General features: G+C 42.4%; 2 protein-coding genes and 1 long non-coding RNA gene across 8 annotated transcripts; 2 read left to right on the top strand and 1 right to left on the bottom strand.

Annotated features, from left to right (window-relative positions):
- The first annotated feature begins 18,683 nt into the window (after positions 1–18,683).
- On the top strand, positions 18,684–64,761 carry ZCCHC2 (zinc finger CCHC-type containing 2). Of its 6 annotated transcripts, none has more exons than XM_030479212.2 (15): positions 18,684–19,793; positions 34,089–34,200; positions 36,969–37,045; positions 39,382–39,453; positions 42,659–42,771; positions 44,707–44,801; positions 49,386–49,469; positions 51,270–51,327; positions 52,450–52,588; positions 54,074–54,138; positions 55,031–55,125; positions 55,633–55,761; positions 56,378–57,099; positions 57,433–57,886; positions 58,900–60,849. In XM_030479212.2, exons 1-15 carry the CDS (start codon positions 18,861–18,863, stop codon positions 58,965–58,967), a joined length of 3,216 nt encoding a protein of 1,071 aa, XP_030335072.1. In that variant the 5' UTR covers positions 18,684–18,860; the 3' UTR covers positions 58,968–60,849. The 6 variants fall into 6 exon arrangements, 5 of the variants coding, with proteins under 5 accessions (XP_030335072.1, XP_030335045.1, XP_030335054.1 ...); XR_003990525.1 differs by adding an exon at positions 64,562–64,761 and having other exon boundaries at positions 18,861–19,793; positions 56,378–57,886; positions 58,900–59,017; XM_030479177.1 differs by adding an exon at positions 64,562–64,761 and having other exon boundaries at positions 18,861–19,793; positions 56,378–57,886; positions 58,900–58,972.
- Positions 21,281–21,978, bottom strand: LOC115605185. The gene is made up of 2 exons (XR_003990531.1): positions 21,903–21,978; positions 21,281–21,593 (listed from the first exon to the last, which is right to left on the bottom strand). It is a non-coding gene; the product is annotated as an uncharacterized LOC115605185 (long non-coding RNA).
- A 33,617-nt stretch (positions 64,762–98,378) lies between the features above and the next one.
- PHLPP1 (PH domain and leucine rich repeat protein phosphatase 1) lies at positions 98,379–240,279 on the top strand. Its single transcript, XM_030511187.1, has 17 exons — positions 98,379–100,111; positions 174,741–174,937; positions 176,981–177,106; positions 191,475–191,641; positions 202,370–202,516; positions 203,384–203,614; positions 205,600–205,802; positions 207,468–207,528; positions 209,478–209,573; positions 213,445–213,600; positions 222,851–223,051; positions 224,064–224,226; positions 228,939–229,069; positions 232,649–232,753; positions 233,703–233,897; positions 236,045–236,273; positions 238,206–240,279. Exons 1-17 carry the CDS (start codon positions 98,722–98,724, stop codon positions 239,325–239,327), a joined length of 4,920 nt encoding a protein of 1,639 aa, XP_030367047.1. The 5' UTR covers positions 98,379–98,721; the 3' UTR covers positions 239,328–240,279.
- The last annotated feature ends 3,514 nt before the right edge of the window (positions 240,280–243,793 follow it).

Consider the following 243,793-nt stretch of genomic DNA (forward strand, 5'->3'; position numbering starts at 1 on the left):
TGCCCTGGGCCGAGCTCCTCGGGAGAACTTCAGCTGCATCCGAAGCAATAACTGAACGCCAGGATCCCAGGCTAAGACCAGGCTTACTGCCGGAATGACTGGACACTGCCAGAGAGAGCAGCCGCCGTGGGAGGCGCGGACGGCCAACCTAAACAACCACCGTCTGGTCCCACGTCCTCCTCCTCCTCCTCCTCGGGAGCAGCAGCCCTCCTAGCGCTCGCCATGAGGCCGGGATCGGGGCGCGCTGCCCGCTGGCCCCGCCAGCCAAGGGGCGAAGCGCCGCTTCCGTGACCCGCTCTGCCGGTGCCGGGGCTTCGGGCTTCAAGGCGCTGCAAGGGTGTGTGGTGCTCAAGCGTGCCTGGCGGCAAGTGCCATCAATCACTTTCGCTTTCTTACTTGAACCGTGGGAATTTGCATACAAAAAGCCACATTAGCCCCAACCAAAGGAGAGTTAGGTTGCTGGTGTTAAACAGCCGGAAGCGGACAGTCAACTTGGGAGTTGAACGTAAAAGCGAAACGTTTGGTGGTGTCATAGGAGGTTTTTTCCTGACCTGTTAATAATAATCGTACTGCTTTTCTCGCTGGGTTTTCACCGTATGGTAAAATTGAACTTCTGTAATGGCGGGAAGTTTAATTTCAAGAAAGGTAAAATGTCAGACTATTCTTAAATTTTAAATATTTTTTACATAAGGTGTTGAGCATTATTTCACCGTTACCAAATGCAATTAATTTGATTTATGCTGCTAATAATATTAACCATCAGATGATAATGGTAATAGAGCTGCAAGTGCAACCAGTTCTCTACAAGTTCTCATCCCCTCTGTGGTCTGAGCTACCACCTCCTTTGTGGTAAAGGCTAGGTCATAGCAAGTGAATTACCTCTGAGTAACTCCCGATTTACTGAACCACAAAAAATGTTCACTTTACCCATTGCTTTATACGTTGGACGATTTGAACCATTAAAATGCAACCCTCCTGCTTTAAATGGGTTAGGAGGTTTCTTCATAGGGGAGCAAACAGAGACCAAGTGGAGAAGGCACATGTAGAAATACGTTCTTGACATGCGTTTGCTTTCTGGCGTGTACATCAGTCACGGGGAAATCCAGAAGTCCCTGTGTGAAAACTCACAAGCATTGCTATGCAAATTATATGAACAGTTCAAAACATCAGCAGTGCCAGCACTCACGCTGCAAATGTGGCATGCTTTCGTGTGTCCCATCAAGCCATTTCAACCACTGACCGCATATTTGGGGTGTAGGGATGCCTCAAAGCCTCAAATCTAGGGTAAAAGAAGCCCTTTCCCTTAATTAAACAACGTTTAAATTGGTTGCTCCTTGCGATTTGCTAGTGAATGAACTCCTGTGCTGTAAAAGGAATTTTCAGCCTTTCAGGATGGGACAGAGCTGACTCCGAGATGCTTGTGGTCAGGAAATGCTCACGCAGAAAGGCTCAGGAGGGAATTAGTTGAGGCAAACAGCCCAGGAGAAGGGACTCACCAGCAGCAGCAAGGGGGAAGCGGGTTGGTTTTAAGCAGCAGGTTTTCCACCTTTTTCCATTTGCAGCCATTAGCAAATAGCTGATTTTCCTCTCCTGCCACTGGGCCCCTGAGCAGCAAACCCATGGGTGGCCCAAGAGCCTGCAAAACCCAGCTGAAAACCCCTGTGGGGTGATGCACTGGTCAGGGGCTCATGAGTGCATTTGCGGCGGTCCTGCTCCACACTGGGGACCTGCAGGGCCGGGCACATGGGGTGATCATGCCAGCAGCATGGCAGAGGAGGGCTTGGGTCTGGAAACGGGAGTGGAAGGAGAGAGCAGGCAGGTGGGGAGATGCTCATCTGAGAAAGAGGAGGGATTCATAGTAATGTGCAGTAAGAAACTTGTGTTGGATTTCAGAGACCAGCGCGTGCCATCAATAAACCTGTGTGTTTTAGAGAGAAAAGTAATGAAACTTCATTCTGAAGACATCCACCCCACCCACACCCCCCCAAAAAAGAAAAAGAAAAAGAAAAATTTTTTGGAGCAAAGCTGTATTTAATTTGGTTATAATCCACGGAATTGAGATATATTTCAAGCTGACTGAAGACTCTTGAGCACGGCTCACAGAGGAAACCTGATCATTTTTGGCAGAGGGAAGAAAAACTGTCTGCTAGAACTAAGTTTCTCAGCTGGCACATTTATCACCAGAGATCAATGAAAACCAGAGGATAAATAAAAACAGATTTTGAAAATGAACGGATAGACATGCAGGCGCCAAAAATACATTTTTTTTCCTCTTTTTTTTTTCTGGGTCTCTTACTTTTCTGCATTGGAGAAAATGAAATTGAAATGTATTTTATTGGCAAGCCTCTATCTTCTTTGCACATTTGCAAGACCGGTAAATGAGTGGCTAGTGTTGTGTAAGCCTCAGATTTGCTGCCCCATCAGAGCTATTAGTTTGGCCCATTGAATGCGGACACTTGAACGTGGTGCCTTTCAAGGTGGGACACAATGTTCTGCTTCAACAGGAAGCACGTGGCCCAGTTTTTAACCACATAGCAGGACTGAGATGGGACTAGAATTACCAAGCAGCATGATGACAGCTTTATAGAAGTTAACTGTATTTTCCTGAGGTGACTTGGTATTTTCTAAGGGAAACAGAGAATAAACAGTATGTTTGTATTTAATAACAGGCCCTAGATACGTACTTGGAATGCGGGCAAAGCTTCAGAGATACAGGGGGCAAGAGTGCCCCATGAAGACATAGCTACATTGCTCCCAGGATCTTATGCAGTGTAGAAGCATCCTTGATTAGTGTCCTTGCAGGCATCTTCTTGTGCATCTTCCTTTCTTTAGATTCAAATGGAGTGGAGGAGTTGAGCTTCTCTCCAGCGTCTGCCCCAGCTGACCTCTCTCCTCTGTGCCATTTTTCCTATATTAAACAGCACAGCATTTTCTTTCCATCCCCTTTAATATTATTGCCATATGTTGTCCATCTTCCAACTCTTCACTGCTCCCACTTGGCCTTCCTCCCTGATTTTGATCCTGGTCTCCTTTCTCCCTCTTTCTGCCTTCTCCTGGGCCCGTGCTCTGAGCAAGACCATCCTTGTCCCCACCAAAAGGGCCAGCCCCTTGGGCTGGTCTCCCCTGAACACTGCCATCTCCACTTTCTGAGCAGCTCAGGAAATGACCACCATCGGGTTTTCCCTGATGCCACTTCTCTTACTTCAATGGAGTTTACTGAAGGCATGCACAAGGCTGTTTTATTAACTGCTTTCACTAAGCTACCTTAAAGCACCCTGCTTTTTTATGGCACTGATAAAAAGAGATGACAAGGGCTAAGCCACCAGGGTGCTGAGGCCAGGACATTGCACACAGATCAATATAATTTCATTGGTTCCATGTATTTCCCCATTTATTGGCCACTGCATCTGGCCTTATACCTGTGCTGTAAACTCACCAGCCTTTTGTTCTGGATTTGTGCTGAGTACAATGGGATCCACAGCCTTGACTAAGATCCCAAAGGCTTTCTGTAATTAAATATTTAAGAAGAGTAGTTGAAATCTATGCATTACCAACTCTTGTTACGGCTGGAGTGAGACTTTAATATAGAATTCAAACACGGAAGGCTTTTCTTCACTGGTTGTTCCTGTGCTTTTTGTATATAAATGTATGCTTTAGTGTGAATGGTTTATAATAGGTAGGTTTGGATCTCTGTTTTCTCTACAGCAACAGCAAAACAAGAAAAAATATGATCAGTGTGGACGAGTAGTCTGTTCCTGGAATACGCTGTATTTGAACTAGAGCTGTACCACAGCTGCCTCCAGTATATAGACAAATCAGTATGCAGGGGAAAAAATGACAACTGTTGTGTGTGCCATATTCAGAATCAGAACTCAAACTTCAGCAAGGGAGGGGACATTCCGGTCCAGTACACATGGTTGTGTGTCCTTGTTGAAAGAATATGAAGATGTTATGTGCAAGATAACTTGAGGCAAAGCTATGTAGTACTTGACCATCCTGGCTGTAAGAGTGAGAGGTCAGCATGCCTGGTAGCAGAGGCATGTCCAGCTGGCAATTTTATTGTCTTTTTTCTTTTTTCTTTTTTTTTTTCCTGAGAACAGCACCGCTCCATTGAAAACCTTAGATATTACTAGAAAGGTGTAATGCAGGGGAAAAATGAGCTTGGATGAAACAAAGGTTGATTCAGCAAAGTGTCATGATAGAAGAAAAGACATGTTTTTGCTGGTTGAAAGAAGGGATCTCATCAAGACTGTCTCTTTAATTTCCCGTAATATTTGAAGTAGACTCCTGGTATTTAATGAGCTGCAGAACACAATGACAGCTATAAGTTGGCTAATTAAAAGCGACAGGCAAGGATTCTTCCTCAAAGACAGGAAAAAACCCACTCATTTCTCTTAATAGTTGGTTGGCAAGTCTGGATTTTCTCATCAGCATGACCTAGTGAAGCATTTCTCCAGCCAGATCAATGCCTGGTCCCACGTCTGGAGCACACCGTGGCTGTGCGATGAGGTATCATGCAGACACCCGCGCGGTAGCTACACACCGGCTGACTTTGCAACCCAGAGCTGTGTGGTGGAATCCCCTCAGGTCCCAGGCAGTACTGGATGTGCTGGGAGGCAGCAAGTCCCCGCCAGTTAGCTGCTTCTGTTAGTCTGTTGTGGTTTTGTTGCTCTCATTACCTGGTGCAGCAGGGTTAGAGCTAGCCTGTCTATGCGCACACTTCAGTCACACCGTACATGTTTCCTTTACCCTTTTGCTGGACAGTTTATCATTATGGCTAGTAGGAAAACATCTCATCAGTCTAATCCTACCACCTCTCCTGAGTCTACCTTCCTTCACTGCTCCCTCCTCCTCTTCATTATCCAGTTCTTCATATTCCCATTACCTACTCACTTTAAATTAAAGCTAAACTTAAAATTTTGTCAAAGCAGCTTTCTTTTATTGCTTCCTGCTTCCAGCTATTATGCCAGGGAGGACGGGTTCTTATTTTGCTGAGCTAATTCCAAGTTGGGAGTTACTGGTCTGAGTTGTGTTCAAGCCTCTTTGTTTTAAACCAGGTACTTGGCAAGTGGAGCTGCTGAGAGATGTTATCTGCGACATGAGATGAAAAAATAGCTCACCTAGCTTAGATGTCCTGAGCTTTACCATATTGCCCTTTGCAATTTGTTGTCAGATCTTATGATGGAAGATTCCTTAGGGACATAAAATGCTTTTTCTGGGTGCTATTAATGGATTAGCAGTGCATTTTTTGTCACCACTTAATGTTTACACCAATAATCAGTAAAGACCTGCAAAGGTGAGTGGTGGCAACCGTTTTGTTCTCACATTGCACTGCTTAAAATGTGACTGAAAAACAGTGATTAGGACCAAACACCTTGTGATAGCATCCCACCCCACTGTCCTGCGTATTCTTTCACCCCTCGTCTCCATGGGATATACCCATTACCTCTGCCTGATTATTCAGTTTATTTGTGCTTCCCTCCGATGCATATTCATGTCACTTTGTCCTGACCACTTCTATCAGCCTTCCCATGTCGGTGAGCATTCCTGCTTTAAACTGTTGGCTCTCAAGTCCCACTGGAGTACTACTGTGTCAGAGCAGCCTCTTCCCTGCCTGCTGGCAGATGAAAATGGTTATTCAGACCAGGATGCAATGAATTTTACTGTGCTCTTCCAAAGGGAATGCATGCCTCTTGGAATGCCAACGCATTTATAACTTATCCAAATCAAGTAACTCTGCCTCTTGCAGCTTTTTAGGTAGCGCGAGAGAACTTACCTGTGTGTTAGCACATACAAATGCAGTACATATCCATGCTTTCCTGTTAATGTCTCTGAAAAGAGAGCACAAATAAAAATATTTGAAGTTCTCCAATCTTTCAGTATTACAGCTGGGCTGGGATTCAGGAAAGACTCTGGATTTGCTTGGATTTAAGCAAAAGACGTTGAAAATAGAGATTGAATACTTCAAAGTATGTGTAATAGGGGATGAGGCCTCTGCCATACAATTGCTACTTGAAGTAAGCTTAAGAGTGGTCTCTAATTACTGTTGTCTGTGATGTCTGCTTGGTGGTCTCTGCAAAAAACACGTTTTGAACCTGAAGAGATTCCCAGAGTGCAGCCAGCAATAGCTAAAGCAACTAACAGTTGCTAAAGCAACTAACTAATAGTGCTAAGGCAACTAACAGTGTCCCAAGCCTGCAGATTTCATCTTAGAAAAGATCTCGGGTGCATTTCTGTGACAGTTTAAGCTGGTCTAAGTCAGAGCTGGAACAAGCACAGCTCCAGCCAGGCACCCGCATCACCTCAACACAAAGTTTGTCTGATGGTGAGACTGTTCAAAGAGCAAACCTGAAAATTAGTGGGTATAAAACTGAGATTACCACGTTGGAAAAATAAAAAGATCCAGTGACTTTTGCTCACTTGGCTGCCGGAGCCAATCTGCAGCGGGACCATGGAAACACCAGCAGCCGACAGTGTCGTCCCTCACCCTCACACCGCTGAGGTACGTGGTCGGATCAGACATGGGAGCAGTGCTCAGGCCTCTCTCCTGAGCATCAGAAATCAGTTGGCAGCTTTTCCTGTCCTGTGATTTCTTTCTTCCCCTTGCTCTCCTTCACAACCTTCCCATCTTGCCCCCCCCCAGTGTGCCAGGTTTCCCTTTTTCATCTCTTTTCTCCATAACTGCCTCCTGTAACTTATGCAGCCTGCTTTCCTGTCAGCCATTTCCCCCTCTGGTGAGGCCCAAGGTTTGACAGGCTTTCCCCCTCCCCTGTGCTAAAGGCAGTGTGAGGCTATTAGGCAGCATTTTCCACCAGAAGTATACATGCCCATTATATGGACAGAATAAACAGTTTCCAGAATTTGATGCTTTTATGGACTTTCCAGAAGGACAGGAGTTCTGATATGTAAAATGATGATCCAAATGATGGGGCAGGGTCTATTTTGTTCTGCAGTTCTTATTTCATTAGCTGTTCCTTGATGACACCTATACTGGTCGTCTTTATGAGTTTCTTGGCATAGAAAGCAGCATCTATAAAAGCAAACAGTATCCAATACTTACACTGTGGGTGTATATGCAGGCTTCATTTGAAGTGATACTCTCTATGTTCTGAATCTCATTTATACAAGAGCAATTTTGCACCCTTGTAGTCATGTAAATGGGCTTTAAAGAAGACGCGAGTATGATTTGTAGCTAGCCTCAGGCCATGAATTCCCTCCCACCGTTTGGAAACGTGTTATCAAGCTGCATTAGGTTTTGAAACAATTTTTATGCAACAGAACAAAATTGTGTTGAAGCGTCTATTGCAAGATGGAAAAATCCCAATATTTTGTGCCTGCTTGTGTCCTGCTCAGCAGTAAGAAAGTAATGCTAGTTTTTGGAGACCATCAAGAATTTCATCACAACTAATTCCTCCCTACAAACCATTTTGGCTTTGCAAAAACCAACATTTCCCAATGCAAATTCATTTTGTTGGATGTTCTCATTGGTTTCAATCATCTTACTTTCATTTTAAGCTCCTTTTTATATAGCTACCGTGCAGTAAAATGGATCTTCATGTTGACTGTTGGCAGGGTCAGGCAAAGCGGGTTAGGAATGCGGAACTCCTAACATAATATCCTGCTTCTGCTGCCCTCTTACAATACAATTTCATAGAGGATTTATTGCAAGTAATATTGTTTACGAAAAGCAATACTTTTCAGGTGTGACATCATTCACTAATTCACACTGAATGCAATGCAGGATAATTTTCAAAAGCTTTGCCTTTTCTTTCTTTTTCATTTTAAGTAAGTTAAAAGTTCTGACTGCTCTGCTCATCTTTAAAAGGGCAGATACTGCTCAGGGATAAATCAGTCTACTTGAGCACCAAAGAGTGCTGTCTCACATTATCTCATTGGCAAAGTTCCTGATGTTGTATTTTTAATCTGCGACTAATTGCACACTGCGGACCAATTCTGCCAAGCTTCTCAGGCTAAAGCTTTGAGGTGGCCACAGGAGAGACAAGCCAGTGGGAAGCAAGTTATTAGACCTTGCCTACTGGGTCTTGTAGCCCACAAGGAAACCACTATTATTCTGATGACGATGCACACCAGGGTAAGCATGTATTCTTCAAATATGCTGTCGAAGTTTTCTGACATGTAGGGTTTTTTATTATAAACAAATATTTTGGCAAAAATGAAAAACCAAGAGAAACTGACAGTGCTAAAACATACACAAGGTATATATGTCTTTGCAGCGGCAACAGTAGATGGTGGCTGGTTGGTGTTTGGCTAACCAGAGGCAATGAGGTGTAGCTGTATTTCTCACTTCTGTCATTAAACACCCTCCTTTGGTCAATGTTTCACAGTGCTTTCGCCCCCTCCCTGGGGAAATCTGCCTAAGTATTAGATCCATTTCACAGATGGGAGACAGGAAGACAGGACAGGAGGGGGTTAGTGCCACAGCCCCAGGCGGGCCGTGCAGCTCGCCCTTCACTTCCTTCAGAGCATGCGTGCTCCTCTGAGGCACCATCTTCACCTCCCCCTGCCACACCAGGCCTGTGGATTTTGTTTTACTTCTCAGGCGTTTTACAGGGCTTCCAAGTAACTGTTCCCACTCCTGAGCGTGATTCCAGTTTGCATATTCTTCTTCCTTGATCTCTGCTCACCGTTAAAGATCCTTTCCTCTGGAAACTTTCTAAATTCCCAGTTCTTGTCCCCTCCAATCGCTCCCTCCAACCATCACTCCTGAAGGTGGAATTGCTGAAAAGGTTACATCCACTGGGAATAAATTCCTAAATGATGAGGCTTAACCATGTTTGTTTCAATTTCTATACCTTGAAAAAGAGCGCAGTAATTTCCCACTGGTCCCACAGGAGAGGGTGAAGATTGAGTAAACAATGTTTGAGAGCACTTCGCAGATGGCAAAAAAAGTCCAAGCGTTTCCAGAGATCTAGCGAGAGGAAACCTCTTGTCAAGCTGCATGTCTCAAGTCAGTTTCAACAATTATTTTCTCTTTTCTCTTATGGTTGCAAGTTTATTTAAAAGGAAAAGAAGTGTTCACTTTTTTTTTTTGGCACTCGCAGTTTGAAATTCATGTCTCTGTCACATTCCTTTGGCTTTTTTTCTCATGCTCATTACTGTGCCCTCTAAGTGCTTAAAAACCATGAGCTCCTAGGACAACAGAATTTTTAAATTAGTCAGAGTGTGATGTTCAGAGGAATTGAGGGAGCTGGGAACCACTGGAATTCAGTAGATGCTGTGTTCAAGCTACATATCCAATTTGGGCATTCACATTTCAAAGATACTTTTTGAAAGTATTTAAACAGAGTGTGCAGGACTGAAGAAGGGCAATCCCCAGAGAGCCTTTAAAATGGGAAAGAAAGAGAAAGAAAGAATTGGGCAAAATTATCTTGCAGCTGGCTTTTGACACTGATTAGTAATTAAATTAGAAGTAAAAAGTTAAACTCTTGAAATGATTTAAAATGCAGGCACAGAACATCCTTTCCCAAGGAGCCAGAGTGCCTTTTTAGGGATCCTGCAAACGGCTGCAGCAGTAATTCATTTGATTTAACTGATTTTGCCACCTTTTCTCTGGGAGGTGATAAAGCTGGTTGTCAAGATAGATAAGAACGCTGCATTGTGGACTGCGTGCTCACAACGTTTTCCAATTTAAGACTTCTATCATCAGGGCTTTTTCATCATCTTCAGGCAAACTGATTATGGTTTGCTCTTCTTTTAGTGTCTCAAAGTACGCCAAGCATATTAAAGATACAGAAAGCAACGTGTTCCTGACCAAGACAGGATTTCTTAATTACTATTTTATTATGTATCTTATTACTTTCCAGAGGCTTTGATCAATGCCTTGGCCACTGCACAAATACAGAGGAAGGCTCTGTCATGGCCCAATGAGTTTATTGCCAAAATCATAGAGTCAAAATGGATGATTCAAGTGTAGCAAAGAAGAAAAGGAAGTTCTTGAATGGAGACCTGAGGCAAACACAGTGGTCTGACTAACTCTGGAAGCATCTTCTCCACCCATCTTAGAAGTACCCCAGGCCCCATCCACATTGTCCTTGAGGCAGCCTGACTTCTGCAGATAATGTATTCCCTTGCAGCAACCAATACTGGGACCTCTGTAGGAAAGACACTGAGTAACCTTTTTTGGCCAATGTTGTAAGAGAAAGATGGTGGAGCTGGAGGGACTGAGAGATCTGGCACAGGTCACAGCAAGAAAACATCATTTGGGCCAGGAACAGATTTGTTAAGGGAATGGCTTTCAAAGGGCATCAAAAGGCATCCAAAGCTCATTGATATTCAATGGTAAGTATTTAAGGAAGAAGAGCAGTTGTGAATAAAATGGCACATAAGAGAGGAGAGGACAGGAGAGGAGAGGAGAGGAGAGAAATGGGATAGATGCAGGAAAAGTCAGTAAATCTTGAATTGCTTGATTGAGAAGAGGATGCTAAGGGTTTTTTTGAGAGAAAAGTTTTAAAATTTATTAATTAAACCCCATCCTTTTACCAATGATTTGTCAGACAGGCTTTTTAGTTCTTCAGAGCCTGTAATACTTTCCGGATATCTGAGAAAGAAAGGGTATTCCTCTTTCAAATACTGATTGCTCTCCCAGTACATGCTAGAGAAAGGTAGGCATGACTAAACTATTATTTCAAGAGTTAGTAGATGATTGTGGATGTTAATTGCATCCTGTTGAAAACCTCCCTTGAGGTAGGGATGAAATGGGGGCAGGGCGAAACGGGGTAATTTGTGACCCTTCACTTGCCTTCAATTATTAAGGACAGCCTGTAACTGAGGACAAAAAAAAAAGAAGAGTAAGGTTTTGATCTGCAACCACATGAAACATCTCTCTCTGCTAAACAAAGCACAAGCACCATCACTTTTACATGCAAGTTCAAGCTAAGCACATGGTGGAGTGCCCTTGCTGAACTGGAGTGGGAATGAGGTGAGTGCCCGCTGACGTACAGAAGTTGCCCTGTATCCTCCACTCAGAAATTACTCTTCTTCCTTAAGAAAAAGAGACTTGGCTGCTCCTGAAACTGGGCACTCCCGCTGAAATAACCAACCCCAGCCAAGGGAGAGCCTTTCCCTGCGAGTCTGCGGTGCGCCAGGGGGTGAGGCTGGACACCAGCTGAGCTGAGGGCACTGCTGCCCTCCCAAGTTCCAAGGCTCCATGCTGGTGCTCAGTGCCCAGAGATGCTCTAGATATTTTCTGCACAACAGTCCCCTACTTCAGGTTTGCTCAGGATTTGAGATTGTGACACTCGACACCAAATTTGATGCCTGGGTTGTTTTCTGAAGGAGGTATCCACTCAACTGATTCACCGAATTGCTTTTTTTCCAGAATAAGTTTTGTGATGCTTTTCCTCATATACCCCAGATTGTAAGTTATCCTGCTTATCTGCCATAAAGTCCTAATAAATACACATCAGATTTATAGAGCTTCCACAAATGTCGTTATTTCAAGGCAACCTACTCATTCTTCAGACATGGAAAGCAAAAAATACCTCCAGTATGAAACACCTACCCATCAGGAGATCTCCAATTCCTTGTTTTATTCCAGAGAGGTTGCCAAAAGGAGAACTCCTGCTTTATAAGCAGGGATTCCCACCTGAACTGAACACTGGACATCCCCAAAGAGAAAATAGTAAAAATTTCAAGGACAGATAATTTGAACTACAGGCCCCACAATATCAATTGCATGATTGTGCGTGTTGTGGAGCATGAGGAAAGTGAAGGTTGCTTCTTTGGGTTTACATATTTTCACAATCTACTCCAAAATAGGTGAATAGCAGTGTGTAACGCCTGCTCTGGTAAGCGCTCTGCATTGTTTTCAGGTCAACACAAGCAGTGGATGCAAACAAACAGCAACAGTGTACCGAGGTGAGCTGAAGCTCGAGCATTTTTTGAACAGTGGTGTTGTGTGCCCTGAGCCAAACAAGCTGTTTGTAGCAGAAGACAAATGAGCAGTAGTAGCCGACCACCTCACACCTCCGGCAGCACTGAGCGGTGCAGCTGAGGTGTTTATTTTTCCACCAGACCCCGTCTTGTCCATAGGCTCATGACGGCAACTCACAACCCAGAGGAAGATCTCTCCTTTTGTCCTTCAGCTGGGCTTGCTGGCAAAGACCCACAGGTCCTGGCCTTGATGAATTGATTCTGGCAGTTGAGGGTTTCAGTGGGACACAAGCCACGCTTGGCACGAGGGGTTTCCCTGGCTGTAGGTGAGATGCTAAGCAAGGCTCGGGCTATGGCGAACGCCCTCAGCACTGTTGGCGACCGCCTTGCACAGTGACGGTGAGAGCTGTGTGTCTAATTTGGGCAGCAGCAGATGGATCATTTAAGACAGAAAGAGACTGGCACTACCAGCAGAGCGAAGGGATAATGTGTTCCTTCTGCAGCACAAATCTCACAAGTGACTCATGACTCTTCTGCAGCTCAGGCTGGCATCCCTTGGTCTTTGTGACTGTGACTGCACATTTTAAAGGTCAGGAAGCAGCGCTTCTTCCCCAGTACCTTTGAGTCCATGCTGGAGAGAGTTTTGCTCTGAAGAACATCCAGGGCACACGATGGCTCCTTACGGTTTGATCGGCAGGTTGCTCTTCTACTCCTCCCGGCCCCAGTGTGGAGATAGTGAAATGATCCAGCCAATAAAGCTCTCAGGAGAGTTTGATTCCCGGGTGCTCGCTGCATACATAATTCTCATGTACATGACTAACAGCAGGCAGGCCTGGTGCTCAGGCTTTTCGTGCCTGAGCCACACCCACATTCCTCCTGCGAGCCCTCATTTCAGAACAGATTTCAATTAACTTTCATCAGATGCTTAAGGTGGCCTAAGCCTTTTCTTCTTTGTGTAGGTGTTCAAATTTCACTGCCTTACACTTGAGAACGCACTCCACTGCTAACTAGAACAGAGACTGGTTTGGGCATGTGCTTAAATGGTCTTCTCTCTAATGGTCCGATTTAAGCAGGGCTTCCCATGACAGGAAAGCCCTGGCGTTAGCTGAGCTGTGCATATGGAGTGCCACGTGCAGGAGTTCATGTGCTGCTCACTGCGAAAGCACACACCGATGGCTCACCTCTAACTCCCTGGAGTCACGGGCATTTCACCACTGCCCTTGCCAGAGTATTAGAAAGCCTGGAGCTGAATGGTGCTGAAAATCCCATTGCTGTCCTCCTCGAAACTGAATTGTTATCTATGTCAAGTAGTAGCTGTCTGTGCAAATTTCAGTTCTGTGTGACTTATACCAGCTCGAACTCAGCATCATTCAAATCAGTGCAGGCTGTGCTCTGTGACGGTAAAATCCCCCTGAGGATTTCCATCAGCATAGGGAAACTGCTGGCCAGAAGATCCAAAGGATAAGAATATTGCAGTGCCACTGCATCCTTAACTCACCTTAAGTTCTCTTCATAACTTTTATTTATTATTTTACATGGAGAAAAGCAAACCAATACAGACTGCCATGAGTACCACAGGCTGGAACGCCGTGCAGACGGAACTTGCTCCATCTGCACAGAACCTGAAATAGGCCCCCCTATCCTGGCATCTCGGCAATGTTTCCATCTTTCATATGTTTCTGAGCTGCATCCAGCTGAAAATAGTAAGCATTCACCTTTGACAGTTATGTAAAAGAAGGATGGCGGCCTCAGTTCAGCTTCCCTGGAACAGCGAGCTGCAATTTGCAACCGTGTTTCATAACAGTACCTTTATTGGCAGGCTTGCCGAAGAGGCCTGGGACAGGTGACCCTTGCGAATGAATAACCAACTTTGACTTTAGAAATAGTCTTTCATAATGAGGTTGATCCTGGGAACACACCCTCTGTCTACACTGAACTTATTTTTCAGTAACTTTAAACCCAAAACTATGTTTAAATTACTTAAACTGGGCTTAAAATTGTGTGTTTATTCCTGCACGGGATGCTAACACAATTAGGACTATGGGTCATCTGCTGCATTTTACTAGTCATATTGAACATAAGCTCCTAAAAAGGCCTGTCTTCATTCCATAAATACTTATTGACAAAATATCATTTCTTAAATGTATCTTTAGTTTTCAAATATAAGCTTGTTCAATTCCTGCTGAAAAAGAGGCCGAAAGAAAGAATAAACCAGCTCAAATATTCAAAACCCAATGAAGTAATAAGAATTAAAAAAAAAAGTAATAACAACCTACTGATTTGTCAGGTTATATTTTTAGTTGCCATGTTCTCAAGATCTTTTCTTCCAGATCTCAAGGCTAACAGTAACTACTTCCTGTTTCACAGAAGGTAAGACACTCACAAAAATGCCATCTATCGTGAGACAAACGACAAATCATGAGTCAGCAAAATTGCCCCAAAGCTTTATCAGGGAACTTGTATTTTCTTCCAGGTTGTTTCTCGTGTGACATTTGTGTGACATTGCCTGAAACGATTCCCTACACCTTGGGAGTTTGGCTGAGAGAGCTGACAACAATCCATGTTACTGACAGTGAATTAAACACAGTTGCAAACTTAGTTTAAAAAGGCAGCTGCTCTTTCTACAGACTGGGAAAAGGGAGGAAAGGGAAGAAAGGAAGAACAGAGGGAAGGAGGCCTTTTGTTTGCCTATTTACACATCTTCTACCCTGTAGTATGGGAATCCATGCAAAGATCCTCACTGAGCATTTGTGACAGCTTTCTGTAAAAGCGAAAACACTAACAGCAGAGACGGTAGCTGGGGAACAGTATCAACATGAAAAAATATAAATCTGGATATATACGGAACATATATCTATATATACACCTCTAGATGAAATATATATATGTTATCTCCTACAGCCTCCCTGTCTGATTTTTAAACAGAGTACAGATTAACCTAATTCACATCCTTACGAACCAGTTTTAGCAGACCCTTAGTAGTGGTTAAGGAACAAACTGAGACTATGAAACTGGTTTTATATGTAGCTATAATTATTGGAAAATCTTTGATGACCTTGGTCAGAAGTCAATATTGAAAATAAAAAAAGCAAACAAAAAACAAAAGGATGATTTAAAAACCAAAAGAAATGTATGGGATAGTACAGAAGGTTACTTTGTTAGTTCCTCCTTTAGCTTCAGCATTCAGTCCAGCGTCACGGTGTTGTGCTTTTTATTCTTTTCAATGGCTTTCTCCCTTCTAAAAGCATTGCTGGAGAAGTTTTAGGCCCACTGAACAAAATCCTGACGACCTCTTTGTAAGAACTCGGTAAGGGCAGTGATTTCGCTCAAAAGACACATTGTGGCTGCCTGCGCACGGTGTGGTGACACACAAAGCACAGGTAAGAGGGCTCCTTGGCTTGTGTGTCTCTCGGTGTTCTGCACAGCTCATTCATCCAAACTGTGCTGGTCACACCCAGGAGCAAAACTGGAGCCAGCAGCCCGCGGCAGCCAGGTTCACAGAAGGATCTATTAGTGAGGACAATGTTTCTACATCAGTGATGAAGCCTCTGTGCACTCAGGAGGCATTGAGGCTTTGGTAATCTGAACAGGGGTTATGCTGTAGGGGTGAAAAGATGGCGGCTGGGGGAGTCTCAGGAAAGCCTCTGGTGCTGTTACCGCACATCCGGCTGTGGCAATGGCGACTCCTGGACACAGCATCTTGCTCCATGTGGCACAGTTCTGGCCATTGACCTGGGGTGCGAGCCCAGAGCCCTCCTGCATTCCAATGAACACCACTTCCCAGAGCAGGGATGTGGGGCTCCTGGATGGGCAGCACTGTCCTGCCTGCTCCTCCGCTGCTCCGTGTTGCATCAGAGTTCATGTGGCTTTCAGCTTAGAGATTACAGACATGTTTTTCCCTCTGAGGCTGTGCCGTGCTCACTGCACATCAGTGTGACTGTGGGCCCAACAGTCATGAAGGGTCTGTGCAAGCTGTGCTTTTTTTTTCTTACGAAAATCATTAAAAAGCCTCAAGGGCAGCTGCCCAGAGCAAGTCACATCTTACAGGAGCCTCTCCTGCTGTGTGGCCTGGTCAGTGTGCGTGCGTGTCCCCAGAGTGTCCTTCTTCACTCACACCCTGAGTTTCACTTTCATTTCTCTCCGGCACTTGAGTTTCAGTTCTCTTTCCATGCTGCCCTGTCTTGCTGCCACCTCCTCCCTCAGCAACTGCAATACTCACAAGTTCACTTAGAATAGCTTTGTCTTCTTTTTCCTTTCTCATGCTAATCCTCTTACTTTCTCCTTCCCCCACCCCTTTCCTGACTTCACATCTTTCACATCTGTTTTTCTCAAGTATCATAGTTTAAGCCGTTGAGAAAGAGGAAATTAAGAAGGGATGAGTTAATCAGGTTCTTAAGCTTATTTGTGAAACTAAGTTATCAGCTTGGGAACTATCACAAATGGATAGGCTCAAGTATTTTCTGGACTCAGGGAATGTCACTTTCAACCATTCCCCTCATGCATGTGCAATTTACCTCACCTTTGTGGATTTATGAATGAATCAGCAGGTCTTCTCTTTCTGCCAGCCCAGCCCCCTCCTCCCCTTCCCCCCAGAGTAAATTCCTTTCCACTCTCCATGGTGTTATCTGTTTGGAACTATCATGCTTTATTTGAATCACGTGCTGTTAAAGTAGGAAATGCTATTTCTAACATTCAGACCATTGTAATTCTGATCCTGCAAATTCTATTAAGACTAAATACCTGTTCAAATTACGAAGCAGAAACCTCAAGCCTTGTTTCTGTGCTTCCACAATTCCAGCTTGGCTCATCCCCTGAGACAGTCACAGTGATTTTTCTTTGAAACAAAAATACGTAATGATGATAGGACGAGAACTGCTGTAATTCTAGAATTACTGCTTCATAATGACAATGTAAAATACCATCCTGGGGTATTGTGATGGCTGCTTTGACTAATAACTGTGGGGATCTGGAACAATTCATGGGTGCAGCCAGGCCCTAACCAGCAGGCAGCATGAGAGAAAATGGGTTTGTGGGACTTTTTGTGCCGATTCTTCACCCTCCCGGTCCTGGGGCCTGCAAAGAACTGCTGGCAGCCTGCGATGAAAGAGTCCCCCACTACAAACCACATGCCTGAGGATATTGATAGCGCTGCTGTGGTGCTAATGAACGACGAGAGCTGCCGTGACTTGGGTTCAAGTCCCTTCCTGCTACTAGAAGAGGACCAAGCGGCAGTGAGGTGTGTATAAACCTAACATATGCTAACTACAAGTTACTTGTGGGGTTTTTTTAACAAAAGACATACGTCGCTGCATATATATATTATATATATAAACGCAGGATGTGGTGGTTTAGCATATAACCGCTGTTCAAGACTGCTCCGTGGCAAACCCGAGCGATGCGCACAAGGTTGTTACAATCTGCATGACATTTACTCAGCCGTTTGATAAGCTCTTTCATGGTAGCACAACCGGCTTCTGGGCACACAGATAAGGGCAAGTCAGCACAGGCAATTTGTACTTAGTTGCTGTAAGCAGTTCAGGGATGCTGCTTTGCAGAACTGTAATTAAAACACGTTTTATTTTCCCCTGTGTTATTCTGCAGGCCACATGCTTGGTTCTGTTTTCAAATACACCGTCTTTATATAAATGTGTGGGAAGGAAAGCAAGGAGCGTTGCAACTTTCTGATTACTCAGAGTACTGCTTAATCTTATAATTGTAGGCTCCTCGTCGTTGTGGATCACAGCAGTTGGGAACAGAACAGGGGCAATGAGAATGAAGCAAGCCTGGTATTTCGTGATGGACTATCCCTAGGCTGTTTTGCCGTACCTTTTTCTGTAGTATTCCCTGTATTTCCCTACTGTAAACCAGCCTGGTAGAAAGCCACATGGTACTGTAACAGTAGTAATTTAAAAGTGAGACATCTTACAACAGCAATAATTTCAACTGGATTAGGAACGTAGAAGCCGTGTAACTAGCGCTGTTCCACCGGCATGGCACAGCTTTCGGCCCGGCGCTGCCAGCCGTAGGTAAACCCACGTGCCCCGGCACTCTGAAGGCCAATCATCAGCCCGGCACGGCCTCATCTCCGGAAAACCTTTTAGCTCGGAGGACGCACGGAGGTTTGCCCCTCCGTGGTCTCAGGAGAGCCATCGAGCCGCCCGCATTTCCGTGCGGAACCGCATTTCATGAGGCAAACGGTAGGCTCAGCCAGCGGTCAGGCCGCTGCCATCGGTCTGCTGGGGAAGGTACGACCCGGCGGCCACCCCGCGCAGCACTGCCCCTCCTCGCAGCGCCAGCCGGGCCCCGGAGCCGCCCGCTCCCACTTGTTAAAAGACGAGAAACGGCCTCGCCTCCCTTGCTCGAGAGCCCTCCCGAGTACGAGTGATAGCGTGGCCCGGGCCCGCCCGGCGGCACGGAACGAGCAGCGGGGCGAGCTGTGCTGCGGCGGCAGCAGCCTCCGCCTAAGCAGGAGCCAGGCTCTGGCCGCCCAGCTCGGAGCGCAGCGTACAGGCCGTCCCAGACCCATGGCCGCCGCGCACGCGGGCGGGCGCGGTGACGCCGGCCGCGCCGATAGGCGGAGAGTCGCGCTCCGCCCGCCGCGTGCCGGCCGCGCCCCCCGCGCTGCCCCCCGCCGCGAGCCGGACTCAGTCCGCGCCGGCCAGGGCTGCGAGCGCCAACGGCCGCCTCCGGGTCTGCGCGCGCGCGCCCGGGCGCCGGGGAAGGCGGGGGGAGGGGGATCCGCTGCGGGAGCCGCCGCCGCGCGCGCGCGTGAGGCCCGCTCTTCCCCCGCCCACTCCCCACGCGCGCACCCGCCGGGACCGTTGCCCCTGCGCGCGCCTCTCCCGCGCCGGCAGGGCCGCGGCAGCATGAGCGGCTCCCCGTGACCGCCGGCCGCGAGCCCCGCGCCCGGCCGGGCCCCGACCCGCGCCCGGGCCCCCTCGGATGCTCGCGCCCCCCCCGCGCCGAGGATGCTGAAGATGAAGCTGCCCCTGAAGCAGACGAGCCACAAGGCGGCGGCGGCGGCGGAAGAGGCGGCCGCGGCGGGGCTGGGGCTGAAGGAGCCCGGCGGTGCCCTGGACTGTCACCTCCAGCTGCAGCAGGTGCCCCGAGCGCCGGCCCGCGGGGGCGCCACCGCGGGGAGGGGGTGCGGGCTGGAGAGGCCGAGCCAGCTGCACGGCCTGGGGCCGGGGCCTGGGCCTGGCCCGCCGCCCCCCTCCGCCGCGCTCTCCGCGCCGGGCGGCGGCGGGCCCGGCTCGGCGGCGGCCCGCACTGACAAGGAGACGGTGTACGAGTGGTTCGGGCTGGTGCTGGGCTCGGCGCAGCGGCTGGAGTTCATGGTGGGGCTGCTGGACCTGTGCAACCCGCTGGAGCTGCGGTTCCTGGGCTCCTGCCTGGAAGACCTGGCCCGCAAGGACTACCACTGCCTCCGCGACTCGGAGGCGAAGGCCAACGGGCTCAGCGACCCCGGGCAGCTCGGCGACTTCCGCGACCCGGCCGTGCGCTCCAAACTCATCGTCTACCTGGCCCTGCTCGGCTCCGAGAACCGCGAGGCCGCCGGCCGCCTCCACCGCCTCCTGCCCCAGGTGGACTCCATCCTGCAGAGCTGCCCGGCGCGACGGCCCCGGGCGGGCGCCGCCGAGGAGGAGGGGGCCGAGGAGGAGGAGGAGGACGTGGTGATGGTGATGGACGGAGCTGGGGAAAACGGGCAGGCCGGCCTCCCCGCCGAACAGGGCCTGGGCTTCGGCGCGCAGGAGGAGCTGCTCCTGCTCTTCACTATGGCCTCGCTGCACCCGGCCTTTTCTTTCCACCAGCGGGTCACCCTGCGGGAGCACCTGGAGCGGCTGCGGAGGGCCTTGTGCGGGGACCAGGAAGAGGATGGCTTCGGCCGCCACCAAGCCCAGGTAACGCCGCGTCCTAGCCTCTTCGCGCTGCGCCATCTCGTCGGGCGGTTTCCTGCTCCTCATTTTTCCTTCACCGCCTCCCGATTTTCTCCCAGCTGAGGGCGGCCGCTTGCCTGTCCCTGAAGCCCCCCACCGTGGGATCTGCCCCCTCCCGTTTTGCCTGGTAGCTTGTCCTATTCCCCCTCATCCCCTCGGCAGTGTAGGCCCCGGCCACCCCCACAAGCTGCTGTAGAGTGTCTAGTACGAATTGGGGAGGGAGGGAGGGAAGACTGCTTTTTGTAGCCTGCCATGCTTTCTGGAGCACTGCTTTTTGAACCCTGCCTTGCTGAAGCACAGGGTGCAGAGTACTGACGGGCTGCCTCCTGCGCTGTAGGCCACTGAAGAAGTTGTACCGTGTAGAAGTGCAAGCAATAGCGTGACTAAACTTGCAGTAATAATAATAATAATGCTAGCTAGAAACCATACGGCCTAAGAGAGCATTCTCAAGGGCTTAAAATAATAGAATGCCTTGAAGTAATTGTTGTGTGGAACCTGTTTATCCCCCCCCCCGAGATTTGGCAGGGATCAGGGTAGCAGTCAGGGGTCAGCGGCTCTAGGGCTGGTTCTGTGGAAAGCCACATTCAGTAAGGTGGCTGAAGGCGTTTGGGAAGGGGTGGTAATCATTCTACTAAAGCAGCAAATTGAAATGTCACAACTGGAGCTTCTGTTCGGAGGAAAGCTGATTTTCTGGGTGGCTGTCAGGAAATAGCAGAGCACATCTTGAAAACAGATGTGCCACTTGTTGCTAGAGGGTGGCTGTCACCAAGAATGAAGACTTCAAGTGCGTGGCACTGAGGCATTCTATGCAGCAGCAGCTATGCTTAGACTGAGGTTTCCCACAGTGCCATTCATTGCTGCCCTCTTGGCAAGCATTGCCTTTAAAATCTGCCCCATATTTATGCAACCAAGCTATCGCCTTGAAGCTCTGCAGTTTCTGGTCTATAGATGGCCTCTCACGCAAAGGGGAAGAAAGGGCTGGAAGATGGGGTGTTTATAAGGCTGCTCAGCCAAACACATCATGGGGTACTAAACTGAAAAAGGTACAAAGCAGTAAGGGTTCAGGTTTTGGGATTTTGTTTCTGAGTTTACTTGCAGTGATGTCCAGTTCATCCAGCCCTAGAGGACTGTTTTACATTGTCTGCCACAGGAAAGGAACAGCTCCTTTTTCTGAGTGCTAAAGACAGGATATGCTCTTAAGGAGTACCCAGGGGAGACTGCATGAATTTCTAAGCCTTCAAGTACATTAAGTGAATTCTTGTATCATTTTAAGGCCAAAACACATTTAGTAGGTTGTAAACTAGTGGGATAGATGTTATGGTACTGGAATCATAATGAATTCATAGCATAAGTCCCAGAAGTGTTTATTTTGGCTCACTGGCCTATATCAAGTCTAGCTTTATCCCAAAATGAATCCTGGAAGTCCATGTTTAGAGGGAGAAGATCGAGTGGCAGGAAGTGGTAAGACCGGACACTGTTCTTTCTGGGTTTGAAGCGCTGGTAACAGGAAACATAGTTCCTGCCCGAAACTGGCGCGTTAGGGGTAGCTTCTCAGTGTGTCCCACCAAATGCATTGAGAGATCAGGCTCCCATGGACTACTGGAATTGAAGTCTGGTTTGTGCAGCATCCTGGCTTTGGCATAAAAGCAGCCTTCCAAGTGGAGGTGGTTTTGTTTACTCGGGGAGCACTGAGAGGCCCGAGTCAGCTTGGCTGAACATGCACATCACATATTCCCTAGTCCGCACAGGACCAAAATGGCCCCCCTTAGGTAGGCTTTTCTTTTTTTTTTTTTTTTTTCCCTTCCTAATGGTTGAATTGTGAATACAGCAGAGCCTCTTCTGGGAAATGATGGCTGACAGGGAACACAGGGATCAGGGGATTTCTGCTGAGTGTTTTCAGTTTGTTTTCACAGGGGCGGTGGGACCCTTGCGGGTAAGATACTGGAGGAAATGGAGTTATTAGCACGGTTAAAGACTTTCCTGGCCAAATGCAGCTGTACTGTTAAATTGGACTTGATTTTAAAATCCTGTCAGGTGTCTGCCGGCTTTTTATCCTCCTTTAATTTCTGAAACTTAAGTGCCTTCAGGGCTCTGCATTTGTGAACTAAACCGGTTCATAAAGACCTCTTTGAATTCTCCTCTGGCCGGCCTCGGGTCGGAATGGCTGGGTTCCCTCTTGGGTTGTGACCCGCTCCGTGCCCGTGTCGGCAGCAGCCGCGCAGCTCCGACAGCTTCACCTCCCGCCCTCGCCATGGTGGCGGTGCCCGCCCCAGCCTGGGCCGTGCCCCCCGGGGCCAGCCCGCGGGCTGCCGCGCCTCACGGCGGCACGGGAGGTGCCCGGGCCGGGCGGTTCCTGTCACGTTTTGCAGTGGCCGGACCTGGAAGAAGGGCTTTAACTTCCTCCTCCCCGTTAGGGACAGCCGCGACCTGCGAGGGCAGAGCCAGCGATAAGCGCGCGGCGAACAGTGACCCCACCCCCAGGAGCCCCGGAACGGCCGCCGGTCTCTCCGCTTTCCCGGGCTGAGAGCGGCCGCGGGGGGGGGGCGGGGGTGACCTCTCGCTTTGTTTGCGGGAGGACGGGTCGATCATGGGGCTTCCCCGCCCGGTGAGGGCGCAGCCCCTGTCCCCTCCGCCCGTCCGCACTGTGCCGGTGGGTGCAGAAGGGCCGGTTCCTGGCGGGACCCGTCCCCCGCCCACGGCTGCGGTGGCGAGTGGTCACCGCCGCTTCCCGCCCCCATCCAAGATGGCGGCGGCGCCTGCGCTCCTGGTCACGTGCCCGCAGGGCGGTTTCCCTCCGTCCCGCCGGTGGGGGGGGGGGGGAGGCGCCCTGCGTTGCGTAACGGGACCGCGCTCGGCTGTTACGCACCCGCGTACCGCCGCGGGGGCACGGTCACGCGCGGGTCCCGCCGCCCCCCGAGCTCGGAGGGGCCCGCGCTCCCGGCCGCCCAATGGGAGGGAGAGAGGGCGGTGTGACACCGCCACACAGAGACACACACACACACTCCCTCCCGCCTTCCTGAGCGGCTGTCGCAGCCGGAACGCTCCTGACGGGAGCGAGAAGGGAGTTGGGAAGACCCGGGGGCGTTACGAGAAGATCTGTCCCAAACGGGGCCGCGGTGCACCCGGTTTGTCGAGCAGATGAACCACGGGGGAGCAGCGGTGTGCCGGGAAGGCTGCTAGCTCAGCGCTGGGCTTCCCGTCCTGGGCACTGCCGGGCTTCCTGAGCTCAGCCTGCTGAACAGTCTGCAGGTGGGAGCAGAGCTGTTGTTCGCATGACCCCCGAAATAATCTGCACCTTTGGCGAGCACTGTGGTGTGACATCAACCTACACGGGTGGTGGAGTTCAGACCTGGAGCTGAACCAGGTAGTTCATTGGTCAAGTTGAGGTTCTGAATTCCTTAGGCCAAGGACTGTGCTATTGCATGTGGCGTATCTAACAAAATGGCCTGGCTTGAGGTTTCAAGAAACTTTAACATTTAGCTACGGTGAGTTCACCTAGAAAGAATTTGTGGGTCATTTACTACAACATAAAGCAGTTTGCTTTTTCCCATGGTTGGGATTATGATTTCTGGATAGGATCTGTGCCATCTGGTAAGATTGAGCACACATTAAAGTTACTTCTTGGCAAACAATTAATAGGATTGCTGCTCTTCTTGGTCTTCCATTTTAATGAGCCTTTGAGAACTTAATGTTTCATAGGGATACATATTAACAAAGTTAGCTGGCAAATTCGAAGGTTGTAAGAGAAAGGACTGTTGGAGCGGGCTGGGCTAGGGGTAGGATTGCCTTATAATTGCATAAACTTTGTTTCTTTAAGAAATTGTTCTGAAATGTTTTGTTTTTTTCTTAAGAATGGTATAGAAACACTCTATACCATGCACAGATTTTTAAATGAACATGTAGTTTGTAATAACACCTTTTGGAAGAAAAGTCATTGGTACATTAAGCTGTGCCAAATATGAACTTTGAATCTGAAGTTGAAGTGTAAGAATAAATCAGCAGCATTTGCATCTGTAGTCATAAAGCAAGCATTAATGTGCAACGAGTCTGCTGATACCACTATGTATATTGGTTTAAGCAACAGATCACATGGCTCAATTCTTGTGTTGATTATATTTGTTTAATAAGTGCATCAGTATCAAAGCTGTTTGTATCTTGTTCCATCCCATCCAAGATCTGAGGTCAGAACACTGAAATGCCGAAGGAGATCTGAATATGTGCTAACGTAATATATGTGGCTTGCGTTAGACAGTGGAACATTTAATCAGGCATACTTGATGGTAATAGAACTAAGGTTCTGTTGAAATACTCGATCTCCTGGAGATAATGGTTTGCTGACTAGTATTGTAATTAGCTGGCTGGAGGATTATTTACAGAAGAAGTCTCTACTTACAAACAAAGGGAAGGTTTCTATTTACAGAGCATTTTTATTAGTAGGCTTCTATTTATAGCGTACTTTGTCTGCAAATTAGAAGAGTGCTTTTATAATTGATCTTCAGCCATTTGCAGCAGAACAAGGTAGTAGAACTTGATTTTAGAATCAAAGAGCTCTGTCTGTGGGAACAGAAATAAAGGCAATCCCATTTTGAAGCTGCAGTGTACTCTTTTTAGTGACATAGAATTAAGGAAAAGTGTGTCTTCAGAGTCTGGCTTAAATAAGAGACAGAAAAATAGAAAACGTCATTTTACTCTTGGCAAAAATCTTGTAAATGGTGGTATGCTTGAGGAAAATGTAGAAGTTTTGCCTACTGAGATAAAAAGTACTCCAGCTCCTTCAGCGAACCTAACACCCTTGCCTCTGAACAGGAATTTCCCTGACTCCAAACTGGAGTTAAGGATTTCCAGAAGCATTGCTGGAAGTCTTCCGGAAAGGAAGTAATAACTGGATAAAAGACAATGCCTGAAATGAAGGACTTCTGGCTAAATGTGCATGCTAATGTTCCAGGAAATTGCAGAGTAAAAACTTTCACTGCTCTCTGTTGTTTTAGTCATTTTGTTCTAAATACGAGGTGTTAGGACAAGTTTGTAGCCTTGCCCAGTCCCTTTATACTAGGGTTAATCCATGCCAGTTTCTTCTCCAACATCAAATGAGCACTGAGGGCATTGAAAATATAGCCATGACTTCCTAATGTGTGCACTTAGATTGCTGCTGTTAACCTGTGGTCCGCTTTTGAGTGTTGCCCAATGTCGACTAATCTGTAGATAGCAGGATCTCACTGGGCTTGGAGTACCGAGGGCTTTCAGCTCTTAGAGCTGCAGAAGAGGATGCAGACAGCAGCAGTAAGATGGCTGTACTTATGAAACAACTGAAGTCTGTAGGATTCTGACTACTTAAATCTGTCATCTCATTTATTTGCGAATATCAGTGTCTAGCCATAGCTGCCCTAGCAAACACTACAGTTGATTTTCCGTTAACTATAATTGATACTAAATGTTTGCTTTTCCTCCAAAACTCGGTGAATTTCTCCGAATCTAAGGGTTTATACTTTCAGAGGCTGAAGCTTGTAGAGGACAAGCTCAAAGTTCTGGCTAGAAACTGCATTCCTTTGTGAGCTTCTTGCCTTTCTTCAACCTCTTAATCTTGTCCTTTTTGTGAGAAGAAAGTAAAAATACTTTTAATAGTGAAAGGAGAATTAATGCCTTGGGAAGTGTCTTAAGAGCGAGATAAGAACATGACAGATTTTCTGTTATTCGGAAAGCCATACATGAAAGAATACTTTTAAACTATGCTGCTTAGATCTCTTGAGTTCAAGGATTGGACAACATGACATATTACTCTCTGCTGGTAGTTAAAAGTAGTAATGAAGGCATTGTCTTATCCCAGTACTAATCGTACTTCAGTGAACCACTTGTAAGGGGCATATGTTTTTTAGATCTTACCATCACCCTAGACTGTTGTGAGAAGAATTTTTTGTGTTCGTCTGAAACGACACATTCAAGTAATTTTCTTTTTACTCAGCATAGAATTGTAACAGTACTGAACTTACACAAAGTTGTTGGATGAGCAACCAACTGGTGATACTGTAACATCTGGACTGTTGCATTGCTGGCTTTAGCTTCAAGTTCCCTGCTTTGTCATGAGCTAGCTAGGTTGGACTGAAATTGTGGTTTAAATCCCGTTAAAAGCTCAGATGTAGATGAGACATGGAGAAAGATGTGCTGTGTTTCCCCCAGCACTGTAAATCGTTGCTGTAGCTGACATGTCTGGTACTTCAAGTGTAATTGCCACAGGCCTTGATAGCTGAAGTTGTTAATGCTGCCTAAGCGGTCGGTATGTCCTTTGTCTCAAAGTTGTCATGATTTCACCTTGCTACAAGTTAGTCAATATGTGATTGCCGAAGCTGTCATATGGTGTGCCTTTCCTCCCTGAATCAGCTGATGTTTTTTCAAAAGGTTTTTGTCTCCCTCATAGTGTTTTGTTGCTGCCTCTTACAGCAACTCTTAAAATAGTTTCACTAAACAAATATGCCTTGAAGTACTCTCGGGCAACTGTGTGTTCTGTCTATGCAGTCCAGCTTTCTAGGTACAAGTTAATAGGGCAGTTGCATATTACCCATATGAACTGTATGTTCAGCCAGTTAGGCTTTTATTTCACGTATTACAGGATTTTATGTCTGGTCACAGAACCACAAAATGACTGGGGTTGGCTGGGACCTCTGGAGGTCTTCAGAGGTCCCGGAGATGGTGGACCGTGTCCAGGTAGCTTTTGAGTATCTCTAAGGATGGAGACTCTGCAGCCTGTCTGCCAGTCACCCTCACAGTGAAAAAGTGTTTCCTGATGTTCAGAGGGAAACTCCTGGGTTTCAGTTTGTGCCTCTTGACTCTGGTCCTGCCACTTGGCACTGCTGAGAAGAACCTGGCTCCAGCCTGTTTGCACCCTCCCTTCAGATGTATATGTGTACATTTTTATATGTGTAGGTCCTTTTCTGCAAAGCTGCTTTCTAGCTGGTTAGGCCCCAGCTTGTATGGTGCCTATAGTTGTTTCTCCCCAGGTGCAGGACTTTGCACTTCCCCTTGTTGAACTTCATGGGTTCATGTCTGCCCATTTCTCCAGCCTGTGATTCCACGTGGAATAAGCATTATTGTTCTGGAGGTTGATTCTGCGTGTGAAAAGACAAGTTAACAAGTAAGCATTTAAGTTGATTGTTGGCTGCAGCTAAAAGAGAGAACTTTTGGTAGGTCTTTGTGGCCAGATCTTGAGGCCAGTTCCATTCTTAGTCTTGTAGGACAGCTCTCTGCATCTCAAACCAGCCAGACAGTGCCATTGTGTAGTTCAGAAGCTTGCGAACTGAAGTGTAACTTGGCAGCAATGTCAGTTGGGCAATTGTCTTAAGTCTTGATATTGCATTTAGCTAGTAGCTTGTCCAAGACAGTAGCGGATTTTTTGCATGGGAGACAATCTGTTGCATCACAATTGTCAACATTAAACAGATTTTGAAGCATTGCTGCCCTGTATGTTTGCATTTGTGACTACTAAATCCGTGTGCTGATTTCCATTTAAGTATTAGATGGTGCGAATGTTCTATTCCTGTATCCAAGCAACAGCAAGAATTAGGTGGTAGGGTGCAGATGTAGTGGCACACAGTCCTCTGCTGCTGTTGTCATCAAGAGGGGGTTTAGCAGCACACAAGTACATGTGCAGTTTCAGCTGACTTGCTTCTTAAGAGGTGATGTTTAGCCTTTGTGCTAACATGGTTACATAGCTATGTATCAGTGTATCACAGCTGTGAAGCAGTAAGGGTGGTAGCTTGTACGGATTGTTTTAAGCAAATCATGGCTTTGGTCTTTGAACTGGCACTATTGATGGTTATTCTGACATCACTCAAATTTCTCTGAAGTACAGATGCTGTAGTTGGTAGCTCATGATCATGTGTTAGACATTGATTCTTCCAAGATGCTTTCTTTGATCTGGTTTTGTTTGCCAGTTCCCACCTATAAATGAATGGAAGAGCTGTGCCGGTTTACATCTGCGCAGCCTGCAAGGCTAAGTAGTACTATCCCTAACAGTACATTTTCTGAAGTCTTGCAGGAAAATAAGCTTTCATATTTGGGCACATAGAACTAATCAAGCGATCCAGCTGCTGTAAGCAGGTTTCCCTTGTTAGTGCTCATCAGAGCTGATGCATGAATAGTTCTTTTATGGAAGTGCAGTGCAAGCATCAGAAGACTTATGTGCATCAATCATTTCCTCATGATGATTAGTAGGCTATCAAATAACAGATTTCATTACATATTGCCAAACCACTACCAGCATGACATTTCTTGATCAGCCGTCTACATTAATAGAAGGCAGAGTTTGGACATCTGTCATGTGTAGACTAGCTGAGATTTGCTCAGCTCACATATGTTAATTATACAGAGCAGCATCCTTCCGAGCAGGATGGCTCTCCACCTTAGGCATTTAGTGCTCGTCCTTACAGACAAGTACCCATGGACTTCAGGAGAGCAGACTTTGGCCTCATCAGGGATCTGCTTGGTAGAATACCATGGGATAAAGACCTGGAGGCAAGAGGGGCCCGAGAAAGCTGGTTGATATTCAGGGATCACCTTTCCTAAGCTTAGGAGTGATGCCTCCCAACAAAGAGGAAGTCAGGCAAAACCACCAGCAAGCCTGCGTGAGTGAACAAGGAGCTTCTGGACAAACTCCAACACAAAAAGGAAGCCTAAAGAGGGTGAAAGCCAAAGACAGGTAGCCTGGAAGGAATACAGAGAAATTTTCCAAGCAGCCAGGAAACAGGTTAGGAAAGCTAAAGCCCCAATAGAATTAAATCTGACCAGGGATGTCAAGGGCAACAAGAAGAACTTCTATAGGTACATCAGCGATAAAAGGAAGACTAGGGAAAGTGTGTATCCTCTCTGGAAGGAAACGGGAGAATTGGTTACATGGGATACGGAGAAGGCTGAGGTACTTTTTTTGCGTCAGTCTTCACCATTAAGTGCTTCAGCCACATCACCCAAGTCACAGAATGTCAAAGCTGTGACTTGGGATAACAAAGAACCACCCGCTGTGGGAATAGATCACATTCAAGACCATCTAAGGAGCCTGAAGGTGCGCAAGTCCATGGTACCTGATGAGGTGCTCCCACAGGTCCTGAGGGAACTGGCGGATGAAGTGCCGTTAAATTTGAGAAGTCATGGCAGACCGGTGGAGTTCCCACTGACAAAAAAAAAGGGGAAATATAACCCACATTTTTAAAAAGGTAAAAAAAAAATACCTGGGGAACTATAGGCTGGTCATTCTCACCGCAGTGCCTGGCAAAGTCACAGAGCAGATCCTCCTGGAAACTATGCTAAGGCATGTGGAAAATGAGGCAATTGCTGACAGCTAGAATGGCTTCGCTAAGGGCAGATCGTGCCTGACAAATTTGGTGGACTTCTACAATGGAGTTACAGTGTAAGTGGATAGGGAAGAGCAGTAGACGTCATCTACCTGCACTCGTGCAAAGCATTTGACGCTGTCCCACAGAGAGAAGAGAAGGCTCAAGGGACACCGTATAGCAACCTTCCGTTACCAGAAAGGGACCTACAAGAATGATGGAGAAGGAATTTTTACAGAGGCATGTAGTGATAGTACAAGGGGAAATGGCTTTAAACTGACAGAGGGTAGGTGTAGATGAAATATAAAGAAGAAATTCTTATGTCAGTGCTGAGGCCCTGGCACAGCTTGCCCAGAGAAGCTGTGGCTGCCCCATCCCTGGCAGTGTTCAAGGCCAGGTTGGACGGGGCTTTGAGCAACCTGGTCTAGTGGAAGGTGCCTCTGCCTGTGGCAGGGGGTTGGAACTAGGTTGGAACTAGATCTTTAAGGTCCCTTCCAACCCAAATCATTCTATGATATGGTCCCAGGAAATATCTCAAGTGATATGTGGTTTTTAAAAGATGGCACTTGCTCTCAACCATATGAGGAAAGATGTCCTGGATACAAAACTCTTGTCTAGGCTGTGAGAGCAGACAATTTTTAGAGTGCTCTCTTAGCTTGTTTCACTTTCAAGGACAAACGTAGTTAATCCTCTAGCCTGTCACAAAGATCTATGTGATTATCTAATTATCTGGCAACTGCTTTGGGGCCACCCACATTTCTTGCTTCACTGTATTTTAATCATTAGAAGCAGCACTCTGAGCTGCAGTGAATCCTTGCATGTGAAAGCTTTACAGTGTCAAAGGCTTATGCAAGAATTAATTTTACACTTGCAGGCGTTGTGTGAATACATTTTATACATTGGCAGGAAACGATTAGCACTATTAGCTCTATACAGTATGGCCATCGTCAGGAACTCCTTGTCACCATCCCCAGTTTTAAAGGACTTGTGTTTGTAGTGTGACTGGCATCAGGTAGCAACCTGCGGTGTCATTCCTAATATTCATTGGCCCTCCAGGCTGCGTAGACTTTCCAGTCACTTGTGTGCTGGAGGTGTCTGCTTTGACAATGCCACTTGTATTTTAGTTACTTGGGAGTGTTTGATGTAGGACTGTCACAGTAGCTAACACCAAATGTGAGGAGTTGTAATGCAGCTTAAGATACGATCTGGAGCTGGCACTGGAGCAGACCTTGCAGGCTGTAAGTTAAGGCAATGACTGCCCTGGATTACGCTACTGTCTCCTCCCGTGTTCCAGTTGGTATTGTGAAAGCTGTCATTCGGAGTGCACACAGTACATTACAGGTTTAACCTTCTAGGTGAAGCATTTTTCAAGTGAATAAATTACGAACTTCTTTACAGATATGATGATTTATAAAATCGTTGGTACCAGGACTTGTTTAAATACAGGTCTGAACCTTGTAGTATTTTGCAGTTTAGAGGGAGCCTTCAAATGTGGATGTAGTTCACTTGGTATAGAACGCTGCCAAAAGTAACCATTCTAGAGTTATTGTCTGCAAAAATATTTGAACACTGTTACAAAGATGATACATATTCTAGGTAAGAAGTAGTTTTCTGGTATTAGAAGGTGTAGAGAAATATTTAGTGCTGCTTTGACATGAGCTGAGCACAGTACCTCTTTGAAATCAATCTGATTACCACACCTTTCTTCTAAAAACTGCTTGCGATTTCTTTGATTTCTTAACTAGCAGTTATTTATTAGAATAGACTGTAATTTATTTTTCTGTTAATCAAAACAAATAGCCTAACTTTGAATGCAAAAGAAGGTCTGACTTTACATTTTATTGGGTTTAGATCCATTCGTTCATTTTAAAAAAAGAGTATTTGATTAGGTGGAAGTCTCAACTTGTTCCTTAAAATGAACGAAGCATTGCCTTCAGCTCTTATGCTGATGATTTCAGAGGTGGGAAAAGACATCTTAGAAAAGCAAAAGAAATTGTATAGTTTGAGAGCCTCTGTCAGAGTTAATCCAAATGTCTGTTGTCTTCTGTATGCAGTGTGAAAGAAAAATACAAAAGTGCTTTTGGCAGAGTGCATGGCTGTAGTTTAAGGAAGACCTTACCTCTGCCAAAGAATTGACATTGATCTTTGCTAGAAGTCTTGGTTCAGTTGTTTGATTTCATGTCAGGAAGACATTCACTATCATACCAAAATACATGCTAAACTTGTTAGCTTATGTAGTTTGGGCACAGCAGTTAGTCATAGTAGTAGTGCTTTTTATGGACGGTCTTAAATGAGTCACAGTTTTAACAGGGTAACTTTAATGCTTAAATGCCAACAGTTTTGTGAATAATGCATGACCAGGAGTTAACACTTGAAAAGTGAAGTACTTGGGTTTGGTTATGTCCACAGTTACTGTGAAATGTCTGACACAACACGATCGGTGGGAGTTCTGAGGAGATCTGAAAGCGCTCTCCAGAGCATGCTTGTGGGTATTTTTATTTTGTGTATTAAACTAAACTTGGGAGTATGCTAAAGCTGTTACAATGCAGCCTCATTGATACACAGCTATTTTCCTTTCTTATTCCATGTCTAACATTGCACTCATAATTTTTTAGATGTTTGAAGCATGAAATAGTGTTTTGGTAAGTTTGCTGAGATTGTTTACTGAGTGGCTAGGGGGTGGTGTGAATTTTACCTTGACAAAATAAAGCATTTCCTACGTTTTAAATCTGATTGCTTTGAAACCTGAAATTACTGACAGGTAGGATACAAACCATACACTGCTAGATGAAATAGCTAAAATGTCATTCAGTTTCTCAGCCCACCTGCAGTGTGGTCTGAAGGCACATAGATGTTCACTTGCTAGTTGTGTGCTGCTGTTGATGTGACTGATGAAGTCAACAGTATGCTCATGGCAGTCTTGATGCCTGTGTACTTACTGGGTCCTAAATGAGTTGCATGTACTGTTAGGAGTTGCCACAATAGTACCAGTGCTATAGAATCATAGAATCAACTAGCTTGGAAAAGACCTTTAAGATCATCAAGTCCAACCATTACCCCAGGACTGCCAAGGCCACCACCTAAACTATGTCACTATAGATGACGTAAAGCTGGTTTAGTAAGATGAAGCCAGCTTTAGCTGGTACATCTGTCAAATCTGGAGAAATTCATTGAAGAACTCACAAACGGCAAGGGGATTCCAATGTCTTTTGACACCTCTGTGCTTCCTTATTCTGGTCTGCCTCATGTGACAGTCTTGGGGACTTCTGTGCCAAACAACGTAACTAGTCTTGGCTGCTGGTTTGTCTTGTTATGTTGCACAAGCCCTTCAGAAAAAAAAAAAAACCCCTACATGTATTCTGGGACTTGTTTCCAAAATCTTAAACTTCCTATATTTAAAAATGAGAGTACTCTCTGAAGGTTTGTATTTTCTTCTACCCATCTTTTATGAATGTCTTTCAGTGGAGTCATGTTCTTCATCCTGAATGAGAGGAAGGGACTTTGAACTTTCAGTACACATCTACTCAAAAAAGTATTAATTTCTCCCAGGTATTTTATTTGTTGTATAAGGTTACTAATAAGATATTTATTTTCATGCAGACCAGTTGCTAAATATTTGTGGTGCATTAAATGTCCTCTGTTTAACTTGCTGCTTTTGAAAGCTTTCCCAAGAAACCTACCCTCTGTTTTAGCTTCCAGTGCTTAATAAAAAACAGCATTTGTGGTGTTAAACAGAGAAGGAACCACCTTCTCTCCCACTCTGTGCTGCTGCCACCGCTGCTACCATCGATATGGTATTTACATATTGATGGCATTTAGGTACTTGCTAAGCGCAGATGTTATGCTACTTATTACAGATAAATAGAGGTGCTTCACTTAAAGTAGATTCACTAGTAACTTTCCTAGTTTTCTCTGGATACATCTTTAAAGGCAGTCTGTCATTTTCTTGAAACGTGAATTGTACTGGTGAGCTGGCAAAACAAGTTGCCTCTGAAGTCAACATGTCTGGCAAAAGATGGTGCATCAGACATTTTAAAACAGTTTGAATTTTAGCTTGGTTGGTCAGTTTGGTTTCTAACAAGACCTGATTGTTGAAGAACATGTAAATTGATATGTTTTTTTAATCTTACGTTGGGGAAAATCATGCAGATTTTTGTTACCCTAGAAATAACACTTTCAGTCCATGCTCATCTAATACTTTTCTCCAATTTATCATCGTTAGCCTAGTTTGTTCTTTTTTCTCTTACCTGTCCATGTTATCTGTCTTACATGTTTTCCTGTTCTGTCCCTCCTTATGCGTTGTGTTGAAACAGTAATAATTCTTGGCATATGATTTTGAAGTCTGAAAACAAATGTGGCAGGAGATGAGTGTTCAGTCTGTCCTTTTTTCCGTGGAAGAGAGGGTGCTGATGGCAACTGGTTGCATTCTGAATGTTTAGTTAGTAAGATGGTACATGGATTTAGCTGTTAGGGCCATATGTCCTGGTTTCCTATATATTAAAGGTGGCAGGCTGAAGATACTGTGCATGAATATAATTGAGGAGAATATGTTTAGAGTGTAAGCAAGTAGATGACTTCACAGGTTAGTGATTGACAGAGTTCATACTAACAGTAAATTAGCAATGAAGTTCCGAGCTGATGGTATTGTCCAGCTTGAGGTACCCTGAAGGCACATGATTTGTTCCTTACTCTGTTCTGTTTTTAAAATAAGGTCAGTGAAACACTGGAGGTTATAGCTGACATTTAATAAATAAATTTAAAAAGTAAGAACTGAAATGGCTAATGGCCACCTTTTTGCCACTGTCAAGAATTTCAGGTTTTTTTTCCTGTAGAATACCAAATAAGGAACTTGGTTTTTGGTCATTTCTGCTGTTTAATGCAAACTTTGATAATACACATCCTAATAAGGCTTTTTTTTTTTTTTTTTTCCTCCTCAATTTAGAATGACTTTTCCCATAGTGACTGCATGTCAAGTAATGAGACCAGTTTGCTAGAACGAACCACAGCACCTCACGATGGGCTACCAATGGCTTCCCATAGACCTCAGCGAGAAGGTATGTTTGAGATTGTGTTTGAAAGGGTTTTTTAATGTTAAACTGTACTGGGAGTTGTAGAAATCTTGCATCTGTCTTGCTGTTCATCTGAATGAGAAACTGCAGTGATTGGGAAGTATAATAGCTGCTCTGCTACCTACTTGGTCTTTTCTTTATTATAACAAGTTGTCATTCTTGTTAGCTGCTAACTACTAGTGACTGCATGCATGAAAATTGATTGCAAATGGGCTTCCTCCTGAAAAAAAGAAGTGGGATTTGGGAGAAAACAAGAAAATTTTAATGCAATTTTATTAACAGTGTTTAGATTTTTTTTTAACCAAAACTTAACATGAAGATATTGTGAAACAGCAGATGGCTTTTGCCACTTGATTCAGTCGTATTTGATTAGTCTTAAAAAACTCCAAAACTAAAAAACACACATTAGGAGATTTTGTAGAAGTGGTAGTTCGGAGAAGTGAGAGGCTTTGCATAGAAGTCAATCGTCTTTTGGCTATGTTAGGGAGCATGAGAACAAGGCTTCAGAGCGTAAACAGAACTCGTCTGTGCAATTGCCAGCAGAGTTTCTTCTCTTTGAAGAAATAATCATTATTGAAAACAGATTTATTCTTACCCTTTATTCTCCAACAAGATTAGCAAATCACTCCTCAAAATTAGTCTATGCTATCCTACAGATAGTGAAGAGCTGGCAACCCAGGAAAGCTATTGCTATTCCTTTTGTCTTCATATATGTTTTTTGTCTGTACTATGGAGATTTAATTACACTTTGAAGGCAGGCAATTTGAGAGTTTTAATTCTTTGGGAACCCCTCCCCCTCAAAAAAAAGGCAAAAAAGAAAAAACAACCACCAAACAAAACAGGAAAAAAACCCAAAAAACAACACAGAGGGAGATTATGGCAGATTACATAAAACAAACCTGTTTCAAATCCTTTTACAGAGTTCAAAGTGTTCGTACTCACAAATTAGAAACTCTCTTTAGCAGTGCTCTTGAATTAAGTAATGGAAGCACAGAAAAGCTGAATTATTAAATCTAGCAAAGAGGTTAAATTTCTCAGGATTTGTATTACCAGTTAGAAACTACAGTGAAGGATCAGAATAGTTTTGTGGTATTTGATATGTATGTATGTGATAGAGAGTCCCTGCTACAGAAATCTACTGGGTTAGAAATAACACTGATAATAAAAGAGGGGTTTTATTTCCAGCTATCATAAATATGGTTTTTAGAAATATTGACTTACAGTGAAAGCAGTGTCATGGATACATGCTTGACTTAATCTTCCTGAATGCATGTGTTGTGTCCAAAATAGATGTAGAGACATAACACGCCTCAATGGCTTGTATACTCAAACATTTCTTCTCGGTGTAGCCATTTAGAATATTTAAAATGTGATCATGGAAGCAGTTTTAAAGCTGTCTGTTGAAACTGTGGAACTGTGCAGCAACAACACTGTAATTACCTCTTGTATCGCTTACTATGATGAAACATGCAGCATCAACAAAAAGAAGTTAAGGAAGCTGAAGGTACTACAGTGTGTAATAAAATTTCTTTATACTTGAGGACAAATACATTTAGCATTGCAAACATTGAATGGTTTAAAATAAACACACACTCATTAGAAAAGAAGCTTGTCTTTGAATGTTAACAGTGCTAGTTTCCATAATTATGTATGTTAAACGTATACATGTAGTGAAATGCAACTTAAAGAACTATTCTCAGTTCCAGCCATGGGAATCAACTTTTTAATTAAGTTACAAATATCAGCTCAGCTGATGGTGTCAATTTTAACATTGGCTATTAAGAAACTACTGTACCAAACCTCATGTTATGCCGTAGTCCTTCTCCCACCTTCCCCCAAAAAAGGAGTTTCAAAAGCATAGAAAGGAAGCATTGATGGTGTAGGGCTGATCAAACCATTGTTTAAATAATTTTTTTTTTTCACATGTAAAGATGTGCTTGTAAAGGAATAAAACTTGTTGAATTCTTAGGCCAGCATAGCAGGAAAAGTGAAAAGCCCATCTCGGCTACATAAGATTTTTTATGTGGCGTATTACCTGAACAATGTTACGTGCCCTCAAGAAAATTTCCAGGCCCTGAAAGCCATAGGGTGCTGCTGCTTACCACGTCACAGCTAGAACTTGCTTATTTCTGAATATGGTAGACTTATGGGCAAGGAATGTTAACAAGGAATGTTAAAATAGCAAGTACTTTAAAGTACCTTTCTTCCTTTTCAATTCAATTTAATGATACTCTTTAGAGTATGATTGTAGTAGCCTTCTGCTTCTCCTCTTCATATTCTGGTTGCTAACGCTCATTTCTGTTTCCTTCAGGCCTTCCCCAAGCATTTCCTTCCACCTCAGTGCCTTTCAGAAATGTGGTTCTTCTGCCTTAGTTTGCTCTCAATAATACTTAATATTTCAGATATGTGGATGTGGAAGGCTTTTATCAGTGCTTTTTTACTTCCTTTTATCGTCTTTTCACTTATAGTGGTTATATTCTCGCATTTATGTGAATTTTTGTCTAAATAAGTTCTTAGGTAACATACAGATTTCCATTATCTGCAGTGAAGGGTTTTAGTCAGTCCAGAAAAATACTTTACAGAGAACAAGGCTTCACCTGCCCCCTGCAGTTTGTTATAGAAAAATAGCATCCGAGAAAGAGTGGGGTTGTGTGAGTCAGTAAATAGCATTAGTGATTCTCAGAGTGGCTAGGGAAGTAGATACATTTTCAGACTGTAATTTTGGCATGTACAATAAGGTGTTTTTCTTTCAGCTGTACACATTGAGAAGATAACCCTGAAAGGAGTACCAAGGAAAAGAGCTGACAAACATTTGGAGTACACATTCAAAGTAAGCAAATAACATCCAGAATATTGAAGTAATTGTCTTAGTGATATCTGTGTATTGTAGATATATACAGCTTGTTCCAAATACCTGCTTAGAAGGCAATTTTGATTTAAGTTAAAGTCTTCAGAGATTCTCGGAATTATCCAATAATTACAAAGAATTCTAAAATTAGTGAATTGTTTGCTCAAGTGGCGTAAGAATGCAGTCCTTGTGTCTGCAGCTATATATTGCTTGGAGTCATATGGTCGTCTTAGATCTCCTTCATGAATGTTTACCATAAGAGGATGGCTCCTGTGTTTTTTTACAAAACTGGGGATTGGTTAATTTGTTAAGGTGAAAACAAACAAGCTAAAAAAAAGGTCAGCAAACTTGAAGGCCTACCTGGTATAGTCTTCATGTATTGTAATAGCCAGAGGCAACGTACAAAGCAATTATGTGAGTGAATTTTAAAACTGAAACACTGCTGCTTACTACTTGGGAAGTAGTAAGCTTTCAGTATTGAGGTCTGGTATTAAAGGCTGTAGGTGTTAAATAATAGCTGCTAAGGCCTTTGGTGGTGATGTTCTAATTGAATCAAAGTAGTAATTTTCTTAGCAATGACCGAGTAGCATTATGAGTCATTGGGCCAATAGATGTGAGTCTGGTAGTATACTGGATTTGAACATAGAGTTAAATTTTACCTTTTTTCCTCAAACAAAACAATGTTTTAGATCAAACATTATAACTGGCCATTTGACATGGGTCGTGGGAGCTCTTTGAAGAGGCAGACTTTAAAAAAAGAAACAACATTTTGAGCAGAAAACTGATGTATTGATCCCAAAGTTTGATAGAGTTTGTTTAAATGGAGGTAAATTTAGAGTTTTGTCTTTTCTGGTATTACTAGAAGCTTAAAATTAGGGTTAAATTGACATGTGTACTATTTCTGATTTTGAAGTAAAGTTGTGGCAACAGACACTTTGTTGTTGATTGTCTCTGAAGGTGAAATTTGCAAAGACTTCTGCACTCTACTTTTGCTGAGGGCAGTAACACGGAATGTGTAGCCGTCTAAGGCTTAAAGGTTAACTTGCCCAAGTGTTTCAACCTTGTCGTAGATCTTTTGTCCCAGTAGTCTGTGAGCTGAGTACTAGGTAAAATACAACAGTAGATAGGAGAGGTTGGTACAGAATGCTCATATGAATTCTTAACATTTAAAGTCACAAAACAATTTTGGAAATTCAGCATGTAGACAGATTTGACAGTGGTTTTGAATTTCTTTATTAAAGGGGGAATGTGGAGATATTCTGGGAAGTATTTGAGTAAACTTGAAACTCCTCCACCTCAGTTCTTTGAGGAAAGAGTTTCCTCTCCTCATCTGTGCAGGTATATACTGTGCTCCTCACTGCAGATCATTTTGTGCTTGCCCAGACACTGCTTTTTAAAGGTATAACAGCAATTACAGTCATGGCTTTCCAGCTGAGGGCACCAAGAGTAGTTGGCATTTCTGGGGACAAAGTTGAAGGCAGTTGGTAGTTGACATTATTCCGTCAAGTCTTGGGAGTAAATTAATGTTTATAATTGCCATATCCACTCCCATTACACAGAATCTTCCCATGCATGTAATGGGAATCTTAAGCCCAAAAGTGGGCTTAAAGCCAGGCAGCACTCATCTAACCAAGCTTACTTATTTTTTTCTCAAAATACGCATGTGAAGGTGCTGGTTTATTACTTGCATGTTGTGTCAGAACAATAAGCTACGGAAATTTTATACAAGCATATACCAAAATGCTGTCTGATTCTTGAATAACTTCTTCAGTAACTTGCAGTACTTATTATGAATTGTACCTTACAGTAACTTCTATATGATCACGTAAGATTCAAGCCTGAGGCAGATAAAATTATTTTATAGGCAATAGAAACTGAGATTTTTTTTTTCTCTTTTTTCTTTTTACTCCTGCTAATGGCAGCAAGAGCACAATCCAGTATATCTGACCTGCAAGTGCTTTTCTCTCATACCTGGTTTTTGCAGTTAATGATGTCTGTTGAGACAAGTCCCGTAATTACGGAGCCTTCTGCCTGGCTTCTTTCTGAGTTACTAAGTCAGTAATCTTCAGGGACTTCAGGGAATTTGTTCATACTCCCTTTAGCCACAAATAACATGAAGGTGATCTTTAAAATGTACGCTCAAAATTAGTATATGTCTTTGAAAAAGTACACCGTTATCCCTGTTTTGCCTGGTGTCTACTTACCTGCAGGTGTTAACTCTTATACTGAGATCATCAGATTTATGGAAATGTTCAGATCTAACTGCTATGATACTTGGAAAAAGAAACTTCCTTCATTCTCTTTTCCTTGCTTACTAGGTAACCTGGTCTGATCTGTCGGTAACATGTGTAACAAAAACACACCAGGAGCTTCAGGAATTCCTGCTAAAAGTATGTATTGAAATATAAAAGTAGCATTTACACATCAGGTTTATAACTTCAGAAGTATTCTAGGAGAGCCGTGATTTCTGGGATGTAATTATAGAAACAAAGGCATGTTACCAGATTTTTGTGCTTCACAATTGTATTAACCATTTAAATCATGTATATTGTGGATGTATATTGCAGATGAAGAAACTCCACAGAATATTTGGGGAGTTTCCCAGGAAGAGATAGTTTGTCTCATCTGAAATTGCTCTTATAGTTTTAATTGAACTACCACAAAACTACCGGATAAGTTTTTAATATTCCCTGCAGAGTTAATGTACAAGTACTGCTTGTTTACTTACTGGTGTCCCTGTTAGAATGACCTTAAAGAATACCATTTGTTGTTTTGAATTAATGAGGCAGAGCCGTAAGCATTATAGTTCTTAATTTTACTGTTGTATTCTTCAGTAGAACAAAGGCAGACATATTCACTATTGCAAGGAGTTAAATTTGAGGCAAATGTAGCACCTATTTGTGCCTGTATGTGTGTTGGAGAAAAAAAAAAAGTAAAAGTTCTTCAAGTCGTTCTCCCCCCTTGTCTCAAACAGAGAATGTATTTATGTGCGTAGGCCACATGTAGGCCTCGTGAGCGTGATGACCTCAAACTGTGTGTGTCATTGCCAGTGTCCAATATTTTCAGTTCCACCTATTCTGGGAAATTCTGTATTTATAATCCTCACTGCTCAGGGCCCTAATGAAAGATCTGGTTTGGGCATGTTTTGGTAGCATCTGGTGTTCTTAACAGCAGCGTTAATTGCAAGTGGAAAGCCAGTTACTGTACAAAGGTCATTGTCTTGTTCACTGTTTCAGTTATCAACATTATGTTTTCCAGTGTTGTAGAAATGAAGCAGTGAGTATTCACTACTGCTTTAATCTACTCGAAATATCTAGTTTGAAGAGCTTCCAGAGCTTGATTTGTAAGGATTTGAATTATGGATGGCATGTCAGGTTGCAGATGGGGTGTGCCACAACATAGAATACCTGCATCTGCTCCTGAAGAGAACCTTAAAAGCAGGATTGTCATACAGGATCCCATGCAGCTCTGAGATGAGCGTTCAACTGCATGCCTCCGGTTCTCCTGCATATAAAGAGGAACACCAGTTTCTGAAATGGACTCCCTAGTACCTCCTTGCTGCTGGGAAGAGGGGAGCCAGGAAAGCAGACAGGATACAAAATGGTGCAGAGTCGTCCAGTTTGACTGATGGCAGTTCTTCATATGTGAAGTGTTCCATGTGCTGGCTTGACTGCTCCAGCAGAGAAGATAACAGGAAAGGAGGAGGATGGCCACAGGCTACTGTGAGCTTGCTGAGGTGTTCTGGGTGTATTGCAGGTGCACAACTGAAAAATGTATTTGGTTTGTGTTGGCTTGATAGCCATAAGTAGAGAAGAAAGAGAGAATTGTCAAATAAATTTATTTATTGTTAAGTAAATTACTATGCACAATTTTCTAGGGCTAGAAAAGAATGATCACAATACTCAATAGGAAATTCCAAGGTTGCAGGTGATAGGAGTAATATAACTGTAAAAATTGCTCCAGAATAGAAGCGTCAGGGGAAAAAACTAAGGTAGTAAATGGGATAACTTGGATGCTTTATATTTAAAGAGCACCTTCTCTTAGTCATAAATACAAAAAGTTCTGTGCATGAAGGCAATTACCCACACATGTGAAAGGACTAATAAGCTTGTCAGTAACAAGGCTATCTCGTTAGCTGAAGTTAAGATAAGTTAAGCACCTAATCTTGGGTTCCTGTAACCAAATCTTTAACTACAGAAGGAGTTGTATTTTTTTTAATTAAAGTTTTAAAGCATAAAAGTTGTGACTGTTTCTGGAGACAACTTTAAATACAGAACACTAGGGACAGGAAGCTTGCTCATCCCCACGCTTCTGCAGTAGTTTTTTGGTACCTTTTGGTTAATACTGACTAATTCTTCAGTCGAAATTCCTCAATAGAGCTTATTAAAGCCAAAGGGGCCAGTTAAGAATAGCTGCTTTCAGCACTTCTTTCTGGTTTTATATCTAATATACTTCAGGTGCTATAGCACTGTACTGATCTAACACTAACAGCACCTGTCTGTCTGCATTCCAGAAGTTCCTTTTATGTATGCTACCAAGCAATTATCTACATTAGACATAGTGTGTCTCTATTAGTAGCACTTCATTCAGTGAAAGAATTACTTCGTGCTTTGCTGTTGTACCACTTGCAGGATGTAATATCCAGCTGGCACTCAGGGTTGGGTGTATTCCAGATACGCAAGAGGAACATGCTGCTCCAGTGTAAATCACTTTGTGCTGTTGATCATAACTGATGGCAGATGTTAACCAGATTAGCAATAGCTTTTAACTTTAGGAAAAAGCATTTTTGTTATGGCAGTTTACTTTTAATTGCCCCAAAAGTAAAAGACTTTTTTTTATGTGTATGTATATATACACACACACACACATATATATGTGCTAATGTATTTGATCAGCTTTAACATACTTAAGGGCATTATTTTGGAAGTTGTAAATATGAAAAATTTTTCATTTGAAATAGGCATGCTCTTTAGTAGCAAGAACTTTGCCTTCTGAACTAGAACATTGGAAGACCTCACTTTGTGATACTGGCATTGGAAACACAATGAATTTTCATAAGAAGTTTCAGTGTTAATAGCAACTGGAGAAGGACTTGCTATTGATTAATCTCAGTGTTGCCCACTGAAGTCTAGTGTATTATACAACTGAAAAAGTTTCCTTTCTACTCCTGTTTCTTTAAAATAATTTAATCTAGCTATGTGATGATGGTGAGTACAATGCATTCAGTCCTCCCTGGTAATTTTTAATATTATTTTCAGACTTGCTTTCTGTGTGTGAAAGAACCAAAGAAATATATCAAAATAGGCAGTAAATTGCTCTGGAAAAGAACACAGGATTGGTATATTTCTCAATGTAGCTCTTTCAAATAGAGCTTTAAGCCATCTAACAGCTCGGTTTGATGGGAGGATTTACAGCAAAGTATTTTTCTAGCAAAACTAAATTATGATGATTTCTTGTACCTTTGGTCTGTAAATTACCTTACTCAAACTGGAACAACAGAGTTTCTTGTTGATGCCAAAAGGTACAAAGACTGATGGCGATCAATATAGATTTAAAATGTCAACTACTCGTTTTTCACATTAAGCTTTTTCTCAGCTCCCAAAGGAACCGTCTTCTGAAGCATTTGACAAGACTATATTAAGAGCACTAAATCAGGGTTTTCAGAAGAGGGAAGAACGAAGGCATGCTGATCTTGAGCCCATAATCAGGTAAGTATTTTAGTAAGTAACCTGAAAAATATCACCTGAAAAGTGATTGAAGTCAAGCTTGACTTTTAGGGACAGTGGAAATTCTGCTGCCTAAATACAGTTTGTGAAGAAAATGGGAGGCAGTGATGAAATATATACTCTTGATTCTTTTTCTTTTTTTTTGTTAAATTGAGACTCTTACTAAAGTTTAATGGATTACTTCTTTACAAGTAATCATACAGTTATGAAAGTATTTGTTCTGAGCAGCATTATACAGCAATGATTGGCACTTCTGCAAGGGTCTTACCTCCATTATACAACGACATATTTAGAAATACTAGAAGCAGTAGCTCAGAGCCTGTATGTTCTAATTTTATGACAGGATAGAGTGAGAGAACAGAATTTGGAAAGAATAAATAATAGTAGTGAAGTGTGTATATAAAATAAAATGTAGCTCATGCATTTGTAAGAAAATGGCCTATACCTCCTCATAACCTACTATTTAGTGATGAGAGTACTTGTTGCATGTGGGACTTGTTGGTCAAACCCTGTAACTTAGAACAGCAATCTGAATTTGGATGTGCCTCCCTGTTCTTTTTGCTCACTACAAATATCTCATAACATATGTTCTTTTCTGTCAGGGCTGTTGAACCTTACTCAAAACAATTATTCATCAGATTAGGCAGCATCTCTTGAGTTAGGGTACTTGTTGAAGGAACAGGCACTGCTTTTCAGGCTCCTGCTCAGAATGTACTGCAAGTCCAAGCATATCAGACCTTTGGGCTTTGTCTTAATAGCTTAGCTAAAAAAGATATGGAACCACTATGTGCCTCAACCTTCCCCTTCTCAGTTTTATTTTGATCTGTAATATTATTTGTCTGTCTTTATTGGCTTGATTGCCAAGCCAAAAACTAAATCTGTGCAAACAGTTTTGGCTAATAAACATTCTGTTCTTAAATGGACAAAGTTGTTTAATAGAGGTTTACTGAAGAAAATGTGTTGAAATACAGAAAGCCTTACTGCACAGTAATGGCAAACCCAAGAGATTCGGTTTGAGGGTAACCTTTGAACATATCCAACCATGTTATAGTATGGAACTAGAATTACGATTTGCAAGTTATGTTCTGGCTATACTGAAATTCCATGTGAATAATCTTGTGATAATAGCATTACTGCATACAAATTCCATTTTCTTACAGTGTCAGTTTAGCATAAATATATACTTATTTGGGGGTCTCAAGTATGTGCCCAGTTGCCAAAAATTGCTCTGCCCACCTCTCCTCCAAAAAAAAAAAAGAACTGGGTAGTGCTTCCTGGAAAGCAATAACTGATAACTTGGTGTGGGGTGTAAAAACCGTTCATTATTGGCCTATTTTCTTATCTGAAGCTAATAGAGTTTGTCAGTGACCTGGGAACACTGAGTCTGGGAACAGACTCAGGGCACTGCAGAGCAATATTGAGAATCCCACCCTTTGCTCTTGGAGATAATTATGAAACTCAGGTACTGACATAGGTAAATTCATTTTTGTATTTAACCAAATAAGTGTATTTAAGGAAGAGATGCATGGTTTGGGGAAATTAAATGTGTTCTCAGTTTAAAAAAAGTTCGAATATAAGGTCCAGTGCTTTTTGAGTCAGTCCAAACTCCTCTTTGATAAAGTGTTACCAGTAGCTAAAACGTTTGAATTGGAATGGCTCAAAACCACATGCTTTTTAAATTAAAAAAAAAATCAGTCATACCAATTTGTTGTGCTGGCTGTACTCCCGCCTTGCACGAGCACTGAACAGCAAAGCTCAAAAGTAGTATTGAACATCATTTATGCTAAACATGCAATTCAAAATGTTTGGGCTTCTTAAGAACTGCCTACTTTGGTCTTAAATGGTACTGTAGTAAATTTTTGTGTTCTTCCTGTGGAATATTACTTGCAGTTTAACAAACTCTCACTTAAATTTCAGGCAGCTATTTTCAAATACATCACAAGCTTTTCTGCAGAATCAGAGAGTGTACAACTTCTTCCAATCAATTTCATCAGAATCTTTGCACACTCACAGTAAGAAATATTCTAATACTGTTTTAAATAACAAAAAGTCTGTAAAAAGGTGTTCTTCCTGTTGTGCCCAATTACAGTATTATTAATTATGTGTTCATGTTACGTTGTATTCTACTGGTCGTATTTGAACTCTCTGCCAATGAATACTCACTTCAGCAGATACTTTTGACAGTGGGAACATGCCATCTAGCATCAGCTTCTGTTTTTTTAATTTCTTCTCCTCTCTAACATCATGCTATTAAAATAGGTTATTATGGATTGAATATGTGCAACAGTTTGGAACTTTTTCCTTTAAAAAAGAAAACATAAATTTTGAAACAAAAAGCTTCAGCTGACCAGAAAAATCACATCCGTTTTTTATTTGGTTTCTCTTATAGATGAAGCATTTGTCTTGATATGATACAGATTTGTTTTGGGTACCCTGTACATAAATGATGTGATGGCCCTAATTTCAGCACATACTGAATCAGAATTCAGAATGCAGAATTCAGAGCGTTTGCATTGCAGAGATTTCTTTGGTGGGCTACTTACCTACTTGCTTATTACAGATTGTTTATGTGACCTAAGCTTAGCTTCTTTGTATGGATGCCTTAGGATGTGGTCTTTGTTTCTCTTGAATCTTTCCTTCTTTCAGTGCATGCTATATACAATAACAATTAAGGCACTGACTGTGAGGCCACTGCCTCAGAAGTTGCAGAAGATATTGGTAAGGATTTGAATAAGTTGGGAGTTTTCAAACAGACTGCTCGTATGTGCTTGGGAAGAAAATAGAGGAATGAGGGCTGACTTTAATTTGAAATGATGTGTGTGATCTGTGACAAATGCATTCTTTCCATGTTGAGATAGAGGTATTGCGATTAGGGTAGAAGCTGTAGTTCATTTTGTGCCCTTTTTTTTGTTTAGTAACACTTACGACATTCTTACATGGTGGTTTCTTGAAAATGTTAGGCTAATGATGTCCAGTATGGTTGTGAAACTGGCTGGAATTTACTGCTGCAAAAATTCTAACAACTTTGTTCTACTGAAAGGCTGCATGGGGAGGAACAAGTTTCCAAAGTCCAGATCCGCGTTAATGATAGGCATACTGCACAGGGTGTGCATATTTTAGTCTGTAGACTACATCTACCTGAGGGAGACTTGCAAATATGTTGTTGTATGTAGTTATAATTTGAAATGGTCTGAAAAAGAACTGATGCCAGGTTCCATCACGATAGACTTAATTGGGGTAGTGCAGGGCAGAAATATCCGCAGGGTAGTTAGATCAGAAGGGTAAAATGGTCAAATACCAGTTCTGCAGGAAGTCTTACAGATTATAATGTGATCATAAATAGGAGCTAACTTTTATAATAATAAATACATGAAAGTTCATGGGAACTTCTCAGATTTAGAATGCATAACAGACAGGGTGAGGTGCTAATTGTTTAGCAGAGAGGAGGAAAGCCTCCAGTGGAAGATGACTTAAGTTTTCAAATACAAAAAAAGTCGTAATGTAGAGAGCCACGGAACTGATGGACAGCGGCAGAGCAGTTGATGTCATCTACCTGGACTTGTGCAAAGCATTCGACACTGTCCCGCACGACATCCTTGTCTCTAAATTGGAGAGACATCAATTTGATAGATGGACCACTCGGTGGATAAAAAACTGGCTCGATGGCCGCACGCAAAGAGTTGTGGTAAATGGCTCGATGTCCAGTTGGAAACCTGTAACGAGTGGTGTCCCTCAGGGATCGGTGTTGGGACCGGTCCTGTTCAACATCTTTCTCGGTGACATGGACAGTGGGATTGAGTGCGCCCTCAGCAAGTTTGCCGATGACACCAAGCTGTGTGGTTCGGTTGATACGCTGGAGGGAAGGGATGCCATCCAGAGGGACCTTGACACGCTTGTGAGGTGGGCCGATGCCAACCTTATGAAGTTTAACCAAGCCAAGTGCAAGGTCCTACACCTGGGTCGGGGCAACCCCAGGCACTGCTACAGGCTGGGCAGAGAAGAGATTCAGAGCAGCCCTGCAGAAAAGGACTTGGGGGTGTTGGTTGACGAGAAGCTTAACATGAGCCAGCAGTGTGCGCTCGCAGCCCAGAAAGCCAACCGTATCCTGGGCTGCATCAAAAGAAGCGTGACCAGCAGGTCGAAGGAGGTGATCCTGCCCCTCTACTCTGCTCTTGTGAGACCCCACTTGGAGTACTGTGTACAGTTCTGGTGTCCTCAACATAAAAAGGACATGGAGCTGTTGGAGCGAGTCCAGAGGAGGGCCACGAGGATGATAAGAGGGCTGGAGCACCTCCCGTATGAAGACAGGCTGAGAAAGTTGGGGCTGTTCAGCCTTGAGAAGAGAAGGCTGCGTGGTGACCTCATAGCAGCCTTCCAGTATCTGAAGGGGGTCTACAAGGATGCTGGGGAGGGACTCTTCCTTAGGGACTGTAGTGGTAGGACAAGGGGTAATGGGTTCAAACTGAAACAGGGCAAGTTTAGATTAGATATAAGGAAGAAGTTCTTTACAGTGAGGGTGGTGAAGCACTGGAATGGGTTGCCCAGGGAGGTTGTGGATGCTCCATCCCTGGCGGTGTTCAAGGCCAGGTTGGACAGAGCCTTGAGCCACATGGTTTAGGGCAAGGTGTCCCTGCCCATGGCAGGGGGGTTGGAACTAGATGATCTTAAGGTCCTTTCCAACCCTTACGATTCTATGATTCTATGATTCTCTCTGATGGATAAAACAGAAAACACTGGGCTTAACTTGCTGTGTGGGAGATTAGGACCAGGGGCAGGCAAGAGTCTGGTGATTACCAGACAAGTCCAGAGCAGTGTGGCAGATCTGAAGTCAAGGCAGAAGTGCAAGTCAGTAGGTCAGGGTTAAGAATGGGATCAGCAAGGTACATGTCCAGGCACAGGTATGGTTGCAGTGCACTCCAGGCAAGGACCTGAACTCACATGTGGATCCCAAGCAAAAGGATGGAGGCCTCAGATGAGGCCTCTGCCAGTTCTTTCCCCAGCAGTCTCATCCAAAATTGCAAAGCCATGCTGTATCAGATTTGATCTTAAGCACAGGCAGGTGAAGCCGTTGGCAGGGCAGGGCAGGGCAGGGCAAGAGGTTGCCAAGCCCATTGGTGTGGTTCAGGGCCCTGACATTGAGTTAGATATTAAGACAACGAAAGACAACAGTGCGATAAATTTAAGCATATTTTTTCTTTTGAGAAGGGGGACTGGGTGACTTCACTTGTGGGGTAGCTCACAATCACTTTTCCTATGGTGCAGGCTAACAGAACTTGTACGAAGATAAAAGCACTCATCCAGCTCATTGCCAAAATCACAGTGAAATTGCTCATGAGGTGTTTTTTATTGGTGGCCTCGGTGTTTTTCTCGGTTTCCTGTTTGGGATTCCGTGATTCCTGCTAATACTTGTAATTGGAAGTCAGCCTGTGGTGGCGTTTTTTGACTGTGGTGACTATGTCGGGGGAGGGGGAGGAAGAGGAACCATATCTTTAAGAAAAATCTCATCATTAATTCTCAAATCAAATGTGCGGAATTAATTGGCAACAAAGTGTTTGTGGCTTAAATTGGTCTTCAGTTGCTATTTAGTTGGGGATAAAAATACCTCTTCATGGAAATACAAAAATATTCACTGCTTCTGAAGGATATGTGGAATCACATTCTATGTTTAGTGAAGGGTATTTATACCTTAAATAATAGTCAGGATCTCACGCTGAATAATATTTTCAGTAAGCGTAATTATGCCGCCATGGTTCCATTAAGGAGGAAATCAATTGGCTCCCTCCTGGTTCACAACATCAGTTATTTTAGACACTTTTTCAGGTTGGAGTACACGTTTGATTCTGCAGGCTTCATTAGAGCGTCATTTCTGGGGTCTTAATATCTTCGGTGCAGACAATATTCAGAAGGATCTTCCTAATAATGTTTCAAGTTCCTAAGCAACAGCTTTCAGATGCTTTTACCTGCACTAAGTTGGAACTTCTTCAGAGGGAAAGAGTAGGCTCCTAGAGTTAGATTAATTATCAAACTAAATCCTTTTTCAGAGCATGGCAGTGGTATTTTTGCAACAAAACTGTTAATATTATTGCCCCTTCATTTTCCATCCTGTCTGGCATAAAAAGGCGAAAATTGTGCATGAATGCTGTGTTAAGGGCACTAGAAGGCTTTAGCCCAAATTAAGTCTCTTTTTGCAGGTGAATGATTCGATAATGGAGGAGTGCAACTTGTTGCAGAAGAATTCTAGTAACTAGAGTTGGTCTCCTCCCATTTCCTGCTGTAACGAAGAAAGATTATAAAAAAGTTATCTAAAGTGCAGGATATAGAAATATTTTTAATAGTGTAATCACAATCCCAACCTTTTGGAATTGCATCGCAGCTTTAAAATTGTTTTGCACACTCTTTAGTAAAAATAAAAGTATCTCCATGGAGCCTTTACTCCTAGAGATTGCCTGCTTTGAAGGAGATGATGTTCAAATTATTGCCACATGCAAACCAGTAAGCTCAGTCTTCCATTTCCCTAGCTTCCAGTTTAGTGCATTGAGGAACTGTGTAGTTGTTCAAGATCTATAAAGTTACTACATGAACTTTATTCTCTACAGGTAACTTACAACCCTCTTTGAAGACGGTTAAGGCACCAGAACACTTCAAGGAGGACAGTTCAGAAGCTTCAAGTCAGGAGGAAGGTAGTTGTGTGCTTAAAGGTGGTTCTTCTCTGAGAAATTTTACCACACTCAGTTCTGGAAATCAGAGTTGACTCATTTCTTGATTGGTACAAAGCTGAGAGATTTGAATGGAATCTGCTTATGTAAACGGAGAATTTTTGTATACTTTCAGCAGTTTTCTTAGGTTGCTGTATGATTCAAGGAGTGGGAGTGTTTATAGACAGCTTGGAAGCAGAAGCTCACAGCTGTGTTGAGCAACCAGCAAGATATACTTTACAATTTACTTGAGCCAAGATTGATTGTAGGTTTTCATGGCTTTACCTATTCTTCAGTTACTGGGGTTCGAAGTTGACTGCAGCATTTCAAGAGTAGCAGACTGGTTTGCATTAAATGTGCCAAATTTGTCTAGCTTTTCATTTTACATAGGATGCTCAAATTTTCTTATTCTTAACCTATGCTGCCTTTATACCCTGGACTGTTAATAAGGACAGTTTGGGACTGTAGTGAGTGTGTTGATTACAGTTCGAAAGCTGGTGTATTCCACGTACCTTAAAAACAGTTCACATGTGGAAGCAGCAGCCTAGTGGCTGGTCAGTAATATCATTCTGAAAGGAATGCCAAGTTTTGCATTGTTTTCAGTAGCGAACAAGTATGAGCTCTTCTGGTAGGTGGAACGGGTGAGAAATGGGGCTTCTAGGTGAACACCACTGAACACTTACACTAGCTTTCACAGAATGACACCACTCTCATCCTGTCACGCCTTAAGATCTAGTAAGAAGCTTGCAGTTGATCTCATGCAATCAGTAGTCCACATATCGAGCCCAGAGAGTTTTTTCATATTTAAAAAAAATCATTACTGTATTCTTCTTCAGAGTTCAGAACACACCAAGTAAATACATAGTATATTTGGAAATTCCTCAAATAGTGTTTTATAAACTGTCCTTAAAGAAAAAAGACAAATCTGTTCACCTGATGAAACTACAAATGCTTTTCAGAACACACTTTATGTCATTTTAGTCAAGTACTACCAGAAGTTTAAAAATTGTGGTGGTGTGGGGGTTTTGTTTGGTTTTGGTTGGGTGGGTTTTTTTTAGTTCCGCGCATCATAATTTGGACTTACGTATAGCATTGAGAGGAGTTCAGGCAAAGTGATAGCTACAAAGAAGATAAAGATCATCAACAGTCAGAATCAAGAGAAGTTGCTTTTGTTAAGATTTAATGGTTGCCTTAAAGAAGAGGGTAGACCATGTCTCTGAAGTTCTTGTTTCTTGTTTGAGGCAGTATCTCTTTTTATGTCAAAGTAGTTTGTAAAGCTTTACTTGCATAGTGAATTTTGAAGTTCAGAATCCAGTACTTCTGTGTAAGACTTGTCGTCATTCACTATTCAGAATGTGCGACACAGTTCTGAGGTGAATTTTAGCAGTTCAGGAAAAAAAAAACAACAAAATTCTGTACTTTTCTGACTGAATACTTTCTTCTCTCTCCATCCTTTTATTCTGGGTGATACTCAGTCACGCATTCAGTCCTTATGATTAAATATAGTGGTGAGCAAACATAAGTGGTTGTTATAGTTCCTATTTTTGTGTTTCATTCTCCTGTGAAATGGAAGGTAAAGAGCCTTGATTACGCTGTCTGTGCAGACTGATTTGTCCTCTATGCAACACCTGTTAATTTCAGCACTGTAAACTAAGCCTAGCCTGTTTAATGGAGATGTCTTCTGCTGAGTGTCTGGTAGTGATGGGAAGATGAATTTGTTGGGTTGACCTAAAAGGAAATAGGAATTGCTATTGAAATTATGCTTTGCGTATTTTTTTTTTCCAGATGTAATGCAACACACAGCAGTTCACAAGAAACATAATGGAAAAAGTCCTGTTGCCAAGTAGGTACTGGGATGTAATGTGACCATGCTATGTTTCTGAACTTGCTTATATCTCTGCAGTCAGGGGCTTGTGCTTGAGACCTCGGGTTCTCACCATTTTCTTAAACTATTTTTGTAATGTCCTATTGTACATCCAGAGGTATTTGGTAAGTAGCTCGTGGACCTTCAGCATGTCATGTGCTTTGGAGTGAGCTAGATTTCTGCCATCTGGGAACTGAATATCATTTCATATTGCAGTAATCTTCATGAAGCAGCTTGCCAACAGCCCTGAATTAAAAGGCACTTTGAATTATATGTATGTTGATACGGACTTAAAAGTGTTAACTTCTCCCCCCAGCCCCTGCATGCAGATAGTAGTAGGGCATGGTTTTGTATGATAGATAAAAGGTTTATAGGTTCATGTGCCCTACTGACTCTGTCAGAGCCCTGACTGTATTTCCAGCAGTCTTTGTTGGCCAGTGCTCTTAGACCAGCTGCTGTTAAGAGAAGCTTCAGTGGAAGGCATCGTAAGGTCCAAAGTAAATGCCAAATGCAACTGCCCTTTCCCAGCATTACTCAAAGCTAGCAATCCTGGTTTTCAAGCACTACTCAAAACTAGCAATCCTGAAGGTAAAAATATAAAGCAAGATGACTATTTTGAAATTCAAACAAACACAGCTGCAGTATGATCTGTAAGTAGCCATGCGCTCCTTTTCTTAAATGTCTCATGAATTGTGAAATAGGGAAGTAATTCCAGCTTTGTCATTAACAATAAGGAACAAAGAAGATGAATACAGAGTAGATTTATATCTGGAAAATTTCCCCACGTTTGGTATGAAAAAGGCAAACAAAAAGACTATGTGCAGAAATATCCATGGAAACTCTTCACTCAAGTACTGTTTTTTTACAAATTCTGTTGTTCTGACTTCTGTGTCAAATTCTAGTAGACAAATGAAAAAGGAACCCTAGTTACATTCAGATTGTTAGTATCATTTTAGAGCACAAGAATTTTAGAAGCACCATCTTGAGAATTTCTAGGCTTTTCTGAAAGCAAAAAACTGCAGTTTCCCAACACGATGCAAAAATGTTTAGCTGCCTGTGAGTTTGTTCACATCAGCATAACTTTTTGGTTTTTCCTTTCAGCAGCACTAGCAGTGCAAAATGTTCTTCACTGGATAGCCTTAACATACAGCACTCTGAGCAAAATGGGGTAATGGACTGGAGAAGAAAAAGCTGTATTGTCCAGCAGCACCCAGAGCACTGTACAAACCTACTTGACCAGGTGCGATGCTGTTTTTTATTTAAAGCAATATTCTGAGACACTTGAAGACTGTCCACTGCTCCTCTATGATGAGATTTAGCTTTAAAGGATGAAGAGCCCTGCTGAAATTGTATAAATAAGTGTTGAGGTTCAAGTTGCTATTGACTTAGCTTTATTAAGAAAAAACTGATTACCACTCTCTCATAAAGTTGGATATTTTGTTTATGGATTTGTGAATCAAATTTTCCAGTAGGATATAAGTGATCAGAAAAGACTAGTATTCATTTCTAATCAGACACAGAATCCTGTTACTGTAGCATATTGTTATCAGAGAGAATTTCAGAACACCTGGGGAATTTGTGTGTTATTGCAAAGAACAAACTAGAAGCTGTATTAATAACTAAACCATATTAATGCTACAGTAGAGATAACAGGTTAAACATTCTTTCTATCTTACCTGCATTGTCTAAGTAATTGAAGTATTAATCTTTGAACGAAGTTAATAGCTAGATGCATATACAATTTTTGTGAGATTTGTGTCTCTTCAATGGTCGATTTTGGTGTGAGTATAGTTGAGAAGAATAATTGCGTGTAAATAAAATTGCCTACTGAAATTGGGGAAAGGTTATTCACTGCTTACATCTGAAACCTTGAGTGTTCGAATTGCTTAATAGTACTCCTATTGTGCAAGCAGAATTTGCAGAATTATTGATTATTATGTGGGGAATAGCAAGCCAAACAAAAGCAGTTTCCGTATTTCATAAAGCAGGGTAATGAATTGAGATTTGCTTCTGAAGATGAAATGGTAGACTGCATCAAAGCTTGACATATTGCAAGCTTGAGGCAAGAAAAAATTAATATGCTAAAGGAGAAGAAAAGCTACTTCCTATTTAAAGGATGTCCAAATACAGCATATTCAGAAGAGATTGTTTCTGAGTTTTCAAAGATTTTACTCGTTTGCCAAATATGAGCTATCACTAGCAGCTAGTAATAGTATACTTGATTATGCAGATGGTGTGTTTTTTCTTATGTGCTTCTAGGCTGTATTCCAGAGTTCAGTTTAGCAGCATCCTCCAGTTTAAGGCTGGGTACCTGCTTTGTCACTACGTAAAAATAATCTGCCACATGTATTTCCCATCCCCCAAATTCAAATAATTCCACTTAAATCAGTAAATTCTGTAGCCTTTTAAGCCTTGCGATTAGCCTTTTTGACAGGTATGTGAAGAAACATGTTTGGTTTTATCGTCAAGAGGAAAGACAGCATGCAACCAACCATGTGATTGATATCTTTGGCATATTTGCAAGTAGTGATTTGCTGAGTGTTTTGCTGGTCATGGCATAAACATAAACAAGATGCGTTATTCTAAAGTAGTTGTTCATATGGTTATAGCACATACGAGCACACTAGTTTTGGACTCACAGATCTGTCAGTCTAAGGGGTTTTTTTGTTGGCTTTCATGATACAAAGTCTGTTGTTTGACTGACATCTTTGTATTTTCTGTCTAGCATACAGTGGAAAAACGAAGTCTGTCTACAGTAAGCAAGAAGAAAGGAAAGCCACAGCTGGAAAAGTAGGTTTCAATGTAACTAGTAATCCAGAAACAAAGTGTAATGCATTCACTGGAGAGTCTACAATCAATTAGGTGCTTTGTTTTGCCATTGTGGAACAAGAGCTGGCATAGTTTGAAGCCAGTCTACATAAAAATCCTTATTTTATCTTCTGAAAAGAAGTCGTTCGAAAAACAGAATGTAATTGTATGCATTCATTTCTCAAAATATCAGTTGTCATTTAGTGACGAGATGAAGGAACGGGAATAGGTTCTTAACTGATACTGAATTGCCTTTTTCCCTTTATATTTATTTGAAAGTTAAAAGGTATAAAGCTGTCCAGAAAACACTGAAAATCAAATAAGGATTGACAGCAACCTTTAACATTATGCAGTGGGTGTAACTTGCAGAAATGTTTTATTGAAGATAATTTGCACCTCAGAGGGCTTCAGAACTTCTTGTGGGCTACACAATCCTGTACTGTGAGGAAGTGAAAACATTTCCACCCTTATCTAATACTCTGCCTACTTCCAAGTTGACTTTTGTTACTCCATAGCCAGATGCTTTTACACTAGTCTGGTGTATGGCTGCATTACACGCATCAGCTTGCGAAGATGACTCTAGTTTCAGCTGCACCATTACTTTTTTGTGTGTTTTCTCTTTTATTTAGTGTTGAGTAACACTGCTTGCAGTTTAGCTCCTGGGATGTTGCACTAACAGCCTTTACCTATTTGTTTATTATGTACATTTGTTGTTATATCCGTTAAATGCACATTTCTGGCCTGGAGTCATTGCCTTTGTTTACAGTGGCATTATATATTCCTTCATGTTTGGTTACTTGTGCCCATGCATTTGGAAAAACAAACAAATGACAAAAAACCCCAACAAAACCAAACATGACTATTAATTGCACAGGGAGAAAGCAAAGAAAACTGACTGCCGGTTGAATAACAGGACTAATGGAGTTAGAGTTGCAGCATCACAGCACATCCGTACAGGAACAGCAAAAGGTAAGATGTTTTTTCCCAAGCTGTTTTTAAGAAACAGAATTTAAGGCTTTGCAGATTTATTCATTGTTCGGCTGTAAAGGGAAGATCACAAATATGAAATCTGTTTCTGTACAAGTCTCAGGCTGCCTAGTCTGAGATTTGACTTGCTGTATAGAGCATGCTAGTCTTGTGTATGCAATTGCTTAAGGTAGGTCTCTTCATGCATAACTGGAAAAATACCATGAAAATCTCCATCAAGTTGCTTTATGTGGAGTAGTAGTTGCAGAAACAGTTACTGTTAGGCTACTTCTATAGGAAATTTAGCAGTCCGAGTGTGCGGAGCACCAGCATCTTGTCATTAGTGACTAGTCCTGAATGCTGAGAGTTGGAATGCTAGGAGTATAGGAGACAGATGCAATTAAGTAGGAACAAATGAAAATCTGAACTAGCATGAGATGCGAGCAAACCAAAATAACCTCACTTCCATATACTGAGATTAAAAATAAAAATGCCAATTTTTATTTTTAGATCTGAATTTGGATGCTGGATCCGGTCATGACACATGTGGAGAAACATCATCTGAAAGTTACAGTTCTCCTTCAAGTCCACGACATGATGGGAGGGAAAGCTTTGATAGTGAAGAAGAAAAAGACAGAGGTTGTATTTATGGAGGGTGTGCATGAATGTCTTTATTCCTAGACCAGTCTCTTGTATGAATTTTGATTAGTTTCTCAGTTTTATTAGCTGCTTTTATTTCTGAACTAGCCACAGAACGCGTTTTGCTTTGTGGGTTTCGTGACTCAGCAGTGGCGTAGCTGTCTTGAGGTATTTCAGCAGTGCAGTAATGGGAAAAACTTTAGCATGAAAAGGATTGGTTTTATATCAAGTTCTGTGTGGCATGTCTGAGAGGTCCTTCTTGTCGTATTGACAGTTTAATTTGCTGCTCCTGCCACAGCTGGGTAAGCTGTGTTAATGTCTTTCCAGGTAGATGCAAATTCCTAATTTGGTCTGTGTCCTACTCTTCACATTTGCAGATACAAGTCAAAAGCACAGTAGCTAGTTGGGCAGTTGGATATAGGCAAGTGATGGAGACTGACCTACTTTGATTTGGATGAATGAAAATGAACCTCAAAGTTGTTATTGTTCAGGAAGATGTAACTATCATTTCTGTCACAAAACTTAGGAACTTTTAGATGGGTAAATGAGTCCAGGGCATGACTCTACGTTATTTTAGATTCATTCTTCTGACTGACAAATGCCTTTGTCTCCACAGATACAGACAGCAATTCTGAGGACTCTGGGAATCAAAATGCAACCAGGTTTACAGGCTACAGTGCTGTCAGTTCATCAAATATGAACAAATCTTCTGCTCAGATCTCTTCAGTGAATAATGAAAATGGAAGCCTTTCAGAAGATCCTTTGAATGCAAAGTTTCAACATATTTCCTTCATGCCTGCCTTACACTGTGTGATGCACAGCGCTGCCCAAAAGCCTGAAGCAGTTGTCCCGCCACCCATATCAGCAGATGGTAAAACAATGGGAATGCTTGTTACCACGCCTGTTGCTGTCTCGCCAGTGAGAGAGTCTGCAAATTCACCTCCTGGTGGAATGGGCCCAGTGACCTCTGGTGAACCTGAGAAACGCCTTGAGCTGATGGCTTCCCCTTTGCCAGTCCCATCCACTTTCCTTCCACATTCTGTCCAGCCTGGTAGCCCTGCTTTGCATTTGGCAATACACAGATTGAAAATGCCCTCTCCACAGGGGTCGTCAGAAAGTTGCACAGTTAATGGACCACAGCAGCCGACAGGAAACCTAAGTATTGGATCACCAAATACTGCCTTTATCCCAGTCCACAATCCAGGTAGTTTCCCAGGATCCCCAGTTCCTACTACAGATCCCATCACAAAACCTGCATCCCAGGTGGTAGGACTGAATCAAATGGTGCCTCACATTGAGGGAAACCCAGGAGCAATCCCTCAGCCTACCAATCTAAAGGTAGTTCTTCCAGCAGCTGGTCTCTCCACAGCAGCACCGCCACCTCCGCCAGCTTCATACGCTTTGCCAGGCAGTCCTCATGCTACCAGTGTGTTGCCCAACCAGAATACAAACGTGCTAAACACTGTAGCAACTTCCTCACCACCTCAGTCTGCTGGTTTAGGTGTTGGTCAGGTCCAGTCCACTGTTCCTCCTGCAATACCTACGCATACGCCAGGCCCTGCCCCTAGCCCGAGCCCTGCTCTAACACACAGCACTGCACAGAGTGACAGCACATCCTACATAAACGCTGTTGGAAATAATAACACTAACGGGACAATGTTACCTCCACAGCAGTTGGGATCTGGTCCTTGCGGTTCTTGTGGACGTAGGTGTAGCTGTGGGACCAATGGAAGCCTTCAGATTAATAGCTATTTTTATCATAACCCACTTCATGGACAAGTCTACAGAGTTCCATCTTTCTTCACTCTGCCATCACTTTGCAATGGCAGCTACCTCAATCAAGCACATCAAAGCAATGGAACACAACTTCCTTTCTTCCTGCCTCAGTCTCCATATGCAAACGGGCTTATGCATGACCCAGTGATGGGGAGCCAAGCCAACTATGGTATGCAGCAGATGGCAGGATTTGGGAGGTTCTATCCTGTATATCCAGCACCTAACGTAGTTGCCAACACAAATGGGTCGGGACCCAAGAAGAATGGGAACGTTTCATGTTACAATTGTGGTGTAAGTGGACACTATGCGCAGGACTGTAAGCAGTCATCCATGGAGGCCAGTCAACAAGGTAATCATGATAACTCCCAACGGACTTGCTTTTGAGTTTAGCAGTTTCTCTTTACCTTTCTGAATGTGCTGTTTCTGGTCTTGCAGAAAGGTGTGCGTGCGTGTGTATGTTTTGTGTAAATGGTTGTGCACTCGTGACCTGCTCTAAAACTGCAAAGTATCTTATCTCTGCCTGAAAATTCTGTAGAACAGTGCAAGGGAACGGGGTTCACAGTGTGGAGTTGAAAATGGGTGTGATTTGGAGCTGGGAAGTCAAACTGTATCAGTCCTAAATTGCTGTTCTTTTTTCACTCGTTCATTTTTGGCATTGTGTTGACACTTGCATGTCGTTTCAGTTTTTCTGTTCCTGATCAGTGGGATTTTTTTAGGAGAATTCATTGGCAAAAAGTGAAAGATGCCAATTACTGTCTATGGTACGAAATTGGATTCTTAAAGCTTGTGGGAATTTAAAAAACCCAACAGACTGGCCATTTGGTAATTTAACTTTTCTAAAGCTTACCTTTGCACAATCAGTTGTCCTCCTGTGCAGTACAGAAATGAAACATGCTTTACCTTTTTGGACAAGTTGCAGCAAAAAAGCAGAAACCAATTGGAACTAGAAATGAAAGGAATGGCTTCAGTTGTGTATGCCATTTCTCTCTCCGCCTAGAAGAATGGGGAAGAGGCAGTGTTCGCATAGAGCGTAAATGATTCTGATTCTTGGCCTATGCCCATTCTGCCTTTCCTTGTTTGGTTGGACTGGAACAGGAAGGATGAACCTTGATGGGGGTCGTCTTCCCTTTGTGTTTTTCCAGTAAAGGTGAAGCCCTATGTCAGCGGTCCACATATTTTTTTTAACTGAAGAGTTTTAACAAGCAGAGGAAAGAAAGTAGTATAAAATCTTAAGACCTACCTTAAAAGGACTGGAGGATGATAGTGCCTTTTGAAGAGCATGTCCATTTTGATACCTTGTAGTGGTTTTGTAATCCATTTTAATTGTGAGCAGTGACTTAGTAGTTCTCTTTCCTGTTTTAGGCACTTACAGACTGAGATACGCACCTCCCCCTCCCCCTTCCAATGATACCTTGGATTCTGCAGACTGAAACAAGTAAACATTGCCTACTTAAACTGAAGCTTGGGAAATTGGGGGAAGGTGTGTGTGGGAGCGGGGGGGTCGGTCTTGTGTTTTGGGACATTCCCGGTTTTATATTCTTTTGGAGTTTTTCATTGCTTTTGCACCTCTGTTCCATACAAAAGAAGAAAGCTGAGTCCCTGGTCTCCTCCTGGTTCTACAAAAGGCTTGCGTAATGCATGTAATTCAAACACACAGCCAAACAATCAGAAAGAGCATTCGAACCATGCTTTTGCACTGAAGACTTGAGACATGTGCAATGTTTACTACTGCATTTTTTTAGAAAAAAAAAAAAAAGTCCTCTGACCTCTGAGATCACTGGTGGAGCAGCCATATGGTGAAAGAAGAAGCTTGGTCATGTTCCCCACCACAATCTTCTTCCCTCCTTCCCTCCCTCCCTCCCTCCCTCTTCTCCTTATGCTGCTGTTTTCTTTCCCTGTTTGTCCACGTGAATTCGCTGGACTTGCATGAGTGTTTAGCAGTTCATACAGACCCTGCCCGTACTCTAAATTAATGCTCATGAATTGAGGGGAGATGTTCAAACGCCCTATCAGGAGAGTCCAAAGGAACACACAATACTGTATGTGTACTATATGTGATAATAATACATATACACAGGTCTTGAAAGTCCCAAATACATGAAAACACATAAAGCAGGAAGGGGCTGAAACTGTGTGGACTGGAACAGATTTAGAAAAATGAATGAGCTTAAACTGACAGATTTTTCTTCCATTGTAGCCTGTATGTTCAGCAACAAAGGTGAAAAAAACCCCTGGTATGAATGTTGTACTCAGTGTGTTTGCATTTGTAATGAAAGTTGACAGCATTTTTTCCTTTTTTAAAGCTATTCTACATCGTGTCAACTCAGAATGAACATTACTTGATTGAATATTTTTTTCCTAAACTATTACAGTGTTGCATTGTACTTAGAATGTAAATGTTTTATTTCAAACTGAACAAAAGCTATGGTTTTCTACAAAATAGTCAGGTATTAGTATTAGAACCTGTCTACCAAATAGCAAAGTCACTATTTTATAACAATTTACCACTATGCGTAATTACGGTATAATGTGAAAGACTGAAATGAGTGTTCAGATGGTATTAATCATGTCAGTATCATGAGTAAGTAAGTTTAATGCTGCTGTATTTTTTATTTTATTTTTTAAAGCCAATATATGTACTAAATTGCTTCCAGGTAATATTTGATTTCCTAAAGTGCACTGAGGTTATCTGGAAGATGAGTGTATTTTTTGACTGCTGCATTCAACACCGATGAACAACTACCACTGTATATCCATAGGGTTTGGCATTCCTCACAGTTCATGGCAGAAATGTTTTTTCTTAAAATCAGACCTGGTGTCGGTAGGGGGATGAAAGAAAATCAATCTTTGGTTCAGCCGTCTAATAAATTGCTAAACAAACAAAAAACTTGAAGAAAAAGAAAGCTTGATTACTACATTTCTTCATAGGTAGCATTTATATTTATAGCACCAGTGTACATTTTGAAACTTTTTTCTTGGAGGGGGGGAATGGGGAGGGAGGTAGATGAAAGCTTTAATTTAAAAAAAAAAATAAAAAAAAAAAAGTTTAAGTAGTAAATGAAAATTATTTTGATTAAAATTTTTATTTGATCTGGGTATTTTTGGACCACTTGAAATGAATGAACTGCGTTTGAGTTGAAGTGAGGGTGTTAAACCACCAATGGACTTGTATTGTGAATTACCTGCCAGTTGTACTTTATGGAACTTATTTTATGATTTAAAATACTGTACTGTAAATAGGAGGTATGTTACCTTCTCTTTATTTGTATGTTTACCATATACTTTGATATTTGAAATGTACTGGAAAGGTCACTTATATTTCTAGAAGAGATTGGATTTTATGCAACCTTTTTCCTTGAATTAACAGCAATAAAAAAAAAGGAAAAAAAAAAGTTACCTGTGTTCAAGTACTGTCCTTGGTCACTGAGAACAACGCAGCAAGTGTGATGCTCTGCTCTGGGCGTAGGGATGGGATTGTGGAAGCTCTTGCCAAGCTACCGTTTCGGTTAGAATCTGTCACTTTTCAAGACAAAGCTGAGATTATTTGCCTTAAGGTCAGTCCTGTGTCTGAAGTCAGGACACTGCCTCTTGATTTAAACTTCTGTAAGATGGTTAGATGGATCTCTTGGGAGAAAGAGGATGACCTTGTGTGACAGACCCAGGACTTTGACCTAACCTCTTTCAGAACAGTTTTAAGCCTTTCTTATATTATGATGGCTCCTGGATTTGGGCTAAAACCCAGTTTAAACACACTTTTCTTGAGTGCAGTGCAAATAACATGTGCTAGGGATGTAGGAACTGGGAAGTGAGATCTTTCTTCTATCAGCTAAACTACATGGAGGGACAACAGAAGTTGCCAGGAGTAGGGAAGAAGCTTAGAAGTGTGCAGGTTACAGCTCAAGTGTCTGATGTGAATGTAGTACCCGACTGTGCTCAGGCAGTACTGAGAAAGAGAAGGGCACTAACTACTCTGTCACCTTGCTTTACTGTATAGACAGTGCTGCCAACTCCTGCTGCTTAGCAGCAGCTTATCTACAGAGCTGAGGGCCACGGGCTTTATCCCAAATCTTTATCCCAGCTGACTCCCCAGAGTTTCTCACTTCCTGAGAAACCAACAAAGGTGGTGGGAGGGTTCAGAGTTGCCAATGAGCCCAACCTCTTCTCTTCAGGCAACTCCCACAATTACTGGGGGGGTATTGAACCCCAGTGTCACGCAGACATCGTCATACAGCATCCATTTCTGCAAGTGCCTGGTGTCCCCTACCTGGACACCAGGGAGCATACACACGTGTCCAAGGAACTGGTGAATTACTGTATTACCCTGAAAATACAATCTACTTACTGTGCAATCCGAGCTGCTGATAGTCTTGTTTGCCTCCATGCTGCAAGCAACCCTGACTTTAATAGATCCTGGTTGGATCTATCAATTCAAAAGTTTAAAAGTGCATACCCTCTGGCACAGCAAGTGGGATAAAACACCTCATCCTGCTGGTGCTTCTTTGACTGGAGACCTAACAGCTCCCACACTTAGCTGTCCTCTTTGGCAGCACCACTACTACCCAGGCCATGGGGTCCAGCTACAGCTGCAGTTCAAGAGATTCTCTTTACCACCAAGTGACTTGGAAACTGTTGAAGACCCTGAAGATAAATGAGAAAATCCCACTGGCTTGTGGGCCTGAGCAGCTACCTGAGCTGTCCAGGAGTGACTCCCGAGTACCGCACTGCTGCAGTGCTGCGGCAGATGGAAGCCTGCTGTTCATACAAACCATTTGGTTCCTAAAGCTGGAAGGAAAAAGGAAGGATGAGGAAAGCATGGACAGGATTGGAAAGATGAGAGCGTAAGGGAGTGCGATGATGCACGCTGCTTGCCTGTGAGTGAACAGATGTCTTCATGTTCCCAGCTAAGCGACCTTAGGATGGCAGTGATGGCCTAAAGCCTAGGTTTTGACTTAGCTGATACTACTGGAGAGGTGAAGGAAGAGAGGGCTATGTGTCATGCCAAGGCAGATGGAAAGTGAAAGGTGCAGATAGGTACTGTGAAGCTCAACCAGTGCCAAGCTACCTTAGCTGTCAAGAGATGACAAATGTCAGTACCATTGTAATTTGTTTCAGTTTTGCTCATGGCTGTCTCCAGAGGCGTGCTGACCCCAGCCTGCTGCAGCTGCTCTCCTGATGAAATAAGGTTGCCTAAATTCAGCACGTACAACAAAAGCAGCTTTGAACAATAGTGCTTCCTGCTCTACTGGCTGGTGACTACAGCTGCTAGAATCAGGCACGACATATCTAAAGGGTACGTGGACTGCACTTGTGCTTGGGAGGAAGAAGAGGACGTGTCCTAAGTGCATAGCCATGAGTTTATACTGGGGCTGGAGTGCTGCCTTGGTTACTAACCTACAGTCCTGTGCTCCTCTAACAAGGGAGGAAGGAAAAGCACATCTCAAAGCGTTGCTTCAGGGAGAGTGTGCTGCCGCTCCAGCTGTGGCTGTTGTATGCCTCAGCTGCTAATTGGGACGGAGAAACGGGGTTTCAGGTTTGATCCAGCCCTTGAGCTAACAGCGGCAGACAGTTATGTTCCTGAGCCCAATTAAGCTGTACTTTGGAGCAGATCAGAGATCAGAATGTATGAACAGCTGCATTTGGTCAGGCCGAAAATGCGCCCGTGCCTGCATCCTGTCTCCATCAACCATCAGTGGCAGATAGTTCAGAAGAAAGTACTTTTAATACGAAAAAGAGAAAGACAAGTGGTAATTAATTATTGCACACGTTGCCTAGCAAAATGAAATGTCTCCCAAGTTCCTCTTCACAATAGGTGGCAGCATAACTCTACCAGTGGAATTTATGGGAACTGCTGAGGCACTGCGGAAGGTGCTTCAGTTTAATTTGGTTTTAGCATCTTCGGACCATCTAAGTAAGCTTACCTGGAGGACTTCTTTGACTTGCAATTTTGTAACGTTAGTTTCTGTAGGGTTTTATGTATTTTCTCAAATGAAGAATACTAATTGTTGTCTCTCAAAAAAAAAACCCCACTCTAAATGCATACCTGAAGTATTAACTACCTAGAGAAATGCATATCTAAAGTATTAACTACCTAAAGCTAAAAAGACCAGGTCCACAGGGAACATTGAAGACCCAGAGGATTGCAGGCACACATGAAAGCCGTGTCTTAAGAACTACTGAGCATTAAAATGGTTCAAGATACTTCTATTCCTACAGTGAGGAATGCTTTCTGAAGACCATACAGCTTTTTTTTGCAAATGGGAATAATTCCTAAGGGAGTCTGGTTATCTTTCACGATAATGAAATGTCTCTTATTTGTCTGTCTCTAGTTAGTCTGAAGGTCCACAGATCAGATATTTATCTGGGTTATCTCATGCTCAGGAACATGTTGCCCAAGAGACGGAACATAATAAAACCATTATTTTTAATATCGACACATGCTCCCTAGTGCAAAGGGTCACTGTTGTGTGAATGGGCCAATAAAACAGCGTACAAAAGCACAAGCTGAAAAAAAATGTGCTGAACTTGGTAAAAGGACGGCATAGCTCTATCTCAATCATTAGTGCATTCTTTGTAGAACTCTCTGATCTAAAATGGCAATTTCTTTACTGACTTCTAAAGTATGTTTTTTTCCTGAGACAGGATGTTGGTGGCTGATAAAAAGTTAAGAATTAACTCCTACCAATGCTCATTGGTGCAACTAAGGAAAGATGGGGATTTTTGCTTAAAAAACCTATTTGCCATTGAAGTTTGGTGTCAAAATACTGGTTAGGACTTCTTAGAAAAAAATAATATTGTATATAATGAAATATTACGGTAAAATAGTCTTATTTTACATAATGTATAGCTTGAAAGTTTAAACCATGGCAATTTCAACAGCTTCAGATTATTTTCTTGTTTTGACTGAAAGTAAGTTTTGAACCTGATGGCATGTTTAGATAGAGTAGTCAATATAACATATAAAAGTAATTGTGTTGCTATCAAAATGCTCTTTTCCTTTTTTTTTGTGTTTAATGTTTTTTTGCAGGATATGCACATGCCCCAGCGAAAGAGTGGACAGCTTAGCAGTGGCGAGACTTCTGGATGAAAACACCATAGGACTTTAATTTCTCCTTAAAGACCAGATTGGCTCTGAGGTGCATGGTGACCAGGACTTCTAGGTATTTCACAGTGAGCGTGTAAATCCTGGCCTCTCTCAACACCTGAAATAAAAATTGCCAATGAAAAGATCACTAATGTATGAGGAGGGGAGGGGAAAGCAACAGCAACACCAGCACCAGAAAAATACCAGCAGGGGTTGGGGCGTGCTTAAGGTGAGACAATTTTCACACATCACTCGATTTCTTACCGCAGCTCACATCCATTTCATAGCAAAGACCCTCACAAAGCAACTGCATCTATTTGGTACAAAACCAGCTGAACTCTGTGTTTCACCACAGTGCAGCTGACCATATCTGGTGTGTAACAAAGGAAATGGGTGCTTCCAGCAAGCTGTATAAGGTTATGTGGACTTGGAACGGGCCATAAGAATACATTTAAAATCTAATATTTACGTTACACAGAGTTGTCAGGTAGCTAACGTGCCCTTTAGAGTGTTGTCTCCTTTTTCCATTTTTAATTTATCTCTTTGCCTTTTTTAATGTATCCTGCTTTTAACCCTGATTAACCCTTTAAAGCCTCTTTTATGTGCATGCTAGAACCATGCACATGATGGAGGGCCATTTGAAATGCCTTAATACAGGATATGCAAACCCCCAAACGATAATACTGGAAACTTGCTAATGCAAAACAAAACAACCTGTGCAAGGGGGTAACTATTTCAGCGTAAGCCTGTACCAGTAACTGCCCTTGCAAAGACATCTAAATGGGGGCTGGGACTTCACATTGCACTTTGAAACCATCACATTTAATTCCTTTCTAAGGAAGGATCTCTCTTTTCTAGCATGTTCTTCGGTGGAGGAGGCAAAGAATGGGATGTTAATGTAGAGGTAGACAGGAAAACAAATGTGCTTGGCTATTCTGCAACTAAAGCGTGATGCCCAAAGGCTGTCATGCCTCCAGCGCCACTGGAGAGCAGCTACCCTGAGACGTGACAGAGCTGTCACTTTGCCCAAGCCAGAGCTGTCCAGCCAAGCTGCTAGAGACTGACGACAGCACTTTCCTAAATTTTGCTCTTGGAGAAGAGAATACTGTAACACTTTCACTGCCATCTGTCACCAGCAGGTTCCTAATGCCAGTGCCTGATCAGCACTCTGCCTTCAAGCTAAGGACAAGGGGGCTGCTGCCCAAAATCTGGTGCAGGATTTTAAAGAAAGAGGATGCTGATCAATTTCTGAAGTTTTTTTCAGGCACCGGGGTGACCTGTGTTTTCATTTGCACCAACAGCCCCATCGTTGCTGGCAAAGATGGCAGAAGCAGGAGGTGTTTAGCAGTTGCAAAATCAGTTCACTTCAGCAGTGACCATCCTGTGGCTTACAGGTTACATAGAATGGAATGGTTAGAAGGGATCTTAAATATCATCCAGTTCCAACCCCCTGCCATGGGCAGGGACACCTTCCACTAGAGCAGGTTGCTCCAAGCCCCTGTGTCCAGCCTGGCCTTGAGCACTGCCAGGGGTGGGGCAGCCACAGCTTCTCTGGGCACCCTGTGCCAGCGCCTCAGCACCCTCACAGTAAAGAGTTTCTTCTTTATATCTAATCTAAACCTTCCTTCTTTCAGTTTAAAACCACTCCCCCTTGTCCTATCCCTACACACCCTTGTAAAACGTCCCTCTCCAGATTTCTTGTAGGCTCCCTTTAGGTACTGGAAGCTGCTATAAGGTCTTCCAGAGCCTTCTGTTCTTCAGGCTGAACAAGCCCAACTCTCAGCCTGTCATCACAGGAGAGGTGCTTCAGTCCTCAGTCATCTTCATGGCCCTCCTCTGGACTTGCTCAAGCAGGTCCATGTCACTCTTGTTTTGGAGCCCGCAGAGCTGAATACAGCGCTGCAGATGAGGTCTCGCATCTCAACCTGCATTTAGTTGGTGATCTGCCCTGACCCTCCCTGCTCTTCCCAGACCACCTCTGATCCCCTTGGGCACGGGAATGCCACCTCCTTGGCCAGTGGCAGGTGGCAGGCACTGCAGTTAGTTAGTTTTAAAGCTGGTTTTGATTTGTGCATGGGTGGGGGTACGTAACATGCACACAATGGCAGAGGAGTGGGCGCTGGGGTCAGGAGCCATGTGTGGAACAGAGCTGCTCAGTGGTGGTCTGTGCTGCAGAAGATTCGTTTCTGAACTTCGATCATTTCTGCTTTTTGTTCGATTTTGAAAGCAAAAACCTTGTGAGTAGTTACCTTGCAAGCAAGTACAGCGAGGGTTGGGACAGAGTAGGTCAAGCCAGCCCGACAGTACCAGTGGCATGTATAGCCAGAGTGTGGGCACCTAGAAAGTTCACTTACTTGGGCCCTTACTTCCCTCTCCCTTCCTCCCCAGCCTTCTGGGTTAATGCCTTACAGTTTCACCTTTCAGCTCTTCAGTGCACATCTTTAACCAGTTTTAGACAACTTCCATATTCAAAAGACTTCAGGCCTCGAGGCATCCTCAGGCAGAGGGAAAGCTATGTGAGCCCTTTCCCCCCCACCACTGTCACTCACCCCCTCTTTTTCAGCCTTTCTTTGTTTGGAATTGTATCTAGTTTCCTTCTGAACTCTTTAAAGCTCCTTACTTCAATGATGGACGTGGGTAACGTATTCCATATGCTCGCTTCCCTTTGGTCGGCGAGCTCTTCCCGTCTCTGTCTCTGATCCAGGGCCATGCCAGGCTCCTCCTGTTGCCACTTGAAAGCTGGGAAGCGCCCTTGGTTCTTTAATGAAATTAAATGAAATTAATTTCACTTTGAACGTTCTTTCTTTTGAGCAGCACACAGTGTTGCTTTGCTCTGCTTAGGTGTCTGCCTATCGTGCCGTAATTGTTTCATCTGTGCCAGGATAGTATTTTTACAGCTGGCCGTGCCTTTGATACAAGGAAGTGTGAGAGTTTAAAGGCAGGAGAGGGAGCGATGGTGGGGGAGCCACCGCAGCTGTCTGCAGCATCCCCAAGTGGGGGGCCATGCTTCACCGACCCACAGTGCAGAGCACCAGCGGGGTGTTTTTCCAATAAAGCGAGGCGAAGCTAATGCAGAAAGGAAGAGCTGGCATCATCAGGGCCTTGGGAGCACTCACAGGTCTTATGGAGCCTGCCCGGCCTCCCATGGGGCACCCACCTGCCCTGCCCTGCGCCCAGCAGCCCTGGCTCAGTGCAGCTGGGGCCTTGGTGCCTGCTGTAGCAATGCTGTCCGTGCACCGCATCCCAGCTAAGCGATGGATGGGTCTTCCCAGGTGGGTCTCAGACCCATGTCACAGGTGACCCCTTCTCCTGCTGCTCTTGCCTGGACCAGGTCTGGGGCTGTCAGTGGACCTGTGCCCATCAGCAGATAGGGGGCTGCGGCGTGGCCGGGGTTGCTCTCCCTCATGAGACAGCCTTGCTCTCCAGCTCCTTGGCAATCATGGCCCAATGTCTTGCAAAGCTCACCTCTTCATCTTGCGTGAGGTCCCTTCTGCAGCATGCTGTCCGAAAACTACTTCCAGGTAGGTAATGGTTTCCTTCTTACTGTATCAGCAATGCGCCAAAGGACAGCGGGTGGCAAATAGAGAGAGATGGAGGTCATCCAGTTTTCAGAAGACATCATTTGAAGTGCTTGATAATTGCAGCAAAGCTGAAGAGCAAAACACAGCTGGGGAGAGGGAAGATGAGATGGAAAGAATCTGACTTAATGTAGCTATTAGAGTCACTAAATATTGTTTATTTGAGGCTGGTTCAGGTTCAAATTCAGTCCCAGGTACTCTTATGCTAATTTCTGTCATGCAACAAATGAAAAGCCAAAGCAACTCACTGCTGATTGAGCCAGCTGTATCTCTCCAGTGAAGCAAACACTTTTATGCAAGTACTTTTGCAGCAGTGTGGAAGCCATTAAACTGTGTGGTTATGAATTTCACCACTCATTTGAGACCTATTAAAATAAGGTATTACATAGCATGCCTGAGGCAGCAGGGACAGGTGAAAGAGGGCAAGTTTTGAACCAGACCACCGCGGCCTTATCAAGGAAAGCAAAATACATTTCTCTAACTTACAGATACCATAGTCTTAGCTAGAAACTCATTTGCCAGTCAGGACAGCTAGGGTCTAAAATGTCATTTTTCCCTCCTTAAGGCAAAAAGCAATAATCCTGTGGTGCTGCCTTGCAAATATGAATGCAAATGGATTTCGATTGAAGGTCGTTCTGTTACCAGAGGTGTTTCAAGCCTACGGGCTGCTTGTTCCCAACCCAGGGTTTTGCCTGCCCTTTGTTTTATCTGTGAGGAGGCTCCAGCCGGGCTTTCACAGGTGAGGTGTATGGATCGCACCTGGGAGGAGCAACCTGGCCTCAGCTAGGCACAATTATCCAAATGAAAGATGAGGTCATTTGTCCCTTCATCTCAGTTTTCATTGCATGCATCAGTTGGGTCTGTTCTCATCTAATCTTTGGCCTCAAGCCCTCCTGTGCTACCACCTCCCATGTTCTTCCTTGTACCTGTTCGCTTCCAGTGAGGCAATGGGGTCAGCTGCCAAATCCCTGCTTCCAGATCTGCCACCAGGCGTGTTGGACAGAACTTTCTCTTCTCCAGTTATGACATTTTCCTGTGGTTTCTCTCTGTCCCATCCCCTTGTGAATGCTGTACTCTACTGTTTGTCTGCCCCGGTGCATCCACAAAGATCTCGCTCTGTCCTGGTGAGTTTTGGCTTTCACCAGCTGTAAGCTTTTTCTCAGCTGTCATTTCATTTATGTATTTTTATTCCGCATTGTTTAGTTTAGTATCATGTTATGTTAGAATGATGTCATTTCTGGCTCAAACAGCTTTACATTTCAGAAAATGTAATTGGGAACAAGCTCGCTCTCTGGAACAATTTTCTTCTGAGCATCAAGCAGATTGGCCTTGTCAATCCTTGGTGATTGTGGTGAGCATCATCTATAGCGGGGAGCCAAGGCCTGCCCCTGTCCAGGGCATAGGATGTTGGATAGGAGCATAGGTGTGGGTTCTGTCCCTCATGGGATTGAAGTAGAAACACAGGTGCAGGTGAGGTGCCACTTCGGTGGTCGCTGGAGCTAAGTGGGTGGCAGGAGGATGGCTGCCCTCTGGACTGGCATGGTGCAAGGTGGAAGTGCGTGTGTATTCAGGATCTTTCTGCTGCCCCAGAGAACAAAGCAGAGCTGAACTTGGCTGTGGTACAGCTCCCGGGAAACATGAGGCTTAGGCACGAGCAGCAGTGGAGACCTCACCCTGCACAACATACAGGTCTCGGTGGCTCTGTAGTGCCCTTGTCCTGCTTCCTCTGCCTGGAAACTGGCTGTGTCTCCTCCCTGAGATATTTGGGGCATCTTGGAGCAAAAGACCTCTGAAACCACCATCAGTGTGTGGGGTTGAGGCTCTCCTCGACAGGCTTAGCTCTCTCTTCTGTTAAAAACAAAACCAACAACTTGGGTTTTGAAGATAGGCTGAGAGCGCTGCCTCTTTCCTCTAAAATTCTACGTCCTCATGCTGAAGTGCCAGCTGAGAACAGAACACAGCTGTAAAGAGCTTCCAGATGAACACACAGAAAAATCACGAGCTAAGAAATATGGTTCACTCCTTCCGTGCCCTGCCCTCAAGGTGCTGGATGGCTTTTGCTGGTGTACCTCTTGCAGCTCCCAGTGAACGCCTGTGAGGTGGGAATGTGTCTTTGTCTCCTGCCCCAACCCAGCCAGTACCACAGGTCTTAGATGTCCCCCAGGACCACACTCCAGCTGGTGGCCTCTCATTCCCACCACTGATAGATCCAAGTGCCCTCCATAAACATGCAGAACAAGATCTGTGGGACATCCCCCTTTAAAGTCATGACAATTCCTTAATGAGCTGCTGTCTTCTCCTGTCCTACTTAATGCTGTATCTGTTATGGTTGTAGACAGGGCTCGATTCAGTAGCTCACACATAGATGTGACAGCTTAGTGTCATTTGAGAAAGCCTGGCACACCCCAGCAGGCCTCCAGCTGCCTCTCCAGACCTGTGTATGTCTTGAGCCTCATTTTCTACCTCTGTGTTGCTGCCACAGGTAGCTGTGAGTGCCTTGGGTGGCAGTGGGACACCGGGGTGCAGGTAGCTGGAGGAAGCCCTCGCTGCATGCCCTTTGCAGTGGAAGCAGTGGGCAAAAATAAAAGTTCTTAATTTATATAAATGTAAATTAAGGCAGCTGACCCTTCTGCTGACCCCTCTGTGCCCCAAGGCACACAGTGTCCTGCACCATCCCTGGGACCACTGCCTGGGTGGGTGCAGCTGGGGTGGAGTGATGCTGCAGTGTGTGTGGTGGTGGTCCTGGGTCCTCTGTGCACCTCCCAGACCCACATACATACATCCCTGCGTCCTCAGTGCAGTCAGGGGAGTGGGAAAGTCAGGGAAGGAAAGGGGAGGATGAGAGCACCTGAGTTAGATGCTAAGTGCAAGTTTAAGGAAGGTCTTGGAAATTCTTGAAGTTTGTAGGAGATAGATAACTTCTTGTCACAGGTACTCAGTGAGCCAACTAGGAAAGCCGCCCTCCTAGACTTGCTGTTTGTGAATAGAGAAGAACTCCTGGGCGATGTGATGGTAGGTGGCTGCCTTGGCCACAGTGATCATGAAATGGTTGAGTTTAAAGTTGTCAGTGTAACGAGGAAAAAGGACAGCAGAGTTGCTACCCAGACTTCAGGAGAGCAAACTTTAAGCTATTCGGGGGGCTATTTAATAGAGTACCCTGGGAATCTGCTTTTGAGGGTTTAGGAGTCCACAGGTACTGGTCAGTTTTTAAGCAGCACAGGAGCAGTGGCTGGAAAGCAGGGCAGTAATGAGGGATGAAGGACCACCTGTGCTGAAGCCTGCAGGTAGTTTGGCGCTGCATGAGCTGCTCTTGCTCATCTCAGTGAGGTTTCTGCTCAGAAATCTGAGGCATGTGCTTCAAACACCAAAATGAATTAATTCCCTGCCTTAAACCCACCACATGAACCTTCTCCCTTGTTGCTGTATGGGTAGACACAGCTGCCGAGAGAGGGTCGGTGCACCCACTTTGGCTGCGCTGTGGGTAACAAATCCAGCACGCTCTCCCCAAACTTAGTCCCCTCTTCCCCTCTCTAAAACCCAAAATAAGAAAAGCTCCTTTGAGTGACAAAATACAGAATGAGGAAACAGCTGCTTTGCAGACAAAACTGGCTGCTCTCTCTTGGTGTAAGCTGGTGGCGGCTTCTGCAAAAGCTTCCCAAGCCTCTTCCTTAGAGCTGATGGGTTGTGCCTGTCGAATACATAGGCAGCTCTGCCATACACTTAGTCCGAGGTGCAGCGTAGGCTGCATGAGCTGGGTTGGCCAGAAATAGAGGGCAGGGTTGGCCATGGCTGCGCTCAGCCATTCGGGATGGGGAAATGAGTGCACCAGTAGATGACTTAATTTCCACACTGCCTCCAGCCTGCCTCGCAGAGGGGTTTCAGTGCTTTTACTCATGGAAAAGGCTCCTGCAGGCCCCAGGTTGGTGATGTTATGAGCGGGAGCCTTGGCTTTCATTTGCTTCCCATTCAGAGCCTCTTTGCCAGCATGACCCCCCCACTGCCGGTGCCGCTTCCTTGGCTGCGTGTGGTCTTTTTGCCGAATCCTGCCGGTTTTTATTTTTGGTTACCATCAGAAAGGAGCTGCAGAATAATTGCTCTTTCACTTTGCTCCTAAATAGGCCACGCTGCTCGTCTGTATAAATGTTCTCTTCATGCATCTTGTCACTCTGCCTCGCAGGCTTCCTCGGAGGGGAAAGAAACCCCAACCCACTTAATTTCTTAAAAAGATGCCTTTTCTTCCTCATGAATCGCCCTTGCTCTGTGTGATAGCCAGCAATTGGCCCCAAAGGATGAATACTAAGCAGCTTTGCCAAGGTGCAATTCAGTTATAAGACATCCCGTATATCCGGGGCTGTCCTGGAAGACCTTGAGGGCAGAGGGATTGAAGCCAGGGAGGAAGGCCACCTCGGCAGCTCCACCCCGCTCAAGCACTCGACCTAAAGCCAAAGCCAGGTTTTAGCCACTGGTGTGCAAATCCTGGTGACACGGGCGGGCTGCCCGTGTGTGCCAGTCAGCCTTCTCCAGGATGAAAGCTTTTGCTGTCAGGCTATTCAAAGGGAAACATCCTGAGGCTGAATTCTGCTGGTGTGCACCAGTTCCTGCTCCGGAGGCCAGCCCGTGTCTCGGCTCGCCTCAGACCTGCAGGAAGGGAGGGAGGGAAGGAGGGAGCCCTGGGGGAAGGGTAGAGAGGAGCAAGGCAGGCTTCGCAAAGCTGCCCGCAGTGCCCCTGCCCTGCTGCTCCTTGCCTGCGTGCCCAGAGGCAAATGTGATCATCTCCAACGCGATAAGATTTGGCCATGGAGCATGCAAAGCTCTGGCTCCACCATGAAGCATAGCACTACGACGTCTTCCTTCCTTACTGAACTACTTGCCTGCAGAGATCACACAACCGATTGTGTCTAATACCATTTACGTGACCTGATTATTTATCATAAAGAAAGCTGGCTCAGTGCTGGTTAGCTTTTATTGTGATGTTTTCCCAGTGCACAGAGGCCACCCTGAAGGAAACACGTGGGGAAGACTGGCCCATGCGCCATGCTGGGCTGAAGCCCATGTCATTCTTGCAGAGCCAAGGTGGAGCTTGTTACAGAAACAGAAGAAAAAGGTCTAAGTTGGGAAAATGAAGCACGTGGAAGAGGTGGGTGCGTGTGGGAGCAGCACCCGTGCCTGGAGGGGTGAGGGAAGCAGCGGGTGAGGAGCTGCTTGGCTCGCCTTGTGTGACTCTGCATATTCGGAGGAAAAAAGGAGTGGCACAAAAGCATGACCTGAGATCACTGCTGCAGGCTGTGCTTTGCTTTGCAGGCATTGAAGGAAGGGCAAGCACAGGTTTTGTATTTTAAAATAGTGAACAGGAATGTAGGGCCTTAAGAGGCATCCTGAGGCTCCACTCCAAGACTGCAACCTCTACCATCACCCACAACTCACTATAGACTTCTGTTCCAGACTGCCCTAGCTCCATTACGGAGGTAATTAGGCTGGACTTCATCCTTCTTCTCTCAGTAAAAGGCTATTCTGGAGCCTCCTTGCTCTGACTAGTAGAAACCAGATGTCTTGGGAGCAGGGGGGAAAAAGGGGGAAGTGAGCGAGCAGCTGCGTGGTTCTGAGTTACCGGCTGGGTTTAAACCACGACACCAGATAAGAAGATGGGAGCAGCCACGTGGGATCAGCTGAAGGATCCTTCTGAGTGTCATATGTCCAGCATCAGTCACTAGTGTATTCAAGCAGGAAAAGCAAAATCTCTTAAGAGAAGTTAGAATATAGCCAAAACAAACAAACTATCAGCTTCTCTGGGAGAAAACACATAGCATTTAGGTGTTAGATTCAGGTTAGATCTAAGGAAGAAGTTCTTCACTATGAGGGTGGTGAGGCCCTGGCACAGGTTGCCCAGAGAAGCTGTGGCTGCCCCATCCCTGGCAGTGTTCAAGGCCAGGTTGGACACAGGGGCTTGGAGCAACCTGCTCTAGTGGAAGGTGTTCCTGCTTGTGGCAGGGAGGTGGAACTGGATGAGCTTTAAGGTCCCTTCCAACCCAAACCATTCTATGAGTCTATGTGATTCTATGATTGTCAGGCTACATCTTAGCGTACTGTCTCCAGTTGTAGGGTCCTTGGTACAAGAGGAGCATTGACACACTGGAGCAAGTCCAACAGAAGGATGTCATGTGCCATGAGAGAACGGGCTATCCTTCCAGCCAGGAGAAGAGAAGGCTGAAAGGAGACCTTCTGTCTGCGCCTAACTTGCAGGAAATACAGAGCCAGGGTCATCTTGGAAGTGCACAGTGAAAGGATGAGAGGCATGAAACAGAAGTTACATACGAGGAAACCCAAGTCAGACACTAGTAAACTGTTTTCATAGGGATGGTGGTCAAAACATCTCCTGTAGAGATGTGCAAAACTCTCCCAGACAACGGCTTGCTCTGATGAGAAGAAGCTGGCTGTGCTGGCTGTGCTTTGTGTAGGGACTGAGCCAGGCAGTCCCTTTTCCAACCTTAGTTATTGTGTGATTCTATGTTTTGTTTATAGGTACACCAAATTTTATTTCTTCAGTTATATGTATACCTGTAGCTCAGGCTACTACGAGTGTAATGACCATTGTTCAACACCTCCCATTTTCACTTTCTTGTAACGTTAACAGATGGCATTTGTTTAGGTTGAAATTGTCAGAGAAGCTCTTTGTGCAGCATCTTTTCTCTCAGTACATTTCTCTCTTTCCCTTTGCTGTTCCAGTTTATGTGCTCTAAGAACAAGATTCCTGAAACAGTCATGACCAGGAGCCAGGTGGTGGCTTGGAAACAAGGCGACATCTCCAGCAGACGTGGCTTACAGGGTTGTCAGACAACTGATGCTCCAGCTGTACTGGTGACCAAGGTCCATGCTCGAGCTCAGCTCCTGGGCCTTCTCTCTGTAGTAGCCCTCTTTTCTGGAGGGTGTCACCAGCAGCCACATGCAGGTGTTTGTGAGAACCAGTTGGTGTTGGTGGGAGCCCTGCTCCACCACATCCAAACTCTGGCCCCAGGGGATGCCTGTGGCTCACACAGTGACTGCATCTGCACACCGGCGACAGAGACCATCATCTTGGTGTCAAGAAAATCAATTGGGCAATTACAAACTAAGATGGGGCAGGAGGTCCAAAAGGCCTAAAGGAAGTAGGTCCTTCCCCTCTGCCACCCACAGAAATCAATTGCTGTTAATTCACTGTTCTTTGAACTCAACTGCACCCCGCTTGGTTAAAATGGCTATGACCTCCATGCAGCCTTCTCTGTGCCACTTTAACTGCATCAGGTGAAAACCATATTTCACATGAAGCTGGTGGGGCTCCAGGGCATGAACCCTCCATACTGTTCCTTTTGCAGCCTGTCCTCTAACCCTTTAGTGCAGAAGACAGCACGTAAAACAGTCATACCCGAAGGACCAACACTCTCACTGGTGAACCCTTCGTGAACCCAGGAGAAAATCAGGGGTTTAAAAAACCCAACAGAACCATATTTCACATCCTCTGTGTCAGCAGATCTGCAGGGCAGGTTTAGGCGTCTGGGATAAAATAAAATAAAAATTGCAAAGTAGGATTCCCTGTAGGGGATTAGGTTTCATTTTAAAACTTTAAACAAACATGGAAATCTTAGCATAAGCTTCTCGAAGATGAAGTATTCTGGCATGAATTTAGGAAGAAAGAGCATAAGGCTGGGCCCCAAGAGACTTTAGGATTACTGTCTTATCTACCACCATGCAGACTGTGGTGTGACCATCTCCTGCTTTGCTCAAGCCAGATCTTCCAGGCTGACTTCTGCCTTCCCATTCCAGTGTGAGCTGAGGACTTAAATACACTTAGAAGATCCGTTTGTTCAGCTTTCTCTCTTTCATTGCTGCCTGCTCATCTTTGGGGCATTGCAAGAGCTCTGGGACGAGGCCTGGTCCCTGCGTGTTTGTAAAATGATGAGCTCTGATTTTTATTGCTCCTCACTGAGGGACATTACAAAGAGTCGAGTCGCCGTGTGTTGATTTGGCTGTGTCCAGCATTGCTGACCACAGCTGGAGGTCTATGGCTGTAAAGAGTGATATCGGTGTTAATGACACACACAGTTAAGGACTGCTCCCTGCACAGCTCCACATCCTCGCATGCACATCCACAGCACGCATGGGAGGAGGCGCAGGAAGCAGGTGTCCCCTTGTTCTTCTGTTCAGAAAATAGAAGAGTGTTGAGTTAAGCTTGATTGGAGGAGAAACCCCTTCATAATATCAGACTGTGCATTCCCATGGCCACTGAAGGCCACAGTGAAGGCCACAGTGAAGGCCACTCAATCAGTCCCACAGCCTGGCACCAGTGACCTCCATGTGCTTTTGCACAGCGGTGCCCGACTCACTCCCTTCTCCCTTGCATGATCCTGGCTCTGCTGCACGTGTGAGGGCAGCAGAAGCAGGTTTTCTCCTGCTCTTTGATGTGACATAGTGTGAATGACCCAGGGTTTATGAAACCCGGGTGGAAAAGTTGGGAGTGGAAAGCAGAGCCAGCCCCGTAGTTGCAGACCTGACAGGCAATTTGTGTTTTCTTTTGCAAGACTCATTTTGGGCGCAGGACATGTGGGGTTTCAGTACTACAGGGGAAGGGCTGGCCGTCTTTCCAGTGTGTAAAATGGCATCCATCCATGCAGTTCAAATACAAAATCAAGGTGGTCACGGACCTACTTCAGCTTCTGACCTCATTTTCCTCATGCTTTGTGGGGAAAAAGAAGATTGTTCCATTTGCCCAAACAAGCAAGTGGTGTTTGGTGTGTGTATCTGTACACAGTCGGGCAGGGAGAGGTATGTATGGTGTACAAATACGCTCGTGCTTGCAATGCAGCTTTGATTGCACAGTTGTATTGCAGATGGAGGCGACACCAAATCATATTGTGTAACAACAGAAGGTTTTTCCAGAGTTACACAACGGCTGGATCCTGTACTGGAGATCAAGAAACTTGAACTAATTGATTTCAGGTAATGAAGCACGCTCTAGGCACTGGAAACTTTGTACATTACATACACACCCCGTCCCTTCCGCCCTGAAACTGTCCCGACATAGGTGACAACATTTGGAATTGTTTTGCTTCAAGGTTAATGTGCTTGGCATAGTTGAGGGAACACAGATAACAGTGCTGAACTAATACTTGGTGCCTGCTATCGTGGAAGATGCAAGGTGTCTGATAGCCCTTCACAGAGACCCTACCTGTGAGCAACAGGGACAAAACAGTCAAAGCAGCAGCAGAGTCCCAGCTAAGTGCATCAGGTGATGGTGACAGCTCGGTAAAGCACACTTACACATGTGGTCACAGTGGAGCTTAAATTTCCCACTTTGAAGAGCCGGGGGAAACCTGCTAAACCCTTTGCTTCACCAAGATATATCAGGCATATCCAGGGCCACTCCTGCCAGCACAAGAGCACGTCCTAGGGAAAAAAAAGGGCAGGGGAAGTGTGGAACATGACTGAAAAACATTAGCTGCTCCTATTTATCTGGCTTATACAAAGAGGGGCATTTTAGAGGTGCCCTGGTGAGACCTGGCTTTGAATCCTTTTCCCATTGCTTCTAGAAAAATCCTGCTGTAAGGCCCTTGCAGTCGCAGTGCCTTGATTATTTCAGGGACACAGATGATGCTGCCGTCTTCTGATGTGTCCCCAGTAAACCCTCTTCTAGGGGACAACCACCTCCAGGCAGAGACACCAAGATTCAGCTGGGAGCCCTACAAGGCCAGACAAGGAGAACTGAAGACGTAACATTTCTCTGCATAACAGCCATTGCAAGGCTTATAGCAAATGCACCGTAGCTGCCACGGTCAGTGTTGGCAGCCTCTCCTCTTGCTGCAGAAACACCCCTGCAAGGCAGCACTGGTGGCAAGTACAGATTTGGTGATACAGAATCATAGAAAGTTTAGATTGGAAGAGACCTTAAAGCTCATCTATTTCTAACCCCCCTGCCACGGGCAGGGACACCTTCCACTAGAGCAGGTTGCGCCAAGCCCCTGTGTCCAGCCTGTCCTTGAGCACTGCCAGGGATGGGGCAGCCACAGCTTCTCTGGGCACCCTGTGCCAGCGCCTCACCACCCTCACAGGGAAGTTCTTCCTTATATCCAACCTAAATCTCCCCTATGTAAGTTTGAACCCATTACCCCTTGTCCTGTCACTAAAATGAACCCCACACACCAGAAAAACAAAGGTAGGGTTACTACAGAGACCAGAGTTACTGGCTGCTCCATTTCCTGGAGCAGAAAATGATCTCTGCCATACATGGAAGCCAGGGAGAGCTTGGCATTGGAGTCAGGTGGGAAAAATGGACAAGAAAGAGGTCACGCTCCCAAGTGAAGCCTTCATCCACCAAATGCCCTGCTAAGGAGGTGAGGTTCCTGAAGATGAGGAAGTCCACTGTTGTGATATCAGGTTTATTTGCCCCTGGAGCTGTAGCACAACATTTGTGCATATAACATGAATTGCAAATGTGTGTCAGGACTTATGCATTACCGCAGTAAATACCAAAGTCAGGAGTTGCCCTCCGTCACAAGAGAGGCTTCACATGGAGTCACGAGACTTCACCTCTTGTTTGCAGTCTGTGCATTTTATACCAGCTCTCTTTGATTAAATTAAGCATACATCATGGTTTTATAGGACAGCCGGAGCTTTTCATAAATTGTCTTGGCGAGAAAGAATTCTTCTCAAGATATAGAGTGAAAACAGCAAGGGTTTTTCCATAACCACAAAATAATTGTTCTAGATAAATTACTGTACCAAACAGAACCTGTTCTCTTTATATCTTCTGTTTCTTGGTAAACACAGTGCTTGCTGCAGTGAGGAGCATTTGAAAGGCAAAATCTTGCGATAGAAGATGTTATCCGAGGTATTTTTGTGTTCACAGGGCACATTACTGACAGTTGCTCTGTGCTTCATGACAAGCTAGAGAATAATAAATTACCAGGAAAATGTTTCTGTTCCATGAAACAGTGTTTATGCCCCGCAGTCAGAACCTGACCGTACTTACTACAGCTGGTCAAAATAAATAATTTTCTGCATGTTTTGTAGAAGCTTTGAATTGTTTTTACTTCCCTGCATTTTTTTTTAATCTTTTCTTAAAATACATTGAAAAACCCTTTCCAAATCCTGAGATTTTTTTTTTTTTTTTTAGAAGAAGCACAAATGCCAGAGGAGGATGTTACCGGGATTTACATTGTACCAGTCCAGATCTGCACTCTGCCTCAGGCAGGCCGAATTCCCATTAGCACTTGAGGTTCAGCCAGTGATACCATCCTTGTTTTGCTTTTTGTCCCTTTTTTGGAGCTGATTCACCACCTTTGTCACCCCTGCACACCGGGTCAGGTTCAGGGATGTAGCCAAATGAAAGCAGTACCTCTCTGAGCTGGTACACAGAGGAAGGGCTCGGGCTATTCTGCTGGGAGCAGGAAGCATCACTCCTGCTGCAGAAGAAGTGGAAGTGTTACAACTGGGATTGAGAGGTTAGAAAACTGCTTTCAGACAGCTCTTGTTGCATGGGTACAGTGTATGTGGAAGCAGGTAAAAACCCCCAGGTTGTAATTCCTTGTCTCCTCATTTTCTTATTTTCAAACCCTAAATGACCCAGATGGAAAGAAAAGCGCCTGTGCTTTGCTCACCCGCAGTTAGGAAGGAAACAAGTTTAAACTGCGTGTTTGTGTGGGGCAAGGGGAGGACTTGTGCATCCCAGTCTGCCCCCAAAATTACTCCTAATAGTCCTAAATAGTGTTTTGCAACCAGGCTCTCAAGAAGCAATATGCTGCCGTCAGAAGGCACGCCTGCATACTACCACCAAAATGCCAGCGTGCTTTTGCATGTATCATGCTATTGTTATTATAATGGAAAATAACTAGCTGTAAACAAATTATATGGCTCGATACAGCCCTTTAGTGAGTTCAGCTGCATACCTAGTGGTAGGTAAAAGGTAAAGCAGCAGCACTAGACAAGTCATTTCTGGACCCATTACAAGTAATTTGCAAGCACAGGCATCCCAGTTTCACAATCTCACTCATCTTCATTTCCTTCGAACCCTGCGTCTTCTTGCCAGTGTCAGTGTGCTCTGGCTTCTGTTTTGAGAAGCTTTGCCTCTGCTCAGCTCTTCTGCTCTGGCTGTGCTTGCACAAGCACCAATAAATGTTTAACTCCATTGATACTTATAGCCTGAAGAGAAAAGCCAGCCTTCTATGGACGAGGATTAATCTTTTCCCTTAAATTTGCCCTTCTAATTAGTGAGTGGATGAATTAGGGTTATGTTTGCCTAAAGGTGCTACTTTTGTTACGTGCTAAGCTTCACCAGGCAATTTTAGCAAATTGGAGCACGTTTCTGAGCCTGTGCCTCACTGCTTATCCCAGTGCCTCGTGTTTTTGTAATCTGCTCTACACGTCGGGAGCTGCCTGGCAAGGAGCTGCAGTGCACAGGGACTGTGATAAATGAAATTGAAAGTAAAGGGACACACTCAGCAGGTACCTGTTGTGCAAGACCCCACGAGTTTGAGCTGCGGGTGCTGCAGGGTCCTGGCAGGCAGCTCAACGAAGGGGAAATAGGGGCACGAAGACAAACTGAGGGAGCCTTTGGGAGCCCCAGCCTCGCTGTAAGGAAAGAGGAAGCCATGTGCCAGCAAGCAGTGCCAGCAGTGGAAATGGCACGCTGTGCTGTTTAAGGGACGTGGCAAGACAGTTGATTCTTCCCAGCTCCTTGTGTCTATGGGTTCAGGACAGGCACATGTCTTTGCACTGTAACACAGCCCAGTGTAAGAAGGGACCTGGTCCTGTCTGTCACGGGCACTGCAGGGACCCCAGTGCAGAGGCACAGCAAAGCTGGAGCACGCTGTGGCTTGCTGGGGGAGTCATGACAAAGCCCGGTGTGATGCAGTGCCTGCTGGCTTCACCTCCCTGGGAATCTTCAAGCCTTTTTGAAATGATAGCCCATTTCCTGGCGTTTATAGGGTATTTTCTTAACATGTTTCCTGGTGCTTTGGTGGAAAAAACCCCAAAAGAAAACAAACCCAACCAAAGCCAACCCTCCAGCACTGTGGCTTAGAAGAATTACACTGGCTCAGCTGATCTTACCCTGGGAAACACTGGTTTCTCCCAGAGCAGCACGTGCTATAAGAGGGAAAAATAGGATAAGGAAAGGGTGATACAAGAATAAACACACAGACCGTTTTACACTAAGAGCTTATGAACATTTATCTGCAACAGCAGCACATGCACCAGCCCTGAGCACAGTGAAAGCAAGCGGAGGCCAACTGCTGGGTTTCTGCTTGTACATGGCTGCAGGCGCCTTGAAACAGGAGCGAATCCCTCTTCAAAACCTGGCTTTGCTGTGTGGGGAAAGACTGGCACACATGCTGTGCAGAATGTAGGTCAGGGCCATGGGTAAGTCCTGGGGTGCTCTGCAGGGACTTGCGTGATGGACTAACCAAGTTGCACAAAGCAAAAACATATCAAGATCCCGTATAGCTGGCCTCTGTTTATACCCCTCATTAAATATTTGATGAATGTTAACTGCCTAACCTACTTTAGCCCTTTCTCCTACCATGCCATTGACTGGCTTCTCCATTTTCTTCTATTATTGATGGGTTTTGAGGAAGGCAGTGTCTCGCGACAGAACAATGGTCTTGGGTATGAGGAATGAAAAAAGAAGGAGATACAAAAAAGGAATGTAAAACAGAGACAACCCTAGGAAGCAGGCAAAGGAAAACACAAATTGAGTGGCAGGATGCTATCACCAGTCTACAGTAGAGAGGAAACCAGCAATGTCTGGGGATTAAAGTGTATGGAGGATCACACTAATTTTCTATCCCCTCCTAAAAAACACACAGATTTCACCCTGGGAACTGCACATGCACAAATTTTATTGACATGAATATACAGAAGAATTGCAGAGGAACTGCATTCTATATGAAATTGCTTACTGCAAGATTTTAAAATCCCATACTAATTCAGAGTATATCTAGTTTTGCCACCATAAATATTCGTGAAGGAGAGAGAAAAGGCGGTGCGGGCAAGAATGCACAAGGCAGAAGGGTTTTATGTGACAGGCATCTCAGTAAGGTCAGTCGATGCATGGTTCTCCTCATACTGCTGAGAGCCAAGGCGCTCTCTGGCCTTATCAAAATCAGGGATAACAGATGAGGAGCAATAACCCATGGTTATATTGGATGAAGCCCCACAACGGCCCTTGCTCCGGTATTTCAGAAGTCAGGGTTCAGTTTAATCAAGCTTAGGTCTCCTGAGAGGAGCTCCTGACGGCACATCTGGGGATGGGTAGCGGCTCCGTGAGCAAAGAGCCATTTTTCTTTCTTATTAACAAAACATGGTTGGTTGGGGTTTTTTGTCAGCCAAAGAGAAGAAAGAAATGGGTGGGTAAGTGGCAAAGAGCAGCCGCTTTTCCAAAGATGAAAACCTGGTCCGGTGGGAGGTGTCCCTGCCCATGGCAGGGGGGATGGAACTAAACGATCTTTATGTCCTTTCCAACCCAAACCGTTCTACCTGTGATGCTATGATGTCAAATACCTATATGTTGTCACTCCTGCTACCCGCTCCTCACCTTTCCCTGTGCTGCCTCAGAAATGTCCCTGCTCCGCAGTTTGAAACAGCACAACAGCTCCAGCATTAATTGTATGCCTGAGAGCTGAGCTTCCTTAGCGCTGATTTATGCTGCTGTAGAAGAGCATTCTTCATTCTGAGCTGACTCCCTTCAGTGCAAACATCGCTGTGAAAAATCAGCCTTGTTGATCCTGCGAGCAAGGGTGGCCATCACGTGCCTGAGATGATCACCTTTGTGTGGATCTGTGGATGCGTGTACCTGCTGTGCTGGCTCTGTAGGCCTTGCCGTTTCCATGAAACCCCACGGTTTATTGCTTTATTTCTAGTGACAGGTCCCAGGACATGATTCTCTCATTTCTTCTCTAAAAATTGCACCTTTTATTCCTTAATTGTTGCCATCTTCCATCCCCAGCAGTAGAGGGAAGTGCTCAGGAAGAGAAGACTTGGCAAGCCAACAGGCAGCACATACAAAGCATCGCCCTGGCATGAAGGGGCAAGAAAGGGCTGAGGCGTAAGCCAATGTGGGATTAGCAGGGGACATCAGGAAGGCCAGGTATCCTTCTGTGGGTGCAGATCTCAGTGAAATAAGAAAGCTTTCATTGGTTTCCTTTCTGTAGGAGAAGCATTTAGTGCCTTTTGGTTTCTACTTCTCTCCCCCAAAACACCAGTTGCATGTGGGTGGATAATGCAAATGTCAGCCGTGCCAAAGGGTAAGGTAGGTGCCTCTAATAAGAAAGGGAAGGGGAAGGAGTTGATGCAGATGTTAATTGTTTGCAAATTGGCAGCTATACTTCAACCTCAGATACTTGAAGACCTGGCTAATGACACCTGTGGGCCATGAGTAGTTACTTGTCCATAAGATTTGCTGGAGGATGAGTCGAACTGTCACAGTCAACAAGGACAAATAGGGTGGCTGCCTTTGAAACTGGGGAGAAAGGAGAGAACCGTCCAACTTAATTTCAGTGCCCAGGAAAATGTTGGAGCAAATAATCAAATGGATTAGTTCACACTTGGTGATGAAAGGAACGAGTGCTAAATGAGCAAAAGCAAATTTATTTTCTTTTCCAGCCAGCCGCCAGTCTTACAGAAAGGAGCCAGTAAATGTCATGTATCTTGGCTTCTGAGTACTTCTAACAGCGTCTCTGATGTCATCCTCATCATAAGTAAGCTCAAAAGAGGGATTTATGAGAGGGTGACACAAAGCTTGTTGGAAAACTGTAGCGAGAGGGTGAGCGGCAGCGGGTGCAGTGGTGATGTACCAGGAACAACAGGGCAGGCTGGTGCCAGAGCAGGCACCACTCCGCATTGTTGGTGGTGCTGCTGAGGGCAGCACGGACACCAGGCCGGTCTGCACACCCACCCCACAGGGTGCGATAGGGGGAAACAGAGGGTGCAATTCGGAGCAGGGACAAGTTCGTATGACGTGGTGTTATCAGGCAGGAATGACAGACAAACCCAATCCAGCCGGGCAATAGCCTGGGTGGCAGATGGCTGGGCAGGACCCTGGCTTGTGAGCTAAAGCCTGGGAGCACCGTGTTTCTGAGATAAAGGCAAACGTCCTGCTGCGATGTACAAACAAGGATATGGCTTGCAAGGTGGGGGCAGAGTCCCTGTTCCTCTACTCTGCGGGGGCAGAGCTGCCACTGGAGGTGAGTGAGTTGGTTTTAGGGTATGGCACCCTGAGAAGCAGCGTACCCCGATCAGACATTGGGGGTTGAACACAGCTGTGGGGCTGACAGCAGGCTTGGAGAACATCACCTATGAGGAAAGACCAAATGCACTGCAGTTGTTCTGCCTGAAGAAGAAGAGTATTTCAACATGTGGTGCTGCAAAGCGGAAGGGAATTACTCTGCTCTTGGCCTGTGGGGCAGCAAGGAAGTTGCTGGTTAGCCATTGGGAAATAATTATAGTTGGTAAGGGCACTGAGGCAGACGACAGACAACAGCAATGGAGGCAGTGGAGCATCCATCAGTGCATGTCTTTGAAGACACTCTGTTGGAACAATGTGGGTGCAGTTTATATATTATTACTATTATTACTGTTAACATTGTACGTAAGTAATTTTTTGGATGATACATACCATACACTGGGTCAATAAAAGACAGTAAATATCCTAGTGAAGTTCCTTCTCTACTGAGCACAGCTCGTGCTGAAATTCTACAATGTTAGACATCATTTGTAGGAGAAAAATCACTCACACAGAGCAAGTGGGAAGTAACCCCCACTATAGTGCACTAGCCTGTGCTCTCCAGGCCGTGAGACACATCCAGCTTTGGGATGTCCATCAGAAGTTCCAGCGAGTCGAGTTCTGTAGAGAGTGAACTGCAGCAGAGCAAAACCCAAACAACAAGTACTAAAGCAGCACAGGCCAGGGACTGCAGAAAGATTTGCCTACGGCTTGGGGGAGGTAGCAAAACTGTTACCATTTGGGGTTTGCAGCTCTTAGGGCAAGCCTTGTACACCCTTTCAAATGCACCCCCCTTTCTGAACAAGCAAACATGGAGTTTAAGTCCTTACCTAATCACAGGACCCCAGGAGCTGGAGCTTTAACAGAAACGAAGTAGTTTGTGACTCGTGCGGTAGCTGTGGCTGCTGGCTATGTCTGCAGTTGTCTCTTCTCCGGCCTGCATGCCCTGGGCAGACCAAATTTGACACCAGATTTGGAGGGCGGCCTCAGAAGCTCCAGTTTGCTTCTATGGGGCTGTTGGCAGGAAGAAATAAATTGGAAGTCTTTCTAGCTGTGGGCGCATAGCCGGCCTGTGCTGCTCTGATTTGTATGCTACTACAAACAGCAAACTGCGTCCTAGGAATTATGCTTTGCGCTTTCACGTTTTAACCAGCTAATGAAAGGCATTTTGATAATTACGTCAAGCATAAGGGAAACATCTCTATAGTTACTCAGTAACTAAGATACTTTGTCAACATAGAAGTGACAGGGTTCTTATTGCCTAGTTAGTTACTCAGGAAAAATGAACTATTTACAACAGAGGCATTCAATATACTGCATTTGCTAATGCTGCATTTCAGTGGTATGGCCATGGAAATCAAGAAGACTTAATGGCCTTGAGTTTGTCATGTTTCAATCGTGGTGGAGCCCCTTTAGAAAAAAATAATGCTTGCAGGGAATACTTCATATGTGTAGAGTGTATTTTATTAGATGGAGAATTAAATTGGCGTAGTGAATCAAAGGACACTGATACTGTACAGCTACTGATCTTCAGCTCCCAATTTATTTCTAAAGATATGCATTGCTCTGCGGGAGCCTACACCAGCAGGGGCATCTGAAGGCCCCTGAGTTTATTCAAGTCAGGGTAAAAAAAGATATTTCTGGTAAATAGGGCAGAAGAAAGAATAAAGGTTATTCACAGAGGCCACCTTCTGTCTGCGGGGTTGGTGAAGGCACCTCCTCCTAAGCATCAAGAAAAGGAAAGCTCAGCTGAGAGCAAACAGCTATTTAGGAGGAACCTTTTAAACACAGATGCTGGCATACTGCTGGGAGGGTGGCTGGTTTTAATCTTTTGCTACTGCTTTTTGATTTATTATACGTACCGTTCTCTCTCTCCCCTCTGCTTCAAAATGAATGAAAGAGATTAGCTGTGACAAGCAGTATGGGGGAAGCGTGCATGAAAGAGGTGAACCTTTAAAGTAAACCACAGTATTCGATATTCTGCAGTTGGATTTAATTAGGATAATTAATTGTTGCTCTTTTGCAAGTGGAATGAACTGTGCAAAGCCACAGGCCAAAGACAAGTGGCTTGATGGGGCTGGAGGAAGGGGGAGGAAGCCACCAGCTCCACCACAGGCTGGCGAGGATTGCTCCCCTCACCTCGGAGGGTGGCATAGATCACCTCTGCCTTCGCACAGCTCACTGTAACCACATCCTCCTCAGGCCATCCTGCCACACCGGGCCTGGCCTGCAGCCTCCTGAGCTCACACACACCTTCCTCCACCCCGGCAGCTCCCGGATCATGGGCACAGCCTCTGGGTGCTGGTCCTGGCAGCAGCGTGCCCCTTCAGACCATTGAGGGGGGCTCCCTTCATTAGAACTCCCTGTAACTGGCAGTGAGCAGGGAGTATTATGCAAACGAATTTCAGTGAAAGCAAGGAAAGGAGGAAACCATAGGAAAAGAAATTACAAGATCCCCTGCTGCTCTGAAGCAACTCCCTTGCTTTTTCTAAAGTAGGCTGCATAAATATTGATCTAGCCGGGATATGCCCTACATTCATTTGCACAGGCATTATAAATGTGCTTAAGAATGAGAAGTCAATCTTGTTTTCCTGCACAGTAAACAGCCAAGAATGTGCAAAGATAATGCAAATTAGGGCTCTCAGGCTTGCCAGTCGGAAAAGGTGTTCTTGGGGAATGCATGAGAAAAACATCTTTTCTCCTACTTGTTTATTTCCAGGTATTTCCATTAATTCCTATAGAGACCATTTAAAACACACTCCAACTCCACTAATTCTAGTTATAATCTATCATCCCACTAGATTTCTGTATTTTGCCTGCTGAATATGTTTAGGTTACCTTTTCATAACCTTCTCCAAGCAAGGTGAGGTATAACCTTGGGCATCCCTATTGCTCCCTCTGCCATTAGCTTTCTGTCTCGTTGAGCATTGCAACACCGCAACTGGAAAAATCATATTATTAGGTTGCAAAAGCAGTAGAGTTCCTGGATTAGAGAGCCATGGGGTGGCTTCTGAATCACTGGGTGATTAATAATTAATATGTAATTGTTGGATAATCTGTTTAGACAGTCACAGTGTAGGAAATTTATTAGTATTTTCTCTGGGGAACATTGCTACTGAAATAATAAAATTTTAACAAGTCCCCTCTTGTTACAATCCTACTGAATTACCAAAACAGTGCAAAGCTGCCTCATCTTGCTATACAGTGTAGTGAAAGATTCTGCCTTTTTACCAAGCACAGTGTATGTGTGTGTTCATAAAGTAGAAGATGGGGCAGATGTTAGGCAACAGAGATAAGGATTTGCGTGTTCAGCTGGACTTCAAAAGAAAATGATTCAGCTCTTTTTTAAGTATCTGATTTACCTTGTTTGAGCTACCATTTGGCCAATTCCACTGCCAGTTTTATTGGCTTGACTCATTATTTCAGTTATTTTCAACTTCATTTACGCATTCTAAATTACGTATTCTTTTTGGAAAGCATTGAAAATGTTCATGTTGGTGCAAAGAGAAAAAAAAAAGAAATTAAAAATGCAGAGTCCCTTTTCATATACATAACCCCAGCACAAGGTGATGCAGTAAATGAACGGAGTAGGCTTTAGATGTTGAAAACGGTATGTTTAAAGACTTGGTGGAGGCAGGAAGAAAAAATGAGTCAAGTGATCCCTATTTCTTATAATTACTCACCATGCTGACAGAGCTCATCACCGTCGGCCTCAAAATGAAATAATTGTCATGCTGCATTTCAAAGCTGTGATTCAGGAGCTGCAGGATGTGTCTTTCTGTTCCACAATGTTGTTACATATGGAGATACTCACCTATACTGTGAGGATGCCGAAACTAGAATATTCCTGCGTTACCCGAGTGTGGCTTATTTGAACACTGACCAAAATATGCACAACTTGATAATTTATCAATTTACTCTTGGTGACTAACGATCCTGTATTAAAACACTGGATATTCTTACAATGGGCAGATGCTCCATGTTATAAAATGCATTTTGTTCAGCTGTACATTCAAAGTGATTTTTAGCTACAGTGCAGAAGCAATCCAAAACGATAAATTTGCTTACTGAAGGCAGCTGCCAGGTTCTACTACATGGAGGAGCAGAAACACCAGCTTACAGAAAGCCGTGTCTTCCAGTAAAATGGTTTCAGCTGAAGAAATGGAGCTTAGAGAATAATGCAGTGTTATAGCTGAAGTACCAGGATAATTGAGCCTATAACATCTGCTCAGATGTAGTGACACCAAAAATAAGCACTTCAGTCCTTGTTAAAGCAGAGTGTAAACACGTGATATGACCCCAGCACATCAGGGAATTTGGGAACAGAAGCAGCTTGCTATCCCAGTCACCCTTCCCCTGCCAAAGAAGGAGCTTTCTCAGCAAAACTTTTAATAATGACATTGTTTGGGTTGCTTTCCAATAACTTTTAGGAGGAGGAAAAAGGGATTGTGTACTTAATTAGGCCCTTTGGTAAGGGATGTTCTTGAGACTGTTTTACAGCTGGAACAAAGGATTATGGTGCTTGCTTGATTTTTGCCTTATAACAAGAAATTTTACTGAATCATTGCTGGAAGGAAGATAGGGTGGCGGGGGAGAGAAGCGGGTAGGAGAAAATCTTTGGTGTGTTATAAGGACTAACTTTCCTAAGCAATTGTTCAAGATTTTCCTTTTGTTGCAAATTACTATTGAGTTTGATTAACCGGAACCCTTAATTTGCTTACTTTACTATGTTGTGATTTCCCCTGGTTTGAAGGGTTGGGAAGCCAATCCCAGCCCCAGTGCAGCAAATTCGCTCATAAACACATGCTGCTAGTTTCCCTTCCACAGTATGAACACAAGGGAGTAGTCAATTAAGTTTAAAACTGGTGAAAAGGAAATAGACATTTTGCACAACGTGCAATTTCTCAGCCGAATTCTTTCCTTGCTAGTATCGTCACAACCAAAATCTTAGCAGGAGTCAAAAGAAGGTTAGTAATACATGCATAAAAGTAAACAAGATTTGGAAGGGGTTTACACTCTCTTGCTCCCGGGGAGAAGCCAGCATCCAACCACTGCAGTGTTGGGAAAAGGTTTCTGGGGCTAGTTGTCCCACGCCATCTACCATCGCGCTCCTTGCATCTTTCCTTGAAGCGTGTGCTAACAACCACTTAGCAGCAGGATGCTCTCTAGAAGGACTAGTAGTCTAAGCCACTTATATTCCTGACAAGATGGGGGTAAGAAATCTCACAAATGATTTACGAATCAATTCTATATCTCAACTCTTGCAAAAAAAGAGGTTAAGTATTTGACAATCTGTCATTACACTCGTTCGACAGCAACCACATTGACAAACAATTTCTTGCCGGGTGACTCAGCCAGCTAATTTCAGCCTGTCAAGTCTTGCCTCACTTCGGTTTTGTGCATGACGAGGCCCTGGGCGATGTGATCTCACTTTGACATTTGCCCTCCTCTGAGAAGGGTGACCTCTGGACCTCCTCTGGAGGTCATCCACCATAGTGCACCTCACTTATCCATACTTCCCCACTGCAATGAGATATGTTCATTGTAAGTTTCATATAGAAGCTTCCGGAACTCCTTGGCTTCCTTCAGTCCATCCCTTTGGGGCTACACGTTGGTCATGGAGCAGCCCGCCTTTGTACCTGCCTGGCCTCTGTCACTCCATGGTGACTCCAGAGCAGCGTGACCGCTTCCTCTGACAACTGGTCCATGCCACTGGCAACAGGAGGAGTTGTCACACAGCTCCACTGAGAGTTCGTGAGCCTGGCTGCTGGTTTGGGAGAGCTACGTGGTTTGGCTGATTTGGAAGAGCACTCATTCTCAGAGTAAGTGATGAAGAGCAGGAGTGCCCAAAGGTAAACGCTCCCTCAAGGCAGCAGATCTCTGGCTATAGCGCCTGGAAACAAAGTGTCACAGGCTGGGAATGAGCAGACACTTTTCACAAGCAATGCCACCATGTGGGGGAATGATGTGGTAAATGATTTTCCGCCAGTCACCTAAGAATCCACTGCAGGTTCCTGTACACAGTGCTATCTGGTATGGAGAGAATATAAAAGGGCAGCTAAGAATGGTAGGACGTGAAATATTTGGCTATCACACAGGAATGCATGCAGCCCAGCTGTGCTAAGCCATGACAGATGTGAGCCCTGCCAGCAGCCCGGCTGCAAATGCTGTGTGGCGAGGTCTTATATGCTATACTATAGACCAACTGCATGGAAAGAACATCACTGCTGTTGTTTTTTGTAAAAAGCCTGGTTGCCCATGGTCACAGGTACCAAGCCAGACACTTTTATCAGAAAACACATGCTTGAATGCTTCAGATCCCGGCAGTATTGAATCCCAGACCCACTACTGGTGCAGGAGTGACCTCTTTGGTGTGGCAAAGAAGTGTGTCAGGTAGCTGGAAGCTGAAGTTTATGATACTATTATGAAAACAGCTTGTTGGTATCTGTTGGCAGAAGCAATGTTCTTAAAAATACAGCTGACTTTCAAAGCACGACACTTCCCAACCGTGCAGGAGCCACTGATGGGTTTTCAGTTGTTCGTCACCTGTCTTCTCAGGAGGCTGATGAATACTTCAACCACAAGGTGTGTTTTGATCTGTGGAATAAGTGGGTCACAGGCACTGAATATCCTGGAGACCGTGCTACCAGTGACAGTGCCTGGGCATCTATGTGCTTGGGAAATATTAGCTATTCCCCCTTTCCTATGGCTTCTCTTCCCCCCCTAGTCCCAGGCCAGCTTCTGCACTGAGCGCATGGAGCAGGGCCTTACAGCGACCTGGTTTACTGCATGGGGAGCCATATGATCTATTGGTGGAATGGTGGACTCATTTTCCTGGAAGTTTTATTTAGCCTCACCCATGAATATTCATTCCTACCATTCTAGTGTGTTACTAACAACTCTCTTAATCTCACGCAACAGCATGGCACAGCCCTATGACTCTGCAGTCATAGCTGAAATGGCCAAGCAAGTGAGCAAGGGAGGGGTGGAGATTTTAAGCGGAGGCGTCTTTGGTAGGCACGCTCACGTGCCCCTGGCATGGCATGGCAGGGCAGTTCTGCACAGCCACCCTCCTAGGAGTCAGTGGGCATCTTGTCACTGCAGTCACTAATGAAAAAAAGTCTCTGCTCTCCTACATTTAACCCCTTCTCGTCCTTTTCATCAAAGACAGCTCAGATATGTTCCCCACTGATTTCCTGACAGCCTCCTGAGAGGGCTGCTTGGGGAGCTGCAGATGTGACAGTGAGTAATTTTAGTATTAATGTCAAGGTTGATCCTGCCAATACTTTAGTTGTATAAGGCTTTACTTTATTATTCCCCTTGGAGGATTTCTATGTTTACTCTTAACAAGATACACCTTTGGTGTTAAAGAAATAAAGTTAAAAAGGCTCCTTCAAAGGGTATAACATACATCTTTGTTTATACTTGTAGTAAATTACTGTAGATGCAGCCGCTGATAGCACTCTGTACTAGGATAAATCATCAGTAACACTTATTTTGAGAGTTTAGCTTCCACTATGCTATTCTCACTTCAGTGCTTACGCCATTCACAAATAAATAACATGTATTTATGTGATTGATTCTTACTGCATTAAAGCAATACCGGAGATTCTCAAGGCGTAATTCATTTGACTACACGGCACTTCCATTACCCAGCTGACAGAGCAGCTCCAGTCACACTGGCACGCTGGAGTGGGCAACACACCCTGCAGAAGTGGCAAATGCAGATGAGTAGGGGCATGAACTTTCTAAGCCAGCTTCGTTGCCAAACCTGCTGTATGGCAGAAACATATCCTCAGTCTTGCATGAAAGGCCTTTACGTACAGCCTTTTAACAACAGGCAGTACCCTCTAAGATATTCACAAGGGAATTAATGGGAGATGACTAACCTCATGAAAAGCTGATACCAAAAATGTCTGAATCTCTTGGGTCACTTCAAATACACCAGTCATGCTGTTTAGGGCTATATATTATGTAAAACCATTGCATTCAAGTCACTGTGTTGGCTGCAGCTTAATGAATCCACATTAATCCATCTCTATCAGTAGTGATGAATACTGTTCCTCGAGGAGCTATAGGGTTCTAAAACAAAAAAGGCTTAAGATGCCATATGAGCATGAAAGATAAAAAGAAATAATTACAAGGATGGATTTACAAAGTTCTGGGAGAGAATCTTCTGGTGCATTAATATCTACAGGCAATGAAGCTCTTTTTCTTAAAAAAACCTCCAACAACAAACAAAATACATAGCTTAAAATGGAAGAGCCAAAGACACAGTAAGAGGATTAGTGTCTAGGCATTGCTGAGTCTACTGGCAATTATAAGGCCTGGCTTTGCAATTAGTATCAACACAAATTAAAAACAAAATCTGTAAAATACTGCTTTAATTTTAGTACAGTATTTAATATAACACTAGAATATATAATACAGACCTGTAATCAATCTGGGTAACAAAGCTGGTGTTTCTTTTTCTCAGATTTGTTTCCCCTGCGCGTGGCTTTCAGCCATATGCTTAGCTCGGTGTCAGCTGCTCCTTACCTTGAACAGCAATGGAAATGCTGCTATTTACTTCTGTAAATTGCCTTCTCCAAATGTGGTGGGAACAGGAAGATTGTGCTGAAGAAGAAATTCCCAAATTTGCTAAGGAAGCTGCACATCCCAGCTGCTTAACTGCAATGCTAACAGAACTCAGCCTGTGCATGTCACAATGGGAAACATTTGTGTATTCAAAGAATCTCCACATCATGCTGCTGACGAAGAAGAAGATTTAAACTTAAGAGTTTCCTTGAATAAGCACCATCCTAAATGCTTTACTACACTGAAGGCCTTTCACAGTTGTGCCCAGATGAGCACAACTACCACGGAACCTCTACAAAATGTTGTGCTCACAGCTGGAGCTGAAATCAACATAAATTTTCAGTTCCTTGTTCTCTGCCTGTCCAATGTGCTCCTGCAGCTGTGACAATTGCACATATGGATGAGGGATACAGGTGCATACCTAGCATTTAAAAAAGTGAAATTAATCCCTACTGATAAAATGAAATATTATTTTGAGAATAGCTTCCATATGATAGCATTCAATTCCTCTTTACAAAGAAGGAGATTATTGTATTGTTTAACTTGAAACGGTCCCTTTGCTCATTCTTCTTCTGGTCTTTGTACAGTGGCAAATTACTTGTACAGTGGCAAATGTTTTGTCTTTTGCTTCAGCATTTGACATTGAAATAAGTCTCTTGCTTCCTTGTCTGTAGGGAAATTCTCCCTTAGCAGAAAAACAGGCTACTGAAGAAGAGAGCCGAGTAAGCTCCCCAAAATTTTGCAGGGTTGAGAGACATTAAATTCCTCCTTTCTAAGCTCCCTCCCCACCTTCACATGCTAACTGGAATCACTGAAGTGATTCATACCTTGTTAAAACACAGATGAACATTTAACAGCACCATTGATGATGACTTATAGCAGAGAAAGTATAAATATAATCTTTCCCACACTAGTATTTCTCAGCATTCATCTCAGCTTTTGATCCAGAACTGACTTGTCAGTCAAGTTTTCTATAGTCAAGGACTGAGAATTAAGCAATTCTTGTTTAATGAGGGCATACTATTCTGAAATGGTATCTCCGGAAAAAAAAAAAAACCCCAACCCAAATTGGGTAACCACTGCATATTTGATACAATTAAAAGAATTCTCTTTGAGTATAATTCATGGTAAATCTGAGTCTACAAAGGCTGTGTGCTGTTTTTACCTTCCCATGGCAGCAGACACTACAGAACAATTAGTACCAATAAGCCATTGCTGTGTTGCCCAGCAAAATGTTAATTCTAGCTAAACCAAGGGGTTACATGAAACAAAGTGGTAAAACGTTAACAAAGAACAGAACAGAACTGGCAGTAACACGAATAGATGCTGGACCTGGTCCTCTCTTCTAGATTCATAATGAAAGAGTAAGGAAAACCACAGGCATCAGCTGATGTCCATAATCTGTCCCTCTCCTTACAGAAACATCTAATAACAGCGCAGAGTATCCCCAAGGGCATTACAGGAATTTGTGAGAATCGGGGGAGGCAGATCTCGGAAGCAGCTGAACAGGAGCTAACATACTCCAAGCACCACTGCAGTTACTCGGTCAGCTCCACAGCTGCGTACGAACAGCCTGATGCCTCCTGCTGTAGCTGTAGTAGCTGCCGGCAGAGATGTAGGCAGTGAAGATCACAAAAGCTCCGACCCCTGAGAGGATTTCAGCTAAGCTTTGGTCTGCTCTGTTGCTCAGGGAAACCTCTGGCTCTGACAGCTCTGGATGTAACATTGTCCACAAAAGTAACCTTGTGGCTTCAAGACGTTCTGGCATTTTCCTGCCACTATCTGTGGGAGCATAGAATTTGTCCATTCAGTAGAAAGTTCTGGTCTGGAGTCATTTATAGTAATCTGCAATAAATTACTTTTTATCCCCTTATTTTCTGTTGACAACTCCTGTAATCAGAAAGCTCATCTTCAAGATTGCCAGATTCTGGTTGGAAAACTGCAGATCGCAAAGCATCCTGCTTCATTTTACCTGTCTTCCAAACAGCTGCCATCAATCAAACTTCAGAGAAGGGAAATGTGTATTTCACCCTTGTACTTCCTCCTGGCAAACATCAATTTCATAAGCTCCATTCCCATGTCTCACAACAGCAGTTAATCCCTATCAAAATTCACAATTCCAGGAGAGTTTAAGAGTATCTATCAGTTACTGGGAAACGGAGATTAGCATAGTTTTCTCATAAGCCTGAGAGTTCAACTTAAATATGCATATGCTTACAGATTTCAAGCGCACTTCCCTGCATAAAGCAAAAATAACCAGGCTTAGTACCGCTAATATTTGGAGATGCTGGGTCACTACAGAAACTGCCACCTTCGTATTTGGGAAACTGAAGAACAACAGCGCGGTCCCTTTTTTCCTCGTGGCGCAATTCAGGGTTCACGGGATGCTGGAAGCCTCGTTGCAGCCTTCTGCTCCCAAACACATTTCACAGGGCAGTGAAAAACCCAACAATCTTTCCACCCTCAGGACTTCGGTACCACTGCTTTGTTTTTTAATTGCATAAAGCCCTTCATTAGCAAGGCTGCTGGCAGTGGTGAGTTGGCCTGGCTAGAGGGAGAGCCAGGTCAGCTCGGTCTCCAGCCGTGTCTCCAAGTTGTATTGCAGATGGTGGCTGCTCCGTGCAAGCTCAAAAACCAGCAGTGTAAATCCAGAGCTGGAGCTACCCCAGTCTACCCCACGGAGAATCTGACCCAAGGCTATTTAAATGACCTTAACTGCATGTTCCGATCCTATATGGACTATCTCACAAGAGGAGGCAAAAAGAATGTGTTTAGTCTATCAAAGGGCGAATATGACGCCTGACAGGGCATACTATTGCTGCCTACAAGTACCTTGGGGGTAAACATTCTGGAGTTAAGAAACAAAATATTTGAGTCAAAGGGCAATGCAATGCTGGCATGTGATCAAATGGGTATAGACTACCCAAGTGCAAAATTCAGGCTGAAAATTGGAAGGAATTCCCAACAGCAAGGGCAGGGTGGCCCTGGGACAGCCTTCCAGTGAGAGCGGAGGACAAATCAGCTCAGCTCATTTCAAAATGGTGTTCAGCTCGTTTCTCTATAGTGTTAGAGGGACCCCACTAACATGTTGGATGCAGTTATCTCCAGTCACGAGGGAGAAAACTGGATGTCCCAGGAGTCCTCTCTCTGGTTCCATGTTCCTAAGTAATGTTGGAGAATCCCTGTGTTCCAGGAATTTTCCTGTGCGTGCATGAACATTCAGGTATTTGAGCAATTTGAGGAAAGCAGAGCTTCTCTCTCCCTGCTCCCTGCGAAGAAAGGAAGGACTGGAAACTGTTTTCCAGAAACTCTGTTTAATTTCAAGTATTACCATTAACAACGTCCTTAGGGCTTGCTGTTTCCTTCTTCTGAGAGCGCCTGTGTGTTTGCACATAGAATATCTCTCTTACATATTTAAATAAGGAGAAATAACCTTCAAGAAGTAGGTGGCATGAGGGTGGTGCAAAGCTGTAGAAATAAAGCAGAATGCATGAAGCAGCCAGAACCAGAACTCAATATACTCAGTGCTGTGCTTCTGCTGTGTGCTGCTACTGCCAAAACAGGTTTTGGGCACCAGTTTAAGCTTTTAATGGCCAAGTGCTGCCGTCATCTTCTGTCAGTCTGTGCTCTGGACATGGTCCTGGCCCTCTCACACAGCAGGAATTCCAAAGATGCTCTTGCTGGTGATTGTAACTGTAGATATGGGCCAGTGAACTGCACGGCCAGACAATAATTACTTTACAGATTGTTCTGTTCAGAAAGTGGGTGGTTTCCATATAAAGGTAAAACATCAGCTTCGTTGTTACAGAAACTTTTAAAAGGTAGTAACATATTTCCATTGCAAGTTCCTTGGGGAATACCTCTTTTTTCTGCGATGTGTTTACCTGCTTGTATGGGTAACATAGCTGCTTGTATGGAGGAATGTGTTATCAGGAGAAGTAAACTTTAATTTTATTATGGTTCTGGTATATTTTTCATATATTATATATATGCTCTAAAACCCCCCACTGGCTAAAAATAATGTTTAACTAAGAGTTTATCTCAGGGTTCTTAGTCATGACTTATCACCCCTAACATTGATGTAACTGGTTAATCGCCCAGAACTCCCACTTTATTGCAGTCTATAGCATTTTTGATGAATTACCTGGCAAGATGTTTCACTGTTATTTTACAAAATGTATTAAAAAGGAAAGATCTCAGGCAGTTACAGCCCTACCCAGCCAGCATTACTCAGCTAAAACATCCCCAGGAGCATAAGAGATTTTCCCGAATAAATGCCATAGTGTGGTGTCCTTACAGCATGAAAACTCACGCTTTTGCACTGCTGATTTAATTTAGCTGTGATTTTCGTTTTCAGTAATTAATTTAAAATCATATCTTTAGGGCAGAAAAGTTGCTATTTAATGGCTGCTTCTAAGCAATTTTCAAGAAGCATTCACACTAATTTTAGTCCCTCAAATACAGTGACACTAATAGTGCTGAAACTTTCTCTGCGAGTCTACTCACAAAGCTGCTCTTTCTTAGTGTGTATGTGTGTGTATATACATTTCCCACCCAGATTTCCACATCTCTCTCCACCTTGGATCTGAAGAGAGCATCTCCCTTCCTGAACGAGAAGGTTGCCGGGGCTCGGTGCCTGGGTTCTGTGCTGAGACAGCCAACGGGTGAACATGTCAGATTAGAAAGAGTGGGATGGGTACGGTCACTGAACCTGCAAAACCCTTTCCCGTGTGCTGCCAGGTGGCCATTCGCCAGCAAGCGCTGCTGCCAAGCACGATGCTCCCAGAGAGGCGCCCAGCAAGGGTGACCATGCGCAGGTCTCGCTCTCAGCGCTTCAGGCCGCACACAGGGTTTCACTTGACCAGCGGGGGATGTAAAACCCTCTGACGAGACTTATGGAGTATAACTGCCAACGGTAGGACAAAGTCCTGCCGTAATTTCAAACCGGAGCCAGCCGCACGCTGTAAGGAGCAGTGCCACAGTGCGCTCCCCAGGCTCAGTGAGCTGACTTCAGCACATTCGGGGCTCCCGCCCTCACGCCGGGCCGGCCAGCGGGCTCTCGCACGGCCTTTGGGCAGGGAACGACGGGAGAAGGAAGGTAAGAAGCCTGTGTGACAGCCGCGCCGGGCCACCTGAGGGAGAGGCGCCCGCCCCCCCCTACGACGCCACAGCCGCCCGGCGCAACGGGAGCCGGCGCTGCCGGGAGCTGTAGTCGGGCAGCGGCGGGAAGGACAGGCGGCCGCCTCAGGACTACAGTTCCCAGCAGCCCCCGCGCGGCCCCGCCATTCCCCCCTCCCTCCCCTTTCCCAGCCCCAGGCGCGGTCACGTTGTGTTTATGGGCGAGGCCCCTCCCCGCCGCGCGAGCGGTGTCGTCACCATCGCGAGCCTCCCTCGCGCTCCCGGCGGCCCCAGTCCGCGGCGGGGCGGGGGCTCGTTAATATTCATGAGGCGCGGGGTGCGGGCGGGCGCGGCGGCGGGAGCGCTCACTCACTCGCTCCCTGCCTCCCTAATGGCGCTCGCCGCGGCCGGGGAGCGGGGCTGAGCCGGCACCGGCGGAATGCTCCCCGCCGCGACCTGACCGACCCCCGCCACGGGACGGGACGCGGCGCCGCGCTCCGCTCACCCCTCCTCTTGACGCCGGGCCGCCGAGCGGCGCTCCCAGCAGGGCGGCGGCGGCGGCGGCATCCCCGGCCCCGCGGGCCATGGAGCCCGCGCAGCAGCAAGCGAGAGAAGCCCCGGCGGCGGGCAGCGAGCGGGGAGAGCCGGAGAGCGGCTCCCCGGGCAGGAGGAGCCAGGCGGAGACCGGCGCGGAACCGTCGGGCGGCGGGCAGCTGGACGGCAAAGGGGCTGGCGGCCCGCGGCGAAGGCGAGGGGTGGCCGGAGGCTTCGCCCCCCCTGCGGCGCTGACGGCCGGCGGGACTCCAGCGGCCCCCGGCGGGGCCGGCAACGCCAACTCGCTGCTGCTGCGGCGCGGGAGGCTGAAGAGGCACCTCTCCGCCGCCGCCTCGCCCGCCGCCGCCCCCGCCGCCTCGCCCGCCGCCGCCCCCGCCGCCTCGCTGGGCACCCGCAGCTTGGACAGGAAGGCGCTGCTGCTGAAGCCGCCCCGGCAGCTGCAGCCCCTGCAGCCCCCGGAGCGGGACTGGGTGCGGCGGGACCTGCAGCGGGGCTGCGTCCACGTCTACGAGCGCCACATGAACTGCTACCTGCGCCCAGTGCTCTGCACCCTGGAGACCACGGCGGCGGAGGTGGCCGCCCGCCTGCAGCAGCTCGGCCACCGGGGCGGCAGCAGCGTGGTGCGGGTGCTGGGCAAGGCGGGCGCGCCGCCGCCGCAGCAGCAGCAGCCCCCGCCCGAACCGGCGGCGGCCCCCACCGAGGCGCCGCCCGACCCTGCCGCCGAGGGGCAGCGGCCGCAGCCGGAGGAGAGGCCGAGGAGCCGGCGGGGGACGCGGAGCGGGTTGGCCGGAGGAGACCGCGGGGAGGCGGCGGCGCGGCCCGGCCGCCTGCCGCTGGGCGGCAGCGCCGAGGAGGGCGACTCGGCCGGCGGCCGACCGAGCCCGGCGCCGTCCGACTTAAGCCCGGCGGCGCCGCCGGCCGAGCTATACCTGGCGGGGCCGCCGCTCTCCTGCCCGTCCCTCCTGGGGGAGCTGGGGCCGGCCGGCTCCGACAGCGAGAGCTTCAGCCCCAGCGCCGAGAGCGTCTCCGACCGGCTGGATCCCTACAGCAGCGGCGGCGGCGGCGGCTCGTCCTCCTCGGAGGAGCTGGAGGTGGAGCCGGTGCCCCCCGACGGGGCGGAAGCAGGTGCGGGGCCGGGCCGGGGCCCCCCAAGCCCGGGGGAGCTGTCCCCGGGGCGCGCAGCGGGAGCGCCGGCGGGCGCGGCCGGCGGGCGGGAGCTGCCGGCGGCGCCCGCTCCGCCGGGGCCGCCCGCCCTGTACGTGCAGCTCCACGGGGAGACCAGCCGGCGGCTGGAGGCCCACGAAAAGCCGCTGCAGATCCAGAACGACTACCTCTCCCAGCTGGGCTTCCGGGACCTGTGGCGGGTGCAGGAGGAGGGCATGGACTCGGAGACGAGCTGCCTCATCCGCTTCTACGCCGGTGAGTGGGGCGGGAGCGGCGGGCGCGTACCCTTCCCCCGCTTCCCGGCCGTGGGTCAGGCGGGCGCCGCGGTGAGGGGCGGCCGGGCGGGCGCTGCCCCTCCGGCGGGGCCGCGGCTGGCCCCGGGGCCGTCTCCTCTCCCGGGGCAGGTGGCCCGCGGGTGTCGCCGCGCCGGGGAGGGGCCGTGCGGGGAGGTCCCGGCGGCGGCGGGCAGGGCTGCCCCGAGCCGGCTGCCGGGGATGCCGCGGGGTTATGGGCGCTAGGGAGCTCCGGGCTGCCCCACAGCTGACCCCGCACCCAGGCAGTCTGCCGTCCCTTCAAGGCGTGAGGTTATGGAGGTCGCTTGTCTGTTGTTTTCCGTTCCCAGCAGTGGCACTGGGCGTTCGAGGTTAAATCAGCTTTAATCTGCTGCTCTCCCCAGTGACGAGCAGTGCACCGATGCCGCTGCCCGGGGTGGAAGGCCGAAGGGTGTCTCAAGTGCTCGCAGGATGCTGGCAGCTTGCTCTCGGTTTGGTTGAGCCTTATGCTCTGAAACCGCCTGATAACGGAGCCCGGGGCAGGGCGGGCTCGTTCGGAGCGGGAAAGCTCTCTGTAGTTTGGTTCCTGAAATAGGTTGTCACCGTGCAGGGCACGCAGAACGGTGCGTTCCTGCCATCAAAATCCTCTACTTAACTTTCCCTTTTGTTAGCACTTGCCATCAATTTTCCCATTTGTTTGAGTAGTGGGACTTCACCAAGAGACTGAGGCGGTAAGTGAGGAAAGTGCACAAGTACAGGACATGACCTTTGGAAACAGGGTAATGGGAACCTTTGTAATGAAAAGGCATACATATACTTTTTAATGCAGCTTAGCTGTTACAACTTACAGTACAGAATGTGGGGAGTATTGGGTGGAAAAGTTAGCTCCCACGTTGTAATTATGCAACCTTCTGCAGTTTTAGAGGGGTTTAAAAATACCTTGTTTGTCAGTTGAGTTGGTTTGTATAAAATACTTAGTGTAATCTTGGAACTCCTTGGGTTTTAACTGTCCTGTCCATCTCTCCAAGAAGGAGAAATTGTTTAATGTCCAAGTAAGCATTCAAATACCTATAAAGTTTTCTTGTGAAATAGGTAAATGTGGTATCCAAAGATAAGGTCATGCTATCCATCCCCCTGCTGGGTTGGCTGAGCAGAGTGGTCCTTCACTGAACTGTGAGAATTCAGAGCTTCAATTCTGAAAGATATGGAGATCCTTCTCTCGAGTGAATTCCGCTGAATGTCAAAGAGAGGCGGTAATGGTGGGTGGGAGGGAGAGCAGTACACTGGATAAGTGCCCTTCTGTTTTCAGAAGGGAATGTGGGAGTGGTGGTGAGTGGTCAGTTCAGCTTTTCTTCAGATTTCTTGGTTGGCTGTATAATGACCCTAGCATAATGAGTGCAGAAGTAGTATTTGTTCAAGGGATTGACAGAAGTAGGTTAGATATGTCACAGTTAGAAAGAAGCTCAAATATTATGTTTTGTTCAGATGATGATGGTTGTCTGCGTGTTTCTCTGCCGTGCTGTTGAGGGTGGAAGTCAGCAGGTGATGATGGAAGGGATGTTGCTGCCCTTATTTCCAGTCCCACCATTAACTGGGGTTGCGCAGACATGTTTTAAGATGGGACAGCTGTGCCTGCTTTCCTAACAGGATATGTTCTAAGGAAAACACAATCAGAACATGGCCAAGTCTTACAGTTAAGCCTGTTTGCATGTAGTTTTTATGCATTAGGTGGTTAATGCTGTATGTTAAACACGTACTTTCCAACTGTATTTCAGTGTCTCAACTTGATTGCCAATGTAGCTCATACATTTTGGACTTCCTTGTAGGAAACTGCTAAATAGAAAGGTATTTCTATAAGCACACATAAGATTAAATTAATGCAAATTTCTTACGCAAGTTCATATGCTAAGAAGTACGCCTCTGTACTTCAAAAGTGCAGTGTTTTTTTGAAATCCTTATCTCTTCGAGGGGATCTGTGATCAACATCTGAAACACCTGTGATCAGGTGCTTGTAGCAGAATGGTTGCAGCATCTGATGTACCAGACCAGCCAAAAACAGCGAAGAAAATATTACTGACATGTAATCATACTGATTTTATGTAACTGTCTTGGCAAGTTGTCTCTGCTTCCTTATTTTATACACACCTCCCCACACTCCCCACCCCACCCCTGAAGATGAAAGGGAGGGAAGGAGACACTTAAAAAGAATACACATCAAATTAAACTGGAAAGGGGTGCGGTTTTTGGCCCCAAAGTTAGGGTGTTTTGCTTTGCAGAAGTATCTTTTTTATAAACAATACTCCAGGATCATACCCTAAGGAAAGCATTAAAACAGTGATTTCCTGTTTGCCTGGGACTTCATTGGTTTAAACAGGCTGGCTTGTCCCAATGGATAGAGAACAACTAGCATCTCTATCCCTGTAATTTCCTGCAAGCTGTCTCAGTAGGATTTGGCGATCCTGGTCTTGTACTGATGTAAAGTGGCATAAACCTAGGCTGGATTTGTTGCATTGCTTCTGAAAAGAATTCTTTCACCTAATCCCCTTGGAGTGGGGAGAGAAGAAGAGAGCACAGCGGTGACTTTTGGGCTTTTTTGTTTCTGGGGAGAGACAGTTTTAAGACTGGAATATTACTATATGGAAACTTAACATTCCAAATTCCAAATAGATAGATGATACAGCCAATGATTTTAGTGATTACTGTAGGCTGGTAATTTCTGTAGTTATGGGATTTGGAAGATACAGATGGAAAAAAAATTGCTAGGAGGACTGCAGAGAATCAGGACTTTTTTTGCTGTGGCAACACAGCTTTCTTAGTAAGTAGCAGTCTACAAACATTCTATCTCTACTTCTAATGCAAAATTCCAAATACAAAAAGCTCCCCAAACCAAAATCTGAAACTAGGAAGGTAAAACTGCTTCCAGTACGTTGCCTTGGTTTGTTTCAGAATGTGGTTTAGTGCATCTTTATTTCAGTATCTCCTCTGCTTTTCTTACCTGGAGTGTGAATATGGTTGATTTATCAATCTCTTGACTCTGAGTATTAAATGGATAATGCCGTTGCTAAAACAAAATCCCTTACAGCTTTAAGGGTCTGATCCTACTCCCTGTAATATCAATTTAAGCAGAACTGGGCATTAGTGACTGGTCATGCATGTCAACTTTTCTCTCTGTTGAAATCTATCTCAACAAAAGATACTGACCTCAAAGTTTGAAATACTTAATCTCTTTTTAAAAGGGTATGGTTAAATAGCTTTCTGCTGAGATATTACGTTACCGAGTTATGGAACTCTATAGGAATCCATAGTGCAATTACAGTCATGATACTGTCACTGGGAGACCGATTAGGTCAGACTTACTAAACTATTCCTAAAACAATAAGAGTGGCTGTGATCCAGAAGGCTTCTCGCAAACAAGTTATAGTATTCCTTATTGCACTGTAAAAACAATGTTTTGTAAAACACAAGTTGTCCCAGTGGCCTTAAGTTCTCTAGAATTTGCATGTAGAAGGAAAAACAGACTAATACACCAATCTTGTAATTTAAAAACTGTAAACCTCCATATTTGTTTGGAGACTTTAGATCAAAAATAGGAAGGGAAGAATACATGCAGTGCTGAGTTCTGGAGCATCTGCATGACAGCAAGCATGAGTAACATGATCTTGGTCTTGAAGACTGTTTCAGTACAATGGATGTTTGAGGCTGTTTTGTCTTACTACTGAAAGGTGATGTTGTTTGTGATTCTGGCACTTAGCCACCATTAAATTCTCTGCTCCTCGATGTGATACAGGACTTCTGCACCTGACGATGTCGTCAAATATATCTCTTTTCGGTAGATGATTGCCTATATGCAGAATATTAAGAAATGCCAGGTGTAGTTAGGGGCGTTAATTTTGCAACTGGCTGTCAGGTTTTGTTTGGGAAGATATTCTCTTTGATCATGGGAGCTTTTTGAAAGCTGTGAGGAGAGGCACATCCATTGTTTCTTATTTCATTGTGGGAGATTTCAGTCTCTCCAGTATGAAGGTAAGGGTAGGAAGATCCAGTATCAGGATCAGTTTCAGTGATCTAAGCAATTGTTTGGTTATTTTGGGGTGTTTTAAAAAAAGTACACCTGGAGGTTGGGGTCCTGCTAAGACTTCCAGCTTTATGGATGGAAACATGGTTTTAGATGCTTACTTTACATGAAAACACTGTAGGCCTGGCAATGCTGGGCTTTGTGGAATGTGACATGTATTGAATTGCTAGCTGTTTGTTGTGCTGCTTGGTGAATAACTCCGTTCAGCTATTTAATGCATTGGTAAATTCAATTTAAGATGACTAAGTGCCACTTAAGGGGGGGAAACGTGCCAAGGACAGACCTGCTTCTTAACGGAGGGTAGGAGAACAGCTGTGCTGTAAAGAGCTGCCTTTGGAGCACTGACTTAGTTCTGAAATCCAGTATCTTATTTGACATGAAAGAAATTAATTCCCATTAATGTGAATGGGTGTTTTTCTACAGATGCAGTTGGACAGGAGAGGTCTCTGTGAACTTGTCTGAAACCAAAAGGAAAAACATCTTCCTACGGCTGCCATGGTCTTAATTTGTTTTATTTTTTTATATTCCTAATGTGACTTGGATGTACATTCTTTTACCTTGTGATCCTTTATGTGTTGGCATCTCCTGCAGAGAGAAGTAATACCCAAATCTTGCCACTTTGGGAAACTATCTCATTTCAATTACATGCCGTATTTAAATCCAAGCTTGGTCCTTGGTAGGACCAAAGTAGTGAACGTGTAGTCCTGTTCTGCAGGATAGTTAAAAATGGCTGCAGTGCTCCACCTGTTCGTGTGCATAGCCCTCTGCTTATCTCCTTGCCGTTGGAATGGGGTCTCTCTAAGGTAGGCAGCTTTCGGGGGCTCTGAGGGCGCAGCGGCCTCTCCTCCTGGGCGGGAGGAGCCGTGCAGATAGTGCTGGAATGCTGGTGAAACCGCAGCTGAGCTTTGGTATGTGGCAGCTGTGAAGTGCAGCGGTTTCTGCAACTTTGAAATTCTGCTGTGCTTCTGGCTAGCATCCATAACTTAAGTACGTGTGAAGTACCAACATGGGAGACTTCAGTGTGATGTACATAAGAGTTACTATATATACTAAATATGTAGTACCTAAATTGGTACAGCCAGGAGCTGAATTTCCTCACTGCTGGAATGCAGCAATCTCTTTTCTTCTCTCTTGATATATTTTGATACTGTCCCTCTTTCCATATCTTACCATCTATTTTCTTAAATAGTGGTGTTCTTTTTTCTTTTGGACTGTGTGTAAACATCCTGTTGATGACAGAAACTGCTGGTATACCTAAAAGCCTTTGTGCAATTAAAACATCCATCTGTTCTGTCAGGACACTGACAGACTGCTACACATCTAAAGCACTACATGCTTCTTGGGAAGATACTACTTAATAGCACATACAAAAAAGAGAAACATTCGTTCGAAACAGTGTTAGCAACCGGTATGTACTTCTTAACTACCAAAAACTGCTTTGTAGTTTTATAAAACTATATAAAGAGGGATTTCTTTATCTAAATGATCCTCTGGAAGCAAAGCAAGTAAAAAAACACTGCGTCTGAGGTCAGTTTGAAAAGTATATGCATACAGAATTCCATAGAATAGAAGCTTAGAGATAGAAATCCCAGAGTGCTGCTTGTTACACTCAGCTTTTTAATTTGGAAGGAGCCTGTACCTTGCATGTTTACAGCTCTACATCCCTCTGTGTTTAAGGGGTGGTCATTTTGAATTAGCTGTTTAACCTATTAATACCTTGGTTTAGGGGAAAAAGAAAGAAAACCCAAAGTCTGACTTTCTGTTTGCCTTGGGCAGTAGAAGCAAAGACACTTTGATTTAGTCTTCAGTGTTTCATTATTTCACTGCCTGTGGAATGGGGCACACTGGCATTTTAGATGAGATAAATCTGTTTTCAGCTTCCCTTGGCTCAGTGTTATTGCTCTATTTTAGAAGTTCTGCTCAAATGAGGATTTGCACTCTGGGAAGCTCTATGTCTGAAATAGCCCTTTAATGCTGTAATAACTGTATGCTTTGACCCAGAGAACTGAATGTTGCATTTACCTTCCAAACACTGGATTTCAAGAGTCTGATGTTTGGAGTCAGTTGCAGTTTGTGTGGGGAAATTAACTCAAGTAAAACGGACAGGTGGGGTGTGCTAAAGTCTCTTGTTTTGTTTCTTGGCCATGCAATTCCAGCTTATTTTTTCCTTCTCAAAGATGTTTAAGATAGATGCGTCCAACCTTTGTAAGCAACTAAAGAGTTTTAAACTCACTGAAAAATGGATGAGTCTTAATTTTTTTCTAGATTTGGCTCTAAGGCAGGAATTCTGAAACACTAACCTCTACACAAGATATTAAGAAACTTCACAGGAAGACAATGTCCTCATTTTAAAAATAATCAATAGTGTCTTGCTCATGATAATCATCTGTGAGATTGGAAACCTGAGTTAAAATTCCAGCTGCGTGGTAATGAGAGAGTCGAGTATAGGTTTGAGGTAGTTAAGCTCTACAAATTGTATGTCAGAAAGTTCCTGTGAAAATTCTAGACTTTCAGCTTCATCTTTCGCTCAAAAGTACCTGGTTTTGTTCTTTGCGTAACTTTTGTCCTTCAGAGAGCTTTTCTGGACAGTTGAGTTAGCTGCAGCATTACTGTTTGGGGAGGATGATTTTTACATTTTTCACTGTAAAATAACTCATATTAGCTATAAAATAATTTTTTTCCAATTAGGCTGGCATTTGTCCAGCATGCATCTTAGTGTAGATATCACTTTCCAAAAATAACTAATAGCAAATTCTAATTTAAACATTTTCCTACTGATTGCTGTTAAATACTGAAGTCATCTTCAGTATTGGAGAATTTTAAGCTTAAGTCTTTTTATTTCTGATATATTTTAATTGAATCTTAATTTACTTTTCATCATATGTGTCTTATATGATAAAATGTTACATGCAAAGGATAGACATCACTTGGAATGTTGGAATGGAGCAGCTGTCGTAACAGCATGGAGGGACGTATGTGGGTTGTAAATGAATAGCAATACTGCATCCTGCTGAAATTCTATCCAGGATTTCAGGTAGGCAGAGTTAACAGTAAAACCAGTTTTCTGTGGTGTCTGTGCTGGCACACCTGCTTTGGTGTTCGTGTTTTCAAAAAGAAGCACTGGCAGTAATTGCTGTTTGGAGTCCTGTCTCTCAGTTACAATGGCTGTGGTCACCCCCTCCATGCCCGCTGCCACTGTCACATAAAATCATTTAGTTATGTAAGTTGATAGTCCAAATTCTTTATGCCAGTTGCCACAATTGGGATTCCTCTTGCTGCCCTGTTTAGCTAACAAGCTAGTCCTGACCCTTTGGGTCTGATGGCCGAGACTTTTTGCTCCTATGATTGTGGTTATAATATGTGGAAGAATGGGAATGTTGCAGAATCTCTGGTGGTTTTTTTTGTGCACCTCCGCCTTACCCCCTCAGTTATTTAGAAGGCAAAAATTGTTCTTTGAAGAACATTGCATTTAAAAATGACAACTGTTAAATCGGGAAGAAAGACCTCCTGGAGTGAAGAGTCATTTAATTTCACAACATGGCATTCTATTCTTTGAAGCTTTTTCTGTTGATGGGGAAGTAAAATTTCTTCCAGCTGGCTTTGACTTATTTGGAGGGATGCTGAAAATACTCATTGCCCAACTAACTGTGTGTTCCTCGATTTGACAGCTAAGAATAACTATTTTAATCTTGATGTAAAATACTGAGTTTCAGGGTATTTTTGTCTCAAATTTTACCTAGCTTAGTTCTCGCTGTAGAAAGAAAATGGATTTGTGTAAGTGGGGAAGATTTTTAAAGTTTAACTCAACATTTCTCATGGGCCAGAGGTAAATTTGGCTCTCTGCAGGGTATTAATTGTTTCCTGGTCTTGCCCAATGACAACAGGGATCTTCGAACCAACTTCACTAGGCTCTGAATTGTAGTCATAATTCTCCAAACCCCATAATAGTCACTTGAGCCGGTTCCTCTCATCTGCAGGCACTCCAAGTGCCGTGCCAGCTTATTTAAATAAAGACAAAACCGTGGGCCATGGTCCCAGGGGTAACGAGGAGCCGGAATGCCTTTGAAGTTCAGGACCCTAGGCTGTAGGTGCGATTTACATAAACCTCATTATGTAATCTGAAAGCAGGTTCTCTTCCTGTTTGTTCGATTTGTGAAGCTTTGTGTCCAAAGAGAAAGAGATAGCAAGACCTGTAATTAAGATAAGTAGCAGGCCACTCCTTTTCTGAATACGTGCTCTGGCAAGGAGAGAATTTCAGATGCAGCATTGAGGGTAGAACAAAACCTGTGATTCAGGCACCTTCAGTTGATGAGAATAATACCAACTCCTTTCCTTTGAAAAAGCTGCATGCTTCTTTAAACAATAACTGTGCCTGGTTCAATCTATTATTTGCTTTAAGAAAAAGGTACAGAAAAGCTTGAAGTTCTTACAGGCAACAATTTTGCTTTCATGTAGGCCATAGATGGTCTTTAAGCAGCTCTCATCAGTTTTAAAGCTATCGTGAAACTAGTAAGTTCCCAGGTGGACAGTGAGTTTTCTGACCAGAATTGCATATAGTGGTATTTTGTTGTTCTGGGCCAGACACTTGCTTTTTCTTCCTGTCTCATCCTCCCTAACTTACTTTGTTTTTTTTTTTTTTCTTAAAGCAGATAAGAAGGAGCAGCACTGGGTTTGTGATAAGAGTCCTGCAAGCGGCAAAGCTAACTATATCTGCAGTCTGCTTGCTCAGAGGAGGATTGGTCAGATCTACCAGTGATTTATTATTGTCAGTTATTTTATGATTATTGACTCAAATTGTAAGTGATGGAGGAATGTATTTTTCCTTTTACTGTATGTTACTTAGTGGGAAACCTCTAGGGGCTAACAGTCTCTGTTAGCAGTCATTTTATTTATGAAACTTAATTATATCTGAGACAACCTAATACTGTATGTCATTACTGGCTTTATGCATCTACATATATTTGCTTTCATGCTATAAATCTTGCCTGTTGGAATAAAAAAATCAATGACAAACTGTAATGAATGAAGTGGTGGAACACCTGGAAGAAGGCTAGCATGTGTAATCTTCTGAAGTTAACAGGTTTGGAGCTCTTGGTTTCTTCTGGTACCAGTATTATATGGCTACAACACAAAGGCAAGGTATTTTGCAGGTTGCAAACAGGATGTTTCTCAAATGTGTAGGAGACACAATTTCAGAAACATTTCAGAAAGACCGACGGGAGCTTATTGAAAGCTGTGTAATATGTAATTATACAAAAGGTGGGGTGTTTTTTTCCCTTTTCAGTCTTTGAGTTGAGGATTTTTTAATGTGCTTAGCAAAAGTGTGGAGCTCCTAATGTGGTTGTGTGGATTAAAATTTCAGTGGTTAAAGGTAGACCTGAGTTTGTCCTTTCAGAGCAAGCAGAGAACTTTTTTGTCTTGGGTATCCTAGCTAAGAAAGGACTGACTGAAAATAGGATTCTGAACTTTGAAGTATCCATCCAAGCTCTGAGTTGTCTGATATTTTTTTTTTCTCTTTTTTGACATGAAAATCGTGTCCCTTGTCTGTATCAACTGAAATAGGATCTGTTGTCTTTATATTCCCTGTGAATAAACTGAAGATTAATGTGATAAATTTCAGACTGTTATATACAGAAAGTGTTTCTATTTCTTAACTTTCAGAACAATGGTATCATCTGTATAAGTATATGCATTCCCCTTAGATTAGACTATATCACTGAGAACTGCTTGTTGTGTCTCTTTAATCTTCTTAATCAAATCACAACTTTAATTCCTGCTAATAAGAGAAGAGTACATTATTTTGCTTTACAGATTCCATCTTGGAAGTGTCCCTTTTAAGAAAAATGTTTTGGAAAGTTTCTTTTCTGAATCCGTGTGATAAAAGATCCTAGTTTATTTTGTAACTTCCAGCTTTTTCCTTCATAATTGAAACCTAGAACAAAAATACATTGATCAGTATCACTAGATATCATAGTACAAAGATTAAGATGCTTTGTAGCCTGCAGTTGGCTAAGGCATATTCCTTCTGTCAGTGTCAGAATGTTTCTCTGGAGCAAATGGTCTTCTGGAGCCTGGGCTGTATGTTATATTTAATTTGCAACCCTGGGTTTGGTGTGATCATTTTTATAGCGCTCCACTGGAGGGTGAGCAGTTTCAGCACCCCATGCTGCTTCAGTTTTGCATTAACAGGAGGTGTATTTTGAGTTCCTGGCAAATAACTGGTATTACTTATGTACTCTGTGGAAAAGGGAGAATGCAGATTTGTCACCTTAGTTGTGAACAGGCACTGTCTTGAGACTGTCAGCAGATTGCAAAGCATAGGTCAACTGTAGGTTCTTTTAGCCTAGAATATGCAGCTGAACTCACTTCTTCCCTCCGCTTTTTGGCATTTTTGGTTGCGTTTTCCACTCACCCATTTTGTACAGTTTTAGTTGTCTTTTCGAAGATTTTAGAGGTTTTCTCAAAAATCCCCATTTATCAGTAAAAGTCTTGGTGGTGGTGCGTGTGTCTTCCCCCCTGTCCATATCTAAAGAGCTATGTATGAAACAGTACCACTGCATTACTTGTGGAGAAGAGCATTCGTTCTAACATGGCTAACACAGGGCTGCAAAAACAGATAAACAAAATGCTCTCCAGAAAGTCACAGCACATAGCTACAACAAATGGCTGTGTCTGTATTAACAATGTAGGATCAGGCAATGATATAGTCGAAAGAGATAGAAAGAGCAGACCCTTGAAGAGGTTTAAGGTGTATTGTACCTTTATGTTACAGAAACAAGCATCTGAAAAGTTTTTTGTTTGTTTGTTTGTGTTCTATTAAAAAGTCCTGTCTCACATGTATGTTCTTCACCCAGCAGTGCATCTTTTGCAAATAGAGGACTTTATGCAGGCCACAACCTTTGCTTCTTAATGTTCTCGGAGTGCTTGTCTATAATTTGTAAACTGGTTATGAAAGAAATAGACTAATCTTGCATAGGCTGACAGTAGAAGAGCCTTTGAACCTAAAATTGAGTGTACTGAATCTTCACATCAGACTAAGCTGTGAACACTGGTATTAGATGTGGCACATCTGTAAAGCTTATGCTCTTTAGGAATATGCGCAACAAACGTGGAGGAGATTCAGCATTTGTCGCTGCTGTCTTGCTTCTTGTCATCAGCTGAGCTAGGCATAGAGTCATAGAATAGGTAGGGTTGGAAGGGACCTTAAGATCTAGTTCCAACCCCACCTGCCATGGGCAGGAACACCTCACACTAGACCATGTCACCCAAAACTCTGTCCAACTGATCAAGTTTAAAAAAAAAAAACCAAGAGGCAGTTAGCAGTCATTGTCCTTTCTGAAGAATTGTGAAGGATGGCACTGCTAAGGAAATGGGTACAGGGCAAGTCTAGCCTCCTCCTGTAGCCCTGAAAAAGGGTGGATTCCTTGTAGGCAGGTTCTGGGAACTCAATGTGCAGACATCTGTCCAGGTGAGGACTGCATACGTGTACTTGTCACTGGTAAAAGCAAGAACAGCTGTAATTTTGATAGAGGTGCACTCTTCTTGTGCCTATACATTGTCTTCATTCTGTGAGGTTCTTAACCATATTGCATTTTAAGAATCAGTGAATTGCCTTTTGAGACGTGGTATTGTTACTTTAAGTTTGTTTGGATGCTGTGCATACTGGCAAGCCTGAATCAGGGATGTTAATTGACACTCTTTGAAAGGTCCTTTGGCCATTGTGCGTTGGCTCTGTATGGGTTTTTTGGTTGCACTGGCTTTTTTCACAGTCAGGTTTCACTTTTGCTTAGGTCCTTATTGTTCACATCCACTAATTTTTCTGAATGTCTGGGGCATGTACTCAGCTGAAAATCCTTTCAGCCTTTCTCTGTAGATGTGGCTGTACTGCTTTGCAGCAAGACGTGTAGTGGTTCGAAGACAGAGACTAATGTCTAACCTTCGTACCTAATGTAGATGCTGTCCATACCAAAAGAAATGCTGTGGCATAAAGTTAATACCCACTAACCTGTTCATAGCAGAAATTTCTGAATATAGCAGTATCTTCATCCACAAGTGACAGGGAGATAGCGCAGTATCCTTATTTCCCTAATGAAAGATTAGGCAAACCTTGCCTTATCATTTATACATAAACATCCCATTTTGTCTTTTCACATTCTCTTGAGCATTTGCCTGTCTGCACTGGAGTTAATGTTGTTCTTTTGGCAACTCATGCTTAGGAGAATATACCCCCATGGGACTGCCTGCAGGCAGGCATGCCTGGCTGCTTTGCTTTGATTGTGAATATTTGTTTGCTTCTCTTAGTTAGTGAAAAGCATGGTAGTGGCTAGTTATAGGTATCATTAAGCCACTAAGCTGAGGATTTCACTGTGAGTTGAACTAATGGAGGGCTGTCACCTTTCTGACAAGGCACAAGGATGAGGTGCTGGTATCGATAGAGGTGTCACAGGTAAGGCTGAGTTCCTGAATCGTAGATGGGGCTAGCTGAACTGTAAAAATGAGTACACTGTGCTGTGGGTCCCTTTGATATTTCCCTTTATGTGCTATTCTCACCCTGTCCATTTTCTTACATGTTTGTGAGGCTGTTGAGAGGTTTGATGAGCAGCATAATCCTCAATAAGAGGAAGCTGCTTCAGTTTTGTTTACTGATGACCTGTTAAGGCAAATTGCTGAGTGCATTCATTCCTTGCTAGTTATAAAGGGAGGGAAGGTAGCACATGACTGGAAAAAAAGTAGATGTTTTGTCATCTCACTTGGCTGGTGGTGATTACTCTTATTAATGTGTGTGCTTTAATTTTTCCTGAAGGCAGTTGGGTTGAAAAGGGAATTTGAATGCTGCTGTGTGAGTGCATCTTATCAGGGTTGATGGTACAGAGGTAAATACAGTTGTAGCTTTCTTGCAAGTGTCACGAGTTTCCTGATGAATGAAGAGCAAAGGTAAGAAGAAAAAAGATGTGGTAAAGCAGCATAGTTTGCCTCAAGCTGGTGAGGACTCCTGCTTCCAGGTAGAGCAGAGCTGTGCGGCAGTTGCTGTCAGGAGCATGGTGGTGACATCACCCCGGGGAGAGAGGGAAGGAAGGCTGGGCAGAGTCACTGGGGCTGCTTGTTCTGCACAGGCACTCGGGAAAGGGTTTCTTTCGTATGCTGTCTAATAGATTCAGCCTTTTATTTTATAATATAATTAAATAACCAAGCCTTTGTGAGGCTCCTGAATTCCTTTAATTTAGCGGCAGCACAGAAGCTGAATTCAGAGCATTCATGGGCCTGTACTATCTCCCTGACTACTTGCCAGGTCTATTCATGCTGTTCTGAGTGCAGGAAGTTCTCACATTCATTCAGGGTTGGGGGGGTTGGGGTGGGTGGAAGGCGTTGTGTGGTTGGCTTCTGGTTTTGTTTTTTTTAAAGCAAGGGAAATGGTTATAAGGAAAATTCTTCAGCAATTCCCTGGGACCAATTTACCAACTGTTAATCTGTGAGTAAATAATGGGAACAGTTTATACACTTGGCAGCTCTTGAGAAAGAGCAAAGAATCATGAGAAGTTCACAGTCCACAGCCCAGAGATAGCTGAATACTTTGGTATGTTAGGATTTGTCTGAACAGGGACAGGCCAGTACTCTTTTGTTAGCACATGTAATCTTATATATTCTGAAGTACTGAGTTGGATGAAGAAAACTTTACTCTGGCATGTGGTAGCTGGCTGCTCGTACTTGCTCAGGTTAAATAATTCATTCTCTACTTAACACTCTAGCCAATATGTTCATCTTCTTTTACAGACTGTTGCTAGTGCTCTCTCGAGGGGATGAGGAAGTGTGGTGCTGCCTGGTGAGGGGGAAGCTGGTAACAGTGGCTTTCCTTTGGTTCAGGGGAAGGGTAGAGATAGGACAAGAAGGTGAAACAAAACTGAGAAAGCAAGACTAAATCAAAGTGAGTAGACAGGAAGTACAAAGTGCTTTGCAAACTTAAGCATTCATTTCACTTCCCAGGAACTGTCCCACATCTCTAATCTGTAGTATCTAATCTTTATAACGAGATACCACAGCAGTAGACATAATTGACATGTGGAAAGTGCATAGGAGAAAGGAAAGCGAGTTCTCAGTGTGGGTTTTCTGCTGGTACAGATAATGTGTTGTGGGAAGTGCGCAGCTATCTAGGGTGAGCATAGCAGGTATTTGTCAAGCTGCATTTTCACCAAAGCAAAGAGAATTTGGATCATACAGGCTCTCCTGCAGAGCTGGTGTTCATTTGTAAACTGGGTCTGGATCCTCTGTTGCGAAATGGAAAGAGAGGTGCTTGACAGAACAGTGGGTATACACCATTTGGTAACAATGAGTGAGCAGGAAAGTCCATAGCTGAAAACTTTTTTATATGGGCAGCGTGAGCTATATCTAACGTGTTCCACCTGGAAACTGAATTGGAGGTGGGAAACACAAAGTTCATCTCTCAGATCCATAGGATGCACTGAAGTACAAGTTTTTATGCTGTGGCATAAACTTGCAAGCCGATGTCCACTTAGAAATAATGTTTTAAACGTAATTACCTTAAGGCTAAGTAATCACCTTTATAAGATTCTGCCTTTGTTGGGATCCTGGCATGAATAGGACTTAATGATTCGTCTGCTACGAGACTTAATTTGCTACTGTGATGTTGTCTTACAACTTCCTGTTCTCCTGAAAACTGAAATGGGTTGTTGTGTTATGTTCCTTTCCTTTGTAATTTCTGTAAGGAAAAGCGTTGCTTTTATACTCTGACAGTGAGTATGAAGTAGTTTTCTGAAGGTGCCATAGTTCTTGGAATTCGCGGTCTGTTAAGAACATTTACATATGGATTATGGCACATGTTACCACACGTGCAACTGTGTGAAAGTAATGCCAAATGTCTGGATTGTTCTATCAAAAACATGGAAACAAGGAGTTTAAAATTACTGCTGTTGGATAGCCTCTTCATATTGCTATTTTTTCCCTTTACTTTAGAACTATGAGTTTTGATTTCTGTTTTGTATTACAAGTAATGGTGCTGAATATCTATAGCAGATTTTTCCTTTTTAAAACAGCTTACTATTTGAGGCTATAAAAGTACTGTGACAGCTTTGCTTTTTAGATATTTATATTAAAAACCTTCTGCTTGCATGTACGTGTAATTAAAATTATACGTCGTATATAAGTTTTTAAGCTCTTCAGAGTTTAAGGGGTCATTACTGAAAATTATTTTGTGAACCCAATTTAATAACATGACTAAAAAATGTATGGAAATGCACATTTGCTTCAAGGTTGATTTTCTGGTATTTTTTTAACATCTTGTGAAAGTCTTCAGCAAAATGAAGATAAATAGCATCAGCTATTCCCCATGTGCTTGAGTAGTGGAGGGAGGGCAGTATGTCACTTGAGGGAAGGTTTACAAGTTAAACCTCCTGCTGCCAGACAGCCAAAGAGGTGAGTTGGCATCACTCAGGAGTGAAAGTGAATGATAGGTTGATGTTGGAGCAGAGTAGACAATGGAGAAATAGAGAAAATGGAGAGAAATTTAACTTCTTAAATTAGCTCCTCTCTGTTTTCAGAATAAGAAATCTTAAGGAGAAGGTAACTATCTTTGAAAGTCTTAACTGTATTGTAAGAGGAGAGCTGGGCCACACTGGGAGTGTAATTCTCTTCCCTTTTTTATTATTGTAGCGTTTTATGGTGAGTTAATGACTGCTGTTACAAAATGGGTTGTTTGAACATGCGTAATTATACTGTTGCTCCTCCTAGCTGTGAGTTGTGAGTAGACAAATGCTGAAGAGTCACCCTTTCTCCTGTAATGCCAAGTCTTTTTGTTTAGCTTCTGGCTTATGTAAGCAAGCTGAGCATTTGCCACAGCATGCTGTGGAAGATGCTACCTCCTGTAAGTACCAGTCTCCATAGGGTTGTGGTGTTCCCCCTGCCTTTCCAATCTGGTGTTAGGGACCCATCATACAGGTAAACTAGCAGTCAAAGACATCCTTTGTGGATGAGCTTCACCCATAAAAATGTCTTGGTTTTTAATGAAAGCCATTTCTTACATGTCTTGTTTCCCACCATCACTGGTGTCGGATTTGTTCTGTTGAAACATATGCCTCTGTAAGATTAAACTTGTCAGTGTGTGTGTGTTTAGCAGAATGTTGTAAGATAGTAAGTAATTAATGTTGTAGCCATCATGTGAATGGAAAATATTTCTGCAAACATGTCTATATATCTAGATACTTATGAGGATAAAATTAGGCTTTGGAATTTCCCTCTGCTCCTGTTTAACTTAGTCAGCTGTTAGACACCCTTTTATTATGGTGATAATGGTTATCTGCCATTGTTTTACTTCTAATGTCAACGTTGCACTGTCCTTTGCCAGAGTGTAATGTGCAAACCAGTAGCAGTTGGTGCAAATCAGGATGATCGGGTAGAGGTGAGGTTATGTTCTGTCATCTGGCAAGTTTCTTTCACTTCTTCAGTTTCCTTGCAAGTTTAAAAACTGTTGTGGTTGTTGTGTAGTACCTTTCTTGAAAATGTTTTGATGGTTCTACTTCAAACAGTGGAAGTGGAAAGTACAGTATTACAGGCATATATGCATTCCCTGGTCTTCAGCGTTTGCATTTTATAATGAGTCTGAAACACACTGATTTAGTTGGGACTCTAATTTGTCCTAGGATTCTTATGTCCATACAGGATAAAACTTAACTTACAGCAGTGCTGTGTCTTTTTGCTCTACATGTTTTTTGGGGGGGCGGGGAGGAATCTGTGTAGGCAACTCTAGTGGATGCACCATACTGTCTGCTTTTTAAATTATATTTAACTTTTGCTTAAGCATTTTGAGATGAGAAATTATTTAGCAAAGCTCTAGGCTGGATGGTGAAATTTGTGACACCTGGTCCTTTCACCTCCATGTTGCGGAGAAGTGTGAGCAACAATGTTTTAGCACACACATTTCTTCCATAGTTCTGATCTTAAAACTATGGGGGGAAAATGGTGAACAGCTTTTTTCCCCCTCTTCCTTTTCATTTTTGATATTTCGTCTCTAGCAGTAAGCATTCCTCAATAATAATAAAAAAGAGGTAATGCTATCTTCTTGAGCAGTTGAACAGTAGAAAAAATGAGGTGACAAGGTAGTGTTTTTTTGATGGCATGAGTGTGATGAGAGAATAGCCTCTCTAGGCTATACACGCTGTTCAACTTTGATTGCTGCAAATGCAAGCACCGAAATCCATTATCCCAAGAGTGCTTGAGTGCCAAATTCATTCTGTACTGAAGCTTTTCACCCAACATATCTATGAGGTGTCTGTCTGCATCTAGACACAAGGATTCCTACAAGTCACAGGGATACTGACAGAAAGCTAACTTACTTGCTCACATGAAAAGGAAGAAATGGTGTTGTAAAAGCATGTTCATCCTCAGCTGACTTGCCCTTTGCAAGCAATATTTGCATGGGGGATGTGTGTGTGTTTGTGTCCTTGCATCATGTTCAGTGCAGCCGCCTGTTGCATCATCGCTGCTGCCGCTGCCCCGAGCTCTCTCCTGGCTTCTGGCTGGGGTTTTTTGTAGCGCATTCAGAAACCTGGTGTCTTTCTGTTGGGAGTTCTCCCTTGGAAGTTGGGGGAGCAAACACTTGCGAGGTGGAGATTCCCCCCACTGTGGTATGACTCTTACATGATGGAGAGTCACAAGAGCAGCAGCCTTTTGGTTTCTGCAGTTTGTGCCTGGGCAGTGCTGCAAGCAACAGCATCATCTGTCTGAGTAAACCTTCCCACGAATTGGCTGAGCACTGTGCCGTGCTGGCACACGGTTGTCTGAAGCAGTCAAGCATTCTTCCATTTTAACTGACTGCACTGTCTGTCCAGAGCTGCATTCAGGTTGAGAGCATTAACACAGGTGCTTTATGGGGCCTTGATGTTGGAACTTCTAATAATTTGCATTAGCAAGTTGCTAGGCTAAATCATCTAAAACTTCAGTGGCTGCAAGTCTCGTGTTTTAATGAAACCTCCTGTTAGCTTCTAATCCAGTGCGTGATTAGTTGCAAGAAATCATTGGAGCACTTTTCCAGAATTAATTTGCTGAGGAATCAAGTTGTTGCTTGAACCCCGCTCTTCCTTTCCCTTCACTTCTGCCTGAAAAAAAAATTAGATTTGGAGCTTAAAGATTCTAAATGTAAAATTTAGAAGAAAAAATTGGAGGAGGTGGGATGGGTTTGAAGGGCAGAAATTACATCAGGTCCCTAATAAAAAGGAAAGAAAATAAGTCCTCTTTTAAAATCTTTAAGCTTTATTTCTGCCTAAATTCGTAACAGGCTAGGTAAACATTACTGATCAAGTATGTTATTCTAATTTTTGTACGCGTTAAACCTTAATCAGACTTCAGAGCATTGCTTTCAAGCTCAGAGGCAATTATCTGGATTACTGAGATTAAATATTTGTGATGGTTGGAGTTTTACCGCAGCTTTTGGCGCTGTGTACTTTCTACTGCAGAAGAAAAAAAAATGCAGTCATAGGCAAGGACATTGCCATTGTAGTGGTTTTAGGGGCAGACAAGGTGGGATGCAGAGAGCAAATACAGAATTTGCTGGGGGGAATGGTGGTGCAGGCTGCTCTGCCATCTCCATTGCCCTATTGCCTCTTAAAAATTACTGGTTTTTAATTAAATAGAAGAATAGATAAACCTTTCTAATAATGCAGCATGGTTTATGGCAAGGTTTACAGCAAGGGAAGGGTTCTTGATGATTTGAGTGACATGGTTTAGTATGAGGTGTCCTTGCCCATGGCAGGGGGTTGGAACTAGGTGATCTTAAGGTCCTTTCTAACCCTAACTATTCTGTGGTTCTGTGATGATGATTACTGTTGTTATTATTTTAATTGTTTCTGAAGAGATCTTGTGTGCTGTCCTGAGTGGCTGCTCTTGGAGGCTCTGGGGAGTCTGTCACTGCTTGCACAGCTTTGGGGAAATCTGACCCTTGAGTGCCAAAGGGCTGGTCTGGCAGAATGAGAATGAAATCTGTTTCCTTCCAAGGGATTTCTGTAGTGAAGACAGCGCTCTGTTACATTTCTTATAGAAAACTTCTTGAAGCAACTGCTTTCCTAAGGCCTGGATTTAGCTGGGGCTTTTTGCCTAGCTCTTCTGGGTATCCATTAAAAGGAGAACATTTTATCTTGTCCTTACTAGGCTGCTGGGCATGGTTAAGTAAAATTTACATCATCTGTGACTTGAAGAATCTTGTTATTGTCTGTTATTTCTTTCGGCCTATAGAAATATGTGGGAATGGGATAACCCTTCTGAAAGAGGGATTTTGCTATGTCTGAGTCGGTGTTTGTGGCAATGCTGACTTGGTTTTTGCTGTGGTGGTGATGTAACAATTCTGTGCTCTGTTAGTATAGTTTTTTCATCTCTGTTGTGGACTAATATACAGTAATTTTTTTTTTTTTTCCTAGATTGGCCAATCTTTAATGGATGATGGCAGATTTTTTTTTTTTTCCATCAAGGAATCTTCCCCCCCCCCCCCCTTTTTTTTTTCTTTTTCACCTCTATTTCCCTCCCTCCCCCCCCTTTTATTCCTTCAGTTGCAGTAACAAGACCTTGTTTCAGAATCACCCAGAAGTGGTACCTGTTGTCGAGCTCGGTGCAGTTGATCTTGCATGTTTGCATGGGCTGCGCACTAGGGCATGTCATTTGTAGGGTTGCCTTCCGTAGTCAAGTTCTTCCATCCTAATGTTTCTAAGACACTGAGTCTGAAAAGGTTGTTTTGGGGGTTCGGATGTGTAGTGTTCAGCAGGCAGTGCTTCTCATCATCTCCTGTTTGCACTATTGGTATTTGGGGGCTACAGAGAAATCTTAAAATAAGGTAAATGAGTGTCAGTACCGTTACCTGTGCCAGTGGACATCTTTAGCATAGCTGAACAGTGAGTAGTGGTGTATAACTGTGCTCTCTTGTGCATGGGCATTTTGTTATTAAAAAGGTTTTGTATGATGGAGATTGCAAAATCAGATGGTACTGATGTGATGACGTTTTAAAAACATCTCAAAAATCTTATTTCTGAAGTTCTTGAGAGGAGTTTACCTTTATCTCTAGCAGTTGCTGAATTCCCACAGGCTTCTAACTTAAGCCTTCTTAAAAATAAATGTGTAAATATTTACATGATACCTTTTTTCAGTGAGTGTCCTCCCACGACTCCTGCTGCATAGTGTCCTATCCACATATTACAGGCTATAGTTAGTAATACATTGAACCTGTGCACTTATTCTATATTAAGTATAATAATAATAATTTGATTTTAGCACTAATAAAGAAAAAAGTTGTAACTCCAGTCTCCTTCGCCTTTGTTAATTTTAACGTGTGAATGCTGAAAAAAAGACAAGTTACATGCAGTTCAGTGACTAGCTCTTGTGGGGATACAAAGGGATAAGAACACAAAATTCATAATGTCTTTGCTTCAAGTTTGAGACCCTTCTGTCAGCTAGGCTTTTTTGTATAGCAATCATGAAAATGTGTATAAAAGCTGCACATCTAAAACTTCCTTTCTAAAACAAAGGGAACTGCATCAGTGTGATGGGTGAAAGGAACTTGTCTTCCTGCGTTTAAGAAACTCATCAAGGAGAGAGTGGATCTTCTCTTTCCTTCTCCTTCCAGGTGCTGGGTTGTCACCTTGTACAGAAAGTTTGCTGGTTGTGTTAGTGTTAGTAGTTAGTGTTTTGAAGTATGTTTAACTCTATGGAAGGCTTTCTTACTATAGAGTATCACATGATGTGTTACACCTAAAGAAAACATTTACAGAATTCTTAAATGACAATTAAAAATGAACTAGTGATGTGGAGGAATTTGAAATAAAGACTGCACTTCTAAACACAAAAATTGAAGGTTAAGCCTGGATGCCCTAACTTGCATAACTTTTAAAGACTTAAGCTCCAGGCATAAACAAAACAATCCTCCTTGCTCTTCTCCAGAGTAGCACTTGGTGCAGATTAGAGAATTGCTTCAGGGTAGCTTGCACAGTAGTGGTAGTATCATGTTGACATATCTCCTGGCATCCTTTGGATACAGAACTTGGTAGAAAAGACTCAAAGGTAGGAGAAATTGGTATGATATTAAAAAAAAAAAAAAAACCCTAAGCATTTTGCACTGCTACTGCTACTTGTGTTTTTCACTTGGTTTCTCCACTGTGCAGATGGCCAAAATGTTTGAAGAAAGTCCTTTTGCTTTTTGGTCTGTGTTTGTTTTTCCTGGGAGACCCTTTGAGGACAAGGTTGTTCTGGCCTGCCTTGCTGGAAAAGAAAGCAGAGAACCAGATAGAAAATTGTTCCACAGTAAGAAGTCATCTCTGTTTGATCTGTTAGATCTTTTGGAGTTCCACTTTTCAGCTAGGTACCTGGGTGGTATTTGTACCATGGGGATTTTTTGGGGGTGGGATTAAAACCAGCCTTACTTTGGTCAGTATTGTCTTGTTGAGGTTTGTCTAAAATTCTTCAGCTTGTGTAAGTTTACTGGTTACTAAACAGTGTTGCAGTATATGTAACGCCTTTTGCAGCAGTTCTGTTGACATGCAGATGAAATGCTCTCACAGAGAGTTGACTTCCAGAGCTGAAAGTGTTTGCTGTCAAATGCAAATTTTAAAATGCAAATTAAAAATGGGTTGTTGTTATACTAATCAGATATGCTTGCTCACATTTAAGAGGCAGATGTATCCTGAGAGCTTTAAGAAGGTTTTTTCTTTCTTTCTATCTTTCTCTGAATTGTAGTGGGAAGCATGTTGAGGTACTTACCTTAGCCCTGTTGGATATATTCTGTGTATTCTCCCCAGAAGCATGGCTAGACAGAGAATAGCCTTCTTGGCTAACTTGGGTAGCTTGGGCAGCTATTTTAATAGGAGGATTTTACGTATTCAAACACGGTTTTGAAAGAAGCTGGGTTGGTTTGTTCAAAAGATTGCTCCAGAACTTCATTGCCCTCCCTGAAACTCAACTTCAGACTATGGCCAAAATGAATTGGCGGCTGTTACCTGTTTGTTCTTATGCTAAGATTCTAATGCTAAGAAGGAAAAATGTTTAAGCATAAAAAAAACTTGGGGGGCATGGGGGGGTGGGGGGAGAAGGGGTGCAGAGAAGGGGAGAAAAGAAGGCAAGTGTGTGTTACATTGTCCTTTGTCCTCACTCATCTCCATGATGAGCTGAATTGCAAAGACTAGAAAGAAATGCTCTCCTAAGGCAGTATCGGTTAAGGTGTTTTATGTATAACAGGGAAAAGAAACGTGCAATACTGATCCCCTCAGAAGTACTTCATATAGTGCTAGTTCCAAGCCCTTCTCTTTGAATGTGGGCAACTCATGTAGAAAAGGAACGCTTGGGGTAATTGAGAAAAAAATTTACAAAGTGGACAGAGGGATTACTTTAGATACTCACAAAATGGAATTTGGGGAGGATTTGATCTAAACCTAAATGCTTGGGGTTGAATACAATCCAAAACTCAGAGTTCTTTCCTCTCATCTAACACTGTTGTTTCAGCCATCTCTGAACTGTGTACTGAACTAAAATGTAAGCAAAATAAATGTGGTTTGACTCAGATCTAAGTGAACATTTGTTAGCAGTATGCCTGTCTCAAAGTTTCTCAGCTAGTTCTTGTAATGAGATTTTCAGAATTAGCCTGCCTTGGAGACAAATGAGCTGTGCAGGAGAAAAGTAGACATTAGTTTGAGCATGTTATGCTCTCTTGTAGATGCTAATATCCTCTCTCAGTGCTGCACCACTTAGCATTTAAGGTCTTTCCCATTTAAAAACAGAGTTTTCGAAGAAATGAATCTGATGCTACTCTGCTGTCAGTAGGATGAGTTTTACCCCATTAAATGTAGATGGATTATCAGGTAAGGATTAACAAACTCCTTGAAGAGAAGACTTTCTTCAGAGGAGGACATACTTTCTTTGCCAAGCACAGTAGTCAGATACCTCCACACTGAAGACTGAAGCAAAGGCATTGAGGCATAGGCTACTTCAGCCTTACTTTTGTGCTCCCACTGATTAGCCACGGTCCTGCATTTTCCTTGGTCAGTCTTTTGTGAGTTACATAGCAACAGAACTGTGTTTGTTGCCCTTGATGTCCCTTGCAACCTTGCAAGCTTTGGCTTTCCTAACACCATCTCTACAAGCCTGGCAATGTTTCTGAATTCTTCCTTTGGAGCTTTGTTCAGCACTTCCTTGCTTAAACAACCCCTTTTTATTTTGTTACGTCTACTTGTTTTCCTGCATATGGGGATGGGGACTGTGCTTGTGCTTGGAAGGTGCTGTTGTTAAAGTCCTGCTAGCTTTCCTCAGCTCCTGTGCTCTTCAGAGGTGCCTGCCAGAGGATTCCACTTACCAGCTTCTTGAATAAGCCAGAGTTTGCTTTCATGAAGTCTAGGGTCTGTACTCTGTTCCTCTCCTTCCTCATTGCTTTCAGGATCTTGAACTCCAGTGTTTCATGATCCCCACAACCCAGCTGCTGTTGATTGCTGTAAGCCCAGTCACCATCACTTTCGTGAACAGCAGATCAAGTGGGTAAATGGTAGGAATGTGTGTATTGAAACTTCCCTGAGGAGACTGAACCCGAGAAGTCAGATTTTGTATCTGAGTTCTTCTGTGGGTGTTTCCAGTGTCACTAAAGAAACAGCACTGAAAGCATTTCAATATCAGATTTGCTTGTAGAATATTTCTCTTTAACTTCTAGCTACTGTTGTAGATTTACTACATGCCTTCACTTCTGCTCTGTTTCTTTTTGCCATATCTACAGGAAGTAATTGGTGACTAATTTAATGTTTTGCTTACTCCTTTCTCTCCGATCCCCCAGTGTAGTTTGCCTCTTGTGTAACAGTGGGTTTTTTGGTGTGTGGTTTTTGTTTGGTTGGTTTTTTTTTTTCCCCTGGGGTTTTTGTTGTTTCAGTTTTTTGTTCCTTGTTTTTGTGTTGTGTGGTTTGGTTTTTTTTTGGTGGTGGCTGGGTTTTGTTCTGTTTGTTTTAACAGTGATCTCGATTAGCTTGCAGCCCTTGTTCAGCCTTTTCATTTTCAATGGATAGGGGAGGAGGAAGGCAGTGTACAAAATTTCTTAGCAGGTGAGTGTAGTGGGAGCAAAAAACTCAATGCTGTCTACTGCATCGGTATCAGGAGCAGGGTTTTGGCTTCTTGTACAATGTCTAAGGCCATTGAAATATACCAGAACTGTGCTGGGAGGGAGAATGGGGTGACTTCCTAAATATAGTAATGGAGAGGAAGGGGGAGTAATGTGTAGCACCCTGCTACTGTATTTAAAAAGAATAGATAAATGAAAATTGTGTGTATATGTCTGTGGAGGATCAAAATACAAGTATAAATCTCCAATATTAAAATTGGATAAGTTTGGTTGCTTTACTAATATTTAGGTCTCTGACCTTTTCGAGGTTCTTCTATTGCTGCAGAGATGGCCTTTTATGAGGAGTAAGTTATATAGATAAAGAGGAACTTGGGATACCTTGGACATCAGACTTACAGTGAGGGTACCTATAACTGCCTTCTTTTGGAAATGGGGGAAAAGGTTCATTTTCATCAATGCTTCTATAGTTGTTAATAACACTCTGTGCTTTCTGGATTTTATTTTATACCGTGTTTTGTCTAGTTTCTTTTAAGGTGTCTACTATCTGTAGATGGTAGTGGGTTTGATGACATGGAGAAATATGTTGTCTACAGATACAGAGCATTATTTCTCTTATGAACAAAGGTTTAGTTGATGCATGCCTATGCAGAATAGAAAGGGCTTAACTCAGGGAGTGAAGCATGCCAGGCCAGAGTCTTCAGATAATGTGTTTCAATGATCTGGCAAAACTGGAAGTGCTTTTTACACTCAATTTCACTTTTCCTTCTCTCTCTTTTTTCTGTCGTATGTTTTGTGGCGAGTCAAGCACTTGGCATCAGGATTTATGTATCGTCGTGCACAACGTTCTCTGCCTTTTTCTTTTCAAGCCAGTCAAGGATCAAGTGCTTCCTCCTTGAAAGTTGGTTTCTTTTTAACCTGGATGTTTTAGACACTTGCTGGAGGAATACACCCTTGCAGAGGCTGTTTGTGAATGTAGAAAATGGTGTGCTGTAAGAAGGCAAGACTGTGGAAAACCAGATGAAGTCTTTACATAGCAGTGGATCTTGCTTGTCTAGCGAGCCAGGTCTGCTTTGCTTCTTGGGCTAAATGTGCCTTTCTAGTTGCTTTTGAATAGAGGCTACATAGGTGCTTTATCACTATTACCGTTAAACTTGTGTGTTTCATCGTGAGTAAGCAGGCTTTCCTTCTGCTCTTCCCCCCATCCCCTAATGTTAAGGGTTTCATGCAGTATGAGTCTGTACTTCTGTTACACTATGAACAGAGTGTCTGAACATTTTGTAACTTTGCTGGGGAAGCTGGATGGGCTTTGAAATTTGGTATCTTCCAGCAAGGGTCATCTCTTACCTTAAAAGCCTGTTTTCATGTAAGGTGTGTAGGGCTGTTTCAGTCTTCTTGTCCACCCTGAGTTGTTGTGTGTGGGGCGGTGGTGCCAGGCTACTCTCCTAGAAAGATAAAATAATGTAAAAGGCTTCCAAGGATCTCTGGATAGTTAGATGTATTGTTGCGGTAGCAGATACCTTGCAGTAAACCTCTCTCTAATGAGGCTCTTGAATTTTTGTTCAAAGATGGAATAAAGTGAAATACATTTTACTATATTGTTTCTGTTGGATTCATTAGGTGCTTAAAGTGTTATGCTTTATTACCAGTGTGACAGAGCAGATGTGTCCTTGAGGCTATCAGTTCAGGTATGGACTCAGAAGTGTTTCCAACTGGATTCTAAATTTCTGTTACTTCCATAAAAGATTGTTTTAAGAGGGAAGAAACTAACTGGTGGATGAGTGATGATTTTGGCCAGCTGAAGCGATAAGCTCACAGTGTAGAGCCTGCATGAAAAGCTCAGGAGTTTAAAGGAAGTAAATAGTTCTAATCAACATAATGAAGAAGGGGTGCTGCACAGCAAAAGCAAATGGGTTGGGTGCTTGGGTTCTTGAAAATAGATTTACTTCTCAACTAACTCCTCACAAATGAGCTATGTGTGTGTATGGAAGTTGGCTGAATATAGTGCAGAAAAAATTGGAGACAGAATTGGACAAACTGTTTTGAGGCTCTTCCAAGAATTGAAAGCAAGAGGAATACCATTTGTATGTGTGGAGCTGAGGGAAAACAGGATGCTGGTTTATACAGATCCAGTTACAAGGTGTCCTTGGAGTTCTAAGAAGTACTGGCCAGTGGTGGGTCTTCTACCTTGGTGCTACCTAATAATAAAACTCCAAGATTATGAAAGCTGCATATTAGAGAGAAAAATCCCTTTCCAGGTTACTAACATTTTTATTGTTGAATTGGAATTTTTTTCTTGTGAACTAAAAGTTAAGATTCATTAGCATTTCTGCACAAAAATATATTTTTCTCCTCCAAGTTAGTACATGTGTGTTTATGCACAACTTCTTTCAAGCTGTTTTAAGCAAAACTTTCTATGTTGGTGGATTCATTTCTTGATATTTTTAGAATATGGTGTTCTGCCTTTAAAAGAAATTAACTATTTCAGAGTTAAAGAACAAGTATCCCAAAGAGATTTGAAATAACTTTGTGGAACATTGGCAAACCTTGCAAAAGCATTCTCCTGCTTTTGCAGCAATAATTTGAACTGCAGGCCTCATTCTCCAGCACAAGACTGTTGTAGGTTCTCTTTTGTTCTGCAGCTATTTTACTGAAGTAAGGGAGTGGGGAGATACGTAGTGAGTCATTTGTATATTGAAGTTCACCATGGCTTTATCCATAGCTTCCTCTCCTGTAGAGGTGCATTGTTCTCCATTTTTGCTACTTAAAAATATACACGGGAGATAGGTTTTAATAGCAGAAGCTTCAGCTGGAGAATGTAGGCACGTAGCTTTGCATTCTCACAGGAAGTGATAAATCTGAGATGACTGCTGTAAATGACCCTGTTCAGGTACTTTTTAATAAATAAGATTAGTAGGGAGTCGCCATTTATTTTGATGACTTTCACTTCTGTGAATAGTGTCCTTGTCAAAAATGGAGGTTAAATCAGTGTGGACTGAGGTCATAGTATCTATTTCCTTCAAAGTAATTACCCTTTGTTTTCAATTACAAATATTCTGTACGTTCTTTAAAAAAGCTTACACAACTCTTTAGTGGTTATTTAATCTTTATAAGGACCTGTCTTGGATTTATCTTACCTTGGATAGCATGAGTAAGCACACTCTCATCGGTGTGCTGTGGTAATTAAATCTTCGATCAACCAGTCATGTTTTCATCAGTTTACAACGTTGGTATTCACTGCAATAGAAATTATACTGCCTTTACTTGGGAGTAGTTTTGATAGTAATGATGTTTAATCTAAATACAGGTGAATTCAGTGTTTTATTTACAAAAAAAAACCCCAAAACCAACAAAACAACAAACCCAAACCAACTCCAAACCAAAACTTGAAAATGCATAGCTTGAAGGGCTTTTGTGCTTGCTTTATCTAGCTAAAGAGCTCACCCAGAAATATGCCTATCTGTATCTGTTTTCTTGCAGTGCATATGACTGACTTCACATCTGTGGGGCTGTGTCATGAAACACTTTAAGATTGGTGCTCAGTGACTTCTGTGACTAAACAAAAATCAATTTGTGGCGTATGAATACAGAAACCTATCTTTAATTTGGCTTTTAAATTTATTTTCTGAGTCAGGCAACCTATGTATCCCATTTGAAGAAGTACTACAGAACAGTGACACCTAATGAAAGCCACCTAAAGCTCCGCGGCAGTGGTTTGTTTCAATTTGTAGCTATATTCTGAAGTAATAAGACAATATTACAGAAAACATCAAGGATTAACCTCTAAAATACTATAAATCCATTGAATTTACAGTACTAATACTTTATACGTGTGATTAAAATCTCCCTTTTAAATGGGACTTTACTGTCTGAGATGGTGATTGATTGCTGCTTGAATTTCCTTAAGTTCTTAGCAAAGGCTTAGATGTCAGTTTTACCTGATGCTACCTTTAACCTGAATTACTCCATCAGAAACTTAGTGTAAATTTCAAATAGGGAGCCCAGCTGCCTGGCCCTAGTGGGTTAAAACTTGAATGTGCTTTGCTGGTTTGTGACCTCAGGAATTTCCAGCAAGAGAGAAGAGATTGAGCCAAAGTATTCTTCTTTATTTAAAAACAGAAGAACAAACAGTATTTTGAAGGTGCCATTGCACAAATTTTAAGCTCTTGAGAGAATACTTAAGCTTGTCTGGTTAGTGGTGAACATAATTGATTCACCTTCTCATTGCGCAGAACATAACTCAATTATGGTAGGAACAAACAGTGTCTCCAGAGATACAAGCTTGAGTGGATATATGAGATCCTGGCCTCCATCCAGCAAATGATGCCATGACTTCTCTTACTTCTGGTGCTTAAAATCTTCTATTAAAGTCCTTCTGCGGGAATTAATGCAAACAGAGAGGAGGGGGAACTCAGGCGGTATCTGTTCAGTTTTAGCTGCCTTGATAAGACGTTGCTGTCAGTTTAAAATGTAACATGGAAACTTGTTTTTATCTGTGTCCTTTCAGGATGCTTACTTATCTCTGTTGGGTATGCAGACAGTCAAGCATGGGGTTTTTGTGTGGTGGCTCTTTTTTGTTTCTTTTTTTGTTTTTATGCATGAACACTGTTTTGGGACCTATCTGCTGTTGGGTCTTGACTGCAAACCAGGCAGACTCTTTGTTCTTTTTTTTTTTTTTTCCTTTTTTCTTCATAGTCTAAATGTATGTGACATGTTGAACAAAATGTTTGGGGTTTTTTTTGTTGTTAATTCCTGATAGGGACCAAATTGTGAGATTCTTTACCTGAGAATACAATATTGAGGCTTGTTTTAGAATGACTTGTGAATCTTTTAAGCAAAGCAGTTACTGTCCTTTTACACAGTTTTTCCTGTTGTGGCTCTTAGTCCATTTTATCTGCTGAAACCAGCAGGGTGGCAGAAGCATGACCTAAAGCAAACCCAGAATGCAACCGACCTTTTGTTTTCGTTTATTAAAAAAGCAAACAAAGAAGATACCATCAAATCATGGAATAACAGGTCAGAAGAGACCTCCGGGCCTCAGCTGGTCTCACTTCCCACTCAGAGCGGGTCGGGTTCATTTAGATTAGGTTGTTCAAGGTTTTGCCTAGTTTGGAGTTATTTCCATGGAAATGGGACAACTTGCATTGGACTTTGTACCACTGATCACAAGCCTTGAGCCTGGTGGCGTTGTTCACTTGCTCAAGCCATATCTCAAGAGACTGCCTGAGGATGCCACTGGAGACCAAGCAAAAGGTTTTGCTAAAATGGCAATAAACAACATCCTCTGCTCTGCCTTTGCTTGTACAGGCCCCCCTCATGTCCTAGAATACAACCAAGTTGGTTGGGTGCAACCTCATGCTGGCCGTTCCCAGTCATGTCCTTGTCCTTCACATGCCTGGAAGTAGCCTTCAGGCAGACTGGCTCTGTAGTGTTGTGGGTTGTGCTGACTGATCCCAGATCTTGCTTCTTGCAGATGAGTGTGATATTTGCCATCCAGAGAGGATGGTGGGACTAATGACCTCCAGAGCTCTGCTCAAACCAACATGTCTGTGGTCTTACACCAGTGGGGTTGCCAGTGAACCTGGGATTACATATTGCAGTTTATGCTGCTGGCATCTAGAACTTCTGAATCATAGAATGCTTTGGGTTGGAAGGGACCTTAAAGATCATTTAGTTCCAAACCCCTGCCACTGGCAGGGACACCTTCCACTGGACCAGGTTTTTCAAAGCCCCATCCAGGCTGGCTTTGAACAGTTCCAGGGATGGGGCACTCACAGCTTCTCAGGGCAACCTGTTCCTGTGCCTCACCACCTTAGCTTCTTCGTAGTAAGTTACCTAAATTTACCATCTCTTAGTTTAAAGCCGTTCCTCCTTGTCCTATCACTACACACCCTTGTTAAAAGTCCCTCTCCAGATTTCTTGTAGGCCTCCTTTAGGCACTGGAAGTGGCTCTGAGGTCTCCCTGGAGCCTTCTGCAGGCTGAACAAGCCCAGCTCTCTCAGCCTGTCCTCGCAGGCAAGGTGCTCCAGCTGTCTGATGATCTTAGTGACCCTCCTCTGCACTTGGGGCCCCAGAGCTGAAGGCAACCTGAAGAACTGTCCTGTCTAGCCTCCACAGCTGAGCATTGTTTCGTGTTTGGTGCTTACTCATACGCCTTTTAGGCTTAGTTTTTCTCTGAGAACTGACTCCAAAGTAGCAGAAGTTTTGTCTTGGGCACATAGCTTTAACAGCATTTTGGTTCGCCGAGTAGATAAGCCTTGCACAGATTTAGTAAGGAGCCGTAGTCCTCTCGTAAAACTTCTGGAGCTGAATTATTGCTTAAGTACAGAAGTAGTCTGTTTTGAACCTACAATAAAAGGTATAGAGAGTGGACTTGCTTAAGGATCTTTTATATTTATATACTTCTGCAAATGCTAGCTTGTCCTAGATAAAAGTACAATATGGAAATTGTACCTGTTTTATAGAAGGTCTTAGTAAGAGCTGTAGCTGCAGGTGGTTTAGCTTGAAGTGTATGTATAGGAAGAACCAAAATACAGATGGTTGTCTCCCAGAACTATTGGTGTTCTCTGGCAGAAAGATGAGAGAAGATAGTTACGAGATGTTGGGATTTTTGGAGGAAGCGAACTCTCTGGGGAAGACTGACTTCTCCTTAAATTAAATATACTTTTAGTGATGCAGATAAAATGATGTAATTGTCCGATAGTGGTACAGTTGTTATAGTAGCCTATTGAGAAGTATAAGAAGAAATACAGCTGTTTTTTTTTTTCTGTGCCTGAGCTGAAAACCTCGAGATGGAGAAATTAGCCCTGACTAAGGGTATTCTGATTATTCAGGATTCATAAGCTTGCTTAAACTTGTGTTTGTTTTTCTGACTATTTGGAAAAATTGGTTCTCCTTTGTGAATGTACTTCTGGCTTCAGGGGTCAAACTTTCAAAGCTGAGCATGAGTAACTTGAACAGTGCTTGTTTAGTCTATTTGTGCTGTTAGGGTTTGAGCTTGTAATTACATGTTCAATTCAGTGTTCCCTTCTGGAAAAGCATGTGTTGCTGTTTTGCAGGAGTCCAAACAAGTATTTGTATTCAGCTGATTGCATTCCTTTAGCCAATGTGCAGTCTTTAAAAATAAAAATTAGAGACTTTAAATATACTTAACCACAGTAAATTAAGTAGAACAGTTAGTCTCCTCATTTGGAACAGAGTATGTTTGGAAAAAATACTGAAGAATGTTAAGCTAAGTATTAATTGATGTTAAATCATTTATTAAACAGTTAGTTTAATAACAGTTTGTTGTTTGAGTTTCTTACTATCTCTGGGTGGGAGGTTACCCAGGGATGCATAGAATAGATATTTCTAAATTCTGTCGTTTCTGTTGCCCCCTGAAGATGGGACAGGAATCTTTGTAACATGGGATAGATGATGCTTTTTTGTATTTCCCATACTGTATCTCGGTGGTGTTGGACTGCTCTCTGCAGAAGCTTAGGCATAGAAATAATGAGGAGACTGGCAGCTCACACCAGTCTAACTAGTGCTTTTCAGTCTTGCTCTTCACGTAAACAAGGTAGCGTTTAAAATCCTGCATACTCCTTTAGAACATTGAGTCTGATGCTTCCTAAAATCTGCCTGGCAATGTCAGATAACTGTTTTCTCAATTTGAACTCTAATGTGGGTGAATCTGGTGGTGTTTCTAAAACAAAGTGGACATTGGGGCAGGATTCGTGTGAGTGTGTAGAAGTCTGTGAATTAGGGAAGTCTAAATTGGCACTGCTGCGGGATACACAGGGAATAAAGGAATCTGAACTTCTAACCTGGGAAGGATTGGGAAAGTACCACCTTAGTAAATGGTAAGCTTTTTTTAAAATTTTAAAATTTGTGATTAGGCTTCAATGTGGAGGAATTTGTGAGGTACCTAAGCAGAAAAGAAGATTCTTGTGCAAACACAGACTTTTACATCTTCGTTTCTGTTGGTTATGGACTTCTGAGTTCATAATGAAGTCTTGTTTCTAATGTTAAACACATATGGGCACTCTTCCTCTTCACGAAGCCTGTGCCTCTGCTGTGCATGATACAACTTTCCTTACTAGCAGTAGCTTACAATGATTTAAATATTTTTCTGCTGGTATTCCCTGGCCAGCTATGCTTAATACTTCTCAAGTGAAGCTTTGATTAAATATATGCTCAACGAATAGATTCCTGAGTGGTTAAATTGAGTTGTGGGCCAAGCCTCAATTCTGGTGCTTGGGTTTTGCCTGTAATTTCTTACGGATAGTACATTTGAATTCTGTCTTTGAGCATTTTTGTGCTGCCTGTTCCCTGTGTGATAGGCTTAGATAAATGATAGATTGTAACACTGATGGTAACAAACAGCTATTGTACTTCACTCTCCAGCGTGAATGTCTGCTGTGTTCTGTAATTACTCTGGGGTAAAAGAGGACACTCGAGTCCTTAAAGTAAGCCATTTTCTGCCACTTTGCTGGGTGACAGTCATCCAGGCTGTAGAGAGAGCTTGTGTTTTGTCACTTCATGCAGAAGAGTATGATACAGGTTTATTCCAGCCTTCTTTTCTCTAGCAGAAGGTGTAGCAGAGACCTTCATGTGATTGGATCTCACACAAGTTAGTGTTTTGCTGTTGGTTTTGGGGATGTGTGTGGGGCAGGAAGTGATATGTGACATGCCAGTAAGAAAGCTGTATTTTAACTCCTACTGTGTCCTGAGACTGACTGATTCTGTATTCCTGTCTGTATGATTCTGTCCCTGTGTCTTCCTTATTGATGTGTGGTTTCATCTGGAAGAGCTCTGTATTGGGGCAGTTGAGCATCAAGGCTTTGGGCTCCTGATCTTCAATGGATGTTGCTAGTCACCATATCCTCTCTGACCCTGTGCAACAGCATGACGGATCTGTCTTCCCAGAAGCAGTCAAGGTGTTCAGTACATACATTCCTTTGATACCTTGAATGGTAAATCATTTAAGGATACCTTAAATGGGCATTCATTGGTGGTGGTGGTGAGGATGGTTCTTGATAGCATTCACAACAGCTATGTAATAGCTGGAGTTTTGGTCTCTCCGTTCTGGTGCTGTGGTTTTTTCCTTAGCTGTTACTCTGTGCAAGAACTAATGGGTGTCCATATGGCATGACGGATGCCTTGCACAGACCAGAAATGAATATTTCATTACGCCTCCCAAAAGATAATGTGTAGTCTACTAAGCAGCTTTTTTGCAGCAAGTAGCTCAGCTTCCTGAGAATATCACAGCTTCCAAGTGTTTGTCCCTTAGAGGGAGAGAGGGCTTGGGATTCAGGCTCTGCAGCTGACAACCTGGGGTAATCTAGTTCTTGCTTACCAGTCTGGGGTGAGCAAGATAAGCAATGGATCCAGTTCTAAAATGATCCTTAGTTAGTGGGAATATGTAACTTTACTGCTTACGTTTTTGATGTTAGTTGTTTGCAGGCTTTGGCAACCTAGCAGCTAACTTAGAGGTAAAAGAGGTTTGTCATGAGGGGCTTTTGTTTTGCTTGTTAATTGGCATTTTCTTTTTGCTTTTGGGTGTGTGTTTTGTTGGTTTTTGTGGGTTTTTTTGTTTGTTTGGGGGGGGTTGGTTTTGTTGTGGGGTTTTGTTGTTTGTGGTTTTTCATTTTCTTTTGTTTTATCGTCTTGGAAATAAACAACATCTCTTTTGTCTGACTGCTTTGTGACAGGGTGAAAACACTGAGCGTGCACTCCCTGGCTGTGGTCTCTAATCACAGCAGCACTGAAGTGCTGATTAGTTATCCTGTGAAGAAGTTGCTGACCATTGGGTTGGAAGTACTGTTCCTTGAGGAACGGGTGCAGTTTTAGCAAAAAAGGGTTAAAAGAATTTCTGGCCTCTGCTAGTAGGGGATTTGAAGGCTTACAAAACTAGGCTGTTTTGATAGGCGGTCATAGACCCTCAAGCCAGTGCTCTGGTTCTAAAGAATATTCTGCCTTTCTTCACATATTGGGGAAATACAAGGATTGACAGGGACAGTGGCTCATTTTTTGTACATGAGTCCTTACTTTCTTCAGGCATCCAAGTGCAGGGAAGCATCACTGCTCTCATGAGGGTGCTGACAGGAACAGGCACTGCAGAGTTTCTCCCTTGTCACTGAGCACTGTGAAAGAGCTGTGATGGAGAGTGTTGGGGGACAGCGCTGGACAAAGTCTATTCCCCTTCCATGGGCTGGCACTGTTGAGTTGGTTGAAGTCCTTTCCAGGAGGAGTTCAGGGTGTCACGTTAGGGCAGTTCTGTTCTGATCTCTCCTGTAGAGATCATGCTACGCAGCTTTTTGTGATTAGCATTAGAGGCAGCTGATGTCTGTAAAGTGCTACTGGTGTATATGAGCTGCAATTGCTGCCTCTAAAGATGCTTCTGCTTTTATTTTAGGTAGTTAAAGGCTGACCCTCTCTTTAGGGTGTATGATTCATAAGTACTTTTTTCTGTTTTGATTGATTTAATCTTATAAGTTAAAGGAATGGAGAAGGCTTTTTAATAAAACACAGACCATGATGTCTGGATTTACGTCCTCTGCAGCAAATAGCTAAGGCGGCAAAGAAAAAAAAGTGGGGGCTTTCAAGCAATTAAAGGACTAAAACTTTTCCATTTTATGGCTTGTACAGTACAGTCAAAACTGGTAGTGATCGTGCATTTGTTTGTCACCTGGCTTTCCACTATAAGGGAGTGATGCAGTCGCTGTAAGTGTAAGATGGCCAAACTGTTTGGACTTACATTTTCCATACAGAGTGTCTGCTTTATTCTGAATTATTTTTAGAAAACCTCAAGAGAAATATTTAAACTACTTCCTGGAAAGATTAAGGCAATTAAATTTTGTTCCTGTGGAAGAGGTAAGGCTGTATGTGTGCGTGGTGAGGGGAGGAGTGTTAACAGCTTTAGCACTTCTGTGTTCTGGAGAAATAAAAAATTTGCCAGACGGTGTGTATTCTGCTCTTCCAGTGAAAATCTTCAAACTCCTGTATCACTTTTCAAGCAACTGAAAATCTTTACTGTATACATACTTGGAGGAAATGTACTTTGGAAACTGCGTTCTTGGAAGATAGCTCTGTCTTGAGCTTCTGGCCCGCTGAGATGCTAAGAGGATTTCTCCGACTGCATACAGGATACAGAAAGTGTTATTTTTGTATAGGATGCAAGTGAAAACAAGGATATCCTCTTACTTCCTTTTTAAAAAAATGTAGCAAAACTTTTCAAAGGCAATATTGGGGGTTACAGATTTTACTCTCTTGCAGAAGGGAGTGAGAAACCATCTTGGTATTGCCTCTAAATTAGAGACTTTTTAGACATACATTTTATTTCTGTGGCTGGGTTCCATTGCTGGACTTCTTGGCGAGTTGTAGATCTTCACTTCCCAGATATATATGTCCTACTGCTGTATTTTCATCTTTACTTGAGTGTTCAGCAAAGGCTTTGAGGTGTAGCCATTTTCCTCGGATGAAACATTTCAGTGCTGTGTTTTGCCCATACTGGAATCTCATTAACTTTCATGCGTATTTTAGGTTTAGGAGATGACTTGTGCTTCATGCAGGCATGAAACGGTGTGCCAGTGATAAACTCTTTCTTGTGCTACAGCAGTTGGGTTTTGTAGAGTAATGGATGTTTCATCCTCAAACAAGAGGAGGAGTCGCTGCATGATTTCTGGCCAAATGCTTAATGCAGTCTTACAAAACGAGTGAGCTTGACATGTGTTTATTGTGGGAGAGGCTCCCCTGGTATTTGTTACTAAAGACTGGAATTTAAGTCTAGTTTTCTCTACCACAAAAAAAGCAAGTCAGTCGCAGGCTTCAGAGGAGTGAATTTTTAACAAGATTTTTTCCGAAGTTAGGTTGTTTCAGCTAGGCTATTCCTGGGTTTTTATTTCAAATTGAGACTCTTCATTTGTATCTACACAATCTCCTGTAGAGATTTTTAGACTGTGAAAGTGTCTTGAGATTTGGAGGAAAGAGGAAGAATTGTCTCGCTGTCTCAAATCTTTTAAACAAATATAACAGTTCCAGCCCTCTCCAAGACAGGTGAGCCTGATAAGTGCATTCTCTTTTGTGTTGTTTATAGTGTAGCACTCATCAGAACTTCCAGGAGTCATTTTCGTTTGTACGCAAACCTGGAAAAGTATTAGTGTCTAAACCACAAAGTAAGTGGATTACACTTCAGAATGTAACTGTGTCACTCTCCATGACACACAAACCAAACAAATTATATGGTACTGGCTTTTTTTTTAAATAATTGTGTGGTTTCTCTTCAGATGTAGCTTCTTTAGTTTAAAAAACAGAATAGGATTTTTGTGAGAAATTGAGTAATGAAATAATGGAAAAGAGAAGGAATGTAGGGGGAAAAAAAATCAGTCCTTTCAGCTTCTCTGCAGCTTTTCAGTGAGAAAAGAATGGTATTTGATGTCCCTGGGATTCTTACTAGTGTGTGCTCTTGCTAGCAGTATACAGAATAATGGGGAATTCTAGTAATTGGTACCTTTCCTATTTAGCCTTGCAAAAACTGATGACAGGGTTTTAAATCTAATTGCAAACCCATGTCTGAATGTTCTTATAGAACTTGTTAGTTCCACGAGCTGCTGGGATGGTGGTTTCTCTTGTACAAGATGAAGTTTTGCCAACAATGACGTCCTGACTGCTATGCAGAGTCGTCAAGATTGTGTTTTATGAGGAGGGTGAGAGAAACTTGGATGCGTCTCAGCAAAATCTTTAGCAGGGAGTGGAGAAAATCTGAGATCTCCTCCTAATTTGCTCCCTGTTGTTAGATTTAAGATCAATTTTCATTCCCTACCAAATAGTTGCTTCAGTGTTTGTTATGACACAATATGAAGACCAGATTTTGCTGAACTTGACAACATAACTAAGCCAATATTTGATAAAATCTTCAGCCGCTTCTTGGTTTGTTTTCTGTTACTTGAGAGACTGCTGATATTGAGAAGCTAAAAACTATAGTGAGCTGCCCAGGGTTGGAAAGTTGAGAGAGTGACTTTTTTCAGGCCTAAAAATGTTGGGATTTAAATAGACGCTTTTAATTGTAAAGTGAAAGAGGAATATCAAGCCTGTTTCACAGACAGAAGGGATGATGAAAATAAGCCAGAGCTTGCATGCTTGTTCTAACCAAACTCTGCTTTGTCCAAAAAAAAAAAAAAAAAGTTCTCATTTCTAAAACTCTAAGTTCTGTAGTAAGGTGGAGGAACACTGTGGAAGTGGAAGATTGTGCTGTTTGCTCGTCCTCTTCTAGTTGTACACATAGCTCTTCAGAGAGCAGCTACGGATGGGTTCTTGTTCAAGCCATGGAGTTCACAGGCCTTGTGCAGTTGAGCCTCTCCTTCTTCTAGTTTTTTGTTTGTTTGTTATTTCATTTTATTCTATTTTATACATGCCTCTTCATTCTATATTCAGCCCAGCTATCATTTGCTGGAACTGGTTGTTATGTCTTGCCAAAGGATTGCTAAAAGCAAGTGACAACAGGTGAGACCTTTTCTTGCTTTGAATTATTCAGTAGTGGGTCTCTAGTTGGTATTTCTAATATTAACTTTTAATAGTGGCTTCTGTCCTCTGGTAATCCATCTGGATTGCTTGATTGGGTGACACATTTCTTTTTTCCCTTGTCATGAAATCAGTTAGTAGGAAACGTTCTGCAGCCTTCTGTAAAAGGCTTCATTCTGAGTGTCACCTAATTGCTCTTCAAGCAATATAGCACATAGATTTTCATAATTATAAAACTGGCTGCTAGCATGTGGCAGGTCACCATCCTTCTATGGGGACAGTATGAAGTAACTACTAGTGGTATTTACTAATCTGGGGAGTCTTCACTACGTTGGCCCACACCCCTCTGAGAGCAGTTTTCATCTGGGATCCTGGAGTAGCAAAGCTTCAGCTACTTCTACAGGAATCTCTCTTAGTGAGGAACAGGCTGATTATCATTACCCCACTGGCTTTCTGTGCAGGGCTGGGTTGGCTTTTTGGCAGATATGAGACATGTTTGTGTGTGTTTGCACCTCCTGAGTTGTGAATGATGTCTCATCATGGGCAAAGCTGAGAGGAAGAAATAAACTCCTTAATACCATCAGCCCTCTGGGAATTGTGGCTGATATGTCCACTGTGCCTTGTAGGGCAGCTTTTAATTAATGAAGGAAAACCTTAATAGACTGTATATAAAGGCAAATCGGTATTGGAGCAATGCAGCTGACTTTTTCTGTAGCTTACTTGCTTATAAACATTGTTTGACTTCATCTGTTGCAAGTAACAAACTTCTATGTTAGACAAGTAGCAGGAGTCTCAAGTCAAACTGTTCTATGAGACGATCAATGTTGTTCTTTAGTGCACAGGGTGCTGCACTGATAGCAGATGGGGAAAACAAAGGTTGACAGTTGTGACTGGAAGACTAGGGTAACTTCTGTTGTTTCTCTCATAGCAGCTGGGACTCTAGAATGCAGGAAAATTGCAGTGAAGGGTATGGAAGAGAACACACAGGAAAGAGGAAAGGCAAAATTTGCCTTTTTTATTGTTGTTTTTGGTTTGGGTTTTTTTTTTTTTTCATCTTCATTTGCACCAAATGTATGCAATTTCCATTGGAGCCACACAGACTATGAAAGCAACTGCTACTATTTCAAAGCAGTATTTATTAATACTGTTTTAATTTAGCTTGTCGTTTGTCCCATCAAAGTGCAACATTTTGCTTGATGAGAAAAATAAAGCCTTTCTCCTCTTATTCTGGGGACAATGAAACTAATTGTTACTTATTTTCAACTCTGTCACATTAAGAGGGAAGTAGTCCAGTGTGCACTGCTTTAAATACTGTGTGCACTTTAAACACTTCTTCGGCTGCTGCCAGCAGAACAGTCTGATGATGAGGAGGAAATCCTACCACAGACACTGCAGTTTAAAATGGACCAGCCAAAGTCTGCAGCTGAAGGGACTCTTGCTATTTCTGTCAGCAGAGATGTTGCACTGTGTCAGGGTAGCTTATAAAGTCTAATGAGCCACATGAAAGCTGTATATCAGTAGGTAAAAGCTCTAGTGCTACATCAATACTGCAAGCCTTGTCAATTCAGTCATATGCAAAGCAACTGCCAGCTTAATGTGTGTTGGAGTGTCATCTTCAAAGAGTTGAAAGTATATTTCCAAAAGTAGCATATTTTACATTTTTAAAAAGAAACCTTCATTTTAAATGTGCAATGTTGTCTAGAGCTAGGCTTTGCTGCTTTGTTTTTTAGTCTCCTGTTTCTCTACTGCAAATGAATTATAGAGGTGCAAGAACTGTAGAAGCAGACTTGCATGCAAATTGTCATCAGAAAGGAAGCATTGCAGTCACCACGTCCTGAAATGCCCAAGTTTCATCCTTTTATTATGTAAGTTGTACTAAAAATAATACTGTTGCAGTCAGCGCTTGGAAAATGGGAAGGGAAGCTAATACTGATTTTTTTTGTGGCGGTGTGTGCATTGTGATTGTCCACCTTTTTCAGACAGGGTAGAAGACTTTCTGTGCACAAATCAGGCTTGTAATCTCAAGGGGACAGTTGAGTTGATGCTTTTTGTGATCGAAGTTAGACATGCAGTGAAAGCTAAAGCTGGGACTGCAGATGGGAGAGTGACTTTGTAGTTAGCTTTATACGAACAAATTCTTTTATATCCTTATTTTCTATCAACGCACTTCCTGAATTATGTAAACCGCAGGGTTTTTTTGCAGTTGCTTTTCTTGCTTTCTAGATCTTTCTTTTAAATTAGATGCACTTTAGCAAGTCAAGATACCAATTCTTAAGATGGTGGGAGTAGTAAAACTTCGCTATCTGAAGGAAGGAGTTGAGGAATGAGAGATGATATCCTGCTTCTACCATTGACTCACTGTGGCCTGAGGCAAGGCTGTCTCTCATCTTAACCATCTGCAGAATGATGAAGATGATACTTGTCTCATGGTGGTAATTGATAGTATGTGAGACAGTTAATGTGGTGTTGGAGAAATGAAGTGTTTAGTATATCTGGGGAGTAAATAAGGCAAAGACTGCTAACTAGAAGAATTAAAAATACTTTTATCTCATTTCCAGAGCAAGATCCCTCTTTCCTGAGGTTGGTGGTTTACGAATAAACTTCTTTGAGAGGTGTGAATGCTCTTTTGCAGAGCAGAATACTTGCCATGCAGCGTTTCTTTCCTAATCCCTCCCTTGTGTACTTAAATTTTAGCTGATAATTTTAAGAACTTTGAAGGCCTGACTGGTGCAGCCTCAACATGTTAGCTACTGCTCAAGGTAGCATGTGACTTTTTAAATTTGGGAGTTCATGGTAATATTTGCAAGTGCAATGACCTCTGTCGCTACTTAGCAAAGCTGGTGAGCAACCTTGAGTTTGTGAGCTCTCATTCAGCACATAGCGCGTTAAGGTGGTTGAAAAATGGGAGACGACAGCTATAATGCTTGTGGAAGGAAGGAACCATATGTCGTATGCGAGGCATGGTGAGAAAAGACTTAATATTTCTTCATGTATTGAGGCCTCCTGACATCTGGGTAGTAGGAAACTTCCTTCTTGCAGTTGCTTTTAGTATTGACAGAGTTGATCTAGAACTTCTTTTGAGTGGCTGATGCTTTGGCAATTCTCATTACAACGCCCTGACCATAAGTTAGAATTAATGTTTTCAGAACTGTTTTCAGGGAAACAAGGAACTGATGACAGACGTCAGCTTTCTAGTATATTCCTAATATGAATCCGACTTCCAAATCCTAAAAAAGGCAATTTACTTGTGCCAAGATATCTTAAGAAATTCAGAAAGTTGTAGTCGGTGGGAAAAAGTCTTGTTTTCTGAGAATGCTTGAAAAGTTGGAAAACGCTTGTGTATAATGTAGTGGAAAGTGTGAAAAGGGATCTGTGCTTCCCTTCAGCTGGATTTTGTGGAGTGCATTTGGAGTGTGCACAGTGTGAGTGCAGAGGGTATGAAAACAGTAACTACAAACTAGATTCACTTTGATAATTAATTTGTTAGTTGTGCTATAGATGAAGATCCAGGTTTGTCATGTTCTTCACAGGATCATGGAGGAATTCAAGGAAGAGATGGCCTTGGTAGAAGCAAGGTGTTTGGGACAGGCTTGTGTTTTGTGTGTGCACATGTGGCTTGGAGTTTTTGGTTTTGTGGGTGTAAGATTGCTGCCTGTTTTCAGATGTCACCTAGCATAGAGGGTTTGTGTGCTGTGATGAGGATTCCTAGGTGTTACAAAGTGAAGTAAGTACATAGGAACAGTTGAAGCAGATGGCTCAGATGAGAACTGTTGAGAACAGAAGAGGCATCAGCAATGTGGTGAGAGCACAGTGGATAAGAGTAGTGATTTATCTTTAACTATATCTTGCTGGCATGTGGCTTTTTCTTCCTTTTGCTTCTCTGAAGAGATCAGAAGGGTTGTGAGCTGGTCTGCAATGACTCATTTGAAGTCACTTAATTCTCTGGGATTCTGCATATAGAAAGTACATCCTTCTAAACCTGTTAACCTTCCTTTCACAGTCATTGGCAGTTTTCAAGAATAGCCTATCCATAGAGTCATAGAATCATAGAATCGTTAGGGTTGGAAAGGACCTTAAGATCATCTAGTTCCAACCCCCCTGCCATGGGCAGGGACATGCCACACTAAACTGTGTTGCCCAAGGCTCTATCCAACCTGGCCTTGAACACCGCCAGGGATGGAGCATCCACAACTTCCTTGGGCAACCCATTCCAGTGCCTCACCACCCTTGCTGTAAAGAACTTCTTCCTTATATCTAATCTAAACTTCCCCTGTTTAAGTTTGAAGCTGTTACCCCTTGTCTTACCACTACAGTCCCTAAGGAAGAGTCCCTCCCCAGCATCCTTATAGGCCCCCTTCAGGTCCTGGAAGGCTGCTATGAGGTCACCACGCAGCCTTCTCTTCTCCAGGCTGAACAGCCCCAACTCTCTCAGCCTGTCTTCATACGGGAGGTGCTCCAGCCCTCTTATCATCCTCGTGGCCCTCCTCTGGACTCGCTCCAACAGCTCCATGTCCTTTTTATGTTGAGGACACCAGAACTGTACACAGTACTCCAAGTGAGTTCTCAAAAATCAATGGAGTATAGTCCCTGAGGGTAGAGAAAATCAATGGAGTATAGTCCCTGAGGCAAAGAGCATTGTTTCGTAGCTTCACAAAACTAAATGGAAAGGTTTAAAACTTCCCTTGAGCTGTTCTGGGTTTCTTTTAGGTTCCTTTAGGTTCTTTTAGGGCAGTCTTGTGTACTCTTAACTTTCAAAATACTCGATAGGAGGGGAGACTGAACATAAGTTTTGTAGTGGTAAGGGAAGGCAATATACTAACTTTGAATTAATTATCTGGAATGTTCTGTGATGGCTGATTGGCAGCTTCAGCACTAATTGTACATTGTCTGGATTACCTGGCTCTGCTGCTCTGTGTTTTTCTGCTCGCTAAGGCTATTTTTCCTTTTCTAATTTGGATTCTCAAACAATAAAAAGGATTCTATGTGGGAATGTGCTCTTCTGCAATGTCCTTCACTTGAAAAAATAAAAGCAAGCACTGCCTTGCTGATACCTGGAATGGACTGTATTTGTTCTTGCAGCAGTCCAGTCTGGTAGGAAAGCAGAAGGGATACTGCCGCTTTTTTGCTTGGTGGAGCAAGAAGCAGAAAGAGCATTGGATGCTGCTTAGATAAGAAGGTTGATAAGGAGATTAAGTCTTCTAAATTCTAACAACATACCTGTGTGTGTTATCTCGTCCATAAAGATTTTCATCTGTATATTTTTTTTGAAAACTGAAGGGGGAAACATTAAAAATCCACATCAGCTCTTTATTTAAGTGGAATATTAAGTTCAAATCTGAGTGTTGTTGTCATTACAGTTTCTAATGATGTAGTTTCCTGAAAGGAAACATTTATTAGCAAAGCACATCTGGATTCTCGTACTTCTACAGTTGTTAGAACAACCGGATGCTTTGGTGTTAAGGCATTACACACGTGGGAGAAGGCACTTCTTTATTCAGTAAATCTTTTTAGCATCTGTGTTAGAAATCATTGTAACAACTTACTGTTGCTTTGGTTGGTAATAATTTTTAGGTTGAGAGTACCTGGACTTGAACACCACGTTTGCGTTAACAAGGCTTCATGTATTTTCAGTTCCCGGCTGATAAGCAAGGTTCTCTGCCATGAGACTACAAGAACAAATGATCACCTGCATGACAGAAGGAACTTACTAAGAACTAGTATACCTTCTTGTTTAAGCTGTTCTACTCCTCTACATGAAGTTTTGTTCTGGAAGACTTCTTCTTTTAGAAAGGTTTCTAGTACCCAATCAAAATTGCAGTGTGCGTGTGTGTGTGTAAAATGTACTTCTGTATTCTGTATGATCTTTAGGGGGATTTTAAGTAATTTTACCATTAACAAAGCACATGTTTTGCTTTGTCTTGTAGGCTAAATATACATAATTTTGACTTCCATCACTGTATATTGTTATATATTTCCTAGGCTGGACAATAGTTCTTGAATTTTTCACCTAGCATAGAGGAAACTCGAAGACTGAGTTGCCATTTTTGCCTTTTAATAGGCTAAATAGATCAAACTGTTCATGAATTTAACTTAAAGGTGGACCTTTAGTCTTTTTTTCTTGAATCAGATCTCATTTCAGTCTTTGAGCTGTGGATTTCAGACCTGGTCATAGTATTTCACTAGTGGCTGTACCAGTAATACAACTCTTTTAATCCTATTTGCTATTGTCTATTTATATTCTCAAGGATAAAGTCAGCCCCTTTGACCTAGGAGCATGGAGCTTTTATGATTCAGGTGGGAAAACAGACCAGCCTCATGTGCCTAAAATTCTTATACAGGGATGTCAAGTCTGACCTCTTGTCAAAACCACCATGTGTCTCTGAGGCTAGCTACTCTAAGTACACTCTGCCTGTCCTGTTTTTGTTTTCCCCTCAACTGTCTGAAAGTAAAATAAAGTCATTCTGGATTAAATAGCTTCAAAATATTTCACGTACTGGCTGATGGCTGGCCATCCCTTCTTAGCCAAAAAGATCTGAATTTCGTCTAGGCCTGTTAATAGTTTTCTGGAAGGCAGGTTCTGTTACCTTTGCAGAAGTATTGCTTTCAACTATTTGTAAACTTGGCCTGCTGGAAACAATATCCCCCTGCCAATTCATAGTCTCCACTTATTAGGTCTTCCACTGGTACCACATCTCTCTATTTGGCTGAACTCTATTTGGGTGTTTACAAAATCACTTTCCTTATGCTTCTATGTGGATTTATAGTGATGTTCCACTAGAAACACCACCCACAAGACTGACAGTCACCAACTGAGGTAGTGCTAGTAGTTGCTGTGAAGGTAATCACGTCTAAGTTAACCATATGCATTATGGTTGTCCCTGGTACACTGGTCTCTTGATGCCTCTTCAATGGGGTCAGCTGGTTTGTCACCTGAACCTGCATGATTGTCTGTGGCTTCACATTTTACACATTGGCAGCCATATGGTTTCATCCGCTGCAGCTAATCCAGTTGAATCTGTATTGATGACTGGTCCTTTTTAGTTACTTGCTACTCTCTCTGACATCTCTCCTCTTGTTCTAGCCACTGAAACCGTACCCACTGGCCTGCACTAGATTTGCTCACTTGGAGTGTTATGTATCTTCTGTGGTCTGCTGACCAGTTGACTTGATACTGTCTGCTTGCACTGCATGAAGAAACTAGCAAAAGACTGCTGGAAGTCTTACTTTAGCAGAATTACCGTTTTCAACTGCACTTGCAAAAGAGCAGTGTTTCTAGAGGAATGAGTTTACATCTATTTTGGTTAAAATCATGTTGATTTGGTATGAATGGGCTTATTTTACTATCTCCAAAGTATGTTTGGAGACTGCTTCAGTCTTGAAGGCTTTAAATACCTGGTTCACGTGGGTAAAAATATGGCTTTCCTCCAGTGCTGCAGAGCTTTCCTGGGTTTTTTTCCTATAATTTCTTCTAATTCAGTAGTATTGACATAAACAATAGCTGTAAGATGGGAGTGAGGTGGAAGAATCTTCAGAGCAAGAGTATTATTTTTTTTTTTTTGAGGAGAAATGGAGTATTTTGGGGTTTTTTTGTATGGGGGTGGGTTTTGTGGGTTTTTTTTGGGGGGTGGAGTTTTGTTTTTTTCTGTAATGGCTTTATTTCTCTGGTTTTTAATTTGGGGTTTTTTAAGCTTCAAAGTGTAAGCTGGCTGTTTCAATCACTGGAGTCAGGAATGGTGCTTCTGCTGAACTCTTAATAGCAATAAAATTGGTACATAGGCAAGCTGACATTTAATAACATATGCTGCTGAAGTGCTTGTGAGTAATTGGGATTGGGTTCCTGCAATGTTAGGCATTGTACAAAATATTAATTCCTGCCCTTGAGATCCGTGTGTAGGCAAGACAAAACCAAGGTAGTTCAAGCAAGCATAAACAAGCAGAGTGGTAGATGTAGTGGGATAGGCATGTTTGTTAGGCAGCTGCTTTGCTTTCTGGCCTTGATTAAGGGTAGATTAACTTAATGGAAAGAGATGAAGATGAGTTGGAGGGAAGCAGGAGTAGTGTTGCGGTTGGATATGGAGGAGCTTGATTTGGAAATGGTAGGAGAAAAATCAGGTCTGGCATTAAGAACCAAGCCATAGCCTCTCAGTATGCTGGAGGGAGGGCTAGAGGAGGAAAAGGAGTGAGGTCAGGCTAACTTATGAGGCCAGTGACTTCCTTGCAAGTCTGAAATGACTGCACTGCAAGATATGCTCCTTCTGTCCTTTGGACTGTGAGAGCTGTTTCCCCAGCTTTGTTTACTCTTCAGTGTAAGCTATGGCAATAAAAACGTTTGCAGTAATTAGAAAAACTAATCCTTTATGAGAAGCAGAGGCAGTGATTATACCGCTTACGAGTTGTCCTTACGCACTTCCTGGTGTGATGAAAAGCAATTGTTGTGTGGTTCTCCTCAACCCTTTCTCCATTCCCTTGTTGTTTGATATTTGAAAAATAAATACCTTCTCTCCTGCCTATTTTACAAATGACTGCTTAGTTGCAAGGATGTTTCTGAAGAACTTGCTTTTAACTGGAGGAGGTTGATCAGTATGATGTGTGGAAGGATGAGAAATTGAGCTTTCCCTCCCTCCTGGCTCACCATCCCACATGGATGTGGTTCTGAGCAACCTGATCTAGTTGAAGATGTCTGCTCATTGCAGAGAGGTTGGACTAGATGACCCTTGAAGGTCCCTTCCAACCCAACTATTCTATGATTCCGTAATTACCAGCAGTGAATCTGGAAGTACCAGTGCTCTGTAGGACATGGAGATTCCCCTGGAGCCTCCATTCTTTTAAGGGGCCTACATCTGAATCACAGTTGTCCCTCTTGTGGTGCCTGTGAATCATTATCACTTTCCTAATGATGGAACACTGGTCTCCTGTGGTTTACTATAATAAGATGAGTCACTGAAATGTTGTCTAATTGCTAGTGAAATGTCTTAAGGTAATTTTCTTATTTGTTCTAAAAGTTATGCTCGTGTTTGTCTTCTGTAACTTAGAATATATCTAGTTCTGCAGAACCACTTGCCGTAGGTGGAGACGCCATGAGCTTCAGAGGAGTAAAGCCTGCCTGCTGTGGCTGCTTTGGGCTCTAACAGCCATTGTCTTAACTCCTTTTAACTAAGAAGGTAACTGCTCAGAGTGGCCAGAATAATTAAAGTGTCATTTGCTTTTCTGTAGGTTTGTAGGTCAAGCATGATGTTTCTGTGACTGTGGTATGCACACGCTTCTGATGGGAGGTGAAGTTGGAGCCTTTATAATTCTCAGGGGCAAGAAGATGATTGTAAGTGCGGATGTTTCTAAGGAGTTAAAGGTCTGCCACAACAGACTTCTTCCCACATATCCTTGCGACCCCTATTTTTCCCCCGAAATGGGAGACTGGATGTTATGCCAGTGGTTGCATTTAAAGCAGTGTTTGAAATAGGTTCGTGCAAGCTACCTTGAATGTGACTGCCATTCCTTGTTGTTACTTGATGCTTTTGAGAAATGAGACAAAGAATACACAGAGAGCTTTTTGTAAGTTCAGTCCGACTCTCCTTGGTTTGACATATTTGTTCTGTGCCCTAGGCTTATTCTCATTTCAAAACTAGTGGGAATAGGTGAGGTTCAAGGGCAGACTTCACTGGTGTTGGAGAGCAAAAGTGATGAATTTGCTTCTAAAGAGTGACTTCCTAGCTGGTGGAATGATTCTAGTGTAGATACAGTAAGGTAATTAAATATTTTCGGCTCTGAAATGACTGAGAAGCACCAGGTCCACGTTCTGTTGCTTCTGGGAGAATACCTTTTCTTGTTCCATTGCATAGTGGATGGAGCAGGCTGCTATGTGTAATCTCGCAGCACTGTGATTTCTGTATCTTGTATTCTGTGTTTTAGTTGCATCATCTCTCCTCGATCAGTGGTGGAAGAAAGAAGGCTGTTTCAAACACTCTGTAGTTGCCCAAAATACGCTACAAATGCTACAGTTGGCAGCTTAGTGCCAAGGAGAAGCAAAGGTCTTAGCTGTCAAAGCTGTGAATCTCAGAGCTTTGGTAGTTTTGTGGTTTTATTTCTCATGCTTGTACCTTAGGATATGAGGGCAGGGGATATGAACAGTGAGCAAATACATGGTTGCAGGAGAGGGCTTTTTTGAGGGATATTGTCTTCAGGGAAAATAGCAAAAGTACCAAGTTGGTTCGCATCCATCTTGCAGCATAGAAGTGTGCTGTGTGGCTCTACAAAATCAGAATTGCTGCAGGGTAGAAAAGGCATTGTAGTCAACGCTGTAGGGCCTCGGTGCGTGAGGGGTACCTGACTCTCTGGTGTGGATAATGCTGCTAAACCTGGTACAGTATTTTTGCTTTTCTTCACTCTGTTTTCTGTGGATAAGTCTGTGCCCTTTGGAAGAGGCTACTGGATTATAATTGGCTCAAGACTAACTGCAGCTGTAAAACGATCTCTGGTGTGTTGTGCTATTGGCACTAGGCTAAATATTAAAAAACAAGCTTAACCAAGAATGGGATATAGCACTAGGGAGCTGTGGCTGTTCCATCTGACTCTTCGAATTAATTCTAGAGCTCAAAGAATAAGTTTGAGAGCGAGCAGCCTGGGGGCTGAAACAATAAATTGCAATTGCAGAAGTGATATTTTTAAGATTTTTGGGAGTGTTGGGGTAAAGGAGTAACATGCTTGATGTGTGCTGGTGTGGATGAAAGCCTGGCTCCTTTGTGGATAGTTGATATAATGTTTCTTAATGTTGTTTTTGTTTAAATTGTTTTTGCACCGTGTAATTGGGTTGGGGAAGAGTTTTAAAATTTTATCTGAATTTATTGAATTTTTCTTGTAATCCCAGCAATTTGACAAAGGAGTTAAAGTGAAAGAGCAAGCCTTCATTTGGATTTTCAAGGACACCTTGTCAGACAGATACCATCATTTTGCAGCCAGTATGGAAGAGATGGAGCACTTGTTCCAGATGCTGTAAGATTTCAAAGGGGGGAAAAAAGAAAGCAATAAACACAATGAATTGAAATAATACTTGAATTCAGTGATTTGTATATGACATTCAGAACTCCCAAAACTTTGGAAACTTACTTGCATCTTTTAAAAGGTTCTGTAAACTGATTGATGCAGAATAGTGAACACGAAATAAGCTAAGTATACCAGTGGAGGAAGTCCCCAAGGCTCCATCTGTTCTTAATTTCCATGACCCTTATCACCTAACCACTCAGAGGAGAATAAGGAAACCATTTGGGGGATACAGGAAAAATAATTAATTTAATATTTTTGCTGTTCTCTTTCTGCTCTTTGTTAGTCTTTCTTTTTCCCTTGTGAGAGGATCACACAATATCTCACACACCCAGTGCAGTGTGTCTCCAGATTGTGAAAGGCCTCAAACACGCCTAGCAAACTTGCCACACTTCCTTCTCTTTAGCCTGGAGCTAAAGCCAATGTTAGTTTGCTAACCAGAATTGCAGACTGTATATTTTGCCCTTAGATAACTTTAATAAATTTCTAAAAGCCAAACAACACAACAAAACTAATCAACTCAAAACCCCAGGGCCAAACCTACAGCGTAAGGCGTCCATGATTTTGGGGGGGTGATACACAAACCTGACTGCTACTTTTTATTTTGCATCAGTTTCTGTGCTGAGACCAGTAAGCCCCAAACTCTTTGCAGGGTATTTAAAATGAAAGCCAACTTGGAGTGAATTTAGAAGAGAAATGATGAAGGAGGAAGCGTGGGGGTGCTGCTGCTGACCCCGCAGGTAGAATGGAATGTGTCCATTTACAGCAGCATAAAAATAACCCTGCCAGGACACATGTTGCCTAGGCAGGAATATCCATGCAACTCTCTCTTTGTACTTTATAGCATTCTTATGCAGACAGTACAAACTTTATCTGTTGACCTGTGTGCTTATTAATCCACTATAAACTGAAGTTTAAATATCTGATACCTGAAAGAGCTTGGCTGCTGTGAGCTCTCTGATAGAGGTACAAAGCTTCCCTGACCTTGCTTTCCAGTGACTTTTCTAGTGCTGTTGTTATTTTCTCTTAGTCAGTTAATACAATAGCACACTTTTCTGGCACGGCACTTGTCAGGGCACTAAACCTATGGGCAGGGAGCCCGTAGAGCATTCAGAAAGCAGGGCATGAGCTCCTTTTAGCACATTCGCGTAATGTAACTTTCTTCATTGCTATTCACTTCATCAGAGTGACCTCTCAGCTCAGCAGCCTTTCTACTTCAGAGAATGGTTTGACACATACACTGCACCATAGCTTGCCAATTTAAGTATCAGCTGGGAGGGTTGTTTGTTTGAAAAGAGTGATACAGAGACTTTTGTTGCTAAGGAATAGAGACCTGCATTGGAATCAAGGCTGGAATGTGCTAGGTTTAATGCTGCTACATTCAGTGATGCCTTGTTTCGTAGGCAAGCTTCTTGTCGAACAAGTTTTCCCAAATAAATAAAACCTGTCATATGATGAAGACTTGTGGTTGATTTCTTCCTTTTAGAAACACTATCTCATGTAAGTTTTGTGATCCTTTTTATAGATAAGTCATTTTAATCTAAAATGTCTTTTGTGGAAGTGTTTGGGAGTTTCCCTAGCTGTAGTTTGGAGATCAATGTGGGCTTTGTACATGCCCTAAGCGGTGTGTTGGCATGGGAAAGATTCAGATTTAGCCCACATGGTTTGAGTGCTTTACATGTAACTGGTTGTAACTCTTTACCTCTTTTAACTTTGTTCCTAGATCTTAAAGATTATTTCAGCTGTAGTTGACAGACTGTGATTTGGTTGTTGACATGCACATGAACCTATGACTGATCACATGTAGCTCCAGAACTTCTTGCCTGGCTGTTTTTCTGGTTAACGGAAGATTCTCCTGTGTCATCTCCTAGTGTTACCTCTTAAAACCACACATTACCATCACTTCTGCAGTGGTATGATTTTGTGGGAGGGCTGGAATTAAACTTTGTGTAGTGACTATGGTTAGTTTGGGGATTTAGATTGAAAGTAGTCAGTTCATGAGGTGGCCGTCTGACCTGTCTGAATTTTTACATGTGGGGGAAGTCACCTGCCAACAGCAGGCATGGAAATTATAAGGTGGGAAGGAGGCGGACAAGCTGTTGGATTGTGAAAGGATTCAACAAGCCGTAGTAGCTTAGAAAAACTCAAAAGAGAAAGCTGCTTTGTAGCAGGAAAATTTCGTGGTCTGACCAACTGTGTGTTCCCACAAACAAGTGTGTTGTCACGGCTGTGGGTGGTGAGGGTCAGGAACACTGAAAGTGAACTGCAGAAGCATGAGTAGAAGGGATGAGAATCCCTTCAGATGATCCTTCTGGTGGACTGGACACATGTTGTCAAGAAATGGTGGCCTAAAGGGAAAGCTTGCTCTCTTGTATTTAGAGTGCAGAGGCAGTCTATAAGATGTTTGTATAGGGAGTGAATTGACAGAGGTATTTTCGTGGGTGGGGGTGGTTGGGGGAAGGGTGTTGGTGTGTGTTTGTGCTTGGTCTGTTTCGGTACTCTAATCATTCCATTGAAATTTCTGACTGTTGGTGAGTAACATGCAGCTGATGGCTGTGCATTTCATGGAGACAGCAGGCCCGTAAAGACGAGCAACCTCTCAGCAATCCTTTGGGACAGGAAATAGAGAGGGGGAAAGTGTTTCAGAGGTGAGTTTCGGGAATAGCAGCTCTATGGTGGAACAAATTAAAGTGCTTGCATGGAAGAGAAAGAGTCAGACTTAAGTTATGTCTGTGGAGAGCCCACATGACTCTGCTTGCCTGGATGTAAAGACAAATGGCTGCAGCAGTTTGCAAACCTCATATTAACATTGTTGGTGCTGCTCTACCAAGACCTAGCTTACATGCTTTTCTGTTGAAATACTATTAAAATACTACTTGACTGCTTCAAAAGTTGTCTTCAGAAGTGTTCAAGATAACTAAAATAACTTATTCTCTTACACAGGAAGATGAATTAGGTTGACTGTAAAAATTTCTGAGGCTCCTACATTAATAATTATTCATTATCAGACACAGAGGCTTTTAATCCCCCCTCAACCTCCTCCTTTCCCACCCTCATCCCTCCCAGTGAAAGTGACTTTCAGTTCAAGGGAGATGGTATTGTGGTTTATGCTGCAAGCTGTTGTATGGATGTGGAGAAATGCTGGTATAATCCTAAGCATTTGTGATCTGTTGCAGTTTTAATTAGAAAAAATGAGACTTGGGAAAGATGACAGCCCTTGGGAATTAAATGGGTAAACTCAATCTGCAGAGTGCAAAAAGCAGTAAATTTGTAATTTTTGAGAGGCTGAAAGTGTTTAGCAGTTGCAAACATCAAAGGACAACTGTTCAGCTGTTGAGAAGTTTTCTTTTGTTGTTTGGCAGGTGGAATAATAAATCCGATTTACACCTTATTCTTCAGTCCTTTCTCCTATAGTTTCCATTTTATATGACAAGGCAGAATAAACTTCATCTTTTAAAGAAAGAATGTAGTATTGTAGTTCTCTTTCTGTTGTTCTTAACTACTGATGAAATATAGTTCAGAAGAATTTTGATGTGTATTTTTGGTTGGTTGGGTTCTTTTTTCCTTCCTCCCATGTAATTTAGCTAACCCTTGTTAAATCTGCTGACACCTTGATACTTAGTCACAAAGCGTACCTTTCTCACCTTGTGAGAAAGTTTCTCACTGGTACTGTTGTTTCCGATCTTTGCCTCTGTAATACCACTGATTTGCTGGATGTTGATGTCACTTCTGTAGAGTTACTTCTGTCTGCATTCTTCAGGAAGAGCTAAGGAAGGTGAGTGAAGAAAAGACATCTATAATATTTCACATGGCAGGTCTTCAGTAGGAAGGCATAAAGACTAGCAGACTTGTGTTTTAAACCTCACTTTAATTTTAGACAAAATAGGGAATTGCTGCTGAGTTGCAGTTGTGGGGTTTTGTCTTCACTGGTAAATTGGCCCTGGTGTACTATACCCCTTATGTGGTGTGACTATGACTCTTAATGTCCTTGCATGCAGTAGTCCTTTTGTAGCTTTGGTAACAGCCTGAGAAATCAAAGAGATTAAACATCCTCAAGCTGTCCTCTGATCATGGAGTTTCACTATTGGATTTAGGCTGCAAAAAGGAAACAATGGGCTATGTGACTTGAGTGGGATTTAATGTCATTTAAAAACTGCATCTAAGTCTTTTCAGTCCATGAAAGCTATAGCCTCTGACATCAAACCCAATATTATAGCTAAACTGAAGTTGGTGTGAAGTACCAAAATCATTGGGGGAGGTTTCCAAAGATAAGGTAGATGGACAGCAGCAACTCAAACTAACAAAATCTTACTTGTGTTTGCTTCAGAGTAGCTTATTTCCCATTCTATTGTGACATACATAAGGATCGTATGTATTTGAATTTATGTAATCTCTGGCTGCAATAGGTGTTAAGTGAGATTTTTGACAAGCAATGTCATTCCTACCCAGCTGAGAGCTCTACTTCCTCTGCTGCTGAGTGGATCAGTTATTTCTGCGTGGGCAATGTTTGCTGATGCCACTTCTAAGGTGGTTCTGAAAATACTGAACATCAGCAGCTTTCAGCTTTTGGCTTTTTTTTTCCCCTTTTAAGGTGGTGAAGTCGACCCACCACTTTGAAGTTGCCAGTGTGGTTTTAGGAGTCTTAAGTTATGGCTGTGACTCATTACTCTTTTTCTGGCTCAAGAATGTACAGGAATTTGGGAACAAAATGATGGTTTATGAATGTTACAGAAGAACGTTATACACAAAGATTTATACTTGGAACACTTCAAACTTGCTGGTGATTCCTTTTCCTTGTGTTTCACTGAATAAGTTTAGGTTTATGTCAGAACTAAAATGGCATTATTTATCTTTTCCTTAATACACTGTGCACCAGATTTTGAGACTGTGCTCTTATATAATCCCTAAACTTGGGCATGAGTTGGGCCATGTCCCCTATTCATCAGAACTGTAAGCATTACAGATAGGCTGGTTTTTGCTAATGAGATGTGGTGGATTTTTTTTATATATATATATATAGAGCTACTTTGAAGTTCTGTTGCAAGCATACTTTATGCTGAACTTTGAGGCAGCTTACTTCAGGAAAAGAAACATTATCTGAGTTGGATTTTTATCTGCAGAAGTTTGTCAGCATCAAGGCCCTTCAAAAGATGGGCTTATCTTTCTCCAAGTGACAGATTTGCTTTCTGTTCCTCAAAACCACAGGATGTACTGTGGAATCTCATCTGTGTTGTCTGAAGTAAAGACATCTTTCATCTGAACATGGAGCTGTTCGTTTAATGCTTCTGTCTTTCACTGGCATTTCTAGAGCAAGTAGGAAAGTAAGCGTGCAAGTAAGATGTAGGAGCTGTTTCGTTGTGTTTCCTGGTTGAGAAATAAACATGGGCAAACTGACTTTAAGATTTCTAGCTTTGCATAATTCTGTCTTTTTGTGTAGGCTTTGCAGGAGATGAAGGCAATCAGTCTTGAGAACTTTATCTTGAAGCAGGTGACTCCTCGTTTTCTCACCTGCTTGTAAGACTTTAGTACCTACTTCCATATGCTCGAAGAAAGAAGTAACACATTAGTATGCCACATAAAGCACAGTCTGCAACTAGGTCTTCATCTGTATGCTTTTCTGGTTGCTGAAATCATTTGAGTATCATTACCTGTTGTCTGAGTGCCACTTCTCTCATCACGGTGTGCATCTCCCATTGTGCATCATGGAGGACTGCTGGCTCCTTCACTCCTAAGAGTGAGATTTGAGCCCTCCTGGTGATCTCTGCAGGACAGTGGCAGCATAACCTCGGATAGCAAAATTTATGCTGTACAGGAGATGGAGTAAGAAGCCAAAAAAAAAAAGCTCATGTAAACCATATATAGAGAAACTTGACAGCACACTTTCAAATCTGAATCTACTTCCTTAGAATAGATCTTTCTTGAGCATCTTAAAGCCCTGACAGCTGTATGGTACTTTACATTGAGGTGGCTGGCCTTGGAAATTCGTCTTAGTGCTAGGAAAATAGGAAAAAAGGAAACAGAAGGAGAGCATGGTGAGGAGGGGTCTATGGCACTGTTATAAGTTTTGGTCTGTTAGCCCCCCCCCCCCCCCCCCCCCGACTTTTCTTGCTATCATGTGACCTGGCGTAGCATTTATATTCCAGGTGCTAGGCTCTGTCCCATGGCATATGGGAAATAGTTTAATGTGGCTGTGAGAATAGAACATACCAAAAGGAGTGATCCAGAAATAGCCAGGCTGGTCAGAGATTTGAGATGCCTGTCTGGTGTATGTCTGTCCCTTGTATTAATTAAAGAAAAATTTTAAAAAAGTGGGGGATATTTTGGGGTTTTGTTTGCTTTGGGGGGGGTTTGGAGTGGGGTTTTTTTGGAGTTTGTTTTTCTTCTTGCTCTGTACAGCAACCTGGCTGAAGTTACTGAATTGACTGGGCCCATATCTGGCAGTATTTAAGCTGGGGAATCTTACGCTTTAATGGAAGGATGAAAAATTTATGCAAATTGTCAAATGAAATAGTACTCACCCCTGTAGTCCTGAATCACTGTCCAGCAAAATCAGATGCTCTCTCTTCTGTCCCCAAGTTCTTAATCCTAAATGAAAAGAACTAGCACTAAGCGTGGAGTCCCACTTCTGGTTTTAATATCACAAGTAGGGAATTCCTGAAACTGCATGACTTGCCTTTTGTGGATTTGGGTCCTTTAAGAAAGAAGCCCAGGGATGCTAAATGCAGGCACAGAACTGAGGGTAGAACCTTACTTCGTGGGTTTTTGAGGGCCAGTGGCTCTCACATTTAGGTATCACTAGCGCTGTTGTATGTATAAATGATGGTGGGAGCAGCACTTATTGCTTCAAGGGTGGGCACTCCTAGAAGAGCATTGCTTTATTCCAAAATGTGATTCACCGTTAGCTGTTCACTAGCCTTGTTTCTTGAGCATTTTCTTTCTTCAATGAAACTGAACTGGGAGGAATTACTTTCTTGAGTACTGGAACAAGAGTGGAACTGATTTCCACTGCTGGCAGGGAGTCTTTGCGGAAAGTGCGTTATTGCTGGCAGTGCAGCCTCTTGTCTCTTTCTGCATCTACCAAAAAAGCATAGTGGTCTTGATATAGGGACTTGGTAGGGATCGTTCCTGTGCAGCTAATGCAGTGGACTTGAGGGTGTTTTTCCGGTAAGCAGCACATATTCCTGCTCAAACACAAATGGGCATGGCAAGTTCTGCATGGTTCTGCCAACCTCTTCTTTGAACTTAGATATGCACAAATGTGTATGCAACAAACTCTTAACATAATAAATCATGCTCTAAAAGGCCCATAAGCAGGTAAGCAGGCTTACGCCAGGTTTGGGTCCCCGGCTGTCTTTGGGAGTCTCATTATGGGGAGAGTGTGAGAGTGAGCTGGTGCGTGGGGCATGCAGAGCAGCAGGGACAGGCATCAGGGCTCCACCACTTGTGTGCGGCTTGTGCTTGTATTATGAATCAGAAATGTCAGTGACCTTGAAAATACTGCTTGCTTCACAAATGGGCAAGGAGGGCAGTGACTTGATTAGATCTGTTAGGGTAGTCTGGCCCAGAGCCTTTTCTTAACCAGTTGCAGGAACGTATTTTCCTTTTTACTGTATCAGGTAGTGAAACAACCACAAAGCCAGTTTGCCATTTAGTTACTGTGAGATAGGTAGATATATATCTCTCTCTGTGTATATATATGTATATAGTGAGCTATGGGAACCAAGTTTAGGATTCCAAAAATGATACTATCACACTATAAACTTTTTTTTTTTTCACCCATTAGCGGTCTTTAAATTCTGTCTGGCCTACATACTGCACCTTGCTAAGTGCACATCCATAACCCCTGCGGTTTCTCACAGCAAACAAGTCCAGAGGCTAATCTGTGCTTGTTTTCTGTGGAAAACTTTCCATCTTAAATAGGTAAATTGAAAAGGATTGTCAACAGAAGAGCTCTGAGAATGTACCCAGCAGCTCAGAGAAGCCGCTTGATTTCTTCAAATCCAAACAAAGGGCAGACAGTGTATATTTGAAAGCTTTTTTTGTCATGAACGAGATCACTTGTCCTAGTTTCCAAAGGCTGACTCAATAATGTCAGCTTGAGACTTACAATGGGATATGTCAGTATTTATTCTACCTCTTCTCCACCTCATAACATCCTGGTCCCATTATTTCATTTGTGCTCTCCTCCCATTGTTAAATAGCTTGGTTCTGTCAGGTTGAATAAGTATCTAAATTCTGTCCACTGGAGAATGGCTCAGTTTCATCAGCAGATATAAACGACGCACAATTTGTAGAAAATGGAGCAGCACATTGTTGCTGCCTTTGTCTGTGGGCTGCCCGACTGCACGAACCCACTAAAACCGAGATGAAGTGATGAGACTTGCAGCTCTGGGTCTCCATGGGCTCTACCTTTTGTGCTCTAAGTGAGCGGCAGTTGTGTGAGCCTAGCACCCGTGGGCTATACTTCGGCCACCCTTGTGTTCATATATCATGGGTGATGGTAAAAGAAATTCTTTTAACTGCTGATTGCTGCAGACATGCTGAAGTAGCATGTTGCATTTTGTAAATATGATTTGGAGCTAATGAAGCAGATCAGAGAGAAGTAGCCTTTTACATAATGCCATTGCTTCAGCACTAATATGACTAATCTGTTTGGACAAGTAACGATGAACTTCTGAATGGCTTATTGCAGGATGCTTGAGTAACTCGGTTAGAATCAACAACAACCTTTGTACTGGCATGATAATCTTTTTATAAGAACAAGTGGCTAGGTTCTCTTCAGAAGTGTACTATTTTTGTTTCAGAGCAGTGGGATGACAAGTCTTGGGGCAATGTATTAATAAAAAGGAGGAAAAAAAACCCCAACCAAACTTCATTATAATTGCAGCTGGAAAATATTACTTGGATCATCATCTGTGGATACAGATGAGAAGGGAGAATGGGAGTGGGGGTGCAGAGTGATGTAGGACTTGTGTTGAGGGACAGATAAAACTGCAAATGGCTGTCTATAGAAAGCATGCACCTTTTGCTTGAAAAAGCCAGAAGTATTTCATGATTCACCCATAAACTAAGGAAATAATAAACAAAAGAAGCTCAAAGTTTCAGTGGGATTTCACAGACTCTAGACAAATCTCTGTTAGTTTCAGGTTGAGGGGTCTGGTGGCCGAGTGTTTTTGTATTTGGTAGATTCATGGGCTCCTTTTACCTTTCTGAGTGTATACTTCTGGTATTATTCTTCTAGCACAGCACATAACATAGAAGACTGCATCTCTAATGATACTTAGACTGAAAACACTTTTCCTCCACAGACTGGTGTAGTCCTGTTGACTTGTCTGCTTTAAAATGTTACTTCTGATGTGCTTTCCTGCAGTGCTGGCTAACTCTTAAGGAGAAGAGACAGTAAATCAAATAGTTTATATATTATATAGAGAGTGAGACTTGGTCATATCTGTATAATTTCAATAAATTAAAACTGCCTTTTGTTGATAAGAGTAGTTTTGTGGCTTTATGTTGCTTCTGTTGAAGCTGGGTAGGTAGGTTTTAAACATGATAACAATACAGTGTACCAGAGGCAGATATTCTTGTTAGTTGAGAAGTGTGCAGCAGTAGCAGTGCCTGCAGCATTCCCTGTTTTTCCAGCTTGGACAGCCTTTGGTTTTGATAGGGCTACATCTGCAGCAAGAAGCTATCTATGCCATGTTGGGTGAGTCTTGTACTTGATAGCATCTCTTATCTTTCAGTAATATACCTCCGAGAAATGTGTCTTAAATGTGTTTTGTTCCTCTTTTGTTTTCATTAAATAATACATTTAGTAATGCCTTGGAGCGTTACTGTCCTTCAGCCTAAGGAGGAAGTTAGAAGAGTACACCAAATAATGGCCTTATTCAACAGGACTCACATTATTTGCTTAGAAGTTGTATCGATAAAGTTGAAGGTGAGTTGATAAGGAGTCCTGCGCTTCGAAAGGACAGATTTCCTGAGAGCGCTTTTTTCCTCATTGCGATGTCTTTGCCAGATCTCTCTCTAAAACTGCTGCTGTCACATTCTTACCTTTCAGCAGACTTCCTTTTCAGAAGAGTTATAAGCCTGTCTGATGCGTCTCTGGGAAGATTATATTTAGTCACAGGGAATCTGTCTGTTGCAGCTATTTCCAGGAAATGTAAGAGCAGTCCTGAGCTACTGTACTGAGGTTATCATTGTGACAGTACCTAGTTAGGACAATGGAGTTTGCAAATAGATTTTGGAGAAAGTCTGACTTGATGTATTGGATCGTATTTGCTTTGCTCCCAAACAGATCTTTTTTCCCCTAATGAGGGTTGGATGAACACAGCTGCTCTGCTTGCAGCTTGCATAGAATGCTTTAAAAGTAATTTTGTCTGCGTGCTTTTCTCATTCATTTTTCTTTCCTTTTTCCCCTGAAAGGGTAAACAAAGCATAAAATTTAGACAGCAAAAAAAGCTGGGGATAGACGTTTGTGTTTCAATCCAGTATCCTGAGGCCTTGCACAGTGTTCTCAGATCAGTTCCATGATGTCCACAAGCAAACTTTACTGAGGGAACATGAGAATTTTCTTTCCATGCATTGAATCCTGTGTGGTGAAAACATAATACTGTGTGTGGATTCAAAATGTCTTCTTTCATTAGCTTAAAAAGTCTTGGAAAAGAGCACCTTCATGTTCTTTATGAAGTAACTGCTTCTGGTTAAAAAAAAAACCAAAAAGCAACCTAAACAACTCTCTACAATTTTTTCAGAGGTGTTCTATGTTCTTCTTTAAAATTATCAAGTTACATAAATGTGTTTCAAATCGAGCTGATAAGACCAATACCTCTTTCAGCTTAGATTTTGAAGAAGAAAGTTCCTCAGTTAAGAAGCAAAGAAGTTAATTAAAAAAAAAAAAAAGTTATTTGTGTTTCCTTTGATGATCAGGTTCTGGTGAACTGATGAGTTTATTTTCCAAAGATAGTCAAAGGGTTTGAAGCCATGTGAAGTCCTCAAACTCCATGATTCAGTAAGACAAGACCTCAGTGACAGCTGCTAAGTCATCGCCTCTTTGGAGCTGAAATCTCCAAGTCCAAATTCAAACAAAGCCCGTTTTTTGGAGCAGAGTGGTCAGTTTAGCTCTGGTTGGCTTGCCGTGCGTGTTTCCGAGTAGTAGAATACGCTAGCCAGCTTTCCTCAGGCGTGCCTTAGAAATTTGAGTCCCTTTCTTCCAAAGCTTGTTAGGACAAGTTTTCAATTGGTTATTTCATCTGTAGAAATCTGTCACGCCTCTCTGGCTGTTGATATGGCACTCTTGGTTCCTGGTTGAGCCTTGGTCTAATAATGTGCTTTGCATCATTTTTACCATGAGTTAAAGGTAGCCTCAGGAAAATGATCTGTGCCATGTTAAGTAACTGTGATCTTGGTTTATGTGATAAGCCTTCCTAACAGGACTTTGGTCTGTTCATTTCATCCTTGGGGAATACATGAACTGCTGAAGTCGGCTTGTGGAAACAGTGGTGAGTTCTGCCCTGGAAGTAACAAAACCTAAGGCAAAGGAATAGTGAAAGCATTTCAAGGAGGGGAGAAAGAAAGTATTAACTAACAGTAATTATAGGAAAAAGCCTCCCTGAGAACAGAGGCCAAGAAACTTGCGGGAGTGATTTTTGTTGAAATGCTAAGCTGTATAAATGTTTGAGTACAGCTACTATGCTTGCTCAAAGCCTCTCTGTTTACGAACAGCCAAGACAACTGTATGCTTTTGTAGGAAAAAAAGACAAATAATTAAAGTAAATGCAAACTGAAATGTTTTTAAACTCACCTCATGAGTTCTCACATTGTATTAACAATTCTAATGACAAATAGTTTAGTGGAGCAGCAAGAAAAAGTATTTCTAAACAGCTTTTTATACTACGAGTTAGTATGCATAATGCAAATTGGATGAGGTAAACTACACAGTTCTTTTCCCTTAATTACATTCCAGGTCACTGGCTTACTTTGCTTCAAAAAACAGCGGGAAGCCACTGAAAACCTCAGATTTATGAGTAGGACTTTGAGCAAGACAAACTGGGGCAACTGGGGAAGGTGTTTCACTTTCCTGCATTGGAGGGGTAATTCTCCCTCTCATCCCTCCTTCCCGTTAAACCTTTGCAGATGTTCTTCTGGTGTGTGACTATTCGTAAGCCTTCCTCTCATCATCTAGATTTGATAATGAAACAGAAATACTGATGCCAGCGTCTCTTGCAGCTGAAAGCAGTCATGGATGACCACGGTTCCTTTTTCCTGTGTTGCCGAGCAGCTGGTTCCCCAGGCTCTTGGAGAGGTGCTTCTGCTGGCGGTAGCAGCGCGGTGTCCCTGCTCGGTGCTCCAGCCAGAGGAAGCCTGCTTTCAGGGCCTCATCCTTCTCCCCGTATGCATGCACAAGCACACACGCACACATGTGCATGAAGGCACACAACCCCATGTGACAATCACAGTAGCAGTTCCCAGCTCTGTTAGTGCAGATCCAGTTATTTGGGCAGCACTGCTGACTGGGCAGCTGTCCCCCATTTTCTTTAGCAAACCAGCATTGGCAGGGGTGATGGGGCAAGCTTGGCCTGTTGCCTAATGCCCTGAGATGTGTTTACCAACACCAGTTTAGGTTTGTGAGGGCAGAGTAATGGACCTACTCTAGGGACTTACGTGAGTTGCCTGTATCCTGCAGAGTGCTGTGAGTTTCATCAGCCGTTGAACAACAGGCTTAATTTAAATTGCTGCTCATAGAATAATTATGTCCAATTCTTGCTTTCGCAGTGTCCTTTCTTAGAGTGCCATCTCCTCATGTATGCCTTCACACTTAGTATGCTAGCCAATGTATGAGCTTATGGTTTTTCTTCTATTCCTGCTTGGTTTTGCTGAAGATTTAAGGGAAGCTGTTTTCAAGCACACATGTTCCAGTTTTAGGTTTGTGCATATCCAGAATATGAATCAAATAGAGGAGAAAGTAAAGCTGTTTGCTTACTTCATATTTTACTGGTTTTGGTAAAAAAACTTTCCACTGAATAATTTTATGGTGTTTCAGCTTAAGTGTCATTGTCCTTTACATAGCCAAATGTGATCTGCCTAGCTAGCTATAAATCATCTACTACTTAAAATGCCTAGAAATTAGAGTATCTATTAAATCAGTTAATGTGGCAATACTGTAGATGAAACTTCCATTAAAAAAAAGAATAAATCATCAATATGAATACTACTGATTTGAAGCATAATAGAATATGTTTGGAGGTTGGCGATGTTTGGCATTTTGTACACAACGTGCTTCCCTTGCGCAAAGTAAATAGCTTGGCTGTAATTAAAATTAACGATTGTTTTTCTCCTAATAATAAATTTCACTGAACAAATTTTTGTTTCTGTGTTATTATAAACGAAACTGAAGTGCTGACAATTCACGGAGGATTAAAAAACAGCTTGCAAGTATAATATATCCTTGACCTCTTCCTTCCCTTTCTTGCTGGGGTGGAGATGAAGATATTTGAAACATAAATAGACAGTGTCAAAAAAAATAGAAATCTTGAGGAGCCTCAGTTCTCCCTCAAAGGAGGGTGAGTGGGCAGAGGAATCAAAAAGATAGTATTTTTGGAAGGATTCTTTTAAAAATCTGTCCAATTTTTTAAAAAGCTTAATCCTGCAAATGTTTGTGAATGAGAGCACCACAAACTTTCCCTATGTTTTTTCTGCCAATGAAGCTTTGTACATGTTTTAGAGAGATCAGATCTAACAGTGATCTCTGTAGAATGCCTTTATGTTGTGAATGTGTTGCTGTGTCCAGTCAGGCAGTATGTTTCTGAAAAGCAGAGGCAAAGGAGGGGATTCTGATCCACCTTTTCTTGTTCTTTCTCTCTTCAGTTCAGTAAAGTGGTCAGTGAGATGGCACAGGAGAGATTTCTGCCATTTAGGGTACACGGTCATAGGGTGTGGGCCATTTGCCTTCCTTTGCATGGAGGTGACTTGTGAAACGGCTTTCACAAAAACAAACGTGATGCCACCCCTTCCTTTGTAAGGACCAAGGCGCTTCAGGCCACATAGAGGGGGTAGGTCAAAATGGAGAACCTGCTTAATAAGATCTTACATGTTGTAGGGTTTTCCCCCAGTTACAGGATGGAGGATTCAATACAGTTTTAGTAAGATTAAGATGTGCTGAACTTTAAAATAATGTGCATTGGAAGGGAGTGGTTTTTGTTTTGTTGAGGGTTTTTTTGTTTGTTTCTAAATGCTAGTATTAGACATGGATGGAGGGTGGAACACTTTTAGTTGCTTTGCTTTTTTTTCAAAGTAAACAGTTTAAATACAATGTCCCTCTAGCCACAATGTTTTTGTACAATGATAGAGAAAGCATTCATTTCTATTGCAGAAAAAAGTCAAATACTGTTACGGTCTGACCACAATCAGTGTACCGAAACAGACTTCCTTGTGCTGTGTATTATACTGAACACTGTCCAGTTGGATTGCTTTTCTCTCTTGGTATTGAGAGGTCCTGATTCAAATTCCAGTAAAGAAGGTGCTCAGCTTTCAGGATGGGGTCCTCAGATACTTAGATGGGCACTTCACTCTTCTGGGTATTTTCACATACAGGAGAAAGCTTTGACAAGTAGCCCCAGCTTAAAGTTTATCCTACCAGTGTTGGTGCAAAATACACACGATGGGTATTTATGGATCGTATTCTAAAATTACCATGAACCAGAGCTGAAGTGGTGCTCTGCTGAATTTTCAAGTTCCTGGGGTTGTTTTTAGCACACTCACTTTTCTGTCAAAGCTGAATTTACGAACTTGTTTTGATTTCTCCTAGATAACTTCCTGACTTAAAAGAGGCTTCAGGAGCTCTAAATCAGACTGTATACTTGAGAAACTGGACTTTGTACAGGCTTTTTCTTTTGCTATGGATGTGGAAATTTTCAACATTTTCGTTATATGGATGTGTAGCATGAAACAAGAAACTGTTCAGTGTAGTCAGCCTTATGAGCTAGCACTTGTCATTGTCCTTTTTCAGACCCTTGGAGTGCTTTAGAGAGAAAACTGATGGGTTCGGGGATGACTCAGATGTGTGATAGTTGGTTTAATTTAAAAAGGGAATGGAAAAAGCCAATCTCTTCTGTTTTTTTCTTCTCCTTTGTAATAAAACTATATGACGTGCTCTCCTAGACAATTCCCATATGCTATCCAGTTACTTCTAGTTTCTGTGGTAGAAAAGAGAAGAAACTGTGTCAAACCTGATATCTGTGGGCAGGAGATAAATCTTCTCTTCCTCTCTGTCCAGCAGTAGAAAGGCATTGGGAAAATACTCTTTCATGCTTCTTCAGGATATGTATCTCTCACTCCCCACTGTTTCCTTCTCATTTTATAAAATCAGCTTTCCTTCCCTTGTCTTTTTTAACTCCCCTCAGGAATGCGGTCTGTAGTACAGTTTTGGTGCAAGTTGTCTCTTATTGCTGTGCGTTTTCATGCATTAACATACAAGTTTAACATATGTCAGCATGATCCAACCTTTGTCATGTAAATATTAAAAATCCAAATACTTGAATGACAGAAGTTGATTTAGAGCAAATCAAAGGGTGCACATTCTTGAGCAACAAAACAAGGTTGTCTGCTATAAGTAGGCAGAAGTCGGGGTAGGGAAGCTTTCCATGGGTTGCTGTGAATCCTGTTTCTTCTTTTCCATCATCCAGGCTTCTCTGTGATTCTTTGAAGCTGCTCTTGCTGATAAGAGAGAAGTGAAAAACAAGGGCTGTAACGGTGGTGTTAGGAGCAATCTAGCTATGGAGTCGTAGGAGAGAGGGGGAGAAAGAAGCAACTGAAGAGTCCTCCTGGCTTGCTGCAGCTCTTCCTTTCTGCTGAAGAGGTGTCCTGTGCTACTCATTGAACTCAAATCTGCAAACTAAAAAGGCACTTGCTTTGATTAGGTATTTGAAAAAAAAAAAAAAAAGGTTTGTATAAACAAACTACATAAAATCACATACACTCACAAATACTGGCTACTGCTATGTGGGGAAAGCAGCCGAGGTATAGACACAAAATGTATGAGCTAAGCTTCCCAGCAAGTTATGAGCAGACTGGCTGATATGACGGAGTAAGGTTGGCTTATGGGGACATTGCCCAGCCAGAATTCCTTCTACTCATAGCATGGAAATCTCATGTTAATGAAGCTGAATTTGAAATGTTTAATATTAAAGATTGACAGTTCTCTCTGACTAATGTGCTGTTTCTTCTGTGTTTTGTGTTTTCTTGTCTTTGTGTAACTTAAAGCAGGCACTCAATTTTAACCTACCAGTTCCTTTCTTTTTTTATTAATTTATTAGGTAATGTGTCTTTTGATTGTAGGTATTGACAATTCCAAATCCAGCATTCTGGCCTTTTTACAGTACTAAACTTTGAAGGGATTTGATCAGACAGCATATACATCTTTCAGTACTGTTCCATATCACAATTACTTGGGATTTTTTAAACCAGACCTAGTTGAGATGTTCTAGGAATAGCCTTGCACTACTATACAAAATTGCTTTGATATAAGCTGCTTATCAGCTGGGTCCTATGATTAAACTTGCGTTTAGATTTTGTTCTATACAGTAATGCTGGTACAGTAGTTTATTATAGGAAGTATCATACTTAAAATGCTTTACCTTTACAAGGATTTAGATTACTGCATGCTTTTAGATATGCTGTAGAATACAAGACTTGTTTCTTCTGATGAAAGAGCAAGGAGAAAATCATTGTACTTTGAAGTTGAATACGTTTAATGCACAAAATAGTTATCTTGCAGTTGGTGGAATTTTAGTTGAGAATACATTGAAAGATGGCATTTGTGTTTTATATGAAGTTCATATGAAACAATCCTTGACCTCGTGTGCATATTTGTTCCTCTGTGGCCTTTTCTTTTGGTAAACATTTGACTGCCCACATCTTCCATTCTCAGGGCAAGGCAGGTAGGTGAAGTAAGTAGCATGGATTTCTGTCTTTCTCTCGTCGTACTACAAGACTTGCAGATGAACTTATGCCAGGGGCTGTCGTTGTTCCTTCTTGGAGAAGTGTGTGTTCAAGTAGTTATTTTGAGCTTGCATTGCTGTGCTTCACGTTGAGCATCTAACACTGATAAAACCTGAAAGCCGCTGTTAACTTCAGTGGAGTCATCAGTGCGATTTTGCTTTTGAATTCCATCAAGACTGCAGCTTTGCCTAAAACAGTTGGTTAGCTCAGAGCTTTTGCCAATACAGCAATTGCTTTAGACGGGATAAGTACCCTTTGGAATGCTAGGGGTTTTACTGTGCTTGTGGCTTTATTGTGCATTGGGAGCATAACATGTAAAATTCAATTTTGCATGACTTCCCAAAAATAAATGTCCATTTCCAACATTCTGTTCAGCTGTTTTATGAGGGCTGAATTGGGGAGAAAAGGGAAAATTCAGTTGAGCACTCATTAAGTCCCATCCTAAGGAAGCTGTACATGATCTTTTGCAAGCGGTGGTACTACTGCCAGTTGGTAAGGTTTAGCTTTTTGGCCCCATGTCTATTCAATTTTCACCTCTTTAATGTCAGTGCAATTGTAAAACTGTTCAGAAAGTCAAGTTTCCTGAGGCCATCTTCATAAGGGATCATTTGAAATGCATTGCTGAAGTATTCTTTGTAAGACATATATGTAAGGCATGTGATCAGATACTAGCACACATCTTCTCAGTATGAGACTAATCCTGTTTTAAATTTACTTTGAGCAGAAATACTTGGTAGAAGATCTCATTGGAGAACTTCAGTAGCTTCCTTAAATGAATCCTAAGTTCAAGAGGAGAAAGTTGATTTAGACAGTACTTTCTGGAAGCCTCTAGACCAATATTGCAGCTTTTTACAGCTTTGGTAAAGCACAGGAGGAAGATGACATTTTTTCTTGATGGTTCCTTCTCAGGATATTTCAGTTACTTTTCCTTGCAGAGGTGGCATATGGTGCTTTCCCAAAGGAATTGGTGTTGAGTTTTGCTAGTGAAGAGCAGGCGATTCCTCTCATCTTTGAGCTTTCTTCAAAATGAAGTATTTGAACATAGCAACAGCATTCAGCCTGCACCTTGTATTTCTAATGCAGGCAGAAGTTGGGACTTCAAGGGTGCCTTGAGAGCCTTATTGTTTTGCTGATATAAACCTGTCTGAATGTAACTTGCTTGGATTTCCTGCAGACAAGTGAGAGAGGTGGGAATGTGTAGGGCTGGGGGTTTGAATGTGAAGGGCCTGTGTTTCAGCTGTAGGAGTAGTCTGTAGGGATAGATGGGATGAAGAGATTGAGAGGTGGGGTTTCAATTTGTTTTGGGGGGAGCTGTCTGTGTTTCTGGGGTTTTGCTTATACATGCTGTACTCAGCTGTACAACATGTCAACATATATTGGAGCAGCTGGACATCAAATTCACTACAGTTACAGTCGCAACAATTGGATTCTAAGGCTTTGGGTTTGCTGCCTCTACATAATAATCCAGATGAACTTCCACTGTGCTTGCTTGCTTGTAATTGCAAGTAGCGTCCTCTTCACCACTACATATCCTACTTTAGCCTGTTGCCTTTATTAAGTTGTTGTAGTGTAGAAGTCTGGTTTACAATGACTCTTAAATGAATTCTGCTGAATCACTGTTAGGTTTTTCTTCAAAAGCTTAATGGTTTACACTGGTTAATGTTTAGATTTTGACAGTAAAGCTGTTGCAGCTGTTTTCCACTGATAAATATGTGACACTTGACAGAAAAGCATTTTAAATAAAGTAATTTTTGTTAAATTTTGCCTGCCATGTCTTCGTAAGTGTTGATACTATGGGTTTAGAGTTCCTGTGTGAAGGTGGTGAGTTTTGTGAGAACTTCACCATGTGAAGACACATGGAATGATCAAGTGAACAAACATTGAACTCTGTCTCAATGGAGCAAAAACAGAGGGATGTTTGCTGCATTATGAAATTCGTACAGACCTTTCATACAGTGAGGGTTTAATATAAGTGGAAGGCAGGATTGTTGCTATAAAACTAGTAACTATGTTTTATTGTATCACATCACATAGCGATAATGCTTGTCTTTAAGAATATAAAGTAGGAATATGTTTCACAAAGGCTAAAAGCTTGTTTTTCTTTTGTCTTACAGTGAATGTTTCTTTTAAGAAAAAGACAACACTGTTCAGTAAAATCCAACATTTGTGGTCTACTTTTGTTTCTCAGGTGAAAAGGTAACAGCCTTCAAGTAGTAGAGCTTGAACTGCTAATTCCTGAAAGAAACTTAACTACTTCAGAGTTTCCTCCAACCTCCATATTAATACAGAGTGCAGCAAAATGAGGAGTATAATGTCTATGCTAATAGTTACATGCCCATAAGAATGGCATAATGGTGGCTGAGTCCCTCTTCTACAGAGCAATACAAAATCAGTTGGCAGCCTGTGTTAAACCTTAGAGGAATTTTTAAGAGTCTAAGATTTGAGTGCAAAAATTCAGCTGCTGGTTTTGGAATGGTTTGCCAGATGACATTTTGCCATATATATACTTGGCCTGTTACCTTCACAAAAGCATCCTTAGTTAGTTGCTGGTAGAGTCTACAAGGTGAATCCTTGGACTTAGTTAAATGTAAAACCTGCTAATCATGTGCCTGTTCGAAAATTATGACAGTATGGGTCTTCACAAGTAAAAATACTTCTAATAAGCATGTAACTGTAAGTAGGCTTTCTTCAGAAGTTTAAAATAAAAATGAGAGCAGTAGAATAGTTTCAGACTTTTTACTTGTGCTTTTTTGCTTCCTTTACCACCTTTTCCTTCTGTTTTTATTAATCCAACGTGCTGCTTTATTTTTATACATCTCGTTGCGCTGAGCCTTGCCTTGAGGTCATCGCCGCTGTCCTTGGTTTGACAAGAATGCAAAGGGAAGCAGCCTTAAATGACTGAGAAGCTTCAAAAACATTGTGGGCAGTAGCTTCATCTGTATTGAATGAAAGGGTTTGGGCAAAAGTAGATATCCACAGAATGATCTGGCAGTAAAGGTTCAGCAACAGCTATTGTGGCAGTTTCCCAAAGGGTGGGCAAAGACCCTCAAGGGCTTTCAGTGTTTTGAGCTAATTGAGGCTTCTTTGCACTTACATTCAGGCAAGACCAGTGCTGAGCTTGAGTTTGCAGTTTTGCAGGTGAGGGGAGTGTGAGGTGTTCCTGATTTCAGTTTCCGAAGGATGGTGGAGACAGGGCCCCAGTTGTGAACTGGGAGGCTGCCACCCACCCTGCTGATTTCACCTGCCTGTCTAGGAAATAGTCCAGCTTTCCACAGTGGATTCAGAGCAAAGTCTTCAAAACTGACTGGTGGTTTTGGGGTTTTCTTTTTCTCCTGTGCGTACAAGGATTCATGTTCACAGAATGTTTTTGTGTGAAATAATGTGTGTCTGAAATGACTTGCTGAAAGCTGTGGGTGGGTTTAATTACATATCCTCTTCAGCAGCAGCCACTGTGTTACAGCTCTGGCCCCTACGTGCCATTACTCTGTTCTCCATGCTGAACTGCTCACCATGAGCTGTCCCTAAGGCCTCTCAGTCAAAGAGACATAAGACATTAAAGCAGCCTGTTTTGTCTGAAAGGGCTTGGGGACAACTTAGGAGGAGCAGCTGATGCAGTAGGCTTGATGCGATGCTGGCCTTGGGCCAGGGGCCCAGCAGCATGCAGATGAGGATGACTACCTCTGTAGCTGGCCCAGCTGCATCAGGAAAAGGATGTCCTTAAATTAGGCACTCGGAGTCAGTCACTTCTGAAAAGCCTCAAACTTAGACTTTATTCCTACTGAATAACTTAAGCCTCTCCTAAGGCTGGTGAATACCTGAGACGGCTCAGAGTGGGCAGTCTCTCCAGCTGGCCGGGCTGGCTGCGCCATGCAGGTCTAGGAGAACTTTTAGTTTTCATTCCATCAGACCAATATTAGTAATAAAAATAAGACCTGCTGCACAGAAGTGAATGCGTTTCTTATGTCAACACTTTTAGCTGCTCTTATTTTGGTAATGTCTTAAGTCGTTCTTTAGAGGCAGACTTTATTGGCTGTACTCTTCAAATGGGGGGGGATAATAAGTACTTGCAACTTAATCAGCCATATAGCTGCAGAAAGGGTTTTGTTTTTTTTTTTCCCTGAGCACTTTTATGTCCCACAATGAGTTGGAATTTTATAACTTCTGATGCTAATGTATTCCATATGTCTTCCATCGCTGGGATAAAGAGCTTTACTCCAGAATCCAAAGCAAGTGGCTGTGGGTATTTATTTAATAGGGTTTGAAGTCTTTGCACTAGGCAGGATGTCAGTATGTTGCATACCTGCATAAGGCTGCTCTTGATGAGTTCTTAGTTCTTTAACGTTATGAAAGATCACTGGTGTCCCATCCATGCTTCCTGGGGTTCGTGGTTCCAGTGGCAGTCCCACCATTTCAGTCAGATTCCCTGCTTTTCTCTGTCCTTGTTCTAAATACCACTAGTTTCCCTCCAGGACTTGGGACAAGCTAAAACTGAGACGAATTCAACCATGAATGTCAAGATAGCCAAATGAGTGGTCTGCTCATAATTCCTTGAGGCATCTCCTCTAATGCCTCGTGCAGAACAAAAGTCCTGTTGTGGGGGTGCTTAAGAGTTGCTGTGTAGTCTTGGAGTCCTGACAGGAACAAAAAATAATCTTTTTATGGTTTCTTGCTAAAATACTCAAACCGCTCTGGTTGGGCTCTTAGCATTTGAAAAGCATTTTCTGGTATGCAGCTCTTCTAGATGTTCTGGCATATTTGCCTCCGCTCTGATCACGGCAACAATAATTATCTTAAAAGTTCTTGGCAGGATTCAATTTTATGTTTCAAGTCACAAGGGATCATCATTACCATTTTATCTGCACAACTGTCAGCTTCAGTATAGTATCACAGGCCCCTCTGAAAACTCATCTGCTCCCTGTGGGTATAGTTAAAACTGAAGAAAATTCTGAATGTGAATCTCATGCAGTCTTCTAAATCTTGAACAGGAGGTCTGTGAGACAGATTGAGGAACATAATTTTAGAACTGCTGATGCATTTTACTTAAAAATGGTGCTTCCGCCGGCACTGGTAGGTTGCCTTAAAACCAACTGATTTTTGGTGGTGATGCCATGGTTATGCCATAATTTGCTGTCTTTGATCTTTAACCGAAAGGTATTCTGGTGGAGTCCAAATTGCCCCATCCCTCCTGTACACCTGGAAGAAAAAGGTCACTTGCCTTCTCATTTGATTATTTTCCAGGCCATAGAAAAGGCAGGTACACTTCTGAGCCCCTTCCTTGTCCTCTGCTCGCCAGCGTGTCAGGGATGAGCCCTCTTGCAGGAGCTGAACCATGGGGTGTTGTGAGACCTGTCACCTGCCGCTTTCCTCCCTGGAGGGAGGCACAGCCAGTGTTAGGATCGCTTCACACTGTTCCAAGTCCCATCCCACTTCTGTTGAGGAAGAGCTTGCTGTCATTTAAACTTTTGCTGCCTTTATGCTCTCCTGGCAGCAAATACCTGAGCTCTTTAAAGCTGCAGTCTGTCCTAGCTTGTATTTTAGTAGGCAGAGCTGCTTCATGTCAGACAGCTCGTGCTCACAGTTACCTGCAAAACTTCTGTGGATTTAGGAATCTGGTTCCGCAACTAGTTGGTATGTCCTCGATTAACCTCTACTTAAAATCAAAATAAGCCAGCGGCTTTTGACTTCCCCCTTTCTCCTTGGTTTGCATGATGATAGAACACTGTGATACTATCAAATCTCAATGATTACAACCCTTTAGCAGGAAGAAAACTGAATTATGTGAGCAGATTGCGTCTCAGGCAACAACATGCGATCCAATATTAAACATGGGATTTAATCAAGTTATAGAATCATAGAATCATGGAAGAGCCCAGGTTGGAAGGGACCTTGAAAGATCATCTGGTCCAACCAGATGGTTGGTTGGTTGGTTATGTACTGAAGTAGACAAGAATAGGAAGAGAGAAATCATTTGCTTTAATGAAATAGGCCCAGTATCTTATTTCTGTTTTCATCAGGAATCTTCTAGCTTTCGTGTAAGAAAAGGTAGTACTTCCCGGGAAAAGGAACCTTAAATCCTTGGAGTTTGAAGGGGCTGTTTTTTAATTCTTTTGTATTTATAGGAATAACTGAACATTTTTATGCTGGTAATTTTCCCATCAAATCTGAAGTTTGAGAGAAAGTGCAGTTCATTCCTAGCTCTGTTCTGGCTTTTCCAGATTTTTACTGATGATACTAATTGTTACTGTGACTTGTGACTTACAAGCTCTGTGAATTAATATGAAATTGTAAGAACTGCCTTTTAGAGACTTATGAGTAGCTTTAGAGGCCCATCTGTGCCTAACATCATGTAGCAAGGTGAAGAGAGTCTGGTCCTAGAGAGCAGGTTTCTCAAGCTTCTGATTGTTTTTTACCTCTGTAACTTTTCTAAAGACTAATTTTTCTCCACCATTTGTGAAGTGCAGGCACCCAGTGTGATAGTCGTTTTACCTCTAGCGCAGGCAGCACAATGTTACTTCTCTATTGCCCCTGAATGCCGTCATGTTTCCTGCCAAGCCTCTTGGCCGCAGCACTGCAGTGGAAGCTCGTCCTCTTTGTTATCCACCATAATCCCAAATAAATTCTGAGGTTTGGTGTTTTCCAGGACACAGAAATTAAGTGCCTATATTAAGCGTGAATTATGCCCTTTGTTCCTGCATGGGTAAAGTTGCATTTGGCTTTATTAAATGCTAAATGAGCTTGGCTGCCCATGGGTTTGAGGTTGTGCTTTGCAATCCTGAGGGGTTCAATCAAAGCAGTGGACTGTGCTTTTCCAGTGAAGTTAAGAAAGCATACAGCCAGAAACAGGCTTTGGAAGATGACCGTAAAACATCATTTTTGAGGTAAAACTGCCCACACCCCTGACAACTGTTCCTCATGCAACCTTACTTGTAATACTTGCCAGGCACTTTTTACTCTGTCACAGAGATTTTATTGTTTCTGTGTGTAGTTAATTCTTTAATCAGTGCTTTGCAGCATGGAGCCAATCGTTCTGCACAAGCTAGGTAAATTATTAGTTACTTTAGCAACCATGTTTTTCCATATTCCAAATGTAAAGTTTGATTCAGCTTTTGTGTTTAATGAAGGCTGAGTTGCTCTGTTTTAATCACTAGTATTCCCTATCAGTCTTTCTGTAGCTTTACATAGAATGGATGCCCCCTGTTTTTCTCTATTCTGTTGGGCAAAGTGTTTATCCACAGCTTCTGTTCTTGGATTGTATTTGCTTGGCAGTGAAATCACTGCTTTCTTGGGGCATTTATTTTTGTATAAGATGCCGATACCCTGTGGGCATTAAAGTTTCAGTCTTTTAGCTTCAAGCAGCAGTGATGTTCCTGCAGATCCAAACTGGCAGACACTGGTAGCCTAAATGCTAGTGTTTATTAGAGCAGAGCAAGGCTTGAGGGTAGCTGTGCCAAGCCTTGGCTCATTAAACTGGCAGGAAGATTCAAGAAGGTTGCTTTTAAAGATAAGAGCAAGAATTGGCACAGGGTAGGCGGGGGTGATAGGATGGCAGTGGGTAGGCCATGTGGTAGGTGTCTTCTATCTTCCCATAGATAATTTGAAGGCAAGTGCAGACTCATTGAGACAAACGAGCTGTCATACAAGCAGGAGTAATAGCAAGTTGGAGTAATAGTGTGCAGCACTTGTCACTGTTGCAGTTTAATTGGCACTGGTCTGAAATGCCAGGGTTAGAAACAAGATTAACTCTTTCCTGGAGTCCTAAATAGTTGTTAATTCCTTGTTTTTTAAGAATTCAGTAAAGATTGGGGTTAGGAAATTGAGTTATTTATCTTTTATTATAATGGGGAAGCTACTTGAATTAACATAGCCTTTGGTTTGTTTATCCAGGGGAGCTCCCTTCCAAAGTTTCACCAACACTGGTTTTCTCACAGAAATTTGAACTGGTTTAACTTGAACATGATGATCTCTTGTTTCTGTTTACAGAAGACTTAGTATATTTGGATGACTCAGATCAGGGCTGGACTGTTTAGGGTTTGATAGTGTAAGTTGTGAATAAATACTTCACATTAGAATGAGTAAATTGTGCTTCTTCCCATTTATGTTCTAAAAGAATATGGTCCTGTAAGAGCAGAGATGAGAGATGCTTGTCTTTGTGTTGCCATTGTTAATGATGGTTTCTATAGAGTAGAATCTTATTAATAAGTTAGATTAGTAGAATCTGAGCCATTTAAAGTAATTTAGCAGGTCTGGTCTAATTGGTAGTCATGCTAATCATCTGAATTATTATAAATAGTGAATTCATTGTAATACAGACAAAAGAACTTCACTCTTTCTAAAGCTGTACTCAGACTGAAGCAGGGTCTTTGAGGGGTGTCATCTAGTTTGCATCTGTTTACATTGTGGCTGAGTGTACTACCTTTGCTTGTCGGGTTTCGACTGAACAGGGTGGGGTGGAGAGAGTAGGAACTGTTTTCTTTGGGAAGCTATTGAAGCTACTCAAACCAAGACCTGAAGGATGGCCAGAAGAGACATGGAAGTGCAAAGGTATGGGTTAGCATGCAGTACCATCACCCCCTTTTGCAGTTACCAAATGATCAATGTGAACTCAGCAATAACCAGTTACTTACTGTTGAGGATGAAGATTCGATTTCCAGGTCCCATAGGGAAAGACTGGTACCATTATTGGTGCTTCTGTGACTACTGCAGATTATTTAATGTGGTGTGCTCTCCATGATCCCAACCTGTCATATACTTTACCTGTCAAAGAAGCCTGGACTGGAGCTGATACTAATTACCTGCCTGCATGGTTTTGAAGCTGTTTCATTTGTCCCACTGCAGTCTACAGCTTGAAAACGTGCTGTTAAAGTCTCAGGATAACTTGAGTGAAAGAGGCGAAGGTTTTCTGTGATTAAGTAGATGCTTTTGTTTCTATTTCAGGAAAGCCCCACAGCATTGGCAGCTCCGAACGGATTCAGCTCTCAGGAATGTACAATGTTCGAAAAGGGAAAATACATTTGCCAGTCAACAGATGGACAAGACGCCAAGCTATCCTTTGCGGAACATGCCTAATTGTCTCATCAGTAAAAGAAAGCCAGACTGGAAAGATGCATGTTCTCCCTTTAATTGGTGGAAAAGTAAGATATTTCATTTTATGTATTTGCTTGCGTATCCCATATCTCTTTATGCAGAGAAGATTGCATTCAATTATGGTGATTCTGACCCACCCCCAAAAGCTTGTTCCTGTAAATGGGATTATCAGAGTATGTAAATTACTTCTGATTATGGTCAGAGTCATATTGAACAATTTACAATGTTTGGATTAAAATGCTAAAGAAAAGCAAGGGAAACACAATCAGATTCTTGTGTGCAATGTTGAATGTTTTATATGTGCAGTAGTACACATAGTACACAGGCAAAGGATACATGCAGCTGTGTTGTGTATGATCAGTACCATGCCTTCTCATCCAGGTTTTATCCATGCAGGGTTACTCTTAAAATCTGAAAATTAACCAATAAGGACATGGGCTTATTTTGAACATCGGGGGGTTTTTTTTGAGTTTTCAGCACTGTATGCGTAGTAGTCTATTGTAAGCTAACAGCATCAAACATTTTTACTTGCAAAAAGCTGAAACTCGGCTTTTTTTCTGATGGATTGGACCTAGGAGGTCCAATGTGAACGCAAGGAAAATCTGTTTTGCACCTGTGAGAATGACTGAGCACTGGCACAGGTGACCAGAGAGGTTGTGTAGTGTTCTTCCTGGGAGAGATTTAAAATACCTGTGTGGACACAGTCCTGGACAACTGGCTGTGGGTAGTCCTGCTTAAGCAGTGGGGGGGTTGGACCTGGTGACCTCCAGAGGTCCTTCCCCACCTCAACTGTACTGTGATTCTGGGAAACTTTAGCGAAGACGGTAAGGTTACAACATGACTAATTTGATCTATATAGTGTTTTAGAACACTCTCATTGGCTTGATTAGCCAAGGTGATGGGGAGGTAATCATCAGCTTGAGGATGAATTTACACCTGAAGTAATGCTCATTTACCTTGCATACTGATATGTTTGATTCTTGAGAGTCATTGGGAGAGAAACAAGCTACACAATGTTATATGCGCAGTCTAAAGTTGGTTTGTTAATGTTCTATACTAGCAATGTGGAAAGCAGTACCACCTTCTAGGAGCTGGTTTTTTCCTATCTCCTTTCATGATTCTTCACATGATTCTTCAACTCTTCCCTGGAGGCACTGAAGTAGGGACATTGTCCTCTTTTAGCAGTAGTCGGTGAACTCTAACATTGTATTCCTGGCTGTAGCACACTGGAGAGGACAGGATCCAGGTCCCCATTGACTTTGCTCTTTGAGATGAAAAATATATATATTTTTATTATTTATTTATTTTAAAGGACAAAAGATTGCGTACCGTTTTAATTCTGTAACATGAAATTTCCAAGTTGCTTTTGCACAGAAATGCCTCATGTCATGTAAAACATGCAGACTGCATTAAGCTGAAAGTTGACAACAAATTTTAAAAGAAAAGGAGAACCAAGCTGAGGAAAATGTACTGAGGGCTTCTGCTGACAAAGCTTGGGAGGACGATGCTTGGCACAGAATTAAGTGTTTTTTAAATTATCACTCAAAAAAAAATATTCTTCCTCAACCCCATAAATACTCTGCACTTCCTGGTGTGCAGAGGCTTTCCAGAACGCAGTGCTGAGACACTGAGACCATAAGTTGTGTGGGACTTCTCGTGTATGGTAGCAGAATGATGTATTCTGGGTGTTTTTTTAGCAAGTTGAGAAATGCCAAAGAATTTAATTGGGTTGTAAGAGCAGCATTTTGTTAAGCCTGTTTTTGATAACTAGGAGTATAAATTATAGTTATTTAGGTTGTATAAAAGCAGCCTTAAGTGTGTTCACTGGGAAACTTTTTGTAGTGCTCAGTCTTTCTTAAAATGTTGATGTTCTTGGTGTTTTTATCCTTTGCTTCCTTTGTCTTTCTGTTCTCATTCCTTGCTTGTGTAGATTTCCCAAATATTTGACAGCCAAGATGCAGCTTCAGTGTTTGAGAGGGTTAGCCTAACTCTAATTGGTGAGCTCCTCTTGGGCACACTAACTTTGCCCTGGGGAGTTCTGCAAAGAGGCTTTTGATTCTTGTTCATTAACAGTTTTGTCTCTACTATAGGTGGAAGAAGTGAAAAAGCACCAGCACTGTTTAGCATTTAGCTCCTCTGGACCTCAAAGCCAGACCTATTACATTTGTTTCGATAACTTCACTGAATATTTGCGATGGCTGCGACAAGCATCAAAGGTAAGAATAGTGATAATTCCTGCCTGAATGGGATGTTCATACCATCTTTCCTGCTTCTGTCTTGTCCATGCAGTGCTACAGTCCCTCTTCTGGGCTCATTGTCATGAACTGCTGTTGCTGCTGTTAGTGTTGCACAAAAAACGCACAAATTGATAGCTCTTGGTAACAGGCAATAGGGAGCTGAATTTTTCTATGTTTATACTGAGACTTCTGTGGGCCACAAAGATGATCGAGGGGCTGGAGCACATCTCCTGTGAAGGCAGGCTGAAGGAGTTGGGCTTGTTCAGCCTGGAGAAGAGAAAGCTCGGGGAGACCTTGCAGCAGTCTTCCAATACCTAAAAGGGGTCTACAAGAAATCTGGAGGGTGGTGAGGCCCTGGCACAGGTTGCCCAGAGAAGCTGTGGCTGCCCCATCCCTGGCAGTGCTCAAGGCCAGGTTGGACACAGGGGCTTGAAGCAACCTGGTCTAGTGGAAGGTGTCCCTGCCTGTGGCAGGGGTGTTGGAACTAGATGAGCTTTAAGGTCCCTTCCAACCAAAACCATTCTGATTTTATGATGAGGAATCTTTTTACCATGGTTGTGTAAGCAAAGTGTTGTGCTGGACTTTCTCCCTCTTTGCATCTTGATCCAGCTGGACGGATGGAGTGAGACTGTTAGAACAAAAAGTATGACAAATGTAACTGCTACAATTTAGTTTTAAAAGCTTTGTTTTAGTGTTAATAAAACCTAAAATAATGTCAAAATTTTTTTTTATTCTTTCCTTACACAAACCCTAAAGATTAAATGGCTAGAATTAAAGAATTTTTTCTTGCTTGGAAATGTTGCTGAATCTCTCTTTAGTTTGATAACTATTTGAATTTTTTTTTTGGGGGGGGTGGTGGTGGTAAAGGGGTTAATAAGCAATCATTTTATGTCAGTTAAAAAAAAACCAACTAAGTAAAGCCTTATAAATCAAATTTTATACTGTACGTAGAGCACGATTTAGTATAGGATTTTAGGTCCTGCATTATTTTGAACCTTCAGTTCCACTTCATTGTGTTGAAAGGTTATTTTTGAAATTACTTGTTTTATCTCTTAATCCCTGCCACTTTTTTTATAAATCCTCTCGAAAGTAATTTATGTATTTTGAACAACTGAATTTTTATTTTTACCATGCAAGTTTTTTGCTGTGCTGTCAGCACTCTCTCTTCGGTTTTCTAGTTGGGCCTAAACTGCCCATTAGTTTTATATTTGATAGGGCTGTCTGTTAAGCTCTTTACTACACTAAAGCAACTTGGGTCTATGTAGTGCTACTTAGACATATTTATGGCATGGTAGATTTGTCTTTTTAGATTGCAATAATGTATTATCCAGCCTGTTGCCAGTGGTACAGCCTGGGTTGTGGGCTTTTTTAAGAGGCCTGATTATTATGTCAAACTTTCTTCTAGCAGTAAGTACTGCACCTCCCACCGCATGCATCTTTTAAAATGTCCAATAGGGGTTTTTTTGTAGTAAGTTTTAAAATTCTTTTTAAAGCCACTGTTCTGGCATCCCTGCTCTGGTCTGTTAAGCCTCAAGGTAAAAATCCCCAAGGCACGTTTTATGAGACGGTGAGGCATGGTCTGTCAGGTTTTGGAGTTCTTGCCGCTTTGTGGCTCTCTGGGAGAGTAGTGCCCTTTCATCTCCAGAGGCTTTGACATCAGATAAATGAAAGGCAAATCTAATGAGTGAGAAAAACAGTAGAAAACAATGAACTTCAGAAGTGGAGATAAATGGCCAGAAAGCCCCTCTGAATTACTGGCAGCACAAGCTTGTTCTGTGCCATGCTGTGCTTCTCTCTTTCTCTCTGGTTCACCCAAATGACTAACAGCATCGGGACGATAGCCAGCATGAGAACATATCCCCATGCACTCATGATAACCTCCCACTTTTCTTATGTAAGGGTAGAAAGAAAATACATAGTTTCAAGTGTCTTTTCAGGCTGTCAGAACTGAAGAAACTCACTGCACTATTCTTTTTGTTAGTAGAACATGCTTCAAGGAAAAAATGATGCTTCGTTTTCCCAAACTTCCCACCCCCCAGCCCCAAAACCTGAGACTTTGGGATTCTAGATTCATGGATTTTGAAATAGTACTTTGCTACTTCAAGTTGCTTTTTTAATGTTTGGGTTTTCTATCCTTAGATGGAAAAAAAGAGACAAGCATGATTGTATGCAAGGCAGTTGTGTGGGAAGTACTGTGCATTAACACTGTTTCTGAAGAACAGAAACAGAAACTAGTAATGCTGCAGAAGTAACTCAAATTTCCTCCAGCTGATGCTGTTTGTGTCCAAGTGCTTAATTGTAAGGTGCATCGTCCATGATTTACATGTAGAAATAAATGAGAAAATTTCATCTTCAGCTCTGTAGTTGAGGCAAGCTAGCGTTCTCACGCAGGATAAAACCCCAGCATTTATATGAGGTACTCTGCCTCAGGTGTTTGGAAGCTGCTCAGGTTCAAAGAAGTAGAAATATTCTTTCTAACCAAGAAAATACTGTGAAAAGCATTGGATGTCTAAAGGCATGCAAATTTAGGAAGGGAGATGTTATGGCTTTCTAGCTCTGAGCTTCTAGTTGCTTGTTGTGGGTTAGGTCACATGGTGCTTACAGGTTCTTCCTTAATCGTGGTGGTATATATAGTTGTTGCACTTCTGTGAATTATTATGGATAATACCGAAGGCTGTATTTTAAATATAGATGTTGTTTAATGGCATTTGTTTTGAAACTGACATTCCTGTTAACTTAGTACAATGGTAGTTTTTCTGCAGTCCTCCATGCTCCCGATGTGTGCTGCCGAAAACTGGGGCTTCTGATACTTAAAAGTGTAATGGAAACTTTAATTATAAATTTTAATGCAGAGAAGGTCCCTGGTAAAATATTTCAATGAAATTGCTCAATTCAGTTTAGCTATGAAAAAAATTTTCATGTCTGTCTTCTGTATACTTCAAAAGAGCTATAAGATTGTTATTTTAACTTTTAAATGACAAGCTTAATCTTGAAAGGAGACTTTGCAAAGAATGCTTGCTCTGCAGTCCTTCTTCCCACAGAATATTGGCAATTTTGACTTTTTAGTGGTGTTCCAGAATGAGACAAATCCTAATGTATCACTCATGCAATAAATATATGTATGGTAAGAGAAGATTTGAATTCATGTTTGCAGAGACTTGGGCTCAGTTTAATTAAAAATGAGCATCACTCCTGAATAATCTGATTCATTCTAACATTGAAATCTGTCTTAGCCAAGACAGCTCTCATGCTCTGCCCCAGTAAATTTTTGACAGGGATTTGTGAATGGGTGTTAGGATTGGTTTTCCTGTAAGTGTGTGTCCTGAGGTGAGCTCCTGTTTTCTGAAGTTCAGGACTAGAATTATTGCACAAATACTGACCTAAATATCAAACTTGGTGACATACTTACTCCAAATAGGTCACTTTTAGATATGCTGATTTAGCCTCAAACAGAATATTTTTAAACGCAAGAAATGTGGCTTGTTCGTTAATATTGATAGTTCTATACCACAGTGCATTTCTTTCCTTTTACTTTCCAAATACTGGAGTCCTAATTAAGGAAGCTCAAAAGGAAAACAACAACAACAACAAATTCGGTCCTTTGTGTCTAATATGTTCATTCTGTTGACAAATGTTGAAAAATAAGCTTGTGCAACTGGGAGGAGGCACGGAGAGTGAAGAGAGGGATACCTCCATGTCTTTAAGGAATTCTGTCAGCATGAAGTTGGCATGATGGTTCTGGAATCTGCACAATTACTTGCAAAGCGATTCTGATCTGCCACTGTTTACTACTAGAATGTTAAATGCAGAAGAACAGGCAAAGAACGTGCAGTTAACAGTGAAGAGGACATGACGAGGGCTTTCTTCATTTGCCAGTTCCAGAGCCTAGAAAGTTACACCCTTAATGTAGCAGAAGAGAGAGAGGTTTTATGTATAAGGTGTTACTGGGTGGGTGGAACTTGCTGTCGCGAGGCTTATATTTGGGGTGTAGTGGCAAGCTCCTGCTGTTTGACACTTCTGACAGCTGAACTTAGTTTAACCTCTTTCAACATGTGAAATTACTGTGTGTTGACTACAAAACAACTCATGACATGGATGGTTTGGCAGGAGTAAAATGGGTTATCAGTCCCCCATGTTCCAAGGCATACAATTTAATTGTGGCTGCCCCATCCCTGGCAGTGCTCAAGGCCAGGTTCGACAGGGCTTTGAGCAACCTGGTCTAGTGGGAGGTGTCTCTGCCCATGGCAGGGGGTTGGAACTAGATGATCTTTAAGGTCCCTTCCAACCCAAACCATATAATTCTATGAAAATGGGATGTTAACATCTGCCTCAGAAATTGAGTATTGCAGAGCTTAAGCAGGAATGTATTACAGAATTTTGTCTTCTGGGAAATAGTGTGCATCACTGGATGCGCTGAGACAGGTTATCTGACCCAGCAGAACTTCTCCCTCTTGGCTTTAGAAGAGCAGGAAGTGTGTTGACAGCTTCATGCGACAATTATTTCCTGCTTTAGTGCTTCGTTCAACTGGGCAAGTAGGGAAAGAGGTGAGGAGAGACGAGAGCTGTAAATAATGCATGACAGCCATAAGCACCCATGCATGGCCACGCTAGACATGTAGATAGATAGAGATGTACAGGCACACAGTTTATGTGGGTGCACACCACTGACACTTCCTACAACTGTGGCTGTAGTGGCAATGTGTTTAGTGGGGAATAAGCTGTTGTGTGGGACTTAGGTGCCAGGGTGGGTTTGCACCTATACGAGAAAGAACCCTCCTGTTTAAAATACAAGGAATAGCCAAAAAGAGATCATTGATTTAAAAACTATCAAACTTCAGAGTTTTCTTCTGTGTGCCTTTGGATTTTCCCTTCCCTGTTCAGTCACCATTGTCTTCAAGTCTGCAGTGGAAATGCATGACTAAATTATGATGTCAGTGTACGTTATGTTTAAAAAGTGCTAAAAATAGCAAGAATAGCAAATCCAAGGGAGAAGGGTGTGCTGCTGTCTTGGTCTTATTCCTTTCATGTCAGTGCAGAATGCTCTCTTCATGCATTTATTTGCATCATGAAACTAGCAGAAAATAGCAACAGATTTGAATTTAGTTTATGCTGTACAAGCGAGTGATGCAGGAGTCTGTACAGCTGTAGTCTCTATCTTTCATCAACGTGTAGAGACCTATCCAAAGCAGCAGTGTAAAATCAACTTGTTAGCTTTCTTCTCTAAAGTTACCTAGTTCTGGCCAGCTGCCTCAGTCTTTAGCTATTTTTTCATTACAAGTTTGACAGTTGCATTTGGAATGGGAGTCTGAACTGCGTGAAGAGGACGAAGCTGGTCTGACTCTAGTAATACAATTTTTATTTCTGCTGAGGAAAGAGTTCTGACTGCACACAAGTTAGGTGTTACAGACCATATTTATATAAATAAATTCTGCAGAACTTAAGCAGGAATTATGGAACATGATTGGAGTTCTGCAAATACATTTCCAAAATAGGGTACCAAGATGATCAGCTTGTGCAAGTGTGTTGCAGGAGCAATGCTGAGGAAATGCAGTGAGCAACAATTAAGTGCCTTTAGCTGTGCTTCATCCATCTTTAAGCTAGTGAAAGATAAGCAGCTGCAGGACTCTTTTCCTTCAGCACAAGAAGATTCTGCTCATTGATTGCTCATGTCCACTTCTGCATATAGCTTCATCTTTATTTCAGATACTGTCAGATGCTAACGCCTGCCTTTCTTGCATCAGGCAAGGTCAACCAGGAGAAAGACTAAAGTGCAGATTCCAACTTCAGTGTAGAACATAGACTTTGCAGAGTTTTTTAATATAAAATACGGCCTTCAGCCTGTAAAGGCGGCTTGAAGCCACTAGTTTCATGGTTAAATTAGCCCTATATTGTATTTGCCTTGGCTTGCTTGCTAGGTGATTGACCTGTTTCATATGTGTTTCTAGATTTTATAATGAGCTATAATGTCTTTACAGAGTTCGTCATTGCAGGAATTTTTATTACCGAACCTGAGTTGTCTCTGGAGGCATTAAGGACAGGTTTTTCTAATGCTTACTGGTAAGAACCAGCTTGGAATACCTTTTTCCAAAGCCTTGACCACAGAGCAGTTCAAAGGCAAGTATAGGAAAATATCTGTTGCAAGGATAAAGTAGTTTATTTTAAGTTATTTGGAATTTTCCTTGTTACAATGCTACCAATTTATACTTCAGAGCCACTGAATGCAGTATCTTCTCTCCAGGTGTCTGTTCAGCCTCCTAAGCAATGGATATCCCTCTTCTGGAGAAAAAAATATAGAGAACTTTAGCTTAGTTTCCATGAGATCTGAATTTCTAGATGAGTATTTTTGCTTTTATCTTTGGCTATTGGTTATCACCTTTGATAATTCTACAGGGAATTGTGTGCAACAAACACGCTGTTGCAGTTAGGAGTTTCTGATATTTTCTTCTAACTTTGTACACGTGTTTAAATGTGCGATCATTATTCTGGGCTACCATGTTTACGTGTGTGTTGGAGACAGGTTGGAGGTCAGGGATATGCTGGTCACTGAGAGGGTGACCACAGTAGTTGGTTTATTTCTTAGGCTTTTTCAAGCCTAAGTCTATACTAGTATGACCTAAAAATTGGTTTAGTATAATGCCAGCATCAGTGGCATCTTTTGAAAATAGCCTTTAACCAAATGCAAGGCTCTGCAGAAAGCTTGTTTTCTTTGAGGATAACTACTGTCTAGGTTTTTTCACATTTGTGAGACTAAGAAGCACCATTAGCCTGTTTGCAACAGTTGATTCAACATCTAGTGAAGAAAAACCCTGAAAGGTTTTCTCATTTTTCAATAGGGCTTTTTTTGAGCTGATCCTTACTTACAGGAAACGTGATGACTCTAAGTTTATTACAAGGAAACCATTTTTTCCTCTAATACCATAAAATGACAATATTGAGATAATGCTTTCTCTAAAAATAGATCCCTAAAAATAAACCCACAGCTTCCTTTTGGCAGTGATTACAAGTATTCGAACATAAACAAACCTCCGGTTTCCACTCGGAACTTGACTTCCTTTTTTCTGTGTGTGAAATCTTCAGTGTTTGGGACCTTTGCTCTGCAGTCATATCTGGTCGTTCTTGCTGTGGGTGGCTTCTTGACATCTCAAGTCTGAAAGCAGAAAGTTGGGCAAAGTAAAATCGAAGCCAGTTTTGTTTCTCTTTTGATGGTAACACTTGAAAGTGTTCCTCCTCCTCCTTCCCCACAAAACCTATTCTTTTGCACCTTTTGTTGTTAGAGGCTAGTTGATGTTTTGGAAATGAACTTGTGAGTGTGTTTCAGCGCAGCTTCTCTCCTAATGGTTCAGGAGGGAAGCTTGGTGTTTTGGCTCAGCTGATTAGTTTTCCATGTCACCAAAGTGGTGAAGTTGGTGACTTCAAGTTTTTCTCTTAACTTCTGTTCTAAAGAAACTATAGCTTCACTATTTTTAATCTTTTTCTTGCTGAATTTTAGAGAGTCTGTGGTCCTTGTTTTGGACTTTCTGCCTTTAGTTAATAATAAAGTAGTTATTGAAGCATTGCAGCCAAGAGTGAGAACGGAAAACTAGGTATCGCCCACACATCTGGAATAGCTTTCAAGTAATGTCTTTTGAAGCCTCTAAGTCAGGTTCTGATATTATTGAAGCTGAATTTGTGCAGCTCTTGCATAAATACAGGAAAGCATCACCATGACTTACAGCTAGAAGCTCAGTGGGGTGTTGCAGCTGTTACCTTTTAAGGTGCATTCAATCCAGGAGGATCCCAAAGTGTTTCCAGTAATCTCTGGGGGTAGAAGGGTGGGAGTGAGCAGGGGAATGTGACGGTGCTCTTGATAAATCTCAGGGGAACTGAGCGGTGAGCAGATCCCATGAGGCTGGAGGGGGCTGCAGGAACTGACATATTGCACAGTACTTGGTACGTATAAGGGTATAACTCAGCTGGTCTTGAAACTGATCGGCTCTAATGCTGCAAGCCATTCCAAGCAAAGTCTATCAGGGAGCTAAAAAGGAGAGGAATTAGCAAAAACCCATTTTAGGGGTGTTTGGTCTCCTTAGGTTTTTTCTGTGGTGGTGAAGGAGGCAAGTCTCCAGGGAGGAGAGGGAATGAGTGCTGGAGACCAGTTTTAGGCCCTGGGCCAGTAGAGCTATATTCATGATTGTTTGTATTACAAAGTGCTTGGATCAGAAGGCCTTTCTGAGCTACTGTGAAATAATGGCATGAAAAGAGTTCATCTCACTGTAAAATTAATCCGTATGATGCAGTTGTGTAGGAGAACCTAGGTCAGAAACTGAGGACCTAGCATAACCTCTTACTGAAAGCAAACAAACAGAATCCGACCACCCTCTCCATGTGGGACTGTGGAGACTCAGACAAATGAACATCTATTGGAAGTCTTGCTGGCAAGAGTCTGAAATGCATAGTAAATGCTGAAAGGAAGTCTTTGCTGGAGGGCTGCTCATCATGAAATCTGCTTGCTGGCAGTATAGCAGCTTATCTTGGTGAATAATTAAGTCTAACACAAGTTGTAAGGAGAAAAAGGGATATTTTTCATTTTTTATGAGATTGTCACCTGTTTTGCTATGTTTATAGATGAATTCTTTCAGTCAAGCTGTTTTAAGGATGTTAATATTCCTTGCTCCACCAAGTGGAATTATAAGTATATAATGTCTGAGTTATAAGTAGCTTAATACTACAGCTAATTACTGTCCCTTAACTCCAAGTTGCATCTTAAGCCTTGTCTTTGCAGGGATGTTATGAGTGTGAACATCCCAGCATGACTACCACCAAGATAATAGTGTAATATTGATACCAGTACCTGATCTCTAAAAGAAGAGCACAAAAATTCTCATATTCTGGAAATGACTTCAGATAGTATGAATAATTTCCAAATGACAGGTGACAAATGTAATTTTTATTTTTTTTTTTTTAATTCTCACTTTTGAGGTCTTTACTAAATCTGGGACACTCACTTTCAAATCTGTGAAATTTCTTCTGGACTGCTGTCATGAATGGTAAAGGAGCACAACTTCTGCTTAATTACCTGTGCATTTCTCCCTCCACACAAGCATTTGCTACTACTGTTTTCAGTTATGTTGCTACAGCTTTGCAGAAGGGGCAGAATTAGAAGTGAACAATTTCTGCATGCTGTATAAATCTTCAGAGCTAAGAAGAGGAGAGAGAGCAGGGACAAGAAATAGTCTTCACGTCCCCATGTCTTGCTGGCATGAGGTGTTTGTACCAGAGGCTTTTGGCTGCGTTGCTTGCAGAGCAGAGATGGGGCTTTTGAAGCTTGTGCCCTGTGAACGCTGCCATGCTGTGTTGACTCCTGCCCTTCACCTTAGTAGGCAATTACAGTTCTTACCTATCGTGTTGCCTGTTGGGTTTGTGAATCTGAGTGGCATGTGTTCAAGCCTCTGCTGAGTTTTATTTCTTCTTTGCAAGGCACCTAGCTTGAGTTAGCACGCATCTAATTCAACATTCAAAAGAAAACAAAAATGAGAGGGTGGAAATCCATTGCCTTTTCACCCTTCGGACTGCCCATTTTAAAAACTGTTATTTAAAGATGAAAATATATGGCTTTAAAGAAAAGTTTTATTTCTTTTTTCCCCTCTTTCATTAAGGTTTTTGGCATTAGCTTGTTTACCAGTCTGAACAGTTCTTCAGCCCTTGGCTATGGCTGGGGGCACTGATGTGTTTCCTGGCTGTGGAGTTCAGCTCAGCAGAGGGAGACCTTTATGCCAAGCGGGCCTTTGATGTGTGAATAGAAAGGAGGATTAGGATTTGAAGCAAGGTTAGCTCTAAGATGAGGAGAATCTGTTTGCTCTAAGCAGTTAGTTCAGATATTTCAGGTGTATGTATTACTGTTTAGTTAAGCCTTATGCAGGCATTGGAGAGATGTGGTGATTATTGAATTGTTTAAAAACAAATCCTAAAGGAGAAAAATTACACTGCCTTTGCATTAGCATGTCTACAGCAGGTGTAATTTAACATCGTCAACTCAGTTCAAACAGATTGGGAATTTGGCTGCCTGTACAATGTGGGCTGTTTAGTTATTTTAATTGTCTTCTGTTGAAGTCCTAAATAGTAATTTCTTATCTGAATAGAGCTATAGGGAATGGGATGAGGGTAAACAGGAAAAAGACATAATTACATTGGTTTAAATTCACACCACAGGTCACACCAAAAGATGTCCTTGTGTAAACAAGGCTTGTGTTTGTCCATACAGCGGGTTCAGCTGTGTCCACTGCTGACATCCATTGTCAGCAACACATCATTTTTGTACTATAGCCAAGGCTTTAAAACAAAGACGGTAATCAGTCTTGTTGCATAGCTCAGTGACAGAGGTGGCATTATACTGGTGGACAAAGCAAAGTGGTTTTTTAGCCCTGTGTAGCAAGAAGAGGCAAGAATATTGGCTGATACAAGTATTTTTCTGTATTTTTGTTGCCAGCTGCTTAAGATTTACGGTGAACCCATGCCATACTTCTACCAGTCTTGAAATACTGTTTCCCTTTTAAAAATAAAAATAAGAAAATTGAAACACCTTGGCAAAACCTTTTGTATTTAAGATACTGCTGGCTTTTGTGAATTATTGTTTATACTTGTAAGTACTATTGTTTATACTTGTAAGTAACACGTTTAAAAGTGAGTTTTCATATTTGGGAGACTCCTAGGTCTTTGCCACGGGTGCAGCTCTCAGGTGGGAGTAGCAAAAGGTATACTGCCTGAGGGAAGGGCAGCTCTCCAGCATTATTTGTGGTGGTATTTGCAGAATAAACTGCATTTTATTGCTGCTGGGGGAAAATTAAAAGCACAATGACAGCTTTTTGGTGTTTGCAGAGGATAGATCCAGGTCTCTTTGTGTAACACGTGCTATAGTTGTATACCACTTCTTCAAAACTGCACTTCAGTATGCCTTACATGGAGACCAAAGGAAAAAAGAGCTTGAAACCACTGTAGACCATGGCTGCATAACTGAGGTTGCAACAGGAACTGGAAAAGAGTCTTCTATTGGACTTCACAGTTTGATGTGCCAAGTTAAATTTGGCCTTACCCTGTTACTACTCCTCTAGTATTACAATGGGAGACACTGCAATATAATAATTGACCATGAAGTGTTGAAAAATCATATCCAGGCAATGGAGAAGGCTGCAAGCTTCATCCTGTTCCTTTGTGATTAAAAATCGTAAGTGAAAAGTGGACTTCAAAAAGTACAAGATCTTTCTATGTGTTTGAGCTCCCCTGCTGTCAGACTGTTTCATGTCTTGCTTCTCTGGCAAAGACAGGTGCTGACTCTACAGCTGATGCATAACTGAGAGGGAGTCATTCACCATCTTTCAAGAAGGTCGTTGCCCCAGCCATTTTCCTCATGTCATTAGTACAGGAAATGCAACAGGGATTTCTAGTGAAAACAAGTGCTAAGGATGTGTGCAGTTTAGGATGTGATGAGAAGATGTTCCAGGGGGATTGGTCTGGGCAATGGCTTCTTTTGCCTGGAGAGTTGTGAACTGTGTTGCTTGCGTTTTATATTCATATGTAAAGCACATGGAACAGTTATACTTCTAAGTTTTCCAAATAAAAACACCAAACAAGCTATAATGAACACTTGACGCAGGTTCCACATGCATCTAGACAGCTTTTCCCTCTAGCATTGCTACCACACTGACACTCTTCACTATTTCTGTTGGAAGCATTGGTCTGTTGAACCCAGCCCAAGTAACTTGTTGGGGTATTTATTTACAGCAGAATGTCTTGGTTTGCTTTGTTGTTTTATTTTTGGATTTTGTTTTTATTTCCAGTGGAAACCCTACTTTCTGCAGATAATGTCCTTTACTCCAGATGCTTTTTATTCTTGTGACTGTGAGGGATATTGTAGTCAGCGTTTTCTTAGCCTTTATCATCTTATCTCTGCAGTGATTCCTCACAGTGAGTCAAGGAAACCCAGTGCTTTATTAAAAACTGTATCAGCTTTTGGAAAAACACTTTTCTCTTAGTAAACAATAACAAACACACTCATGCACAGTCTTACTGCATTTAAAGTCAGTTGAAGATGACTGCAAGATTGAAATATCCCTTTATTGTTCCTTTTTGTAACAGTATCAATTGAGAACTTCAGTACTCAACTTCAAAACAACTGATGAAAGTTTCTGGTGAACCAAAGAAAGTATTGTTAAGATGATGTTCTCCTTTGTCACTTTTCTTTGTTTTTCATCTTGTTTCTCTATTCTCTAGGAATTTATTACAGAACAGTATTGAGCAATGAAAAGAAAAAAGTCTTTATCCCCGCCTCTGAGAATAACTCTATTTATATGAATATTCCTTCAGTAAAAATTCAGAAGTTAATTCTTAGAGTGCTGTTTTGCTAACAAAAAAAGCTTCAATAAAATTACAGTTGTTTCCAGAACTAACCACTTCTAAAATGTGGTTTTAACTTTTACAGTTATCTCTCTGGTAGAGGCATCATTCAGTATATGTCAATTGCACGAAAAGCTTAATTAAATTCTTTGTAGAACAAAGCGTTTCCTTTAAGGAAAAAGAAAAAAGGAACAACAATAACAAAACAAACAAACAACAAGCAAACAAAAAGTAACCAGAACATAAAACTTGTAAAACAATATTACTTTGGATGTTTTTTCATAGGGCTTGATGATTTTAGGAAAGGATTTGCATCCTTTTTTGAGACGAGAGTAGAACTTTGACTTGTTTGGCTGCTTTATCGTCATTCACACTCAGAGTTACCAGTTCTGGTACGTTGGATATTTTTAGGGTAACATGCCTTGCTAAGCACTGCTAGGTTGCTTATTACTGTTCATATCACGTTCCAAACAAGTAGTTGGAGCAACAGTGTATGTAAGCATTACACCTGAAGTTACACATTCTCCTTTTTAATGTAACGGTTGTCAGTGCTTTTTCCGTCTCTTGTGTTTTCAGTGTGATGAGAACTGTACCATGCCAGGCAGGGTCTGGCAGCATAAACAGAGTGAGTACCTAGCTTTCAGAAATAAGTGCTCAGAATAGCCTATGAATAATTTTTGTTTGATACTACAAGGGGAAGAAAAATAGTAGGTACAGTAGCAAAAGGACTGAACTAATTGAGTAACAAAAATTCAAGCGTTTTAATGGATGTGGGAGGACTGAATTATTAACGGTTGCATTAGAGAAAAACACTGCACCGTCTGTTCTTCTGGAAGCTTATGGCTGTGTGTTTATAATAGAGACCACTTATCCTGAGGCCCATGTAGCTTGCATTGGAGAGGAAAAAAAGGAAGGAAAAATTCCTTGGCTGTCCTTTCAGTGGCAAGCTACTTCGCTTCTGCCAACAAAACCTGATGTCTTTAGTTTCAGGGTACTTTATGGCAAGGGCTGTACCTCTGCTGAGAAGGTTGGGTGGTGTCTCCTTCAAAGTTCAGAAGCCGTTATAGACTGTCACTGGGCATTGATTACAAGTTGGGGGTTTGGTTTGATTTTTTAAATAAAGACTAGTAAATAAATAAAGCAGCAGGATGTAATTCACCCAGCTGTATCCTATGGATTTGGTAAGGGGTAGAGTTGCTGTTACTTGAATTTGTTGGCTGTAGGTTTCTGTACAATCGTACTAGCTATATGTAGTGCTAGGTGGTATGATTTCTTCAGCCTCTGTAGACTGCGTTTGTTTTACCTTCCCCTTTCTAGAAAACAGTTTTAAACCTCCAAATCTCAGTTTTGTTTTTGTCACATTTTTATTACTTATCTAATTTTTTTCTAGTTTTCTAATTCATTGAGAAGAGATCAGTGCTTGGTGTTTTGCTGCTGCTGTGATACATTTTTCTCCTGTAAGATTTAATTGGGATAGGTCTTTCTTCTGCCATTTAATACCTGGTTTTGATCCTTGAAAACAAGGTGATGACTGTTATCCCCTCGCCTCCACTCACTGGGTCTACTGACCACTTATGCAGCAATGTGGAAGACTTCTGCACTATGTTTTTGCTGGCATTACTTGCTAACTAAAGGACTAAAGTTTACGTCAGGTCTCTCTATCTTTTTCTTTTTTTTTTCCCCTGGCCATAGAGTATCACGTAACTTCACTGGTGAAAATTAATCCATTTCACTTATTAGTTTGACAAGCCTTTGTGCTTTTCCGCTGCTAGCCATCTGTGGATCTGGTTTTGGCACTGAGGCAAAGCAAGAGATCATGACATAGCCTGCATGATATTTATGTGTTAGGTCAGCTATGTATGTGCACACTGACTTCTGCTGTACTTAAAACCAGTTTATCTTGTGTTAGTAGAGGTGAAGGAAATGTTCTTTTTTTTTATTACAACATTAACATATTGGTGTACCTCTTGACTTCCAGATTGCATCACAACGCATAAGCTCAGTGGATCTTTCATGCTGCAGCCTGGAGCACCTGCCTGCCAATCTGTTTTATAGCCAAGACCTCACTCATCTCAATTTAAAGCAGAACTTCCTAAGGCTAAACCCCAGCCCATCCACAAGCAGAGCGCTTAGTGAATTACAAAGGTAAAGTGATGTGGTTCTATTAGTCTTCTCTGCTCTTGGAATCAAGTGACCACTGGTTTGCAGGAACTTTCTTAAAAACTTACTACCTCCTTTTATGGAGGATTGGCCTGGTTGTAATGCTTCAGAAATTGGTTACTCTGTGTGTTAGAAACAGACTAGCTTTTTTAAGAAATTTAGTGTTTTTCTTGTAAATAGAAGGCTATTTTCAATCCAAATGCAGTTTTCAGAATGCATTGTTTTTACCTACCCACTGAGGCTAGGCTGTAGTTCTTCAATCTTTGATTCATGTCAAACCAATGTGAGTTGGTGAGTTGCACATGAAAGGGCCAGGTGGGAACAGTACTTCACTTAGTTTTTTGTTACCCCCAAGTAAAGAAAGCCCTGATTTAATAACTTCCCGTCCTCTTTCTACTCTGCTCAGCCCTAATTCTTCCTCCCTAGTAACTGTGGCCTTTCAGTTGCTCTTTCCACTGCAGCTCACCCAAGAATGTAACAAATGTGTAGATGGAGGCACAATTGGTGATCTGAATGATATAATATGTGGAATCAGCAGCCTTTCTGTATTCAGAAAGATGAATGTTCCCATACTGAGTATAAAACTGATTTTAATTTCAGTGGTAACTGAATTGCAGAGTACCTCAGGATTATATTTGTGGATGGTCCTGTTCAAACAAGATGTTTTAAACCACATTTCTAAATCCTTTCCTCTTTGACAAACAACTGAAAAATAAAGGTGGATTATGCGGCCTGTTGTATTTTTATATAATTCTAATTGCATTCTGGAAAAACAAAAAATTTGGCATAATGGAAGATGAACGAACCCAGCAGGTCTGCTTCACAAACAAAGCAGGCAGTTTCCAAAAGCTTATGAGCACGGTCTGGAGAGGAATACTGGGTTAAATGTTCTGCGAATGTTGGTATATGTCTCCAACAAGATAGCAAGTGGAATTTTAGCATAAGTTAGGTGATGAACATGGAGAAATAAGGAATGTCTTTATTTTAATGAATTTTAATAATTTTTCATTTTTAAATATCAGAAAGTGTACAGGAGATACTTGGTTATATTTTGTCCATGTACCTACAGCTAATTCTGTTTGGGATTAGAAAGCATTTAGAAATTATGTGGTGGGCGATGTTTTGTTGTCTGTTTATGTTCTCTTGGTACTGCAGTTGTAGGAGCAGCTGAAGAGTCTTGCTGAAAGTTAATTTTTTTCTTACTAATATAAGCCTGAATGTACAGGAGTGAAAGAGTTCAGGTGATCAAATAAAACTCTCCTGGTTTTTGAGATTCTGCATCAGGAAAATCTGGAGAAGTGGCGTGTACCTGAATTAGTGCAAAACTGATTAAGCGTCTTGTTCTTCTGAGAGCTGGTCCTATTCTGTCAGTGAATCATAGTCTGCTCTGCCTCCGTTGCTTTGAGCTTGTCAAGAAGGCACAGGAAAGGTCTGTGAGCCTCTGGAGCAAAAAAAAATAGTGAATGATTAGGAAGGTTACTCAGCACTGTTTCAGTGGATCAGAGCCTGCGCCTCAAGAACTCCTACTTCTTGGTGCTAACCTTCCCTTTGCCACTGCTGATGTCCTCTGTCCTACATCCAGCACAGGTGTCATCACCCAAGCAGTGAGCAGCTGGAAGCTGCTGCCGCTGTCCCCATTGCTGTGTTAGTGGAAAGGGCTACATGAGGTGGTAGCTCCCACTGAGGGTTAGGAGGAGCAGTGACCTCATGGTTATCTTTTTGCCTCCCAACAGCAGCAAAAGCATGAGCCTGGCCCTGGAGTGCTCTCCCAAGCCATGTTGCTTCCTGCTCTAAGAAACACAGTGCTGGCTTCTCCTTAGGGTGGGAAAACTTGAGGTTTACTAGTTCTGCCAAAAAGCTTTGAGCCAGCTTGACTGCTACTGTAAACCTGTTTTCCTGTAGTGAGTAAATGCACAAATATCTAGCAAAAAAGGAATACCCTATCTTTTTGGAATTATTAGTGAATTCCAGTATGAAAGTATGTGCAAAGTAAGGCAAGATCCTTTTTAATTCAGTTTCATAAAACCATTTTCAGATTTTTGGGGGTTACTCAAGGTAAAACTTGACTGGATAAACCAAAACTCTTTGTTTGTTCACCCATGTTCTTTCAAACCACTGTAAAGCAAGTACAAAATCTCTGCTGTTCTGATTTGGTTCTCTTGGCTTTTATACCAAATTCTCAATTGCTAAATTGTAGCTGCACACAGGGCACAGCACCAGTGAATCAAGCCCAGAAGTATTTAAGGCTCCAAAATAATGTGCTTGGATGTTGTGAACAAAATGGATTGGCATTTGCATAGCTACCCTTCCTGGTACAATTTTTGATTAAAATCTGGTTAGCAAGGCAGGCTAGGAAAATTGCTATAAGCAGCTTTTGGTGCTCTTAATAAATCACTTTAGGTGGTAATTTGACAAATGCTTATGAATGCTGGATTTCAAAACAAGAGGTATGTCAAAGGCAGAAGACAATGCCAACTTTTCAGCTACCCCACTGAGTAGACTTAGAAGCAGCTGGGTCATAGTAATGAGATGCACTAACTTGGCAAGTACAGTCAGGAATGGGTTGGGGAAAAAACAAGAATTCCAACTTTTGCTTATGCAGTTACTTCATTCAGTTGTTAAAATGATGTCGTTAATTGCATTTCTGAATAAAATGTTTAGAACTAAATTGCTGGTAGCATGGGAGGTGTACAGAGCTGTAGATGCACTATTTGTTCCTAGTAGCTACATTTTCACTTGCTTTACTGTCCAACTTTGAATATTGTTTCTGTAGATACTTTGCAGCTGTGAACTTGTGTAACTGAACTATTCAACTTATGAAAAGGTATATAGAGCTACCTATATTTTTTTCCTTCTTACCAGGCAATACACTTTTCATACTAAGTGTAAAATAGGCAGTCTGAAAATTCATCTCTGTTGAAAAAACAAACAAACCAACCCAACAATCCACAGGAAATGTTGTTACTTGTTCTCCCTCACTGTAGCTTTTTTAAAATTATAGGAAAGGGTGGTTTCCTTTCAGGGGAGAAAGGATATTCCCCAATTGAAAGATTGCTCAGCTGTATTAGAAGCGGCTGACATGTCTTGTGATGAAATCCTCATTGAGTCAGAATTTATCTTAAAACCCTTGGTGTTTTAGCTCCTGATACTGCAAGTGGAGTGACTGAAGACATTCTTTTGTCTTAAGTTGTCTAAATTTCATTTGCTTATACTCTTTAAATGTTGGCTGGTAGATGTTTTGGTTGGTTTTTTTTCTTTTAACCGTAAAGCTGAGATTTAAATGTACACAATTTCCCAAACCTCACTCCCCCTTATCTACAATGCAACTTCACAGCTTTTGTTCTGAAATGCAAGCAAGAATTCAAGCTCACTAGTTTTGCAGAGTGCTGTTGCTCTAGGTTTGAAGCAAATGAATAAACCATAGTCTTTATTTACTGCTGCTCTGTTTCACTGGGCTAAGCACGCTTTATATTTGTATGTAATTGTTTCAGTCAGTGCTATTAGAAAACTGCTGGCATCAAGAATACTGTTTGCTTGTTAATACTGAAAAGTAAGTTTCAGTTTTCAGTACGTGGATTTTTAATAGAAGCCTGTTGCAGATTAAAAAAAAGGGGGTGGGGGGGGAAGAAAGGGGGGATTAATAAGCCACAGAGTTTGTTTTGATAAACAAAATGGTGCTTGCCAATTTTATCTGAAGACCAGCTTGTTAGTCTGATTGTGGTTGTTAGTTATTATCGGTGATTATATGGATTTTTATCGTAAGATCAGTTGGTATCTTTTCTCTCCCAGAGCCTCTTTAGAAATTAACTGCCTTCTCTGGCATCTCAGCTCACACTCTTCTGGGCTAGTGGCAGTAACTGGAAATTACAGCTGTAAGGTATTAGAAGGCTAGAGGACTCAGAGATGTTGATGTGTTTCTGAAATCCCTTGCTATTTCCAACTGTTGGATAGCTGGTTTTGTCTGAAAACCTAGAATTTTGGGGGGTCCTCAAACTAAAACCTCTTTACAAACCCATTTGGGGGTTCCTCAAACTAAACCCTCTGTACAAACCCATTGTGCAGCAAGTATGTAATTTAGCTCAGAGAACACTGAGGTTCCCAGATAGCAAGGGGTGAACAGTTTTAGCAGCTCAACTGTGTGAACCCAGCAGACAAGCTTGCTAGAAGTCAGGGTGAGAGGTAGTTTGATTCCAGCTTGTCCCTAGAGATTGAGGAGCAGGGAGGGAAGTCTCCAGCTTGACACTTGGTCTCAAAGTGCATTGAAGTGCTCCTTGTAGTTATTGCTAGTGTATGAAACTGAGGTTAGTCAAGAAAGTCGGATGGGTAAATGACATGTCAAATATACATCTTCATTCCTGCCATGCCCCACGGGCACTGACTGTAAATGCCCTGGAAAAGATAAGAGCTTTCTCCTTTTCTGGGGATGGTTGGTTGGTTTGGTGAGTTTTGTTTGGTTTTTAGGATGCTCTTCTGGAAAGGAATTTGCTTTTAAGATGCACACATTTATTGAAGTTATTTAAATGAATCCAACTAACGTGGGGAGTGTGCTACCGCAAGGAATGGAGTGCCATTGCATACTCTGTGGTATGGGAAGGTGCTGGGAGCTTTCTCTCACACTCTGATGGTCTCAGGGAGCTTTGCTTTTATACTCATTTCTCCTCTTTTGCTTGAAGCTGAAGAGTGAAGCGTAGCCGTCTTAGCAGTAGGGCAAGAAGGAGAAGTTGGCATGACATTGACAACCAGAGGTCTACTAGGAATGAACTCCATCCAGTGTTTGCTATATTCTGGTGCTATGTTTATTTTCTAAGTTCTGTAGCCTTGGAATATTTTTTGCTGCTTTTAATACTAAAGAGAAACTTGGAATATGTTTTTATGTAACTTCACTGCTTTTGTTTTATTCAGCTTGTAAAAGACATTGAAGGAAAAGTTTGGTTTTGTTAGTGCATCTTTCCAGCTCTTCATGACTGGTTGCATTCTACATAGGTCCTGCACGCCTTTCTGAACTCAAGAAAGTGCCCTCATATGAATACTCAGCAAAAATCAGTGACATTTGATTAAAGAAAAATAAATTGCAAAATCATGTCATTACAAATGACTGAGTGGGGAAGGTAGCAAAATTGGTTTAATGCCTGAAACAGTGGATTTTTTTTGATTGTTTAAATTGGAGCAGTGCATGCCTTAATAGCGCTCGGAGAAAAATAGATGGCACTAAGAAATATGCTATAAAGTAACATTTTTAAAAATAGAGTAGTCTAAAAGTAGAAATTGCAGTTATTAATTGGATTCAGTTTAGTGGACCTATTAGGCTAAGTACAGCAATATCTCTTCCAAATAATGCTTCAGAAGTAGTGAACATATTTATGGAATCTAGTTATTGTGTATCAGCCTACTCTGATTTACTTGTCTATTGCTTTCTGATATAGCTTCCAAAGCAAGGGTTTTCTTTTCATATGTTTAAATGGGCTTCAGTTTGGAAGCTCATCCCTAGCTAATTTTGTATTTTAAATATAATTTCCGGTATAGAGAAGGAGAATATTTTTTCACTTTTTTTCTAGGAATTTTGTTCTTCCTCTGAGGATAGTCTTTCCTCCCTAATGAAGCAGTGTGCACTAGGTACTTGCAGAAATGGAGAACTGCAAAGTACAGTAATGTGGGTTCAGTTTATTTCCACTAACAGAACATACTTTTTGATTTGTCTTGTCTTTATGGACTTCTTACCAACTATGTAATAGAATAAAAGCTTTATTGATGTTTTAAGTTTGGAGGTAGTATGAATTTGACTTAACATCTTTGATTATTTGTGTATTTTGAAAAATAACTGACTAGGTTTAAGGTTATTCTTTTTTGTGCAGCGCAGTCTGTTTTGTTCTTTCTTTTTTCTTTTTTTCCCCTCTTCAATATAATCTAGCAATTAATTTTGGCATATAGACTCAAGTCTGTATGCCAGAATTGTTTTGCCTTTTATAGTTTTAAATGCACGTAGAAGGGAGAAATACCGGGATGACTGTTCCTGGTGTGTTGGCGTAAAGGGTAGTGAAGATACCAAAACTGCAGCTATCAGTCTGCTTTTTTCTTTCTCTCCTCCCCCTCTTTCTCCCTTGAGGTTTAAGAAAAGAAGGAACAAAGCTATGTTTTCATTTATTCATTCATCTAATGGAGAAATTGATAATTAATGGTGAATTTATTCAAATTTCTTCTGACTTGACCAGAGTCAAACTTCGCCCTCAAACTAAGTGACCCTCTTTCCTGAGATGACTTTACTCCATCTGGTTTTTTTGTGTTTTGACATGAGTTACTTGGTGAACAGGAGTCTTACCCAGAGAAACAGAGTGGAAAACACCAGCTGAGCTCCTCTTATGTTATCGATCGAAAACTCTAATGTCCCCAGGCTGGTGAGCGCTGCTATTAGCTTCAGGTAGGCAAAGCCTTCACCTGCAGCATCCAAATGAATCTCCCTAGCTGTTGCAGAAACTGTCTTAACAAATTTAGCAGGGCAAGAGGGCTGGAATAGTTAATTTTAACTAACTTAAGGTTTTCGCAACACCACCATTCTGGGAAGGGAAGTGCTGTGACAGTATTTCAGGTGCTAGGCTAGCTGCTCCCTTAGGCAGTAAGGCTATGGATGGGGAATCTGATGCAACTGAAAAAAAAACCCGGTAAATTGGTCCTTTTATTTCCGAGGAGGATATTAGTGTGTCAGGTTTACGTGGAAATTCTCTTAATGATTAAGTTGTTGGCCAAAGTAGCAGGCTTTCATGAAGGTGGCAAGTTGTAGTTGAGTTCCAGCGCTCATCACAGTGCTACGAGGGAAGTGATCTGCTCGGAAATGGTACTGAAGCCGAGGGGCAGTTGTGCTGCTACTTGAAATGATTTTCAAGTGTGGAACCACAGCATAGTCATGAGGCAGCCAAAATAGTGGAGAGAGTATTGGGCAAGTGATTGTTTTCTTTAAACTGAGTCCTTTATTAAGCCATGTCTTCTATTTTGGGTGTAGTAAAATACTGCTTTTTAATTGCTTTTGGTAAGCGTAGGGCATGAGCGGCTTTGTCAGACATGTCTGTTATAGCTGCATTTCAATGATGGTGTATGGCCAATTCGAATATACTATTCCCCCCACTCCAGCCATAGTGGAACACAAATGCTGCGCTGTGTAATGGAAATTCCTGTGCTGTGCACATCGGTCAGATCTGAATTTGAAATTCGCATGCCAGTTCATTGCTTTGAGTGATACAAACTTCTCTTGTTAGTCCCTCTCCTCGTTTTGTGTATGTCAAACTAAAGCCACTCTTGATATGGCAGCTTCAGGATTAAGTGAGCATTTTTGGGCTCAATTATGGCAATTAGTGTTCAGTCATATTGCATGTTGAAACCCAAGGGTTGACGTGTCAACATTTTGCTCTAGCTTAAAGTAGGACTATTTTTAGTCAGAGAAGTGAGTGTTCATTTATTGGTCATTACAATAGAAAGCTTAGTAAGCTAACTGAACGTAGCGTGTTGAGAGATGCTGTTCTTCAGGTTGACTTTTTTAACAGATAGCAAAGTCTAGAACCAGGGAAGGAGGGAGAAGAAGGAAAGCATATGTATGGATTCGATATGAGGTTATTACACTGTCATGCCTCAAACAAGCAATGCCGTGCTTTTTCTTTCTAGCACTGCCATGGGGACAGCATCAGTGTGTGCTCATGGTTTTGGTAGGAGTAAAGATTTGGGTGTGAGAAAACACCAAAGATGTTGCTTGGTAAAATCTATTTTAAGCCCAACACTGCAAGCTCAGCAGCAACAAAAAACTTGAGTCTGTAAAATACTTCTACCTTATGCATGTTGATATTACAAGTGTTAATGACTGTAAATCTATCTAGATATGAAAAGCAATATAAACAATTCAGCATTTTAAATGTGCAGTATGGCAATGCTCAGTAATGGAAGCTCACTGACCCATTTGTGATGTGGATAGTGGGGAGTGGCCAAAGATGAGAGGTAGACTTAGATCTTAACTTTAAGCAAATGCCTGCTAGTTCGGCTTAGTAATATTCTCTACTAGCATTTTGTAAATGAACATGTTTACAAAGGAGGAAGAAAATATATCTTTCCTGCCAGTTGACTTAAATTAATTTCTTAACTTGACTGAGGCTTATGGTATCTGTCTTTCAGCTTTTCTTTAAAGGCGATTAAACAATGAATTCTCCTTTCTGGACTATTTGACATACATTTCTGTGTGCGTTTTCAGCTTCTGTAGGAGTATATCCACTGGATATATGTGAGTATATCCACTGGATGTACTACTACTCATCCTCTCTTACATACTGTATACCCCTGTTAACCAGTTTCGTTTCTGTCCTTAGTAATTAGATTTACTCACAGAAGACCCTTAATAAGCACTCATTAAAACATACATTAGGGTAGTAGAGATGTGATCCAGATACTTCGGGGTGGTGAGGGGGGTCTGTATGTGGTGATTCTCCCCCCTCCGTTGCTTTAGACCTAGGACAATTATACACCCCACGCCTCAGTCATCTTTCCTCTGTGTATTAGCTTGATCTGCTGTAATTTTGTCTCAAGATTGTATTTGGGGTCTTGTAGATTGTAATTTTCACTTGTTAATTTCTTTTTCAATGTGAAAATTGGACTGGTTACATTTTGATGTTTCTCCAGCAGCTTAGTTATTTGACGTAATCTTGCTATCTTCACCACTATTTTTGCACTTACCTAAATACTGTGGAGGGAGGGGGAAGTAACTTCTAAAGGCCCTGGAAGTCTGCTACTTAGAGCACTCTTGTTTGTATTAGCACTTGACTTTGAGGAAGATGTGGGACAGCTGTTCCACCACAGAATCACCCCGAATTTCAAAGCAGTGTATCTATGGTATCAATCTACAGTTATCTTCAAGATAAATGCAGGATTGTGCATTTCAGTTCTAGGTTCAAGATTTTTAAACCCTTTGTCTCAAAATAGAAGATTATGAAGGTATAGTGTTTAAAATATACTTTTTTTTTCTGGCTAGCAGCCCTCATTAACATCAGCTAGCTTACCCTAGCTCCTTTTTATTTCACAGTTCTCCTTCCAGAGATACATTAGTCATTGTTTCTGCACAGTAGTATTTTTTCCCTGCAGCAGTAATTTGATTGCAAGATTTTATTTAGTCTCCATCTAACTCTGTTCCAAACTTCTTCTGCCTCAAGCACGGCACAGTGTGTTCAAAATCGGTGATAACTCTGGCTGTGATTTTTCCTTTTTTTTTTTTTCTTTTTTTTTTTTTATTTTTTTGATTCTGCCATCTTTGCACCAAAGTACCAGTAAGAGAGCACAGCATTGCCTTGCTTGCTGCAAGCCTCTGTAAACTTTAAGTGTGTTCACGGCTTGTCTTCTGTGGCAAAATCCATACTTCACTTACAACTCCCTTTGAAATACGACACAAAGGTGATACTTGCATTTTCATGTTGAGTTCTAGCCAGTGGCATGAGTTTGATTTAGGCAATAATAAAGGTATGTGCCAGTTGATTCCAGTAGCTGGTAAGGATTTTTAAGAGCCTTTCGGTGTTAAAACTCTTTAACCTTTTAATGGTTGATGCATTTTCTGTCCATATTTTCTGGTCAGGGGAGGACAAAGTGTTTTGAGGTAAGAATGTGCTGGGCCAGTGCAGAGGCTATGTATGTATCATGTTGTCAGATATTACTTTCATGTGAAACAGCAGTATTCATAGGTGCAGTTTTGCTTCCATTACCTTGTTGTATAAAGGCCCGCTCGCACAAATAAAGGATTTGAGGCTTAACGAAGGGAAAATGAAGTCCAAATAAAATGCCAGAAAAGAAACTTCCTCCCATCTATCGGAATCTGACAGAGATCTTTTCATTCATCCTTTTACTTGCCTTTAGGCATACCTCCTAGTGGTTGTTAGGCAACGATAATAATGTTGCTGAACATGCAGGCTGGCTAATTGGATTGTCCCCTCCTTGGGTTTTTTTTGTTCAAACAGTCTTGGTCGTCTTTACTAAGGCAAGCACATGCAAGTTGCTTCATTTGCTGATGTGATAAACCAAGGGGCTTTTAAGAGTACCGTGACATGTCAAGGACAGAATTATGAAATCTCTGTGAGCTGTAACATCATACTTAATCAAGAGCTTAAGAATTTGCCTCTGTCATTACAAAAGTTTTGCTGAATTCTGCTTAAATTCAGCACATTTCCCAGTTGTATTCAAACCAGCCTTTTCTAATGAGAATTTTTGGTTGAAAGGCAGTATCTACTCACATGAATGAAGCTGAGCTGCATCACAAAATTTATTGTTCAAGTAGGCTGAGAATTTCCTGCACCTTGTAACCAGTGTCACTAGGGTAGTCTTACTAGCAAGAAATGTGTTCAGAAAATTAGCAATGCTTTACTACAGGATGAGATGCTACAGAAGAAATGATACATATCATAAGCACGGCAAGGGGTTTGTTCTTTGTTACACTCACAGGAAAATATATTTAGTGTTGTTCAGGGGGGCCTCTTTCTCTATGCCAGCCTAATGTGGGTGAACTCTTGCTACTGGTGCTGAACTTGAGTGTCTAATTGTTTCCTTGGTTGTTCTGAGTACATAAACTAAAAATGCATGGGACTTGCATTTACATAACAAAACTTACCTTGTATTAATTATTGCAAGGTAACTTGGGGTGGTTTATGCTCCTCTTATTTGTCTCCTTTATTATTTTTATTTTTCCTTATCTCATTGTAGATTCACCAAGTTGAAGAGCCTTAACCTTTCCAACAATAATTTAGGAGACTTCCCACTGGCAGTCTGCAGCATCCCAACCCTGACTGAGCTCAACGTGTCCTGCAATGCCCTCAGAAGTGTTCCAGCAGTTGTAGGCGAGATGCACAAGCAAGTACTTTATTAAAACTTAATGTGGACAGCCTGATAATAAAGGCAACAAGCAGTTTCATAGATACTCAGTACATAATCTTCCTATGAGAAACAGTTTCAACTTACTGGGTTTTGTTAGAGCAGATTGGCTTGTAGATCTGTATGGAAGCAGTTGTGAGCTGTGGATGGAGGGGAAGCACACTTTGTGTGTCAAGTCTCTTCCAGTCCCCAGCATTTGACACAAGGGTCACCTACTTGGTGAAGAAAATCCTTAAAACTCCTTGCTTATCTGCTTCAGCCATCACACAAGTTGCAGTTCTGGAGTTCCTTCCAGTACCTAAAGGGGGCCTAGAAGAAAGCTGGAGAGGGACTTTTTATAAGAGCAAGTAGTGATAGGACAAGTTTCATTTTAAACTGAGAGAGGATAGATTTAGATTAGATATAACGATTTATGAAGATGGTGAGACACTGGCACAGGTTGCCCCAAAAAGCTGTAGCTGCTTATCCCTGGCAGTGCTCAAGGCCAGGTTGGATGGGGCTTTGAGCACCTGGTCTAGCGGAAGGTGTCCCTGCCCATGGCAGGGGCTTGGAACTAGATGATCTTTAAAGTCCCTTCCAGCCCAAACCATTCTATGATCCCATGTTTGAAAAAAAAAGTGTCTTAATGCAGCCTATGTCATAGTTGCCAAGGCTTTTTAATTATTTGTTCAGTATCTTCTACAGCAGATGTTAAAGTGTTATTCCGTAACAATTTTCTTTCTTCTGCCCTTTTGTATATTTACGTCACACTAACTTCAGCAGATTTGTGTGTTCACAGGAAGGAAATGTCATTTGTCAGGTCACTCACTTTCTTCACTCTCCGTTCCCCTCCCCTGTTTTTGATAGCTTGCAGACATTTTTGCTAGATGGCAACTTTCTCCAGTCCCTTCCTGATGACTTGGAGCATATGCATCAGCTCAGCTACGTGAGTCTGTCCTTCAATGAGTTCACCGACATTCCAGGGGTGCTGGAGAAGCTGACTGCCATGGATAAGCTCTGTATGTCAGGAAATTGCATGGATACCCTGAACCTACAGGTGTTAAAAAGGATGCCTCATATTAAACATGTGGATCTAAGGTAGGTATTTGGAGAAGGGGAAGAATAAGTGGATGTCAGTCATTGGTGTTGAAACAGTTTCTCCTTGGCTGTCAGAATAGCGCCTGGGTGCGGATCTCTTGGGTTCATCCATGGGGCTGTGTTTCTGTGGTATTACATAACTGACAGCACTTGCTATGACTTAGCACTCTTCTTAGATGATAAGGTAGTATTTAGGGGGATCAGTAGACAGGAAAATGAAATTAATATTTAATATTAATATTTACACCAAAAGATTAAAAAAGACAGTATAGGACACTGGTGATTCCTGCAGTTCTTGTTGCTGCAGTGTTAATATAATGTAAATGATAGTCCTAAATGATGACCTAAAAAGCTTTTGTCTGAAATGTCACAGATGCATGAGATGAAGGAAAGGGCGGTGAAAGTGGAAGGACAAAAATAGATACTTTAATATTTCTTGGTATGCTAAGAAGCCTAGTCTAACATGAGTAACATTATTTTATTGATGCCCTCACAGAGCCTAAACAGATCCTTACTACAAATGGCCCTGCTATGAGGTGGTTCTTTATCCTTATGGTCTTCTGCAATCAGCTGAGCAAGGCACAGTTCAGAGCCTGGACCAGGAGGTCCAAATAGTTGTGAATTTTGGAACTATTTAATTAAGCTGTTCAAGCAAATATTTAATGTACCGTACTGTTATGTAGCTGTCAGACTTGGCCATCAAGGAAGGGGCAGCGTAAGTTAAGAAAACAGCTAAAATAGATGGATGAATTCTGAAGTGTTTATGGTGGGGTTAAAATATGCCTGTGTGTGTATGTATGCTGAAAGCAAATAAATAGGACTCAGAGTAGGGATGCTGTGGCTGAGCTGGCCTTGAGTTCCAGCAGTGCAGTTTCAGCCTTCTCATTGTCTGCTGAGCAGTGGACACTGGTTCTTGGTAACACTACCTGGAATAGTAAACATCAAAGGTGTTCATAAACTGTACTTGCTGCACAGTGGAGGGCTTTGCTTAAGTGAAATCAGAAGGAAGCACTGTTTGTAAATTGAAAATGGAAAAAGCAGGCTGTGGCATTGCTGGGGAAATAGTACCCATTTTCTTTTACCTGGAAAATGTAGCTAATCTGCAAACACAACTGTTACACAAAGGGAAACTCTTTGAAAGCAAGAGCAACAGTAGAACTGTACGTGTTTGCCCTTATCCTCACTAGGGAGGCTTAATGGGCCAGCAGAAGTTACTATACTGATTTTAGTGTTCTGGTCAGAGCTGGGAATTTGAAAATGAACACTGCAGAGTGCTCTGCAGTCTCAAACATTGCAGGGTTATAGATAAAATCATTCAGTTGAAACTTCTGCAGAACTTGCTGAGTATTGGCAATGTCAGTGCACTGCAGTGAAGATGTCATAAAACCTGTACTCTTTATTTGACAGACCCACTTGTCTTCGGTTTTTGCTTTGTTTTCCTTCTACGCCCATTTTCGGGTCTCTAAATTTGCTTGCTGTGGAACATGGTGATGCGAGAGGTGAATATATGGGAATTCATAAATCTCAATTTGGCCTTTCAGTAAGGGAAGAGACTCCAATATCTGTAGGTTACTTGTATCTGCCAGGCTGTTCCAGCAGATGCTCCTGATAGGCCAGCAGGAACTGTAGAGGTTTTGTTCTTTTCCAAACTATTGGGCACAAATAACAGCCAGGTCGTCTTTTATTTTTATAGACACAATAATAGTAATACACCTTTTTGCAGAGCTTTCTATCAGTAGTTTTCAAAGTAGTTTAGAAAGGAACTTGCTGTCATCATTCCTTTGTCATGATGGATAAAACAAGTGAGCGGATCCATCCTGCTTTTAAAATACCATAACAAAGGGGAAAATATTTAAATTAACCTTGATGATGAACCTGGAGGCATGCTAGTTTAATCCTATGCAACTACTTGTAGAGTGAGCATTGGTTTGTCAGCAGGACCCTGCCATGTAACTACACTTAATATCCTTTTTTTTGTCTGCAAGATTGAATTCAATTAGGAGATTGGAAGCTGGTGAAGTAGATTTTCTGCATCATGTGACCCAGCTGGATCTGAGAGACAACAAACTTGGGGAGCTGGATGCAACAGTTTTTAACAATGTCGAAATATTACACTGTGAACGAAATCAACTGGTAACCCTCAAAATCAGTGGATATTTTCTCAAAGCGCTATACGCTTCCTCAAATGGTAAGTGCATATTCAGGGCAGCTCTGGTGGTGTCATCTGACTTCTGGATTTGTACCTGGTTCCCTGTGGGATGCTTGTGGCGGGCAGTGCATGTATCGGAGTGCATGTCATTGGGAGGAAATCAAGAGACTCTGGACATGACGCTTGGAGAAAAGGGTTTCACGTGTGCTGTGTCAGTTCTGACCTTCAGAAGTGACTTTCAGATAACACTTAGCTACTGATTTAGGGGTCTGGAAACTGTGAAAAACTTAGCATTTGGGCTGAAATTCCTCTCTGTATCAGCTGGGAGCGGTCTTGAAGTTGTCAGTCTTTGTGTTGTATTCATGTGTTGCTTTACTAAGGTAGATAAGGAATTTATTGCTTCTCCCTGGAGTTGAGAATTTTTGAAGAAGTGGCCATTTGTGAGACAAGCTAAAACAATATATGTTTTTGCTATTGCCTCTAGCTGCTTATTCTGCCCAGAAAGCTACAAAAGCTGAGTAACTTCATTTGTATTTGATAATAAAAGTAATGCAGGCTTTTCCAGTTGAATAACTTGTGTGTTCCATGAATGGGATTTGTTTGATCTGTCTCTGGAAGCTGCTATTACTGAGCTGCTATTACTTAAAAACCTCAGTTTTCACTACCATTATTATTTTTTAGAGTAGTTTGGTATGGAATAAACAAAATACAGGCTCAGAGAGCCGCGAATTTGGTGAACGTTCTGAACTGCCTTTAAAAGGCTGTCATCTTAATGATATCCAAGCCTGCGTCTTCATAAAGTATTTATGCGAGGATCTTTGTAGCTGAGAAAAGTTAACATAATCTGAGCATGTGCTGTGCAATTAGGACTGAGAACCCAAGTCAACTCGTATCTTGCGATCACCTGCCTGTTTGGTCTTGCTGTTTCTCCTGGCTGTCCTCTCTTTTCATCCTCAGCCACCTTGGTTTAGTCTCATATTCCAAAGGAACGGTTATGCTTCTTACACTTTCACATTAGTGGATTTCCTGTAGGCTTAAATAAATATCTGCTGGTTTTGTTTCAACCTTAATGCTAAGCACTGGCTACCTAAAAAACTTAGGATGTGAAATATTACTGAAGCAATCAAAATATAACATTACTATCAGTTGTTGAGGTACTATGAAAGGTCTATAAGGCTGCCTGAAACCAGGAAATCCACAGGCATGCCAAGGCCCATGTAATCTGTTGAGAAGTACTCTGGATCTTGCCATGACCTGGAGGACCCTGCCGTTTTCTGTAGCTTGCTGTTCAAGAGTGGTAAATCTCCCTTCCCATGCCTGTGCCATTTTCACTGACCAGTGAAAAACGTAGAACAGCTTTGTGCCTGACTATTCTGGGCAGAGGGTGGCGGAGGCGAAGTTACAGCTCTGGGACAAAAATGGGAAAATGAGAATTTGCCATGAAACTTTAAAATCCTCTGGTTTCTTCTCACTGATCAGTTATGCAGTGTGTCGTAGCAAGTACAGCGTAATATAGCAGATGTACTTAGACATAATAAAGAAAGAAAATTCAGTTCACAAAGGTCCAGATCCTCAGAAGTTTTTTAGGTTACTGACTTGTTCCAAAATCTCTGGGTGTTAGCTGCTTAAAGTAACTCACATGGAACAGCCATTTACATGCAAATCTTTCTCACCGTTTTTTCTTAATATATTTTTTGCTCCTAGAACTTGCTCACCTTGATGTGTATCCAGTTCCTAATTGCCTGGCTTATATGGATATTTCTAGGTAAGAGTGTACTTTTTCTTGGGCCTGTTAAATACACATCAAATTAGGCTTATGGAAAAATGACAGGAGTTGGGCCTTGAGATATAAGAGTGATTTTCAGAGTTAGAGGATGGGCTTTTTTCTGCTGGGCAGTTCTTACCTGTTTCCTTTTTATAGACTTACTTGTCTATAAACAACTTGGGGGTTGGAACTAGGTGATCTTAAGGTCCTTTCCAACCCTTACTATTCTATGATTCTATGATTGTATGATTCTATTTTTTAGTACCAAAAGTAAAACATGCCTTTATAGTTAAAGGGAAAGTTTCCCTACTGTAATGATTTCCTATCTTATAGAAATATAACATAATGGTTCAAATGTACACCAATGAGAGACACGTACAGAAGTTCCTTTCTGGGTATGTCGGTCACAAGCCTAGCATAGGAGATGGTGTGATGGTTTACTTCTCAGTTCAGCAGCTCCTGCAGGTCATGGTTGTTCTTTGCACCATGGCTGCTGTAGGGAATGTCTGCAGTTGCCATTTGAATACATCCATAAATCTCACCTTAACAAGGGAGATAGGATAAGGAAAGAAATGGGAAAAGGGGTGTTTTAGTTTGTTTCACAATTTAAGGACTGAACCAGGAAAATACTTTATGAATGTGCTTAATGTCTGTCTTATTTAAGGAATTACTCATCTGCACCATTGAAGGGATAATCTCATTAATTAAAAAGCATGCTTAAAGCACTCTTAAGCTGTTGAGGGTGATTGTAACATTTAGTGAGTTAACCTGGGCAAGTGGCCATCAACTTCTAAGTTTCATCAACCATGAGTTAGTTATTTGCATTGTGCACCTAAATGTAACACACAGGTGTGACTAAATAAGTGTGATTTATTGAAAAGCATTCTTTGTAAAGCTGTGTTCTTCATTTAGCTGTAAATGAAACTGGTGCAGAATGCATGATTTTGATCACAAAACCCTTTTCGTGCCTCAGTTCAGTGATGGCATGCTAACTAAGCGGGCAGAGCGTCTTCAGCTTCTTGGCTCACTTGAAATTAGGGAAATCTGAGATCAAACAGGAAGTTATCCGAGGATAAGAGGGGTTGGGTTGCTATCCCATATTTTGGTTAAAGGCTATTGCATGAATAAACTATAGGATGAAAGTACGTGAATGAGCATGAACATTTATGTTCATGCTGTGTTAAGGGTCCTATTTCCAAACTTCAAGTCTGGGAGAGCCTGAATATTATTGGATGCCCAGTTTTGCATCTGTGTATGCTAACTCAAGTAGTGGTTATGTGAATGCGCATGCACACAATCTCCTCCATGCATTTTGTGCTGCTAGTTTTTGTCTTTAAGGCAGGATACATGGGTGCCCCACTGTGCTTAGCTGCGTGTTTTCTGTGCAATATTTGGAAAAACTTGCCTCTAAGAATTGGATTTTCAGAAGGGTTAGTTTCTGTGAAGACAAATGCAAGAAATGGAAAACAACTTCAAAGATACACACAAAAAAGATTTTACTCTATTCGGTGAGACAGCTGAAGAGTGGTAGAAGGGTTTCAGGGTTGAATTTATGGGGGATCGAAGAGGCGTTTCATCTGTGTAGGGTGTGAATATCTTCTGAGGAGTATCTCACAAATTTTCTTGTCCATGGAGAGACTTTTTCAACCTCAGTACTCTTGATACTCTGAATACTTCTGCCCCAATAATTTGGAAGCAGCTTTTTCCATTTTCTTAGTGGCTGCGCATCCAGCGAGATAATAATGCTGTTAGCTTTCTTGCCTCCTCACTCAACCTTACTGCACTGGTAATGCCCTTAGAGAAGGAGGGGTGATAACAATCTCATAGGAAACATACTATGTAGCAAATTTATTTCCTGCAGGTATCTGAGTCTCTCTTAAGGCTGTATTATTAATAGCCTTTACATCTTGATTATCGTTTAGTTACACCTCTTCGTTCTTTATTCATAGGAATCACCTGGAAAACCTGCCTGAGTGGGTGTGTGACAGCAGGAAACTGGAAGTGTTGGATGTTGGCCATAATCAGATACGTGAGCTGCCTGCCCGGTGAGTCTTGCAGACCAGTTGCACAATGCGGAACAGGATAAGCAATTCAGAAATAATTGCTGATTCAGTGTTTAGCTTGTTCCAGTGACTGTCAGGCCGTTTTATCTTTTGTTTGATTTTATTTTTACCTTGTGGGATGTCATCATGCCTCAAGCTTCCACCCAGCCTTTCTTCTTTTACTTTCATGCAAAGAAAGCAGTGCCTTTGAACTCCATGTGGAAGTTTTGAAGCTGTTCATGTGGCTGTTCAGACAGGAAAGCCTTCATTTTTAATACTGAATATTAAATATTTACAGCCGTATCTTTGCATGACAGAGATCCAGAAATTGTAACTCAGTTTAACTGGAGCCTAGAGACTCCAGTTCACAGTGCTGTTTGAGGGATAAAGGGTTGAGAGGATAAAGCCTCATCAAGGAAGCAAACTCCTGCAAGTAGAGCAATCGCGTTCACTAGGAAGATGATCTCTTTTCCGTGAGTCTAAACTTAAAATTCATAAATACAAATGCTAGGAAAGCAAGTGAACAGGAAGGAAAATAGTGAGTTTAAATAATGAATGGCATCTACTAGAGGTTTTTTTATTTTCTAGAGACCTGTTCCACAGAGTATACTGGTCAGGTGCTGGTATTGAGAATTTTTAAGTCCCTGACTTCACTGGAAGAGAGCTGTCAGCTGTCATTCTTGGCTGCTCTGTATGCTTCAAAAGAGATCTTGTAAAAGAAGGAGAACATACTAGGCACAAAGGGAGAAATTATGTGGAGATGTGCAGAGCCATTGAAGATTGTAGACAGCTAATACGTGATAAGCTATTCCATATTTTCCTTAAAGAGCTGTACAGCACAGAAGAACATCAGAAACCAAAAAGGATAGTTTTGCCTGAGTCAGGTGAATGTGCCATATGGTGCAAACTGGCAGTTTTAGTGTCAGAAATGAGGACAGAATAGATTTCAGAAATGTGGGCAGAAAGGAATGTGAGGAGATTTACCAAGTAAACTAACAGGCTAACATGCAGACTATTAATCCCTCTGTTTTTTCACACAAAGTGAAACTGCGCCTACTCAAAAGGTGGGGGGAGCAAAATTTCGTTTGCCTTTCATTTGCACTTCATAACAGTAAGGACTGTCAAGGCACACCGGATATCTTTGGAGATTAATGATTAGCTGAAATGAGGTACAGTCAACATCCTACTTGTCTCTCCTGCCATCTTATCATTAACCTCAGGAAATAGCTTATCTTTGAAAGCTCTTCTTTGTAGTATGTGTCTAGATAGCTTGGCTCCTAATAACTCAGCTCAGCTTTAAGTCCTGGTTCAAAACATAGGCTTTGAATGTCCGTAAAACTTTAGGGAAACTTGGATCAGGATTCAAATGCAAATGGCTCAGGTGTATGGACCTACTGTTAAGTGTCAGGTAAATACTAGTGCCCAATAAGTGTGTTCATGTGCACTGCCAAGTGCTTTTCATTCTACACAGAATAGCATTATGAAAACCTGTAGAGTGAGTGAGCAGGACTCTCCTAGGAGAATGCCTGCAACTCTAACCACAAGTTCAAACCTTGGCTGACCAGCAGTTTCCTTGAAGGCTGAAGGTTGCACCTAATCTAAACAAACTACAGTTAACACTCTGTGCATTTGTCTCTTGAAACAGAAAAGCAATCCTTGAAGACAAAGAGTTGAAGCAGTTGAGGTAGAGGACTGCATCATAATCTTTATCTCAATTAAAGAAATAGGAACAATGTAAACCAGTCTATAGTGCAGTCATTTCTGCTTTAAAAGTACTGAAAATGACAAAAGGGTACTTTAGCTATGAAGGAGAAATTCAATGTCATAAAACTGACATTGTCAAGGATTCCCCAAAGAAAATTGAAATGCTTCAGTTAAGAATTGACAGAATGACCTTTCTGGCACCAATGAACAAATGTCTGTACGTATTTTTGTTCCTTTTTGTCTGGGTTTGTTTTTTTTTTTTAAAGATCTCTGTGTATTCAACATGTTGTTGCCTTGAACAGTTGCTAAAGGAATTGGTTGAATGCTTTCACCAAACCATGTTTTCTTGGAAGATGCTGATGCTGAGTGACGTGCTTGTCCTCAGAACTTTTAATCCCATCAAAACTTCCAGTGGGAGTTGGGCAAGTGGGAAAGCTGCCCATAGGGAAGAGCAATCCCAGCATTCTGGTTCCCCACCCAGCTTGAGAACTAGGTGTCCCAGGCTCATCAGGTGCTTGCTTAGTTAAATGTGGTGGTTCAATCTCCTCAGGCAGCCCAGTTCCTTTTCTGCTTGTGTTACTTGAAAAATAAGAGAAAACAAACAAACAAATCCCCAAAGACTTACTTAGTTCTTCTGAATTATTTATAAAATACATTTTCATGAAAAACCTAATTGCTAAGGTTTTGGCCATGGTTTGAACTTTGCTTATTTTAAAATGGCACTGCCCCCACATGTCCAAAAGAAACCCCAAATAAGTAAATTTTTTTTTTTTTTTGAGACATTGTCAACCAGTTCTGCTTTTGCTCATAATGTTTGGTGTTGATGATACTGGCCAGTCTTGGTTAGGAAAAGCAATAGAATAGAAAGGCAAATCTGTAACTGAGAGATATTTTTACAAGTAAAAGTGGAGTGAAACAAAAATGGTTAAATGACGAAAACTTAATAGATACACTTATCACGGTATGGTTAAGTCTTTTCACCCTGTGTTGAGCTCTGGAATGATACAGCTGGCTGTTGACTTGTATCCATGGTCATAACGCAGACACTCCAGCCGACTGAGATAACTGTTAACACTGGCACACAGATACGGAGTATGACTGTATTTATCAAGGGGAAAATACTTCATTGATTATTTTGGCACAATAATCCAATGACCTTATGTATCGTAGGGAAGGGGCAGGGAGGCTCTTTCTGTGTATTTGGGTCATTGTAACAGGGAAGAAGATTTTGCTTTAATGCTGAGTAATTTGAGAGTCTTTAAAGCAGGTCAGCCTGATGCGCAGGCTTGCCAGATTAAACAGTACAGTAGTGGCAACGTAAGACAGGTGGCAGGTGAAGAATTATCTTTTTTTCTTAATTTGCTGAAAGTGGTTCCCATTCAAATTCAGGAGTTGCTCCATCTTTGAGGTCTTTAGGTACAGATTTTAAACTCCTTGTTACATTGTTTAGAGGACAAATTTTAGCTTTACTATTTGATCAAAACAGCTGTTTATTCTTGTCTCTTTACATTGCTCTCTTCTCCCCCAGTCATTCGTGTGTGTGTGTGTCCTCACCCCTCAAAAAAAATGGAGCAGGGGGATGGGACTCCAGGTCATCTATCGCTTGTAAAAGCTCAAGAAAGTAAAGCCGATTAGATAAATTTCATTTGCTGTAGAACTGGAAAGGAGGCTTTATGTTAGTCTGGTATTAACAGAAAAGGAATATTGGGGGTGGGGAATTGCATTGGATTATGAGTCAGCACATGATGAGCACAGCACTATGAAGCTTGTGGGGTGACTGATGATTTCACCCACACTCCTGCAGTTCTTCCATTAGCTAGGGGGATCCCACCCAAAATGTGCAGTTTTGTGCAGCCTTTGTTAGCAATTACGTCCTTCGCTGTCGTGCTTCTATATTCATGTTTTATACAGTGCAATAAGATAACCCTTTCTCACTACTTTCACTCATGAATCATCCTTAAACCTCCTTTTCCCTGTCTCCGAACAACCTTTTCAAGAAGTTGGTGGAGAGTGGGAAGATATTCTTGGATCTGTGCGTAATTAATACCATGTCTGCTAATCAGTTAGCTGAATCGCTTTCTTGTAGCGAACTGTGATATCACACCTAAATTCTCAAAGCAACTCTCTGGTTTAGATTTTTCTCATTTTTGGTGTTTTTTGTTTCTCTCAGGTTGTTTTACAATAGTAGCTTGCGGAAGCTGCTGGCGGGACATAACATGTTAGGAAGGCTACCAGATCGGCTTGAGCGAACGCAAGTGGAGGTCCTGGACGTGCAACACAACCAGCTCCTTGAACTGCCATCTAACCTGCTTTTGAAAGCAGACAGGTAAATACGTAAAGAAATTTGATCATCACTTGCATGTGAGGAACCTTGCTTTGTGTGTTACTTCCTAGCTGAAAGGGTAATCTGAGGTTCCCCTAATTCGAAAGTTGCCAAGCCTTGTGTGGTAAGAACAGATGTCAGCCCAACTCACCAAAACACATTCTTTTTATTCTGGTTTTATTGCCTTATATGGTTGCTTCTTTTTCCCCTCCAAGCTCCTGCTGAACACCTACTTCTTGAAATCTAGCTGTAAAGTGAAGCACATGCTATTTTCTACTATATGCACTGAGATGGGTTAGTGGCAGTTTCTTTAAATACATATTTCTTAGGCTTGTTTGATGGAGTGTGAAAGCTTTTTTTCCCTTTCAGTCAGAGGCTAGAACTTATTTATACCTGTCAAACAAAACAAAATCTGTGCATAAGGCTGTCAGAATAACTCAGTTATTCCCCTGTCCTTGCTTTGTGAATTTTTTATGCTTTTTAAATGTTTGTCACTAATTTAGCATGTGTCGCCACTTGATTTGCTTTCTGGAGTCTTATTTTCATGCTCCTATTTCTTTAGACTCTTCATAATCCTTCTTCCTGGGTATGAATATATTCTATAAAGTGGTTGTGATTGAAATACAGGAGGTAGCATTGTCTGGGGATGGTGGATGGGCTTGCCCTGCTTGGTGTCAGTGTTCTTTGCAGCCCTGCGCTTCCACATATAGTCATGGGATTTCTGAGTGCTCAACCCATACATAATTTAACAGATAGTGAGACTGAGTGCTGTAGGGTTTTATTTCTGATCTTAGCTGTGACGAAAGGAATGCATAGTTCCTGGGCTTCTTGAGAGGTGGAGAAGCAAAAGTCGTGGTGATCTCCCTGTCACAGCTCCTCTCACAGTTAAGAGTATTGCAAAACCCCTAGTTTTATACTGTTGTTCATTCTGTCATAAACTTCTGGTTAAATTTCCTGGGATTCACAGTGTTGGGAGTTGGAGAATTAGGTTGGTGGTTGAGATGGTTTCTAAATAAGCTCTTGACCTACTCTTGAGCAGTAATGTTCTGCGGAATTTGTAATTTAGGTTAAAAGTTATCTTTCAAAAGGGTTAGGGCTACTAAGACAGGGTTTTGGTTCTGGAAACCTGTATGACATTTCAGCCTTGATTTGCTTTAAAGAGCCTTTAGAATATTTTTGTACCTTGATTATTTTTATTTTTTTTTTAACAACACTATTGCATACGTGTCCACATTCAAGTCTGTGTGGGATACCACCTTTGGACTAAATTGATTATCAGCAAAGTTATTCTGATGTTAATTTACTGTTTCAGTTGAGGTTTTACATAAAAGCGCAGTCAAAGCATTAAAACTTAGCAAAGTTACTACTGTAATAATTGCAACTATCTGTCACATTTCTAAGTGGTGAAATAAATAGCCTGTTCATGCGGCAAAAATGTTTCACATCAGCAGCTCTAATTGTCTTGTGGATGACTTTTCAACCTATTGCACATTAGAGATTGTATGAACTTCAGAAATGAAACCTTGTAAAAAGCTTTTTCTACAGGAAGTTGCAAAATTACGTCAAAAAAAATGCTATTTACAGGTCCCAGGTTGAAACTCCTATCTATTTACTTGGAAAGGAAAGAAACCCTTAAGTTTCAGAAAGCTACTGGCATCTTGGAAAGCAAAGAGAGAAATAGTTTTGAAAATTTCTACAAAATCCAGATTGTAGGCCTAGGATGTAGTTTAGCGCAGTTTTGGCAGTGAGAGAGAACCTGAATTTTTTCCACTGCAACTCATTTCTGTATCAGCAGTAGTGTGGCCAGCAGGACCAGGGAAGTAATAATCCCCCTGTTCTCAGCACTGGTGAGGCTGCACCTCGGGTACTGTGTACAGTTCTGGGTCCCTCACTACAAGAGGGATATTGAGTTGCTGGAGCGGGTCCAGAGAAGAGCAACGGAGATGGTAAAGGATCTGGAAAGTAAGTCTTATGAGGAGCAGCTGAGGAGTTGTTTAGTCTGGAGGAGACTCAGGGAAGACCTTATCGCTCTCTACAACTAGGTGAAATGAGGATGGAGCGAGGAAGGTGGCTGGTCTCTTCTCCCAAGTAACAGGTGATAGTACAAGAGGAAACGGCCTCAAGCTGCGCCAGGGGAGGTTTAGATTGGATATTAGGAACAATTTCTTCACTGAAAGGGTAATCAGGCATTGGAACAGGCTGCCTAGGGAAGCGGTGGAATCACTGTCACTGTAAGTGTTCAAAAAACATGTAGATGAGGCCCTCAGTGACATGGTTTAGTGGTGGCCTTGGCAGTCCTGGGGTAATGGTTGGACTTGATGATCTTAAAGGTCTTTTCCAATCTAGTTGATTCTATAATTAATCTTTTTAAACTGAGCTACAAAACTGTAGACAGCTTTTCTTTCTTTTTGTGTTCCAAAACAGGAACAGGCTAAAGCCAGGACTGGGAGTAGATTTCCAGAAGTTTGTTAAAAGTGTGCTGCTAAGAGAATTAAAAAAATATATACTGAATAACAGTATTAAATGGCTGATTCAAGCTAGTGGATTTTTTTTTTTTCCCTCTGCAGCTTTGTTGTTGTGTAGCTTTTGACCAGTGCAGGGCATATGTTTTCAGTCTTCTATGGGTACTAGCAGTGTCATGTACTATCACAGGAGATGAACAGAGCTTACCCATTCTGTCATCTCATCAGCATTGCAGCCTTCCTTGCTTGTGATGATAATAGAGGCAGTTGGCTTGGGTGGACTTTTCCTCCTTGTTCCCTACCCCTTTACTGTCTTGGCTTGCAAATGGCTTGTCCATGCTGGTGCTCCTATGACTGCTGCAAAAGGGGTAACTGTGAAGGAAAACAAGATTAGTGCACAATGTCTAAGTTTGGAATTTCCTACAGAAAACATCTTTTGTTTTATTTTGTTTTCCAGTGTTTGCATCTGTCGGTAGAAGTGAGTCTGGGCCAGGGAAAGGTGTTCAGAGGGTTTGTTTTGATTTAAAAAGGTAAAATGCTTCTCATCTCCAAGCATTCCCTGGGAAGCACAATCTGTACTGCCAGACGTGCCAAGAGAACTGGGTTTCCTGAGTGGTCTGCCATGGTCTCTACCCAGTGTGTAATGTTGGACAAATTACCTTACAGAACCTGTATCTGTCTATAAAATTACTTACCTTTTGCAGCCTTGAAAAATTTTTTTTTTTTTTTTTGAAAGATATTCGGGTCTGTGCAACTGACAGATGATATCTTGTCTGGATATGAAGTCTTATGCTGTGAATTATAAACGCTTTCTCCTTCTCAGTCCTGAATATTTGACAAAGTGGGTGTGAAGCGCCTTGGGCGAACTTCAGCACAAGCACTGGTGGGCTTTGACATCTAGAACATCTGAGGAAGGGAGGGAAATCTGTGCATTGGTGCACAAAGAGAGAATATCACTTTCACCCCAGAAAAAGGAAAGAAACACTGAAAAACCTCTGTTCTTTTCATAGCAGAATCAATAGACATCGCTTTTCTGCCTTAATCCTTCAAAAAGCAACGGAAAGGTGTCATTCTCTGCTGAACAGTATAATTTAGGGATACTTTGTTGGTCTGATTTTTGATTAATTTTCTGTTTTAAACTGTTGCTTCAGGAGAAATTGGGGACCACCCTCTCAAATGTTTCTCTGACCAAGACACAACTTGGTTCTGTTTATTGCACTGAAAGTATGCACATCTTGATCATGTTAGCAGGGATTTCTCTTGTAGGGTGGGGATTTTCTTGGCAAGATGAGCGCCACAGAGGCAGCCAGATAATCTCTTCATTTCTCATTACCAGATGCTGCAAAAACAGAGAATTCATGCAAGTGCTGTGACTTATGGGGAAAACTCCCAAGCTGAGTCCTGAACCTTTTTTTCATGCACCTGTATTCCTGCAGCCTTTCCTTTCTGTCCACAGCTTCATCTGTTGTGATGCCTTTCCCGCTTTGTCCGATTCTTGTACAGACAAGGAAAACTGCTTTCCTTGACCAATTTGCAGCAAACTGCCATTAATGGCATGAAAATTGTTGTACAAAACGCTTTGCGGATAAGACGAGCAAGCATTCAAGAGCTGTAGCTGGCTATAGATGAAAAACAGTGGCAGTGGTCAGGGAGGTTTAAAAATGGAGACACAGTGGTGAAGCGTGAGGGTTTGCCTCTTGCCTAAGCTTCCTTTCCAGTTAGTATGAATATTTTCAGCATAAACCCTTAAAACAGCCATCAGACTATTTAAAGCAGTTGTGTGGTGAAGACGTGTAGCTGTGATGTGCACAGCTTAAACCTTGGGCTTTGTTTTGTAATGTCTGGTGGTGGCCAGCCTTGGTGGCTAAACCACTGTCAGCTATTTGGCCATCTAAGCTCTCCTCTGCATGAATCTTGTTTTCAGCTTTGTTCAGCTGTTCTTAACTGTTCTGATTTTCTGTTTGCTTGTTTGTTTTGATTTGATTTAATTTGTTTGGGGTTTGTTTTTTTTTTTTTGCTGGTATTCTAGAACGTGACCCAGTTAAACTTGCTCTTGTTTGATATTTGCCATTTCCACCCACTGTGGCTGCTTCTTTTTGATGAAAGTATTCAGTCCTATCGTGGATGCAGGAGAAGTGAGGGAGGAAACAAAGTCAAATGAACGCAGAGAGTTATCTGAGTGTTTGATGCACATACTTCCATTGCAGAAATGCTTAGCTGCATTTGTTTCTTTGCTGGTAAGTTAGGTTTTGCAAGCAGATATACTAGAAACTGGGGAAATCCTGGTTAATGAAACAGCTAAAGATAGGTTAGAAAGTAAGAGCTGAGGAGACAGCAGCAATTAAATGTGGTTTTTTGGCAGTCCATCAACAGGAAGGGGATTCACTTGAATGTTTCCGTCCTTTCTTTTTTTTTAAGAGAAGAAATACCCTTTTTTGCAAGGCTGGCAAAACTGCCTTCATTTTTTCTCTTTCTTTTCCCCCCAGAACACACTTAGCTTACAGGATGCTTCCTCACACACCTGCTACCACAATTATAAATTATTTTAGGATTAGACGATCAGAAAATTGAGGGCATGTCTCTGCAGAAGGGACTGAAGAAGAAATTTTGTATTTTGATTGCTCTGTGCTGATGGAGATCTTGGGGCACAGGCCAAACTGGAGATGGTGATTTCTCTGCATATTCTCTTCTTGCAGCTGCAGTATTCTTTCCAATTCTTATCAGTACTTTCAAGCTAAGCACAGTGGTTTTGATTTGCTGCTGCTTCTCCATTGGATGCAGTTGTCTGTGCTCCTTCTAATGTTGAACATTCCTAAGCTTTTTGGAGTACTTGCATTTTTCAGTAGTGGCTGTGTCAGTAGAAGATTTTCTTCCTCTGCTTTTGGAAGTTCAAATTGAGATCAGAATCCTCTGGGTTTAAATAGGGAATGCATGTGACTGCATATTGAGTCTACTTTGTTGAATTAGATCCATGTCCTTGATTATAGCCTATTCTTTGGGACAGTGTTTTTTTCTGATTCATCTCCTGGAGAGGTTAAATCCAGCAAGGGATTGTACTTCAATATCCCATAAAACCAAAGGTGACTTATTCCGGACGGAGATGAGTGTTTACATTGTTACCCCGAAGAAGAATTTGCACCTTGTCAAAGCTAAAGAATTCTGGCATCTTCCTGCCAGCGCCTTCGTTTCTTTCTTAATCTCCGGCACTCTTTTAGTACTTGTTAATTCATGCTCTCCCTGCCATATTATACTCCGGTATGTGCGCAGGCTGCTGAATTCAGGTTTTTGTAGTGATGCTGTACTTCTTTTCATGAGCTTGTGGTATAGTGTGTGGGTGGAATTGGAAAGGGAAACAATTAATTTTGGACTGAGCTTTAATACTTGACATTCTGCTTCCATCTGATAAGCAATATGAGTGGGATATCTTCAAGCAACATGAATCAGTTTAGGTCTACGCACAAGAGAGATGGGAACAGTTGTGCCCAAGTAAATTTCCACTGCTCTGGAGGGCATTTGTAAGATGTACCTTCTAAGGTAGCAGCTGGCACGTTTCACGAGGATGAAGAAATAGGGGAGTGGAAATAACCTGGAGGAGGACTTCTGTGTTAAATCAGCATGAGGGAAAACCTGATGGGCAAGTACAGATAAATGTGATTTTTTTTTTTTTTTTTTAATGTATTTTTTGGGACATAAGTTTACAGCACAGAATTGACAAAACATTGGCAGGAGCAATCTACTGGTTCATTCTGTTCCCTGCCCGAAGAATGGTGTCCCTTTTTGTTTTTCTTTTTAATCCAGAGAATATCATGAAAGAATTATAATTTCAGAATGCTTTTACCATTTTAGTGTAACAGCTGGTCAAAAGGAACATGTAAATAAGCAGCATACTCTTTTCTAAAAAGTGAATTTAATGCTAATGTTCTCAGCTACAGATAGATTGGTATGTGACTGTCCTGAACCTGACTGTTGATGCTACCCAGCCATGACTTGTTACATAGGGGGGATAGGTGAGGTACCCTGCTACCATAGGGTTCCCATTCAAGACTTTTGGCAAGATTTTGCTAGCCACCTTGCTTGTGAACCTTGTTCACATCAAGACACTAAACTGTGTGTCAGGATAATGGAGATTTATTTCTACTATTGTTGTATCAGTTTCTGGAAGATTTTGGCAAAAGGATGGAGCATTACAGAACAACAGCTCTCCTCTCTGCTTTCCCCATGGGAAAATATATGCATCACAACTGATTTCTGGCAGGAATGTGCAGATTCTGGCCACTTTTAATACCAGTGAGGGAACAGCTTGAAACTTCTTGTTGTATTCCACCAATGTTGAAAGTTTATTAAAAACAGAAGAGCTTTTGTTGGGTTCATTTTTCTTTGAATGTAAAATGGCTTCAGTACAGTAGACTGTATTAACTTCAGCTTTATCAGAGCAATGTACCTTTTCTTACTTGAAGCTTTCAGCTGTGTTTTGGGCTAGCAGTACCTGAGCAAACTTATATTCTTCTGAACTTCATAGCCACAGGATGCTCTCTAGATTATGTTTGGCTGCCTTTGGTTCTTAAAAGAAGGTACTTGTGAAACACTCCAGGTTATTCTGCTGCAGCTTGCAAGAACATAAGTAAAACGTAGTTTCCTCTTCAGGGCAGTGGAGCATGCCCTTTCTTGGGGAATATTTTGCTGCCACTTCCTCATCCTCATCATGTTCCTGTGAAAGTTCACTTTCCCCAGCAGCCTTAAACCTTTTTATTACTTAGGCCTTTCCAGGCTGAGCTGAAGATGACTATTTTGTATTAGGAGTGGTGCAAAAGATATTGTGGCTTTAATGTTAATCAAAGTGCCTTTTTTGTGGAGAGAGACGACCATCATGCATATTGGAGTGAAGTTGCCAAAGTAATAGTTGTCTGTACTTTGGTGTTTAATTAAGTACAGGAACCGTTGATGTGGTATGCTTCAGTTTAATAATCCAGCTTTGAATGAGCTTAATGTATTTTTAGTTTATAGCTAAAGGGTGAAATTGAGCAGCATCTTTTTAGAATAAATAAGTAATTTTAAAAACCCTTTTAGCTGCTTACTCCCTTCTCTGAATTAATCCTCCCTCTCCTCACTTCCTCCTCTGGAGTTTTACCACCCTTGTGAATAATGAATGAGCCTGAGGATTAAACTGCGTTTCTCCGAAGTGGACTCCTCTGTGTAAAACAGCTATAACCTAGTTTCGGTTCTGTGCAGTGCTGAGAGATTTTTGCTTCTAATGGAAATAGTGGGGGTTTTTTAATCCTTTGGCGTTCCACGTGAATCTTCTGTAGCATGTCTGACACTTATTTGCTGCTGAGCAAGTTTCAACCAGCTACAAATCTCGCAAATCCATTTCATTCATTAATAGACCTTAAAGGTCAGTGTGGATTCCTGCGTGCAAAGGAGAAGCTATCAATATTTTATCACTTTAGATTGATGATAGGAGTGCACCTACCTTTTGTGTCTCAATCAGTGGCTTTATAGGCCTCAGCCAGCTTATTTCTGAGTCTTGTTTTTTGAGTGCAGCTTTGCCCATTGCAGCTGCCTGTTCCTGTTAGTTGGTAGGAGCAGTACAGCCCAGTTTGAACGCGGTCACTGCAGACTGGCAGGCACACACTTATTTCTGTATCGCAAGTTCTCTAAGGCAGCTTTTCTGAAAAGGGGAGGAAGGAAGAGAGAGGTCTTATTTTTGTTGAAAAGACATGGTCGTGCCAGAGTTGGTTACTAAAGGATAAATAGCCTTATTCTCCCATTTCTTTGGAATTGCTTGTGCGAATTCTAGCCTTCAAGATGCCTACAGTGTGTATTCCTCCAGTGCTGCTGTGATCACCAAACTCCCCTAAAAGAAACGTGAATCCTCTGCCCGCAGAACTTGACTGGCAAGAGTGGGCAGTGCCCATACCTCTGCAGCTCTTGTTCCCATTCTGGAATAAGTCCTTTACGGGATAAGGAATAACTTCATTTCTGTGCTGCTTCAGTCCTTGCCCCTTGTGGCAGGACTGCAGAAAATACTGACAGGGGCTTCTGCTACTTTGGGGAGTAGGAGAAAGGCACTTAGGAACTACATAGAGATCAGGCTGTCTTGCTGCATACATCAGCAAGCAAGTATATATATATAACTTTTTAAATTTAGTTTACTATTAGTACTGTCTCTTTTTAAAATCTAAAAGTCAAATGACTGCTTGGTCTCAGGTTGGGGTTGGTTTTTTTGGTTGTGTTTTTTGTTTTTTGGGGATTCGTTGGTGGTGCATCTTTAGCTATCCAAATACACACAGAGTTCTTTTTCATATTTTGTAGTTGCTTTCAGGCCTGCAGGTTTAAACAAAATACTGTCTGCACCCTAGCCAGTATTTCAAATACTGAAAAATTGGCTGGCTTTTTTACCAGTGACTTCTCTTGAAGGGCAGCTATACTCTCATGCTTTGTTGATGATGAATCAGAATTCATTTTCATGTGGAATGAATATGGAAATTATGTAGTTTGTTATTGCTCTTACCTGTAGGTACATCTGTCGGAGATACTGAGGTCTTGATAAGAGGTTAGAGGCATTTTGATGTACTCATTTTACTGATGTGTTTTTTTAACAACGTGATCAGAAATTTTGTTCATAGAATGCAAGACTTTTGGCATTTCTGTCCATTGTTGTGAACTTGTTGCTTTTGACCTTGGCTTTATAGCTACCTTAACTCTTAAAAATAGAGATTTTTATTTATACTTCTAGACACAAAACCTGCAGGATGTTTCACTGAATTCCCTTATGTAACTTCTTCTTGCAGCCTGAGATTTCTTAATGCCTCTGCCAACAAACTGGAAATGCTTCCTCCAGCCACTCTTTCTGAAGAAACCCATAGCATCTTGCAGGAGTTGTATTTGACCAATAACAACCTCACAGATAAATGCGTACCCTTGTTAACGGGCCATCCACACCTGAAAATCTTGCACATGGCTTACAATCGCCTGCAGAGCTTCCCTGCGAGGTAAGTCACTGGTTTTGCTGCCTCTTGCCCACCGGTGAGAGGGCATTATGAAACGTTTTCACAGCAAGAACGAGATTGCACAGAAATGTGGTGGCACAGGCTGTGTTTTGAATGTGGTGATACTGCAGTGGGTAGATTGACCTGCTGTGCCCTCTTGGACCTTGCTACCTTCTCATGCATTACAGAGACAAGTGAGTGCTACATGTTAGTTGGTGTGTTTTGGTTGTGCTTGAAACTCCCTTCACCTGGACTAATTCAGCATGACCACAGTATGCTTTTGAAGTCAAGCAAGAAGGTCATTTGTTTTCCCTGGTTTGGTTGATTTGCTTGCACCTGGTGGGCTCCTCCTTACCAGAGGTTTGTGAGCATAGCAGTCTGGAAATGTCTCTGGAAGTGGACTAAATGCCACTAGGGAGAAATCCTCTCGTTCCAGAAGGAGATTCTGCCTTGGCAGCGATTTCTGTACCTCCAATTCACCCTGTTTTAATCAGAAATCTTTCAAGTGTAAGATGTGCTGTAAAGCTGATGAGGTACAACCTTGAAAAAGGGATGCCAATAAATAAAGGAAGAGACATCTCTGTCCTTGTGTGATGTTCTGAGCAGCCAGGCTTCAACAGCAGTCGGGAGGGAGGGAGATGAATTAGGAGGAAGAGCTGAGTGGGATGCTAGAAGGTGGGAAGGGAAATTTGGGATGAAGTGAGAAACTAAGGCTGAAAATAAGGGAAAGAAAGGAGGAAAAAGAGTGAGAGTGAGCTGGTGAGCAGGGGGAATGTAAGCAAAATAAGTAATTTGAAAGGTAGCATTAACAAAACATTGACAGAAGCAGCACACATTTTGTTCCACAACTGTGTTAGTGTCTGATGTGAGGAGAGGTGACAGGCACTGCTGTGAACAAGGATCAAAGTCTGCAATTTCATTTTCTTAAAATAATGAAAACCACTGCTCTCATCATCACTTCAAAATAAAATATGCATGTCTATTAAAAGAAAAATCCTTAAACTTGTTTTCATAGCAAAATGGCCAAGCTGGAAGAGTTGGAAGAAATTGATATTAGTGGGAACAAACTGAAAGCCATTCCAACAACCATCATGAACTGCAGACGTATGCATACTGTAATTGCTCACTCCAACTGCATTGAAGTCTTCCCAGAAGTCATGCAGCTTTCTGAAATAAAGGTAAGGAATGAATGTGCTTCAGGAGAAGGAAGTATAATGCAACTTCACCAATTCTATTCTTCCCTCAGGTCTCTCATTGCTACAGGCTAGTATATTTTTGGAAATTACAGAGATCTGACAGCCGCTTTCTCCTCTGAGGTCATATGCAAAATACTCACCCCTGTGCTGCCTTGGAGTGGAATAGAAGCAGCGCTTCAAAATCTGATTTTATGCTCACCTTGACTAGATCCTATCTTCTCTGCCCAATAAGTGTTAATTGTCTTCCTGTGACAGTCTGTTTTGTTATGACTTAAACATTTGGCAGGAGCTGTGTGTAGTTAACTCTTGTGCCTTGGCAATTGGTTGATTGTGAAGGAATGGACTTTGTTTAGACCGCGTGTTAAAAACCGCTGAAGCTGCAAAATAGGATAGGCCTTGGGGAAAGAGATAAATTCCAGGAGCGCCGGATTTGAGTATTTAGGCAAGCTACTTTAATTTTCCTAATTGCAGTCATATTTTGCACAACCAGAGGAATGCTTAATCTGTCTCTTGTATGTGTTTCCAGAATTAATCCTGTACTTTTCCTGACACTTCTTTTTGTGGAACGCATTCTTTGCTTGACCATGCTGAAAAGCACTACTGCTTACTTTTACTTGCTGTGAATCAAGTTCCTGCTTCTCGCCTGGCTGTAGTGCAGAATATTTCACGCTGTTGCTGCTGGCCAGAGCTTGGAGGCTCTTAACTCACAGCATACAAATCTTGTGATAGGACAGAAAGTCTGTCATTCTCTGAGGCTGAGAACCGATTACCTATTCACGAACTCAAAACAACTTAAGGGTCCTTCAGGCGCTCTGAGAAGTCAAAAGGCTAAGTTCCCAGACTGCTCTGCGTGCCTCAGTGCCTGGGGTCAGGGAACGCAGCAGGAGCAATAATTCTGTTGGATAGCGAATGCATGTAAAGATGAGCTTTGTGGTTTTAGCCAGGAAATCTCAAACAAACTTGTGGGTTTTTGAATACTCCTCCCTCTTTGGAACAATGGCCAGAGGAAGCAGAGGGCCATTTAGAATCAATCAGAAGCAAAGCCATTTTTCTTAGAGGAAGAATTGGGGTGGGGGAACGAGGCTCTGCACCGTAAACATTTCTTTAAAAATATGACAGTGGTGTTAACAAATAAAAAAGGAGGATAATGTAAACAGTCTGTCAGGGAACAGTCAGCTTTTTCCTTTCGTTCGTGTGTTTTGGGGAAAGCTGAGTGTTTTATAAAAGCATCAGTGTTTAAAGTGCTGCTCTGCCACAGCACTTAGCAGAAAAAGGCTCTTGGAAGACCCAGCAGTTTCTTCCTGCTGGTTCCCTACGGTTATTTAGTTCTCTTTAGCAGAAGGAGGAGGCACGGAAGTCACTAACTGTTTGGGGACTGCAGGGATAGCATGTGTGACTTCATCTAAGAGGGTACAGTGCTCTAGGACTTCACCTTTGTGGAAGGAAAATGCATGGTATTTACTTACATGAAGTGAGTTCATACAGTTGCTAGATGGGAAGGTGCCTTGTTGGGCATACGGGTTGTTCTGGCCTCTTGGTGATTTCTCTGTGTCATGGTTGGTGTTTGTCAGTTTGGAGGTCAAGCTTGTGCTGCCTGCCTGTATCTGTTACTTAGCTTAACCAGAGCTCCTTCTTAGGTAGGTGAGAGCATTTAAAATGTGCCAAAGTTAACTTCAGAATTTACTGCTGAAGTATGGATTTGGTGAAATAAGCTTGCTTGTAGCAAAACATGAAGTTGCATAGTCTCATGTCACCTATCTGTATCATATCTGACTGATGAGTTTTAATTGAGGTGGCATTCAGACACTAAAGTTCTTGGGGAAACTGTTACCTGAGGTAATGGCTGTTTTGCTTTAGTATTTAGTTAGCCCAAAAGGCTCATGCGTTACATTTTGAAGTCAGTGATACTAGAACAGTTAGAGCAGCAGTTACTATGCTGCCTGAAATAATTTCAGAAGGAAAGCTAGTATAAATGCTGATGCTTTTACGCTTGCAGTAATTCCAGGATTTCCAAACAGAAGGTCATTTTAGTGATACAGTTGTCTCTAAGCCTTTTTTACACACTACAGTCAAGGCTGCAGAAGTTATGTGTGGTCTTCTGTGTTAAAGAGCCTGGTGGATGTCTCTGAGAGATCTTACATAATACATTTTTTAGGAGTTTTAGTGTATTTTATGTCTGTTATTTCTACGGTCAGTTAGGTTTATCTGTGCACACTGCAGTGTCTTCTGTGAATGGCCGAGCAGCTGGAAGCACACGCACCTGAGTCAGTGCCCCAGCAGACTCTTCCTTACAGCTGTTGTCTGACATGGATTTCCTTGCCTTACAAAATAAAAAAGGGCCCTTTTTAATTGTTATCCAGCATCCTGGTGTTTTTTCGCAGTCCAGCAGTTGAGTGCTTGAGCAGAGCTCAGTGACCCAGGCTTGCTTTTCCCACCTGGGACCTGGCTTTACTTCATCATCCAGTTTTTGTTGACCAGTGAGTTGCTTCCCTTCGTGGCTCTCTTGCTGGGCTGCTGCAGTGAGGGTGATATGGAGGTTTCTTGTTGCAGTTCTTTGTCAAGCTTATCTTTCACAGGAGCATTACCTAGAGATCTGAAATAAGTGAAGGTCTAGTAGCAGTAGCATCTTAAAACAGAACTCCCTGTCTTTGGTAGTTTTTCTCCTAGTTAGATAGGTTAGTATCAGTATATAGCCTTCTTCAGTTGTAACTGAACATAATTCAGGTCTCTTCCAGCCTTGAAGAAGGCAGTTACAAAGATGTAAATGCAACATAAGCAAATGCTGACTATTAAACCCTGTCTTCCAGCTGGCCCATCCAGTGCAAAATCCTGTGAGCAATTGCAGGAGTTGTTCTTCTGGTGCTGTATAGGTGGGGCTAAACTAGCTTGCATTAAAATAATGCATGAGGAAATTGGGATGGGTTAGGAAATAGGCTTTCCTGCTTGCCTGGGGAGTAGAATAAGGACTAAATCTAACATAGATATGCAGAAAGTTCCTCTTAGCCTATTCTTCAAACAGTACAAATAAAATCTAAGAAATCCTAAGATGATAAATAAGCTATGTATCTTCACTAGTGCCTAGAGACTAAGGGATCTGATGTAGAGCGTTGTTTCCTTTGGCGTATTGGGCATTTAATGAGAACAATGAAATTACTTCACTGATTTTTGTACTTGTTATTCCAGCATTGCTCTTCCATCAAATTTGTAATGGCATTGAGGTGTTGAACACAGCAAGGCCTCCTGGCAGCTCCTTTAATCTGCAAAGTAATTACTGGCTCTCTGGAAGCAGCACGAGTTGCGCAGAGGGAAAAAAGCTCACTGGAATAACTGTTCTGTTAAGCTGTCTACTATTTTGTTTGCGTGACAGATTTAACCTCTGATTTCCTTATTGGGCTTAGATAACGTCAGCAGTTTGTTCTCCATAATAATAATGCCTCCATATTAGACAGCCTCAGGAGTCAAGATTTGGGTTGGAAATCTGTTATTTCCATTGCTTGTATTTAATAACAGGTTAGGAGATTTTTCTTTTCCAGATTTAACTAGGTTATCTTATGCCTTCTTGCAGCTCGGAACCCAATTTCTTTGATTATACCTACAAAAATGAAAGCGTCTCTCTTGTGTCAATGGAAATTATGTAATGGTCAAAATGTGCAGCGGGGAAAAGCCTGCCCCAGCCCTTTTCAACTTTCTGTTTTATTGAAGTTTTTGAAGTCTTACTCTTTTTGCAGGTTGAAAGTAGAAACCGGTTTTTCTGAAAGATGTGGACAGTTCTTCTATCCTCTGCCTGCTCTGTCCTAGCAAAAAAAATAGTATCTTTTTTTTCCCCCCAATTTTTGGTGCATGCTACACTGCTGGTGCTGTAACGGGGTTTGGAGAGTGGGTTTTGTTCTAAAATGGCGTATTTTTTCTTGTGTATAGACTTTCATCTGCACACGTAGCTCTAAACAATGTTTGTTTGGGGATTTTGTCATTCTAGTGCACTTGTTCTAGCTAATTTGTGCTTAGCTGGTGGGTAGCCAGCAAGTTTCTCTGTTGTTTTGTATCATATTTTTTCTGAAATATTTAAGCTTTAAATTTTTTTCACTCATTTTATTGACTTCAGATTTAAATATTAATCCATCTAAGATGACACAAATCAAAACCATGTTCAAAACTGCTTCAGTGTTTTTTCCTTTCCTCCTCTACTCCTCCTCCCCTCCACATGCATTCATAACCCTGCTTATTTTAATGTCCCTCAGTAATTACTGAATTCCTGAGAGCCTGCTCATTCTCATGCTGGTTTAAACTGTCTTTGGAAGAGGGACTGCTGTGCCAGTGGCTTAGAAGCTCCAACTGTATTTATCTCTGTTTCCTTTGTCTATTAAAAGACTGGTTTCGTCAGTAATACTTTCTCTTAAATACTTGAAAATACACTGACCACCTTTGTCTCTGTGAAGAGCAAACAAAACTTAATAATTTTGTAACAAGATGACACCTGGTCAGATGGAAATGGAGGGAACATATTTCTAGGTATCCCAGACATCTGGTAAAATGGCTGAATGCCATATGAATTTCTTTGGTAAGAACTTAATGAATGGTCTTAAATGAATGGTCTTTGTTGCAGCCTTTGTTGTTTATGAAGCACGCATTACTACATTTAATCAAAATTTGTGTGATCTTGGTAACATCTAAATTCTCTTGCTTTCCTTTTACAGTGTGTGGACCTAAGCTGCAATGAGCTGAGTGAAGTCACATTGCCTGAAAACCTGCCTCCAAAACTACAAGAGCTGGACCTGACTGGAAATCCCAGATTAGCCTTGGATCACAAAACCCTAGAGCTGCTGAAGTGAGTTACCTTACAGAGTAGGGAGGGGGCAGTGACTCCTGTCACTAGGATGTGACAAAACCACAATGCACAGAAGTGTAAATCTCTTTTAAGGAGCGTGGCTCCTTGTTGTCAGTGGATCGGAAAGTAACAGGTTGTGTGGGTAGGTCAGAAATTGGTGCTTTGTTAAAGAGAATAACTTTACCGACTTCAGTGCAATTGCTTTCAGCTGTAACTTCTGCAGAGGTCTGCTAGTCTGGTATGACCACTGTTTGGCCAGTTTGATCTCCATTTTACTTCTGACATTAGATTTAACCAAAATACTTACTTATTGCACCGCTGACATGCAAAAGGTAGCAGCTTGCTGCATCTTTTCCTTCACATTCATCTGTTTGGGTCTGTCTTTGCCATTGTGCTGCTTTTTACCTCTTCACGTACTGTTTCTTGTTACCTTTCATGCCTCTCTGCTTTTGTCCTAGAAATATTTATTTTTCCCATATTTAAACCTCTCCTGAAGACTTGCATCTCCCAGTCTGCTTGCAGAAAAGCTAGTTCCCTTTCTTTGGGACCCTCCTTTTCCTTCCTATCTACCTGTTTGTTTCCTGCCCTAGAACTTGTGTCATCCACAACTGAAATTCGCCAAGTGCCTTTTGCCTCTTTCTGCAGTTGTTGAGAAACTGTTGTGCTAAACCAGATCATCTGTGGACAATGGTGCTGCCTTGAACTTTTCTTAAGTCCTGAAGGGAACTGCACCAGCTCCAAGTTTTCTTCTCAGTCTTTTTGATCCTTAAATACTGGATCATTCCAAGAAGGGTTGATTTACTTTTTAAGGGTTGAGCAGTTGCTTCGTGTGGTTTGCTTTTAAATTGTTAAGATCCAGTGCTGGAATAGTAAACCTCATCTGTTGTACAAGCAAGGGAAACTTCCAGTTTGAGTTTGCTTTTAGCTTGAATCATCAGATTTATCAAATTAAATGGAAATTTGAATGATGATGAGTTTTCACAGATAAAAACAAGAGTCCATGTTCTGCAGCAGACAGCAAAAAAAAAAAGGAGCACTCCTCTATTTTAGGAGCCGCTTCATCATATTCAGGAGATCTTCCTGAAGAAACAGTCTGTAATGTTGCTCTGGTTCATAGAGGGGATGTTACAAAGCTAATTAAGTTGTATCAAAAGTTAAAGATCAGCTTTTACTGTTTATAACCCAGCAGACAAGATGGGCAAGCCAGTTTCTCGCCACTTCAGTATTCAGGCATCACGCCCTATAGCAGTATTGTACAAATTTAAGTCATAAGTAGCAAAAGAGTAGTGTGGCCCAATTACGTGCCGTGTTTTCATTGGCATATGCATTGTCTTTAATTCACAGGAAACTTCTTTCCTCTTCTGTGGAAGAAGTTCCTTGGTTATTTGTGGGGTTTTTTTCTTATTAATGTTGGGGGGTGGTGTTTTTTAAAAAAAACCCCAAGTTATTCTTAAGACCTAAGGTTTTCTTCCCTGATATTCATTAGCCACAGTCTTTGAGCGGCTTCTGAGTGTCTGTACTCATATACTGCACTGACTTCTACGGTGTACTGCTATAATTGACTGTGAGGGAGGAGGTGCTCCTTTCGCTTGTTTTTTGTAGCAGGCACAAAAATACTTGTACACTTGGTACTTTTTATATCTTCCTTCTGCATGTGAAAGGCAGCTCTCCATCTGTGCCCTGGCAGGATTCAAGCAGGTAGTAGGTTAATATGTATTTTCAGTGCTGGCGAGAAGAGCCCTGTCATGCATGCTTGCTTTTTTAATATGTATGGAGATCTTAAAGGAGGCTCGCATGCTTAGGAGGATGTTACCAAGGGATTTATTGGATGTAAGAATTTTCAGTAGGAATTCAAATGAAAAAAAAAAAAAAGTGCTGCTACACTGATTTTTGGGAAGAACGTCTAGTTCAATTGTAACAGTCAAATTAGAGGTAAAATAAACTATGCTGTCCAGAAGCCCTAGCCCGTATCCCCTGCATTGGGTGTGCTTCCGGATAGCTTTCCTTTCTGGGCGCATGGTCTGTCTGTAGTGGTGCCACTGAGGGAGCTGCAAGCAATGCATTGAAGTAGCTTTTTTTCACCACTGCTGGGAAGGCTTGAGATGACTCTAGGCTCTTGACCTGCCCAGGAACCAGGGGTCAGTCAGCCCAGTTAAAAAAGAAACAAACAGAAAAACGTTTTTGATCCACATTCCTCTGCCATGAAGGATAAGTGCCTTGTATGAGAAGTCTGCAAAGAAAGTGTTTGCTTGTGTGTGTAGTATAGTGCAGGTGCAGACAGCATTAAAATCTCTGCTACTTCAGAAGAGACCTAGGTTTCCAGTTTGATTTGGGGTCAGATAATCTTTTCTAATGCTCTTGGCAAGATGTATGCCTCCTGTTTGACACACCGAGGGCTGCAAAACCAAGGGCTTAAAACACCAGTTCTAATGTTATTTATGTAATTTGTTTGCTTTTTAATCTGCCCTCGCTGATGTGCACATCCTGACTATTAGTGTAAAAAGAAATTGAACTGGATGTGACAGTACTTCAGGTTATTTGAGGAAGGCTGTGCAATGCTGGAAAGACTTTTCTGTGTGTTCAGGTCAGGTGGGGGCTTGGATGGAGAAAAATGAGTGCTTAGAGTGAACAGTTAGACCTTTCTGCTTGTGCCCTTTTATGATTCATTTGGTTCATGAAAGGTTCATGTGCCTTTGAAGTGTCTGCGGCATGTGGGGAGCTCCCTTTCCCTGCCTTTGGAAGAGAGCAGTAGGGAGCAGAGGGCAGGTCATCTCTCCCCAGCAAAGTAGGGCTGTGAAGAGAAGGGTATAAACAGGGAGGGCTGGGCCCTTTTTAAATCTTTACTGTGCTCTGTGAGATATTTGAAGCTTAGGCTAAAGGCTATGTTGGTAGTAAATTGGAGGGTAGAGGATCAAGGGCCTAAGTAAAAATTGGCCTGCACAACTGGGGAAGAGAGAAGGGCTGTGCCCGCTGTCAGGACCGCAGGCTGGCTCTTGCAGGGTGGTGCAGGACTAGGATGGAGCAAATTTGTTTTGTGGGCATTTTCATGGAAGGCTGTTATTACACATTGCTACTTCTAAATAATTAAATATTTTCCATCCTTCCCCCCTTTCTGTCTCTCCACCATATAGGGGATGGTGTGGGTCGTACAGGAGGTTTCATTTGGGTACAGTGAAAAGAGCCCAGAGACTTGTTAAAATGGGTAGGAGAGATGTATAATTGAAAAAATCACACCCCTGTACTGGCTTTCATCAAGCTAGTGACAAATTTGCCTTGTGTTTCTACTGGGCCAGGTTTGAAACAAATAGCTCAGGGGTGAGGGCAGGGAAAGAAAAGCTGGCTAAGTAAAACAATGCAGCTTGACACCCTCATAGAGACTCAGTTTTTTACTGCTTTTTTGTTCTTTGTATACAGACATTTAAAAGTAACCACTTTGGATGTCCTGCTTCATTTTCTTTTATTAAATGTATTGCATTAAGAACTGGGAGGGGGGGGAAAAGGTGTTATCTTCGCATTTTAAGCTGGGTCATCTCAGCGCTTCAATCCATTGCATCTTTCCCCTCTCCTTTTTCCCTGTAGCAATATCCGTTGCTTCAAGATCGACCAGCCCTCGGCCGGTGATGCTTCAGGAGCGCCGGCAGTGTGGAGTCACGGTTACACAGAAGCATCAGGCGTCAAGAACAAGTACGACCTGGCGTGGTTTTTGTTACACGACCGTCATCCTAGCAGCAGAGCGCCTCTGTGCTCATGATACAAAGAAACCCTTTTTTTCAGTGAAAGTTTTGGGGAGATTTTGGACGTCACAAAGGCAGGGGCCATGCCATGACTCTATATTTGTGTACTGGGCCCCTGGCTAGCTCTCTACTTTGGTCTTTATTAGGGAAGTTGCTAAGATACGAGTGTAGCCGACACATTTTGTCTATGCAAGACTCCGGTACTTGCAAAAGATCTGAGTGTTTAAAAGCATTTTCCTCTTTGCAAAGCTTCTTTATCTTCAACCAAAGGATGTTTACCAAGCAAATCAGAGATACTAAAAGAAGAGGCAGAATGGCCAAAACTCTGAATATTCATAGTGTGCAGAGCTCCTGTGACTAAGGCAGCACTTGACAAATAATGTACCAAGAGTCTGCTAGTCTCTGTGTTGCTGGCAATGTGATGAATCTTTCTTTGTTCCTCAAATACCTTTTTAGAAATCTTCTGCTACCTCGGTTTCCGTAGCAAGTGCCAGCATGCCTTTACGTACCGTTAAGGGGTAACTTGGTCATTGGCATGTTAAATCACAAGGATGGCTTTTGGGGGAGCAAGTGCAGTTTAAACTGATGTTATTTCAGAGATACTTTTCCCTCTTTTTCTGCAAATAAGAGAGTTGTTCACATGCTGAAAAGGAGGAAGAAGCATTAGAGCTTGACTTGAACTACCAGTGTAGTTCTCTCCACATCTTAGCTTAGTTCTCTCCACTGTGATGGGCCTGACTCTTCTCCACAGCTCAGAAAGCAGTCCTGAAATGCATATGAACAGAGGTGGTTGAAACTAGCTCTCAGACTGGGCTGCATCTCTCTGGTCAGACTGACAAGATGAGAAACTAGTAGTAGGTAACAACCTTGATGTTCTCCTGTTTTGGTTTTTTCACTAGGCTGTGTGTGGCAGCACTTTCAGCCAATAACTTCTGCGACAACCGGGAGGCACTTTATGGTGTTTTTGATGGTGACCGCAACGTGGAAGTGCCGTATCTGCTGCAGTGCACAATGAGCGACATTTTAGCAGAAGAGCTGCAGAAAACAAAGAATGAGGAGGAATACATGATCAACACTTTCATCGTTATGCAGAGGTGAGTCTTAGATTTGAAGCCTCTTCTATCTTGTGTATGCTCACTGGGCAGTTTATTCATTTTCAGGTCAGACACCTGCTCTTGCTTCAGAAAAAATGCAAGGCGGGGGGAAAAAGCCTTGGGGTCTGGCTGTGGTGCTTTATTTTATTGCTGGTTTGGGGAATATTGCCCTCTGTTCCTTCTGGGTGTGGGGAGAAAAACTTCAACACCTCCCCACCCAAACAAAAACAAAACAAACCACCTGCAAAGTTACTAAGTGGTGGGTGGAGGTTTACTTCTTTCTGGTATCTTCTTTAAGTCTTACAATTCACAGTTGCTGTAACCAAGTCAGTAGTATGAATCTCTTCGTCGTGTTTTAAACTTCCTTATTGTTACTGGCTGCAAAGCCTGGGCTCATCCTTTCTGTTTTTCTGTATCAATTCAGGTTATTTAAGGCTACACAAATATTTAAAACATGTAGTCTGACTCCTTATAAATGTCTGTATGCTGTCATCCCTTTCACCTTAGAATATTACTTGAGCATGGACCTATCCAAAGAGATTGTGATATGGTAGCTGTGAGTATAATAGTAGCTCTTTGTAGTGGTTTGGAAACCTGCGTGCGTGCCGCTCTTGACAGAAGAAGAAATTGTGCCTGGGGAGACACCAAGTGAAGCAGTATGAAGGGAATTGAACAAAGGAGAACGAAGAGGTCAGGGAAACAAAGGAGAAAGCAAATAAGTAGCTTAGAGGCTGAGGAAATGGATCAAGTTAAAAGTAGCATTGCTTATTGTGGAATTGCTGTACCTTCAGAAAGGAAAAATACTGAAGTTCTAGTATCAGGAAAGATCAGAAGCAGTAGGGTGGTACTGAACCTAACAAACACAAGAGAGAAATGCTTCCTTCCCGTAATTGCTTATAACAGTGCCTCAGACCGGTAGCTGCGAAGGTGGTTGCTGTATACTTAAAATATTCAAACATAATAACAAATTTGAGTATCAAGAGTACTTATTAAGTGGTTTTGTTTACTACTAATGCAGTTTCACAGGAATGTGGCTTTCCTACAAAAAATTGCTGATTTTTTTGGTTGTTTTTCTTTTTGGTTTCAAGTCAAAATAAGCTAACCGCTTCTTTGGAGAAATAGCATTCATTCCACTTGCATTTAATCATTCATTGAGGATTATTACAGATGATATGCAACACTCCTGAAGTGGATTTTTAAAAAAGAAAATAAAGAAGCACATTGAAGCTTGGTTTCAAATTTAATTGTGCTTTCTCTCCCCAGATTTTGAATTAAAAGTTCTTGCCAGCTATACCTAGCCTTAATACAAATTTTAATAACCTCTGTAATTTCCTTTCTAATTGCTGTAATTCCTAATTACTATAGGAAATACTGGGATACCGGAAAGGATGGATGTTTTTTCACAATCTAGTATTGAAATGAGTTTACATTCTAATGGCAGGACTCTGAAAACTTCAGTTTTATCCATAGATTTTAATTTTTTTTTCCCACTATAACTCCTGTTAAACCAGCAGGCTTAAATATTTCAGAGAACCTATTTAACAGGTGTGCCTTCTTATAACAGAGTTAACAGCCGCTCTGCTTTTTTGGTCATCATTTGATACTTTAAGAGTATTATTCTGAAGACATCACAAAGCAGTGAACCTCTGCTTTCTGGTTTTGCTCCAAAATAGAGTTTTTACAGTTAGAATTACTATTTTCATAATAAAATCTGTAGCTTCAGAAGTCAGAAAAACAGCTGGATAATATGAACCCCATTTTTAAGCTCTACCTGTATTAAATTAATAGTCCTCAGTACTTTCCTGATCCTCTCCATTTCCCTCAGTCTGACCTTTAAAACAGTGTGTTTAAGATGTAGAGGAAGACACCTGTGCAACTCTTAAAAGTGCAAATTTTGTTGTTCTAAAATTGAGCAGATTTGAGTATCCACATATGTGTAAATAACCCCTTGCCTGAGAGTTGCACGTGTCTCTGCACTGCTGCAGTAGTGTCACAGTCTTCAGTGGAGACTTTTGTTTCTGTCCCAGTGATCCAATAGAGTCAATGCACCGAGTGCTTGTGGTTGCAGAACAGCGGCTGTTTCTCCATAGTACCCGTAACACTTGTTTTCCAATTAAAGGACAATCACTGTTTTGTTTAAATTCCAGGAAACTTGGAACAGCTGGACAAAAACTTGGAGGCTCTGCTGTGCTTTGCCATATAAAACATGATCCCATGGACCCTGGTGGATGCTTCACGCTAACCTCGGCAAATGTGGGGAAGTGCCAAACCGTTCTCTGCCGGAATGGGAAACCTCTGCCTTTGTCCAGGTGTTACGTGATGAGTTGTGAAGAAGAGCTGAAGAGGATTAAGCAGCATAAGGCCATTATCACAGAGGTTAGAGAAAAGTTAGGGACTGTTGCAGCTTGCAACTTCCTTGGAGAGCAATGCACAGCAGTGCATGAAATTACATGTTGTTATTAGTAAACCTCTAAGAGGTAGTGTTAATGGTACAGATTCTAGAGTTGCACTTTTCCTTTCAAGGTGATTTATATCATGCAATCAAGTTATTGTGTGATAAAGTTGCTTTTCCATCCCATTGCCGTGCTGGATTTTGGTTAGCTTCAGAGAGTGAGCAGCTGTGAGCATGTTGCACTAAAACAGGAAAGCAGACACCCTCTTCCTCATGGGGAGAGGAATTGCTGTGTTGGAGCTGTCATGAAGAGCCTCTGCAATTGAAAAGGATGACAGGGCAGAGCACTTGGAGCAATGCTGTCCTTCCCTTAGGAGGCTCCTTGCTTCTGGCAGGCTGAATTTGCTTTCTGAGCTCCTGCATTCCCAGAGCTGTCCTTTGATGGGCAACTGTCAAAGAGAGCACTTGCCCAAAGGAAACCTCTTCCTGTGCTCAGCTGAACCATGAGAAAGAAGACTTATTTGTTCCCTTCTTACAAGCTTGAAGCCACAGCTGTCAGTTTTACTTTGCCCTGTGTGACACATGCACAGGAATAGATAAATATTGAATCCTCCTAATGGTGGAGGAAAGGGCAGAAAACTCACTCCTGTATGCCCGTGAGCAGGGTGTGCGTGTGGTGGGGAGGTGGAATAAGTCATGTGCCTATTGATCGAGCCAGGGAAAGGTGGCAACTGGGATCTCAAACGTGACAAGTTGGGAGTCACTCCAACATAGTGTGCATCTCTGAGGCACGCTTGTTGTAGAGGAAAGGGGAAATTTCTGTGCTGAATCTGAAGATGACTCACTGATTTCATGCATAAGTTAATGGCTTATCACTGCTGTCAGCCTTCTAATGGGGAAGTTAACAAGGTTTTTTTTTTCTTCCGAGTGGTTTTAAAGGGGAAGCTTTTTTTAGTCTTAATTCACATCTCTGTGGTTATCTGCTTTATAATAACCACTGCAGTCATCAGCTGGACCAAATGAGTGTAAATCTTCACATTTGTTGTTCTTCTCAAACACGCAATTAGCAGGATGCAGCTATCCCTAGCAAGCTGACAGATAGCCAGGCTTGCTGATCAGACACTTGCACTGCTTGTTCTGAGAGCTTGGATTCTAACCAGGACAGGATCCTGGGATTTGGACGCGCATGGGATTTACTTCTCAAATACATCAATTTTTACTGATGTTTTCCCTTCAGATACTACTCCTCCTCCCCTTGGAAATGTCATGTCTAAGTGGGAATGTAGTAAGTAATTGGGGCATGTAAAACATTTCACTACAACTCAGCAGACTGAGAAATGCAGACTTGCTCTGTGCTGCATTTGACTTGCATGCTTCATTTAAAGTCTTTTTGTTTTGGTTTTTTTCTAAATGAACTTTTGTTTCTGAAGTGATGAGCCAGGATGAAACCTACGAATGCTACAGCTGCAGGAGAAGAGTCATAATTGAATGACCTGCCCCTGTATCAAATGGAGCTGTGTGTGGCGTTGCCTTGTATAAAGCCAGATATCGTGGGTGGAGGAGGGATAAGTCTGACTCACTGGTAAAACATTAGTCCAGTTGGCTCTCGCAGCTGCGGGAGCGGAATAGATGGCTCTTTGTTGCAGACTTCGGCTTCGTTGGTCTATGCATAGGTGATGCTGATGATAAATCAATAGGGTGTAGGAGGTGTGGTGCAGGATTGCAAACCAGCCATTGCCGTGTTCTAATCCCAGCTCTGTTACCTCCTTGCAAGTCACTTTGCTTTTCAGTCATCTTGTCTGTAAATGGCAGTGTTGGGATTATGCAATAACAACCATCAGTAAAACACAAGGAGATGCAGGTGCTGTGTATCCTTGTCTGCTTTGTTCCCAATTTCCTGTCCTTTCTAATTTCAGGATGGCAAAGTGAATGGTGTGACGGATTCAACAAGAATCTTGGGGTACACCTTCCTTCACCCGAGTGTTGTGCCGCGTCCTCACGTCCAGTCCATCACCTTAACTCCGCAAGATGAATTCTTCATTCTGGGGAGCAAGGGGCTGTGGGACAGCCTCTCGATGGATGAAGCAGTGGAGGCAGTCAGAAACGTGCCTGATGCGCTGGCAGCCGCGAAGAAGCTTTGCACTTTGGCCCAGAGTTACGGCTGCAACGACAGTATCAGCGCTGTCGTGGTTCAGCTCAACGTGACGGAGGACAGCTTCTGCTGCTGTGAACTTAATGGAGTCCCACCCCCTAGCCCAGGCATTTTCCCCCAGTCTGTCAATGTGGTCATCAAGGACAGGCCAACAGATGCGCTTGGGATGCCATCTTCCAGCAGCGGCATGGCTTCGGAGATCAGCAGCGAGATCTCCACCTCTGAAATGAGCAGTGAGGTGGGGTCCACAGCATCCGACGAGCCTCCGCAGGTAGCCATGAACGAGAACAGCCCAGCCTACCCCGGGGAGCAGCGCTGCATGCTGCACCCTGTCTGCCTGTCCAATTCTTTCCAGCGGCAGCTCTCCAGCGCCACCTTCTCCAGCGCCTTCTCCGACAACGGCCTGGACAGTGACGATGAGGAGCCGATTGAGGGGGTGTTCACCAATGGCAGCCGCGTGGAAGTGGAGGTGGACATCCACTGCAGCCGAGCGAAGGAGAAGCAGCTCCTCCAAGTGCCGGTGGAAGCCAGCGACGAAGGTATCGTCATCAGTGCCAATGAAGACGAGCCCGGCCTTCCCAGGAAGGCTGAATATTCTGCCACGGGCACAATAGGGCGCCGGCGGGGCAACGGTTCTGTGGCTCCACAAGAGAGGAGCCATAACTTAATTGAAGTTGCAACAGATGCGCCGCTCAGAAAAACAGGGGGCTACTTCGCTGCTCCAGCACAGCCCGATCCCGATGACCAGTTTATCATCCCACCAGAGCTTGAAGAAGAAGTCAAGGAGATTATGAAGCAGCACCAGGAACAGCAACAACAGCAGCAGCAGCAGCAGCGGCAGTATCCGATGGACCACCTGGCAGACTATTACGACACACCACTATGACCCACTCTATTCACTGCTCAGAAATAAACTAACAAACAAGGAGACTTGAGTGCGGGACCCAGTGGGCTCGCATTACAGCAGGGGTTTTCCTTATCCTTTTCCTTTATATACTTCCTTTTCCTTATCCTGCCACTACAGATAACTGCAGCTTTTCAGTTTGTTAGGTTTAATATTCATTGACTTTCTTCTAGAGACGCTTGACCAGTAAAGTTTAAAATAGTTAACCTTCCCTTAACATATCATGTGTAAAAACAAAAAACAAAAAATAATAAAAAAAATAATAAAAAGGTTTAATATATTGCTGAGAAACAGATGATGATGTAATATTTTTTAAAATGGCTTGTTTGTTTTGTTTGAAAAGCAGGGCAGTAGCCAGTGCTAAATGATTTAAGTAATATTGTAATACTGTATTTCTTTGAGAGAAAAGGCTTTTTTTGGTCTTGAAAATGATAGACATTTGTAGAATATGGAGACTAACTCCTAGGAGTTGCTTTACTCTTTCAGGTGACTTAAGTCACTGAGATTCACTAATTTTCTCTGAGAGAACAGTTGATTGGGGAATTCCTGTAAATAGCTCAGTGTTGTATAGTGATGCTTACATGTTTTGTAGCCTTGGCATTAAGGACACAACCTGAAAAATTGACCTTTTTTCTTAAGCGACTCTTTGGGCCATGGTCATTAAGCGTAACGGACTGAGTGGCTGTGTACAAGTTAGCTAGAGCTGAGGTGGTGTAGACCATTTAAAGAAAAACCCACTTTTTCCTCTGGTCTCTCGCTTTCCTTACTTTTACAGACACGTTTTGTTTGTGTTCCTTACTGCTGCCACAACCAGCATGATTGTATAGAGCTCATTTGCTGTAGAACATTTACATACCAAGAGTTATATTAAAGCCGAATGCACAAATGAACATGTCATAATTTTTGTTATAATAAATATGAAATTTACACCTGATGTCTGCTTCTATGTCTGGATAGCTGAGCAGCAGCTTTCAAACAGTAGCTTGCTGTTGTTCATCAGCGTGCTGCTCAGTTTAAACCAAGAAGTGTGGAAACTTCTTCAGCTCGATCGCATTTTTACACTAACTGCAGAAGCTCACATGTACTTCTAGAATTTAAAGGCCGTGCAAAATGGCCTTTAAAAGATACAAAACAACTCTCTGAGGAATTGACTTGTTTCTCTTTTTCTTTCTCAGTACTAATTCAGCACTATTGATTTGCCCTTTGCCACAGTATTGACAATGCCACAAGACCGAAGATGAGTGGTGCTCTGGCTCTGTCCCACTGGGACCAAGTAACTCAAGATAGAAATGATGAAGAAGGGATAATGTAAGCTAAGAAAAGAGAAAAAAACAAATCAAACCATTGGGTGCGGAGAGAAGAGGGGAAAATAGAAGGTGGAAAAGTGAAATAAAGCTTCCTACATAAACTCAGAATTGCTCGAATGCGTTGAATGAACATGAGTTCAATGGCGGTGTGACTTTGGTTACAAAAGGGCATTTTTGTGATTGCTGTGGGAAAGGAGCGACACCCTTTTCCATTATTTCCTCTAACCAACTGCTCCATTTTACTTGTCACACTTTACAAAGCTGAATTAGTGTGTGATCATGACAATGTGTTGCTCCTGCTTGACGTTTGGTCTGTATTTTGGGAGAGAATTGTGGTAATAGGCTGTTATCCATAGGGTGAAATAGCCAAGTTAGGACAAGATTGCTGTTAACAAGAAATTTGGGGTTTCTTTTCCTTAAATAATAACAGCAGAGGAGCAAACATGAAAATACCTGGTTTGGTAAATGTTTGTAGCGCTGTCCAATGTAGATCTAGAAGATTGTACTTAATTGTAATTTGAGCTTCAAAATATCTCTTTTCTTAAACCTCATTAAATAATGTATTTAAACAAAAAGTTTATGGCTTACTGGCTAGTAACTCTTAGGTGTTCCTTGGTAAACCATTTGTGTATTTCAAATTTTGTTGAATGATTCATTTTCCTTGGTGTCCTTGGAGATAGTTATCTTTTTTTAATTCTGTTTAGATGTTGCTTGAGGCTGAAGGTGGTGACTACCATGGCCTAGGCAAATGAGTACAAGTGTAGAGTTTCCTGAGGAAGCTGGAAAACCCTCTGTACCTTAAAAAGAAAAAGGCCATTCTCTTCCATGTAACACCCACTGCTAGCAGAGGACTAACCTTGCTGCTGCCTGTGGTCTCTAGTTGCGCTAAGGTGCCTCTGGTATGCTGCAGAAGGGTTACTCCGGAGAGAGGAGCAGAGGTCAGAGTAGCAGTGGATGAGGAACCATTAGGTGTGAGCTAAACTTTGGCCCAGAGCTGAGAATTGCCTCTCCCCGCTGTGCCCCTTTCTCGTGTGAATAGGAGTACATGCACACAGGCTTCATGAAGACTTTCCCTTCCCTTCGTTTAAGGGACAGACTCCAGGAACTTGTGGCTTTTGCAGCTTATAGGCAATAGTGCTGTTTCTCTTTATGCCCTTACCTTGAAGCATGGATGGTCAAAACTGGCAGCCCACCAAAGCCTGCCCCTTTCAGCGTGGTACCTGCTGTAAAGTTAATGATGGCATTTGGAGTCGGGGCTTCTGCAGCATCAAAGTGACAGGATTTTGGCTGAGGACCTGTACCCTTTGGGTTCCTGATCTGCCTAAAGACGTTTGTGGTAGTAACCTGTCTTAACAAGTCATAAGGAAAAAGATTGATGCACTCATAGGGGCCACTTCATTCCTCTGCTGGGATTTCCATAACGTGCTGAACTAGATCCATAGGGTGGATGGCTGGGAGCATCTTTGGAAAGTTCAGCGTTTATTTTTAAACAAGGGCAAAGGGTATTTTGTTCTGGCTTTAAACTGGAACTTGGAAAACAAGGTACAGTTGTTGCAACTCATGACTTCTCTGGACATCGCTGTCCTCTTTCACGGAAGGGGGTTAGCATGTTCTCATCTCGTGAGGACGGAAGCTGAAGTCATTGGTTTAATCTAGGTGCATACGTGATTTTATGATTGTGTGCACAGTATATTTTACACAATTTTGACCTACTGAGAATTATCTGACTCAAACAGAGAAGTGGATTTGTTTGCAGAAGTTGACAGCTGTACTGCGAGCAAAGGTTGGGGCCTAAACAGAAAGGAAGGCTTTCAAGTGGGGAAAACAGAGAGCTGTATTACATTTATAATCAAACCTTTCTTGTCCTTTGAAACTTGCTGATTGATAGCCATATCTGAGACAAGCAGAAATGTGTGAACAGGAGGTGGTAGATGGCTGGTGGCAGAAAGATGAACATATTTACATTATTTCCTGGAAGATAACTTCCATTGGGAAGCTAAGATGGTATTGAGAAGTAACCGAGTTGCTTATGTGCTGATATATGTGAGCCTTTTTTGTGGCATAAGGTCCTTTTTCTTGCTTTCTGCCATAGTGCTCTAACATAATGCATTTTGTTGTTCATGGATAACCTGTTGGCATTCTGCTTGTGCATTCCGCGTGTGGCACCATGGTCTTCTTGTTGGTAACCAGTGCCATGGTGGCACTGCGGTCCTCTGGCTTACTGCTCTTCACATGCACCTTTTCCATGTCCATGTTGTCTCCCACACTATGAGAGAATGTGCTGCTACCGCAGTGCCCTGTATGCTACCCTTTAAGTAGCCTCTTTGTAGCCACTGTGCTTACAAACCATATGCAGAATTTTCTAGGAAATTGTACATGTTTCTTTTTTGAAGGATAATTTTGATACTTGGGAAGCACATCCCCATGGGGGTGGGTGTGAATGAAGTGTCACGCACACCTTTGGAGGTAGTTTCTGCATCCCTGCCCCAGTCATGATGGTATCTTTTGGGTTCAGCCTTGCAGGTCTGGGTTTGCAAATGTTCAGTTGGGTGGGTTGGTTGGGATAACCTTGTGAACAGTTTACAGATCTGGGGCACAGAAGGGCTTGAACTGATTCAAGCAGAGCAGTACGATTCAAAGGAGTAAACAGAACAGTAACTTTAGCCTGAGCAGCCTCATTTCCCTGGACACTGCCTGTTGTCAATGCAGAGATGAGCTTTTCTAAGAGGAGGAGGCACTCAAGTCCTCAGGCAGCTTTCAGCAGTGCTGTAGGGTTGGGTCTCTCTGTGCTTTGGCTGCAGGGGGAGCCGTGGGGACAGAAGTTGGTAAAAAAACATATTTTTTGGGCTCAGCTGGAGCCCGGATGTCTTGGTGTCTGTTAAACGACTCTATGCTTTACTTCTTCTGCTTTACTGTCCTGCTTTGTTAATTCAATTGACTTGCTTCAGAGCCAATTCAATCCAATTCAGTGCACTATTGTTGGATTAATCGATTTCTTACTGATTTTTTTGACATGCATGCTTGCACTCCTTGCAGTGCGGATTTCACGGAGTGCTGCATCAACCAAGCTGTTCCTCTTGATTGCTTGCATTGTGGTGAGGGGGTATGCTATGTCCTTCACTGAAGGTGTAAGTGGTCAAA

This window comes from Strigops habroptila, chromosome 1, assembly GCF_004027225.2.
Source record: "Strigops habroptila isolate Jane chromosome 1, bStrHab1.2.pri, whole genome shotgun sequence".
Lineage (NCBI taxonomy): Eukaryota > Metazoa > Chordata > Aves > Psittaciformes > Psittacidae > Strigops > Strigops habroptila.

Coding starts and splice junctions, on each gene's coding strand:
- PHLPP1 (XM_030511187.1), top strand. CDS start 98,722: ATGGAGCCCGCGCAGCAGCAAGCGAGAGAAGCCCCGGCGGCGGGCAGC. Junction 223,052..224,063: donor CTGCAGAGCTTCCCTGCGAG/GTAAGTCACTGG, acceptor TTGTTTTCATAG/CAAAATGGCCAAGCTGGAAG. Junction 224,227..228,938: donor TGCAGCTTTCTGAAATAAAG/GTAAGGAATGAA, acceptor TTCCTTTTACAG/TGTGTGGACCTAAGCTGCAA.
- ZCCHC2 (XM_030479177.1), top strand. CDS start 18,861: ATGCTGAAGATGAAGCTGCCCCTGAAGCAGACGAGCCACAAGGCGGCG. Junction 39,454..42,658: donor TTCAGGAATTCCTGCTAAAA/GTATGTATTGAA, acceptor GCTTTTTCTCAG/CTCCCAAAGGAACCGTCTTC. Junction 54,139..55,030: donor GGAAAGCCACAGCTGGAAAA/GTAGGTTTCAAT, acceptor TTAATTGCACAG/GGAGAAAGCAAAGAAAACTG.